The sequence below is a fragment of the Ylistrum balloti genome, unplaced genomic scaffold (assembly GCF_031769215.1).
Source record: "Ylistrum balloti isolate Yb309-2 unplaced genomic scaffold, AGI_CSIRO_Ybal_v1 Utg369874, whole genome shotgun sequence".
Taxonomy (NCBI): Eukaryota; Metazoa; Mollusca; class Bivalvia; order Pectinida; family Pectinidae; genus Ylistrum; species Ylistrum balloti.
In genome coordinates, this window is record NW_026782015.1 from 612632 (window position 1) to 828704 (window position 216073).

At 37.4% G+C, this 216073-nt stretch overlaps 11 protein-coding genes and 1 pseudogene across 13 annotated transcripts; 8 read left to right on the forward strand and 4 right to left on the reverse strand.

Moving 5' to 3' along the window:
- Positions 1–1463: 1463 nt before the first annotated feature.
- Positions 1464–14861, reverse strand: LOC132546055 (isocitrate dehydrogenase [NAD] subunit beta, mitochondrial-like). Its single transcript, XM_060209750.1, has 10 exons — positions 14793–14861; positions 14404–14463; positions 13912–14060; positions 13498–13638; positions 12934–13066; positions 11615–11748; positions 10779–10881; positions 9578–9724; positions 8717–8872; positions 1464–2157 (listed from the first exon to the last, which is right to left on the reverse strand). Exons 1-10 carry the CDS (start codon positions 14859–14861, stop codon positions 2080–2082), a joined length of 1170 nt encoding a protein of 389 aa, XP_060065733.1. The 3' UTR covers positions 1464–2079.
- Positions 14862–15128: 267 nt separating this feature from the next.
- Positions 15129–21532, forward strand: LOC132546022 (uncharacterized). Of its 2 annotated transcripts, none has more exons than XM_060209716.1 (5): positions 15129–15234; positions 17266–17430; positions 17572–17668; positions 17838–17968; positions 19253–21532. In XM_060209716.1, exons 1-5 carry the CDS (start codon positions 15184–15186, stop codon positions 19517–19519), a joined length of 711 nt encoding a protein of 236 aa, XP_060065699.1. In that variant the 5' UTR covers positions 15129–15183; the 3' UTR covers positions 19520–21532. The 2 variants fall into 2 exon arrangements, with proteins under 2 accessions (XP_060065699.1, XP_060065700.1); XM_060209717.1 differs by lacking the exon at positions 15129–15234 and adding an exon at positions 16334–16388.
- A 3317-nt stretch (positions 21533–24849) lies between these two features.
- Positions 24850–43681, forward strand: LOC132546069 (transmembrane channel-like protein 3). Its single transcript, XM_060209766.1, has 22 exons — positions 24850–24971; positions 27711–27863; positions 29555–29630; positions 30198–30279; positions 31065–31171; positions 31356–31454; positions 32174–32313; positions 33175–33322; positions 34059–34102; positions 34658–34817; positions 35621–35730; positions 36230–36299; positions 36873–37055; positions 37495–37623; positions 38966–39033; positions 39168–39407; positions 39505–39630; positions 39917–39995; positions 41012–41054; positions 41443–41812; positions 43016–43167; positions 43644–43681. The coding sequence occupies exons 1-22, from the start codon at positions 24850–24852 to the stop codon at positions 43679–43681; spliced, it is 2739 nt and encodes a 912-aa protein (XP_060065749.1).
- Positions 43682–45590: 1909 nt separating this feature from the next.
- LOC132546044 (vesicle-associated membrane protein 4-like) lies at positions 45591–54606 on the reverse strand. The gene is made up of 8 exons (XM_060209738.1): positions 54491–54606; positions 53815–53881; positions 53574–53620; positions 52854–52904; positions 51342–51442; positions 50657–50736; positions 48830–48881; positions 45591–46545 (listed from the first exon to the last, which is right to left on the reverse strand). The coding sequence occupies exons 2-8, from the start codon at positions 53878–53880 to the stop codon at positions 46508–46510; spliced, it is 435 nt and encodes a 144-aa protein (XP_060065721.1). The 5' UTR covers position 53881; positions 54491–54606; the 3' UTR covers positions 45591–46507.
- A 7814-nt stretch (positions 54607–62420) lies between these two features.
- Positions 62421–66081, forward strand: LOC132546070 (zinc finger MYM-type protein 1-like). Its single transcript, XM_060209767.1, has 2 exons — positions 62421–62659; positions 64035–66081. Exons 1-2 carry the CDS (start codon positions 62421–62423, stop codon positions 66079–66081), a joined length of 2286 nt encoding a protein of 761 aa, XP_060065750.1.
- A 1414-nt stretch (positions 66082–67495) lies between these two features.
- Positions 67496–74558, reverse strand: LOC132546117 (interferon alpha-inducible protein 27-like protein 1). 2 transcript variants are annotated; one of them, XM_060209811.1, is made up of 3 exons: positions 74551–74558; positions 69969–70043; positions 67496–68676 (listed from the first exon to the last, which is right to left on the reverse strand). In XM_060209811.1, exons 2-3 carry the CDS (start codon positions 70030–70032, stop codon positions 68363–68365), a joined length of 378 nt encoding a protein of 125 aa, XP_060065794.1. In that variant the 5' UTR covers positions 70033–70043; positions 74551–74558; the 3' UTR covers positions 67496–68362. The 2 variants fall into 2 exon arrangements, with proteins under 2 accessions (XP_060065794.1, XP_060065795.1); XM_060209812.1 differs by lacking the exon at positions 74551–74558 and adding an exon at positions 73709–73719.
- An 862-nt stretch (positions 74559–75420) lies between these two features.
- On the forward strand, positions 75421–80440 carry LOC132546071 (uncharacterized). Its single transcript, XM_060209768.1, has 7 exons — positions 75421–75737; positions 76518–76582; positions 77195–77341; positions 77732–77782; positions 78392–78439; positions 79532–79594; positions 80010–80440. Exons 1-7 carry the CDS (start codon positions 75421–75423, stop codon positions 80249–80251), a joined length of 933 nt encoding a protein of 310 aa, XP_060065751.1. The 3' UTR covers positions 80252–80440.
- Positions 80441–81213: 773 nt separating this feature from the next.
- Positions 81214–84280, reverse strand: LOC132546072 (putative nuclease HARBI1; annotated as a pseudogene).
- A 9355-nt stretch (positions 84281–93635) lies between these two features.
- On the forward strand, positions 93636–94304 carry LOC132546073 (probable DNA repair protein RAD50). The gene has a single exon (XM_060209769.1). The coding sequence runs from the start codon at positions 93636–93638 to the stop codon at positions 94302–94304; it is 669 nt and encodes a 222-aa protein (XP_060065752.1).
- A 2375-nt stretch (positions 94305–96679) lies between these two features.
- LOC132546104 (laminin subunit gamma-1-like) lies at positions 96680–144803 on the forward strand. The gene is made up of 27 exons (XM_060209799.1): positions 96680–97174; positions 108339–108640; positions 113991–114121; positions 114661–114836; positions 117365–117553; positions 121362–121479; positions 121767–121883; positions 122255–122391; positions 123031–123153; positions 123538–123840; positions 124076–124303; positions 124699–124884; positions 125316–125445; positions 128032–128144; positions 128411–128557; positions 128919–129071; positions 132334–132471; positions 133241–133432; positions 133924–134233; positions 134866–135003; positions 135534–135711; positions 136352–136474; positions 137177–137291; positions 138837–139036; positions 139629–139787; positions 140305–140404; positions 140615–144803. Exons 1-27 carry the CDS (start codon positions 96742–96744, stop codon positions 140878–140880), a joined length of 4905 nt encoding a protein of 1634 aa, XP_060065782.1. The 5' UTR covers positions 96680–96741; the 3' UTR covers positions 140881–144803.
- Positions 144804–146702: 1899 nt separating this feature from the next.
- On the forward strand, positions 146703–209019 carry LOC132546023 (dipeptidyl peptidase 2-like). Its single transcript, XM_060209718.1, has 12 exons — positions 146703–146889; positions 148818–148957; positions 195593–195759; positions 196946–197081; positions 198106–198193; positions 200699–200865; positions 201491–201551; positions 202508–202623; positions 203452–203608; positions 203942–204007; positions 207541–207611; positions 208532–209019. The coding sequence occupies exons 1-12, from the start codon at positions 146730–146732 to the stop codon at positions 208538–208540; spliced, it is 1338 nt and encodes a 445-aa protein (XP_060065701.1). The 5' UTR covers positions 146703–146729; the 3' UTR covers positions 208541–209019.
- LOC132546024 (G-protein coupled receptor 52-like) lies at positions 173026–174559 on the forward strand. The gene has a single exon (XM_060209719.1). It carries the CDS (start codon positions 173026–173028, stop codon positions 173962–173964), a length of 939 nt encoding a protein of 312 aa, XP_060065702.1. The 3' UTR covers positions 173965–174559.
- Positions 209020–216073: the final 7054 nt, after the last annotated feature.

The window sequence follows — 216073 nt, forward strand, 5'->3', positions numbered from 1 at the left end:
TAGTATCAGTGGAGTATGACTCTAGTATCAGTGGAGTATGACTCTAGTATCAGTAGAGTGTGAGTCTAGTATCAGTAGAGTGTGTGTCTAGTATCTGGATCTGGAGCCACTGGATAAAAATCCTAGTCTCTCTGAAAATTCATGAATAGAAAGACTGATCCAATGCCTGGAAATGATGAATCAGTTGGATTGATTAGAGCATCTATCTTTAGTTTGAAGGTTACATATGACCTAACAAATTTGTTTTAAAAACTATTGTTGGGCAGTCTTTTCTCAGAAAACATAACAGATCAAGATTATCAATAAATAGGACAACATTAAATCAACAATAATATGTGTATACTAAACACGATAAAAACTGAACACTTCTAAGGACTTTCTGAACTGAAATCTGTCAATCATCAGGACCAAAAATCATGATCAGGTTAAAATTTACACCACACTGGCATATGGTATATCCTGTTTTATTCAACCTAGAATACAGACATACCAGACTGCATCTTGCTATGAGTCTAACCATTGAAATTGGATCAGTTGAGACCTTGTTTGACTGTGACAAAATATTTATCATTAAGAAAGGTACTATTTGACCTTTACCTTTGACTCCATGATGTTAAGCACTGGTTAGTTGATACCTTATTTGATACCTTGACCTTCAGTCAGGCTCCTCATTTGTTCATTGCGATCAACTTTGGGTTATAATGCGATAGCCAATTACTTATCGCTGAAATATTCAAATTTTAACGTTGACCTTAGACCTTGACCTGTAGTCAAGTGTCTTTATCATAATGTAAAAAGAAAATATTTTCCAGTAAAACAATTGAAATCTAACCATGGCCTTTTACATGATGACCTTGACATGTGGTCAGGTCACATATGATTTCATTCAATCAAGTATCATTATATCATAGTAAATATTTACTATTAACATTGTTGTGTGACATATTTTTGCTGTATTTTCTTATTTCTGAATATGATAATGGTGACCTCAACCTTTGACCTATGAACACAAAATGCAATTGAAAGCTAGCACCTCGAGTAAAGAGACAATGGAAAAAGTCAGAGTGCAACCATCCTAACAGAACTATGTAATGATTTTTTGCAGAAACTGACTTATATAACATGAACCTTTAACCTCAGGACCCGGAAGCCACTCAGAAGCTGGCATTTCCTTCCAAGAAGCTTTAAGCGAAGTTTGAGTGCAATTGTTTGACGTGATGAATTTGACCTGTGACAAGATGACTTCTCATTTGGTCATCCCTTCAGGTAAAACTCGTCAATGGTCATCCCCTCAGGTAAAACTTGTTAATGGTCATCCCCTAAGGTAAGACTTGTTAATGGTCATCCCCTAAGGTAAGACTTGTTAATGGTCATCCCCTAAGGTAAGACTTGTTAATGGTCATCCCCTCAGGTAAAACTTGAAATCATCCCCAGGTAAGAAATGGTCTAAGGTAAGACTTGTTAATGGTCATCCCCTCAGGTAAAACTTGTTAATGGTCATCCCCTAAGGTAAGACTTGTTAATGGTCATCCCCTATGGTAAGACTTGTTAATGGTCACCCCTCAAAGTGAAATTCATAAATGGTCATCTCTCGAAGTGAAATTTATTAATGGTCATCCCTCAAGGTAAAATTCATTAATGGTCATCTCTCTTGGCAAAATTCATTAATGGTAATCCCTTTAGTGTAAAACACATAAACACACAGGTATAAGTATAGCTTACCGGGTATGTAACAACATCTCCAGGAAATCACCTGGTCCATTGTTACTCTTTAAACACAGCTTAAAAGGAGTTATTATCACATAAGCACATTACTGCCAAAATATAATATTACAGAAAACAACTTAACAAAGAATAAATATTTCCTTAATAAAATTTAGGATTTACAGAATAAACAACTTTATTGGGTGCTATTGTAAACATACAACAACAATGTTATCTGCAGTTTACTGGCCTAGCCAGTCGTTCCTTTCTGAACAACTCCAATGATAACAAATACTGATACTAAAACTGTATCCAGATCTTGAGAGGTAGATCAACCTTGACCTATAATAAACGTCCTTGACCTAATTTGTTGGCCTACATCTGGAGATGGTCGATGACAGCATGTGTGAAGTCACTGGTAGACGAGTAGCCGCCCATGTCTTTTGTTCTAATCTGAAAAAAGAAATGATGAAATTTATTTGTATGCAGTAATTAAAAATCTTTCTTGAAGGGTTTAAAGCCCAACACAGTTTTTCAACATTGACCACTCTGCAAGTGTTTCGCTGACTTTATGAACAATAACACCGACCTCTGCACATTCAATGGCATACCTTTTCTTATAGCTCATATCATCTGCAGACTAACTCTAGTTTAATCAAACAAGTTAATTAGGTGCAATACAGTCCCCCACTGACACGCTGCCTCACCAAGTGAACCCAAAGTATTAACGTTCCAGTGATTAGTTGTGTAGAAGATAGGGTCCAGACAATTTTTTTTCATTAATGTCGGTCAAGTCAAAATTTGAGTCAAAGTGATCTAAATTTTCATACTCAACACAACATCTCACCAAGGTTAAGCCATTTCTGTAGTATAAAGTTCCCATGATTAAAAGTGTGGAAGATAGTGCCTAGACAAGTTTTTTCTTTGATGTAGGTCTAAGGTCAAAATGTAGATCAGAGTGACCTACTTTTGATATGCCATACACTACCTTGCCAAGGTGAAGCAATTTCCCAAGTATTAAGTTCCTGTGATTAGATGTGTAGAAGATTTGGGCTGAACAAGATAGAACATGAAGGGCAGGAGGAAGGATGAGCAATAGGCCATTCAATGAAATAAACTTGGTAGCCTTCATCACAGCATGTTACAGAATCAATATCTGTAACCTGGTAATTTAGGCTATGGATGGGAAGTTATTTAAAAATTTTAACACATTTGACCCCATGACCTTGAAAGTGAGATGGAATCACGAATTTAAACAAACCTGGTAGCCCCCAATCACAGCAAGCTAATGGCCAAACAAAAACACCCTGAACTGGTAATTAGTTGTGGAAAAGAAGAATTTGTGTAAAGCCAGACAGATAATGGATGCTGCACAAAAGCATAAATTCGCTTGTCCTCAAGACAGGTGTAGCAAAGATAAAGATCATCATTTCATTTGGAAAATGTTTTAAGCTTACTCTCCTTGAGCGATAACCTCTTTAAATTTGATCTGTTAATTGCTGACCCTGAATACAAGGACCCTAGCACCTCTTGATGAATCTGGAGAGTGTGATCTCCGAGACTTAGACCAACTCTGAATAAAAGGACCCTAGCACCCTTGATGAATCTGGTGAGTGTGATCTCCGAGACTTAGACTGACCCTGAATACAAGGACCCTAGCACATCTTGATGAATCTGGAGATAGTGACGTCTATGGTTGACCCATGATATAAAGATTCGACATATGTGTAAAGATTGTAAGCTTTATGGACTCAGAGAGAGTAACCTCTACTATGTATCGAAAATCATTTCTTTGACCTTCAGATAACTTTACCAATACTGATCTCTGCAATTCCCCATAATTAAACACTTTAGGGTAATCTCTGAGATCTTAGATGATAATTACATGTACCTCTATGATCCATATAACATGACTTTTGATGATTCATGATAATATAACACCCTCCCTCACCTGTGATGAAGTGCGATATAGCACCCACCCACACCTGTGATGAAGTTTGATATAGCACCCTCCCTCACCTGTGATGAAGCTTGATATAGCACCCTTCCACACCTGTGATGAAGTTTGATATAGCACCCTCCCTCACCTGTGATGAAGTTTGATATAGCACAGCTACCTGGCCTGTGATGAAGCTTGATATAGCACCCTTCCACACCTGTGATGAAGCTTGATATAGCACCCTTCCACACCTGTGATGAAGTTTGATATAGCACCCTTCCACACCTGTTGTGAAGTTTGATATAGCACCCTTCCACACCTGTTGTGAAGTTTGATATAGCACCCTCCCTCACCTGTGATGAAGTTTGATATAGCACCCTCCCTCACCTGTGATGAAGTTTGATATAACACCCTCCCTCACCTGTGATGAAGTGCGATATAGCACCCACCCACACCTGTGATGAAGTTTGATATAGCACCCTTCCACACCTGTGATGAAGTTTGATATAGCACCCTCCCTCACCTGTGATGAAGCTTGATATAGCACCCTCCCTCACCTGTGATGAAGTTTGATATAGCACCCTTCCACACCTGTTGTGAAGTTTGATATAGCACCCTTCCACACCTGTGATGAAGTTTGATATAGCACCCTCCCTCACCTGTGATGAAGTTTGATATAGCACCCTTCCACACCTGTGATGAAGTTTGATATAGCACCCTTCCACACCTGTGATGAAGTTTGATATAGCACCCTTCCACACCTGTGATGAAGTTTGATATAGCACCCTTCCACACCTGTTGTGAAGTTTGATATAGCACCCTTCCACACCTGTGATGAAGTTTGATATAGCACCCTTCCACACCTGTGATGAAGTTTGATATAGCACCCTTCCACACCTGTTGTGAAGTTTGATATAGCACCCTTCCACACCTGTGATGAAGTTTGATATAGCACCCTTCCACACCTGTTGTGAAGTTTGATATAGCACCCTTCCACACCTGTGATGAAGTTTGATATAGCACAGCTACCTGGCCTGTGATGAAGTTTGATATAGCACCCTTCCACACCTGTGATGAAGTTTGATATAGCACAGCTACCTGGCCTGTGATGAAGTTTGATATAGCACCCTTCCACACCTGTGATGAAGTTTGATATAGCACCCTTCCACACCTGTGATGAAGTTTGATATAGCACCCTTCCACACCTGTGATGAAGTTTGATATAGCACCCTCCCTCACCTGTGATGAAGTTTGATATAGCACCCTTCCACACCTGTAATGAAGTTTGATATAGCACCCTCCCTCACCTGTGATGAAGTTTGATATAGCACAGCTACCTGGCCTGTGATGAAGTTTGATATAGCACCCTTCCACACCTGTGATGAAGTTTGATATATCACCCTCCCTCACCTGTGATGAAGTTTGATATAGCACAGCTACCTGGCCTGTGATGAAGTTTGATATAGCACCCTTCCACACCTGTTGTGAAGTTTGATATAGCACCCTTCCACACCTGTGATGAAGTTTGATATAGCACCCTTCCACACCTGTGATGAAGTTTGATATAGCACCCTCCCTCACCTGTGATGAAGTTTGATATAGCACCCTTCCACACCTGTAATGAAGTTTGATATAGCACCCTCCCTCACCTGTGATGAAGTTTGATATAGCACCCTTCCACACCTGTTGTGAAGTTTGATATAGCACCCTTCCACACCTGTGATGAAGTTTGATATAGCACCCTTCCACACCTGTGATGAAGTTTGATATAGCACCCTTCCACACCTGTGATGAAGTTTGATATAGCACCCTTCCACACCTGTGATGAAGTTTGATATAGCACCCTCCCTCACCTGTAATGAAGTTTGATATAGCACCCTCCCTCACCTGTGATGAAGTTTGATATAGCACAGCTACCTGGCCTGTGATGAAGTTTGATATAGCACCCTTCCACACCTGTGATGAAGTTTGATATATCACCCTCCCTCACCTGTGATGAAGTTTGATATAGCACAGCTACCTGGCCTGTGATGAAGTTTGATATAGCACCCTTCCACACCTGTTGTGAAGTTTGATATAGCACCCTTCCACACCTGTGATGAAGTTTGATATAGCACCCTTCCACACCTGTGATGAAGTTTGATATAGCACCCTCCCTCACCTGTGATGAAGTTTGATATAGCACCCTTCCACACCTGTAATGAAGTTTGATATAGCACCCTCCCTCACCTGTGATGAAGTTTGATATAGCACCCTTCCACACCTGTTGTGAAGTTTGATATAGCACCCTTCCACACCTGTGATGAAGTTTGATATAGCACCCTTCCACACCTGTGATGAAGTTTGATATAGCACCCTTCCACACCTGTGATGAAGTTTGATATAGCACCCTTCCACACCTGTGATGAAGTTTGATATAGCACCCTCCCTCACCTGTAATGAAGTTTGATATAGCACCCTCCCTCACCTGTGATGAAGTTTGATATAGCACAGCTACCTGGCCTGTGATGAAGTTTGATATAGCACCCTTCCACACCTGTGATGAAGTTTGATATATCACCCTCCCTCACCTGTGATGAAGTTTGATATAGCACAGCTACCTGGCCTGTGATGAAGTTTGATATAGCACCCTTCCACACCTGTTGTGAAGTTTGATATAGCACCCTTCCACACCTGTGATGAAGTTTGATATAGCACCCTTCCACACCTGTGATGAAGTTTGATATAGCACCCTCCCTCACCTGTGATGAAGTTTGATATAGCACCCTTCCACACCTGTAATGAAGTTTGATATAGCACCCTCCCTCACCTGTGATGAAGTTTGATATAGCACCCTTCCACACCTGTTGTGAAGTTTGATATAGCACCCTTCCACACCTGTGATGAAGTTAAATATAGCACCCTTCCACACCTGTTGTGAAGTTTGATATAGCACCCTTCCACACCTGTGATGAAGTTTGATATAGCACCCTTCCACACCTGTGATGAAGTTTGATATAGCACAGCTACCTGGCCTGTAATGAAGTTTTATATAGCACCCTCCCTCACCTGTGATGAAGTTTGATATAGCACCCTTCCACACCTGTGATGAAGTTTGATACAGCACCCTTCCACACCTGTGATGAAGTTTGATATAGCACCCTTCCACACCTGTTGTGAAGTTTGATATAGCACCCTTCCACACCTGTGATGAAGTTTGATAAAGCACCCTTCCACACCTGTGATGAAGTTTGATATAGCACCCTTCCACACCTGTTGTGAAGTTTGATATAGCACCCTTCCACACCTGTGATGAAGTTTGATATAGCACCCTTCCACACCTGTGATGAAGTTTGATATAGCACCCTTCCACACCTGTGATGAAGTTTGATATAGCACCCTTCCACACCTGTTGTGAAGTTTGATATAGCACCCTTCCACACCTGTGATGAAGTTTGATATAGCACCCTTCCACACCTGTGATGATGTTTGATATAGCACCCTTCCACACCTGTTGTGAAGTTTGATATAGCACCCTTCCACACCTGTGATGAAGTTTGATATAGCACCCTTCCACACCTGTGATGAAGTTTGATATAGCACCCTTCCACACCTGTTGTGAAGTTTGATATAGCACCCTTCCACACCTGTGATGAAGTTTGATATAGCACCCTTCCACACCTGTGATGAAGTTTGATATAGCACCCTTCCACACCTGTGATGAAGTTTGATATAGCACCCTTCCACACCTGTGATGAAGTTTGATATAGCACCCTTCCACACCTGTGATGAAGTTTGATATAGCACCCTTCCACACCTGTGATGAAGTTTGATATAGCACCCTCCCTCACCTGTGATGAAGTTTGATATAGCACCCTTCCACACCTGTTGTGAAGTTTGATATAGCACCCTTCCACACCTGTGATGAAGTTTGATATAGCACCCTTCCACACCTGTGATGAAGTTTGATATAGCACCCTTCCACACCTGTTGTGAAGTTTGATATAGCACCCTTCCACACCTGTGATGAAGTTTGATATAGCACCCTTCCACACCTGTTGTGAAGTTTGATATAGCACCCTTCCACACCTGTGATGAAGTTTGATATAGCACAGCTACCTGGCCTGTGATGAAGTTTGATATAGCACCCTTCCACACCTGTGATGAAGTTTGATATAGCACAGCTACCTGGCCTGTGATGAAGTTTGATATAGCACCCTTCCACACCTGTGATGAAGTTTGATATAGCACCCTTCCACACCTGTGATGAAGTTTGATATAGCACCCTCCCTCACCTGTGATGAAGTTTGATATAGCACAGCTACCTGGCCTGTGATGAAGTTTGATATAGCACCCTTCCACACCTGTGATGAAGTTTGATATAGCACCCTTCCACACCTGTGATGAAGTTTGATATAGCACCCTTCCACACCTGTGATAAAGTTTGATATAGCACCCTCCCTCACCTGTGATGAAGTTTGATATAGCACCCTTCCACACCTGTAATGAAGTTTGATATAGCACCCTCCCTCACCTGTGATGAAGTTTGATATAGCACCCTTCCACACCTGTTGTGAAGTTTGATATAGCACCCTTCCACACCTGTGATGAAGTTTGATATAGCACCCTTCCACACCTGTGATGATGTTTGATATAGCACCCTTCCACACCTGTTGTGAAGTTTGATATAGCACCCTTCCACACCTGTGATGAAGTTTGATATAGCACCCTTCCACACCTGTGATGAAGTTTGATATAGCACCCTTCCACACCTGTTGTGAAGTTTGATATAGCACCCTCCCTCACCTGTGATGAAGTTTGATATAGCACCCTTCCACACCTGTGATGAAGTTTGATATAGCACCCTTCCACACCTGTGATGAAGTTTGATATAGCACCCTTCCACACCTGTGATGAAGTTTGATATAGCACCCTCCCTCACCTGTGATGAAGTTTGATATAGCAACCTCCCACACCTGTGATGAAGTTTGATATAGCACAGCTACCTGGCCTGTGATGAAGTTTGATATAACACATCTACCTTCCCTATGATGAAGTTTGAAATAGCACCCTCCAAGACCTCTTATGACCTACCTTGCCAGCTTTGATCACCCTTGTGATAGCATCTTGTATAATCTTTGCGTGGTACTCCAAGTGCATGTGTTTCAGCATGTTACAGCCACTCAGTAACACAGCTGTAGGGTTGGCAATGTTCTTACCAACGGCCTCTGCATAGGCATGACGTGCCCCCTGTAAATACAGCTTATCTCATTGGTCGGTAAGCTATGTACCATTTAATGTGATTGGTTGAAGTGTGTGTTTCCTTTCTTCGACACAATCTTAAGAAAACTCAAAGAATTCTTTTTATGTCATGAAATTGTGATATTCCATGTTGTAATAAAATACATCATTAAATGGAAAATTTAATTCAAACAATTGAAACAGTGAGGTATAAGTCGTTACATTGTAATAACACTGAGCATGATGTTGGGTATAATTCCTTAATACAGTACAAAACAGACAGAATGATCACTGAAATAGCAATCATGGATGTAAGGATGATTTGATGACTTTTCATTAAAATGTTTGAAATTCAGTTCAAATGTAAAACATTAACATAAGACCAATATTGACAGGACGTCAATAGGTCACCTGTGTATTTTAGATCAGACAATCTTATAAAAACAAATATGGTTTTACTTTATCAGCAACCTTTACAACTCACTGTATTTACCAACTAGTAAGTCCATGCCTGTTAATAAGCCCACTCATATCTATATTGCTGCTTTTGCTACAAATGCTATTTCATCTTCGTGTAAGAAACCAAACCCTGGGGTCAGAAGTAATGTGTTAGCCCTTGTGTTTACAAAGTATAAGTGACTTGTGACTATATACATATATGTACAAGTAAGTGTCAACCACAGCTTTACAGAATAAGATCAATTACAATCTCACCTGCTCAAAGATGGCAACATCATTACTGAAGCACTCTCCGGGGACAATTCCAGCGCCTCCCACAAGTCCTGCAGCTAAGTTATCAACAATGTTACCGTAGAGATTAGGCATCACCATCACATCAAACTGATGAGGGTTGGATACAAGCTGTCAACAAAATCACCAGATATTACTTACAACAGAATCAGACGAAAGCATAAGTGTTGGCTCCATTTCTTAGGTTGTCTATCTGTTATATAAATGTTACAGGGCCTGATATCAGATCAGAAACTTAGATCTGCCTGATGAGATTTTTGAAGCTTGTTCTATCAGCTGCAGAATGACAAAGACTATACAAAAGATTTCATACCAGCCACACTAATCTGTGTATCTATATGTCATATGTATATTGACAACTGATTCTGTTGAACCTTACCATATAGAGTGTATAGGAGGTCATAGAAGGTCACACACATACCCCCTTTATTAACTTCACAGTATTTGTTTGGCCCACATTTTGAGTATTTTAGGAGAAATTTTTTTTACTTGAGTGTCCTGATGAAGCCCATCTGTTGACATTAATATTAATTACTGCAAGCTTGTTGCGATTGTCATCCTACTTAACTTATATAACAGATGTAGTATCTGAGGTCTGAACTGACACCAGGCCCTGTAACATGTATATGTATCACATGTAGTGTATGATGTCAGACCTGAAATCAGGCCCTGTGACATGTATATATCAGATGTAGTGTCTCATGTCTTAACTGCCACCAGACCCTGTAACATGTATATATCAACTGACATCATGCCCTGTAACATGTATACCAGATGCAGTGTCTGTTGATTGTCCTGACATCAGGCCTAGTAAAATGTATACAACAAGTGTAGTAAGGAATGTCTGACCTGATATCAGGCCATGTAATATGTATACCAGATGCAGTGTCTGATGTGTGACCTGACATCAGGCCCTTAACATGTATACCAGATGCAGTGTCTGATGTGTGACCTGACATCAGGCCCTCTAACATGTATACAACAGATTTAATGTCATGTCTGATCTGACATCAGGTGTTTTAACTATATAATCCAACTGACTCAATGTCCTATAACAGGTTTACAACAGATTAAGACTTGAATGTTTGACCTTACATAAGGCCCTGTAACATGTACATACCAAATGCAGTGTATCTGTCAAACATATCGTTGTGTCCTATCTTACCTGCATGCAGCAGTTGTCGATGATCATGGTCTCAAACTTTATCTTAGGGTAGTATTGTGCTACTTCCTCACAACACTTCAGGAACAGGCCATCACCCAGCTTCCTGTGAAACAATGGATACTGTCAGATATACTTTGGTTCATGAGTTACCATAGCAGCATTCTTATGGCTGTCATATAAACTCATCATCTGTACTATGAATACTACTGACGAAGCTTCACATCCTACTCTACTATTTTAGCATGTGAGAAACAAATATCTATGGCATCTACAATGCTGCCCTTTGTAGGGAAAGTAGCCATTATATTTTGTAAGATTCCAGATCACTCCTTCCAAACCTAATAAATGCTATAACCAAACATGTAATCCACATTGAACCTGTAGAGTTTGTTACAATAAATCCATGCCCGATGTTGGTGTACTATTCTCTATAAATGTGTAATTCTTTTTATGATAACATGGAAATATATAAATCCTCAGAGAATTTCATTTTAGCAAACATTTATTTTCAAGCATAAGAGTAGACAAATCTATACGAATCCTACCAAGTAAGGGGAGATAAATCCACAAGAATAATTCATATCAGGTAAGGGGAGATAAATCCACAAGAATCACTAATATTGCATAAGGGTGTGGTGGGGTTATCAACCAGAATCATGCATATCAGGGTAATTATCACAATTATCACTCCTATCAGGAAAGGGGAGATAAATCAAGTTGAATCACTTCTATGAGAAAATGGGAGATAAATCCTCCAAAATCACTTGTCCCCACTCCCTGTATTGACTGATATAATGTTGAATTTGTGTACTGTTCATCAGTATACACTGACTTACATGATGTTGGCTTTGTGTACAGCTGTCACCTTTTGTCTGTTATTCCGAGTAGCATAATCAAAAGCAAACTTAGCAATCCGTTTAGACTTCATCCTTGTTACAACTTTTAAACACTCTACCACTCCAGTGACGCTCTGAAAGCAAAACAAAGTTAGACTTGAACTGTCATCCTGAGAATAACTAATCCCCTCTCCCCAACCCCCTTCCACAGATGCAAAGAGTTGGTACAAGCAATGGATTATGATGTATGATGTTAAATTTCCATCCACTTATCCCATTCCCTTGCCATGCCCAAACATCAGAAACGAAAAGTGGCCTTTGGACCATTAAATACAAAAATGATGCTAAAGGAGGGAAATGTAATTGATAAGAAAGTAAATTAAAACATGTTGTTTTATGATATGTACATTGGTCAAGTAACAATACCTCCATTTTGACCAATCAGGAAACTCCATTATGTTTCCATAGTAACAATTATGTAAACATCTGATGTGTTAAATCATAGCCTTTGGTATGTTACCCAGTTCAACCAAATTTAAATATAAATGTGTTCCAAGGAATCATGAACTCTGGGTCATCACACACAAATCCACATATGGCCAATAACATTTTTGTATTGTTTTGGTAAAACTGGCTCCCAAGTTTAGATAAAAATGTCTGGCCAAGATCCTCCTAATCTGAGGTCTTTTTTGGTTACCATGGAAACCATATGACACTGAATGGTTTTGAATAGTAAAATTGTAATTACCATTCTTCAAAATCTGTATATTTCAATTTCCAGCATAATCAGTCAATATTTAAACTTCAACAAATCAAAACCTGTCTTTAGGTTCCCGTAGTAACAGTTCTGGAAACACCTGATATGTGAAAATATAGGCTTTGATTAGTTTCTCTAGTTGACAAAGTTTCATTAAAATTGATCTAAGGACTGATCAGCTAAGAGTCAGTACTCAAAAAACCTATGTAGAATGACCTGGTTACCATGGCAACAAAAATTTCTGGAAAAAAATTCTGTATGCACAACTACATAATATTACAGTGTCTAACATTGCTGCAAAGTTTCTATGAAACTGGTTCACAAGTTTAAGAGGAGTTATCTGGACAAGATTTGCAGACAACAGACTTCCAGACAGGGTGATTTCAGTATACCCAAGGATGCAGAAAAATAATGTTAAAATAAGTGAACCCAGAACACCTGGATCAGTTAAATATGATGAAGAGATTCTCTCTCTATATGTTAGATAGTGTCCTTTGTGACTCATATAAACAGTCCATTGCTGACACTACACAGTCAGTGATGAACTACATGGGATACATACCTCATGCTCTAGTGCACTATATTCTCCTTCTGTTTGTTCACGAATGATGACAAAGTCAAGATTCTTGTGACGGGTTTTGAAACCGGGTAAACTTTTGATGACAACAACATTAGCAAAAAGATCCAACTCTGCCCTGTTCAAATGAAACAGATTATTTCATCATTGGTAACAAAAGACTACATTATGATAGATCTCAAAAGTCAAAATAGCTTACAATTTCAGGTAATGTCATTATAAAACTCACCGATAACAGAGGTCATAGATTCCTCACAGAAAGATTAGAGACCTGACAAGTGAACCGATTTAACAGACACAAAAGATGTAATAAGATTACTTTTGGTTTTTACTTCACATGAACTTCACACCGAGTGTCTGGACAACACCTCTAAATAATCTCCCTTTCATTTGATCTTAATGTTGAAGGTCTGGAGGGCAACCCTCAACATTCTCCAACACATCGGTTCTTCATGTTGAGGGTCCAGAGAACACCTCTCAACATTCTCCAACTCACCTGTTCTTCATGTTGAGGGCCTTGAGGACAATCCTGAATGTTATTCTACTCACCTAATCTTCATATTGAGGGTCTGGAGCACACCCCCTTTGAAGTTGGATGGTGTTGTAATGATTCCCTTGAGCCCGACTCCATTACGCTTGAATGAATCCACCACTGTGCTGATGCTGGCACTTTGGGACGGCTGCACCTCACTACATAGTAAAATGATGCCTTTAGTGATTCAGCTATTTACAGTCACTATGTGACAAAAATGTTTTTCATCATGAATGCATGCATGAATGAATGTCATAAGTCCATATTTTGTAAACCCATCATATTTTGAAAATAGGATTCAATGTGCAAAACATCCTATCAAATTCACAAATACATACATACGATGGGAACAGATAATCAGATTGTAATGCCCAAAAATAGAAATGAGTTAAAAATGGGAAAAAAATATATTGATAAAGAAAAAATATTACCTAATGAAATATTCTTCAAACTCTACAGGAGCTCCAGCTGCCTGGAATACATCACGGACACTGCCCATGAGGTGTGGTCCTACCCCATCCCCTGGAACCAGGGTTACCTTTTGTTTCCCATCAGGATGTGAAACAGGCTCTGAGACAGACTGTAATCAGGAGTCATAATTGGCTCTCATAATATAAACATACAAATATGAAAGCAACATAGTATACTTTGAAGTGGATAATTTTGTGGCAAGTATGATATTTTGGTTTTTAACATTTATTTCTGAAATTTATATATGTTTAATAAAATCCAGATTTGGAAGACATAAACTATTATAAACTAATAGGAACTTATCGTGAAACCCCTACTGTATGCTTTATCCTCCAAACAATGAAACATTCAAGTCATTAACCAATAATCTAATTGAAAAAAAAGAATTTTCAGTTTGTAGTAATGAAAGTTTACAGACCGAGAGACCGCAATACAGCTAAAATTGAACTTACCAGGGCCTGGTGGGTTGGTGTGGAGCTTTGAAAATCTCTGCTCTGACACTGTTGGGTTGTCTGAAATATCGTTAAAATGACTAGGTATAATCCATTTGATTATCATTCTTTCAAATGCTAACAGCGACCAAAATTGGCAGCTGTTCAGATATACATAAGGGTTTTACTATTTTCTATCGTGAATTACAGTTTTAACATCAAATGATTTGTAAAAGGGCACACTTTATGCGAAAAGTGCGGAAGTTCTGCTCAGCAACAATCAACACGTGGGTTTTGACATGTGAATGAGAGAAATAGGCCAACACCACCGATATTTTTCCTGTATTCATGAATGGGATTTATATTGGAATTACAATTCTGTAACTACAAAATTGTTATGGAATACCTACACATGCCACAGAGCGCGGTATATGTTTACAGAGCTTGGAGAAAGCCGACCTTGTCAAGGAGGATGCCATCCTTATTATGACGTCACAGAGGGATTTTCCAACAACCGAATGTGAGTATTTTCTCGCTTGAGAAAAGTGCCGAGGGTTCCCGATTGTATCAAACTCCCAACAGCCGGGGGAGGTATCGTTGGTATGAGCACTTGTCGATTCACTTTTAAAATATAACAGTGCATTTTTTGCATTGATTAGTTTTATACAAATATATTAATTAAGAAGATGATGTAATTTAATCAAAATATTTTGGCGGATACTTGAGGGAAAAACATAATGGTAACTTGGTACAATGAACCCTCTATCTCAAGATAAGTGATTTGGAGTTGGACACGACGAGATGAATAGGATTTTAAGATCATCTCTGTCAAAATTCAGGACATTGACATGCGTAATTATATGTTTCTCAATTTTCACATTTATGTCCAAAATGCATTACATATCACCGCGTCTCTTTAACTGGCTGTTCTTTGCTTGTAAAGACACTCGGTGCGTGACAATTTTTAACCTACTGCTGTAAGTGTGACTTTGGGGCATCTTGGTTTCACTCTAGTTCCTCTCTTCAAACCGACAGCTCAGATTATTCAAGAATCACATATCTGTACTTTACTTATGAAAGTATTTAAAACCATACAATTAAACTGATAATTTCAGTCTCATTTTAAAACCAACAAAGTCAATAAAAATGTAAATATCAACAACATCATATATATGAATATTGGCATTTAATATGATTATTTTAGTGTCGGACATTTTCTGTCTACCATATAATAGGCCAGAATGTGACCATTCATGTCAAAGTAGACTCCCTTATGTATAGTGATGGTGCTTCTAAATCAAGCATACTGAGTATTAGCGGGTACCAGCACCCACAAGCTGTAACACAGTAATGATTTATAAAGATGGTGCTGTTTGGTGTTAGTTTGGAAAAAAGTTCAATTTTCTAAACTGTTTTTAAAATAAATATGCCATCATAATGACAATACTCAGTATGCTGAGGTATTGTGCAAAATATTGGTCAATTATTAGCAGTATGCTGAGGTATTGTACAAAATGTAGGTCAATTGTTAGAAGTATGCTGAGGTATTGTACAAAATGTAGGTCAATTATTAGCAGTATGCTGAGGTATTGTACAAAATGTAGGTCAGTTATTTGGTAGAAGATCACCAATGTGTAGTAATACACATGTATCATCTGTATTTGTGTGAAGTTCATTAAAATTCTGTAAGGAACGACGCTGCTAGAGCTTTGAAGATTTTCTATTAATAAGTACTGGTGACCTTGACCCAACTTACCTGAAATTCACACTTATCCAAGATAATTTGATGTTTTGTGAGTGTGTGGTTTGATGAATACTCCAAAGAATGAAATCTCTGAAGTGCTGTTGATTTTCAGAAAGTAGTAACAGTGTCCTTGACCCAAAATCCATGAAAATTGAGCTTGTATGAGATATTTTAATGTTTCAGAAGAGTGTGAGTTTTTAAGTTTGATCAGAATCCCTCAAAGAGTGATTGCACTAGAGCACTGATGATTTTTCTTAAAATAGTAAGTGACCTTGACCCAACAACCCTGCTTTGTTAATATGTGAAGTTTAATGATAATCCTTCAAGAAATGAAGCTTCTAAAGTACTGGCAATGATTTTCTATAGATAGTAAGAGACCTTGACCTTGACCCAACAACCTTGAAACTTAAAGGTGACGGAGATATTTCAATACTTTTTAAGTGAGTAAAGTTTGATGAGAGTCCTTCAACGAATGAGGCCACTAGAGCACTGACAAACTTATCACAGATGTAGGTACAGACAGAGGGATGGACAGACTTTGAGGTCGTGGGAGGTGGCATTGATCAGAAACAATTAATTTTTTTGTGATTTATTTTGTCATGTTAGATAAAAGTAAGTACAATTTTAGAATGGCCCCATAGGTTGTAGCTTTCAATGGTAGCAAGCTTTGGATTCTTTGCTCCTGGAAGTGTCAGTTGTGTTACCTACATGTTAGTGTTACCAATATGTTTTTTTGTTATGTTTTGGTCTGTGCAGATTTGCTTTTTAGTCTTTGGGGCATGAGGATACAAGGAAGGGGCAGATTCAGAGCTTTTATAGAACATTTTCACTTCAATGTATTAGTTTTGTGTTGATGGATAATGTATATTTCAGCTCCTTTGTTTTTTCCAAACTTGAAGATTTTGTTTTTATCTTATTTTTTTTAAAAATCTGAATCAACCCTTGATCTTAACTTTTTGGGATGCCAAATACTGGAAGCTGAAGATTTAGTCACAAGAGAGGAAATGCACTGTTTGTTTCACAGCTATTCTTTTGATGTCCTTATGACATTATCTGTACACTTTTTTATCTTGCTTATCTAAGTAAAAAACAGTTATAGCTAATTTTCAAACCTAGTTATTACTTGTACTTCAATACAGGTGTCACATCCACCCAAATACAGTCAACAATATGTCCACACTACCAGTGTCCAGTACAGCAGTCAGTTGGGAGGCAAGGTGACTGACTACAGTCGCTTTCCAGTGCCAGAACTTAAGGACCTTCCTGAAGACGTAAGGGACCGGCTAACTGAAGTAGAGGAGAAGGTTAGTACAAACTTTTAAACACTTGATGTGGAGCCTAACAAAGGCTAATTTAAACAAAATCACTGAGTTTTGATACATATGCAGCTACAAGCTCTATAGCCGAAAATGGATCTATCTATCAATATTATATTTTCTTTCCAGTCTGGTTTCATGCCAAATGTCTTCAATGCGTTGTCCTATCGACCTGATGATCTACGATGCTTCATGAACTATTATGATGTTGTGATGGGTGACCGAGGTAAGATCTTCCTGGATTTATTATGTTATTGACTACTTTTTATGTGGTATCGAAGGAAGTTTGTACCTCAAAAGGATGGAGGCAGTTTTAAGGTGGAAAAAAAGAGAGAAAAAAACAGGTTTTTTGACTAGACCATGCATGTTCTGATTAGGCTAACTGCTGCTTGTAGGTAATTTGACAAAGGCAGACAAGGAAATGATCATTGTGGCAACATCCTCTGAAAATGGTTGTTTGTACTGCATAATAGCCCACGGAGCACTGCACAGGATCTACTCTAAAAACCCACACCAAGCGGACCAGGTATGTATACCATGATAGCCTATAAGCTCTGCAGTGGATCTACTCTAAAAATCCTACACCAAGTGGACCAGGTATGTATACCATGATAGCCTATAAGCTCTGCAGTGGATCTACTCTAAAAATCCACACCAGGTGTTTATACCTCCTAACCTAACAGTTTATACCAGTAACTGTTTACACCTCACATGTTAGCCTACAAGCACTGCAATGGATCTACTCTAAAAACCCACACCAAGCGGACCTACTCTAAAAATCCACACCAGGTGTTTATACCTCCTACAATAGTCTGTTGAGAAATGCACCTGATCTACCACTAAAAATCCCACTCCAAGCGGACCAGGTATGTATAGGTGTTTATACCTCCTACAATAGCCTATTGAGAAATGCACCTGATCTACCACTAAAAATCCCACTCCAAGCGGACCAGGTATGTATAGGTGTTTATACCTCCTACAATAGCCTATTGAGAAATGCACCTGATCTACCACTAAAAATCCACACTAAGCAGACCAGGTATGTATACCATGATAGTTTACAAGCACTGCAGTGGATCTACTCTAAAAGTCCACACCAGGTGTTTATACCTCCTACAATAGTCTGTTGAGAAATGCACCTGATCTACCACTAAAAATCCCACTCCAAGCGGACCAGGTATGTATAGGTGTTTATACCTCCTACAATAGCCTATTGAGAAATGCACCTGATCTACCACTAAAAATCCCACTCCAAGCGGACCAGGTATGTATAGGTGTTTATACCTCCTACAATAGCCTATTGAGAAATGCACCTGATCTACCACTAAAAATCCACACTAAGCAGACCAGGTATGTATACCATGATAGTTTACAAGCACTGCAGTGGATCTACTCTAAAAGTCCACACCAGGTGTTTATACCTCCTACGATAGTCTGTTGAGAAATGCACCTGATCTACCACTAAAAATCCACACTAAGCAGACCAGGTATGTATAACTATTTATACCTCACATAATAGCCCATTGAACAACACTCCAAATCTGGTCCAAAAACCCATGCCAAGCAGACCAGGTATGTATGGTTATCTTTAAATATGATTTTCCTGGTGCTAAAGTGTGACTAGTAAGATAGAGTAAAGGAAAATTTTTCAGTATGTTGAACCTTATTGACAAATAATGTATAGAGGAACTTTTCTGACCTTAGTGACATTTTGGATATTTTAGGGGATTTCTTAAACTGAACAAAATGTTTAGGACAGTTTCTAATAAATTCCATTGATGTGGCAAAGAAAATGTTTTGGGTTCTTTAGTTGGCAGCAAACTGGAAGACGTCTGACATTGATGCCCGACAGTATGCTATACTGGACTTCGCTCAGGACCTCTGTCACTGTCGCCCCCTGTCAGAGGAAAAATTTGAAAACCTGTATAAACATGGCCTCACTAAGGATGATGCTTGGGATATCGGTGCTGTTGTTGCACTGTTTGCCTTATCTAATCGTATGGCCTACCTCACTAACATGAAGCCTAACAAGGAATTCTATCTGATGGGCAGAGTGAAGCGGGAAAAAAAGGCCTAGATCAACATTCATGGTGTGGTAAAACATCATCACTGCGTAACACATGGATAATGGTGGAAGAATTTCTGAGACCAACGCCAGTTGAAGTTTAATTTTAGGAAAATCATGTCTTGTATAAAATGCGAAATGTTGTTAAAGAACAGTTGTCTCACTACTAAACCAATAACTTAATGCTCAAAAAATGTTTGCAATACATTTGATTAAATTACATGGGTAGTCTTTCTGGGAATTATGACATAATCAGTACCAGGTATTTTCTGATATATCTGGTATCATCATTCAAAGTTATCTCATCCATTTAGATGTACATGTAGTTAGCTTTTCTTAATCAGTTTATATCAGTTTGTATTCTCCCTAATAAAGGAGTACACTGTCACAGAATTCTATTCACACTTGAGGAAGCTCAATCTCACAGTAATTGTATTCACTAAGAAATGTAAAGAAGATTACTCTCACAGTAATTGTATGCATTCATTTAGAAAATGCTACGAATGGAGCTTACTTCACAGTAAATGTAGTCATTAAGAAGTGCTAAGAGGGGAGCTTACTCTCAGCAGTTGTCTTCATTAAGATACACTAAGAAGGAAGCTTATACTCACAGAAATTGTATTTACTGAGAAGCATGGAGAAGAGAGCTTACACTCACAGTAATGGCATGCACAAAAAAGGGAGAGAACTCGCTCTCACAAAAATTGTATTCACAAATTTCACAGCAAATTTTATTCAGTAAAAAGCACCAAGAAGGGAGTTAACTCTTACAGTAGTTGTATTCACTCCGCAGGGAGCTCAATCTCACAGTAAGCATATACACTAAGTAGTTGTATTTACTCCTTAGGGAGCTCACTCTCACATAAAGCATATACACTAACAAGGGAGCTTACTTTCACAGCATTTGTATTCACTCCGCAGGGAGCTCAATCTCACAGTAAGCATATACACTAAGAAGGGGGCTACAGTAGTTGTATTCACTCCGCAGGGAGCTCAATCTCACAGTAAGCATATACACTAAGAAGGGGGCTTACTCTCACAGTATTTGTATTCACTCCGCAGGGAGCTCACTCTCACAGTAACTGAATTCACGAAGAAGGAAGATCACACATTCAGACGTTATACTCACTACAAGAGAGTTCACTTTCACAGAAATTGTATTCACTCCATAGTGAACTCACAGAAACTGTATCCTTTGTAAAATTGAGCTCACTCTTACAGAATAGTATTTGATTTTGTGGATAAGCTATTATGCCAACAACAGAGAACTGAGATAAAGCTATGGCATTTACATGGATTAGCTATTTTACAACACTGTTGTTGTCTTGGTAACTCACTATACAAAAATATGAACGAATGATAAGATTTCTTGATAAGTCGGTATGTTCTTTGGTGTTAATCGTTTTTTTTTTTATTTAATACATGTTTTATATAAGAAAACAATCAAACAGGGTATATATTGCAATTTACTTTATTTGATGAAAAACGAAAGTGTAACCAAAGTAAAATAAAAAAACTTGTGATATTGTTCTACATTAAAAGGAGGTAGCTAGACTTATTTGTGTGTAAATTTTTAAGGAATAGTTTTCTGTAAATGTACACAAGATATTTGAACAGTAAATTACATCCAAATAGATAGATTTTATACAGCCCTTCAGTTGTTGACATTTGTCTCTGTGAACTTGCTTATTTTGAGTTGTCTACCATGAGCTTTGTTTTACATTTTATAGTCAGTGTGCACTAGTCTTTTGAATGTTTTCCTTACGCGCTTCTTAATAACTTAAGTTGAAAATTTAATATCAATTTTAGATATGCTTTGTATTTTAAAATGCTTGTGTTATTTGTTTGGAACTAAAACTATATTTATACAAAATGCAGCATTAAGTTTGCTTAGTATTTAACATTTATTAACAGTTGGTTGTCACTGAATTCTGTGACGGTTTTCCGATGCTATACATACAGTTGTTATATATTTTTGTATCCAGATTAATCGTGGTTACATTAAAACATATCCGAATAACTAAATACAGTTGTTTGTGGTTTTTGTAATTGAATTAAGTCAACTTTTTAGGTTACCTTAAACAGAGTCAAAAATATTCTTCTCAAATCCTAAGTATGTTAGAATCAAGTGCTCTTGTAAATTTCATGACCCCAGATCTCACATTTCCCCCTTGAGATGGGGTTAAGTTTACTTTAGTTTATAGAGGAAAATAACTTTTTTTGAACATTATTATTTTCTATAGGAAATAGTCCAACCCTGGATAGAATTATTAGTTTAAGTTGACAACTTAATGAGATGCACATACTGACCTCGGCTGACCCCCAGGGGCTGATGGGCAGGGCGAAAAGTGGGTCAAATTGACTGAATTTTCAAAGATGTTCTACTGTTCCTGGGTGGAAAATTTTATATAGGAAAATTCAAGTCTTTAGTGAATTTTTTTTATTCGAATTTGGTTAGAAGCTTGGGACTGCACTTAATGTATACACAATTTACATTTTTGTTATATGAATAGTTAAAGTTATATTACTTTTCTTAACAAAATCATTTCTGTGACATGTTACAAGAACCATTGTGACTTAGGTGAGCGTAAGGCCCTTGGGCCTCAAGTTTTTTTTTAAATATTCAAAATTCCATTTCAAGCAGGGTCATGTTGTTTGGCTAGTGGCATACTAGGCTGAGGTCTGTCAAATTCATTCAAACAAATGGCCTTGACCCACATTCATGGTTAGACGGGTAAAATTTTGAAAACTCTTAAAGCAACTTCTAACAACCAAAAGTCAGTGTCACAGTACCATCCTACTGAGAACTACCACATCAAGTTTGTTCAAATGAATGACTCACACCAATTTTCATTTGAACAAATTTGATTTTAAAACGACTTCTGCACGACCATGATGTCGATAATCATCCCTGGTATTTGAACCTAGAGACAGTTTTATAGAGATATGAGCGGACATATGGGTTGTGTATGACTTGCTTCTTTCGAGGTTATATTTTTTATGAAAATACTAGGGCATTTGTGTCCCCCAATCACTGTCTATCCTTCAGTCGTTGAGTTATGAGGCAGACAGTTGTTGCTGTCATATTTCCAGATCTGCCTCATGTTATAGAGATAAAATTCTACAGTGGATTGAACGACCAAATGATACCACCAATGAGTAATGTGTGGTGGAAGTGTTCGTTGACTTGAGCCGGTTTTCTGGGATAGCTGGTTGGACTTGAGCAGGTTTTCCGGGATAGCTGGTTGGACTTGAGCAGATTTTCCGGGGTAGCTGGTTGGACTTCAGCAGATTTTCCGGGGTAGCTAGTTGGAGATTTATTGGAGAATTCACCATACAAAAGCATTGTTTTTTCAGGTGATAAGATGTGTGCTTGCTAAGCATTATACTAAACAGTGCAGGTCCTGAACTACTTCCTGGTGATTTTCAAATGTGGTTAATGGATTTTGGATGGAGGCATGTTCTAAATTCTTGTGTAAGACTAACAAAGGAAAGCCTATATAAACATTATCAGATCTTCCCAAAGACGAAACACTTGTTCCGGTTTTACAATCTTTCCGTTAATGATTAAAAAAGGGAAAAATCACTCAGTCCTGAACGTCTCCCGAAAAGTCTTTTTCATACGGGCATTTAATGTTATCACAGTGCGCCCGAACTTCCAAACTCAAGAAACGCCTTACCCTCCGGACATAGGAACTCCTTCAAATAAAGGTGAACTATGCTCGAGGCTATTTTGTGAAACCTGTTTCCCATTGTTCATTTATATGGCTGATGTCGATGAAGCAAAAGATGGCTGTCCTTCTTGAACACATTTTCTTTTTATCGTGGTACCATTTTAAAAGTCGTCGTAGACATTTTTTTTCGAAAACTGTCCTTGATTGATATTATCTTTAGAAAGAAACAAGTTCATGGCTATGTCCACTGTACAGGCTCCTTTAAACTAAGGATCTCAGATTATCTATACTTGTGCTGTGACGACATAAAAGCAAGTTGTATAAATTTGCCATCTACTGACAGCAGCATTTCAGCTTTCCCTATCTGTGATAAAAATATAACCATCGAATAAAAAACGACCGTTACACTGTTCACGACGATTCATCTAAAACTGGTAATCCTTCAAGAACATCAGTAATGCATTACAAGGATATTTTGAGGGTAACCAGGTCATGTATCGTGTTTTATTATCACTTAATCGACGACGTTTTTTTTCATTTGGTGTTTCGATACCGTCTCTGATTTACTGTTACAAGTATATTGATTGGGCTATAATACCAATGTACTGAACAGACCAGTATACGTCATATTTTCATTGATTCTTGCCAGCAGAAACGTTTGTGATTAATGACGTAACAGGTACTTCTGGTGGTACAAAATGTATTTTAAAGTGCTAAGACGTGTTTGCAGTTCTACCAACAGTGCAGTATATCTAACTCATGGGTATTTATTTTAATTATTACTTACGGCAGTCTTACAAATAAATTACAACTGTTACATGAAAGCGAACATGTACAGTATCTTTATACGAAATTGCGCACGTGTAAAATTGGACACGAAACGTCCATATAGACTGCACGCGAGACTCCTGTGTTACTGCTTCTCCACCATAGGGGCTCATATGTAACTTCGTGATTTACTATTCGGTTTTGATAAAAAAAATCTTTGTTAGTTTTATCTCGCTGTTATGAATGAATTATTATTGCAACGAGAGGCTTCGGACAGGATGATTCTCTGTCTCTGTCATAATACTGTTACTTAGAGCCAAAGTGTTCGAATCGAGCGGGACCACCCCTTCTCTTCATTGCTTTCCATTTTATTCTTTGTAGTGCTACCATTGATAATTAAAGTAATTCAGGACCAACCGGTTTATATTGACCAGTGTCCGTGTGTATCATGCACGTGATATGCCTTCCCATAAGGCCACTCTGCCTCATCGAACACCGATAAATCAGCTCGCGTGTTTGTGGTGATTATTGGTGGTATAAAACCTATAGGAAGTGTAAATCTATAGAACATTTAGGGTACAGTAATAATCACTCACTGTCGATCATTGCGCTTGAAAAATTAACAACACTAATTAATAGTAACACGTAATACTGCATCAATGTAATGCTGGGCAAGACATGCATTTATTGTTAATCAAAAGCACGAAGAAGGGGAGACATTTTCGCGAAAGGTTGACCACCCGTTCAGAAAATTCGACACGTAGCCTAGAAACATGATAGAAACGAGAAACCAAATGATCGCGACATTCTCTTTGCTTTTTGTTGTGATATGAAATAATCTTTTTCAAAATTCCGAAAATCACCAACAACGAGAGTCGGATAGTTGTGATGCGTAATGTAATGTCAGGTCCAGGAAGTGTCACCGTGTCCTGTCAAACAGAAAGAAGTGGACCGGGCAAATCGAGGTACAGGAAACCGCGGAAGACGTCTGCTTCTGTCATCGCCGACTTCCTGGAGAAATGGTAAGGACGACAGATAAGCTGTTTCTTGGTAAAAGACGACAGATGGAGACTGCGGCATATTGCCAAGTCAGTATGGTGTATTTGAATTTTCTGTGTCGCTATAGAATTCGAGAAAACAGGAATTTTCAAAGTCTTTATTTCCCTTTCTTTTTTTGCTTCCCTGTTTTTCTGGCAGAACATTTATTAGAAAAAGCCGCTCTTATGATAGAAAGTACACGTCTTTTATTTTACTAAAACAATATTTAGAAAACTACTCGTTTAGGTTTGGAAGGACGTGTCTACTTAATTTAACGATACTGAGACAGCTACTCGTTTAGGTTTGGAAGGACGTGTCTACTTAATTTAACGATACTGAGACAGCTACTCGTTTAGGTTTGGAAGGACGTGTCTACTTAATTTAACGATACTGAGACAGCTACTCGTTTAGGTTTGGAAGGACGTGTCTACTTAATTTAACGATACTGAGACAGCTACTCGTTTAGGTTTGGAAGGACGTGTCTACTTAATTTAACGATACTGAGACAGCTACTCGTTTAGGTTTGGAAGGACGTGTCTACTTAATTTAACGATACTGAGACAGCTACTCGTTTAGGTTTGGAAGGACGTGTCTACTTAATTTAACGATACTGAGACAGCTACTCGTTTAGGTTTGGAAGGACCTGTCTACTTAATTTAACGATACTGAGACAGCTACTCGTTTAGGTTTGGAAGGACGTGTCTATTTAATTTAACGATACTGAGACAGCTACTCGTTTAGGTTTGGAAGGACGTGTCTACTTAATTTAACGATACTGAGACAGCTACTCGTTTAGGTTTGGAAGGACCTGTCTACTTAATTTAACGATACTGAGACAGCTACTCGTTTAGGTTTGGAAGGACGTGTCTACTTAATTTAACGATACTGAGACAGCTACTCGTTTAGGTTTGGAAGGACCTGTCTACTTAATTTAACAACACAGAAAACTAATCGTTTGCTATATAGAAAGACATGCCTTTTTACCAAAAACAATGTTAAGAGAATTACTCAATTAGGATAAAAAAAATACTTTTTTCTAAAAAAAAGTATTTAGAAAGCCCGTCGCTATTGAAACAATGCAAAGAAAGTTACTCGTTTAGGATAGAAGTACGTATTTTTTTGTTAACCAAACCAATCTTTAGTGAGCTATTACTTTAACAATTATCATATTTGCTATACTGTATCAAATTTAAATTTGTGTTGAAAGGTTCTAGTCACTTGTGTGTACAATGTTCGAGACTGCAGGTGGTAGACACTGTTAGTGGACTTTTAGTCCCCGATGTTTTCCATAACTTGCATGCCACCTTTATTCATTCAAATTAATATACATGTACACTTAAACTGCTTTAAAATCATCAGACATTTATAATTTTTGCAGATTTTATTAAAGTATGGGGCTAGTGTGTCTCCCTATGATAGTATATATTGACTTTTCTTTCGATCAATTTTTCTTTCCCTCAGTTATCTCCTTGATTTCAAAATTTTGGCCTTTTGCATCACTGGCGAGTCCTAGCAGGACTCACCAGCTGTGTAATACAGTCCCATTCATAATTTAACTCGTACTATATTTAATTCTAAATTTGTATCCAAATAGGGAGCCTTAAGTTGGTTCATAGACTCTTAGTGCCGTTCAACAAAAAACGATATGTTCGCAAATTGACGCATGCTTGTATCTGAAACCGGAACAGGAATTGAACTCGCAAAATTTCAAATGGAAATTAAGACTACCATATCTTTTACAAACAAATCGGCCTTATACTCGCGTCAAAGCACGAATTAAGATGACATCATGCGAGGTGGACTTTTTTCGTATTGACAACATATATTTCGGAACATTTTGTAATAGCGTCGAGGAAGAGTATTTTAAAAAGTGGAACTTCTCATTCAACTCGTCAAAATGCTCTCTCATTTCATTCTAAAATTGTGTAAATGATTTCATGTGGATATTGAATGTGGCTGTTATCAAAGATGCTGACTCCGAGATACAATTAGGAATAAGTATATCATCGGAATTAGTATTCTGTTGCAATGCTGTTACACGCTATTACACTCGTAGGATCAGTCTGCAAATACAGCTCACATCTGTAAATATCTACAAGAAAGTCAAAATACCAGCAGTGTTTTATGGATCTGTGGAGTGACCTAACAGCGAAAGACAAACAACTAGACTTATTTCAACACTAAGCGGTTAAAATCATTATTAATGTAAGGAAGTCTTATGGAGGTGTGAAAGAATGCTCGGTATAAGTAAAATTAATTGCGAATTGAAAGTAGGAAATTACCATTTCCACATTGCTAAATTAATAGCCCTTTACTGGAGATAGAAACCAAAATGTATTATTCACTTTTAGGTCGTTTGTACAATCCTTAGGAAGGGACTGTCTTTCTACCTAAACAATACTTTCTGAACTACTGTTTCAGGTTAAAAGGTACTTGACTTTTAACTAAAACAATACTTAGAAAGCTGCACACTTGAGATAGAAAGCAACTACCTGTATACTTACACAATATTTAAAGTGTTAATATTCCAGGTTCGGCAGGGCCTGTGTTTTTTATTTCATAATACTTACCAGTTACTCGTTTATGCTAGACAGTACCTGACTTTTAACTTAAGTAATACTCTAAAAACTGAATGCTGTTTTTATAGACTCAAACAATGTATAGAGAACTATTTTCTGACATCTATAACTCGGTTTTTTAATGTGTACCTTTATGAACTGCAGTGACCAGGAAGACATTAAAAAGTTGTACCACGATTTCGATGATTCGTCTGATGACAATGAGGATATCTATGAAAACATAAAACTTCAGAAGGGGATTATTGAAAGTGTGAGGTATCAACCCTGGAGGATGTCAAAAAAACTCACTCTCACCAGGTAAATTATTACTAGAGAATGGCACAGAAACTCACTCTCATCAGGAAAATTATTACTGAGGGTGGCACAGAAACTCACTCTCATCTGGTAAATTATTACTAGAGAATGGCACAGAAATTCACTCTCACCAGGTAAAATTATTACTAAGGATGGCACAGAAATTCACTCTCATCTGGTAAATTATTACTGAAGATGGCACAGAAACTCACTCTCATCAGGTAAATTATTACTGAGGATGGCACAGAAACTCATTCTCACCAGGTAAATTATTACTGAGGGTGGCACAGAAACTCACTCTCATCAGGTAAATTATTACTGAAGATGGCACAGAAACTCACTATCACCAGGTAAATTGTTACTGAGGATGGCACAGAAACTCACTCTCACTAGGTAAATTATTTCTGAAGATGGCACAGAAACTCACTCTCACCAGGTAAATTATTACTGAAGATGGCACAGAAACTCACTTTCATCAGGTAAATTATTACTGAAGATGGCACAGAAACTCACTCTCATCAGGTAAATTATTACTAGAGAATGGCACAGAAACTCACTCTCTTCAGGTAAATTATTACTAGAGAATGGCACAGAAATTCACTCTCATCAGGTAAATTATTACTGAAGATGGCACAGAAACTCACTTTCATCAGGTAAATTATTACTGAAGATGGCACAGAAACTCACTTTCATCAGGTAAATTATTACTGAAGATGGCACAGAAACTCACTCTCATCAGGTAAATTATTACTAGAGAATGGCACAGAAATTCACTCTCATCAGGTAAATTATCAACGAAGATGGTACAGAAACTCACTCTTATCATGTAAATCATCACCGGATTACAAAGGAACGAACTCTTATCAGGTAAATGATTACTGCAAGACGATAATAGAAAGCAATTCTCATCCGGTAAAGTTATACAATTGTAGACTAGGAGACTTTTAACCTGAAAACTTTCCTTTTGATACTGAGGTGATGTGTGTGATAATTTTTTTTTTTTTTTTGCAGCTTTAAGCTTTAAATGTTTCTTATGTTGCTTTGTCATCTGGCAGGGCATTTCAATCACGGACAATTCTTCAACAAGCGACATCTTTCTGACATCAATTCAATAGTATGGTACTTAATTGGCATTGTTGTGAGAGTGTCGTATTCTTCTTGTTGGTCTGTGCAGACGGTCTGTCTTGGAAATGGCGGGATCGATCTTATAGAAAATTCTATGCCTAGAATCCCGAATTCTCTCCTCTAATGATCTCCAACAAAGACCTTTGTTGATAGTAGTGACGGTAGACCTACTCTCCGGAGCACTCAACACAAACGTTATTGTCCTTCGCTCCAGCTTCATGATATCTGTCAGATGATGAGGATTCCATACATAGCTCGCATACTCCACGTACCAAGGAGTACATTCTGCGTAGGAATACGAGTGTCCAATTAGCCTTGTGATTTAGTACCAAAGATTTGGTGACCATTCTCAGAGAGTAATTTGTCAAACTATGCTTTCGGCATCGACAGACCTGAAATTAAGGTGATGAAACAAAGATGAACGAAACAGGCAATAGGGTTCCGTTTGGACACCCCGCCCACCCTTTGTGTGCCTGTTGTTCAAGCTTAAATTCAAATTACTGACGTGTTTAAGAGGTGTGCGTTACTTTTGAATACTTGTTTTCCTTGTCTATTTTATTTTTTTATAGTTGTGCGAAGTCGTATTTGGAGAAACATGAAGGCCAACTCTCGAGAAGTAGGGGATACCGAGAGAAAGGTGCACGGGTAAGTAATTTATCGAGAGTCCTGGATACCGAGAGAAAAGTTCTCTAGTGAGTACAGTGTAAAGAGGGCCATGGGCACTGGAGAAGAGTGTTCAGTGTATGGAGGGCCCGGAAGTATAACGATAAATATTTTGTAAAGATACTCCTAGAAAATGCCCCGTCTGATGTTATGTTTATGTGAATGTAACCTACATCTAGACTGAAACATTTCGCCATTGTTTCAGCAAGTATGCATTCGCGTAATTTTGAGGATCTATACCAGATGTGCTGTGTATGTCATAGGGAAACGTGCCGCGATGCATTTTCTTGATGCATGTATTCCGGAACGATATGGTATCTTCAAAAAGGTTGTGAGATCGTAACGTGTGTTCCAGAAAACTCTGAGATCATGGCATCTGTTCCAGAAGGGTATGAGATCATGGCATCTGTTCCAGAAGGCTATGATATTGTGGCATCTGTTCCAGAAGGCTGTGAGATTGAGGTGTTTTGTTAGGACTGTTGGAGCGTAATGTAAGTTCAAGAAGGCTAAGAGATCGTGGTACATAATTATTTATCGTCATCTTCCTAGGTATGGCGACGATTGAGACGCCTTGTTACAGACACGGTAGCGTCTCTGACCCCCTGGGAGGTGAGAGTGAAAGCAATCGAGAGTAAGTACTACTTCTTTGAGTGTATTTTAATCCTGAACAACTCCAATACCATATGACATAATTATACAATGATACCAGCTTAAATATTTACAGCTTCAATAGGCCACGCGTCAGTATATGTAGTGGTGTAATTGCTAACAGTTATCAAACTGTTTATGGTGTCTAATAAAGCTTTATAACCGTCTTTAGGAAAGTGCTCATTACGCCTTTCAATGTCTTCTCCTCCTGTTTCAACTTGGCAATCCCCCAAGTATTGTACAAAAGACTTACAAGAGAATATTACGCTTTATTACAAGAAAATAGTTACAGTAGAGACAGACGATGCATTCAACTGCATCCTACAGCTGTTTGACCCTACTAGGACTCGTCAGTGATACTAATGTTAAGGGAGTAAATTTTGAAGCCTTGGCGGCGACTAAGGAAAATCCGAATCGATCGAAAGAAATGCCAAAATCTAACAAGGACAAACACTAGCTCATAATTCGAAGTGCAATATCTCTGATAAGAACGACAAGTACAACTTATAATCTGAACCATGCCACTATTTAAATGAATTAAAACATAGCATGAAAGTTATGGCAAAACTCTGGAACCAAACATCCACCAGTAGTTTTTACCTACTGCAATCGCGAATACTATAAAAGTCACACGAAATGGTAGCTGAGACATTGATCATATTATATATGAACAGGATGAAGAAAAAGTCCGACCAATAAAACTTCAGGTTATGTACTGATATCGAACAAGCACAGGGGAGACCTTTTATATTATTTCTTTCAATCGAGGTCATTTTGGGACGGTGGTGGCGTCTTATTTCCTGTTCCTGAGGTGGCTTATCTGGATCAACGTATATCTGATGCTTATACAAGTCTGCTTTGTCATTGTTCCGGAGGTAATGCATGATGTTAAATTCGTAAGCCTTATAACAAGAGAACGTAATGATACACGATGTAACTGTTGTGGAAAACAATGAAATTTCTCTTGTAAATACTATCAAATTTATCCAGGAACTTATCCAATGTACGTTGCGTTGTTTCTCGTCCGATCCAATTGACTTTTTGTCTATCATCCTTCAGCTAATCGGGGGTGATAGCCATGGAAGCATTGGACGTAAATCCATTCCGGTGTCGGAGCTGGGAACATCACAGGAATTGGGAACAATCTGGGACGCTGAGGTAAATGATGTCGAAGTTCTTCAAGTCATTCAACCACATTTTTAACTGCAATTCCAATCAAAAGCCGTCTCTCCCACAATTTCTGCCTATGCCTATGTTGCTTTGTCTACAAAGTGCACAGCGATATATTGTCACAGCTTTGTTTACTTGATATAACAAACATACCAACAATATTTCAAAACATTTATCTTGAACGCCTAGTCGATATTTTTTGCCATTTACGTATTAGTTATCTGCCCACTAAATTTGAACGACACAAATTCGGAAATAAGTTGTTTATAGGATTTATATGTATTCTTTATTTCCCACTCAAAATCCCATTGTGTGACGGGTGTCGTCTTAAGACAATTTACGGACAGCTTAAAACTTTACTCACGGCCTTTTTCGGTCGTCCATATTCATTATCAACTAAGGTCCTAGCGTTAAAGAGTTGAAATATATTTTATCTCGAAATCTGAACAATCCCTAAATACTTCTTCGTTTGCTATGTATCAGGTGCCGCTCATATCGTGTGTGAAGATCTGGACCTTAATACATGTAGTTTCAAATTAAGGTCCAGCAGAAAATTGCTTTGTGATGTGTGTAATATTTGTGGTTTCCTGCTTTATGTAGATATCAAAGAACTTCGTGACGTGCCTTTCATTCTCCAGCAATAGTGACGAGTTTTTCTGATTCCAGTGATAGTGGTTTGTTTAATACTTACGATTTTCTGTTCCCAGGGTATTGTCAAGTATTCGGTGATGTTTTATGGTTACTACGGCAGTGAGCGTGTGCTCGGTCAGGGATACCGACTTCCTCTGGCTTACCTTGTGTCCGGCTTCGCCACCTTTGCCATCAGTTTCTTCGTTGTCCTTAGAAAGTAGGTCCGAGTGCAGTCATCTTCAGCTTTCTTGTGATAAGAAAAACACAAAAGAAAATACCAACTTGTGAACATATTCATTATCCAAACTCAAATTCGAGAAAAACATATGAACAAAAGAAAAAATTACACGAAGAGTCGTGGAAATAAAAGGAGAATAATACCAGGTGTTCTCGAAGAGTAAGCGTCTCCTGCTACATCGACGACACCCGTCATGTGATCTCACGTTTCCAAGGGAAACTACAGATTTCCTCACAAATTTCCAACATATCTAATTTCATATTGCATAAGGAAATAGAATATATTTAGAAATCCGGTATTTTCACTTGCATGTGTTGTCAGTTGCCGACATCCTCTTCGACAACAAATCGTGATATTGATAACAAGCCTTTGAATATGGAATCTACTATTAGCATGTTAACACTATAGATTGGGGATGCAGGGAGGCTGCCACAGAAATTGGAAATTGAAAATAGAAAAATCGAAATCATTACGCTTATCATACTGTTTGATAAAAAAAAAACCAGTCCCTGTTAATTTCATATAATAAAAAAGATGGAGCTAATCGGCTGATGTAGAAGAGTATTTCACGCCATTGATTTGCGATTCGGGTGTGTATATACGATTCACAGTCAATAAATTGCTTGTTTATGGACAGGACTGCTACATATTTACCGAGCTGTTAAAAAGGCAAATTTTCGCGATGTTTTTGATATTTCATTTGTAGAATTTGAAATCAATGGTCCAGTGAATATTAGGGATGGAAAGCGAAACATAAATTTCGCATGAAGCTTTCTTTCTCAGATGCTATAGATGTTTTTTGTACATAATGATTCCCAGATACCTAAAATCCTTTTGTAGAATGGCGTCAAATTCCCGACTGAGTCGGCTATCGAATAAGGACGAGCAATACACCTTCTCCTGGCGCTTGTTCTGTAGCTGGGACTTCTCTATAGGCAACACTGAGACAGCCACCACCAAGACTGCATCTGTAGTGACAACATTCCGGGTAGGTAGGACAGCACTATAGACACCAAGTAGACAGCCACAACCAAAACTGATATGTAGGACAGCACTGTAGGCCACCAAGACTGCCTCTGTAGTGACAACATTCCGGGTAAGCAGGACAGCACTATAGTCACCATGTAGACAGCCACAACCAAAACTGATATGTAGGACAGCACTGTAGGCCACCAAGACTACCTCTGTAGTGACAACATTCCGGGTAAGCAGGACAGCACTATAGACACCATGTAGACAACCAACACCAAATCTGCACCTGTAGTGACAACATTGCGGGTAAGTAGGATAGCACTATAGACACCATGTAGACAGCCACCACCAAGACTGCCTCTAGTGACAACATTCTGGGTAGGTCGGTCTGCATTGTAGACCACCAAGACTGACTCTGTAGTGACAACATTCTAGGTGGGTAGGACAGCACTGTAGACCACCGATACTGCCTCTGTAGCGACAACATTCTGGGTAGGGAGGACAGCACCAAAGTTGTCCTCGTAGTGACGGTAAGGTAGAATTCCTAGATTGCAATAATCGCTATCAAATTAAAAACGCCTCACTTATAACAAGCTCACGGGTAGAGATGTCTTTACATAATTCGTTTCCGTTGTATACGAGATTCAAGTTCTCAGATGCATCTTATGTAAAGGCTGTCAAAACCGTACCTCACATCTGAAGCATGTGTCTATATAAAATCAATCAAACGCCGTACACTTTCTTTTTTACAGGAAGCTATACTAGAGGAGAAAGAAAAAGAAAAAGACATGAACAAGTACGTACAAGGTTGTGAGGTCGTTGGTTCATATCAATATGTTTTAACTTCTTACAATCAAAAGACAAGATAAGATATCAGTGTTCAAGTTTGTTTCACTATGTTATACATAATCATTGAATGAAATATGTTTGTGTTATGTTACCGACCGTTCATAAAAGATCTCGATCTAGATCAAACTTGTGAATATACGAAAAACTATTTTGAAAACATAAACAGCTAACACAGCGACTTTAGAAATGGCGTGGAGAACGAGGCAAAGTGTTTTACGGAGAAATAAAGGACATCGAATTTTCTGTCAATGGAACTTCTTGAACACTTACCTTTCAACTGATCAAAGGTGAATTGCCTGGTTTTCCTATTCCAGAAACACGTTGTTAGCAATGCATGGGCCCTGGCTAACTTGCCCTTTTGGTTTTACTGTGACCGGTTCAAGTTGCTGGCGATGGAGAGATTCTGGCTAACGTGTCCTGATTGGCTTTAATATTACAGGCTCTGGTTGCTGGCGATGAAGAGATTATGGCTAACATGCCTTGTTTGGTTTTGGTATTTCAGGTTCAGGTTGCTGATGACGCGGGTCCTGGCTAACGTATGTGTGCTGCTGATGCTGGGGGCAAGTACGTATGCCATTCAGCTATGTGTTGAGAGGTCCCGCCAATTGGACATCCGCAAACGGCGGGGTCATGTCGTCACGGGATTCTGGCAGGAAAACGAGGCAAGAAACATTCCTATTACGAATTGTTAAACAAGTGGTTGTCAGAGACTAACAGAAGTCCCTTGTTAAAGTTTACACTGAATTCCGAAGAATTGTCAGCATCCATTATCTAAGTTAATTATCCGGTGTTCGATACTGATGTCGTCCTGGTTGATTTTTGTTACTATTCAAAATGCAAAAACAAGTAACGTAGAATTTGAATTTTGCCTACTCGATTGTGCAGGGCAATTAACTATTTTCAGTTGTTTGTATGACGTTCCCCTATGTACTTTTTTCCTTTTCTACTAAAGTGTACGCCCAGTGATTCCTTATTCCGAAATTACGATTCACTGTGGTGTATGAAGGGCATCGGTGCCATGTGTTATCGTTGCAATGGTTCCCACTTTGTAAACATAAGATTTCTTTCCGTTTCATTTAAATGGTCATTGATTTTTTCCCCACTTTTCCTTTCGAACTGAGATTTTGTTTACACCTTCTCTCTTTTGTTTCCGTCAACAAGTAATCTTCGCTGTTTCAACGTCAATTTGTTATTGTTTGTTATTTGGTCTGCTCAACCTTTATTTCATAATCTTGATAATTGTATGTTCTACTTTTATATCTCTTTTTGTTTTAATTTATCTTTTGTCTCTTCAGACGTAATTAGATATTCATCGTTTCCATGTTAACTTTCTATGTGCAAAAATTATAACTGACTTTTCAGATGTTTGGTTTTTTGTGTCTCTTTAACTCGCACTGTACGTCATACTTCGTCTCGTTTTCCGGATTTTGTGAATTAAACCGTTCTTTATTTGTACTCCGCACAGCTAACACTGGTAATGACCATTATTTCCACCATCTTTCCCAACATCTTCGACATTTTTGCAGTCCTTGAGAAGTACCACCCCCGTATTACTCTCCGTTGGCAGTTAGCCAGGTAGATAATTCCTTGAAATCAATGTAATTATAAAAGACATCAACTATGTTTTGAACGAATGAATGTGGTTTTCTCGTAGCTCTTCGAAAGGATTAAGATTTGAAAGTGACCTGGATATCACTATGCGTTAGTATAATTCCTTTTATCTAATATCTCCTGCTTTTTATATGGTAACCTTAATGAGCCTTATTTACTAAACATAAAATGATAATATGTTTATGTGACCCTGGTCAATACCAGCCGTAATATTCCGCTTGGATACAGAAAGCTACAGAGCTCGATTGGTTGAGCGCAAGACAAGTGAGCTAGAGGTTACGGGATTGAATTTTAGAGGAAACACTGAAAATAATAATGACTTCTGTGACGTGGATTATAACCTAAATGATTTTGAGTTATATCATTTTGTTGTGCTTCTGTGTAAAAAGTTGCAAAGTTTTGAAATTATATATAAAGCAAAAACAATTGTAAATGAATTGGAACAGAACGATTGATATTTCAGGATCTTTGCACTGAACCTTTTGAATCTGTATACACTATTCATAGCGCTGTTCTGGAAGCAACAAGACATGGTGAGTATATTATACCTAGACTCAAGAATGATAACACTATCACGTGGTAAAAAGATCATTTCTCTTCTTGGCAGATGGATGTCAAACTATCTTAATAACTGTATGTATTCCTAATTTCATTTATTTGTATTCTTTTTTTCTCTCCATCATCTGATATAAGAAAATTCTATTCAATTATAGGGTTAGTTCATCTCCCCATTTAGATTTTGACTTTTCTTTCGCTCACTTTGGATTTTCCTCAGACGCCTCTTAGGCTTCAAAATTTAGGCGCTTAGTATCACTGGTGAGTCTGAGATGGATGGAACAGCTGTATGATGCAGTTTAATTAATTTTATGACTCTACTTTATTTAACTCTAAATTTATATTTAAAGGAGCTATTCACTTGTGTGTCTTTTGTATCAGGAAAGTCGCCCGTAGAAGATATTTTCCATGTGGTGGTTTTTTGTTTTGGACTCCTGCATATATTGCTTGTAAACTCGATCATTCTAAACATCTGCTATAAATTGAAGAATGGAAGCCACTCTCATAAATGCCCTTATTTACATTTGAAGTGTTTTGTTACTTTTTTTCAGAAGAAAGAATTGGAAGAGAAAATGATCAATGGCACTCTTACTAACTGCGAACAAACCACGAGCATCCTTCCGGTTAATGTTACTATACCGCCAGCGACATTTGGCTACAAACCCTCGATCTGTAACGGCACGGAGTCGGAGGAAATGGCTGCGAACTTGTGTTGGGAAACCATGATAGGACAGGTCTATTAGTTATTTGTTTTTTCGTGTGATCATTAAGATAAACTTTACCAAGAAGGACCCCTGACTTCTCGACATTGAAAATTATTAGTTCAAACTGCAGATTGAATAAGATTTGCGCGATGACCCTTTGAAAGAGGGCAAAAAATATAAAACCAAGTGCTCAGGAAGGGTAAGCGTCGTATGTTCATTATCGACATGAAATCATTGATCGATCACATTATGTAACGTTTTGAAATGAGGACAAATTTAACAGCTATGGAAACACCAGGCATGCTTTTGAGTCTCGAACATGCATAACTGCATATCCAGCAAGAAAAAATATATATATTCAAATGAGATCAGGATGGGGACCATAAAACTTCCATGTGTGGTCTTCGTCTCTTCTCTTAAAACCTGCCACCAAAACAGGTATGATTTTGAGTATTTTGACCCTGAACAGGAAGTGGTGAAGCTGACGTTGATGGACTTAGTGGTGGTACTGGCACAGATTATTGTACTCGACTACATACGAGGTCTCTTTGTTCGTTACTGCAACCAAATGTGCTGCTGGGACTTGGAAAAACAATTTGTACGTTCATCAGATAATATGAATCGCACCTCTTCTCTGATAAGTATCTGTGGAATATCTGTTGAAAACTACACCATGTGTGACACGTTTACCTTTCTTCCTAATTTCCTTAGCGATGGAATAAATACAATATTAAAACCGTAAGACATACACGATGAATGCTTATACATTTTGATGTAAAAACAAACAACAAAACAAAAAAAACGTAAATAATCATGTAAAATATGTTTAAGTAAATAAACCGGAATCAATCGATCATACGGACCAAATTTCAAAAATAATTGCCAAGATGTAAAATAAATATGTAAAAGAATCGGATATTTTCCCATCGTCGATGCAAGATATAGATAACATAGGGCATTGCTGTATTTTGTTCAACATTAGAGATAATTGTTTCAAGCTTTCGGGTAATTGGTAACGCGATTTCATCTTTCATTTTCAAGATTTTAATTTTGCGCTCAGTCACACTTATATAAATGTGAAACAAGAAACAAGGTCTCATAACAATGAATGGTTTTGTGTAGATCATAACGGAATGCCATAGAGTTATATCATAGTATCATTAGATAGCTAAATCCTCCCAAAACCAGGCGAGATACTCAATAAAGCGGTGATCAAAGTTAATGGAATGTTCACACCGTAAGTTATACGTTCTGAAAATTGTATGTAAACGAATAACCGGAAGTGATAAAAAATCAGGTAACACTGTGTGCTTGAGTTTCATATATCATCTGACCCATGTGTACCCCGAAGAACCCCTATCTTGATCGCCATGTTCAGACCTGGGGCTGATCATGAAACCGTTCTCGTGCTCAAGAATGAATTTCATGCGCAAGCCTTGTGTTTTGTTTGAGTTAAAAAATAATAAATAAGGCTGATTTTCCCAAAGATTTAAAACACAATTTGAAAGAACTTCAAGTTATATTCAATTTTTATATTTGATATTTGTATTATTTTTATATGATTTAGGCGAATTATAAAACATTGCTTGAGCACATAATATTTGCTTGAACATGATCATGATTTCATTAATACGGGCCTTGGTCCCCGACAGACTGCAAATTAATTAAGACGTTATCGTATAGGCTTCAAATTGAAACTTCGCAAAAAACGGGAATGCGTTTTTCCAAATAGAAAATATACCATTGTAGTATGTCTTTGGACACACTTGACGCAATATTCGTGACATATATACAGACAAGGCGATAGAAAACATGACAGCACAAGAAGAAGTTTTAACACTATTTTTGCAGAAGACACTGAAATCATTCAACTATAAAATTGAAAAATAACACGTGCAACGTTTGTTCTTTATTCCTGTTTTGATTTTGTATGTTGATAGCCGGAATACGCCGATTTTAAGACTGCTGAAAACCTGCTCCATCTCATAAACAACCAAGGAATCGTTTGGTAAGTTATGAAGTTGTCAACGCAATTCAAAACGAGTAATCGACGTTGAGTGTTCTCACAGTTGTATTAACGTTTGTAAATGATAATTTGCGACGGTATAAAATATTACATGAAGATGTATACATCTATTCCAGGTTGGGATTATTTTTCGCGCCTGGGCTTGCTGTTCTCAATCTTCTAAAGTTGTTCATCCTAGTGTATGTACGGAGTTGGTCCGTCATGGTGTGTAACGTTCCGCAGGAGGCGATTTTCCGCTCGTCACGCTCTAATAATTTCTACTACGCCCTATTGTTGGTGATGCTGTTTCTCACTATGCTACCTCCTCTATTTGCTATCGTTGCTCTAATTCCGTCACCGCACTGTGGACCATTCAGGTACGTCAATAACAGCACTCACCCAAGTTTAGCAATGTCCTAGTATTCTTCTTACAGAGTTTAATATAAATCCGTTTTTCATTTTCATATAAACCAGCGGCCAACAACAGATGCTGAGTACCCTGACCGACACGATTGAACAGGACTTACCGAGCGTGGCGGGGACCATTCTCGACTACTCTTCCTCTCCGATAGTTATCGTACCGGTCTTTATGTTACTCGGGTGCGCAACCTAGTGAACATGATACACTAGTTTGGTGAAAAAAATCTAGTCGGTTTTTTTCTTGTGAAGTTAAACAGAGGTTTGTTTTAGAGATTTCCAGTTTTAAGATACTGCTTCACTCAATGATCTTGCTGAAACAATAAAACGTTTTGAGGAATTCTTAGCATGCACACAGTATGCAAATAATGAATGTTTATCTTTTGTTGAGGACAAATTTTATTTGGTTTAGTATTAATATTTTCTGAGACAGTTTCACCATTCTCAAAGTGTTCATTTCTCGCCACAGAATGCTCATATATTACCTGACGATTGTGAGTCAGTCTCTCCGGGACGCCAACAAGCAACTTCGCATAGCGTTGGAATATGTAAGTTACTCAATACTTAGGCACCAGCAACAACATCTGTGTTCCAACATCACGATTTTTCAATTTATGTAAATGGTTTTCTTAGCTCATAGACAAAGTCATATGTATGCCTTGCTATTCTTTTTTCAGATCTGTAGATTAAATGTCAGTGTTGCTATAATTAGGAAATCCTAGACACAGCTAGTGGACTTTCGCCCTGAGTATCATGCATGCTATGATTTTGGGATGCGAAAAGAAGAACTTGTCTTGATGCATCATAGAGTTTTGAAATTTGGGTTACTGCACTTCCCCAAGTGTTTTCGGTCATTGATTTTGCCTAATTTTGACTTAACTCGGTCGCCTTATGGGTTTGAACAATTTGGAAACATTATGATATAGTTTAATTCATAAAAGTTTATACAAAGTTCACGGATTCCTTTGCTGATTCCATCGAGATAACAAATATTGTGTAACACCAGAAAATCAAGAGTTTCATTTCCACAACTTCTCAAAACTAATCTATCACACACACTTGTAAACATGTATGATAAAAAAAAACATGAGAATGAATTGTCACATCTTCTTGATAATTTGTACAATTCCTTCTTAATCACGTCATCAATCAGCACGAAGATCGATCGCGAGATTGGTAATTACTCTGACTCTATTCTAAAATTATCTGATGTATGGAAATTACGAAATTTATCTAATTATTGGACTGCTGCACCTCCCCGTTTATATTTTTACTTTTCTTTTGATCACTTTGGATTTTCCTTAGTCTCTTCCTAGGCTTCAAAATTTAGGCACTAAGCATCACTTACGAATCCACGAAGGACGAAACAGCTGTATGATGCAGTTAAATTCATTGTTTGGCTTTACTGTATCTCACTCTAAATTATAAACATGTGCTGTTCATTTTTGTGTCTTTTTGTACAATCTTTAAGAGACTATGGTTACGTTGAAAACATTAGAACAATATGACCCCGCCTTATCCCCCAAACAACTGTTCGAAGTAATATATATATATATTTAATTAGGAGCGGACCGAGGGGAAGAGAAAGATATATGCAATGGCAGATGGTGAGTACTCGCCTTTTTATAACATCTATCCTCTATCAATTTGCTTATAGTCGCAGCGGATGTTAACCATAAGCAACAATATCATCTAATATTCTTATAGAACCACGATTTACTTTCAAGCCTCTTCATCAGACGCAGTAATGTTACACTTTACGGTCACTGAAGTCCTTTATCGTACCTTTATTTCATTACAGCCACATGGGAGCTGAAGTCAGACGGCTAGTCAACCAACAACGCACGTGAGCGAAGTAGGCGTAATGTTTCGAAGGCGGAACCAAGGAAGAAACAAGGTGGATTGGGCGAAGTCGGTATGTAAAACTTGCATCCTCATTAAGGTTATAGAATTAACTACTGGTGTTGTGTCCTATAGGTTTTTAATTTTTTTTAGCCATTTCCATGCTCGCTGCGACAAGAGTGGCAAAGATATTATCTGCTGGTCCAACGTCTAAGGTCAGACCATCGACAGCTGGGCCCGCTTCTAAAACGACCAAGGGATGGAAGATCGCAGCTGATAAGGCTGGACCAAGTCAAACGATTGATCCTGGACCAAGTAAAATTAGCTTACTGGAGACAATATCTGACACAATGCGTGACTCCCAAACAGGAAAAAGACAAACAGCTCTAAAGATGGCCAAAACAACACAGCCGAAATCTTACTCTCATGTAGCCAAAACATCGGGGACGGATAATGAAAGACATCAGACGCAGGTGGCCGTTGTGCGAGCTACACAGAACTTCAGGAAACTTACGAGTAAAAGGTATGTCTGTAAGTTACTATGTTTATTTTGGTAGTATAACAGCACCATGTGATACATCTACAGGTGACATGTATCATTGCTAAAACATGTACTTTCTCAATGTTGTTCTAAAATTATCTGATATGTGGAAATTACAAAATTTATGTAATTATTGGGCTGCTACACCTTCTCATCTAGATTTTGCCTTTTTTTCGATTACACTATATTTTTCTCGGTCGCCTCTAAAATTTGGAGTCCTCGGCATCACTGACGATTCCTAGAAGGACGAAACAGCTGTATGATGTAGCACCACTGACGATTCCTAGAAGGACGAAACAGCTGTATGATGTAGCACCACTGACGAGTCCAAGAAGGATGAAACAGCTGTATGATGTAGCACCACTGACGAGTCCAAGAAGGACGAAACAGCTATATGATGTAACATCACTGACGAGTCCTAGAAGGACGAAACAGCTGTATGATGTAGCACCACTGACGAGTCCAAGAAGGACGAAACAGCTGTATGATGTAGCACCACTGACGAGTCCAAGAGGGACGAAACAGCTGTATGATGTAGCACCACTGACGAGTCCAAGAGGGACGAAACAGCTGTATGATGTAGAACCACTGACGAGTCCAAGAAGGACGAAACAGCTGTATGATGTAGCACCACTGACGAGTCCTAAAAGGACGAAACAGCTGTATGATGTAGCACCACTGACGAGTCCAAGAAGGACGAAACAGCTGTATGATGTAGCACCACTGACGAGTCCAAGAAGGACGAAACAGCTGTATGATGTAGCACCACTGACGAGTCCTAAAAGGACGAAACAGCTGTATGATGTAGCACCACTGACGAGTCTAAGAAGGACGAAACAGCTATATGATGTAACATCACTGACGAGTCCTAGAAGGACGAAACATCTGTATGATGTAGCATCACTGACGAGTCCTAGAAGAACGAAACAGTTGTATGATGTAGCACCACTGACGAGTCCAAGAAGGACGAAACAGCTGTATGATGTAGTTTAATTCATTGTATGGCTCTGCTGTATCATTTAAAATTATTTGGATATGCTATTCACTTGTGTCATTTGTTCAATCTTTTTATGGTACATTCTTGTATGCTACAGTAAAGATCGCATAGACTTCACAATAAAGGTTTCTGTGTATTACGGTATGTAATATTTGTCCGGTAGATAAGTACGATAAACCATGTTGTAGCTCGTCAATCACTGAAGGTTCTTCAGACGGACGACATTATACCGATGATAGTCGAAGGAGAATCGGAGACCGGAATCATTGGAACATCGCAGGACAATGTAGTGACGGTAAGGAAAATAGCACATCTGTAGCTTCTGAATCCATGCACAAAGGTAAAAGATAGCTCATAAGAGGACAGCGCCACTATATCAAACGTCATATTCAATACCTTGTAATGATACTGCTAATAAAGAAACCATGGATGCATTTTCTGTTCCACATTTATAGCTAGATAACAAAGCTATTAAATGCTTATTTATGTGATCATGTACATTAATGATTAGATACGGCTTATGATAATAGCGTGTGACGTTCAACATGTGATGGCATATCACTGGCACTGATTTGTATGTATGCTTGTTGTACCAACAAATAAATTCCTTGAATATGTTTAATTGTAACTGCCAAGAACACTCATAGCTGAAGTTTTCAGAACGTTCATTGATAACAATGACAGTAATAACTTTCTAGACTCATGAAACAGCTGTAGGATGAATTCATTCTGTGGCTCTATTGCATCTGATTATAAATTTGAATTTAAATGCGCTATGCACTTATTCTTTTACCATTTTGTTGTCTTGAATCCCAGATATAGATGAGGTACCAGAAGATATGGAAGGTTGTTAAAGAGTAGGATATCGTCGTGCAAACAAGAAGCTTCTATTCCGAGTTCACGTTCACTGACAAGGGCCTGTCGTACATTAGACAATTACGTCATTTGACTCCAAATGGATTAGGTGTAGGTGAAGACGAAGTCACAACTTTCGGAAAAATCTAATGATAATCGTTACTTCATCAACAGTTCACACGGAGTAACTCCATAAATTCCTACTCGCGTGGAAAGCAACGTCATCGGCGACTGCTTCAGTACTTTCTGGCCAACAAGATACTATCAGGGACGTCCCTGATACTATCAAACTATCTGAAAGTCTGATCTGTTGATCATGGATTTATCCCTTAATGCATGTCCATGATTATGTCCATATAGACGAGAAAGCATCTCGGACCTTCACGACACACCATAAAATATGACAATATTTCTGGAAAGGAATAACAAAATCATTTAACTTTGTTCAATATTTTATTGTCATGTGCGTCTAAAGGGACAAATCACACTGACAAAGCCATTCGTTAACAACAAAATGGCATACGACTTATACATTGTCTATCCTTACAACTGCGGCCCGTTTTACCCGACTGTCTTGATACTAACCTTAGTTAGTTACCGTGAAGTCGTCATACGTAAAACTATTCACGATATACATTTTAATTATGTGAGTTCCATATTTGATCCCAGACCTCCAATTAAATATTATGACGTAATCTAATTAAAGCTTATAACATAGCAAGTCTGATCTGTTTTGTGAAATGGTTCACAACGCATATCGAAAAAGGTGTGCCTCTTCATGTGACATTTTGTATTAAATTCTAATTGTGTCATATGTTGCTATGGTGTATTTCAAGATCTACAAAAATTGAAACATGAAGTTCGATTAAAGCTGTAGAATTAGCACTTAAAATATAGCTCGCAGTCTTCAAAAACGATATTACCCCAATCACAGATATAAAATATTGAGAGACGTTTAAAACTTAGGTTCAATCGAGAGTCTGCACTGGTGCTTATTTTCTAGAAATATTGTTCAGCTATCAAATCCAACAAGATGGCACATACTGCATATGGCGACCACATTCAAAGCTTAGATGTTTTTATAGAGAAAGTAGAAGTGATAAATCACCTTAGTAAACCTACAACAAGCGATATTTACAGTCTCTTACCTAATCATTCATTAAATACCCTGACCTGAGGATGAACACATAAAATACTATAACAATTACACAAAATGTTTTGTACATAAAATGATTACTTCATAACTACATACATTAAACATGCAATGTACAAGTCTGATGACACAGGAATTACATTAAATATACAATGTACATATCTGATGACACAGGAATTACATTAAATATACAATGTACATGTCTGATGACACAGGAATTACATTAAATATACAATGTACATGTCTGATGACACAGGAATTACATTAAATATACAATGTACATGTCTGATGACAAAGTAATTAAAAACATTAAACTTACAATGTTCAAATCTGATAACAGAGTAATTACATACTTAAAATATACATCTCTACTCCAATATTACTACCATGATTTATTTATATCTTATCTAATAATCACAATGAAGGAATTACAAATTATGACACAGGAAACATTAAATATACAATGTATGTTGATCACACAATACATTAAATATAATGTACATATGATGATCACACAATTACATTAAATATACAAGGTATGTTGATCACACAATACCTTCCCAAGAATGGCGAGGTATGTTGATCACACAATACCTTCTAATAATGACGAGGTATGTTGATCACACAATACCTTCCAATAATGGCGAGGTATGATGATCACACAATACCTTCCAAGAATGACGAGGTATGTTGATCACACAATACATACATTAAATATACAAGGTATGTCTGATCACACAATTACCTTACCAATAATGGCGAGGTATGTTGATCACACAATACCTTCCAATAATGGCGAGGTATGTTGATCACACAATACCTCCCAATAATGGCGAGGTATGTTGATCACACAATACCTTCCAATAATGGCGAGGTATGTTGATCACACAATACCTCCCAATAATGACGAGGTATGTTGATCACACAATACCTCTCAATAATGACGAGGTATGTTGATTACACAATACCTCCCAATAATGGCGAGGTATGTTAATCACACAATACCTTCCAATAATGGCGAGGTATGTTGATCACACAATACCTTCCAAGAATGACGAGGTATGTTGATCACACAATACCTCCCCAGAATGGCAAGGTATGTTGATCACACAATACCTCCCAATAATGACGAGGTATGTTGATCACACAATACCTTCCAATAATGACGAGGTATGTTGATCACACAATACCTCCCAAGAATGACGAGGTATGTTGATCACACAATACCTTCTAATAATGACGAGGCTAAGGATATGTCAATCAAGACTTTCAATAAATAAAAAACCCAGTCGTGTTCACACATTCACTAACAGATCAACCATTTCTGTCAACATTCCAGAAGCAATAGAACCCAGCATTTGCAGAAGCAGCAAAAATGGCAGATAAAGGATAATAGGTTTACAACAAACCCCTTTAACCAAATAATATACAAAAGAAAAAATCTGGGTTACATATAAGTTTTTCTACACATATATTTACATAAATAAGAATATCTCACTCGCATGTGGAAGGAGGATACATGGTGGGTAGCACCCGAGCCTCCCTCAGGTAGTGTAATGTAAATAGCAGATCCAATGTTATAGATCTCAAACATGCCGCCATCAGTTTCTTTAAACACGGATCTCCAGCTACAATCACTGCTCTCCAATATGCCTCTGTTAGCTCTCCTGTACTACCCATTGTTTCCAGTGTGACTCGCAATGATTGGAACTGTCCAAGAAAACCAAAACATTAATATCTTGTATGAATAATTCTGGATTTGTACTTTACAATTATTTACTACTTGCATTAATTGTAAATTTTTACTGTGTATAGGCTTAACTGTAATTTAACCTATTGAGAGAAACCCTAGCAATATCCTCCATGAATTATCACAAGCCATTCGATATCAAAGAACATAGCGTCCGTGGGCCTCGTATATAGCTTCATGAGAAAACGGTTAATATTATCATTTTTGTAAACACTCCTCTTTTGTGACAGCTTACAGAGTGGGCATGTGACATGAGATAGGAAAATTAGAATCAGTCATCAACTTAATTATGAAAGATATGGAAAATAGAAACCAATACACATGTATCTGTAAAATTGCAAAATATGGGGTTAGTTTTATACTATAAATAATAAAAAATATTGGTTTGTAAAGTAAATGGTTTTATAGATCTTTTTACTCTATTGCATACATGGTACTGTGAAGTGAAGGGTTTTCATACCGTAAAACATAAATCTATTAGTTTGTACTGTTGGGTAGGTATAATTTGTATGATATGTCCCTGGTGCTGTAAAGTGAACTGTTTTATACTATAAAACATAAATCTATTAGTTTGTACTGTTGGGTAGGTATAATTTGTATGATATGTCTCTGGTGCTGTGAAGTGATTTGTTTTACACTATAAATCTATTAGTTTGTACTGTTGGGTAGGTATAATTTGTATGATATGTCTCTGGTGCTGTGAAGTGATTTGTTTTACACTATAAATCTATTAGTTTGTACTGTTGGGTAGGTATAATTTGTATGATATGTCTCTGTTGCTGTGAAGTGATTTGTTTTACACTATAAATCTATTAGTTTGTACTGTTGGGTAGGTATAATTTGTATGATATGTCTCTGGTGCTGTGAAGTGATTTGTTTTACACTATAAATCTATTAGTTTGTACTGTTGGGTAGGTATAATTTGTATGATATGTCTCTGGTGCTGTGAAGTGATTTGTTTTACACTATAAATCTATTATTTGTACTGTTGAACATATAAGGTATAATTTGTATGATATGTCTCTGGTGCTGTGAAGTGATTTGTTTTACACTATAAATCTATTAGTTTGTACTGTTGGGTAGGTATAATTTGTATGATATGTCCCTGGTGCTGTAAAGTGAACTGTTTTATACTATAATACATAAATCTATTAGTTTGTATTGTTTGGGAGGTATCGTCTGTATAATACATCCCTGGTGCTGTAAAGTGAATTGTTTTATACCACAAATCGTATATCTATTATTTCTTCTGTCATGAACATATAATCTGCATTATACATATATTATCCGACACCTGCTCTTTGACCTTACCCTGCAAATCTCCTCCGATATAAACTAGTAATAGTACACTTGATGAACAAGACAGGAACTATTCTCTGGTAAAAGGTACAAAAGACGGAGAGGTGAACCATTCTCTAGTAAAGGCTAGTAAATGTACCGTACACTAGACAAACAGAGAGAAGAACTACTCTCTGGTAAAGGTACACTAGACAGACAGAGAGAGGTACTACTCTCTGGTAAAAGGTACACTAGACAGAGAGAAGAACTACTCTCTGGTAAAGGTACACTAGACAGACAGAGAGAAGAACTACTCTCTGGTAAAGGTACACTAGACAGACAGAGAGAAGAACTACTCTCTGGTAAAGGTACACTAGACAGAGAGAGGTACTACTCTCTGGTAAAGGTACACTAGACAGAGAGAGGAACTACTCTCTGGTAAAGGTACACTAGACAGACAGAGAGAAGAACTACTCTCTGGTAAAGGTACACTAGACAGAGAGAGGTACTACTCTCTGGTAAAGGTACACTAGACAGAGAGAGGAACTACTCTCTGGTAAAGGTACACTAGACAGACAGAGAGAAGAACTACTCTCTGGTAAAGGTACACTAGACAGACAGAGAGAAGAACTACTCTCTGGTAAAGGTACACTAGACAGACAGAGAGAGGTACTACTCTCTGGTAAAAGGTACACTAGACAGACATAGAGAAGAACTACTCTTTGGTAAAAGTACACTAGACAGAGAGAAGAACTACTCTTTGGTAAAAGGTACACTAGACAGAGAGAAAAACTACTCTTTGGTAAAGGTACACTAGACAGACAGAGAGAGGAACTACTCTCTGGTAAAAGGTACACTAGACAGACATAGAGAAGAACTACTCTTTGGTAAAAGGTACACTAGACAGAGAGAAGAACTACTCTTTGGTAAAAGTACACTAGACAGAGAGAAGTTCTCATTACTTACTGATTATAACTGCCAGTATAATTACAATAACCAGCACCAGTATTATCTTCATCTACAACAGAAAAATAAATTGGAATTATCCTCATCTATGATAGGAATCATCTATTTAACTGGTTTAATATCTTCTACTACAGCCTTTCTGCCTTTCAGCAGATAAGAGGAAGATAAGTAGAGAGGAAAAAGTATGAAGTGATGGCAGAGAGTGGGGTACAGATATAAATGATAGCAAATAAGTCAGTATTATCTTAAACTACAACAAGCAAGTATTGATTATCTTCATTGAAATTCGAAAATTCAAATTATTCACATCTACAACAGAAAAATAGGTCGGGATTATCTTCATCCTGTGTTCAGTGGAGATACATAAAGCTTTTTTTTAAACTTTAAAATCAAATGACAGAATGATATTCTTTTTATATATGTGTATGTAGAAGAAAGATATTCAAAGTGAAGAATGACAAAACGTGGTAAATCATTTAGTAGAGTCTCTGGCTTTTTTAAAATCTTTTTGTGACCCTCAAGTGTAATACCGTTCTCCTACATATACCACTAAAAAGTCTTACAATCTTCAACAACAATGGAAAAAGTAAGTAAGGATTATCCTCTGGAATGGAAACGGGTCAGGATTTCCTTCATAAGACAATGAATTAGGTGGGCATTACCTTTACCTACAAGGAAGCAATGCCAATATTATTTACATCTTGGATGACAACAAGGTCAAGATTATCTTCATCATAAAGGGAAATAATTTCAGGATTAATAGCATCTTCAGATGAAACAATTTCAGGATTATCTTGATCTTAATTGGAAACAGTGTCAGGATTATCTTCATTTTAGATCCATATAATGTCAAAATTATCTTAATCTTCAAGATGAAATAATGTCATGATTATCATCATATCAAGATGAAATTGTGTTGGGATTATCTTCATATCAAGATGAAATAATGTCAAAATTATCTTCATATCAAGATGAAATAATGTCAAAATTATCTTCATATCAAGATGAAATAATGTCAAAATTATCGTAATCTTCAAGATGAAATAATTTCATGATTATCATCATATCAAGATGAAATAATGTCATGATTATCTTCATATCAAGATGAAATTATGTTGGGATTATCTTCATATCAAGATGAAATAATGTCAAAATTATCTTCATATCAAGATGAAATAATGTCAAAATTATCTTCATATCAAGATGAAATAATGTCAAAATTATCTTCATATCAAGATGAAATAATGTCAAAATTATCTTCATCTTGAAATGTATCAAGGTCAGGATCGATCTTTTCATATCTATTTTTCAAACATGGTCATACCTTTTCTATATAATGGCAGGAGTTCAAAAGTAAGCACTGCCTATAATTCTTTTTGTCAATATACTAGAACAGAATCATTTGACATCCAGACTACAATATGTATCCTGTAATTATATACATTTTTTATTAAAAATTTCTTAAGGTCAATGCTGTATAGTTATTATATTTAATGCGCCTTATATTTCATGGCCTTCTCAGTCTTGGTTAGTTCATGGGGATTAGATTTCACATCTACGTTCCTTAAGATTTTAATTATTTGTAAAGTATCTACCCTTAATGACTACAAAATTCAATTCCTCACAAATGTTACTTATACATTACTTCACACAAACACATAAGCTCCTCCCATCATCAAGTGGTTGGATACAACTTGTAATCTTGCATCTGTTAGCTATGTTTGGTAACTTTTATCCTCCTTTATATGAATAGGTTTTCACCTACATTACCAAAGGGTTGACATCCAAATAGATTACTTTAAAAAATTGATGAATCAAAGCTGTTACCTTGCAATTTTTCCACCACATGCTTTTTCTCAGGTCACGGGAACGGGATCGAAACAAATCTGAATTGCTAGCCAAATTGTCTAAAATCAAGAAAAATATATGTTATCAAAAACATGTCAGCAATGTATGTAATAGACAGGATCAAATTATGTCTTCTGATGTATTAAAACAACCCAGATTTCATCTGACAAATACAATGCAAATATACATAAGGTCCTGGTAAATGTAAAAGAACAATCTAGCCTCCATCAAACAAAGACAATACATCCACACAGGGCCCTGCTAAATGTAATGGAACAATCACACCTTCATCTGACAAAGACAACACATACAGGGCCTTGTAAATGTAAGTGGAAATCCACCAATCAATAGACTAGTAATGTAAATCTGTATTTACATTTAGGGCCCTGGTAAATGTATTTCAAATTTTCTCTATTACCTGTTCCTTCCATGTTACATCCAAAAGGTACATTGCTAAATCAACTGTTCCTATTAAATATATTGAAAAATAATTAATACCAAAGATACCCTATTAAATGACTTGTATCTGCATCTCTTGGTACATCATTTGTACCTTAAATATCCTGATAAAAGTTTTATATCTTAATTCTGCTACCTTAGTTGCACCTTCATGACATTGCAGATGGAGTTATATCTTACAATCCCTGTTCCATAATTAACTTACCAGATTTGTCCTGTAGATCTTCAAGACGGTCGCCGCGGTCAATCACTTTACCCATATTATCTTTCATAATACCTACAACATCATCCACCTGGTTCTGGAGTCTATACGAGTAAAAAAAATCCTCCAAGTATTTCCATAAACAACATATGTCAGTAATGTTAACAACAAACACCAAACAAATAAACATGTAACAATCAATAATAGGAATCATGATGATAAAAAAATATCACACAACATTATTTATCCCCCAATCTGTATTTTGGCAAGCTTAGATAGCAGAACAATAATATTTATCGTAGATAAATGTAAAATGTCAGGGTAGAAATGGCCTCCAGAACTTTATACACATTACAGTGAGTAATTACATCAAAACCTGGAGAAAAATCACAAGCAAACACTTTTCTTAGCTAAATGAAGTCTGTGGAATTGGCTAAACGGAATACTAGACATAGTTCAGAACTAAAAGTGGGACAGCCTGAGAGACAGACAAGAAAATAACAGCATCCCCTTCTGATCACCAGTTAAAGCAATATCAAACCATTTACAGGCTTTATTTTCAACTGTGTGAAATTCTTTAGCTCAACCAATTGGATTTGTGGTCTAGCTTTAAATGGAGACACTTGGAAAAAGTGACTTTAGTTACATAGACAATAGAGGCCCTATTGAATTAATAAGGAGTAGTCAAAAATGTACTGCCATCACTGGGGATACAAATAAGGATGGCCTTTTCCGACTTCCTACCACTTAACTATGGGAAATTCCCACCATTTGACACAAGAATGACGATCTGACTCTCCTTATTTAGGAATACTTTCTCTAACAACCTCTTCACTTCTAAAGATAACCACCAAGCAGCTTCTCAAGCTCCAATGAATCCTCTCAGTCTTCTATAGCTAGACGGAGTGATACAAATTGCCCTTCCCCTACATGAGGATCAAACTCTCAAGGGGTCTCTGCATTGGGTACTGGTAGGACCGTACCCTACAATAGTTGCTGGTTGTTAACCAATCCATTATCATTGGATAAAATCTTTTTCAGTATAAAGAACTGGGGAAAATTACATTCCTGTCAAGAACCAGGACAAAATTTGAACATGTCATGATGATAAAGAGATTAACCTTCAGAGATAAAGACACAAGCTCCATTCAGCTGAGATACAGAGGTACCCTACACACTTAACACTATGTAAAAGCCACAATGACCTGCTTCTTTCATATTTTGTATGTAGGACAAAATGTGCAAAAAGCTAAGCATGAGTTCACCAGAAAGCTTTCAGAAGAAACCAAATTTTCACCAGTAAACATATTTTCCTTCATTTATTCTTCATGTCTTCATTACAGTGCTATTCCAAGTTAAGATAAAAACACCATCAAGAAATTAATGGATTTTATTCAATCTTGAATAATCTCCCAAACATTTTTTGTTCTGAATTTAAATAACACTGTTCAATACTTGTTATATTGTGTGAAACAGATAAGCAAGTACTGAATGTCATTTCATTTTCAGAAATACCTGTTTATCTTGGGGTCTTCTCTTAGAGAATTGGTCTTCACATTGGGACCTCTGAAAGACGACAAGAGAAACATCAATAACTTAGACTGCCGAGGATACTTAAAGCATATATAACATGAAATAGAAGGGTTACAAATAAAGATTATCATATATAGAAAAGAACTCAACTTAGTGTCTTACTCTCAGGATTAGTTATATATAGACAAGTGTCAGACTTATCATCTTACTCTCAGGATGAGTTATATATAGACAAGTGTCACACTTACTGTCTTACTTACAGGATAAGTTATATATAGACAAGTGTCAGACTTACTCTCAGGATTAGTTATATATAGACAAGTTTCAGACTTACTGTCTTACTAACAGGATGAGTTATATATAGACAAGTGTCAGACTTACTGTCTTACTAACAGGATGAGTTATATATAGACAAGTGTCAGACTTACTTTCAGGATAAGTTATATACAGACAAGTGTCAGACTTATCGTCTTACTCTCAGGATGAGTTATATATAGACAAGTGTCAGACTTACTTTCAGGATGAGTTATATATAGACAAGTGTCAGACTTATCGTCTTACTCTCAGGATTAGTTTTATATAGACAAGTGTCAGACTTACTGTCTTACTCTCAGGATGAGTTATATAGTCAATTGTAAGAGATTCAAAATGGATGTAGTCTGTTATTCTCTAAGCTACATATGTATAAATTTTTGAACTTACTGTAGAAAGAAATCTTCCTCGTCAGATCCTGCCTCTAGTAAAGCCCTCTGTAACAGGAAACATAGGTTAGTCCTCTACACTATAGCTGTAATGTCTGCATTGCTTAAACATTCACTTACATCAGCTCACAGATTATTTGCATTAAACAATGATAACTAAAGTTTACACATACATCAAATAATGGTTAAACTGACATTTTATGATGGTTACACTGCGTGATATTAAATTGTCTGTTACTTACAGTTTCAGCACTTCTTGAAGAGGCATAGTCACCACTGCCAGGGTTACGAACAAATTTTGGAGGCATCCTTCAAAATAACATCAGGATTTCAAAACCAGAAATGCAAATGAGTTAAAACACACGAGTGAAGTGTTTAACCAATATGAGGATATCAAAATACTGCTTATAGTGTAAAACACTGCAGGTCGTATGATATTTATTGTATATGGACAGTTGGATGTTTAGTTTTTATTGGTATTTATTCATATTATAATATCAACTTGTCACAGATACAATTCATGTATATATAGTGACAGCGAAACATGAGCTATACACTTCTAATTTTCATTTAGGATCTTTTATATGTAACATGCCATACTTAGCCTCGAAGTGAATACACGCATCACATTTTTTTGTTTTTTTTTTGTTTTTTTTTTAATAGATTGTTGACCATACTTAAAGGTTGTTGACCATATTTTTGGTTGTTGGCAAAAATTATAGGATGTAGACCATATTTATAGGTTGTTGACGTTATTTAAATATCGGGTGAATGAATACTTATAGAAAGTAACATTCTAAATTGTAACGCAAAAAACAACAAGATGTGCATATGACAACCGCATCAAACATCATTGATTATTATATTACTTAGAGTGACACCAATGAAATTTTACCAGCCATGTCATAAGTTACTTACTTGTTTATCCAGACGAAATAGTGTCTTAAACTTTTGATCGGTGGATTAAGTCATAATATTGAGGACAACGAAAGAAAACAACATTTGACAATTGCCGAACTGCAAATGTGTCAAGCAGGAAGTGGGATTCTCGATAGCAATACTACATACTTTCGGAAGTTACTAGTTTTCACATTCGGAACACATCGCCTCCATTGCAGTACCTTCCAACGACGAAATGTGACCGAAGAAAAACTAATAAGAACTAGGTCCTTCACGCTGACAATGCCAGTGTACAAGTTTCATGTTGAGATGAGAAAATGTCACTTATGCTTCTGAGCCCTTCCCTCCGTATGTTAAAGGTATCTCGCGCCATCGTATCTAAGAAAGTGACGGCATTTTGGTCAGTACGATTCGGCTTGCTTGGCAATGTGTGAAATCGATTTTTAAGAGTTAGCTGCTATATATGGACACCAAAAATATGAACATTAGCACCTTACTGGCAAATAGTCCCTTACACACAAGTGTTGGCTAGAACATTTATCACAGATAAAACAGCAAGATATTCATGAATGGATGTCAACATGTACATATTTCTTTCTATTTGTAGGATGCCAGTGTTCAGTCCCTGAACGATAAGTTGTCTTCTCGTTGGAGGGATTGTATATGTCACTCACTTTTATTCCATGCGTTAATTTTACTACATTAAATTATTTTACATTAAATATTTAAGTCCCCTAAACGAAGTGGGCGTAGGTGGCTATCCTTTTTTCGACCGAACACCAAATATGGCGGCAAGAACCTCTGATTGGTTAAAATGTAATAATTATTATTATTATTATTATGTTTATTCAGGCAAAGGCATAATAAAATTACACATTACAAATATTACATAAGCAATTCAATAACAATTAAAATCAGTAATAAATTATTGTGGATTTCTTAAAATTATTAATTATAAAATATAAAATATCACAGAAGAATTTCACATACCTTAAAACATCACAGTTTAAACTAGTATCGCAGAAATTAAATTACACTGTGCTTGCAAATCTTCTAAGTAAAATAGTTGAAAATTTTAGAAATATCAATAAAAACGGAAGAAATTTGATAAAACCAGATGAAAATGCCTTTGGTCTTGGATTACCCATAAAGCCTATGAAATAGGCTTATTTCCAATGGGGTCCATTAATAGATTATAGTAATAGATTATAATTTAAAAACCGTTGGTCAGGTTGAAATGAAACTTGGAGTGAATATTGATGATTTCTGATTGAACAACGGAGGTGTTCAGTTCCTGAAACATGAAAAAAAAATGTTTAAAACTGTCATAGTGTTTGTCAGTGGGCTCATCCATGCCTAACCACGTTTTTAGGTGTATTAGCATCTGTTTTCAAGTGTTGTCTTCCGTGTGGAAATGCAGCTCGCACGATGAAGATCCCTCTGCGGTCTTCGAAAAATAACAGACATGACAACGTCGCCAGGGCAAGGTTAATAATAGGGACTATATCATTTTGACAGCTTTCCAAAATATTCTGAACACAACGAAACTCACTGTTCCATGAGAAACAATAATCCAGATATATACCTAAAAGCTTTTAATTGTCCACTTGTTTCAATTCAGTGTCGCCAAGTTTCAGACTAAGTTTACCATCTGTAGTCCTGGAGAGTTTCTCTTTTGAAGCAGCAATCATACGTTTTGTTTTTTGTTTTTTTTTTTTGGGGGGGGGGGCATTTATAATCATTTTGTTTTCATTACAACAATTTGTTACATTCAAACGGAGACGGAGAAAGTGAGAGTTTCATTAAATGCTTCCGGAATAACTTAATATATCAACATGTTAATAATTTTATCAGAAAAAAGGAAAGGTAATGATCCTGGTATTCCGGAACTCAATATCACCAATGAAAAGGAAATGATAACCATAGTTCAGTCGGAAAAAATGACCTAGCTTTTGCACCAAACTGGAGAAGCTTTTTGATAGAGAGCTTCATTTCAAATGGAATGAGGGCGATTATATAGGAATGAAAGAAAGTTTATCAAATAAATGGCCTTCACTTCTTGAAGGAAACGTACAGAAAATTTGGATAAAATTTCTGAATATCATTAATTTCTAGTCTGGAAACAATAGCCCTACACAAAAGTTCCAAACCAATAATAATCATCAAACGGACAACATACCACTAAGAAGATTCAGTTCTGAAGAAAAAATATTAGAAATATAGAGCATGACAACGATGTGTAGAAACAAAATGTGGTGAAAAATACAAGGAATTTCCTAGAATTAGAAACCAGCTATAATGGAAAATAATCAAATATAAAAGAGAATTCCCAGGATATCAAAGATCAACAAAGATATTCTGAAATACGTTCATACAAAAAGAAGAGTAATGAATGGAATCTCGCACTTAAATCCTGGATGGAAGTGTCCAAAAGACGACAGTAAATGATAAGGTGAAAGTAGAATAAGAGAATCGCCACAGTGTAACAGTCGATCTTCAAAGGTGTAAATCGGAAGGACCAGTATTCACAGTGGAAACATTTGAAAATCTGATCGGTCTTAATTAAAGCAAATCTCCAGGACAAGAAAAGGGTTTATCCAAAGGTTTTGAAGTAATAACTCAAAAAAATTGTGTTATTCTGTCAAATATTTCGAACAAATCACTTATCTCTGGCAAACTATCGAAACAGTGAAGAGAAGCAAACACTTCACGGTTATTTATAAGGCTGTAAGATGATCAGCTGGACGTGGTTTATATAGACGGGTGTTATTGATAAAGACGGTCAGCTGGACGTGGTTTATATAGGCGGGTGTTATTGATAAAGACGGTCAGCTGGACGTGGTTTATATAGGCGGGTGTTATTGATAAAGACGGTCAGCTGGACGTGGTTTATATAGACGGGTGTTATTGATAAAGACGGTCAGCTGGACGGTTTATATGTTATTGATAAAGACGGTCAGCTGGACGTGGTTTATATAGACGGGTGTTATTGATAAAGACGGTCAGCTGGACGGGTGTTATTGATAAAGACGGTCAGCTGGACGGGTGTTATTGATAAAGACGGTCAGCTGGACGTGGTTTATATAGACGGGTGTTATTGATAAAGACGGTCAGCTGGACGTGGTTTATATAGACGGGTGTTATTGATAAAGACGGTCAGCTGGACGGGTGTTATTGATAAAGACGGTCAGCTGGACGTGGTTTATATATACGGGTGTTATTGATAAAGACGGTCAGCTGGACGTGGTTTATATAGACGGGTGTTATTGATAAAGACGGTCAGCTGGACGTGGTTTATATAGACGGGTGTTATTGATAAAGACGGTCAGCTGGACGTGGTTTATATAGACGGGTGTTATTGATAAAGACGGTCAGCTGGACGTGGTTTATATAGACGGGTGTTATTGATAAAGACGGTCAGCTGGACGTGGTTTATATAGACGGGTGTTATTGATAAAGACGGTCAGCTGGACGGGTGTTTTTGATAAAGACGGTCAGCTGGACGTGGTTTATATAGACGGGTGTTATTGATAAAGACGGTCAGCTGGACGGGTGTTATTGATAAAGACGGTCAGCTGGACGTGGTTTATATAGACGGGTGTTATTGATAAAGACGGTCAGCTGGACATAGTTTATATAGACGGGTGTTATTGATAAAGACGGTCAGCTGGACGTGGTTTATATAGACGGGTGTTATTGATAAAGACGGTCAGCTGGACATAGTTTATATAGACGGGTGTTATTGATAAAGACGGTCAGCAGATGGACGGGTGTTATTGATAAAGACGGTCAGCTGGACGTGGTTTATATAGACGGGTGTTATTGATAAAGATGGTCAGCTGGACGTGGTTTATATAGACGGGTGTTATTGATAAAGATGGTCAGCTGGACGTGGTTTATATAGACGGGTGTTATTGATAAAGACGGTCAGCTGGACGGGTGTTTTTGATAAAGACGGTCAGCTGGACGTGGTTTATATAGACGGGTGTTATTGATAAAGACGGTCAGCTAGACGTGGTTTATATAGACGGGTGTTATTGATAAAGACGGTCAGCTAGACGTGGTTTATATAGACGGGTGTTATTGATAAAGACGGTCAGCTGGACGGGTGTTATTGATAAAGACGGTCAGCTGGACGTGGTTTATATAGACGGGTGTTATTGATAAAGACGGTCAGCTAGACGTGGTTTATAAAGACGGGTGTTATTGATAAAGACGGTCAGCTGGACGGGTGTTATTGATAAAGACGGTCAGCTGGACGTGGTTTATATAGACGGGTGTTATTGATAAAGACGGTCAGCTAGACGTGGTTTATATAGACGGGTGTTATTGATAAAGACGGTCAGCTGGACGTGGTTTATATAGACGGGTGTTATTGATAAAGACGGTCAGATGGATGTTTATATAGACGGGTGTTATTGATAAAGACGGTCAGCTGGACGTGGTTTATATAGACGGGTGTTATTGATAAAGACGGTCAGATGGATGTTGTTTATATAGACGGGTGTTATTGATAAAGACGGTCAGATGGATGTGGTTTATATAGACGGGTGTTATTGATAAAGACGGTCAGCTAGACGTGGTTTATATAGACGGATGTTATTGATAAAGGTGGTCAGCTGGACGTGGTTTATATAGACGGGTGTTATTGATAAAGATGGTCAGCTAGACGTGGTTTATATAGACGGATGTTATTGATAAAGGTGGTCATCTGGACGTGGTTTATATAGACGGGTGTTATTGATAAAGATAGTCAGCTAGACGTGGTTTATATAGACGGGTGTTATTGATAAAGATGGTCAGCTAGACGTGGTTTATATAGACGGGTGTTATTGATAAAGACGGTCAGCTGGACGTGGTTTATATAGACGGGTGTTATTGATAAAGATGGTCACCTGGACGTAGTCTATATAGACGGGTGTTATTGATAAAGACGGTCAGCTAGACGTGGTTTATATAGACGGGTGTTATTGATAAAGACGGTCAGCTAGACGTGGTTTATATAGACGGATGTTATTGATAAAGACGGTCAGCTGGACGTGGTTTATATAGACGGGTGTTATTGATAAAGACGGTCAGCTAGACGTGGTTTATATAGACGGGTGTTATTGATAAAGACGGTCAGCTGGACGTAGATTATAGGGACATTATGAAATCTTTTGATAAGGTTTTCGGTTATTCAAAATGGTGATGTAGTCGATATATCTACTGAGGCAACAGGTTTGTCATATGATGATGTAGTCGATGTATCTACTGAGGCAACAGGTTTGTCATATGATGATATAGTCAATGTATCTACTGAGGCAACAGGTTTGTCAAATGATGATGTAGTCGATGTATCTACTGAGGCAACAGGTTTGTCATATGATGATGTAGTCAATGTATCTACTGAGGCAACAGGCTTGTCAAATGATGATGTAGTCGGTATATCTACTGAGGCAACAGGTTTGTCATATGATGATGTAGTCAATGTATCTACTGAGGCAACAGGTTTGTCATATGATGATGTAGTCGATGTATCTACTGAGGCAACAGGTTTGTCAAATGATGATGTAGTCGATGTATCTACTGAGGCAACAGGTTTGTCAAATGATGATGTAGTCGATGTATCTACTGAGGCAACAGGTTTGTCATATGATGATGTAGTCGATGTATCTACTGAGGCAACAGGTTTGTCATATGATGATGTAGTCTATGTATCTACTGAGGCAACAGGTTTGTCATATGATGATGTGGTCAATGTATCAGCTGAGGACCTGAATGATATTCAGTGGCAGATTTGGAAGAATGAATATTCAGAAATGTAGGCCAGATGAACCACTGTGAAACTCTGTCAGGATGGGGAAAAAGATGTGGAGATAGACATACGAAGGGTTGTTGATCTCTTTAGGAGAGAAGCTTTGTCACATCAATACCTTGATACCTCAGGTGTAATGATTCATAATGTACACACCAGAGTGAAGATGGACGATGGATCTGCCATATCTCGTATAGATACATCCGAGGTAGTGTTTTGTCATTGAATAATGTTACTTTTCAGATCTAGAGTTAGTGTGAGAAAAGAAATGTGCTCATTTCAGCGGATGCTGATTATTTGTCAAGAATTATGCCGACATCAGAAAAAAATGGACGAGTCAATATTAAAGATAATATATATCCATGCGACCGTCACTAATTCACGGTGTTACATAGTAAGTTGGCACACGTGTCTGACAATCTTTCCCGCCAAATGGAATCAACTGATTTGCTTTTTCATCAGTTGTCTGGCTGTTTCGTCATAGCGTATAACGTCCAATAAATCATAAATAATATTGTTTAAAAACATTGTACAAATGTAAATATAAGAAATATTTGTTTTCCTATTTGTTGTCAACTGGTGCGTAAACTTTTTTTTTAATAAGATACGTATATTTCAACATAACGCACTAACGTCTGGGTACAGAACGCACATATGTACCAACTTTTACACAATTGAATCTAATCCAGTTTGATAATAAACTTGTTAGAGCTTATCTCTTATTTAGACTTCAGGATAAATAAAAAACATTGATGATTCCAGTGTCATTTTCTTTATTTAATATTTAATGAGCGTTACAGAAACAAAGAGTCCAACTATGAACTTTTGGAGGCATAGTAAAAGTTCGTTATGAAAAGGTGTTAGACACGTCTTATATTCATATCAGAATATTTTTGACGTTCGTGCAGAGTTACCTCCCCGCACGGAGCTTTCCTACTTGATTTTATTTTTATGTAAGCATGGCGGGTATTACGCGCACCTCACGGAAAGAACTTGCTTACAGGGGAACTGTGGTGAGTTCTTATGCGTAAGTAATAGTTCTTTTGTATTATATTAATATTATTTAATTGATGAAATGGTGCTTGAGCTGTAGTTTTTAGAGATCGCGTAGTATCGTTGTAGAATTTTATGGAAGCGCACTGCAACCGGTGCAAGGGAAATTTTAACCCATTTAAACATGCCAAGAGAATCATTTAGCAAAAGTAATTTTAAATGTTAATTATTAACAGGGATAATATCAATTTTATTTTTATTTATTTATATATATATATTTGTTTATTTTTTATTTATCGAAAAACACATGAGGAATAAATAGATTCATATATACTATCAGTCTATAACTCCCATCGTCACACACTTACAGAGTATAGTCATGCATCATTTTCACCACTAAACACACAGCATTTTGAGTTGCACACTATATCTTAACTATCATAGACACTATGTAACACAATCACTCTAAACATATATTTAGAACTTGCAGCCATACTAGCACTCCAACATCAGCATCTGACATCAACGTCATCATATACAATCATCATCCTCGTCACACATCAGCATCATTATGGTCACCTATCAACATTAGCATCATCACACTTCAGCAGCATTACACATCCGCATTATCACATACCAAATCAGCATCGTCACACCTCAACATCATCATATATACCAACATCAGCAGCATCACACAGCAGCATCACACATCCTCATTATCAGCTTCTTCACACACTTTAACTTCCATGCATAAGGATGCTGCAGATTCTTAGACACAGTCAACATCATTATCTTCATCATCAAGCACACATAGACATGCTAATTTCAGTAATTTCTCCATAAACTAGTATGGACTCATAATAAGTGAGCAACTGACAGCTGTCACTATATCACTATAAGATAAATGTTCCTAGACAGTGGCGTAGCGTCCGTGCATGCTTGCATGCTCAAGCATGCAAGAATAAAATTCGAGAAAACATGTTTTCTTTTTCTTGTTTATTAATCTATTTCCATAATGTGCATGATTCTTTTCTCGCGATTTGTTTTATATACCGTTGCGACGATATATTCCGGAAACTTTCCAGGTTTCAAGTTTACTTTTATAATACCAGACACACTTCCGTAACCAAGTTAACAAGCGCTTACATTTTCGAGATCATGTCGAAAAAGATAGAAGATTTTTTCAAAAAGGTTCCAAAGTCTGATGTTGAAGAGTCTTCGTCAAATATAGCCGAATCGCTTCCCGATGACAAATCAGACCCAGTCAAACTTCAGCAAGAACTAAAAGAAGGACCATGTTGTGTTGACCTAGCTTGCGAACAGTTAACAGATCAAATAAAGAAGAAAGTTTTGTTAGAGTCCTGGGATCAGTGGCTCGGTTTTCCCTTTCCACAAAGGTATTGGTTATTCGCAAATGAGAGTTTTAGAGTTCAGAAGGTTCCGGGTTCGAGCCCGGTCTTTCCCCATTCCTATAGTATTTCACAATTACTGTAAATAATGGCCTAGATATATCTAATATCATCACAAAGAAATAAATCGTCAACTAATAGAATTGTGTTACAAGTGTCTATACTATAACATCTATATTAGAGATATTACAGATAGGAGGCAAAATGCGCATACACACGTTACACTAAAAACACATAATCTTATGCGTGTTTGTATTAGTGTTCTGTGCCTCATATCGGTATGTTTGTGGTTGAAATGTAATATACGGCTGTTTTCTACATTTTGTTTCAAATAATCAATTTAACAGCATTCGCCATTTGTTAAATATGCCAACTTGTTTCTTTTTCGTCTTATGAACAATTTGGGTCATATAAGAATACTTCTTGGAATTAAGAGAACAAAAATATGCAGCATTGAACTCAGGATCTTCTGTACACTAGACCGTCAGTTTAAGCGATTAAGCCGTCTGGTCACCGGCAATCCCAGTTCATTGACAGTTTCGTTACCATTACCCTAAGACATATTGTTTCTGTTATTCAAGGGTATTGTTAGCTCTTTTTCCACTACCCTATGCATAATAAAAGGTAACGATGATTTTATGAGCTTTTGCATTCATTAAGGATCATAAAGTACAACAAAATATGTGTCTAAACTACATGTATTGTAACAATACAGTTTCCTCATACTTATGGACGCTTATCGATAAAAAAATCAATGCTCTTTTTGTGTAGCTTTTTAAAAATATGATTTCAATAGATAAATAGAAAGGGTGAATTTAGATTTTAAATTCAGGAAAAAACATATCTAAACTATATGGATTTTGAAAAGGGCTGTAAGGATTTTGAAAAGGGCTTTAAGGATTTTGAAAAGGGCTTTACGTACGAGTTGAAACTAAAATTCAGCAGAAAAGTGAGTTAACGTATATAGAACCCGTCTGATGAAACATATATGGTTCATGATATAATACATGCTACTTCCGTACTATATATGCAATTTTAAAAGCGTTTTTCAAATAGATGATTTTACGTTGTTACATCATGTATTTGTACATGAAAATCGCTCAATAATTCTACATGCCACTTGCATAAAGATTTGTGAGCATATCGAGTTAATCAACTAGTTTGATAAGTTTCATATTGCATGCTACATAGTCACTAGTGTAAGATTCTATTTATCACATACTAGGTATTAATGAGAATATAAGCTAATTCTCAGTGAATGTGATTTCATATTGATGATGTCGTATTCGGAATGTCCCTTTTGACTTATGCTCGGTACTTTTGTGTTTACATGTACTTACATACCAGTGTCTTTCTATTTCAGAAAAGTACATGGCCGCGAGAGAAGATTCAACTACACCTGGTTGAAAGAACATCCATGGATGCGCTATTCCGTCTCCAAGGATTCAGTTTATTGCGTGCACTGCTTCATATTTGGAGATAAGTCTGGAAAGGAGAGGCCATTCAGATCTCCAGTAGATGACTGGATCAACCTTTCCACTTACGTCAAGCGTCATGAAGCAGAGAACTCACCTCACCATGGCTGTCAGATTTCGGCGGATCATTTTATTGATATTATGACTGGAAAGGATGACTCAATTGTATCAAAACTCGACTCTTCTCACAAAGCAGATGTCAACAAAAACAGACACATATTGAAAAAGATAATCGAGGTGTTGCTGCTGTGTGGTCGGCAAAACATTGCAATCAGGGGGCACACTGAAGAAAAGAGCAATTTTTGGGCAATTTTGAATGTTCTGTGTGCAGATGATCTTGTGGTCCAAGATCACATCTCCAACCCTAACGCGCAGTTAAAGTACACATCTCCAGATATCCAGAACGAATTAATTGAAATACTGGCGTCTCATGTCACCAAAGCAATTACACTTCGAATTAAGGAGTCACCGTACATCGCCGTTCTTGCAGACGAATGTACAGACAAATCTACCAAAGAGCAATTGTCTGTCTGTGTGCGTTACCTTGATACGACAGAAAACGGTGAAATATGTGTTAAAGAAGACTTTTTGTGTTTCATACATGTTAAGAGCATTAAGGGGGAGGACTTGGCTCCTGAAATCATACAAGCTCTTCGGAACTTTGGCCTGGACATTGCAAAATTAAGGGCTCAGGGGTATGATGGGGCATCGAACATGTCTGGAAAATTTCGCGGTGTACAGGCAATTTTAAGACAAACAGCTCCGCATGCCACCTATGTGCATTGCAAGTCGCACCAGTTAAATCTTGCCCTTGTTCATTCCTCTTCCCAAGCCTGTGTACGGACCATCATGGGAACGGTGCAGGATATCGCTTTTGCTTTCGATTATTCAGCAAAGCGCTTGCAGTACTTCAAAAATGAGCTCCTCGGTGACCAAAACGCCAAAGATCAAATGGAGTCTAGGACCAAACTGAGAACACTGTGCGAAACGAGATGGTCTAGTCGTGCTGATGCCTTACACACGTTCAAGGCTTCATTCAGTGTCATCGTTAGTAGTTTGGAGGCGTTGAAGAACGACGGAGATGACAAAGCGGATGGAAGATTGGCAGCAATTTTGAGGTTCGAGTTTATCATTGGGCTGGTCGTTACTGAACACATCCTCAGCGGCACTGTTGCGCTTTCCAACCATCTACAGTCAGTAGACTGCGACCTTATGGAAGCCGCCACTGAATGCAGGACTGTAATAAGTATGCTCAGAAATGAACGAGCGGATGATGATGTTTGGAATGAGCTGTTTGACCAGGCTGTCGGCGTAGCCGCAGAATACGGTATTCAACCTTGCGTCCCGAGACAAACTGGACGACAGCAGCAACGTGCAAACTACCAGATACCCGACCCAAGGCAATATTGGAAAGTTAGTCTGTTCTTGGTTTTTCTTGACCATTTGATCACAGAGCTGGAGACACGGCTATTGGATAGCGAGGGTAGATTCAAAGCAGAGACGCTCTTCCCACGTAATCTTCAGCAACTCACTGACGATATTGTCAACGCAGTGTTTGATGCCTTTGAAGTAGACCTGTCCGACAAGGCGTCTTACCTGACGGAAGTTCGGCGATGGAGAACCAGATGGGTAGCCATTCCACTAAAGGACCGACCAAGAGGTCTCTGCGAAATCCTGGATAGGACAAGTCGAGATCTATACCCAAACATTAGAAATATCTTTAGTGTACTTCTCTCAATGCCGACATCGACTGCATCAGCCGAACGATCTTTCAGCTCGATGAGACGAATTAAGACCTACCTCCGGACAACAATGACGACAGAACGGCTGTCTGCTCTTGCTGTCCTCCATACCCATCGGGACACTCAGGTTGACATAGATACTGTCATTGATGACTTCGCGGCAGCAAAGTCTCGAAAGTTGCAATTCGTTTAAACCAATACCGGAGGATCAGAATGATGTCTTTTTGTGGTAGATAACCACTTTAAAATTTTTCGTAACTTTTTGATGTTTCATGGTACAATCTTCCCTTAAATCTACGTTTTAGATTGGTATTGTGTTGTATATTTCTTTATCTCATCTTTTGTATCGTAAAGTTGTTTTTGACAAATGTGAAAAGTGAGATTAAAATCTTTATAATCTTTATATATGCTGGTCTTTTTAATAATTTCGAATGATTACAATGCTGTAATCAAAATACCTTCAGCTGCCGCCCCTGCACCCCCAAGCATGCAATTGAATGAAGGCCTCGCTACGCCACTGCTAGATATAATGAAATAGACAAATAAAAAACAAAACATGTGATGATTTTTTTTATAATTCTTTAAACAGCAGACAACTATTAGCTGTTAATAATAAATGTAAATCAATATCAGAAATACTGTCAGTTCTTACCATTGCTTGTGAAGTGATTGATTCTAAGGTGACCGATAAGGCCCATGGGCCTCTTGTTTCTAATCTTAAATTAATTTTTCAATGTATTTTTATGCACAATATGCGTACCTCAAGTGATTTTGCTTATTATTTTAGATTTATGATCTTTACATTTATTTACTTCTTTTTTTTTGTTTGATATTTATGTATTTTATACATCCGTCAAATGACAGGACATATTATGGTATTCTCGTCTTCCATCCGTCCATCTTCCGTCCGTATGTCCCTCTGTTCGTAAACATTTCAATGTCCCAGCGATTTTGGAATTTATTAAGCCTTAACAGATTTCTTTTAACTTTCATTGCAAGCTTAAGTACAATCAAAGCTAGATTGAGTTTGATTTCCATGATTTTTGATCCACAACTTTTAGAGTTACGGCCCATTAATGTCTGTAACCTTTCCAATGTCGGTGCAATAACTTTGCAAAGTATTACGCAATTACCATTGAAACAAATGCAATATATTATATACAGCATAAATAGTGTAGGTGATAGTCAGACAAAATCACAGGCGTATTTCGTGACCTGAAACAGGCTCTTGTTTTTTTTTTTTTTTTTTCGTGTGACAAATTAAAATGATTGTTCAATATATGAATATTGTCAGCATTCCATTATACCTTCATAGATCCCTATTAGGATAAACTGACGGGACAGAGCTTGTTTGTTACACTATCAGAATAATGTAAATCACTCATACTGGTGGAGGAATTACAGTGATTCTAGCATTAAGTTGTATGGTTGCCAATTTATTTGCAGATAAGTCAATACCATTATTACTATTGCAGCCATGGTCTTTTGATGGCGTCGTTAACTTCACCTTGTCAGAATATCCTAATGGGGCAATATTTTGTACATCATGTGAGAAAAAAAAGCATATTTACAAAATTAATAACCAGAAGTAGCAAAATCACAGGGACTTTTCGAAATTATTTTTATTATCTTAATTATCTAGACAAGCCATTGTGGCTACATATAAATATGCAAGTGTTTCTGACTTCGTTTTAAATAAAAAAAATAGTTGTGGAGTGATGGCTTTTGATAATGGATATATGTATATCTAGTTTTGATATATGCTTTATTTGACAAGGAATGTCAATTTATTGTTGTTAATAAAGTTACTGTTTCAATTTTGTTGTCATTGGTCCGTTTTTCCTTGGCCCGGAACTATTTCTGAAGGCGTCTATTTGCATCAACACTGCATCGTCATGCCGGTAATTACGGGCTTAAAATAGATTTTCTGTTGACCAATTTCATTTGACAGATGGGATTAAATCCCTAATGCGTCATATCGAGCGTAATAGCTTATTGGATAAATATTTATAGCAACCTATATTGAACTTGGGGAAACCCGTTCGTCCGCCATGGTGTTTCACGTTGTAATAGCAGCAAGCTGCAAGATGAACTCGAGTAATTTTACGGATGTTTCCTTTGATTGCTTTTCATTATAACTACTGGAGCATGCATAAAACATCCTTGTGTCGTTGTCACGAAATGTAATAGATGTAGCAACAACCATTTGTACCTTAACTTTAATAAAAACATGCCAAATGTCGTATCTTTCTAATGGGAAGCCTGTTACGACGGAGATGTGAAGGGGACGTAACTCTTGGCGAACGACTACTATGTTCTGATATGAAACAGCATTCAGTGATCGAAGAAATCATTTTAACTACTATTTTAGATTCATCTTTTCAAAATCTACTACGTTCCAGATCTCAAATGTTCCTATGTTAAACCTTTAAAAGTTGGCATGTCTTTTGATCGTGTTGAACAATTAGAAATTATCAGTCACAATGTTTTCCACATTTGCCTCCTCCGGCGGTATAGGCAGCCCCTCCGGCTACGACGCCCCCCAGGGCCTGACCAGCAATTCCTACACCAGCTGCTCCTGCCGATTGCATAACCGAGACGGCACTGCCTGCGGCAATACTGCCACCATAGGTAGACATCAAGGCTGCTCCAGCAGACCCAGCTGCCGTCCCGGCTGCAGTGAAGCCAGCGGCCCCTAATGCGGCGGATGCTACAACAGGGGCTGCTACAACACCTACAACGGCACCACCTGCAGCGAGTGCTACATCCTGCCAACACACACAGTTCACTGAAACAAGAATACAAAAATGCATTTTATTACAAGATATACATCTGGTAGAATGTAGGTAGTCATTGATCAAGCAGAGAAAAACACGACCTAATCTGATAAGTTATTGGCCAAGGAAATCTTTCCAATGTTTTGACTCAGCAGTGAAAAATTCTCTCTTAATGATAGGTCTGACTACTTTGTACGAACAACAGCTTTTTGTCACATTTGTTTAGCTGTGTTTATTGCCGGACATTGTTGATGATGATGATGATGATGATGATTGTGCCGCTTCCCTGAGAGACAAACTGTCCCGGATTGTGCTACTAACAACAGAATCAAACAGTAACCGACTGGTCGCTCATTTGTGAAACACAGGATTTTTCCGCTCACCTGAGCGACAGTGTCCCGAATTTTACTCTTCACCAGAGAAATACACAGTACAGGATTGTGCCGCTCAGCTGGAATCTACCAATTTCGATTAACTATTCGGGGTTGTAGCTTCGCTCAATTTTTATTGCATATGTTCATTAATCTGGACGAAAACTGATACATATCACATTTACCATAACTAGAGTTGACACATATCGCATTCACCATGACTAGAGAGGACACATATAACACTCACCATGACTAGAGAGGACACATATCACACCCACCATGACTAGAGAGGACACATATCGCACCCACCAGGACTAGAGAGTACACATATCGCACCCACCGTGACTATAGAGGACACATATCGCACCCACCGTGACTAGAGAGGACACATATCGCACCCACCGTGACTATAGAGGACACATATCGCACCCACCGTGACTAGAGAGGACACATATCACACCAACCAATGTCTAGAGAGGACACATATCACACCAACCAATGTCTAGAGAGGACACATATCACACCCACCAATGTCTAGAGAGGACACATATCACACCCACCATGACTTGAGCTGACACATATCGTACTCACCATGACTTGAGCTGACACATATCGTACTCACCATGACTTGAGCTGACACATATCACACCCACCATGACTAGAGAGGACATATATCACTCTCACCACCTCTAGAGAGGACACATATCACGCTCACCATGACTTGAGCTGACACATATCACACTCACCATGACTTGAGCTGACACATAACACACTCACCATGACTTGAGCTGACACATATCGTACTCATCCTGACTTGAGCTGACACATATCGTACTCACCATGGCTTGAGCTGACACATATCGCACTCACTATGACTAGAGAGGACACATATCGTACTCACCATGACTTGAGCTGACACATATCGTACTCACCCTGATTAGGAAATACTCCTGCCAGAAGAACCAGATATACAATCGCATAATATGAAGACTTCATTTTGAAGAGTTCTGTGGATAAACAAAACGAAACGGTATGTTTATCATCAGCAGTTTAAACTTGACTGTACTCTGATAATATGTGATGAGATCTGAGGATCTGTGATGGGATACTGAGGATCTGTGATGGAACATTGAAGATCTGTGACGGGACTTTAAAAGATCAATAATGGGATGACCTGTGATGGGATGATGACCTGTGAAATGATTCTGATTGCATATGATAGGATTCTGAAGATCTGCGATTGGGCGATGAGGATGTGTGATGGGATTCCTAACCTAACCTAACTAAAAGACTTTTCCTTACAACTTTTAAAACCTTTAAACATATTTCAACAGGATACCATGAGTCCCCTTAGTATGGTGGCTGATTCGGGACATCGTAATATCGCTTCGTTTAATGGGAAGCGAGATTGCGATATCACGATAACACGATGCGATATCACGATAGCACGATGCGATATCACGATAACACGATGCGCTATCGTGGTCTCGCATCGCGCTATCGTGTTATCGCTTCTAGCTATCGTGATATCGCATCGTGGTATCGTGATATCGCAATCTCGCTTCCCATTAAACGAAGCTATATTACGATGTCCCGAATCAGCCACCATATCTAAGCGCTTGTCGAGTCGTACGCACGGGAGCCCACAGGTAGAAAGGAGTCAGTCATGGATAAAGGTTTACTCGGGGACCCGTGGAGCCATAGTTATATAGGTCTGTATCCTTGATAGAGGTTACACACTTAACATGTCAGGCTTATTTCGGATTTGAATCCGTGATAACAAAACAATCAATGTTCAAAATCACAAACATAAAATAGCGACTTTCATTGATTATTGTAAAACTCAGAGTGTTACAATTGAGTTCAAGAGTATCTATTGAATAAAAACATAACCATGTATTACATGAGTGCATATGGTCAGTTATTTCGAAGGACGCGTCAGTAATTTTCCAACTGAGAACCACTGATGTTTACTGGGCAGGTGTGAACTATAGCCATCTCTTTCATGAGCTAATCTCGCATCGTTTGACTCTATGTCCTATATAATTTCACACATTACCATAGTCAATATTCAAAGATATCATGATAAAGACACCCTAGATTTGGTTATACAAATAAAACTGCGAGAAGATCAAGAATTTGAAAATGCATTTGAACAGAACAATCGATTATTACTGTAGCAATAAAAATGTGACGACTATTTTTTCTCCGGAATTTCCTTTTCAAAACAAATTGAATTTTCGAGTTGCTCTTGCTACTTTTTGTGATAAATACTTTCTGTTTACTTAAGAATTTTTTAAAACAAAAATTCACAACTGAAATATATCACTCTGTATCGAAGAAAGTAATTTGTAAATCCGTGGCACTAAAAATCTCAATCATATCCCGTCTGACCAATGTAATTTTTATGATTCTCCTTTCTAGTTTATTAGTATTATTTTTGTTACGAAAATGAGATTCCCTTTTCACTGTTCGACAAATTGGCTGTGGTCAAGCCGGTATTTGCAAAGACAGCATCTATTTTGTAGTGGAAGGGGCACAGGTAACTAACAAAGTGAAGGCTTCCATGGTCCAATGAGCAGACACAAATGCTAAACATGGATATTGACTGAGAAACAATTGAAAACACACAAAGCAAACAGACAACAATGCAATTAGTCGTGATTTGTATAGTAATAGCTCTTATACGTTGTTAAGAAAACATATAACGATTTAGTATAGATGTACAGCATAATGACTCATCGATACACATACATTGGTGACATGTTTACCTGTATAGCGATGGAAATTTTCAAACACAACTAAGTAGTATCAATGTGTTGGAAAGTAACTACACTTTATAGCCAGAGGTATACATTTGGATATTTTTTCCGTAATTATGCTTTTATTTCACATTGACGTTGTCAAAATAATCGTTTTGTTAAACATTTGGCAAGACTATGAAGGAGATTCGTGTGTAGATTTCAACCAATAAATGACACAACTAATTTTCATATGAAAATTATAATAATTTTAATTTGGAATCGAAAAATTTTTTGTCTATAAAACGATCCATTAATATCTTTCTTAAAATGCCACTATATAGTCTATAGTAAAAAATCGTACACTTTGTGCGACAAATCTGCGCATGCGCGTCGCAATATGTGTCATGTTAGTGTAGCAGGGTTATCCCCCTTCTCGGAACTCCTGTCTATATTTGGTAGCGGGGATTTCCATTATCTTTGGTAGCAATAAACAGTTAATTTGCATTTTTCCTGAAATTATTTGTCATGTTTGAGATATACAGGTATAGCAGATTGGTTATGGAAAATACATCATTACATGTATATATATTTATAAACTATATAACAATTACATTAACAGTAGAGAGATGAAATTTGTGTAAAAAAAAAAATTTCCTCTGATTTCTGACATTTGATTGTCATGGTTACCTACTGAAAAAATGCTAAAAATGCAAAAATACTGCTAATTCCAACCCAACACTACAACTTTCTAGGAGAAATTTAATTCTAAACACCTATCTTACAATCAACAACACTGTCATGGTAACAAAGTACTTACATTTCAGCAAATTCCAACTCGGAAATTCTTCATAACATGACCACATGTGAACACTATGAAAATTTCACTTCCTGTAAAGCTAGTTTTTGGTGCGTAGACACAGATTCGAGACTGCCCAAATAGTAATCTCCAACACAAAGCTAAAATATTATCCTGAAAAAAATGAAACCCCACATTGTCCACTTTAACATGACAGAACCAATTTTAGCAAGGATTTTATTTTTCATTTTTAATTAAAACCTTTATAATGGGGTAATCTAATGAGCAAAAAAATCACCCATGGCCACACCGAGAAACTGTGTACTGCTACCTTTGTCGTATGCTGAACGTTTCGAGATGTCGGACGTGTTTACATCGCTGAGCGATTCACACAGTACAATTCTAGGAATTTTACCGTCTCTAGTCCCCCAAAGAGTGAGTTTATTGTCCCATACAAGTTGAAGAATTATGTTCTTCCAATTGTTGTAAAATAGTCACTGCATTTGATACGCTACACAAGTTGGAACTTATTACCAATTTGCCAATTTTTCCACTGTCCCATTTCGCCCCATAATGTTTTCATCCTGAATCGACCCACTATTTGCTCCCATCTCGATTTCGTGTTCTTTCTATGTTTTTGCTAAATATGAGCCTTAGTAGATTTTTCCCAATTACTCGTGTTGTGTGCCCAAATTTTGGTAAGTGACTTATGAGTGTTCATTTTGTTCTTTCAGTTTTTCACTACATACATGCTCACATCCGTAGTCTGATCTAAATACATACATCGATCAACATGTTGTACTTCGTTTGACTTCTGCGTGTTAGCGACATACTTGAAGTATTGCTTTTTCTGGAATAAAATCGAAGCCAACATTTCTACATGCTTCAAGCGTTTTTCATTTTCATCGATCACAGGCTTGATAATATGTCCTCAATAGCTGCATATGCAATGTCAAATGACGAAAGAATACTCATTTGGTTACAATACCGCCTTGGCATTAACAAATAAGCTAATTAACGGGGCCCCAAATATAATGACCGAACTAAAAAACGATACCAATTAGTACCTTAGAAACCGACACAAATGTCGTCAATAAAAACAGTTGTTAGGAACAATAAAACAATTACTCACCTGCAGTTAGTACGTGTAGTGATCACAATCTTCCTAGCATAGAACTTTTCAAAATGAGCCCAACACAACACAGTTTGCGTTTTTAATATCACGGAAACTTACCTGTCAGTTCATTATTGGTCAATCGTCGGTCACGTGAGTTGCATAATGTAATCTATTTCTTATCCATATTCAAACCGGTTTGTAAAGAAGTTAATAATCGGTGTTCAAGACGTGTCAAAAACACTGGGGGTATCAAAAACAATTACAAATAAATAAATCAAGAACGCCCATTGCATGGTTTAGACCTGGGTAATAGGAATTGATTTTGGCGTTTAACTCCTGAATATCCAGAACGATGAACTTGTCGGTAGTTTCCTGTTTCAATGTGAATTATGCTTTTATTTCACATTGACGTTGTCAAAATAATCGTTTTGTTAAAAATTTGGCAAGACTATGAAGGAGATTCGTGTGTAGATTTCAACCAATAAATGACACAACTAATTTTCATATGAAAATTATAATAATTTTAATTTGGAATCGAAAATTTTTTTGTCTATAAAACGATCCATTAATATCTTTCTTAAAATGCCTCTATATAGTCTATAGTAAAAAATCGTACACTTGTGCGACAAATCTGCGCATGCGCGTCGCAATATGTCCTCAATAGCTGCATATGCAATGTCAAATGACGAAAGAATACTCATTTGGTTACAATACCGCCTTGGCATTAACAAATAAGCGAATTACTGCGCCCCAAAGATAATGACCGAACTAAAAAACGATACCAATTAGTACCTTAGAAACCGACACAAATGTCGTCAATAAAAACAGTTGTTAGGAACAATAAAAAAATTACTCACGTGCAGTTAGTATATGTAGTGACAACAATCTTCCTAGCACAGAACAAAATGAGCCCAACACAACACAGTTTGCGTTTTTTATATCACGGAAACTTACCTGTCAGTTCATTATTGGTCAATCGTCGGTCACGTGAGTTGCATATTGTAATCTATTTCTTATCCATATTCAAACCGGTTTGTAAAGAAGTTAATAATCGGTGTTCAAGACGTGTCAAAAACACTGGGGGTATCAAAAACAATCACAAATAAATAAATCAAGAACGCCCATTGCATGGTTTAGACCTGGGTAATAGGAATTGATTTTGGCGTTTAATTCCTGAATATCCAGAACGATGAACTTGTCGGTAGTTTTCTGTTTCAATGTGGTGCTGGTAGAATTACAACACTTCAAATTTCGGGTATACCAAGTATAATATTACCACAGACGAAGAATACCATTCCTGTCGGTCTGTCTTTACTTCGTATCGATGACGTATTTTACCTTCACTTTCGATTTCTTAGCCTATCAATGTCTTTCCTGGAATATTTGAATCACTTTCGGTTTATGGCGATATATTGAATTATTAACCAGGCAAAGACTAAATTTAAACTCTGTAATCAAGTCGACAGTACATAATTTCATTTGCGGTCTTCACATTTCATTTCGAGCACATTTCATTGGTCAAACAAACATAAAGGCAATAGAAACAGAGAGATAACAAAAACGACATATTTTCTTCTGGTTGATAATGTCGATACATTACAAACAAGACATGCATTAGATGGTTACAATGTACTTGAGTCAATTCCGCTATGTTTTGTTTATCACTTGTTCATTTTCCCCAATAATCTGTTTACCATCAACAGAAAAATGGTAATTATGACTCATACATGGAGATTTCACAATTTGCCCGTGCTGACTTACAATGGTGGGCAGATAACGTCAAAACTGCGTTTAAACCTGTCACACGTAAGGCCTATGCTATTAATATCACAACAGATAGCTCTAGTTACGGCTGGGGTGCAGTTTTGGAAAATGAAAGGACGAGGGAGAAAGTGAAAACTGGTGGTCATTGGTCATCTGATGATCAGGCTGACCACATTAATGTTCTTGAATTCCATGCTGCGTTTTTAGCCATTCAGTGCTTCAACAATCATATTTGTGGACAACATGGTAGGTTAAACCTTGACAACATGGTGGCCATTGCGTACAGTCATTCACTTTATTTGTTTACAATAAAAGCAGACAGCAACATCAACAGAAGTGGCAAAATCTGGAAATTTGGGAGGGGTGTGATATCAATTTCTTGGTCTGTCATGACTCCTGATCAGGGCCAATATTGATCATAGTCCATTCTAAGTCAAAGTTGATACCATGTATATATTCACAAACTTTATTGACAAAATAAACCCATAAAGACACATTTTCAAACAATGTATTGCAAGTAAACATAATGAAAAATTATCCAATATCCTCAATGAAATTACATCTGTATAATTCCACTTTTTATGTATAATGAGATTAAAAAATCACCACTGGATTTTAGTATGGATAATTCCTTGGGTGTTTAGGCAATCATGCCTTTGAGATTTATGTACTAAGGAAACAATTGTATATTGTGCGACACATTCATCAATATAACTTTAAGTGTGATTTTAATTTTTGCAACTTTCATGAGGTCATGATAACATTGAGTTTCTGACATATTCATCATGAACTGTAATAAAGAGCAGTGTTAACAAGCTGACAGTATGTTGCAACTAGGATCCCCAAGGTTACATCTGTAAAATATTTGATTACTTGGGAAAAAGACATGTATAGGTTGCCTAAATGTGGGTACATGTACATTTAATTTGACTATTATGATTATTCCAGGAAAATTGGCAGCCAGAAATAAAGGGTTTCTATAAACGATGGGTGGATCAGGGAGGGGACTTTTTTTTGCCATGTATGAACACAGTGTAACATTTCACTGTATTATTTTCAGTGTTGGGGTAGAAGTCCAATCTGTGTTCCAGATTAAGAAACAATATGACAACATTAAACAGAGAGGTATGCATGTCATAATGTACTTACAAGATAATATTGCTTTTTTTTAAGTACAATGAAAATAAAAAAGAGTTTTAAAGATAAATATTAACCATCTTCAAGTTATAAAATATAAATATTGCAACATAAAAATCCTTCATTATATTGTACATATATGTGCAGAATTGTATTTTGTGTCTTAATGCAAAATTAAAACAGTTCGGGTAGAAGAATATCAATTCAGGCCACTACACTTCTTATTGCTTATTTGAGATAGAAAAAAAATGTCCTCCAGTTTTGATTAAACTGTTCTAGATCAATGTGCACATCTAAGTACATGCATGCAATATCCTTCAAACAAAATAAAAAGTACACGGTATATCTAAAAGAATTCAAAATGTTTCTGCCATTAGAGGGGGTAATTCATATTACATGTCTGAGCAATACTAAACTCAGATACTATCTATTAAAATATGTCCCCTAACTGAAACTTTCATTTAAAGTGCATATCTCTATTGAAGCACTGAACTGTCATGTTAAGGCATTTTTGATTGATATAAATGACAGAGCTTTTCAGGCAAGTATCATGTTGCTTTATCAATATAATCTTTATCATGTTTTATTTGGCTTTTGCAGCTAAAGGTAAATTAGATGAACTGAAAAGGCCTAAGACAGGTGGTGGGCCAATCCCCAAGGAGCCATCAGTTTATGAAAAAATATTCATAGAGAGTCATGATGGGAGACCAAACATAGTTGGGCTAGGAACCTGTCTGGACACAGAAGGTAAAGAAAATGACTCCATATATTGGTAAAATTTATGAGATCATAAAACGAGAACATCTGTGACACTATAAGCTATTTTAACTCTATTTCTTGTAATTAAATTCACAACACACAGAATCTGAGGAATACAAATTTAAAAGCCTTCATACATTATCTTATTGTGTAAATTCTGCTTTCTGATTTATTACTAATAATAACTGTATTCTGATTTTATTATGCCCATAACATAATGCAAGTAAAAGATACTTAAAAGTTTATCAAGGTTTCAGATTTAGACAGGTTCCAGATTACTTATATCCATCTCTCTGTCCATCTGTACACACGCAGGCAGACAGATGTTTCACTATCACATGTATACAGTAGAAAATATAAGATATATGTATTTTGCAGATGAAAAGTTAGAAAGCAGTTTGACCAAGACAGTGGCCTTAACATTACCAGGTACAGTGTATTTAAAATGATAAAATATAAGGCTTTATATTTGATAACATTAAAATGCATGGGAATTTTCTCATTATCATAAGGACATACCATACAAGCTTTTTAAAAATGCTTGTTAATTGATTTCAGTGTTATAATTGTGCTCAAATAGACAAGAAGTGATGTTACAAATTAAAATTAAACCATTTGATCATAAATTAAGGTTCAGACCCCAAGTACCAATGATATAACTAGGGTATTGTACCATTGATATACATGCAAAAAGATCATTTTGTTATGACCATAGATGATTAGTCTCAAGGTCCATAAACATCTAAAGTGATTGCATTTAGTGAATGTACATTTATGGATCCTCATACTAATTCATTTGGCTTTTTGTTGCATAGTAATAAATGTGTGAAAGTTATCAAAGGGGATAGATACCCCAAGCCACAGTCCAGACAGTTTTCAGGTCAAAAGACAGTTTGCTAACATTTATAGGGTAAATGTGTTATAATCTACCAAACAGGGCACCAATGACTGAAAGCAAAGAAAGTTAAAATAATTCAATACATTTAAAAACCTTTAACATATCCAATTATTGTTAATTTACCTTTTTTCTTTTGACAGAAGCAGATACCATTGCAGCAGAAGGCAGTGTTACAGTAACACTAACAGGTAGTACTATTTAAAATTGTTTTTAACTTTTTGTAATTGTTACAGTCAGGGGAACCTATCAGCATTTCTTTGAGTGCAATATGATTCTTGCTTGATCATTATTTCTCCCACCATTCACAGTCGTGTCTCCCGTTTTAGCAGGGAAAGATCAGCTTGTCACCACCTAGGATTTTGTATCTGAACACGAAAACAAAAGCACACTTAAAAAAACACTCTGTAACATAAATTTGTTGAGAAAGTTTTTAATTTCTGAAGATGAATCACGTCCAATTCACGAAATACCACCAAACGATCTGGATCGGTATTTAGCAAAATTTTCATTTGTGTCCGTCAGACACATAGCCGTTCCGGAAAATTCACTTACCTCTTCGCAAACGAATAATAATAATTCCCAAACACATAGACAACCAAAAAAAATCACCCCTCGAGTTGGAGATTTCTCGATCACACCCTCAGGGTAGGGGAAGATTCTATTAGTGAATGTCATATGAATCACAGAATGAAGATGGACAGGATTTTGTTTTAACATAGATTTTTATTCCATTTATCAACAAAGCACATACACATGACAGTATCATATAATCATACCATACAGCATTTCATAGCACACCTATCACCATTCACTAGTTTGAGCTTTCATACACATCGTACATCTATCATCGAAATGAAACATAATTTAAGATACAAACCATACATCTGTACCCACAAACATTCGTACACCATACATCTGTATAGAGACATTCATACCAAACTATTTCAATAGTACCACTCATCATACATCTGTATAGAGACATTCATACCAAACTATTTCAATAGTACCACTCATCATACATCTGTATAGAGATATTCCTGAGAATTAATGGATTGATCTCAAACTTCAATATATGTTCCTCTTGGTCCTAAGTTTGATTCTGGGGCTGATAAGAAAATCAAAATGGCCTACAGACGGCCATCATGGATTTTAACAATTTAATATTTTAACAACCAAGAAAAGAAGGGAAAGATCCAATTTTAAAGAACATAAAGATAAAACAATGTGGGGCACTAAGATCTCTGGGATCTTGCATGTTCAAAATGTATGTATTTTTTAAGATGCCAAAAGAGAAGAAATCCGGAGATTACGGAAGGAAATTGAAGGAACTAATTATCATCATAGTATGTGATGTTTGTTAATTATTTCATAGCTTAAATATTTAAATATAAAATATTTTAATATTTTAAATATAAAAGATACTATTCAAGAAGTCAGTCTATCAGTTTCCATGATGTACAAGCATTCAATATCGGAAAAAGATGTCATATATATTAGTTACCTCTTTATATATATATATATCCATACACAAAGTGCTATAGCCATGGAGTAATCTAAAAATAATTTTAGATTTTTTTTTATTAGTCTGTCTAGTCTAGAGTTTTATAAGTTCATTGAAATCTTATACAAAAGTAATAGTTCATAATAACAATGTAAGATCTGATTTAATAAGCCCGACATCATCAAATTTTCCAGTGTCATTCGGGGATGTCTTTTTTGGTAATAACAGATATAATATATCAATCGATAACTTCACAGGTTCCTCTACTCCTAAGACAGCCAAATTTTCAAGTTTGAAGAGGATGAAGAGAGCAAGACATGATGACCTTGAGGAAGAATTGTTACAATTGGAAATAAAAAGAGTGAAAATGGAGATAGAACTGCTTGCCATGAAGAAAGAGAAAACTAGAATAAAGATAGAAAATGCCAAAGAACAGCAAGCTATTATCAAAAGCCAGTTTGAGACCATTCAACTGTATGATCTTCATCAAGTGTCTTAAATCTTTTTCTTCATGGCAACCGGTTCTATTTTCATTCAAATTGCCCTTCGTCTGTGGTCTGGTATTTATTGTTTGTCTATGTGCTCCTAAACATTTTTGTCATTTCTGTTTCTTCAGATTTACTTGATGGTTCATATTTAGATATTTTATATGTAGGGTCCTATTGTTGCCTAGTTGTGCCCCTTTGATTTTGAGGCTTATCTGAAAAAAGAAGTGGCTGACAGGCAGTCATCTTGGATTTGACTAATAAAATTTGTTATCGATTGCTATCTCTTGAGACGTTCATGGTGGATCATTCTCAGATTTGATATAGGTTCCCACATTTCTCAGGCTTGCTCTTTTGATTTGATTATTGCCAGTATTACTATTTCTTAAGAGGAATTTTTCATTATAAAGAGAAAAGAAAGGAAGGGCTCCAACTTTAAAAGATCAAATGAATATCAAACAATGTGGGGCACTAAGATTGCTCTTGAATCTTTGTAATGTACATTTGGTCCCAGGTAATTTTTTTGTAAGAAATTTGAAGCAAAATTGAATAGAATAAACACAGAAGACACCTGACTGCAGGTCAAGGTCACAAGATCAGACTCAGTGGGTTCAAAAGCAAGGTCACATTTTCTGTCTCTCAACGGCGACATAATTCTCTGTAACTTTTTGAAACAAAAATTGTTGATATGAAATCACTTCATTTAAAGTGATGGTCATATGCCTTGGACAAACGTTTATGTCAGTTATGAAATGCTTTTCCTTGTGAATACTTTATCATGGTATGAATCAAAACTATCAAAATGAAACAAGTAAGTGTATGATAACTTATCAGTATTAACCTTTCAGCTGGGCTTAATTTAAGAGCTGAACATAATGAGTGTTCGTACTCTAGTTATCCTAGATTTTTTCTTCTATACACAACTATAATGACATGTATACACTCATAATACTAAAATACATCTGAAAGTACAAATTCACTGGAAAAATGTTATCCTGATATGGTCTCGCATAGCATTACCATTGCCATCAGTGGTAGTACTGTCTAAGCCATTACTGTCACTTTCCTCATAATTTTCAAGAAGACCTACAATATCATTCCTGGCAATCCCAATATTGTGCAAAACAGCACAGGCTAATGTTATTGTGGCAGCCTTTAAAGGCTCAACTCGTAAGCCTAGTGACAGACAAGCAAACCTCCTTTTCAATATTCCAAATGTCTGTTCAATTTTTACCCTGGTCTTGCACAAAGCATCATTATATTTTGTGTGTGATGGTGTAGATGGATGGCTGTAAGGGGTCATTGAAATGTCATGCAAGGGTATCCAGAGTCTCCAAGTAAAATTCCATCGTAATTGCCTGTAATGCAAAACATAATTATGTATCTCTAAATAAACTTGAATTGAGATCCTAACATGTTAATTGAGGTGCTATGAACATGTTCAAAAATGGCTGAGTTAAATATTCTGTCATCTTACCTGTTAATTTATGCCAGTACAGAAAAATGTAAAATATCTTTTGGGTCTAAACAAGGTTATTACCAGTAGGAAAAAGGGGAATAGAATGACATCACAGTATCAACAGTAATGATTCTGAATGACCATGCTGGAACGCACAATTTTATAATTCAAATCATGTTGTGTAAAGAGCACAGATATGCACTCCAACACTAAGGCCAAGATTAAACTGCCTTGCACTCGCAAACCAAGTTCTTGATAAACTCGGTCTGAAATATGTCGACATCAAGGATGGTTTTTCAGTCAAAATATATAATCTAAAAGAATTGTAGAATCGTTTGTGCATTTCTATTTCCTTACCATTTTCAAATTTAAAACAGATATTTGACCCTCTGAAGATTCTAGCGTCATGAACTGATCCTGGCCAGTTTGCCACAACATTTGTGATCCTGTATTTGGAGTCGCATGCCATCTGAAAAGCATTCGCATTGTTTTGATTAATAATTTGCATTGAAAAAGCATTGAAAACACATATGGGACCCAATCAGATAGAAAAACAGAATCATTCTCTTTCCCTAGTTATGATTTTATACGGTTGTACTAAGATGAACATTTGGCTTAAAGGCCTTTTATTTCATACGACAGCATATTTTCTTTCAAAGAATAGTGTTAATTTAAAATTTGTTATCCACCTGTACCTGAACATTTAGTGAGTGGTAGCCTTTCCTGTTTACAAAATCAGCTTCGTTCTGATGTGGTGCTTGGATTTTTATAAAAGTGCCATCTATACAGCTGAGTACATTAGGGAATCCTGAAATATTTGATAATAATAAATCAATGTATATGTATATAAAGAGAAAATGAAATATTGACAATATTTCTATACAGTGTGCATAAATGATGACATACAAAATGTATAAAGTGTATATTATGATTTATTATTTACATGAATGTATGGTTCTTGAATGTACCGAATAGGGTATCCTGTGTGCAAAATACATGTATGCCTTGATTTACAAACTCAAAATGGCACTCTGAACTTGTCATGATACAGATATTGTGTACAGTGTTCTTCAATAATGTATCAGTATTTATTTTTATTTATTTCTGGCAAATAAACGTCGGAGTAATAATTATAATCTAAATATATATTATGATGAGTGTATATACATACATTGGGCTGTGGTTGGTTGGTGTTTGTGGTTATGTGGGTGCCTGCAGGATAGGGGTGGGTTCAATAAAGTGCATTTAGCACCTCGTGTTGAGTTTGTCTGTGTCCGGTTGGCATTCATATCCCATGAATGCTGACCGGGGGCAGTCCAATGCTTATATATATGTGCATATTTCAATACTTATATTTCAGTGCTTATATTTATATCTTTTCAATTTTCATAAGGGAAGACATACTCAGTTTCTGTACAGTACTTGCAGTATCATATGCTGTTGGCAGGTCATAAGCTGGTAATACACAACTGATGTTAGTAATGTTAAGTAAGCATTGTCATACAATGGTTATTGTACATGTGCCTGTCTGTTTAGGTATTTAAGGTGTATTACAATACACTTCTATAGTTTCTGGTATTGTACTGTATTTAATATATATTGTAAAGTTTGTAACACTTTAATACCCAGTGTAAGGGTGTAAAGTAAAATTTTAAGTAAATGAGACGTTAACCTAATCTTGTTTTTCACAATAAAAACTTTATTGCATAATACATCAGTAAATACTAAAAAAAATGTAATGTGCCATTATTCAAAACTTTTCAACATTAATTAGTCTATCATTGTTTTAACTGCCCCATGTGAGCCTCAAACACGTGACCTAGAGGTGGAGGGCTACTTGTCCCACTGGCATGTGAATGAATTGTCTGGCCAAACTGGAAATTGCCGAGCAGACGGAGAATACTGTTCTGGATACCTGGCTTTCCGAAATTCCAACAGAGTCCCCAATGAGCCGCAAAAAAGCACCAGTTGACAGAAACCGGAGTGTTAAAAGCACCTGTTCTAAAAGAGATAGTGAATAGTTTCTGTTCGTTGGTCTTGAAATTTTTGCCTTTATAAAATCGACGATATATAACAACGTATCGTACGAAAAACGATACCTCGAAAATATATCTTCATCTGACAGATCTTCAATGCTTACACGCGGTAAGAATATCCGTTTTCGTCTTCTGTGTCTTCTGCGTCTCAGTCTTGAAATGGTAGCCATTTTAAAGTTAACTTTGAGGTTGCTATGTGGCTCCCTCAAAAAATTGAGGAAAATCTCACATTTATTTGAGGAAAACTACAGATTTCGGTTTTATACAAGTGAACTTAAGGAAAATCTCAGGATTTGAGGAAAACTCAGATTGTTTGAGTTGAGGAAGGCTTCAGCAAGCAATTTTGAGGAAATCCTCAAAGTTAAGGAAATCTCAGTACTTAAGTAGTTTTATACAAGCGGGACCAGGCCACGGTAATCCTCGTAGCTCCACTGTGGACGATACAGCCGTGGTTTGCGAATCTTCTGGCCCTCATGGCAGCTCCAGCATACATACTTCCACCAATTCAGCAGACAGTTCAGCATCCAGTCTTCAAAGGACGGAGACATCCCATCGGAAACCTTCGTCTGGCTGCCTTTCTGCTCTCAGGGAACGACTCTGTAACCAGGGTTTATCACAAGACATTGCCCAAAACAATATAGGGCGTATTTCGAAAAATGGATGTGTTTTTGTGTTAGAGACCAAACTAATCCGTTTGCTCCATCTGTTTCCAAGTTATTAGATTTTTTGTATGAGATGTTCAGAGAGGGAAAAGGATATATGCTATCAGCTCTGCTAAGTCAGCCACAATCGGGTTTGTATCATTAGTAAATTCAGACTTAAAGCACTTAAATGAAAATCCTTTTCTTATCAAGTTCATGAAAGGAATATTTACCAGGAAACCTACACTACCTCGTTATACAGACACCTGGGATGTAAATATTGTACTTGATTATGTGAAAACACTCTGGCCTTTACAAGACCTTACATTATTACAGCTATATTGTCGCTTAGTAACTCTGTTAGCTCTCGCGACAGGCCAACGTGGACAGACTTTGAATGTGTTGAAGTGTTCAGATTTACATTTTTCTGATGATGACCTAGTTATTTCCTTTTCTTCTTCATTAAAAACTTCGAGACCTGGATCTCACGAGGAAAATGTAACTTTACATAGATTTTCGGAAGTAGAACTCTGTGTGATTACATGTTTGGAGCATTATTTGGACAAAACCTCGCATTTACGGACTTCTAATTGTAATGAGCGCTTATTTGTTGCTTCCACACCCTCACATCAAGGTGTGTCTAGAGACACCATATCCCGCTGGATTAAGACGGTTTTGTCAGGGGCTGGAATAGACATTGCAAAATTCTCTGCTCATATTGTGAGGTCAGCGTCATGCAGTGCAGCCATTAGGGCTGGTGTTCCCCTGCAAATTGTATTAAAAACTGCAGGTTGGAATAATGATAGTATTTTTCGGGGGTTTTATCTCCGTCCACTGCAAAGTGATCAAAATGAAGCAGACTCGACTCGTACACTATTAATTAAGATCACATGAATAGTGTAACTGACTTGTGTGACTGACCTATGGTGTAACAAATGTGCAGTGTAATGTTACTGACTTCTTAAATGTGTTCTTTGAGAATGTTCATAGGGTAAAAAAGCCCCTGTTTACATGCTTGTTGTTTTAATAAACTGAATTAATTGAGAAAAATGGATTGTTTTATATGTATGCTACTTATTGAATAATTTAGCACCTCTAAAATCTCATTAGATCTCTTAGCACATTGATTGGATAAAATTGCTAATTAAACGAATTCATGATCTTTGAGTATAATTTTATCCAATCAACTTGTGCTTAGATATCATATGCCCTCCACTCTCATCCATAATATGTGTATCCATATCAGAACATAGTAGTCGTTCGCCAAGAGTTACGTCCCCTTCACATCTCCGTCGTAACAGGCTTCCCATTAGAAAGATACGACATTTGGCATGTTTTTATTAAAGTTAAGGTACAAATGGTTGTTGCTACATCTATTACATTTCGTGACAACGACACAAGGATGTTTTATGCAAGCTCCAGTAGTTATAATGAAAAGCAATCAAAGGAAACATCCGTAAAATTACTCGAGTTCATCTTGCAGCTTGCTGCTATTACAACGTGAAACACCATGGCGGACGAACGGGTTTCCCCAAGTTCAATATAGGTTGCTATAAATATTTATCCAATAAGCTATTACGCTCGATATGACGCATTAGGGATTTAATCCCATCTGTCAAATGAAATTGGTCAACAGAAAATCTATTTTAAGCCCGTAATTACCGGCATGACGATGCAGTGTTGATGCAAATAGACGCCTTCAGAAATAGTTCCGGGCCAAGGAAAAACGGACCAATGACAACAAAATTGAAACAGTAACTTTATTAACAACAATAAATTGACATTCCTTGTCAAATAAAGCATATATCAAAACTAGATATACATATATCCATTATCAAAAGCCATCACTCCACAACTATTTTTTTTATTTAAAACGAAGTCAGAAACACTTGCATATTTATATGTAGCCACAATGGCTTGTCTAGATAATTAAGATAATAAAAATAATTTCGAAAAGTCCCTGTGATTTTGCTACTTCTGGTTATTAATTTTGTAAATATGCTTTTTTTTCTCACATGATGTACAAAATATTGCCCCATTAGGATATTCTGACAAGGTGAAGTTAACGACGCCATCAAAAGACCATGGCTGCAATAGTAATAATGGTATTGACTTATCTGCAAATAAATTGGCAACCATACAACTTAATGCTAGAATCACTGTAATTCCTCCACCAGTATGAGTGATTTACATTATTCTGATAGTGTGACAAACAAGCTCTGTCCCGTCAGTTTATCCTAATAGGGATCTATGAAGGTATAATGGAATGCTGACAATATTCATATATTGAACAATCATTTTAATTTGTCACACGAAAAAAAAAAAAAAACAAGAGCCTGTTTCAGGTCACGAAATACGCCTGTGATTTTGTCTGACTATCACCTACACTATTTATGCTGTATATAATATATTGCATTTGTTTCAATGGTAATTGCGTAATACTTTGCAAAGTTATTGCACCGACATTGAAAAGGTTACAGACATTAATGGGCCGTAACTCTAAAAGTTGTGGATCAAAAATCATGGAAATCAAACTCAATCTAGCTTTGATTGTACTTAAGCTTGCAATGAAAGTTAAAAGAAATCTGTTAAGGCTTAATAAATTCCAAAATCGCTGGGACATTGAAATGTTTACGAACAGAGGGACATACGGACGGAAGATGGACGGATGGAAGACGAGAATACCATAATATGTCCTGTCATTTGACGGATGTATAAAATACATAAATATCAAACAAAAAAAAGAAGTAAATAAATGTAAAGATCATAAATCTAAAATAATAAGCAAAATCACTTGAGGTACGCATATTGTGCATAAAAATACATTGAAAAATTAATTTAAGGTTAGAAACAAGAGGCCCATGGGCCTTATCGGTCACCTTAGAATCAATCACTTCACAAGCAATGGTAAGAACTGACAGTATTTCTGATATTGATTTACATTTATTATTAACAGCTAATAGTTGTCTGCTGTTTAAAGAATTATAAAAAAAATCATCACATGTTTTGTTTTTTATTTGTCTATTTCATTATATCTAGGAACATTTATCTTATAGTGATATAGTGACAGCTGTCAGTTGCTCACTTATTATGAGTCCATACTAGTTTATGGAGAAATTACTGAAATTAGCATGTCTATGTGTGCTTGATGATGAAGATAATGATGTTGACTGTGTCTAAGAATCTGCAGCATCCTTATGCATGGAAGTTAAAGTGTGTGAAGAAGCTGATAATGAGGATGTGTGATGCTGCTGTGTGATGCTGCTGATGTTGGTATATATGATGATGTTGAGGTGTGACGATGCTGATTTGGTATGTGATAATGCGGATGTGTAATGCTGCTGAAGTGTGATGATGCTAATGTTGATAGGTGACCATAATGATGCTGATGGTATGTGATGATGCTAATGTGTGACGAGGATGATGATTGTATATGATGACGTTGATGTCAGATGCTGATGTTGTTTGTATATGTAACAATGCTGGAGTGCTAGTATGGCTGCAAGTTATAAATATATGTTTAGAGTGATTGTGTTACATAGTGTCTATGATAGTTAAGATATAGTGTGCAACTCAAAATGCTGTGTGTTTAGTGGTGAAAATGATGCATGACTATACTCTGTAAGTGTGTGACGATGGGAGTTATAGACTGATAATATATATGAATCTATTTATTCCTCATGTGTTTTTCGATAAATAAAAAATAAACAAATACATATAAATAAATAAAAATAAAATTGATATTATCCCTGTTAATAATTAACATTTAAAATTACTTTTGCTAAATGATTCTCTTGGCATGTTTAAATGGGTTAAAATTTCCCTTGCACCGGTTGCAGTGCGCTTCCATAAAATTCTACAACGATACTACGCGATCTCTAAAAACTACAGCTCAAGCACCATTTCATCAATTAAATAATATTAATATAATACAAAAGAACTATTACTTACGCATAAGAACTCACCACAGTTCCCCTGTAAGCAATTTCTTTCCGTGAGGTGCGCGTAATACCCGCCATGCTTACATAAAAATAAAATCAAGTAGGAAAGCTCCGTGCGGGGAGGTAACTCTGCACGAACGTCAAAAATATTCTGATATGGCCTTGCTAAATTATTCAACTTTCTCTGAAACCTGAAGATCACGTGACTATCGGTACATCTCATATGATCTCTAAGCACAAGTTGATTGGATAGAATTATACTCAAACATCATAAATTCGTTTAATTAGCAAATCTTCCACTGGTTGTGTTATAAGAACTTTTATTCTATGATAAACCAAGTAGCAACATTAAATGTACGAATAAATTATGCAACAATGCCAGAATTAAATCTTTTGTACCAATTCTGATATTTTATCAAAAAAATGACACGAGTTAAAATTCATTATTAAACAGGCAGGAAATGTGCAAACGTTGATTTTATAGGGATAACAAAAATGTATACTAAAAACTGCAGATACCTACCGAACATTCCCGATTTCATGACTAAATGTCAGTCCTTTTTATTATGAATGATACTGCAGTAAACTGCCACAGAGGGGAGTGTTTATACATAAAAGACACGTTTGGAGCAGCAGAAGTAAATATCGAGAGTGCATTCATAGAAAGTATACGATTAAAAATACAATTAAAAGGAAATAACTGCCTCATCGTGGGGTATTTTACAAAGATTCAGTTTTGAGGAAAAAAGATAAGAAATATCGAACATGGCAACGATAAGTATAAACAACAGCCGATGAAAAATACAAGGAATTTGCTAGAATTACAAACCAGTTAAAAATGGAAAATAATCAAATCTAAAAGAGAATTAGAAAAAATTCCCAGGATATACAAAATCAACAACGATATTCTAAAATACGTTCATACAAAAAGAAGAGTAATGAATGGAATCTCGCACTTAAATCCTGGATGGAAGTGTCCAAAAGACGACAGTAAATGATAAGGTGAAAGTAGAATAATTATCACAAAGAGAATCACCACAGTGTAACAGTCGATCTTCAAAGGTGTAAATCGGAAGGACCAGTATTTACAACGGAAACATTCGAAAATCTTCTGACCAATCCCCAGGACAATATAAGGTACATCCCAAGGTTTTGAAGTAATTACTCAAAATATTTGTGTAACTCTGTCATATATTTTCAACAAATCACTTACCTCTGGCAAACTACCGCAACTGTAGAGAGAAGCAAACACATCACGGTTATTTTTAAGAAAGGTTGTGACTACGATGCAGGTACGTTCAGGCCAGTCAATTTAACCAGTGCAGTTGTTAAACCTTTAAAATGGACGGAAATTACTTGTCCAGTAGTAACAACACGGCTTTACATCGGGGAGGTTAATAAAGTTACAACTTTTAATGGTGTTGGAAAAATGGGCGCAAATTATTGATAAAGATGGTCAGCTGGACGTGGTTTATATAGATGGGTTGTATTAATAAAGATGGTCAGTTCGACGTAGTTTATATAGACAGGTGTTATTGGTAAAGACGGTCAGCTGGACGTGGTTTATATAGACGGGTGTTATTGATAAAGACTTTCAGCTGGACGGGTGTTATTGATAAAGACGGTCAGCTGGACGTGGTTTATATAGACAGGTGTTATTGGTAAAGACGGTCAGCTGGACGTGGTTTATATAGACGGGTGTTATTGGTAAAGACGGTCAGCTGGACGTGGTTTATATAGACGGGGTTTATTAATAAAGAAGGTCAGCTGGACGTGGTTTATATAGACGGGTGTTATTGATAAAGACGGTCAGCAGGACGTAGTTTATATAGACGGGTGTTATTGATAAAGATGGTCAGCTGGACGTGGTTTATATAGACGGGTGTTATTGATAAAGACGGTCAGCTGGACATAGTTTATATAGACGGGTGTTATTGATAAAGACGGTCAGCAGGACGTAGTTTATATAGACGGGTGTTATTGATAAAGATGGTCAGTTCGACGTAGTTTATATAGACGGGTGTTATTGATAAAGACGGTCAGCTGGACGTGGTTTATATAGACGGGTGTTATTGATAAAGACGGTCAGCTGGACGTGGTTTATATAGACGGGTGTTATTGATAAAGACGGTCAGCTGGACGTGGTTTATATAGACGGGTGTTTTTGATAAAGACGGTCAGCTGGACATAGTTTATATAGACGGGTGTTATTGATAAAGACGGTCAGCTGGACGGGTGTTATTGATAAAGACGGTCAGCTGGACATAGTTTATATAGACGGGTGTTATTGATAAAGACGGTCAGCTGGACGTGGTTTATATAAACGGGTGTTATTGATAAAGATGGTCAGATGGATGTTGTTTATATGGACGGATATTGTTGATAAAGGTTATCAGCTGGGCGTTGTTTACATGGACGGAAATTACTAAAAGGTAGTCAGGTAGACGTAGTGTATATGGACGAATATCATTTTCGATAAGGTTTCCTGTTTGACATGTTGGGACCCGGAATAAATTCAGTTGCGGATTGAGAACAATGAATGTTCAGACTAGCAAGTCAAATGAACCATCTGAGACTGATGCATCTGTGTTATGTTGGGTGCAAGATCTGTATATAGACGTGCTTAGGGCTATTGGTTTGTCCCGGAAAAAATTGTTACATCGATTCCTTGGGAAATAACGCAGTATAGTTGGCACTGTCAACGCTCTGTAGAACGGTTCGTTATGTACATATCAGAGTGAAGATGGAAACAAAACTTAAGGAAGTGTTTTGTCATTAAATGGTATTGTTTTTTAATATTTGTAGTGTGAGAAAAGGAACGCGTATATTACTGTGGATATTGATTATCTGTCAAGATCCATGCCGACATCAGGAGAACGGTCTCTGCAGGAGTCAATATTATAGAGACTGGCACTACCTCATGGTGTTAAATGGTAAGTTGGTCCACATGTCTGTACAAACTTCGGTAAACGTCAGGATTAACAACCTTACCCGCCATAAGCTATTTTGCCATTCCACCAGTCGTCCGGCTGTTCCGTCAGTGTGTACAACGTCCAATGAATGACGATGATTATTGTTTTAAAGTAGCAGAAGCAGGGATATCGAGGATGATTCAAAAATTCTTTCGGTAGGGCGGTATTATAATAAGAAAATGATATTTGAATATTCGTTTTCGCGTTTGTAAGATATTTTTCAAGAGCGTTTAAATTAAGTTTTCTCTTTCAACTGATTGCCCAAATTTCATTCTGATTAGAGTTCTGTCAGCTTAACTATAAAAGATATTATTAGAGCTTAAAGTACAATTCAGTTAGGTCATCCCTAACCATGTAAGTCATAATGTAGATATAATATTTTTCATTTTGGTTGTTGATTTGTGTGTAAACTGCATTTTAAAAAATGATATACATGTATTTCACCATAACGCGCTTCCACTGACGTAATTTAAAAGATCTGTTAAAATGCAGTTTACACACCATCAATAAACAAGAATGTATATTTTAAAGTACATTTGTAAGCAATAACAAACGTATGACCATGACTAGAGAGGACACATATCACACTCACCATGACTAGGGAGGACACATATCACACCCACCATGACTAGGGAGGACACATATCACACTCACCATGACTAGGGAGGACACATATCACACCCATCATGACTAGAGAGGACACATATTACACCCACCATGACTAGAGAGGACACATATCACACTCACCATGACTAGAGAGGACACATATCACACCCATCATGACTAGAGAGGACACATATCACACCCACCATGACTAGAGAGGACACATATCACACTCACCATGACTAGGGAGGACACATATCACACTCACCATGACTAGGGAGGATACATATCACACTCACCATGACTAGGGAGGACACATATCACACTCACCATGACTAGGGAGGACACATATCACACCCATCATGACTAGAGAGGACACATATTACACCCACCATGACTAGAGAGGACACATATCACACCCACCATGACTAGAGAGGACACATATCACACCCACCATGACTAGAGAGGACACATATCACACCCACCATGACTAGAGAGGACACATATCACACCCACCATGACTAGAGAGGACACATATCACACCCACCATGACTAGAGAGGACACATATCACACCCACCATGACTAGAGAGGACACATATCACACTCACCATGACTAGGGAGGACACATATCACACTCACCATGACTAGAGAGGACACATATCACACCCATCATGACTAGAGAGGACACATATCACACCCACCATGACTAGAGAGGACACATATCACACTCACCATGACTAGAGAGGACACATTTCACATCCATCTTGACTAGAGAGGACGCATATCACACTCACCATGACTAGAGAGGACACATATCACACCCATCATGACTAGAGAGGACACATATTACACCCATCATGACTAGAGAGGACACATATCACACTCACCATGACTAGAGAGGACACATATCACACTCATTATGACTAGAGAGGACACATATCACACTCACCATGACTAGGGAGGACACATATCACACTCACCATGACTAGAGAGGACACATATCACACTCACCATGACTAGAGAGGACACATATCACACTCACCATGATTACAGAGGACAGATACCACACTCACAATGACTAGAGAGGACACATTTCACACTCACAATGACTAGAGAGGACATATATCACACTCACCATGACTAGAGAGGACACATATCAAACCACCCATGACTACAGAGGACACATATCACACTCACAATGACTAGAGAGGACACATATCACACTCACCATGACTAGAGAGGCTATATGTCACACTCACCATGACTAGAGAGGACATATATCACACCCACCATGACTAGAGAAGACACATATCACACTAGCCATGACTACAGAGGACACATATCACGCTCACAATGACTAGAGAGGACACATATCACACTCACCATGACTAGAGAGGACACATATGCACTCACCATGACTAGAGAGGACACATATCACACCCACCATGACTAGAGAGGACACATATCACACCCACCATGACTAGAGAGGACACATATCACACCCACCATGACTAGAGAGGACACATATCACACTCACCTTGACTTGGGAAGACTCCGGACAGTAGAACCAGATATAAAATGGCAAAATGGGAAGACTTCATCCTTATGAAATCTGCCAAGACAACATCAATTAAATAATAATATTATTGTTTTCAGCGAAAGCATGGTTTTATCGTTGACGTCATTAAAAGGCTTGAATGATGATGCTGAAGATCAGTTATTGAGTATATGATTGTGATGAAACTATGAGAATCTGTGATGGGACTCTGCGTATATGTGATTGGACACTGAGTATCTATGATGGGAATATGTGGACATTTGATTGGACTCTGAAGATCTGTGATGGGACTATAAGGATTTGTAATGGCAGTCGGATTATCTGTGACGGGACTCTGAGGATCTGTGATGGGACACTGAGGATCTGTGACGGGACACTGAGGATCTGTGATTGGACTCTGAAGATCTGTGATGGGACTATAAGGATTTGTAATGGCAGTCGGATTATCTGTGACGGGACTCTGAGGATCTGTGACGGGACTCTGAGGATCTGTGATTGGACTCTGAAGATCTGTGATGGGACTATAAGGATTTGTAATGGCAGTCGGATTATCTGTGACGGGACACTGAGGATCTGTGACGGGACTCTGAGGATCTGTGATGGGACTCTGAGGATCTGTGACGGGACACTGAGGATCTGTGATGGGACTATAAGGATTTGTAATGGCAGTCGGATTATCTGTGACGGGACTCTGAGGATCTGTGATGGGACTCTGATGATCTGTGACGGGACACTGAGGATCACCAATTGGTCTCTGATGATCCTTTTAGGTGGGGAACGAATACTTATCTTTTCATCTTCTACTTTTCCTTTGTTGTTCTCTGTTGACTCTCGCGCATCTATGACAAAGTTTTAAAAAGAGTCGAATCGACTAGTGTGTTAACACCAGTTAATGTGCGTATTTAAACCAACCACTTCGACCTGTTTCCACTTCATTGTTTTCAAATCTCGTCGCACTATTTCCCACCTAAGTGAACACACGATTATACAACACTCGCAAAAAATGTAATTTTATTACTACCTCGGATACTATATATCTCAGTGCAAAAACGTTTCACATAAGTTTTTTTTTTCTGATAAAGTGACACTGTAGTTATCGAAACGTCACACTTATCGTTACCAGGAGTTCAGAAACATTTCTGGCATCGCGATCGACTTGCCTTTACCACGAAATGACACCTGTTTAATAGTCATCACCATAAAGTGTATCGCCTTATGAACAATAAGAGTTGAAATGTGCACATAACGATATATTGTCTGGATATTAATTTCTGTCGTCATGATAACCCATACGCACAATACATTGTCGCTTGAAAAATGGCTTCACGCCTAAATCGGTTGCGACCATGTTAGCGATTGATATAACTTATTCCGTAATTCCAAATTGACTCAGAGCTATCAAATAACACCCACAACAAAATCCTTCGCTGGAAAACGGGATTTTACTTACTATGTCATTACTGTTACTGTCATTTATACCCGCCATCACGTGTTTACAAAATGGACCGCCTCGTTTTCGGTTCGGTTTCCCAAACTAAAGAAGTAGTCAAACTAGACATTGGAAATCGACTTCGAAAATCGGGATAGTATAGAAACGTATATGGAATTGTATACAAGAACAATTACTAACAAAATTAAGGTTTTTACCGTTATATCCCTTTAAAACACGAAATGAAATATATAAGATGTAATAAAGAGTCCCATCGATCGAATGTAGAGATCAGAACACGAAATTAAAAAAAAAAATCAGAACACATCGATCAGAGATTGTTTTGAATCTAAACCGGTTGATATGGTCGATGACGTTACAGACATCTTTTAATGCCAGATGAAATTCTATGATTTACGGTCGAAGGGAGATAACTCCTATATCAGTCAAACATTCGTCCATCGTATAGTTTTAACTTACCTTATTTCATCTATTACGTAGAGTATTATTCGCTAGTCTATTTCATTGACACTTTACTCAGTCTTATGTCAAAATTAAACGTTTTACCATTTCGTTCACTTTTCAGTAAGTTTTATTCACTCTAGGCTTTTTAATTTTATTCACTATAGGTTCATCCTGATTTACCATATGTATTACTTACAGACTGTTTCTGTATGAAGTTATACTAAGGTAATCAATCGATTGTTTCGAGACTAACAGAGAAACCCAGCCTATTTCTGTAATTTTTTTTATCTTACTCTTTCAACAACGAGTCATAACAAGTATTGCTATCAGTAATGGGTAACAATACCTACAACAGCTATGGGACGCACGTGGAAATATAGTCCCACACTTCAAGTGATATAAAAAAATTAAATCTTATGAGTTTTCGAAGATAAATTTGCTTACTACAGCAAATAAAACTGCGCGCTTAAAGCTGAGTTGTTTAAATTTCTAAATGTAATATTTAAATAAGTCAGAGAGTAATTATATCCAATTAATTGCACGTGCTAACATGCAGCTTTTTTTCTGTTATTGTCTAATACAGCACAAATATATGTGGCAATTATATTCCGACAAGTTGAAAGATATGAATAAAGAATATATGATCAGTGTCTTAGATATAAACTGTAGGGCCTATTTTTGCGAGGGCGAAGAAGGCCGACAAAAGTGACGTGCTTATGACGCGCCACCTCTGTCTTTCTGCCGTATACAGCCAAATTATATTTTGGCGGGTGTTTTCCGACAATGACAGCGCCAGTTGCAGGTTAAAAAATATTCATAGTAAACATATTCATGAACATATATGATATACTACAAAAAATAGGCCTATGTGACACTGACAAACAATTTATACGCATTATTTATTGTCAGAATATATATTATAGCAGGAAGAAAGAAAGAAATGAAATAAATAAATATGTAAATTAATTAATTGATTAATTAACTTGCTATTTCACCACTTGTTACTATATAACCGAGGACATAATATTGATGTTGGCCTAGTTAGGTCTAACATCTGAAATGTTATTAAGAAGATTATGAGAAAAAAAACCACAAAAAAATACAAAAACACACAAGAATTTATTTTTTCACATATTACAATGAATACCAATACAATCAAATCTAGATCTAGACTTCAAAAACATTCAGTGAAATGCCTCTGAAAATGGAGAACAGTGTGGTTTGCCAAACACTGAGTCTACTAAGCCTAGCGTTGTCTAAATTATTCATAATTCCCGGGTAAAACTTTTTACCCATAATGCACAGTAAACTTTGCGAAGTTGTGTGAGTGATGGCGGACAGGGCTCGAGCTGTGAAAACGCTCTCGGCAAGTTCGCGGAGTTGTGGCTCAGTGTGTACCATGGGCGCGATGGTGAGACCCGTACTGATTGTTTTATGTGTTGGGATTATGACCCATGTCGCTTTAGGAGACGAAGGACTAGATTTAGACCAGATAGAACGTGAAAATGTAGCCGCAGGCAGCCGTGATTGTTACGATGCCAATGGAAAGCCACAACGATGTATGCCAGTGTTTGTAAATGCTGCTTACAATTTAGATGTGGAAGCTACCAATACGTGTGGTGTCACCAGGCCCATAGAATACTGTCTACAAACGGGTGCTACTCGGGTGAGGAAATCATGCCATACATGTAACGATGCGGTCCCAAATCTTCGGCATCCTCCCCACTTCATGACTGACTTCAGCAACGACCAGAATTGGACATGGTGGCAATCAGAGACTATGTTACAAGGCATGCAGTACCCTAACCAAGTCAATCTAACCCTGGACCTCAGTAAGTATTCATTTAAACTTCGTACGAAAGTCTGTTCATACTACATCACCTGCCTAGTAATGTAACCAGACCTTGATCCCCATTTCCCCTTTATTCTGACAAAATCCCGTGTATGAAGTCTGCTATTTATTTTGACAATACTATCTCTCTGGCAATCTTTGCTAGTCCTGGATTAGTTTTATCTGTAGAGCACTGTAAACCCCCGCCAGGGATCAGGAGTCTGTAGAGTTAGCAAGCTAAAACTCCATAGAATACTGCAATGCTTCAGTGTTTACAGTTGTATTAATTCATATTCTAATGTTCATGATTGGTTGAACTAGTGGATGAAATGTGACTGCAACATTTTAGAAAAAAAGTTTCAGATATATCTTTCTCAACACATATCTTATCCAAGTTTTAAAACCATTATAAAAATCCTTCACAAATCATTGACTCTCTGACATTGCTAAAAATTTAGAATAACATAGTTTTTTTTTCTTTCTCACACAAGATATTGTCCATGAAACTTTTTCATGTGATCAATGATTTTCATGAAATGAATGAGCATTTTCATCTTAACATTTACCACCTGTCATTTTTCTTTTAAATAACCATTTGTCAGATTGTGATAGATTTTGTCAGACTCTGAGTGTGGTCTTGTACTTGTCCAAATATACTGTGTAAGGAAAGCTATAGATTTTGGTTCATTGACATGACAAGGTTCTAGTTTTCAAAATCTGCTCATTACATCCTAAAGCTTAAAAAGTTAAAAACACAAATTTATCAATTTGGTTGTTTGTCTGTACAGCATATGCTATGGTTTCTAAATATTGGCACAAAAAAAAATACATAATGGATACATACATAATAATTTTGTCTTTTCTATATTGAAGGTAATTTTGAATTAGTCTTGGATTTATGTTAAACTTCATTTTAACTCTTCTTCTCCCAAACTTCTTGAGTATTTAAACTGACTTCCATTTTTCAACGTTGTCCAAGATATATACCTTTAATAACAAGAAGATGGTAATCTGTAAATTTTCTTTGTCTAAATCTTTGAACCATAATTTGGAGAACGTGACATGAGTGTATCATTATTATATTTTTGTAAGAAAGATTAAATGTAAGAGCTATACAGTGTTATGGACTAAATTTCATAGAGATTGTAGGATTTTGTAGATAACTCATATCTTTAAGATCTTTCCACTCGATTAGAGGCTTCAAGGTGTTAGGAATTGGAGAAGAAGGGTGTAGATTTTGACTTAAGTTGAGAACTTGAGAGACAGCTCAAATTTATGCCATAATTAGGTGAATGTTTACAATTACTAGGGCCATCTGTGTGCTGTCAAGCCAGAAGGCATGAAGGGGTTGGTTAGGTACAATTATATATAATAGAACAGGTGTGTGTACCCATTACGGCCTCTACACATGATTTTCTTCATCCTGTCCCTCTTAGTCTTAAGATGCTGGATAAATCAACCTTCACTTTTTTTGGTGTATTCTAACATTAGAACACATCTTTATATCTAAGGTCAATATTTCATGAATATTACACAAAATAACACAGCATACATTAGATTATCAGAGATATATCATGCAGTTATTGAAATATGTTTTTACATTTCTTTTCTAGTTTGAACTGTAAGTTTGTCAGTTTCAGAATTTCAATGTAACAAACTCTTAATATGATCAATTCACTGATTTTATGATAAATGTTAAGCTGGTTTAGCGTCTTTGGTGACCCTGAACCCTTTTTTGTGAACCACTGGTGCCATCCCTTGTAAACAGAGTTAACACCCTTCATTTTATGTCTAAGCCATAACATACTCAATTTCATGTTTAGAATCTGTGAATCTGGTGTAGTTCTTATTGCCACCTAAATGGGACTGAGTTGATGCCAATTTTCCCATAAATGTTGTGACAGGTGTTAGTAATATTTGTCTTGGTTTTAATACAAAAGCATCATGCAGAAAAAGGAAAACAAGTCCAGACCAAAAATACAGTTGTTAATGATAAAATTAACATATATCAGAAAGTTAATGAAGACTCCTAGATTGGATATTGTCAGTAGGACTTGATGTTGAAATTGATTTTTTTCATATACATTAGATAGTTTGTAATTTGTAGATATGTAATACAGAAAGATAATACATTGTTCATTTGAAACCTCTGGGTTAGATTTTAACCTGAAACTGGTAGCTTAAAAGTTTCTTTTAATCGATGAGAAATTTTTTGGTGAATGCTGTAACACAAGACTTTCATTGAAAGGACCATTGAAATGTGGGTCAGCCCTCTAGTAAAGCACTGATAGTCATCTGGGAGGTCTCTTGTGTGTATCATTATAACTTTACCCTAACAATAGAAGAAATCTAGGTATTGTTGTTATTATTATAAACACGGTGAATTTAAACACTTCTACTGGTAGTCTTGTTTTACAAAACAGTTCTTATACATGTATTCACTATATCTGATGTATATATACATGGTAACCTGACTGCGATCAGTTATTTTTAATAAAAACCTAAACAATAGTAAGTAGGCTTTACATGTGTTCAAACAACATCAAGTATCTGTTTAAATTAATGAATAGACTAATTAATAATTAACACTTGCAGACTGGTGTTTAGAAGTCTGCTAGGTAAAGAGAGTATATTTTGTCAACATCTGTAGACATGTCTATTGAAGACGAGACAGAGTGATGTGATTCCATGGCCATGTATAATCAGGTCAACTAATCATGATTGGTCACCATACACAACTGACACCATTAGTGGTACCAACTTTACTCACAAGGTCATACACCCGAACAGTAGAAATACAAGCACTGTCATCACCAGGCCATACACCTCTGAGATTAGGGGTACATACCAGCTTTCTATCACCAAGTCATACACCCCTGACTATAAGAGTAATATCTCTGTCATAACCAGATCATACCGGGTACACACTGACTGTAGGGGTACCAGATATGGTTACCAGGTCATACACATCAGACTGTAGGGGTACCAACTCTGTCATCACTAGGTCATACACCCTTGACTATAGGGGTACCAGATCATACACCCCTGACTGTAAGGGTACCAGCTCTGTCATCATCAGGTCATACAACCTTGACTATAGGGTTACCAGGTCATACACCCCTGAGTGTAAGGGTACCAGCTCTGTCATCACCAAGTCATACACCCCTGACTGTAAGGGTACCAGCTCTGTCATCACCAGGTCATCAACTGTAGAAGTAGTAGGGGTACCTGTGATTACCAGCTCAGATCACCAGGTCCTACACACCTGACTGTATAACCGTACCAGTTCTGATCAAATGTAGGTGAGATTTATTTCTCAACTCTTTATTGATATTAAACACAGTGCTGACCTCATATACTGAGACCGCAGTTATATGTACAGTAGGTCAACACTGGTCAGTGCAACTTTGGGTGTGGTTTGGAGTATAAACCTAGGCTTGTTAAACGTGTAGATTGATAATTTAAGTCCTATACAGATACAGACATAAAGTAAATTCTGGGGGATAAATATTCATTGATGGTAGCTCAGTTTGTCATGTCAGTTGGTGTAAAAATGGTGATTTATAGCTCTTTAGTCATCAGAAATGTCCTGATTGGCATGTGGTAATATATACATAATGGTATAACAGATTGACCTAATTTCTGGATATAACAGGTGTCATGTGTAAGAGGTTTATTGTAGATATTGCAGTAATATGCCCACTCAGACATGTAAATGACAGGAATATCAGGCGATTTCTCTCCCACACATCCTCTGTTGTGTGCCTGCATCAGTCTACCACAGAACACATGTATGCCAGTAGACTAGACTTGTTGGTCATTCATGCTCACTATTTATACCCTTGATGGTAATGCCAGTTTCACTACAGTGATGATGGACAGACCGGTCAAGTACATTGACTGTAATGCATGTTTGACACTAATTGTAACAACTTAGAGCAAGTGTCCAGACTGATACAACTCTCTTGATCTACTCTACATGTTGTTTTGTCCAGTTGGACAGGACAGTGATCTGTCTTCAATGTCTGTCTACAGAATGTATTACAATAGATTTACTGATGCAGAAGGCTCCATCCAACCTTAATGTCATTGGTGGGTTTACTGTACATAACCAAATCAGAACTGGTCATCTGTAGTGTACCAGGATGTATACCGACAAAGCAGCTTGGATCTTCATGGCCTCTAACTTCTAAAGTGATACCTGTACTATATGTTTACTGTATGAATGGAAGTGAAAGGTACAACATAAAGAGGAACTGTAGGATATATTTGATAAAATTGGGTACCATGGGGATGATGACCAGATTGAAATATCCTACAAGTATATGTGTCCATTGCTTCATACCGTAGTTGATCAATGGGGATGGGGTGTTACCTGTTTGACACCTGACCATGAAATGTTATATATCCTATTCTACCTTGATATGAAATATGAAATTGTATACACTGGTATCCTCTTACAACCACATAAATATATAGAAGGAGTTGTACTTACAACAAACTTTTTATGATGTGGTAGAATAAAAGATTGGTAAATTATTTATCATTAATTGTTGCAGGTAAATCTGAGGATTATGTTAAATGATTACATCACCTGTATAATTAGTGAAATAAAACAGGTGTGTTCATACAGGCGAGACGTCCTGGCCCCATTTAGTGGGATCAGGTGATGTGTCGCCAGGTATGATCGTGTGATTGTGGTATGTCAGCCGATTCTTCAGGTTTAAACTCATTATGTTCTGAATTTTGTAGTGAGTGGTGTGCGGATTGGTTTTGTTTATAGGTGAAAATAGATCCCTGTTAAGTCAATTCATCAGTAAAGGATAACCTGACTAGTTATAACAAATGAAAGTTTTTTTTGTGTTTTTAGATTAATTTTAAATCTATGCTACTGTTAAATGATAAAAAAAAGAAAGGAAAAGTAGTTGAAAATAAATTAAGACTTTTTGCCCTTAAACCAAAAGAACAACATGTACTGCAGTTGATAGTGAAGTAGATACCTTATCCAGAAATCTTACCTTAGGTACTTGTGGAGTTAATTAGAAAAGTTCAACTTCCAGATGGAAAATTAATTAACGACAAAGTTGAAATTTTTTTGGCCTAGCACTGCAGGCAATGACCCAGGATACAGACAAGCTATATAGTGTGTTGTGATATGACCAGTCCAGAAGTGCTAGTCTGCCACTGTATACTATATCTCCTGGTTATGAGAAGGTACTGACAGACATCCTGATTCCCCTATCTCTATGTAAATACTCCCTAACACACTGATGGTTATACAGCTGCTGACTATGTGGAGGTACATGAGCATTATGTCTGTTTTTGGAGAAGGTGTGGTCACTTCAGAGATAATTAGGACCAATCTACCAGTAGTCAAATGGGATATATAGTACTGATACTTCATGTACATGTAGGTACAGTCAAAACTTGCTACCTGGAAATTCAAGGGACTGTGGAAAATATTTCGACTTGAGTTCGACTCAAACAAAGTGTATAGATAAGGTTGACGATATCAGTTTCCTGACGTTGATTACGATTGAACGAAGTAGGGCTACGATAGCATGCAAGCAGCATAGTTTAATCTGTTTTTTGAAATGGCAGTAAATAAACAAATAAAATTGATTCTACTTTCTCCTGTTATTGTTTATTCATCCAAACAACAAAACATGTAATATGTAATAACAACTCCAATCAAATGCATCTGTTGTTTTATCTTACACATGTGTACAATACCCTTACTGACCAACACATATACATATTTTACGGAATGACAATAAAACAAAATTAGAATTTGCTTTTGATACGCTACAAGAAATGATGTATAAAGCTACAGATCATATCATTATGACGTTATTACAAATAAATAAGCATATGAAATACGCTGCAATAGAAAGTTTTTACCTGTTATAGAAAACATTTGTACAAACACTAGACTTAAAAATCATGCACAGATATAGACTCAATCATTGAAAAATACTTTCAGCGCTTCATTGTCCAAACAATAAATCTGACAAAGTACCTGATCACAGTCCTTTAGTAAACAAGCTCAAAAATTAGTTTCTCTCAGAATTATTGAATCAGATTTCATCAAAAAGTTTGTACTGGTTTGATGGTTTCGTTTTTATCGTTCTTGATGATGCACAAAACCAAGCTAAATGTTTTCATGTTTTGTGTAAACGCTACTTTTTAACGTACAGGTAAGTTACTGCTAAAGGATGGTGACACTAATTAAGAAACCATTCTTTAATTGGATAATTAAACTGGTAATTAATTGCCAGAGACCAAGTGTTGTGTGTACGATGGACCGATATGCCGTAATTAGCCATGTGTTACACACGGATGACTGTCTACTTTGTGTAATTATTGGCTGATTTCTTCAGTAGAGGTGCCGATGTTTTGACAAAAATAAATTTAGGGACAACAAATTATTTCTCCCTTGCTTTCTATTTGAAGGAACTGAAAAATTGCTTTGACCCAACCGAAACTTCGACTAAATAAAATTTGAGTCATCCCAACTATCAAGATATCAAAGAAAAAAAATTGGAGATGAGTTTCAACTGTACATTAAAGTAAAGATTTAATGTATACAGTAACATGGATTTCAGAATGTTTTTCCAGATATATCTTACAAACACAATTCCGGTATATCATGTTACCTATCCATACCTACAGTCACATTTACAGGACTTGTATATCATGCAATCTGTCCATACTTACAGCCACATTGGCAGGTGTGTTATATCATATGATCATACCAGATGTACAGGTGTGGTGTATTGCATTATCTTAATATGTACATGTGTGTTTTGGTTTGACAGCCAGTGGTACTGGTACATTGTCAGTAAGTTGATAGTCAATCGGCTCTGGTTCGAATGATCTTCGGGTATATGGAATGTTCGAGATCAAATGTGAAATGAGTTCTACATATGATTTGAAAATCAATGTAGAAAACAATTATCATATTTTAATTGAATTTTTACATAGGGTAATTTACATGCACAATGTCAGTGGAAAGAGAAATTTTGAAGTAGATCTACAAAAACATGTACAGGTATATTAATATCCACTGTGTTGCCCATTCATCCAAGTTTCCTAGTCCTGTATTAGATATTTTTATTAATAATCCCTTGTCCTGTAATAAGCCCACCCCCAGACTTCGAGTCAGGATTTCTATATTGGCACATGTAGTTATCATAGAATAATTATGTATCTATACAGAGTTTTTGTTACGAGGCCAAAGTAAATAAAATGTAGTTTGTTTGACGTAACCCATCTGACACAGAAAAATTGTGCTGACTCAAATTTTCTTTATTGCAAACTGAAAGTTAAAATCCTCTTTATTTTAAAAACAAAATGTTGATTCTTTCGCATGATTCTTTCAAGAAGGTGTTTTGCAGATTTGAAAAGAACATACCAGAAATGCTTGAATGGTACTGAAAGAATGAGTAATTCAAGCACCTTTGTGAGTTCCAGGGTTTTAGTAGCAGATTTGAGTTACCTTGTAAAGGGCCCTGTATAATGCAATGTGACTGAACTGATAACCTGTTCCTGTCTTAGTCCATAAATAGCAACACTAAAATACAATACATAATAACATTGCACAATTATTCCACAGGAATTGGACATTTGTTTTCTCATTTCAAATATAGATTTTACAATGCTTTAGGACATATATAGTGAACTGCAGAAAAAAAACAGGGTAATTGTTCAAAGGATGAAAACTTTCATCTACACTTTTGTAAGTGACTAATTAAAAGCATCGTTGGTGAATTAGACAATAGGAAATACAGCCAGTTGATGGAAGCAAGCATGAATCAGTGCTGAATTGCAGAAATATGTTTTAAATAGATCTATCCAATTCAACAAGGATCTCCATGGAAATTAACAACATGTGAAAATGAATATTTTTTGGTATTTCAATAATTTATCGAAAGTATTCCTGAATGTTACCAAACCGCTTTCTGAATTTAATCAGTTTCAATAAATACACTCCATATATTCTAAATGAGAAGCTCACAATTTCATTGTCAGTAAATTTGTGGCAAAAAAGGCAATCTATGAAAAGCAGGTACGACATGTTAAATGCTTTACACAAAATGCTAAATGAGTTTTAAGTTAGAGATGAAGCCTTTCAAATTTAGCATAAAGGAATTTACATTTACAAAACATTCAGCATATTGTATTAGTATTCCATAGGATTTGTACACAAAAGACAGTGATTGGGCATATGAAGATACAGACAGACAATCTTTGACATATTGGCATTCACTCCACAATAAAAGTTGGATCTGAAAGTTAATACATTTTGACGGTAAAAAGGTTTGCTTTTAAATTGAATTGAATGTGCCAGCTACGACAGGCTCATACATAGTTTGCTTAAAATAATTTGTGGGTTAAGGTAATGCCTTCATCCTGCTCCAACCAAGCTTAGGTTTTATTCCAAGGTCTGCCTGATGTGTTTCACAATTTCTCAGATATGTGCATGTAATAAAACATCCACATCTCTATCACCATTCCACTGTCTGTATGGAAACTTCTTTCTTGTCCGGTAATGATATTTCTCACCATTATTTTTTCATGAACACTTATATTATAATATATTATATTATTTATATTTACAAACAAGTAAGCGTCTGAAGGATAAGTTTCAGAAATAATTCTGAGTGTTTTAGACTCTGTGAGAGCCATAACATATGCATTCATTCACAGTAAAAAGATCTTAAGAAAAAAAATAATTAGGACCTCTCCTGTCTACCTACATTGAACACCATTTGGTCAGGTTACAGCAAACCAAGAAAAATTTAATGGCGGCTGATAAAACCTTTATGATGTGTACAATTGTCAAGTAAAATGTTCTTGTAGTGTATTATTTTCAGTTACAGTGAAACCTCGCTATTAAGACCACTTTGGGGACTGGACAAAAGTGGTCTTAATAGTGAGGTGGATCAGATTGACCACAAAGAACCATAACTCTGTTTAAAATAAAGAGTATATATATCATTAAGTAATGTACATGTATATTATTCAACAATAATAACTAATAATAATAAACTAAAATGTTGAATTTTATGAAATGCATGTAAAAAAGACAAAATTGCTGAATTGACAGAAGAATAATTATGTATTTCCTTAGTTTATATCATAATATACATGTATATTTACTATTGTAAACATTGAATAAAAGGAAGTAAACAATCCATTTTAAGTTCAATTGGAATTTAATGTTAATTTTGCAACTATTTCACATAAATTTACAAACACATTTACTCAGTATTTGTAACAACTTTAATGAAGTCACTATAAAGTCTTTCAACGCTTCATTTTTCACTTAAATTCGCAAACACATTATCTTTATCAGTGTACCACTCAGTACAACACTTAAAAAAAAAGGAGTCCAGTGCACAATATTGCGAAGAGCTACAGATCTTAACAGCCTCCTCTTTCATACGTCCTTTTTACCGATCGCGATAGCTCGTTTCGTTTCCGTGGTTTCGTCATTGCTTGATTAAGTTCATCGGAGTTTTGTGACAGAGAAAATGTGCCGTAAAAAAATTGGAACACATACACGCTTTTTTATTGTTCAAACGATATTGAGAGTGTAACATTGCTACAAAAACAGTTAAAAACCCTCGACAACGTGTGTGTGTGGAAGCCAAGGAATATCGGCCAAAACAATTACATAATTCACTTTTGGGTATGCAGGGCTTCTAAGGTGTTTAACAGCATACCTACCGATCTATCAAAATATAATTAACAAACAACAGATCGCTATTAAAACGTGTCTAGCACGCGGTTTCGGACAGGTAGGCCAAGTCAATCCGATAATGATGTTTACTTCGTTTAACGCCACCTGGTGACAGGGTCGGTAACCCGTGACGAAAACAATGGTCGTGAATGACACACATGTCGTGGTTCACTGCCCACCAGGTAAACTTTAATCACTGGTCAGACCGTGGTCGTAATTGTGAGGTCAATTATCGTTAATAAGTGGTCGTAATACGGAATAGCGGGGTGGTAGTAATACTAAAGCGACCAATACAAAGATATATAGTGGAAAAAACGGAACTGAAAAAAAGTGCCCGTAATAGCGTGGTGGTCGTAATTAGTGGTCGTTAGGTGAGGTTTCACTGTATATATGTAGAGATGATTTGCAAGTTTAAGGGAAGAGGATGGATATTAAAATTACAAGACTTGATCTCTGTTTTAAGCCTTATAAGTCATCATCAGGAGTTCTAAAGTAATGTACTTACTGTTAGCAGGAGTATGGAACACTGCCAATGTGTACTATTGTGTATTGTATAGGCTTGTTGTGTCTGGTATGTCAAGGTTGATGTAGTATCACAGTTTTACAAATTGGCACAGTATCATATAATATCATGATTGCGTCATAAATCATGGGCCCACCTTTAAAACTGTTTAATTGAAGACAGATAAAGTAGCCCTAAAAATTACAGAAAAAGTATAGCCTTAAAAAGATGGAAAAATTTATCTTAAAAAGGTGTGACAATAGCTCTGAAACAAGGTGGAAATAGTAGTCTCAATAAAGAAGACAAAAAAGAAGTATTAAAATGGAAAGTTTGATACAATGTGTATAAGCCATTTTTTGGCCTTTGGCCTCAGAACATGATCATATATTTTGGGATTATATTACTGGTAAGAGAGTTTCTAAAATTCTTGTCAGTATAAATTCCAAATTGTCATATCAATATAAAACAAAACAACATGACACTCATGGGAAAAATGATAAAATTCTGTCATTGTACTTTGTATATTACTGGGACAATGAGATTTAATAGTGCTACATACAGAGGAATCACCAATCCTCTGGGTCAGCAATTCATTATGGAAAGTTTCTGCAGGGAAAATATTAATTGAACACATTCAAGAGTAGAAAAGACATTGCCATGAAATTCAGAAAAAAAATCACTGAGCTTACTGGAAAAACAAAACAAATTGCAAATCTCTTTGTCTTCAGACAATTTAGGTATGAAACAAGTCAGTTTGGCATTTCAGAAAGTTCACTTCAGGGTTAAAAAGTGGGACAAAAAATGTCAACTGTTATCTCCTCACAAATGGTATGTGATATTTAGTGGTATTCTTTCTTTAGCTTGCCATTTGTATATTTCATTAATTAATCTTTGTTTTATTTTATACCCTTTTTACAGAAAAAGCCTATGACATTACCTATGTGAGACTGCGTTTCCACTCCCCTCGTCCAGAAAGTTTTGCTATTTACAAGCGTACCTCCAAGGAAAGCGAGTGGACTCCATACCAATTTTACAGTGCATCTTGCTACAGTACATACAACTTACCTCGAAGGGCTGTGATTACCTATGACAATGAGGACCAGGCCATCTGTACTGATTATTACAGTGACATCTCACCACTCACCAGGGCCAGTGTCCCCTTCAGTACCCTAGAGGGCAGGCCAGGTGCCTTTGAGTTTGAAGAAAGTCCAAAGTTGCAGGTAATTGATATGGATATTTGGTTCATGTTCTCTTGTTTTTCTTTAGCTTTTTAAAAAGTTTCTGTTATGCTCGTAATAAGCCTCAAGTTCCAGAGCAATACCACAGAGAGCTATAGACTCTTAATGAAAAGTATATCAGTTAAGACAGATTGGCCAAGAGAAGTTAGTTGTGTGGCATTTGGGGGAAAGGAGGGGGAAGGTATTGAAGTGTATAGAAAATTAGGTAGAAAATTAAAGAAAATTTGTTGCCATACTCAGTAATTATCCGATTGCAGTTTTATTATCCATTTTCACTTAGAAATACGAAAGTATTGTTTTGACATTATTATGAGGCAGAAACAGTCTTGACATTTAATTTCATGGTGGATTTATTATTGCTGATAAGAATATGGAGTGAATTATGTCTTTTGATTAATTTCCTACTAAGCAGGGTTTAAAAGGACATGATTCACCAGTAGAACTGTAAGTTTAGTCAGCACAAACAATTTTATCATTAGATGCACACAAAGCTCCGATTGACATCTATCTACATTGTTGTGTGTATACTGATATGGTATCATTTAAGAGATAGAAATGTCAGAAAAAACAAACTGATATCACAAATGTGATATAGATCCCTTGTGTGGATGCTTTGAAGCCAGTGTGTAGACAAAAATTGTTATGGTATTTTGTGATTTTCTATTTTTTTTATTAATCTGCTTTCTTTGTGTAATGAATTAGTAAGAATGACAAAACATAACATTTTCCCAAATATTTTACCTGGCTGTCCTTTTACAGTTACCTATAGTTAATATCACTATCTATGTTTAATATGTCTTGGGATAAGCCTATGTTTAGTGCAGTGTGGACTAGTGGTGTACACATGATGACACCTATATGACTATACAAACTAAACACTGATACAGTACTGTAATTATATAATAATTCCTGTATGGATGACTGGATATGTGCCATCACCTGAAATGAAAATGGGAAACAACATAGACAAAGTTAGGTCACTTCCTGTATTGTGAAATATATTTAAAGAATCTTAGTGACCCAAAATATAGGCTAAGATAGATGGTTGTAGATGGAGTGTGGGAGCCTGGAGTCTGTCAGTCTCCATGGGGAGTCTGCACAGTACAGCTGATACAGCAGTCTATTGATGTTCCATTCACAGTTTAACTATATATATATTCTTAACTTTGTGTTAGCCATTTGTCCAGCTTCCTGTTGATTGACCACAGAGGGCTTTGGTACCAACAGTCAGCTGGTACACTGTCTGTTACTTGAGTGTGGAACAGGACTCTCTGTGGTAAATACAGACCTTCTATGGTATTTGTGGTTACCACAAGTTTCTTTTGTTTGTATACACATATTCTCACCCCAGAATGAGCTGTTAAGGAGGGTTGAAGTGGGACTTGACATGCCTTAGATATAAAGCAGACCTGGTACTAGGGAGAACCTGTTGACCTCACTTCACTGACCATTTCACTGTTGGGAAGTTAACGGGGAACAAATGATGGGCTAACTAACATCTGTGGGTACACTAAGTTGACACTTATAACCTGAGTGTATAATAATAAAAATATACTGGTTTAACACAGCATGACATCAACCATTGAAACAGTTTTTTATGAAAAGATCAGATAAAGCATATCATATGCGAGCCGATTACGATCACTTAAATAGCTCTTACAGCTTGCACAAGAGGCACAACATGAAGATTGAACAATTTATTAAAAAAAAAAAAAAATTTGATTACTTCATAGTAAATACCATTTGATATTTGTAATTTATAATATAGCTTGGTAGTCCTGTATACTTATTGTTATGTTTATTGTTGAATTTTGCTTCAAATTAATGAACAGAGAATTATTTAAACAGTGTTTTTGTAAATAATGTCCCAGTCAGCCTGCCTTTAGTGAACATTGTTATTGGTGCCAGACTGAGGATGAAGCTACAACTGTTGTTAGGAGATGTTTGGCAGGAATGAAATATCAAAAGTGACACCATTAAATTGTTTTCTGTAAAATGGCGGTATTTTGTTGCTGATTCCAGTTCTGTGTGTGTGTGTAGTCAGGCATTCTGACTGTAACACATGGGAGAAGTGTGAGAAAGTTATTGTGTTAGTGTATGTTTGATGAGACGGGTTGTGACAGACATGTAGTGTTGTTGTTGTGGCTGGTCTGTCTACAGGAGTATCAGGGATCTCTACACTGGTACATAAGTAACATCTGATTACAGCTGTACCTGATGTAAGGACAACACTTTAGCATTCCAAGATCAAAGCCCCAGCAAAAGACTTGTCTAATTGATAGAGTGTAGAACTTCTTGTTCAGAAGTTCTAGTTTCTCGACTCAATACCTAAACCTGCTTTAGAATCACAATTGAACCCCCCTCCCCACCAAAAAAAGTTAAAAACAAAATAACTGAAATAGATATTTTGATGCTATTTAAATAATTGAACAGGTGATCCTCAGACTTTGTTTACTTTAATTAACGTGATGATGTTGGTACCTACTCTCATTCTGTAAACCACCCTTAGCTCTCTCTGTACCCTTACACTACCAATCTTTTTCTATCCTTCATGCCCCTGTACAGCCATCCCTCTATGCCTCTACACAGCCATCCCTCTTCATGCCCCTACGCAGTCATCCCTCTTCATGCCCCTATACAGCCATCCCTCTCCATGTCCCTACACAACCATCCCTCTCCAAGCCCCTACACACATGTCCCTCTCCATGCTCCTATACCACCAGTCAGTCTCCAGGCCCTACACAATCATCGCTCTCTGAGCTCCTACATAGCCATCCCTTTCTATGCCCCCTACACCCCTGTTCCCCCTACTCCCCTGTCCCTTTCTATTCTCTACACCACCAGTCCGTTTCCACTCTCCTACACCACCCATCCCTCTCCAAGCCCCTACACATCCATACCTCCCCATGCTCGTACACCAACTACCCTTCTCCACCATTTAAACCCTGTGTCAATAGTATATGGGCCGATGTACACCATTCATAGGACAGTACACCACATACAGTACCCTACACTGCTCAAAACTCTGTACTGTACACCACCACCCTGTAACTGTACACTACCCCTAACACCATCCACATCACCCTCACTTCCTATTCATCCCCCTTTCAATTTCATTGTTGGGTTTACATATGTTGCATCATGTACTATTGACATAGATGCACTAATATGGGAATCAAGCATCATTTTGTTATGTAAAGTACAGGGAATCTGTGATCATGTTATTACCTAAAATACAGGGTAAAGGATAAAAGGACATGTGATATAAAAACTAAGCTTTGTTTGTGGTGAAAGTTCATAAAAATGGACATATTTGTACATGTTGTACTGTATAGGGCTGTTTGTTCTGTGATGACATTTGTCTGCATGAGAGTAACATTTTATGAGTGTGGAGTGCAGAACTTGACATTATCAGCAGACCTCTGGCATTCTGTGTGGGAATACAGGACTCCCTTGTTGTCACCGAGGACGTCCCAATTCATTGTGATGTTTATATAAAACACATGTACACATAGACTTGTAGTCCAGTCACTGGGAAAGTATTACTACACACTGTAATTATTTTTATTTTTTTTTATATATTTCCTGCAGACAGATTATTCTTTTATGATAGAAAAAGAATCTCTTTTGTCAAAGATTACATCATACAATACTTGGCATAGATACAAAATTTTAAAATTACACCCAGCTGTCAATAAGTCATATTACTGAAAATATATGACAAAAGCATGCTGATTGTTGGTGACAAATGAGACATGCAGATTATAAGAAAATTTGACAAAAATTACTGTTTGTGATTTAAGAGGCATATGTGACAAATTCTTTACTTTAGTTATGAGAACCCATGTCAGGTTGAATGTAGGGTTGATGACTATAGATTTAGCCTGTGGTAGGTGACTGTGCAGTTGTTAAAGTCTTTCTGCCTGATTAAGTACATACACACAGTGTTTATAAATTCTTATTGTAAAACTTGATGATCAGCACTCGGTCAGATGTTTTAGATTGCTTGTCTGAATTGACAGTAACAATAACCTGTCAGCCGGGTAAAGAACCACGGATGAGATACACATCCTCAGCCACCTAGTGGTATAGACCTAATAGATCATAGATTAATGAATTTTAGTGGTACAGTATGTGTGTTCCTAGTGAGGTACAGTGTGTGTGACCAGCAGTCCTCGCTGCATTACTACTCACTGCCAGTGTAAAAAAACCTGACTCAGCGCTATATTTAACATCCTATATTAAAGATACTAGCCAGTTGGACTGACTTAACAAACTTTATATTTAGAACTCGTCCACTGAAAAGCCATGATAGTGGCTGTAAAACCCGGAAAATATATAAATATACAAGAGAAATGACTTTGTTTGGTGTCTTATACCCACAATTGTTGATATAGTAGTTCATTTTTATGTGGTACTAAATGTAAATGTTAAAAAGTTCTATTCTCTATAGTTTGTCTTTAGTACACTTATCTAATGTATTACATCAGTTCAAAGGAAAAAAGGCTTGTCTTTTCTTCCCAGCCCTGGAAAGCCAGAGCACATGTAGATGAATATATAATATAGTTAGGGTCATCTCAAAGGTCAATATGCCATTCTATGCAGCAAGTAAGGAGGAGCAGTGGTTTTAACCTTTGAGCTGACCTCCAGTAAGCATGGCTGTAGGCTACATGTGGCTTCTATTAAAATCCTGATTATCTCTGACAGGATGTGTCAGCTTGATCCCCTGGGAAGTTGCAGGAGGGATCCAGATCCCTAGGTGTTATTCAAGGGTATTGACCAGTGGGCTAGTCTATTTATAGATTTTTTAGTTTGAATAGGAGAGGGTGTTTGGTATTTATTTAGCATATATCTGTATAATAGTGAGTTTCAAGCATGGTTCTCACACCCCATTTTGGGACTGGGGCCTGGGGCCCTTAGAATTGGGGAAAATAGCAGTGTTTTCCTTAGAATTGGGAAAACTTGGGGTCTAAATTGGGAAAAAAAAGATACTATTTTGCATTTGGGAATGGGGCCGATATTCGGCCCCAAATCTGGTAGATCGAAAGCCCTGTCAAGATACAAAATACAGTAAATTTTCAACTTCAAAACAAACAAATTACATATTTTTTTATACTCATTTACGTTTTCTGAATTTCAAAACATGTTAAGTTTCTTTTCCTGGTAAACATGCAGATTAAAAAGTATTTGTTATATTCCGAAATACTGATTGTAATTGTAACCATGACAAACATCAGATGATAATGTTTTTTATGCGTTTTGTGTGGAAGTTTTCAATGGTTTTATAGGGTTTAATATAGGGTTTAATAGTTTCATTTGTTTTGTATTGTAGGAATGGGTCACTGCAACAGACATCAGGATTGTATTGACACGGATGAACACATTCGGAGATGAAGTGTTTGGTGATCCCCAGGTCCTCAAATCCTATTTCTATGCCATCTCCGACTTGGCTGTTGGTGCCAGGTTTGTTTGTAGTGTTACCGGGGTATAGATACTTTGTTATAAGATATCTATGAAATTTTATCATCTTTAGTTGTACATCATATAAGATAGAAAAATCCTGTTTTACATTTAATGATATGGTTGAGATGTATGTTACTGACTTGTCCCAGATTTTGGTTTATAATGGTGATGTAGTGTGTATTATAATATATGTAAATCATGTAAGATGTAAGTGCATACTTGACAATTTCTAAAAAAATTTCATGGGGAAGATTTTATGTGCTCAAATATAAAGGCATAAATAAATTGTGTGCATTTACCCTCCACTTGTTAATTCAAATAAAATTATTAGATCTTAGAATAGTTTAGCAAATTCACTTACAGCAAAAAAAAGCAAAATTTAGGGTCCAAAATCAGACATCTTCTTAAGTAGGGATGGTTGGTATATATATGTAAGTGTAACAGCAACTACAGTCTGTATATTGGTATATGTCAATCATACCAGATGTGAGTGTAATAGCTATGTAAATTTGTATAATAATGTATTTTAATTGTCGTAGGTGTAAGTGTAATGGCCATGCCAGTGCATGTAACAAGGTGGAGGTAGATGGAGAAATTCAGCTGATCTGTGAGTGTCGGCATAACACCACTGGTCCGAACTGTGAGCGTTGTCTACCTACCCACAATGATCGGCCTTGGGGAAGGGCCACCGAACGAAATGCACATGAGTGCCTTCGTAAGTATTTCTATCACACGAAACACAGGATGACTTCATCTTGATCACCTCATCTTTTTAATCTGCTGTTGTGTCTCACATTTCTGAATCAATAACTTTCAAAGCTGTAATACATAAATGTAAAAAACTGACTCTTAGTTGTTCATAGTCATGATAAATGATAGTGATTTGATTATGAAATTTCTTGTATTGATTTTCAATGCTTTATAAAATGATATAAGAAAATTTGGTAGAATGTATATCACTGATTGTTAATGTATACTTACACTACTAACATGGCATTCACTTATGATATCATATTTGTATGATAAAAGTACTGTCCTGCTCCAAAAGTCCCTAGTAAACCATATCACAGGTTTTGTATCGTTAGAACTGCAGAATGCATATAGAAGTACAACAAAGTGGATACTTAAGTGAAAAAAAGGAGCATTTAAAATGTAGTTCTGTTACAAATACATCTATGAATGGCTGTAGTTCTGTCATACATCTCTAAATGGATCTAAATCTGCCATACATCTCTAAGTTGATCTTAATCTGTCATACATCTCTAAATGGATCTAAATCTGTCATACATCTCTAAATGGATCTAGTTCTGTCATACATCTCTAAATGGATCTAGTTCTGTCATACATCTCTAAATGGATCTAAATCTGTCATACATCTCTAAATGGCTGTAGTTCTGTCATACATCTCTAAGTTGATCTTAATCTGTCATACATCTCTAAATGGATCTAAATCTGTCATACATCTCTAAATGGATCTAGTTCTGTCATACATCTCTAAATGGATCTTGTTCTGTCATACATCTCTAAATGGATCTAAATCTGTCATACATCTCTAAGTTGATCTTAATCTGTCATACATCTCTAAATGGCTGTAGTTCTGTCATACATCTCTAAATGGATCTAAATCTGCCATACATCTCTGAATGGATCTACATCTGCCATACATCTCTAAATGGATCTGAATCTGTCATACATCTCTAAATTGATCTTAATCTGTCATACATCTCTAAGTTGATCTTAATCTGTCATACATCTCTAAATGGCTGTAGTTCTGTCATACATCTCTAAATGGATCTAAATCTGCCATACATCTCTAAGTTGATCTTAATCTGTCATACATCTCTAAGTTGATCTTAATCTGTCATACATCTCTAAATGGATCTAAATCTGTCATACATCTCTAAGTTGATCTTAATCTGTCATACATCTCTAAATGGCTGTAGTTCTGTCATACATCTCTAAATGGATCTAAATCTGTCATACATCTCTAAATGGCTGTAGTTCTGTCATACATCTCTAAGTTGATCTAAATCTGTCATACATCTCTAAATTGATCTTAATCTGTCATACATCTCTAAGTTGATCTTAATCTGCCATACATCTAAATGGATCTTAATCTGTCATACATCTCTAAATGGATCTAAATCTGTCATACATCTCTAAATTGATCTTAATCTGCCATACATCTCTAAATGGATCTAAATCTGCCATACATCTCTAAGTTGATCTAAATCTGCCATACATCTCTAAATGGATCTAAATCTGCCATACATCTCTAAGTTGATCTTAATCTGTCATACATATCTAAATGGATCTAAATCTGTCATACATCTCTAAATGGATCTTAATCTGCCATACACCTCTAAATGGATCTAAATCTGCCATACATCTCTAAATGGATCTACATCTGCCATACATCTCTAAATGGATCTGCATCTGCCATACATCTCTTAAGTGGCTATTCTTGAAGTATAGGATAGATGTGTGATATCCATTTGGAGAATCCCTTTAGTGGTGATGATACAATAGAAGGTATCAACTAGTATCAGATAATGACTTCTTATATGCTTAGTGGTCTCCATGGATTGTCACACAGCCATTTAATAGCTCTTTCCCCCCTCACACAGCCATTTAATAGCTCATTCCCCATAGTAAAAAACATGTTTTGCCTCTTCATTTCTGAGTACGATCGAGGAAAAACTGCAGCTGACAAACAGTCATTGCTATCGCTATATTTGATACTTGTGTAGTTTCTGGTGATCCCTAGTTGTACCCTTTCTTCATTCATTCTTTTTAAATGTTCAAAAGTCTCAAATCTGATTGCTCCTGGTCTCAGTATGGCATATTTAAAAGAGTTTTCCAGTGAAATTTTTTTTCTTCGTACACACATTTCCGGTCTACATTTTAAAAAACCTCACAAATTTCAATATATCCATTTATATATTACTTGGTAATGTGGTTTTGTGGTTCTATACATGCTTACTGGAGTGTAGCTAAGGTAAGTGATTTTTTTCAGTGTCATAGTCTTACAGATATTTTCTAGTCCTATCTCTGAATGTGAAAAAATATATTTTTTATATCAAAGACAAAAATAATGTCTTTGAAAACTTGTCAAATAGATACAAATTTCAAAAGAATAATTCATAGCAGTTATTTACAACAAAAGAGTTGATTTAAAAAAAAATAGAAATTCTATATCATATTATGTGTTGAAAAATTAAAAACCTTTTTAAACCTATTCAGGATGTGACTGTAACGGCAAGGCTGATGGTTGTTACTTTGACCCTGACTTGTTTGCCCTGACTGGACATGGCGGCTATTGTATTGACTGTCGCGACAACACAGATGGACCAAAGTGTGAAAGGTGTAAGGATAACCATTACCGACGTCCAGAGGACAATATGTGTACTCCCTGTAGCTGTAATCCTGTAGGTAAGTACACACATATCCTGTAACTGTAGCTCTGTAGGTAAGTACACACATATCCTGTAACTGTAACTCTGTAGGCAAGTACACACACATTCTATAACTGTAACTCTATACAGTAGGTAAGTACACACACATCCTGTAACTGTAACCCTGTAGGTAAGTACACACACAGCCTGTAACTGTAACTCTGTAGGTAAGTACACACACAGCCTGTAACTGTAACCCTGTAGGCAAGTACACACACAGCCTGTAACTATAACTCTGTAGGTAAGTACACACACAGCCTGTAACTGTAACTCTGTAGGTAAGTACACACACAGCCTGTAACTGTAACCCTGTAGGCAAGTACACACACACATATTACTGTAACTCTGTAGTAAGTACACACACACACACTGTAACTGTAACAGTACACACACACACATCCTGTAACTGTTACTCAGTAAGTTAGTACACACACACATATTACTGTAACCCAGTTAGTTAGTACACACACACTGTATTACTGTAACCCAGTAAGTTAGTACACACACACACACACTGTATTACTGTAACCCAGTAAGTTAGTACACACACACACACTGTATTACTGTAACCCAGTAAGTTAGTACACACACACTGTATTACTGTAACCCAGTAAGTTAGTACACACACACACACTTTATTACTGTAACCCAGTAAGTTAGTACACACACACACACACACACACACACACACACTGTATTACTGTAACCCAGTAAGTTAGTACACACACACACACTTTATTACTGTAACCCAGTAAGTTAGTACACACACACACACTGTATTACTGTAACCCAGTAAGTTAGTACACACACACACACCATATTACTGTAACCCAGTAAGTTAGTACACACACACACCATATTACTGTAACCCAGTAAGTTAGTACACACACACTGTATTACTGTAACCCAGTAAGTTAGTACACACACACACACTGTATTACTGTAACCCAGTAAGTTAGTACACACACACTGTATTACTGTAACCCAGTAAGTTAGTACACACACACACACACACTGTATTACTGTAACCCAGTAAGTTAGTACACACACACACACACTTTATTACTGTAACCCAGTAAGTTAGTACACACACACTGTATTACTGTAACCCAGTAAGTTAGTACACACACACACACTGTATTACTGTAACCCAGTAAGTTAGTACACACACACACACATGCAGGAATGTTACACACACACTTTATCACACACACTGATTTATATATACCAGGAATGTTACAACACACACAATCATCACTGATTTATATATACCAGGAATGTTACAACACACACAATCATCACTGATTTATATATACCAGGAATGTTACAACACACACACTTTATCATCACTGATTTATATATACCAGGAATGTTACACACACACACTTTATCATCACTGATTTATATATATGTTACAACACACACAGGAATGTATATATACCAGGAACACACACACACACACACACTGATTTATATATACCAGGAATGTACACACACACACACATCATCACTGATTTATATATACCAGGAATGTTACAACACACACACTTTATCATCACTGATTTATATATACCAGGAATGTTACAACACACACACTTTATCATCACTGATTTATATATACCAGGAATGTTACAACACACACAATCATCACTGATTTATATATACCAGGAATCTTACAACACACACACTTTATCATCACTGATTTATATATACCAGGAATGTTACAACACACACACTTTATCATCACTGATTTATATATACCAGGAATGTTACAACACACACACTTTATCATCACTGATTTATATATACCAGGAAGTTACAACACACACACACACACTGATTTATATATACAGGAATGTTACAACACACACACTTTATCATCACTGATTTATATATACCAGGAATGTTACAACACACACACTTTATCATCACTGATTTATATATACCAGGAATGTTACACACACACTTTATCATCACTGATTTATATATACCAGGAATGTTACAACACACACACTTTATCACCACTGATTTATATATACCAGGAATGTTACAACACACACACTTTATCATCACTGATTTATATATACCAGGAATGTTACAACACACACACTTTATCATCACTGATTTATATATACCAGGAATGTTACAACACACACACTTTATCATCACTGATTTATACACACACACACACTTTATCATCACTGATTTATATATACCAGGAATGTTACAACACACACACTTTATCATCACTGATTTATATATACCAGGAATGTTACACACACACACTTTATCATCACTATAACACACACACCAGGAATGTTACAACACACACACTTTATCATCACTGATTTATATATACCAGGAATGTTACACACACACTTTATCATCACTGATTTATATATACCAGGAATGTTACAACACACACACTTTATCATCACTGATTTATATATACCAGGAATGTTACAACACACACACTTTATCATCACTGATTTATATATACCAGGAATGTTACAACACACACACTTTATCATCACTGATTTATATATACCAGGAATGTTACAACACACACACTTTATCATCACTGATTTATATATACCAGGAATGTTACAACACACACACTTTATCATCACTGATTTATATATACCAGGAATGTTACAACACACACACTTTATCATCACTGATTTATATATACCAGGAATGTTACAACACACACACTTTATCATCACTGATTTATATATACCAGGAATGTTACAACACACACACTTTATCATCACTGATTTATATATACCAGGAATGTTACAACACACACACTTTATCATCACTGATTTATATATACCAGGAATGTTACACACACTTTATCATCACTGATTTATATATACCAGGAATGTTACAACACACACACTTTATCATCACTGATTTATATATACCAGGAATGTTACAACACACACACTTTATCATCACTGATTTATATATACCAGGAATGTTACAACACACACACAACTTTATCATTACTTTTTTTTTTTTACCAGGAATTTTAAAACACACACACTTTATCATCACTGATTTATATATACCAGGAATGTTACACACACACACACTTTATCATCACTGATTTATATATACCAGGAATGTACACACACACACACACACACACACACACTTTACAACACACACATCACTGATTTATATATACCAGGAATGTTACAACACACACACTTTATAATCACTGATTTATATATACCAGGAATGTTAAGTACACACACACACACACCATATTACTGTAACCCAGTAAGTTAGTACACACACACCATATTACTGTAACCCAGTAAGTTAGTACACACACACACACTTTATTACTGTAACCCAGTAAGTTAGTACACACACACACACTTTATTACTGTAACCCAGTAAGTTAGTACACACACACTGTATTACTGTAACCCAGTAAGTTAGTACACACACACACACTTTATTACTGTAACCCACACACACACCATATTACTGTAACCCAGTTTGTAAGTACACACACCCCATATTACTGCAACCAAGTAAGTTAGTACACACACACCATATTACTGTAACCCAGTTTGTTAGTACACACATACCCCATATTACGGTAGGTAAGTACACACACTCTGTAACTGTAATCCTGTAGAAAAGTACACATGTATTCTGAAAATGTAACCCTGTAGGTTCTTTATACTATTCTATGAAGTTACACTAACAATCTATATACATCTTGTAGCCCATTTCTAAGGTATTAATTGTTTTGGCTTATGTTACAGGCTCTGAAGACCTCCAGTGTGACAGTATTGGACGATGTCGGTGTAAACCTGGAGTGACTGGTGATAAGTGTGACCGCTGCGAAGTTGGACATTATGACTTCGGACAGTATGGCTGCAAGTAAGTTAATTGGTTCCTTAGGTAGGTGGGGATAAACATATATGGTATGTTTACGTTTGATTTTAAGAAAAGTCCGATGTTAAAGGAGATGAATGGGCTGATTACTGATCTCCCTGGATTTAAAATGCTGTTGTGATCTTCTCCTTAAACATGCAATGCAAGTACAACAGATTACTAATGCTAAGTGAATATTAAAATAGTGTCTTGATCTGTTAAAGTAATATTCTATGTGTTTGTGTCAATAGACCATGTGGCTAAAGTAATATTCTATGTGTTTGTGTCAATAGACCATGTGGCTGTAATGTTGCTGGCAGTCTGGTGGTGGTGAACAACTTCCCTACCTGTAATCCCTTGGATGGTAACTGCCAGTGTAAGGAGCTGGTAGAAGGACGCACCTGTGATAGGTAGGTAGCATTTGATTCTGTTCAACTTTGCTTCATAATGTTTTAACAAAATATTTACCAATGAAATCTTTTGAAAATATGTTGACCTAGATCTGTAGTCAGATGGCATCTCATTTGATTCTGGTCAACTTTTCTTCAATATGTATTGTTAATTTACTTAGCTTCGTAATATTATGAAAAAATGTATACAAGACAAAAGGTAGAGAATGTGTCTGCAGACTTAGATCTTTCTTTGATCAGACACTTCCTAATTTGATTCTGCTCAACGTTCCAGTTTGCCAGTCAATTTTTTTGATGCCTCTGATTCTGACGGCTGCTGATGTCTACTGCCTTTATTGATGGCTATGTGATACAGTGCTTCTATATTTCAGGTGTAAGATTGGCTATTTTAACCTGAACTCTGACAATGAGTTTGGATGTACATCCTGTTTTTGTTATGGCCATTCGGAGGAATGTTCCAGTGCTGCAGGCTACTATGCTAGGAGTATCACTTCAGACTTCGAGACAGGTAAGTTGTCAATACAGACAGCTCTTGTCTCAGTTGTTGTAAATATCATAAATTTATTTCCTGCAGTGCTGAATGGTGATTTATTTAGAGGATTACCATATACGTGCTGATTTTGAAAATTCAATCAGGCAGCTGTTGCTACTTAGCTAAAAGTATGTATGGCAAAATGTCATTTTTTTACACCTGGTATAATGTCACTGCTACAGCAGTATCTTGTCCTTTTTTTTTTTTTTTTTTGGCTTTCCATTCCCAAATTAATGATTACAGAAAACTTATTTAAACCTATTATTAATTACATATACTGACAAAACTTGGTGTGATGTGAGATACAGTTATTGGCATCGTCTGACTTAAACATTATTAGGTATAGTGTGAGATATACATGTAGTATTGAGTATATTGTAAGACATAAAGTATTGAGCATTGTGAGATAGATATACAGTAATCAGTATATTTCAAGATATATCTATGAAAGTATCAAGTATATTTTAAGGCATAAAGTATTTAGTATAGTGAGATATACAGTAATTATTGAGTATATTTTAAGACATAAAGTATCAAGTATTATGAGATATACAGTATTAGGTGTTATCAGCTGATTTGAAATGAATTCTTAACAGATTATCAATGTTGTTACAGGCAGACAAAGATGGACAGCAGGAGATCGAGCCAACAATGTCATAGAAACTTCTTATGATGGCATCCTTCAGAATATTGGAGCATCTTCTGAGGACGACCAGCCTATCTACTTCCTAGCTCCTGGTAACTACCATATTCAAGTCAAACTGTTATGATTCCAGATGAAGTTGCACTTCTATCACCCAGAAGTTTGGGATTATGTCGCATGCATTACACAGTAAAATCCAGTGATGAAATCAGCATTTTTACCACAAGTTGAATCCTTTGATTGTGTATACCTCATTTTCTTGTGATCGACTTAATATATGAACAAAGTGGATTTTCATGTAATTTAGGTAATAAGTTTTCCACAATATGTTCCTGTGATTGTGTGTTGCCTAATCATTGTTTACTTTCGTGTATGAGAGATCAATTACGCCTTGTCCCTGTAGTTTCAAGATTGTTTCTTTTTTTGTGAAAGAAATTTTTACATTTGTTGATTTCAATTCTTTTCCGTGCCTTTACCAGCTCGTTACCTTGGAGACCAGAGATTCAGCTACAACCAATACCTAACCTTTGACCTACGTATCGGTCAGGACCGTCCACGACCACTTGCTGTGGACATTGTCCTGGAGGGATCAGGCCAGCGAATCTCCACTGCGATCTATACTCAGTCCAACCCGATGCCTGGCCTTCAAAGCCAGACCTACGTTTTCCGGCTCCATCAACACCCTAACTACCAGTGGACCCCACGTCTCCAGCCAAGTGATTTTATTGCCATCCTTTCTAACCTGACGGCCATAAAAATCCGTGCCACGTACAGTGATGGAGGTATGTCTCTTCTCCAACATACAGAACTGGTGGTTAAGTTACTGCACTGTAGCTTCTTACATAGATAACAGGGGAAATACAAGATATTGATGTGGGGGAAATCAAACAAGATAGTTTCCTAGCTATCAGGAGGAAATTGTAAGGAAAACTGGGGTAATTTGCGATTTTACTGGGTATTTTTTTTAGCTAAAGTGTGATCTGTCTTACAAGTGTCCAAGTATGGTCTGTGTTGTAGGTGTTGGTTTCCTTGACAATGTGCATCTGGGCACAGCCAGTCTTGGATCAAATGGAGGGGAGGCAGCACCCTGGGTTGAGCAGTGTACCTGTCCAAAGGGATATGTTGGCCAGTTCTGCGAGTCCTGTGCGGCTGGCTACATGAGATCACCAGCATTTGGAGGTCCCTTTTCCAGCTGTGTTCCATGTCAGTGTAACAGCCACTCAGAGAGCTGTGCTCCAGATTCAGGTAGGCATGAAAACTTGTCCCCTCCTGTATTTTTCTGTGAGAACTTTCTCCATTGGTAAACTTTGAAAGAGGTGGAGATGAAAATTGTGATGTCATATAAGAAACTTGCCTGAAAATCTTGTTCTAACCATGCAGCCTTCTTTCTGAATTATTGATATGTGATAAGGCAACATAAAAATTAATAAAACATCACTTCTCTCCATGATATCAACAAGGATAACTTTCTATTAAAAATGACTGCATTGTATATTTGTCTCATATAAACTAACAGTATGTTAAAATACTACAAGTAACCTCTAAATGAAAATCAATTTACAAACAATATAGGCTGTTGTTGTGTGACAGCAATCTTTATTTTGAGGCCTTTGATGATTGACAGTAATCTTTATTTCTAGGTCGCTGTAGATGTGAACACAACACAGAAGGACAGAACTGTGAGATGTGTATTAAGGGTTACTATGGAGATCCAAGGCAGGGTACAGCAGAAGATTGTCAGGTGTGTCCATGTCCAAATGGAGGCGCATGTGAACAGCTGCCTGGTGGGGATGTTTTTTGTACAGAGTGTGAGGAGGGGCATGGAGGTAATCATCATTATACAGATAGTATCAGATAATAATAACATAATTGATAATAACAGAATATCAGTGTAATGTGGGCAAAATATGTCACTTATGTAATACCAGAATATCATTGTAAGGGAGGCAATATACATCTCTTATATAATAACAGAATATCATTGTAAGGTAGATGGTATACATCTCTTATATAATAACAGAATATCATTGTAAGGGAGACGGTATACGTCTTTGATGTTGTTGTCGTGGCCCTGTCAGTCTGTTGTTTTGGATATCAGTAATCTGAATTTATTTGACTAATGTGTAAAAGTGACTTCTGAAATGTTCTGATAATCTGTCAACAAGGAAACCTTGGTCAGAAATATCAATATACAGATATGACAACAGTCTATGTATTTAAGAACAAATACATCCTAAATTAATTTTGTTGTTACCAGGCAACCTGTGTGACATATGTTTGGATGGTTACTATGGTGATCCTGCTGGTTTAAATGGCCTTGCACGTCCTTGTGAAAAGTGTTTCTGTAATGAAAATGTGGATACCAACGCTGTGGGCAACTGTGACAGGTAACGTTACAAAATGCTATGGGCAAATGCAACAAATAATTTAGTACAATGCTATTGGCAACTATGATAAATAAATTATACTAAAGCTGTGCGACTTTGACAGGGAACATAATGCAATGCTGTAAATCAATGTGATAAGTAAATTATATTATACCTGTGGGCAACTGTGACAGGTAACATAACACAATGCTGTGGGGACTGACAGATAATATAATACAATGCTGTGGGGACTGACAAATTATAATACAATGCTGTTGGGACTGACAGATAATATAACACAATGCTGTGGGGACTGACAGATAATATAATACAATGCTGTGGGGACTGACAGATAATTAAACACAATGCTGTGGGGACTGACAGGTAATATAATACAATGCTGTGGGGACTGACAGATAATATAATACAATGCTGTAGGGACTGACAGGTAATATAATACAATGCTGTGGGGACTGACAGATAATATAACACAATGCTGTGGGGACTGACAGATAATATAACACAATGCTGTGGGGACTGACAGATAATATAACACAATGCTGTGGGGACTGACAGATAATATAACACAATGCTGTGGGGACTGACAGATAATATAACACAATGCTGTGGGGACTGACAGATAATATAACACAATGCTGTGGGGACTGACAGATAATATAACACAATGCTGTGGGGACTGACATATAATATAACACAATGCTGTGGGGACTGACAGATAATATAACACAATGCTGTGGGGACTGACAGATAATATAACACAATGCTGTGGGGACTGACAGATAATATAATACAATGCTGTGGGGACTGACAGATAATATAACACAATGCTGTGGGGACTGACAGATGATATAACACAATGCTGTGGGGACTGACAGGTAATATAACACAATGCTGTGGGGACTGACAGATAATATAACACAATGCTGTGGGGACTGACAGATAATATAATACAATGCTGTGGGGACTGACAGGTAATATAATACAATGCTGTGGGGACTGACAGGTAATATAATACAATGCTGTGGGGACTGACAGATAATATAATACAATGCTGTGGGGACTGACAGATAATATAACACAATGCTGTGGGGACTGACAGATAATATAACACAATGCTGTGGGGACTGACAAATAATATAACACAATGCTGTGGGGACTGACAGATAATATAACACAATGCTGTGGGGACTGACAGGTAATATAATACAATGCTGTGGGGACTGACAGATAATATAACACAATGCTGTGGGGACTGACAGATAATATAACACAATGCTGTGGGGACTGACAGGTAATATAACACAATGCTGTGGGGACTGACAGGTAATATAACACAATGCTGTGGGGACTGACAGGTAATATAACACAATGCTGTGGGGACTGACAGATAATATAACACAATGCTGTGGGGACTGACAGATAATATAACACAATGCTGTGGGGACTGACAGATAATATAACACAATGCTGTGTGGACTGATAGATAATATAACACAATGCTGTGGGGACTGACAGGTAATATAACACAATGCTGTGGGGACTGACAGGTAATATAATACAATGCTGTGGGGACTGACAGGTAATATAATACAATGCTGTGGGGACTGACAGATAATATAATACAATGCTGTGGGGACTGACAGATAATATAACACAATGCTGTGGGGACTGACAGATAATATAACACAATGCTGTGGGGACTGACAGATAATATAATACAATGCTGTGGGGACTGACAGGTAATATAATACAATGCTGTGGGGACTGACAGGTAATATAATACAATGCTGTGGGGACTGACAGATAATATAACACAATGCTGTGGGGACTGACAGATAATATAATACAATGCTGTGGGCAACACTGACAGATAATATAATACAATGCTGTGATGACTGACAGATAATATAACACAATGCTGTGGGGACTGACAGATAATATGATACATTGCTGTGGGGACTGACAGATAATATAACACAATGCTGTGGGGACTGACAGGTAATATAATACAATGCTGTGAAACACTGTGATAAGTAAATTATACTAAATCTTTGAGCAACTGTGACAGATAATATAAATATACTGTTGTGGGTGACTGTGACAGATGATATAATATACTGCTGTGGGCGACTGTGACAGATGATATAATATGATGTTGTGGGCAACAGTGACAGATAATATGATACAATGCTTAGGAGACTGATACATTGTTGTGAAACACTGTCAAAAATAAATTATACTTAATCCTTTTAGCGACTGTGACAGATAATATAATACAATGTGGGCAACTACAGATAACATAACACAATGCTGTTTGCAACTGATAGGTAGCATAGCACAATGCTTTGGTAGGTATATGTAATGTTTAATAGACCTGTTTTATTGTACAAATTCAGCAAACACAGTTATGTCCTTCATTTAAGGAAACATTTCTCTTACATTCAAGTTTTCGTTTTGCTTTGAGTAAACTTTAAAAAACTTTAGTACCTTGTATTTAGTGGAGATAATTTTCATTGCAGTATTTGAAAAAAACACTGGAAGACAGATGTTAGTGTGATGCTTATATACCATGTGTTTATGTTACAGGACGTCTGGTGAATGTCTGAAGTGTATCTATAACACTGCTGGCTTTAGCTGTGAAAAGTGTCTGCCTAGTTATTATGGGAATGCTCTTGCTGAAGAAAAGGGCGATTGTCAAGGTAAGACAGTATAACTTCAAGAGTTGTTTTTGATTGGTCAAGAAAGCTAGGGAATAACTCTTATTGGCTAAATCCATGATTACTACTGATGTTAAAAAAAAGAAATTTTTGATAAAGATTTTGTATAAGATAGTTAACATATACATAAATAATAGAATGTTCAACTCATCAAAAAATAATCAAAGCAATATATTATGGATTTGCAGAAAGTGGTAAATTTTCTTGTAAACGTGAAAATTGTACAAGAATATTTTTTTATTTTTCAGCCTGCAACTGTTACCCACCAGGCACTCTGAACACTGGAGGGCTATTGTGTGACCCCACCAACGGACAGTGCCCATGTCTTCCCCATGTCGTAGGGCGAAAGTGTGACACCTGTGAGGCAGGCTTCTGGAACTTGGACAGTGGAGCAGGTAGGTGTTCCATATGTAATCACTGGATATATGTATAGTAGCACTGACCTTTCAATAACTGATTTCTTCCATTGGTGGGTTTACCTAAAGCTTTCTCACCGGACTCATTAATTGGACCTTCTTATTTATAAGTTCAGTTCATGCTATATACATTCATTGTTTAGTACCTTGTGAAAATAACATTTATGTTTACCTCTAAACCCAGTGGTAAACTTAACATTTCTATTCTGTATTTGTATTGTGTATAATTGTCATTAATAATCAGTATTCTGTTCTGTATGTTTACTTTAATCTAGTCATAGAATCCATTACACAGAGTGCGAGGTGATATTTACATCTTAAATAATGTGTTGTACAATAGGGTGCGAGTCCTGCGACTGTCTGCCAATGGGATCCCTCAACAGTTCATGTGAAGTAGGCGGAGGACAGTGTCAGTGTAAGCCTGGAGTGACTGGACGTCGTTGTGACCAGTGTAAACCATTCTTCTATGGCTTCTCTGATTCTGGATGTACAGGTAATGTTTTAAAGAATTCTGTTACGGCTTTTCAGATTATTGCTTTACAGGTAATGCGTGGAACATTTTACAATGGCTTCTCTGATTCTGGCTGTACAGGTAATGTATAAAAAAAATCTTCTATGGCTTCTCTGATTCTGGCTGTACAGGTAATGTATAAAAAAAATCTTCTATGGCTTCTCTGATTCTGGTTGTACAGCTAATGTATAAAAAAAATCTTCTATGGCTTCTCTGATTCAGTCTGTACAGCTAATGTATAAAAAAAATCTTCTATGGCTTCTCTGATTCTGTCTGTACAGCTAATGTATAAAAAAAATCTTCTATGGCTTCTCTGATTCTGTCTGTACAGCTAATGTATAAAAAAAATCTTCTATGGCTTCTCTGATTCTGTCTGTACAGCTAATGTATAAAAAAAATCTTCTATGGCTTCTCTGATTCTGTCTGTACAGCTAATGTATAAAAAAAATCTTCTATGGCTTCTCTGATTCTGGCTGTACAGGTAGTTATTTTAAAAATTCTAAAATGGCTTCTCTGATTCTGTCTGTACAGCTAATGTATAAAAAAATCTTCTATGGCTTCTCTGATTCTGTCTGTACAGCTAATGTATAAAAAAAATCTTCTATGGCTTCTCTGATTCTGTCTGTACAGCTAATGTATAAAAAAAATCTTCTATGGCTTCTCTGATTCTGTCTGTACAGCTAATGTATAAAAAAAATCTTCTATGGCTTCTCTGATTCTGTCTGTACAGCTAATGTATAAAAAAAATCTTCTATGGCTTCTCTGATTCTGGCTGTACAGGTAGTTATTTTAAAAATTCTAAAATGGCTTCTCTGATTCTGTCTGTACAGCTAATGTATAAAAAAATCTTCTATGGCTTCTCTGATTCTGTCTGTACAGCTAATGTATAAAAAAAATCTTCTATGGCTTCTCTGATTCTGGTTGTACAGCTAATGTATAAAAAAAATCTTCTATGGCTTCTCTGATTCTGGTTGTACAGCTAATGTATAAAAAAAATCTTCTATGGCTTCTCTGTTTCTGGCTGTACAGGTAATGATTTTAAAAATTCTACAATGGCTTCTCTGATTCTGGCTGTACAGCTAATGTATAAAAAATTTACAATGGCTTCTCTGATTCTGGTAGTACAGCTAATGTATAAAAAAGTCTACAATGGCTTCTCTGATTCTGTCTGTACAGCTAATGTATAAAAAAAATCTTCTATGGCTTCTCTGATTCTGGTTGTACAGCTAATGTATAAAAAAAATCTTCTATGGCTTCTCTGATTCTGTCTGTACAGCTAATGTATAAATAAAAAAAATCTTCTATGGCTTCTCTGTTTCTGTCTGTACAGCTAATGTATAAAAAAATCTTCTATGGCTTCTCTGATTCTGGCTGTACAGGTAGTTATTTTAAAAATTCTAAAATGGCTTCTCTGATTCTGTCTGTACAGCTAATGTATAAAAAATTCTACAATGGCTTCTCTGATTCTGGTTGTACAGCTAATGTATAAAAAAAATCTTCTATGGCTTCTCTGATTCTGGCTGTACAGGTAGTGATTTTAAAAATTCTAAAATGGCTTCTCTGATTCTGGCTGTACAGCTAATGTATAAAAAAAATCTTCTATGGCTTCTCTGATTCTGGTTGTACAGCTAATGTATAAAAAAATCTTCTATGGCTTCTCTGATTCTGGCTGTACAGGTAGTGATTTTAAAAATTCTAAAATGGCTTCTCTGATTCTGGCTGTACAGCTAATGTATAAAAAATTCTACAATGGCTTCTCTGATTCTGGTTGTACAGCTAATGTATAAAAAATTCTATAATGGCTTCTCTGATTCTGGTTGTACAGCTAATGTATAAAAAAATCTTCTATGGCTTCTCTGATTCTGGTTGTACAGCTAATGTATAAAAAAATCTTCTATGGCTTCTCTGATTCTGTCTGTACAGCTAATGTATAAAAAAAATCTTCTATGGCTTCTCTGATTCTGTCTGTACAGCTAATGTATAAAAAAAATCTTCTATGGCTTCTCTGATTCTGGTTGTACAGCTAATGTATAAAAAAAATCTTCTATGGCTTCTCTGATTCTGGTTGTACAGCTAATGTATAAAAAAAATCTTCTATGGCTTCTCTGATTCTGGTTGTACAGCTAATGTATAAAAAAATCTTCTATGGCTTCTCTGATTCTGGTTGTACAGCTAATGTATAAAAAAATCTTCTATGGCTTCTCTGATTCTGGTTGTACAGCTAATGTATAAAAAAAAATCTTCTATGGCTTCTCTGATTCTGGTTGTACAGCTAATGTATAAAAAAAATCTTCTATGGCTTCTCTGATTCTGGTTGTACAGCTAATGTATAAAAAAAATCTTCTATGGCTTCTCTGATTCTGGTTGTACAGCTAATGTATAAAAAAAATCTTCTATGGCTTCTCTGATTCTGGTTGTACAGCTAATGTATAAAAAAAATCTTCTATGGCTTCTCTGATTCTGTCTGTACAGCTAATGTATAAAAAAAATCTTCTATGGCTTCTCTGATTCTGTCTGTACAGCTAATGTATAAAAAAAATCTTCTATGGCTTCTCTGATTCTGGTTGTACAGCTAATGTATAAAAAAATCTTCTATGGCTTCTCTGTTTCTGGCTGTACAGGTAATGATTTTAAAAATTCTACAATGGCTTCTCTGATTCTGGCTGTACAGCTAATGTATAAAAAATTTACAATGGCTTCTCTGATTCTGGTAGTACAGCTAATGTATAAAAAAGTCTACAATGGCTTCTCTGATTCTGGCTGTACAGCTTATGTATCAAAAATTCTACAATGGCTTTTCTGATTCTGGCTGAACAGGTAATGTATAAAAAAGTCTACAATGGCTTCTCTGATTCTGGCTGTACAGGTAATGATTTGAAAAATTCTTCTATGACTTCTCTGATTCTGGCTGTGCAGGTAATGTGTAAAAAATTCTTCAATGACTTCATTGTCTATATTTACAGACAATGTATTGAAAATTCTACAAAAGCTTCTCTGATTCTTGCTGTACAGGCAATTTATTTAAATTTCTACTATAGATGCTCTGATTCTCGTTATCTAAGTACAGTGGTTGGTGAAGAAAACCCATACTCTGGAGTTGTTTATAACTTTGGCATCTGAACTTAGATACTCTGGTCAATACTTTACTATGTGCTGTTATCTGTAAATCTTCACATTTTTTTAAACGTGACCTGTGTATGATTTTGTTCACTACCTGTATTTTGATTTGTTATATGAATTGCAGCCTGTAACTGTGATCCAGAGGGTTCCATCAACCTGCAATGTGATAATCTAGGGAATTGTGTCTGTCAGACTAACATTGAGGGCAAGCACTGTGACCGCTGTATGGAGAATAAGTACAACCTTACTGCTGGCTGCTTAGGTAAGGGACATAACTCTGTTCTTCACATGGTTCTTTTATTCTGTTTTATATTGAGCCTACTGAACAGAAGTTTGTAATGATATATTGATCCTGTATCACTTGTTTTCTGGTAAGCATATCAAGTGAACTGTTGTTTTGTATATTGCTGGTACATGTTTTGACTGATAAGGTGTCAAACTGGCCCTTATGACAGTTGGTAAAGTAGTTGAAACATATCAACCATACATATAGATAAAACAAGAAGTAGTATTTGATGTGATTGGAAATTGGCTAAAATCCATCACCTATTATGGTTGATTCTCATTGTAGTTTATTGATTACATCATGAGCTGTTCACAGTTCATAGAAAGTGAATGCATTCTCTGTTGCAATAATTTTTTTTGTAACTTTTAGTCTAAGATATTTCACTTGGCCAGAATATGTATAAGAATGAAAATTATCAACACTTTGTATCTTTATGTTGAAACACAAGCAAATATTGGAAGTACTGATGATTCATTCACTGTATGAAATTAAATGATTAGATAATGGGATTATATTAAATCATCGTCCCATCACTAGTTTATGATGTCATGATTTCTCTTTCTTACATATGTTAATGGTATTGTAAGGATTCCCAGTGAATAACTGGAGGTATCCACACACAATGTTTAACACAATATCAGATGATTTGATTGTTGGTTCTCCCTTCCGTTGTGTATCTGTATCTTGTCTGATTGGCCTGTCTGTTTACACACTGTTCACTGTATATTTCTCTGTTGGATGTCAGATTGCCCTGCCTGTTACACCTTGGTACAAGATCGCGTCAACGCTCACCGTGATAAACTCTCCGATCTTAACAACCTCATCCTCAACATTGGAAACAACCCCAGTGCTTTTAATGATACCGAATTCCTTACCTACATGAATCAGGTTAACGACTCAGTCATCATGCTGCTGGATGAAGCCAGGGGAGCAGTCAGTAAGTGTACAGAAATATATACTGGAGAAAAAAATCTGCATATTGGGCCTAGGGAGGGGTAATTGTGATGGATACAGATAACAGAGAATTGTCAGTAATTCTGTTCAGAGTATTCATGATGTAGCATTTGTTTACTTATTTTCAGTGTAATATTTTTAAAGTTGAAGCCAAGTTAGCAGTGTTAATTTCATTGCAAATATTTTCTTAATGTTCTCCAGAAAAACAAAAGGGATTAATTTTGACATTGCTCTCCAGCGAGTATGACTTTCTTTTGTGCACTGGAATTTTTAATTTACTATTTGTTCACATTTTGGCATTAATTTATTGGTGAATATTATTGATGAATAGATAATGATTTATTTGTAAATAAATGTCCCACAACATTAGTAATAACAGTATTAATCAATTCTTTTGTTGTTTGTTTGTTGTTGTATGTTAAAGTATTGTGTTGTATAGAAATGTTGTAGTGAAGTGTTCTTTGTGTTTCCTAGGTGACAATGGAACTTTAGGGCAACAGTTGTCTGACCTGAAAATGGCTGTCCGAGATGTCCTGGTGAGTGCTGGAACTATCACATCCAATATCAACTCTGCTGAGCAGTCATCCCGTGACAGTCAGCAGGATGTGCAACAAGCACAGGATGCAATCAGGCGTGCAGAACAAACCTTACAGGCTGCTGAAACCTACATCGACATGGAGGGTCGCAAGGCACTTCAGCAAGCACAGAATGCCCTCAATCAGTTCGGCCAGCAGTCTGCTCAGATGACAGAAGTCGCCAACAAAGCTCGCAATGAGTCTATGAAGTAAGTTCTAAAGCTTAAAAGAAAGAATGTTTTAGATGGTGCGAGGTCAAATTCTCAGCCAGTTAAGTTTAAAGACACTGATCATTTATTAATTGATCCTCAGTATGTTTAATACATATGTCATGGATTTAAATTGTTTAAAAATCCATTCAAGTTTCTTCAACATTTTGAGCATAATTTTTTGTGGCCTGCTTGTTTGAATCTTGCTTCAAGTTTTACTTCCATCATAGGTGGTACATTTACTTCACTCGCTAGTTCTTGTTAAATGGTAATTCATTAATGTATTTTGTATGTATAACAATATAGTACTGTTTTATGTTGTTCCTGTAAATGGTAATTCATTAATGTATTTTGTATGTATAACAATATAGTACTGTTTTATGTTGTTCCTGTAAATGGTAATTCATTAATGTATTTTGTATGTATAACAATATAGTACTGTTTTATGTTGTTCCTGTAAATGGTAATTCATTAATGTATTTTGTATGTATAACAATATAAAGTACAGTGTTATGTTGTTCCTGTAAATGGTAATTCATTAATGTATTTTGTATGTATAACAATATAGTACTGTTTTATGTTGTTCCTGTAAATGGTAATTCATTAATGTATTTGTTGATGAAATATTTCAGACAAAAGGAGGAAGCAGAAAGGATTGAAGGTATTGCCAACATGGCTCTCAACATGTCCCTTGATGCACGTAATATGGCTGAGGAAATCCTGAGGAAGCCAGATCAGACAAAAGATGACATTCAACGCCTTGCTCAGCAGTGAGATATATTTTTTATTGATTGTTTCAGGAAATTATTTGCTATATTAGTTTCCCACATCAGAGATATGTCTTAAAGTGATTAAGGTGTTTGTCTATCCTTCTAGTATCTGAGGATCAGTGTCCATCTGTGTAGCCTTTTATTTGTTGGGATAATCTTCGAATCCTGGTGTCTGTCTGACCTCCCTCTAGTTTCTGAAGATGATCTCAGAACTCTGGTGTCCATATGTACATCCTCTAGTTTCTGGAGATTATCTGAGAATCCTGATGTCTTTCAGGTCATCCTGTTGGTTCTTCGGATCATATCACAATTATGTAGCCTCTAGTGTCAGGGGATTTAATTAGAAATATGATCTCTTTTTCCTAGGGATTAACTCAGAATCCAGGAAATTATGATGGTGTTAATTTTAGTATATTAGGGAGCATTTTATTTTGAACATAGACAGAACACACTCACTTTGCTTAATCAAATTAACAAATAGAGAAATTCTTAAACTTTTTGAATATTAGATTATGATATTTTGGTTGTAGATTTGAGGAGACAGACCGCCTATATAACAGGACAAAGTTGTTCGCAGACAATGTAAAGGAACGTGCCGAAGAAGCCTATGATGAAGCTCTGAAACTGTATGCTGATGCTACAAAGATCAAACTCCCCAACATAGATGTACCAACTCTCATAGGAAACACCACACAGATAAAGGCAGAGGTGAGTCATAGGAATCAAAAAAAAGATAAAGGCAGATATAGGTCGTAGGTAGCACAGAAAAGATGAAGGTGGAGGTGGGTCATCAGTAACACTTGCACAGATAGAGACAAAAGTGGGTCATAATCAACACCACACAGGTAAAGGTATAGGTGCATCATAGGCAACACCACTTAAAGGCAGAGATTAGTCATAGGCAACACCACTTAAAGGCAGAGATTAGTCATAGGCAACACCTCACAGATGAAATACAATGGGTTATGGATAACACTTACCAGATCAAAAAACAAATGTGAGTCATAGGCAACTCATAGGCAAGACAGAGGTTGGTTATAGGCAACATGACTGATAAAGGTATAGGTGGGACATCATTTAAAATAAACAGGTAAATACAGAGGTGGGTTATAGGCAACATGACCGATAAAGGTATAGGTGGGACATCATTTAAAATAAACAGGTAAATACAGAGGTGGGTTATAGGCAAAATGACCGATAAAGGTATAGGTGGGACATCAGTAAAAATAAACAGGTAAAGACAGTGGTGGGTTATAGGCAAGAAACTTTCTGATTTTTCTAGGCACCAGCCCTATCATTATAGATTATACAGTCATGATTCAGGTATAATGTTATGTTTATATTGCAGGCCAATGACATCAAGGATGAAGCTGAACGTCTTATCCAACAAAACAAACAGCTCCTTGATGATGTGGACAGCCAGAAAGGTGAAGCTAATTCCCTCCTCAGCAGTGTGATGGGTAAACAACATGTGAGTGACATTGTATTACAGTAATATATACTTGCAACACCATGATTTTTTGTTACTCTAATTGCTCTGGTTAGAATTTCAACCTGATTTAGAGAAATCCATGCCATTGAAGATTGTCAAATTTAGTTTACTTGTTATCTTAAATTAGAGATGAAGCCTGTTGATTTTTCAGTCAGAGGTCAAAGGTGAAGCCCACTTTTGATCGTAATGAGAAAATCTGTACAATTTAGGGGTTTTAACCTCACTAATGATATTTCACTTTACTAGTTAAAAGAATATAAACAAATGATTTGGAAACGTTACAAACACTGCATCAATAACTACACATTGACAAGGATCTTTATAAAACTAGATTCAAGGTCCAAATTTGTTGTGAAAGGGTGGACCGATTTATTGTGTCTTGTGATCATAACAAATGGGTCATATCCATACAGGATTATGTACAGCACAACCTGTAAAAGCGGGATGTCACTGTGTCCAAAGTGTTTGGCCAGTTTATACAAGTAGTCAGTTTATAGGGACTTATTATCAACATGTTCTGTATATACTTATTGTTTATATTGAAATATCTGTAACACACACAAAGAAAGGGTACAAAGCTGCAATACATTTATTCTTAATTACGTATTTATTACACAGGGACTGGTATGAACAGGTGATACTGTACTTATTAAAAGAATGACATACATGTGTGTGTTACAGAGAATTGATGAGCTGTTGGCAGAGGTGGATGCTGCTCGAGCCATGGCGAGGGAGGCTGTGAACAAGGCAGAAAAGACACTCCAAGAGGCTAGCAACACTTTACAGACACTACTGGGTAAGTCTTCCATACACAGATTAAGCGATTATTTCTGCCCACAATCTCTTTTTACATGGTCCTGTACTTGTGTATTCACTGATACACATTTAGGGGTTATATCTGTCCCCAGTCTGTAACAGGGGTCTGTACTGTGTATTCACTGATACACATTTAGGGGTTTTATCTGTCCCCAGTCTGTAACAGGGGTCTGTACTGTGAATTCACTGATACACATTTAGGGATTATATCTGTCCCCAGTCTGTAACAGGAGTCTTTACTGTGTATTCACTGATACACATTTAGGGGTTATTTCTGCCCCCAGTCTCTGACAGGGGTCTGTACTTGTGTATTCACTGATACACATTTAGGGGTTATTTCTGCACCAAGTCTCAGACGGGGGTCTGTATTGTGTATTCACTGATACACATTTAGGGGTTATATCTGTCCCCAGTCTGTAACAGGGGTCTGTACTGTGTATTCACTGATACACATTTAGGGGTTATATCTGTCCCCAGTCTCTGACAGGGGTCTGTACTTGTGTATTCACTGATACACATTTAGGGGTTATATCTGTCCCCAGTCTCTGACAGGGGTCTGTACTGTGTATTCACTGATACACATTTAGGGGTTATTTCTGCACCAAGTCTCTGAAGGGGGTCTGTACTGTGTATTCACTGATACACATTTAGGGGTTATTTCTGCCCCCAATCTGTAACAGGGGTCTGTACTGTGTATTCACTGATACACATTTAGGGGTTATATCTGTCCCCAGTCTGTAACAGGGGTCTGTACTGTGTATTCACTGATACACATTTAGGGGTTATATCTGTCCCCAGTCTCTGACAGGGGTCTGTACTTGTGTATTCACTGATACACATTTAGGGGTTATTTCTGCACCCAGTCTCGGGGTCTGTCTACTGGGTATGTACTGTGTATTCACTCTAGGGGTTACTGTGTATTCACTGATACACATTTAGGGGTTATATCTGTCCCCAGTCTCTGCACCCAGTCTCTGACAGGGGTCTGTACTTGTGTATTCACTGATACACATTTAGGGGTTATTTCTGCACCCAGTCTCTGACGGGGGTCTGTACTGTGTATTCACTGATACACATTTAGGGGTTATATCTGTCCCCAGTCTCTGACAGGGGTCTGTACTTGTGTATTCACTGATACACATTTAGGGGTTATTTCTGCACCCAGTCTCTGACGGGGGTCTGTACTGTGTATTCACTGATACACATTTAGGGGTTATTTCTGCACCCAGTCTCTGACGGGGGTCTGTACTGTGTATTCACTGATACACATTTAGGGGTTATTTCTGACAGGGGTCTGTACTTGTGTATTCACTGATACACATTTAGGGGTTATTTCTGACGGGGGTCTGTACTGTGTATTCACTGATACACATTTAGGGGTTATTTCTGCACCCAGTCTCTGACGGGGGTCTGTACTGTGTATTCACTGATACACATTTAGGGGTTATTTCTGCACCCAGTCTCTGACGGGGGTCTGTACTGTGTTTTCACTTATACTGATTCATTGATTTTTTTCTGTTCCCAGCCTTTGACAAAGAGGTACAGAACAGCAAAGGTGAGGCAGATGCAGCCCTTCAGAAAATCCCAAAGATACAAGAAGTAATTGAGGAGGCAGAGAATAAGACTAAGGAGGCAAGTGATGCCTTAACTGGAGCCGAGAATGATGCCAACATGGCATTGTCGCTGGCTCGACAGGCTCAGGATACAGCACAGAATGCCTCAGAGGTAAGTAAGCTGTCAAAGCTGTATGTCCTCTCATGATGAGTCATAACCGTGATAATTGTCGAGGTATTCCAACAACTGGTAGTCATTAACATTTTTATTCCCCGCTTTCACCGAAACGGGGGATATTAATTTGGGTTCGTCCATCCGTCTGTCACACTTTCGTTTCCATGTTCCAACTTCCCCAAATATCATCCAATTTTCAATGAAACTTTGTCAGCAGATGCATCTTGGGGTCATTAAGACTGAGTTTGACTATCAGTGTTATCTGTTAATAATTATGCATACATAATGAGGTATCCTTTGATTTCATTGATCGGTTCATTTCCGTGCTCTTACTTCCCTAGATATAATCCGATTTAGATGAAACTTGGTCAGCAGATGCATATTAGGGCACATAAGACTGAGTTCAGGAATCAACATCATCTGTTAATATCTATTTGTGCTCTAACTTTCCTAAGTATAATAACCTCTAATATATTTACTTACAATATGTTTGGAAAGCGGGGGATATGAAGTCCAAAAATTTGCTTGTTTTCTCTCAGTTTTTACTGTTGTTTTATATTTGATAACTACAATAAATGGTTATGTGCAGGCTGCCAGCAGGATCCGTGAAGAGGCAGATGTGACAAAGGACCGTGCTATGAATCTCAAGGACGAGGCAGATCGTCTGGCTGGACAAGTAAACAGTACTGATGTTAAACTTACCAGTCTGGAGGGTCAAGCTGATGAGGATTCTAGACTTATAGATGAGGTAGGTCAAGGTCAGGGTTCTAACATTTGAACTCATTAGTTACAAAAGGTGAAGGTCAGGGACACTAAAATAGAAATTCATCAGAGATGAAGGAGAGTTAAAATGGCAGTGGTGAGTTGATTGGAATATATTTGTTAAGTGATTAAAGTTGAAATGTTTAACCTACAACCCTTGTGAATGTTGGCTCAGTGGGAAACTCATGAGAGTAAGAGGTAGGTCATGATATGGGAGTTCCCAGAGAGAACCAAAGTGGTAAGGTAATTGACCTGATATGTTTTCTGACCATGTTATCATCTTGGGGCAAGGAGAGGTGATCATTTTGGGTCAAGGAGTGTGTATTATGAATGGCACTATCTAACCATTCAATTGACTTAATTAGATTTTTAACTTTAAAAGAAAAAATGTCAAGCACATTCCTCTATTCCTGATTTATCTGTATGCTACTAAATAAAGATTGACGATGTAATGATGAGACTACAGTCAATTGGTTAACACAGTGTCATCTTTATTGTTTTAGGCACTCCAAAAGGCAGCTCAAGCTAAGAATGATGCAAAGAATGTGTCGGAACAGGTGATCGCTGCACTGGGCACTGTACAGAACATTTCTCGTCTCCTTGGTAAGACAATTGGTTTGAACTTTTTGAATTCTCAATTTTGGTTTGTGTAGAAATTTTTCTGACGTGATAAATAATGTGTTGGGCATTCCCAAATAGTAAAAGAGATGTTTGAGTAACAAGTTGATCATTCTACAGCTCCAGATTACTGGGGATTGAAATAATGTTAGCACAACTCACTTGATTGATCAGTTGACATTTCTTGGGTTACAGGACAACTTGATGATGTTGACATCGCCAAACTTAATGCCCTTCAGACTGCACTAGACAATGCAGAGCAGGAATTGATTGATGCAGATCTTGATAATCAATACATGAAACTAGAGAAAGCCAATGATGAAATCAAACGTCTGGTAGCTGAGCACGAGAATGATTACAACATGCTTAAGGAGGATGTGGACAATATAGAACAAATCAAGCTTTCCTTGCCAGATGGCTGCTTCAAAAATATTGACATTGAGTCTCCACCTGGCCAGTAATTACAACAGATATTATATTCATGGGTCAGAGGTCAGACATAAGAAAATAAGTCCATGGCTGATAGGTCATATGTGAAATGTATGATAAAGATTAGATCAGACAGATTGTGGTTAGTATTGATGGACCACGATTCTTTAGTCATGGGAACCTCCTCCATTTAGACAATCCGGTGATATTTACAGACTGCACAGTTATCTTTCAGCTTGAAACTTGAAACCAGGAAACATCCTCTGTTCCAGAAAATATCATCCTCAGCTTAAGGAAACATTGTCTTTGGCTCAAGGAAATCTCCACTTTTGTCAAAGATGAACATATTGACTGAGGAAGGACATTGTCCTAGAACAGTTTTTCCCGTCGTTAAATCTACGTTAGGTCATCAATATTAACCACAGCAGGTAAAGGGTACGAACAAATACTCGAGCAAGGACGGTTATAGAAATGGTTCGCTTGAGAGCTGATGTCCTTGTGAGTCTTTCATCATATGAGGTAATAAGTCTTTGTCAGTGGCGTTTTCTCTGTTAAGTCCTTTATTTATGGCCATTAATATATCTTTACAAGATATGTTCTGATCCAGTGTAACACGATGTCTGTAATGTGTGGTGCTGGTGTGTAAGAGTGATGGCATTGTAAGTGTTGGTGACAATGCCAAACTCGCACAAGATTCATGTGTCCTTTCTAATGTGTGATGTCATCATAAACACAACTAAGACTTCTATGACTTTCAATAGCAGTTGAATCTCTAGATGACTTCTGTAATGATATTTAAGCTTGGTAAATTATATGGAAATCCATTTTATGATATTTTATGAAAATTTTGTATATATAAATTTCTAAATCAATATGTTTGTTAATCAGGAGAGTGAAGATATTGAAGATTTGAGGACCTTATTTAGAGTGTGACATGACATATGGTATACCTAATCTGTAATTTCTGTTAGTCAAAGGGGTTGTCATGTTACTTTCACTTTCTTGGTATTTGTTATGGTAGGGTTGTGTTTCTTAGTGTTACTGTAGGTTGTTAGCGATACATTCGTTGGCTGTGTGAAACCTCCTTGATATTACTTTTATTTACTGCATTTACAATTATCCTGTGAAACCTTCAGACTGGAAATTCACACTTCATTGTTGAAAGTTCCATTCAATTGAGGGAGGAAAGGATTTTGTTTCTTTTTTTAATGGTAATACTACAAAATATTTGGTGAGAATTAGAATTCTACTACAAATGATTTAGACATAAATGCTACAAGACCAAAATTGATTGATAGATCATTAGGGATCCCCCTGCTAAATATAGACAGAAATTGTACAGATTGGTGGAGATTCTACTTAATAAAGAATGCTATTTGATACTAGCTGAAGTGATGGATTCTCCTTTTAATTATAGAAACTTATTGGTGTCCGACCAACAACGGCCATGTGCTGTGAAACATTGAAAACTTTACCCGACTGCTTGTTCTGTGTAAACTCCACTGTTTATTTTGTAGTTCTGTTGTCCTAGTATTTCATATGGTGCTATATAAAACGTGTATACAGTTTGTATTATTTGTACTGGTTTGACTGTGTTGAGATACTGACCGTGTTGATGCTACTGTATACAACACTTTATACGGACATACCTAGACGTCATGCTCTGTTCTCTTAAGACACTCTTTGTAGTGATATCAAAAGTCATGCTTTTTATTCAAATTGTACCAAAGAAACTTGTCCAGTTATTTTATATATTTAACTTTACATTAAATTTAGAATTTTGTATCAGAATTATGATGTGTGATATTTTATGTAGAATTTTTATCCTGAACAGTTGTATTTTATCATTAGAATGTCGTGGGTTATTGTTTTGTTCAGTGTAAATGAGGGGTGATGTCGTAATTTATACTTTGTGTCCTGAGGACACGGCTACAGCCCTCTAACCACAGCTGCTGTAGTTGTAACTATAGAGGGTAAAGCTCTCGCAGTCAGATAAATGTATAGGGCATCTGTAGACTGTATCGTCCTGACATCAGTATCCAGTGTACACATATATTATCCTGTACAGATACACATATACAATTGTTACCTGTCTTATGTACATAAACAATTTTAGCTAAACATCACCTGCTACAATCGTCGTGATAGAAAAGAAAATATTTTACTTGTCTGGAATTTTTACTTGACATTCTAAGTGATTTTTGTAAATTTTACCTTGATATGCATAATGGATGTTTAAAGTGAAGAACAAATTGTTGTTCATATGGTTTGTCAGTGATTCATATTTATCAGAACAATTTCTTGTAGTTTTCTGTTTCTTTTTCATAGATGTTTGTAAAAGAAAAATTAAGAATTTTCAAACAGCTTTTTTGACATTTTATTTGTGCCAAATGTTTTAGCTATAAATGGAGTCAGCTGGCTGAGATGCATCTTCAGTTTAATTGAATTCGAACCGGACTCTTTTTTTTTTTTTTTTTTAATAGAAAATCATAAAGTTGATTCGAATCACACTTGATTTGGACCAACAATCGACACAAATACAGTTGTAGGATCAAGTTTTATAGTTTTTACTTATCTGAATTGATTTGATTTTGAATAAAATTTGGTACTGAAGCAATATTTCTTTGATAATGGCAACATTTGCTGTATACACCTTTTCCTTGAAGAACAGGATAAAACATATCATTTATTTATATACACCTTTGTATGTTAGGTCAGTCTTGATATACTGTTGTATGTTATATATACACACTCATATGTTTAAGACATACTTAGTTGTGCACTATTTAACAGTATTGCTGTACAGTTTGTGTACTCCTAAACTAGCTGTATGATGGTGCATGTTGAAATGTGTATGTGTAATATGTTTGAACTTGTGTGTGTACACTCTACTTTATATGTATAAATAGTAGGTGTATACACACCACTAAAATGTGTGTGACTTTTATGATATAATGTGAGTGTACACACTACAATTCATTAATGACATGTTATATACACACAGTGTACCAATTAATGGATAACTCGTTATATGTCGCTGTGTACCATCTAATTTATAACTCATTATATATAAGTATGTACACAGTGTACCATTTAATGTATAACTTGTTAAATATAAATATGTACATGATGTACCACTTATTAAATAACTTGTTATATATAAGGACGTACACAGAGTACCACTTATTAAATAACTTGTTATATATAAGGACGTACACAGAGTACCACTTATTAAATAACTTGTTATATATAAGGACGTACACAGAGTACCACTTATTAAATAACTTGTTATATATAAGGACGTACAAAGAGTACCACTTATTAAATAACTTGTTATATATAAGGACATACAAAGAGTACCACTTATTGAATAACTTGTTATATATAAGGACGTACAAAGAGTACCACTTATTGAATAACTTGTTATATATAAGGACGTACACAGAGTACCACTTATTGAATAACTTGTTATATATAAGGACGTACACAGAGTACCACTTATTAAATAACTTGTTATATATAAGGACGTACACAGAATACCATTAATATGTGTACTGTTCAATGTATAACTTATTATATATTGTATAATTTGTTATATATAACATGTACCATGTAATGTTTAACTTGTTACAAACTTGTATACTTGTACACACCACATTAAAATGTATAACATACTATTACTATATTTCTGTACAAACTAAGAAAAAATATATAAATTGCTGGAACTTTTATTATGCTTGTTACAGCTTACATGTGACAGGCCTAAAAACATGTTGCCATGCCAATCTGCATTATCTCCCTTAGTATAATCCTTAACAATTGTCCGAGTTTTTCTGCTGTAAATCAAATTCAGAACAGTTTTGTATGTTGTGAACCTATTATGGTCCCAATTTAGCAATGCTCACTATGCAGTCTTGTAAAGCCATTATCAAATAAACTTTCCAAATAAAATTTTGATATTGTCTTATGTTTTGAATTTGAATTGGTACAGATAGACAGCACAATGACTAACCTGAAGCGTATCTGTGGTATTTTACAGTCCGGGCAATCATAAGCAGCCATTTTACTTCTAGAAATCTGATTTATTTTGGGAAAATATTAATAAGGAGAAGAAAAATTATTGAAAGTGACTAGCTTAATACAAACAACAGGAAAAAATATGCAAAGAATTAAAACAAAGATGTGCTCTGCTGTCTTACTAAGGACCTGTAATGTTCCCAGACTGATGTTGTTCACACAGGAGATATATTTTCATACCTATTGCCACAGAGGCTTCCAAATAAATCTCCATGGTTATCTGATTAGGTTTGCTGCCTTGGCATTGAACCATTATCAAAGGAATATTGTTGATTGTTGATGCTTTCAGCATGATGAAACAAGTGGAGAGGTCGGGAGGAGGGGTGGGGGGCATTTATGGTTGTGCTCTTGTGCAATACACTTATTCTCATTGCTCTGGATGGCATGTGACGGTCCATTGGTATGTTATTCACTGAGATAGCCTTAAGCTTCTTCAACGAGACCCCAATTCAGGATGAACATAACTGTTCATGAGCTGATAAACCAAGCAGACAAATACAAGACATTGGATTTCTACTGGATCAATATAGTAAAACATGTCATTCTACATTATCAGAGATCTGAAGATCAGCATCATATTTCATCACAATGGGTGTTTCTATATATCAGACAATACATAAAGTTTATGAATGGCAATATATCTGACCAATGGAAATTGGTTCGATGTTACTATTCTTTTACTCCCCATTGAACAGTTATTTAACATATGTGTTCTAAAACTGGATTGACACTCGGAGAACAAACTTTGGAGTCCTTCATTGGAGTATACTTTGTCAATGATCATGAATCTTGTCCTAAAATAAATTCAAAAAACTTTGTTTACATTTGATATCTAAAGCAAACTACATTCCAAATCACAAAAAAAACATTATTCACAGTCTTATGAAAGCAAACATTATGTTCCAGGCCTACTTATATAAAACAAAGGAAACAATCGAAATGAACATAATTTCTCAAATTCATTGCAACACAAGTTTGAATCACAATTACGTTGAAAATGTCCAAATACTGATGATTTTTTTGCCACTTTGATCGCACATTCATAGGATTGACAATCCAATATCTAAACCGTCAGTATCAAATTCAAGGAACTCTTGTAGGAGATAAAAATCTGCCCAGTGGTACATTCTATCTTTAATTCCTAATGGTTCAAAGGTGTACTTATGTTTACTTTTCGTCAAATATTATCATTAAGATATTCTTTTACTGACAAACTTTTTACCAAAAACAGATTCCATGTTTAGAAATTAAACCAGTTTATAATAAACGTATATAACCACATTGAAGAAACTATGAAGGAACTCAATTTGGTGTCTAGGCTGAAGTGAATTAAATCATTTGTAGTTATCCCGTGTTATCTAGTATATTAAGATAAAGTAAAATAAAAATATATAAATAAATAATAAAATGAATAAAAAAAATAAATATTGAAAACCTGAATTTATTTCGTTTAAAAGTATATTTGAGAAAAAAAAAACCCACATGATTCCATTCAAAAACTTTGTTAATTTGTCCCGGTTGAGCGTCGAACCCCTATTTAGTTAAATGGATTCATGCAAGAAATAAAAGTTAGTAAATTGATTGAAACTTTGAAATTGAGACTTAGATATGTCTATGTCCATGTTGAAAGTATGTAAGTTGCTGAGCTAAATATTTGACAAACTTAGGGCTTCTTTCAAAATTAATGTCACATTCGAATTGTCGCGCGCATGTGATATAACGCATTTCCGGAACGGAAGCTTTAGAGTTTAAAACGAAACTAAAACTAGGAACTTGGGAGGAGGAAACCAAGAAATAGCAGACGATGAAGGCATGTTCCATAGCTTTGGTTTTGTTGTGTTTGTGCGAGTATTCGTTTAGCAATAAAGGAGACTACAAGGAAAAGTTCTTCGACCAGTACATCGATCACTTCAACTTTGTTTCGTATGGCGAGAAGACTTACAAACAACGTTATTTGATACAAGGTAAACAGTATGTTTGGTAGCAATGCAATTGATTTTGGTATTAAGAGATATGTAATGAGAAAACATTCCTCTTAGATGGTTTTAAGTGTCATAGACATTCAGGGATGTTGTACATAATCCATGAGTCTGGTGTGTGTATGGGACCCTGTTAATTAATTAAAATGGTATGTTATAACTAATTTTTATTAGCTCTTGTGTTTTTATTCCACGTCGTGATTTTGCATGTATTGGCCTAATGTGTGTACAGTACTTCTAGTGTGATTGTTGCGCTGTCCTGAATGTCCAGAGAGTGGGTTGATGTGACACATGAGTGACTAAAACTTGTTTGACCAGTGACAGACAGTACACGGGGTTGTATTTTCTTTTGGTGTGTTTTGGTAGATTTACTTTAGACTTCATCCTGTAAGGATGTACTTGTGGCTTTTCGGTTTTGTTTTTACTTCTTTGTACTGGAAATTATTTTTTATCATTGTCTTATTCACCACAATCCAAGAATGTAGGAACCTCAGTTGTAAATTGGTCAATTAAATCCACAGAAGAATCTTGCCTTATGAGTTGTCCATACGCAAAGGCCCACCCAAAATCCCTCTCTGTTACATTGGTACCTATGTAAGGACCTCTGGCATGACTCTGACATTTTGTTAATTCTATATTTGGGAAGACGTCATTCAAACGGGCCCCACATTGTGTATTCATACAGAAACTAAGCTGGAAAAAACATGTTTTGACAGAGATTTCTCCACCTTACCTAGAGCTTTTGTAAGCCATAATCTTCCAAGAAGTAAGTGACAATCCCTGTACCTTTAAGCTCATGTTTTCTGTGACTGTTTGACATTTCAGAAGATTCTAGTATGCATTCTGCCAGCCTTTAGTAATTTAGTGTGCACACTGATATTTCCCTTGTAACCACTGCAGCTGACCACATCATCAAAGAGGAACAGCAACATCGACTTTTTAATGATTTAAATAATGGTATTGTAAGCTTATTACTATTATTGGGGTTGTATCTCGCCTGACTTTGTTATATGTGTGATATGTTGGCGTTTGATCTAGGAACCCTTCGGTCTCTAACTGCACAATCTACCGCTTGGCTAAAGGGAAATCACCTCTTGCCACAGCCACTAAAGTGACTGTATTCTCAACTTCTTTACTACTCCCTCCTTTACAAAGTCTTTGACCTTGAAGACAACAACAACCCATGTTCAACATCTTCAAGGAAGCATCTCAATTTTATATAACTTCAACTCGCTTGGAGTGGTCAACATCACCAAATCTGTAACAGGAAAGAGTAATGAAAAACACCCTGCCACTGCTGGGGTCAAAACTAGTGACCTTTGCTTCTCTAGCCTGACACTTTACTAATATTGACTTAAAGGAAATTCACACTAGCCAAGGCAAAGGTGACCTGTACTCTCAACTTCTACACATGTACCTGGTGTGTATATATGTATCTGGTGTGTGTATATATGTATCTGGTGTGTGTATATATGTATCTGTTGTGTGTATATATGTATCTGGTATCTGTTGTGTGTATATATGTATCTGGTATGTGTATACATGTATCTGGTGTGTGTATATATGTATCTGTTGTGTAGATATATGTATCTGGTGTGTAGATATATGTATCTGGTTATAGATCGCTGATGATGACAGGGACATATCTGGTGTTTGATGTTTTTGTGTTTGGTTGTAGATCGCTGGTGGTGACAGGGACATATCTGGTGTTTGATGTTTTTGTGTTTGGTTGTAGATCGCTGGTGGTGACAGGGACATATCTGGTGTTTGATGTTTTGTGTTTTGTTGTAGATCACTGGTGGTGACAGGAACATATCTGGTGTTTGATGTTTTGTGTTTTGTTGTAGATCACTGGTGGTGACAGGAACATATCTGGTGTTCAATAATTCATAATGTTTTATGTTTTTTTATAGATCGCTGGTGGAGAGAGGGACAGGGACCTATCCTATTCTACACTGGTAATGAAGGGCCCATTGATGAGTTTGCAGACAACACAGGTTTCATGTATGACATTGCCCCTGAATTTGGAGGTCTCCTGTTGTTTGCTGAGCATGTAAGTAACTCTAGCAAGCTATCAATAGATGATGTCACACACAGTGATAAGTAAACAGCACTCCTGATTGATCACTTTATTATATAGTGACCATAGTTACCAATGGATTAAAATTTCAGCAAGAAGCTTCTTCAAGCAGATGTTGTTGATGGCTTGTTTTCAATGCTGCTGACAAACTTGTGAGATTTTTCTCTCAAGATATTGACAGCAGCCTTATTTGTTCCAGATATCAATAAATCTTCACAGTTGTTTTATATCATGCAATGGTTATCAAATATCCTGCCTTTGACAAGCAGTATAATAGTATATACCCTGTCTGGGACCAGCAGTGTAACATTATATACCCTGTCTGTGACCAGCAGTGTAACATTATATACCCTGTCTGTGACCAGCTGTGTAACATTATATACCCTGCCTTTGACCAGCAGTGTAACATTATATACCCTGCCTTTGACCAACTGTGTAACAGTATATACCCTGCCTTTGACCAGCAGTATAACATTATATACCCTGCCTTTGACCAGCTGTGTAACATTATATACCCTGTCTGTGACCAGCAGTGTAACATTATATACCCTGTCTGTGATCAGCTGTGTAACATTAGATACCCTGTCTGTGACCAGCAGTGTAACATTATATACCCTGTCTGTGACCAGCTGTGTAACATTATATACCCTGCCTTTGACCAGCAGTGTAACATTAATTATATACCCTGCCTTTGACCAGCAGTATAACATTATATACCCTGCCTTTGACCAGCTGTGTAACATTATATACCCTGTCTGTGACCAGCAGTGTCACATTATATACCCTGTCTGTGACCAGCTGTGTAACATTAGATACCCTGTCTGTGAGCAGCTGTGTCACATTATATACCCTGTCTGTGACCAGCTGTGTAACATTAGATACCCTGCCTGTGACCAGCTGTGTCACATTATATACCCTGTCTGTGACCAGCTGTGTCACATTATATACCCTGTCTGTGACCAGCAGTGTAACATTATATACCCTGTCTGCGACCAGCTGTGTAACATTATATACCCTGCCTTTGACCAGCAGTGTAACATTATATACCCTGTCTGCGACCAGCTGTGTAACATTATATACCCAGTCTGTGACCAGCTGTGTAACATTATATACTCTGTCTGTGACAAGCTGTGTCACATTATATACCCTGTCTGTGACCTGAAGTGTAACATTATATACCCTGTCTGTGACCAGCTGTGTAATATGATATACCCAGTCTGTGACCAGCTGTGTAACGTTATATATCCTGTCTGTGACCAGCTGTGTAACATTATATACCCTGTCTGTGACCAGCTGTGTAACATTATATACCCTGTCTGTGACCAGCTGTGTCACATTATATAATCTGTCTGTGACCAGCTGTGTAACATTATATACCCTGTCTGTGACCAGCAGTGTAACATTATATACCCTGTCTGCGACCAGCTGTGTAACATTATATACCCAGTCTGTGACCAGCTGTGTAACATTATATACTCTGTCTGTGACCAGCTGTGTAACATTATATACCCTGTCTGTGACCAGCTGTGTAACATTATATACCCTGTCTGTGACCAGCTGTGTCACATTATATAATCTGTCTGTGACCAGCTGTGTAACATTATATACCCTGTCTGTGACCAGCAGTGTAACATTATATACCCTGTCTGCGACCAGCTGTGTAACATTATATACCCTGTCTGCGACCAGCTGTGTAACATTATATACTCTGTCTGTGACCAGCTGTGTAACATTATATACCCTGTCTGTGACCAGCTGTGTAACATTATATACCCTGTCTGCGACCAGCTGTGTAACATTATATACCCTGTCTGTGACCAGCTGTGTAACATTATATACCCTGTCTGTGACCAGCTGTGTAACATTATATACCCTGTCTGTGACCAGCTGTGTAACATTATATACCCTGTCTGTGACCAGCTGTGTAACATTATATACCCTGTCTGTGACCTGCAGTGTAACATTATATACTCTGTCTGTAACCAGCTGTGTAACATTATATACCCTGTCTGTGACCAGCTGTGTAACATTATATACCCTGTCTGTGACCTGCAGTGTAACATTATATACCCTGTCTGTGACCTGCAGTGTAACATTATATACCCTGTCTGTGACCAGCTGTGTAACATTATATACCCTGTCTGTGACCAGCTGTGTAACATTATATACCCTGTCTGTGACCTGCAGTGTAACATTATATACCCTGTCTGTGACCAGCTGTGTAACATTATATACTCTGTCTGTGATCAGCTGTCTCTTAATATACTTTGTCTGTGACCAGCTGTGTAACATTATATACCCTGTCTGTGACCTGCAGTGTAACATTATATACCCTGTCTATGACCAGCTGTGTAACATTATATACCCTGTCTGTGACCTGCAGTGTAACATTATATACCCTGTCTATGACCTGCAGTGTAACATTATATACCCTGTCTGTGACCAGCTGTGTAACATTATATAACCTGTATGTGACCAGCTGTGTCACATTATATACTCTGTCTGTGACCTGCAGTGTAACATTATATACCCTGTCTGTGACCTGCAGTGTAACATTATATACCCTGTCTGTGACCAGCTGTGTCACATTATATACTCTGTCTGTGACCTGCAGTGTAACATTATATACCCTGTCTATGACCAGCTGTGTAACATTATATACCCTGTCTGTGACCAGCAGTGTCGCTTAATATACTTTGTCTGTGACCAGCTGTGTCACATTATATACCCTGTCTGTGACCAGCTGTGTCACATTAATTACCCATAACCTGCTGGTATTGGCAATGATACAGGATAATGATTTTGTCAATGATTTCTTTTTTATGTCATTCAGAAATTTTGAAATACAATGTTGCTTGATATGGAATTAATGAGTTTAAGATAAAGTCCAAGAGCCAGTTGATTGGTTCGTTCCCAGACAGCCTGTCCATCATTGTGTTGTTAAGATATTTGCTAAGATCAGCAAAATAAATTGATGGCAGCTCGATGGTCAACAAGTGGTCTGTTGCTTGTCGCAGCACATGATTCCGGATGGACTTCTGGTGTAGTTAGTGTTAATCTATGGCCTGTAATTTAGCCTGTCACTGGAGAGTAAAATCAATGAAAATAGATTAGTGTTCTCAGCAAAGTGGCCAAGCCATTTCTTTACAATTGTCCTGTGGCTTAGCTGGGTAAGACCACCAACTGGAGTGTGAACTTGGCCATTTATTAAAGTAAGCACAATGTATGATGTCTGTCAGGTTTCATTGCTAAAAGCAGTCATGAATACAAATTGAAGACATGAATGTAATGATAAGTTCATTCTCATTGGTTGATAAATGGAAAGTAAAACTGTGCATTTATTCTGAAGTGTAGGTCATGAATTCAACAATTACCGGTACACAACGACTGCTCAGTTTTATACAGGCCCAGACTTTGTACAAATTAGGGCTATACCACTGACTTAACAGTCCATACCACAGACTAATTAGGTCTATAACACTGACTTAAAGGTCCATACCACAGACTAATTAGGTCTATAACACTGATTTCAAGGTCCATACCACTAACATGAAGGTCCATACCACAGACTAATTAGGTCTACAACACAAATCTAAAGGTCCATACTACAGACTAATTAGGTCTATAACACTGACCTAAAGGTCCATACCACAGACTAATTAGGTCTATAACACTGACTTAAAAGTCCATACCACAGACTAATTAGGTCTATAACACTGACCTAAAGGTCCATACCACAGACTAATTAGGTCTATAACACTGACTTAAAGGTCCATACCACAGACTAATTAGGTCTATAACACTGACCTAAAGGTCCATACCACAGACTAATTTGGTCTAAAACACAGACCTAAAGGTCCATAACACAGACTAATTAGGTCTATAACACTGACTTAAAAGTCCATACCACAGACTAATTAGGTCTATAACACTGACTTAAAGGTCCATACCACTAACATGAAGGTCCATACCACAGACTAATTAGGTCTATAACACTGACTTAAAGGTCCATACCACAGACTAATTAGGTCTATAACACTGACTTAAAAGTCCATACCACAGACTAATTAGGTCTATAATACTGACCTAAAGGTCCATACCACAGACTAATTAGGTCTATAACACTGACCTAAAGGTCCATACCACAGACTAATTAGGTCTATAACACTGACCTAAAGGTCCATATCACAGACTAATTAGGTCTATAACACTGACCTAAAGGTCCATACCACAGACTAATTAGGTCTATAACACTGACCACCACAGACTAATTAGGTCTATAACACTGACTTAAAAGTCCATACCACAGACTAATTAGGTCTATAACACTGACTTAAAGGTCCATACCACTAACATGTAGGTCCATACCACAGACTTATTAGGTCCTGACCACTGACTTACACACCCAAACTACATACTAATTAGATCTATATTATTGATTTTAAAGGTCTATACCAGTGACATATAAGTTCATACAACTGAACAGATTTTTGGGATCATACCACTGATTTATAGATCCATACCACTGACTTACGGGACCATACCACTGACTTATGGGACCATACCTCTGACTTAAAGATCCATACCACTGACTTACGGGACCATACCACTGACTTACGGACCATACCACTGACTTATAGATCCATACCACTGACTTACGGGACCATACCACTGACTTATGGGACCCTACCACTGACTTATAGATCCATACCACTGACTTACGGGACCATACCACTGACTTATAGATCCATACCACTGACTTACGGGACCATACCACTGACTTATGGGACCATACCACTGACTTATAGATCCATACCACTGACTTACGGGACCATACCACTGACTTATAGATCCATACCACTGACTTACGTGACCATACCACTGACTTATAGATCCAAACCACAAGCAGACATAGATCCATACCACTGACTTACAGGTCCATACAGCTGACTTATATGCTACATATTATATTGAGTGTAATCAATGATAATGACTACACATTTTATTGAGTGTAACTAGTGAGTGTACTGACTACATAGTTAATTGAGTGTAATCAGAGAGTGTACTGACTACATAGTTAATTGAGTGTAATAAGAGAGTGTACTGACTATATAGTTAATTGAGTGTAATCAGAGAGTGTACTGACTACAAAGTGTATTGAGTGTAATCAGAGAGTGTACTGACTACATAATGTATTTAGTGTAATCAGAGAGTGTACTGAATACATAATGTATTGAGTGTAATCAGAGAGTGTACTGACTACAAAGTGTATTGAGTGTAATCAGAGAGTGTACTGACTACATAATGTATTGAGTGTAATCAGAGAGTGTACTGACTACAAAGTGTATTGAGTGTAATCAGAGAGTGTACTGACTACAAAGTGTATTGAGTGTAATCAGAGAGTGTACTGACTACATAATGTATTGAGTGTAATCAGAGAGTGTACTGACTACAAAGTGTATTGAGTGTAATCAGAGAGTGTACTGACTACATAATGTATTTAGTGTAATCAGAGAGTGTACTGAATACATAATGTATTGAGTGTAATCAGAGAATGTACTGACTTTATAGTGTATTGAGTGTAATCAGAGTGTGTACTGACTACAAAGTGTATTGAGTGTAATCAGAGAGTGTACTGACTACAAAGTGTATTGAGTGTAATCAGAGAGTGTACTGACTACAAAGTGTATTGAGTGTAATCAGAGAGTGTACTGAATACATAATGTATTGAGTGTAATCAGAGAATGTACTGACTTTATAGTGTATTGAGTGTAATCAGAGAGTGTACTGACTACAAAGTGTATTGAGTGTAATCAGAGAGTGTACTGACTACATAATGTATTGAGTGTAATCAGAGAATGTACTGACTACATAATGTATTGAGTGTAATCAGAGAATGTACAGACTACAAAGTGTATTAAGTGTAATCAGAGAGTGTACTGACTACAAAGTGTATTGAGTGTAATCAGAGAATGTACTGACTACAAAGTGTATTGAGTGTAATCAGAGAATGTACTGACTATATAGTGTATTCAGTGTAATAAGAGAATGTACTGACTATATAGTGTATTGAGTGTAATAAGAGAGTGTACTGACTACAAAGTGTATTGAGTGTAATCAGAGAATGTACTGACTACAAAGTGTATTGAGTGTAATCAGAGAATGTACTGACTACAAAGTGTATTGAGTGTAATCAGAGAATGTACTGACTATATAGTGTATTCAGTGTAATAAGAGAATGTACTGACTACATAATGTATTGAGTGTAATCAGAGAGTGTACTGACTACATAGTGTATTGAGTGTACTCAGTGAATGTACTGACTACATAATGTATTGAGTGTAATCAGAGAATGTACTGACTACATAATGTATTGAGTGTAATCAGAGAATGTACAGACTACATAATGTATTGAGTATAATCAGTGAATGTACTGACTACATAATGTATTGAGTGTAATCAGAGAATGTACAGACTACATAATGTATTGAGTGTAATCAGTGAATGTACTGACTATATAATGTATTGAGTGTAATCAGAGAATGTACTGACTACATAATGTATTGAGTGTAATCAGTGAATGTACTGACTACATAATGTATTGAGTGTAATCAGAGAATGTACTGACTACATAATGTATTGAGTGTAATCAGAGAATGTACAGACTACATAATGTATTGAGTGTAATCAGTGAATGTACTGACTATATAGTGTATTGAGTGTAATAAGAGAATGTACTGACTATATAGTTAATTGAGTGTAATCAGAGAGTGTACTGACTACAAAGTGTATTGAGTGTAATAAGAGAGTGTACTGACTACAAAGTGTATTGAGTGTAATAAGAGAGTGTACTGACTACATAATGTATTGAGTGTAATAAGAGAGTGTACTGACTACAAAGTGTATTGAGTGTAATAAGAGAGTGTACTGACTACATAATGTATTCAGTGTAATAGGAGAATGTACTGACTACATAATGTATTCAGTGTAATAAGAGAGTGTACTGACTACAAAGTGTATTGAGTGTAATCAGTGAATGTACTGACTACAAAGTGTATTGAGTGTAATCAGAGAGTGTACTGACTACAAAGTGTATTGAGTGTAATCAGAGAGTGTACTGACTACAAAGTGTATTGAGTGTAATCAGAGAGTGTACTGACTATATAGTGTATTGAGTGTAATCAGAGAGTGTACTGACTACAAAGTGTATTGAGTGTAATCAGAGAGTGTACTGACTACATAATGTATTGAGTGTAATCAGAGAATGTACTGACTACATAATGTATTGAGTGTAATCAGAGAGTGTACTGACTATATAGTGTATTGAGTGTAATCAGAGAGTGTACTGACTACAAAGTGTATTGAGTGTAATCAGAGAGTGTACTGACTACAAAGTGTATTGAGTGTAATCAGAGAGTGTACTGACTACATAGTTAATTGAGTGTAATCAGAGAGTGTACTGACTACATAGTTAATTGAGTGTAATCAGAGAGTGTACTGACTACATAGTTAATTGAGTGTAATCAGAGAGTGTACTGACTACATAGTGTATTGAGTGTAATCAGAGAGTGTACTGACTACAAAGTGTATTGAGTGTAATAAGAGAGTGTACTGACTACAAAGTGTATTGATATGTAATAAGAGAGTGTACTGACTACAAATAGTTAATTGAGTGTAATCAGAGAGTGTACTGACTACATAGTTAATTGAGTGTAATCAGAGAGTGTACTGACTACATAGTTAATTGAGTGTAATCAGAGAGTGTACTGACTACAAAGTGTATTGAGTGTAATCAGAGAGTGTACTGACTACAAAGTGTATTGAGTGTAATAAGAGAGTGTACTGACTACAAAGTGTATTGAGTGTAATCAGAGAGTGTACTGACTACAAAGTGTATTGAGTGTAATCAGAGAGTGTACTGACTACATAGTTAATTGAGTGTAATCAGAGAGTGTACTGACTACAAAGTGTATTGAGTGTAATAAGAGAGTGTACTGACTACAAAGTGTATTGAGTGTAATCAGAGAGTGTACTGACTACAAAGAGTATTGAGTGTAATCAGAGAGTGTACTGACTACAAAGTGTATTGAGTGTAATCAGAGAGTGTACTGACTACAAAGTGTATTGAGTGTAATCAGAGAGTGTACTGACATTGAAAGATTTTTGTACCTTTATTTTTGTACTTAAGTAGATTTAAGGTAAATCTGTAGCATGAGTTTAGGTCAATCAGCTACACTGAAAACATGCTTGTTAACATACTTCAAAGGGAAACAACTCCTTTTTGATGATGATTGATGGGCGGATATTTCACAATCTCGTACCCATATAACCTAGATTTATTCTTACAACATTAGTGATCAATCAAGGGTTTAGAATGATTTACAAAGTATCACACCTTCTGATTGGGTCAGTTGTCAGTTCTATAATGCCTTTATTATAGATTTACATACTGACCTGCATGGTAAGTGTACTCCGTAATACTACGTTGTTAACAATATCAGTTTATTTGAAACACAGTAGCAGCTGTACTATCAGCTAAACATACAGCCATATGATAATCTCAAAGTTTGGAAGTATTGTCCTGTATCACATGATACATAATTTTGTGAGTCCTATTAAGATCACCACTATTTTTTTTTTACCCTTCTGGGAATTTTAAGAGTATGTTTGAATTTGATTGGTTCCTCTGTAAGTGTACATACAGAGCAGTTTACCTGTTTGATACCTGGCTATAGGAAGGAGATGATGAACCTATGAAAAAGTAAAAAAAAAATCATAAAAGTTTAATAGTGTTATATATACAAAACACTTCAGAATACAGAATGCTGATATGAATATTTTACCCAAGGTAAATAAGTTACACTATGACTGTTGTTTAAGTCTCTATAACAGTGGGAACTGGCTTTGCAGGTTACAGCTTGTGTAAACGGTGGCATGCCTGATTATATGAAGTGTTCTTAAAGGAGAACAGGTTACTGCTGAAACCAAGACATTTCACCTGAGTGGGAAAGTCTACTTTACCTTAGATGGGGTAGCTCTGTTCTCATGCAACCAAGACATTTTACCTAAGTGGGAAAGTCTACTTTACCTTAGATGGGGTAGCTCTGTTCTCATGCAACCAAGACATTTCACCTGAGTGGGAAAGTCTACTTTACCTTAGATGGGTAGTTCTGTTCATATGCAACCAAGACATTTCACCTGAGTGGGAAAGTCTACTTTACCTTAGATGGGGTAGCTCTGTTCTCATGCAACCAAGACATTTCACCTGAGTGGGAAAGTCTACTTTACCTTAGATGGGGTAGCTCTGTTCTCATGCAACCAAGACATTTCACCTGAGTGGGAAAGTCTACTTTACCTTAGATGGGGTAGCTCTGTTCTCATGCAACCAAGACATTTCACCTGAGTGGGAAAGTCTACTTTACCTTAGATGGGGTAGCTCTGTTCTCATGCAACCAAGACATTTCACCTGAGTGGGAAAGTCTACTTTACCTTAGATGGGGTAGCTCTGTTCTCATGCAACCAAGACATTTCACCTGAGTGGGAAAGTCTACTTTACCTTAGATGGGGTAGCTCTGTTCTCATGCAACCAAGACATTTCACCTGAGTGGGAAAGTCTACTTTACCTTAGATGGGGTAGCTCTGTTCTCATGCAACCAAGACATTTCACCTGAGTGGGAAAGTCTACTTTACCTTAGATGGGGTAGCTCTGTTCTCATGCAACCAAGACATTTCACCTGAGTGGGAAAGTCTACTTTACCTTAGATGGGGTAGCTCTGTTCTCATGCAACCAAGACATTTTACCTAAGTGGGAAAGTCTACTTTACCTTTGAGGGGGTAGTTCTGTTCATATGCAACCAAGACATTTCACCTGAATGGGAAAGTCTACTTTACCTTTGAGGAGGTAGTTCTGTTCATATGCAACCAAGACATTTCACCTGAATGGGAAAGTCTACTTTACCTTTGAGGGGGTAGTTCTGTTCATATGCAACCAAGACATTTCACCTGAGTGGGAAAGTCTACTTTACCTTAGAGGGGTAACTCTGTTCACATGTCATCAAGACATTTCACCTGAGAAGGAAAGTCTACTTTACCTTTGAGGGGGTAGTTCTCTTCATATGCAACCAAGACATTTCACCTGAGAAGGAAAGTCTACTTTACCTTAGAGGGGTAACTCTGTTGACAATTTGTAAGCAACACTTTCACCTCAGTGGAAAAGTCAATTTTACAGTGGACGAAGAGGAGAGGGGGGGGGGGGGTAAAATCTACTTTACATGAAAGAGGGTAGGTAGCTCTGCTCACTTGTAATGAATAATTGAATACAATTGAATATATTTCACCGGAGTGGAAAAGTCTTCTTTACCTTAGAGATGGTAGCTCTGTTCACATGAAACGAGAACATTTCCCCTGAGTGGAAAAATCTACATTACCTCAGAGGGGGTAGATATGTTGGCATGTAAGCAAGACATTTCACCTGGATGGGTGAGTCTACGTTACCTAAGCAGAAGTTCCCCTTGACTGTGAGCCCATCCAACTTTCAAGATTACAGATGATGCAAATGTTACCATGATAACTGGATGTAAGACTTCTACTGAGAAGATAGGCTCTCTATATATAGACACTGGATGTACAACCAAAAAGACCAAGAACTTATAAACACACCACAGATGAGGTAAGTTTATCATGTCTCTGTTTGTTTTAGACAGGAATACTGTGTATGATGTTTATCTTTCTTGTTTCATGGTTTAAAACTATGCCTTCATTTCAATGGTAGATTTTTTCTATTTTTTATGAATACCACATATATGTGGACACATACCAGGAGGGGGTGGGGGGAATAACAAGTTTGGAGCCTTTCTAGGTATGTCATTGCTTCCCACTGGTATGTCTCATAGGTATATCCAACTCCTGTGTGTTAAAGGTATACACAACTCCTGTGTTTCAAAGGTATGCACAACTCCTGTGTCTTACAGGTATAAATAACTCCTGTGTCTCAAAGGTTTACAGAAATCCTGTGTCTCAAAGGTATAAACAACTCCTGTGTCTCAAAGGTATAAACAACTCCTGTGTCTCAAAGATATGCACAACTTCTATGTCTCAAAGGTATACACAACTTCTATGTCTCAAAGGCATACACAACTTCTATGTCTCAAAGGTATGCACAACTCCTGTGTCTCAAAGTTATACACAACTTCTATGTCTGAAAGGTATACACAACTTCTGTGTCTCAAAGGTATACACAACTTCTATGTCTCAAAGGTATACACAACTCCTGTGTCTCAAAGGTTTATACAACTCCTGTGTCTCAACGGTATACAGAATTCCTGTGTCTCAAAGATATACACAACTCCTGTGTCTCAAAGGTATACACAACTTCTATTTCTCAAAGGTATATACAACTCCTGTGTCTCAAAGGTATATACAACTCCTGTGTCTCAAAGTTATACACAACTTCTATGTCTGAAAGGTATACACAACTTCTGTGTCTCAAAGGTATACACAACTTCTATGTCTCAAAGGTATAAACAACTCCTGTGTCTCAAAGATATGCACAACTTCTATGTCTCAAAGGTATACACAACTTCTATGTCTCAAAGGCATACACAACTTCTATGTCTCAAAGGTATGCACAACTCCTGTGCCTCAAAGTTATATACAACTTCTATGTCTCAAAGGTATACACAGCTCTTGTTCCTCAAAGGTATACATGACTCATGTGTCACAAAGGTTATTGAAGTTTAAGTTAATACTATTGTGGACTTGCAAACATAACAAATAGATTCTGACAATTAAAGTACCTTATATCTGGTTAATTTCACCATCCTTGCAGCAGGTGTTTATTGTGAAGGACTCTAATTGTCCTGTCTACCAGTTACAGGTGGTACTCTCCCTCATCATTGTCCTCTTCTAATCTCATTGCCTGTCCATCATTAGGGTCCAGTCACAATGGTGATATTTCCGGAAATGAGTTTTCTACATTGTTTCGCGAATTGTTCCTGCTTCAACCTTGTAATTTTGAATGTCAGCTCTTTCTGACTGTAGTTAATCTGTTGCTAATTTGTTCAAAGTGACATTTGTGTTTGTTTTAGTGTAATGTTATTGTCTGAATCCAATCAGAGAATTATAGTGTCCTGGTTCCTTGTGTTGGGATGTAGTGTCCTGGTTCCTTGTGTTGGGGTGTAGTGTCCTGGTTCCTTGTGTTGGGGTGTAGTGTCCTGGTTCTTGTGTTGGGGTGTAGTGTCCTGGTTCCTTGTGTTGGGGTGTAGTGTCCTAGTTCCTTGTGTTGGGGTGTAGTGTCCTGGTTCCTTGTGTTGGGGTGCAGTGTCCTGGTTCCTTGTGTTGGGGTGTAGTGTCCTGGTTCCTTGTGTTGAGGTGTAGTGTCCTGGTTCCTTGTGTTGGGGTGTAGTGTCCTGGTTCCTTGTGTTGGGGTGCAGTGTCCTGGTTCCTTGTGTTGGGGTATAGTATCCTGGTTCCTTGTGTTGGGGTGTAGTGTCCTGGTTCCTTGTGTTGGGGTGTAGTGTCCTGGTTCCTTGTTTCGGGGTGTAGTGTCCTGGTTCCTTGTGTTGGGGTGTAGTGTCCTGGTTCCTTATGTTATACTGTAATGTCCTGGTTCCTTGTGTTATTGTGTAGTGTCCTCGTTCCTTGTGTTGGGGTGTAGTGTCCTGGTTCCTTGTGTTATTGTGTAGTGTCCTGGTTCCTTGTGTTATTGTGTAGTGTCCTCGTTCCTTGTGTTGGGTGTAGTGTCCTAGTTCCTTGTTTTGGGGTGTAATGTCCTGGTTCCTTGTGTTGGGGTGTAGTGTCCTGGTTCCTTGTGTTGGGGTGCAGTTTCCTGGTTCCTTGTGTTGGGGTGCAGTGTCCTGGTTCCTTGTGTTGGGGTGTAGTGTCCTGGTTCCTTGTGTTGGGGTGTAGTGTCCTGGTTCCTTGTGTTGGGGTGTAGTGTCCTGGTTCCTTGTGTTGGGGTGTAGTGTCCTGGTTCCTTGTGTTATACTGTAATGTCCTGGTTCCTTGTGTTATAGTATAGTGTCCTGGTTCCTTGTGTTGGGGTGTAGTGTCCTGGTTCCTTGTGTTGGGGTGTAGTGTCCTGGTTCCTTGTTTCAGGGTGTAGTATCCTGGTTCCTTGTGTTGGGGTGCAGTGTCCTGGTTCCTTGTGTTGGGGTGTAGTGTCCTGATTCCTTGTGTTATACTGTAATGTCCTGGTTCCTTGTGTTATAGTGTAGTGTCCTGGTTCCTTGTGTTGTGATAATGTAGTGTCCTGGTTCCTTGTGTTGGGGTGTAGTGTCCTGATTCCTTGTGTTATACTGTAATGTCCTGGTTCCTTGTGTTATAATGTAGTGTCCTGGTTCCTTGTGTTGTGATGATGTAGTGTCCTGGTTCCATGTGTTGTGATGTAGTGTTTAGGGTATCTGTGTTGAGGTATTTTGTCCAGGGTCTCTGTGTTGAGGTATATTGTCCAGGGGGTCTGTGTTGAGGTATATTGTCCAGGGGGTCTGTGTTGAGGTATATTGTCCAGGGTCTCTGTGCTGAGGTATATTGTCCAGGGGGTCTGTGCTGAGGTATATTGTCCAGGGGGTCTGTGTTGAGGTATATTGTCCAGGGGGTTTGTGTTGAGGTATATTGTCCAGGGGTCTGTGTTGAGGTATATTGTCCAGGGGGTCTGTGTTGAGGTATATTGTCCAGGGGGTCTGTATTGAGGTGTAGTGTATAGGGTCTCTGTGTTAAGGTATATTGTCCAAGGGGTCTGTGTTGAGGTATATTGTCCAAGGGGTCTGTGTTGAGGTATAGTGTCCAAGGGGTCTGTGTTGAGGTATATTGTCCAGGGGGTCTGTGCTGAGGTGTAGTGTCCAGGGGGTCTGTGGTGAGGTATATTGTCCAGGGGGTCTGTGTTGAGGTATATTGTCCAGGGGGTCTGTGTGGAGGTATAGTGTTCAGGGGATCTGTGTTGAGGTGTAGTGTTCAGGGGGTCTGTGTTGAGGTATAGTGTGCAGGGGTTCTGTGTTGAGGTATAGTGTCCAGGGGGTCTGTGTGGAGGTATAGTGTTCAGGGGATCTGTGTTGAGGTATAGTGTCCAGGGGGTCTGTGTTGAGGTATAGTGTCCAGGGAGTCTGTGTTGAGGTATAGTGTCCAGGGGGTCTGTGTGGAGGTATAGTGTTCAGGGGATCTGTGTTGAGGTGTAGTGTTCAGGGGGTCTGTGTTGAGGTATAGTGTGCAGGGGTTCTGTGTTGAGGTATAGTGTCCAGGGGGTCTGTGTGGAGGTATAGTGTTCAGGGGATCTGTGTTGAGGTGTAGTGTTCAGGGTCTCTGTGTTGAGGTGTAGTGTACAGGGTCTCTGTGTTGAGGTATAGTGTCCAGGGGGTCTGTGTGGAGGTATAGTGTTCAGGGGATCTGTGTTGAGGTGTAGTGTTCAGGGGGTCTGTGTTGAGGTATAGTGTGCAGGGGTTCTGTGTTGAGGTATAGTGTCCAGGGGGTCTGTGTGGAGGTATAGTGTTCAGGGGATCTGTATTGAGGTGTAGTGTACAGGGTCTCTGTGTTGAGGTATAGTGTCCAGGGGGTCTGTGTTGAGGTATAGTGTCCAGGGAGTCTGTATTGAGTTGTAGTGTACAGGGTCTCTGTGTTGAGGTATATTGTTCAGGGTCTCTGTGTTGAGGTGTAGTGTCCAGGGGGTCTGTGTTGAGGTATAGTGTTCAGGAGGTCTGTGTTGAGGTATAGTGTCCAGGGGGTCTGTGTTGAGGTATAGTGTCCAGGGGGTCTGTGTTGAGGTGTAGTGTCCAGGGGGTCTGTGTTGAGGTATAGTGTCCAGGGGGTCTGTGTTGAGGTATAGTGTCCAGGGGGTCTGTGTTGAGGTATAGTGTCCAGGGAGTCTGTGTTGAGGTACATTGTCCATGGGGTCTGTGTTGAGGTATAGTGTCCAGGGGGTCTGTATTGAGTTGTAGTGTACAGGGTCTCTGTGTTGAGGTATAGTGTCCAGGGGGTCTGTGTTGAGGTATAGTGTTCAGGAGGTCTGTGTTGAGGTATAGTGTCCAGGGGGTCTGTGTTGAGGTATAGTGTCCAGGGGGTCTGTGTTGAGGTATAGTGTTCAGGGGGTCTGTGTTGAGGTATAGTGTCCAGGGGGTCTGTGTTGAGGTATAGTGTCCAGGGGGTCTGTGTTGAGGTATAGTGTCCAGGGAGTCTGTGTTGAGGTACATTGTCCATGGGGTCTGTGTTGAGGTATAGTGTCCAGGGGGTCTGTATTGAGTTGTAGTGTACAGGGTCTCTGTGTTGAGGTATAGTGTCCAGGGGGTCTGTGTTGAGGTATATTGTCCAGGGTCTCTGTGTTGAGGTATATTGTCCAGGGGGTCTGTGTTGAGGTATAGTGTCCAGGGTCTCTATGTTGAGGTATAGTGTCCAGGGTCTCTATGTTGAGGTATAGTGTCCAGTGTCTCTATGTTGAGGTATAGTGTCCAGGGTCTCTGTGTTGAGGTATTATGATTTTAGCTCACCAGGTCTGTTGTCTCTTCCACTGTCTATCAGCATCATCTTTTCTTTTTATTTAAGCAAGTCCTTCTCCATAACCAAAACAATCTTGATGTTTGGCTTGAAGATGCCTTTGATGAAGGCCAATAAAGTTTGTGAAAAGAAATAACTTTGACCAATATTCAATGTGACAAGGGTCAAATTTGTTAAACGCTTTCAACGACTTCTTCTCAATAACCAAAATACCAAGAATCATGATATTTAGCCAGAAGTTTTCTTGGATGATGCCTGACAAAGTTGCAAAGTTGTTAGATATATTAAAACTCTCAAAAAACTACTTCTCAATAATCAAATGCTGAGAATCTTGTTATTTAACGCGTTATTTTTCTACGATGAAACTCCTCAAGGTTTCAAGAAGAAATGACATTGACCGAAATTCATGGTGACTGGGTAAATATTTGGTTTGTAGGTTCCTGTGATGAAGCCCATAAAGGTATATGGAAAATAATTACCTAGTCTAATATTCAAGGACACAGGGGTCAAATTTACTAAACTTGATACAACTTCTGATTAAACAAAATGCCCAAAATCATGATATTTGACAGGTATGTTCCTGGAATGAATGTCAATGATGTGAAATGATAATGTATTTGTGAAAATCATGGAAAAATAGCAGAGGGATGCAGACCCTTTGGACCTCTTGGTTTGTGTGCGGTATTATGATACAGTTATTGCAATGCTAGGTTCGTGATAATGGTTTTTGTTTCAGAATGATTTAAGACATGATAATATACATCTATTCATTTGACACATTTCTTTGTCACCTTTTCTCTGTTTTGCAGGTTTGATATTACATTACTGGCATGCTTGCTGTGACATCGCCTCACAAAGTTTCCGTGGCTACCAGCTAGTGAAGAGTTTTACAGTACTGCCAAAACCAGCTGTAATTGCTTCTGTCTCTCCAAGTGGCTTTTTGCTATGCAAATCACATAATCGTGATGTAAATTCCTTCTGACAAGATTGTGGTAGGATGTGAAATTGGCATCGCATGATAGCATTCCAATCAGCCTTGTATGGCTGAAAGCAGCACCATAACACCAAAATAGACACAGTACAGCAGGCCTTGGTCACAACAGCAACAGTACAGACAATGTGCAGAGGACATTGGTCATAACAGCACCAATATAGTCACAGTACAGCAGGCATTGGCCACAACAGCACTAATATAATCACTGTACAGCAGGCATTGGTCACAACAGCACCAATATAGTCACTGTACAGCAGGCATTGGTCACAACAGCACCAATATAGTCACTGTACAGCAGGCATTGGTCACAACAGCACCAATATAGACACAGTACAGCAGGCTTTGGTCACAACAGCACCAATATAGTCACTGTACAGCAGGCATTGGTCACAACAGCACCAATATAGTCACTGTACAGCAGGCATTGGTCACAACAGCACCAATATAGTCGCTGTACAGCTGGCATTGGTCACAACAGCACCAATATAATCACTGTACAGCAGGCATTGGTCATAACAGCACCAATAAAGTCACTGTACAGCAGGCATTGGTCACAACAGCACCAATATTGTCACTGTACAGCAGGCATTGGTCATAACAGCACAATATAGTGACTGTACAGCAGGCATTGGGACAACAGCACCAATATAGTCACTGTACAGCAGGCATTGGTCACAACAGCACCAATATAGTCACTGTACAGCAGGCATTGGTCACAACAACACCAAAACAGTCGCTGTATAGCTGGCATTGGTCACAACAGCACCAATATAATCACTGTACAGCAGGCATTGGTCATAACAGCACCAATATTGTCACTGTACAGCAGGCATTGGTCACAACAACACCAAAATAGTCACTGTATAGCTGGCATTGGTCACAACAGCACCAATATAATCACTGTACAGCAGGCATTGGTAATAACAGCACCAATATTGTCACTGTACAGCAGGCATTGGTCATAACAGCACCAATATAGTCACTGTACAGCAGGCATTGGGACAACAGCACCAATATAGTCACTGTTCAGCAGGCATTGGTCACAACAGCACCAATATAGTCACTGTACAGCAGGCATTGGTCACAACAGCACCAATATAGTCACTGTTCAGCAGGCATTGGTCACAACAGCACCAATATAGTCACTGTACAGCAGGGCTTGGTCACAACAGCACCAATATAGTCACTGTACAGCAGGCTTTGGTCACAACAGCACCAATATAGTCACTCTACAGCAGGCATTGGTCACAACAGCACCAATAAAGTCACTGTACAGCAGACATTGGTCATAACAGCACCAATATAGTCACTGTACAGCAGGCATTGGTCACACAAGCACCAATATAGTCACTGTACAGTAGACAGCAGTCTATAACAGTTATAACAGTCCAATTAAAGTTTCAAGTATAAAGTTATAAGTAACTATACATACACATAGCTCCTAAGTACAGATAATGACAAGACAATTTGCTTATAGAGTGCATGTGTTCTTCTAAATGCAGGAAAAATAGGGCAACAAATATCAGTTGTCTGGCAAACAAAATTACAGATAGTTTCTCATTCAGACAGCAAATGTTTTTGCTGGTATGGATTAATAAGACTACAGTTTCTTAGGAAGCATTAAAGTATTCAGAATGGCAATGTGTCCCTGGAGTGAGAGTTGATGGAGACCCAACGCTTTTTCACTGCCTTAGGTCTGACAGCTGTATCATGTCTGTGCAATGACCAGTGAGCACCATCTACAATCTGTTACTGGGGCTAAACAGAGATAAGGCCTGATCTCTCCAACAGCAATACAAAATGTAAACATGGTCTACAGGTTAAAGGTAGATAACTATCTACAGTGTTTTGAGAGAGAAAAAATGGTTTCTATCATTGTCCTGACAGACAAATGACAGTCTACAGTTTGAGAGACAGCACCAGTGTATAGAGTCATGATAAACGACAGTGCTGCAGAATTGTAATAATGAGAATCTTAATTGTCGAAATTAACATTAGTAAAGCATTATGGGAGACTCACCCTAAAAAGTGGTAGCAAGCAACACAGTGTATATAGTTGTGAGAGACAAAGGACAATTTGTATTGTCGCGGGAGACATATAGCAGTCTACAGTCTTGTCAGAAACCAATAGCAGTCAATGACATTGTGAGAGTCTCACAGCAGTCTGCTGTATTGTAATGAGGGACAAACAATAGAGTTATGAGAGACAGACAGTCAAAACTATTGTGAGAGAAGAACGACAGTCTACAGTTTTGTGATAAACAACCAACTGCCATGTAGTGACACAGTCAGTATTCAATACCATTACTTTAATCACTGGTTTATACTGGGGTCTGACACAGCCACACAGATAAGGATGTGATTGATATGTGGAAAGTTTAGGTATGACACCTGATATGGAATAAAAGCTCAAAACATTTCATACTGGATTACTGCAAACTTGTGCTTGTTTCCATAGAAACAGAATCATCGGTACACAATCAGCTGACAGCAAACTGTTTGGAAAAGAAATGAGCAAACAATCCTTACTATATTGTATAGATGACATACATTTTAAGAAAAGAGAATTCTGCTGAGAATTTATGATGGAATAAATGATTTCCATGTCGGTAGACAGGGGATATTTGAGCTGAGTGAGGATGTGTCGCTGTGCCAATGCAGATCCAGACATTGTTAAATGAGGCTGGCAAGGATTTATACGATAGGTATCACAGCAAAGATTACTACTGATGTATCGAGTATTGAGTACCAATGGGAGGCTTGATCAATACAGCCACGATTTATTACTTACAGGAGAACTACATAAAGGCAGGGAGACATATAGGAGATATAGTAATCGTAAAATTCACAAAGATTGCAGATTTTAGTTATGCAGCATGTCCATACCGAAACGGTTACTGATCATAGTTACAGTAAACGTCCACAGAGGATAATAATTACAGCAGATCTCCACAGACAACCATAGTTACAGCAAACCTCCACAGAGGATGATATTTACAGTAAACCTCCACAGAGGATGATATTTACAGTAAACCTCCACAGAGGATGATATTTACAGCAGATCTCCACAGAGGATAATATTTACAGCAGATCTCTACAGACAACCATAGTTACAGCAAACCTCCACAAAGGATAATAATGACAGGAAATCTCCATGGAGGACCATAGTTATAGCAGATCTCCACAATATGTCATTGCTATGCAGATACATCACAAAGCAAGGCTAATCATCAGTTATATTGAGTATCACAGAAAGCATCGTACTTCAAAATATGGACACATTACGATTATAAAACAGCAGCCTGTGTGTTAACCAGAGTAAAAGCTTCATCAAACACACAGATCTGGCTATGATAGTACTGTTCATTATACCATATATCATATGACTGGTGCTACGTGGTAGGACTGGTATGTTAGAACCAGGTGGTACTATATCAGCCTCCCTGGGTCCATACACCTGGTCAATCAGTCAGAGACTGGACGCCTGCTGACCAAGCTGTGGTATTCTTTATCTCAGATAGACTGTTAGAGCACAGTGTGTATGTCATTGTTATTTCTGCCCCTGGGCTACGGCTACACTGCTCAATACTTATAATTGAATATTGTGTTGAACTACAATTTGTAGAAGGATGCCTAAAAGCACTACTGGATGCAGCAGTTGTGAGACTGATCAAAACAAGTTAGATTTATTTTATAATGAGACTCGCTGAAAAGGGCTTTACTAGTGAGAGATACCAGACAATTCTTAACAACATGGACAATGGCAAATGACTGATGACTGCACAGTCATCACCAGTGAACTGTTGTGTGACCATATCCAAGTGGCTTGCTACAAGCACTATTAACAGGTAGGTTTACTTATTATATAGCCACTGTGGACTAAATAGTATGCCATAGGGAGGGTATGTGATGTGATAAGGTGTATGAGGTGATGTTGTTTATGGGATAGGGGTGTATGTATGGTGAGGTTGTCTATATGTATGGTGAGGTTGTCTATATGTATGGTGAGGTTGTCTATATGATGGGGTGTATGTATGGTGAGGTTGTCTATATGTATGGTGAGGGTGTCTATATGATGGGGTATATGTATGTTGAGGGTGTCTATATGATGGGGTATATGTATGGTGAGGTTGTCTATATGATGGGGTGTATGTATGGTGAGGTTGTCTATATGTATGGTGAGGTTGTCTATATGATGGGGTGTATGTATGGTGAGGTTGTCTATATGATGGGGTGTATGTATGGTGAGGTTGTCTATATGTATGGTGAGGGTGTCTATATGATGGGGTATATGTATGGTGAGGTCATCTATATGATGGGGTGTATGTATGGTGAGGTTGTCTATATGTATGGTGAGGTTGTCTATATGATGGGGTATAGGTATGGTGAGGTTGTCTATATGTATGGTGAGGTTGTCTATATGTATGGTGAGGTCATCTATATGATGGGGTGTATGTATGGTGAGGTTGTCTATATGTATGGTGAGGTTGTCTATATGATGGGGTATAGGTATGGTGAGGTTGTCTATATGTATGGTGAGGTTGTCTATATGATGGGGTGTATGTATGGTGAGGTTGTCTATATGATGGGGTGTATGTATGGTGAGGTTGTCTATATGATGGGGTATATGTATGGTGAGGTTGTCTATATGATGGGGTGTATGTATGGTGAGGTTGTCTATATGATGGGGTATATGTATGGTGAGGTTGTCTATATGATGGGGTATATGTATGGTGAGGTTGTCTATATGATGGGGTATATGTATGGTGAGGTTGTCTATATGATGGGGTATATGTATGGTGAGGTTGTCTATATGATGGGGTATATGTATGGTGAGGTTGTCTATATGTATGGTAAGGTTGTCTATATGATGGGGTGTATGTATGGTGAGGTTGTCTATATGATGGGGTATATGTATGTTGAGGTTGTCTATATGATGGGGTATATGTATGGTGAGGTTGTCTATATGATAGGGTATATGTATGGTGAGGTTGTCTATATGATGGGGTATATGTATGGTGAGGTTGTCTATATGATGGGGTATATGTATGGTGAGGTTGTCTATATGATGGGGTATATGTATGGTGAGGTTGTCTATATGATGGGGTATATGTATGGTGAGATTGTCTATATGATGGGGTATATGTATGTTGAGGTTGTCTATATGATGGGGTATATGTATGGTGAGGTTGTCTATATGATGGGGTATATGTATGGTGAGGTTGTCTATATGATGGGGTATATGTATGGTGAGGTTGTCTATATGATGGGGTATATGTATGGTGAGGTTGTCTATATGATGGGGTATATGTATGGTGAGGTTGTCTATATGATGGGGTATATGTATGGTGAGATTGTCTATATGATGGGGTGTATGTATGGTGAGGTTGTCTATATGATAGGGTATATGTATGGTGAGGTTGTCTATTGGGTATATGTATGGTGAGGTTGTCTATATGTATGGTCAGGGTGTCTATATGATGAGGTATATGTATGGTGAGGTTGTCTATATGATGGGGTATATGTATGGTGAGGTTGTCTGTATGATGGGGTATATGTATGTTGAGGTTGTCTATATGATGGGGTATATGTATCGTGAGGGTGTCTATATGATGGGGTATATGTATGGTGAGGTTGTCTGTATGATGGGGTATATGTATGGTGAGATTGTCTATATGATGGGGTGTATGTATGGTGAGGTTGTCTATATGTATGGTGAGGTTGTCTATATGATGGGGTATATGTATGGTGAGGTTGTCTATATGATGAGGTATATGTATCGTAAGGGTGTCTATATGATGGGGTATATGTATGGTGAGGGTGTCTATATGTATGGTGAGGGTGTCTATATGTATTGTGAGGGTGTCTATATGATGGGGTATATGTATGGTCAGGGTGTCTATATGATGGGGTGTATGTATGGTGAGGTTGTCTATATGATGGGGTATATGTATGGTGAGGGTGTCTATATGTATTGTGAGGGTGTCTATATGATGGGGTATATGTATGTTCAGGGTGTCTATATGATGGGTTGTATGTATGGTGAGGTTGTCTATATGTATGGTGAGGTTGTCTATATGATGGGGTATATGTATGGTGAGGGTGTCTATATGATGGGGTATATGTATGGTGAGGTTGTCTATATGATGAGGTATATGTATGGTGAGGGTGTCTATATGATGAGGTGTATGTATGGTGAGGGTGTCTATATGATGAGGTATATGTATGGTGAGGGTGTCTATATGATGAGGTATATGTATGGTGAGGTTGTCTGTATGTATGGTGAGGTTGTCTTTGTGGAGAGATCTAGTGATTTACATACAGTTAAAGTTACTGACATGATTTTCTTTGTTTTTTACCAGGTAACTTATCCTTTTACCACCTCACTGAAATAAGGGACATGTCAGAGTAAGCCCTGCAGATCTGGCTAATTCTACTCCACTCAGATATTGAAATTGTGAGCAAGGGAAAGTGTTCATCTCTCATTCACTTCCAAGTAATGTGTGACTAATGACTCAGAGTGACTTTGGTCTCAAAGAAATCCTGTAATAGTTGGAACCAGTTTCAGAGAGTGACTGAAGTGTGACATAATGGCTTGTGGTGTTAGGACCTGATTGTAGATGTTCAGAATCCTGCTGAGGCCAATGATCAGCTGCTATAACACTACTACCTGACTCTAACACGGCCGATTGATTCCAGTGTGACAATGGTTCCCCGTGTGCACATGTGTATTATAGTCAAACAAATGGTGAATTAATTAATTGCCACTGGATGGAAAGAGAACAAAATCTACCAGCCTACTGTGTATGAGTTTTGGAGACAGTGATGATGGTGATTACGTAGATTGTTGGTATGTTGTGTTCCTGATAGAAATCACTGTTGTCTTCTACACACAAGGGATACTACCAGATCAATACCAGCACCAATGGTCAGGCCTCACCACACAGGATTAAAGACGATAACCTGCACCACTGGTCAGGCCCCATGACACAGGATTAAAGGTGACAAAAGGAATTCACACCTACACTAACTGACAGGAATACAGCTAACGGAACCAAGGTGATATCTGTATTGTAGTACCGTTTACTGCATGCATGTACTCCCACAGATACCAGGTGTACTCCCGGAGCTTATCCTGGCGAGGTTTTCCATGGAATCGTGAGCTGATAAATACCTGTAGGTATCATTTTACTGCCAGAGATCAGATCCCTGACGAGGAATCTCTAATGTAATCCTTATTATTCTGATAGTTTGTTTTAAATCGTCATAGAGATTATATTGAGCATCGTTTTCTCCAGCTGCCATATTGAAGCTTTACCAAATTAATCTTCTCAAAATCAATGACGATGCTGTTCAGATTTTAAGCAAATTGAAATCGTCAAGTTTGATAGGGGGATTGTTATTGAGAAGAGGATATTCCTGACAGAGGGTAATTCTAAATTAGCTCTCTCAACTCAGACAGGAAAATAGATGTGACTCATATATACTTCAGCGATCTGAATTGTATCTGCGATGAATTTTGTCTCCCAAACATAGGTAAGTTATTGTCTATCGTTGACAGGCAGTGATGGAGTACTACGCAGAGAGCGTTATCACCATGGTCTACACCATAGCCATAGTCACCTCCAACACCCTCATCTTATTGGTGGTGGCATGTACAGAGTCCTTCAGAAACTTGAACAAGATCTACTTCTGTTCACTCACATTGGCTGACCTGTGTGTTGGTGTGTTTATAACGCCGTTTGCTGTGTTCAGTACCTTCAGTAAAAATTGGATTTATAATGATGAGAAGTTTTGCCACTTTGAGGCTTACCTATTGGCTGTGTTCTTCATCGCAGGTTTGTATTCAATGTCTTGGATGAGTGTTGACCACTACCTTGCGGTCAGGAAACCACAGAGACATAAAATCGCAATGACCCCTACTCGGTCTATGTGCTGGATTCTGTTTGCGTGGCTTGGAGCCATCAGTTTCTGTTGCCCGCCACTCTTTTCATTTCAGAGGGCAAATTTTTACCAGGAAGTTTTCATCTGTTCCATAGATGCCGGACCACACAAGCCATATTTTGTGACAGCTGGTGTTTTGGTGATGTTTCCCGCAGTAGTGGCACTCATCGTTACCAATGCATATATTTTCACACGCCCATTCCAAAAGAAACGTTACATGTTTGAGACTATTTTACCTGACACAGCCTCACGGCCAGGAAATTACTTCATGAACTTTGTAGTGACGATAATCTTCTGCATCGCCTGGTTGCCATGGTTAATGTTACAACTGTATGGTGCGTTTATAGACCAGTACACCCCCTATCCCCACCGTGTTCACTTTTATCTATTGTGGATAGCTATCGGTAACTCTTTCTACAAGTTTTTTGTGTATTTAGCAATGAGTCAGGAGTTTCGGAAGGGTTTACGTCAGCTTTGTGGGCACACAGACTGTCACTGTCCTGAGTGTTCCATTGCACACAATATCAGCATCAACTTCATCACCGTCAACAGTCGCAAATAAGCAACAAATGCATTTTACCTGTGAGTCAAAAATATTACATTTGGTGATGCTTGGGATCACAGGGTCAGGTTCTGATGTACACGATAACAAACAGACTGCTTTTTACACACAGTTGTAGACTGAGTGTGTACTGAACCAATCAGAGTCATTGTTATACACACTTGTTTACCAAGTGTACACTGAACCAATCAGAGACATTGTTATACACACTTGTGGATCAAGTGTACACTGAACCAATCAGAGACATTGTTATACACACTTGTGGACCAAGTGTACATTGAACCAATCAGAGACATTGTTGTACACACTTGTGGACCAACTTAACCAATTGGAATATTTTTTACCCACACTTTTTGTTGACCAAGATTGCACTGAACCTGTCAGAGTTTTTGTTACACACAGTTGTGGACAAAGTACGCACTTAACATATTGGAATATTTTTTACCCACACTTGTGGACCAAGATTGCACTGAACCTGTCAGAGTGTTTGTTACACACAGCTGTGTACACTGCACCAATCATAGTGTTTGTTACATGCATTTGTGGACCGAGTGTACCCTGAACCAATCAGAGTCTTTGTTACACACATTTGTGGACTGAGTGTACCCTGAACCAATCAGAGTCTTTGTTACACACATTTGTGGACCGAGTGTACCCTGAACCAATCAGAGTCTTTGTTACACACATTTGTGGACTGAGAGTACACTGAACCAATCAGAGTCTTGATTGCAAAAAGTGATGGACTAACTTAACCAATCATCTTGTCTTTGATACCAAAAGCTGTAGATGAATATGTCATCAGTACTTGGTTTACTGCCATGTGAGAAAATATAACAAGTGCTTTGTTGAAGATGGTATAATCAAGAGCCGTACAATTATGTTAATCAAACGTTTTTCATATGGTGATACATATGACCATGGTCTCGTATGATGTAGCTCTGTCATTCCAGGTTGGGATTTGTATATGGGTGGAAATTTGAAGTGGTATGAGGTGCTTGTGTGAGGAGATTGAAGATGCTTGTTTATTCTGAGGTAGTTGGTTTAGGATGTACTTTCATATGTGTAAGGTGCTTACTTATTATGTAAACTGTAGCAGTGACGTGGAGTGTATAGTGTCCTGCTTTACAGTTCAATCATTTATCTTCAAAAGATATTGTATAAGGAGAATTTAAATGGCACTTCCAGATGACTGGACATACATCAAAAACACACTGTAAGCTCCTTTATATACACCATAATACCAAGTTCAAACAACAAACATCATTATCAACTCACAATATCATCAACTCACAATATCATCAACTCACAATATCATCAACTCACATTAACGAACCATTAACTCAAAAAACAGCACACAGTCAATTCACATCAAAACACCATCAACACACCATCAACACACCATCAACACACAGCAACTGACATCAACACACCATCAACACACCATCAACACACCATCAACACACAGCAACTCACATCAACACACCATCAACACACCATCAACACACCATCAACACACCATCAACACACCAACAACACACAGCAACTCACATCAACACACCATCAACACACAGCAACTCACATCAACACACCATCAACACACCATCAACACACAACAACTCACATCAAAACAGCATCAACACACAACGACTCACATCAAAACACCATCAACACACAACAACTCACACGACAACACCATCAACACACAACAACTCACATCAACATACCATCAACACACAACAACTCGCATCAAAACACCATCAACACACAACAACTCACATCAGCACACCATCAACACACCATCAATACACCGTAAACACACCATCAACACACCATCAATACACCGTAAACACACCATCAATACAACATCAACACACCATCAACACACCGTAAACACACCATGCCATCAGCTTGTAATCACTGATACCTTGCATGTTGATCAGAAATGAAGGTTTCTAGTTTAGCCATGCTAATGAAGTTAGAGCTAATTGTGTTTAAAATGTTATGTTTATCAATATAATTGTTTAAATTATAAAATGTGAAAAACCCTATGTGTGTTTGTTTTAATTTTCATAATAAGTTTTTAAAGCCATTTAAACTTTTCTGTAAGTTTCAGGTCCTGTAAACCTTTCTGTAAGCTTCAGGCCATGTTCATCTTCATGTAAGTTACAGGCCCTGTAGACATTTTTGTAAGCTTCAGGCCCTGTAAACCTTTATGTAAGTTACATGCCCTGTAGACCTATTTGTAAGTTACAGGCCCTGTGGACCTTTATGTAAGTTACAGGCCCTGTAGACCTTTATGTCAGTTACAGGTCCTGTAGACCTTTATGTCAGTTACAGGCCCTGTAGACCTATTTGTAAGTTACAGGCCCTGTGGACCTTTATGTAAGTTACAGGCCCTGTAGACATTTTTGTAAGCTTCAGGCCCTGTAGACCTTTATGTAAGTTACATGCCCTGTAGACCTATTTGTAAGTTACAGGCCCTGTGGACCTTTATGTAAGTTACATGCCCTGTAGACCTATTTGTAAGTTACAGGCCCTGTGGACCTTTATGTCAGTTACAGGCCCTGTAGACCTTTATGTCAGTTACAGGCCCTGGAGACCTATTTGTAAGTTACAGGCCCTGTAGACCTATTTGTAAGTTACAGGCCCTGTAAAACTTTATGTCAGTTACAGGCCCTTACAGGCCCTGGAGACCTATTTGTAAGTTACAGGCCCTGTAGACCTATTTGTAAGTTACAGGCCCTGTAAAACTTTATGTCAGTTACAGGCCCTTACAGGCCCTGTAGACCTATTTGTAAGTTACAGGCCCTGTAGACCTATTTGTAAGTTACAGGCCCTGTGGACCTTTATGTAAGTTACAGGCCCTGTAGACCTTTATGTAAGTTACAGGCCCTGTGGATTTTGTGATATACAGGCCATATGACCATTAACACTTGTTGTAACTAAGTAAAATACTTGATACATCAAACGGTGAGTGCCTAATAAGTGATTTTAGATATCACAAAGACTGTCATCATCAGGTAGATATTTGTCCATAGGGCTATTGTTTACATTAAGAATGATATACTGCACCATGTTGCTGTTGACTGGGAACTTTGAGGATGTAAATTTCTATTGATTTTGCTTTCATCATAAAAACTGACTGTTCATGTCAAAATATATTTCATCTACAACCTAAAGCAGACATGACATTAACAGATAAACACATATTTCACATCAAGTTTGATAAACACTCTACAGAAATAAACTAAATATGATGTAACACAAGGGATACACTATACAATGGTACACTACAGATAAATGATAAAATGCAACAGTAGAGATAAATTATACAAGGTAACTCAAGAGAAAAACCATACAGTTTAAACTGGAGATAAACTTAACCATGTAACACAAGAGATGTACAATACAATGTAACAGCAGAGATCAAATATACAGTGTAAACATAAGAGATTAATTAAACGAGGTAACTCAGAGATAAACTCTGTAATGTAATTATACGATAAAAACTAGAGATAAACTTTACAATAACACTTTACAATGTAAACACAAGAAATAAATTTTATACAAAAGGGATAAATTATGTAACACAAGAGATAAATTATACAATGTAACAGTAGAGATAAATTATACAATGTAATACAAGAAATAAATTTTACAATGTAACACAAGAGAAAATTATGTAACAAAAGAGATAAATTATACAATGTAACACAAGAGATAAATTATACAACGTAACAAAAAATATTAACTATATAATATAATAATATTCTCTTTATTTTTAAACATTCCATCACGTTCTCTATACTCTTTATACATCTGTGTCCTCTTTGTTCATTCTTTCTGTCAATCCAGGTTTCCTCTACATTCTATCATACTTTCCCTGAACATTTATCATTACCTACTACCTCTATATCTGTATCCTTCACAACTTTCTTCATTTCTTTTTTTCTATCATCTAAATTCCTCTAAATTCCATCATACCTACTGTGTAACTCTATATCTGTTTCCCTCACATCCTTCTTCATTCCTTCCTTTTATCATCTACTTACCACTGCATGCCATCAAATTTTCTGTACATCTCTATACCTGTGTCTCTCACATTTGTCTTTTTCTTTCTCTCTATCATCTGTATCCCTCTATATTGTATCATACCTTCAGTGCACCTCAATACCTGTGTCCTTCACACCTTTCTTCATTCATCCTCTATATCATCTATGTTCCTCTACATTCCATTATATAACTTATGTGCTCCTTTATATCTGTATGCTCGACATGTTTCATGTATTCTTTCTTTCCATCCTCTTTCTTTTCTACATCTCATCACATGTTCTGTATACCCTCTAAATATCAGCCTTCTTCACATTCATTCATTTCTTTGCTCTATCCTCTATATTCCTCACTGTTTCCCCATACACTTTCTTTCGCTTGATGGGTTTCTGCATCTTTTTTGCTTCCTCTCTACCATCTACATTCCTGTTTTTATCCCTATTGTATTCTTTCTGTCTATCATGTATATTCTTCTCCATATCTCTCCCTTCTTGAATTCCTTCCTTAATCATCCCACACTTCAGTTATCTGATTAGATTCCCCTACAGCTAGCTTTTCTCCCCATACTAAATAGATTTGACAGGGTAGTTGATGTAACTGTAAGATTACTGAGGATCAGACCAGTCCATTCTTAAGGGGGAGGAGAGTGGGGGTCTACATCCTTCAAACCCATGGTAAGAATGGAACAACTCAATATTGGTATGAGAGGGCAAGCACCCTGTTTACCTTTAACATGGTAGATATGGAACAGTTCAATATATTACATGTGAGGGGATAAACAACAAGTTGTTTAGCTTTGTGAAGTGGCTGTACCATGATCCATATTGAAATTGGGTTATTGTTAGCTGAAGCACCCTGTTAACCTTGGTAACATAGAGTAACACATGATATGCATAACACATGGTAATGAATATTGTGACAGCTTTACCCAATAACTGACATTATTAAATAACAATGTGTAGTTTGGAGAGAAAATTGGTAAACAAAGGCTTGTGTTAAGATACAATTTTAATGATAGATGATCTGTGTCAGTAATTGAAGAAACAAGTTCTCCATCTTTATCAGATAAAGTACAGTATCTGTAGTCCATACACCTGTCCAGCTGTCATTTCACCATCACTTTGTCTGCCATCTTTTACCCTAAACAGCCTCTACAAACGTTTTTTACTTGGTTGGTAGATACCTGAGATAGTTTTCTCAGTTAAATGGCCTTGACCTTCTTTAAAGGTAAAAGTGTTGAAATGTGTTGAAAACTGTAGATCCATAAGGTTTAGGGGTGTGATACTTCAGAATAACAACGACAGATCATGTGGATCTGCTGGGAAATATTTTATATATAGCTATATATCTTCTGTATAAGCAGGGTCAAAGGTTAAATTATATGCTTGGTAAAAAGCTATACATATGTTGGAACCTTCTCATGTTTCAGAAATTTCAGAGGGTCATTTTTGATGGTCTGAGAAAAGGGGCTACAAGGTTGCCTCTACACATTAATAAATGACCTTGACTTATTTTCTAGGTCACCGGGATAAAAATGAAGGTTCCTGTAGAGAAATCAAACAGTAAAAAGTGTTCATGTTTGGCTTAAAGAAAATATGTCAAATTTCTAGTCTGAACTGCTATTCTTAGATTATTTCTTAACTTCCATTCCTATCTGTAACCGTTTCTTATTCTTTATTAATCTTAACTCTTCACACTTGGCTTTCGGTATGATCTGCTTCTCTGGGTTCTTTCTTAAATTCTACTCCTATCTGTAACCGTTAATTAATCTTTATTAATCTTAACAGTTCACATTTGGCTTTCGGTATGTAGGACACGGATTCAAATTGAAATGGAAAAAAAAAAAAAAAGTGTTCATGTAAATTATGTTACAAAGTAAGACATTATTTGAGTCTTCATCTTCTGCCAAAGATATGTAACATTTTAAGCATAAGATGTAGGTTACTGTCTGACCTTATTGGAAGTGTACATAAGGAGCTTGTATTCAGAGGACAGAGAGGTCAGTAAGTGTTGGAACTGTACATATGGAGCTTGTATGAAGAGATGTAGGTTAGTGTTGTACATGAATAGCTTGTATTTAGATGACAGAGATGTAGGTTACTGTCTGACCTTATTGAAACTGTACATAAGGAGCTTGTATTTAGACAACAGTGATGAAGGTTACTGTCTGACAAACGAAATGTAGGTTAGTGTTGAAGCTGTACATAAGGAGCTTGTATTTAGATGACAGAGATGTCGGAGATGTACATCATTTAGATGACAGAGATGCGGTTAGTGTTGTACATGAGGAGTTTGTTTAGATAAGATGACAGAGATGTAGGTTAGTGTTGTACTTGTATTTAGATGACAGGAGCGGTTAGTGTTGTGAGGATTTAGATGACAGAGATGTAGATGTATGTCGGTTAGTGTTGTACATGAGGAGTTTGTACATGAGATGACAGAGATGTCGGTCAGTGTTGGAGCTGTACATAAGGAGCTTGTATTTAGATGACAGAGATGTCGGTTAGTGTTGTACATGAGGAGTTTGTTTTAAGATGACAGAGATGTCGGTCAGTGTTGGAGCTGTACATAAGGAGCTTGTATTTAGATGACAGAGATGTCGGTCAGTGTTGTACATGAGGAGTTTGTTTTTAGATGACAGAGATGTCGGTCAGTGTTGGAGCTGTACATAAGGAGCTTGTATTTAGATGACAAAGATGTTGGTTAGTGTTGTACATGAGGAGTTTGTATTTGACAGAGAGTCAGTGTTGACAGCTTGTATGTGACAGAGATGTTGGTTAGTGTTGTACATGAGATGACAGAGATGCTGTACATAAGGAGCTTGTATTTAGATGACAGAGATGTCGGTAGTGTTGGAGCTGTTAAGGAGCTTGTATTTAGTGACAGAGATGTCGGTTAGTGTTGTACATGAGGAGTTTGTATTTAGATGACAGAGAAGATGTATTTAGATGACAGAAATGTAGGTTAGTGTTGTACATAAGGAGCTTGTATTTAGATGACAAAGATGTAGGTTAGTGTTGTACATAAGGAGCTTGTATTTAGATGACAGAGATGTTGGTTAGTGTTGTACATGAGGAGTTTGTATTTAGATGACAGAGATGTCGGTTAGTGTTGTACATAAGGAGTGTATTTGTACATGAGGAGTGTTGTACATAAGGAGCTTGTATTTAGATGACAGAGATGTAGGTTAGTGTTGTACATAAGGAGCTTGTATTTAGATGACAAAGATGTTGGTTAGTGTTGTACATGAGGAGTTTGTTTTAAGATGACAGAGATGTCGGTCAGTGTTGGAGCTGTACATAAGGAGCTTGTATTTAGATGACAGAGATGTTGGTTAGTGTTGTACATGAGGAGTTTGTATTTAGATGACAGAGATGTCGGTCAGTGTTGGAGCTGTACATAAGGAGCTTGTATTTAGATGACAGAGATGTCGGTTAGTGTTGTACATAAGGAGCTTGTATTTAGATGACAGAGATGTTGGTTAGTGTTGTACACAAGGAGCTTGTATTTAGATGACGATGTGTTGGTTAGTGTAGATGACAGAGATGTCTGTACATAAGGAGCTTGTATTTAGATGACAGAGATGTTGGTTAGTGTTGTACATGAGGAGTTTGTACATGAGATGACAGAGATGTCGGTCAGTGTTGGAGCTGTACATAAGGAGCTTGTATTTAGATGACAGAGATGTCGGTTAGTGTTGTACATGAGGAGTTTGTACATGAGATGACAGAGATGTCGGTCAGTGTTGGAGCTGTACATAAGGAGCTTGTATTTAGATGACAGAGATGTCGGTTAGTGTAGCATATGAGGAGTTTGTTTTAAGATGACAGAAATGTAGGTTAGTGTTGTACATAAGGAGCTTGTATTTAGATGGCAGAGATGTCGGTTAGTGTTGTACATGAGGAGTTTGTTTTAAGATGACAGAAATGTAGGTTAGTGTTGTACATAAGGAGCTTGTATTTAGATGACAAAGATGTAGGTTAGTGTTGTACATAAGGAGCTTGTATTTAGATGACAGAGATGTCGGTCAGTGTTGGAGCTGTACATAAGGAGCTTGTATTTAGATGACAGAGATGTCGGTTAGTGTTGTACATGAGGAGTTTGTTTTAAGATGACAGAGATGTCGGTCAGTGTTGGAGCTGTACATAAGGAGCTTGTATTTAGATGACAGAGATGTCGGTCAGTGTTGGAGCTGTACATAAGGAGCTTGTATTTAGATGACAGAGATGTCGGTCAGTGTTGGAGCTGTACATAAGGAGCTTGTATTTAGATGACAGAGATGTCGGTTAGTGTTGTACATAAGGAGCTTGTATTTAGATGACAGAGATGTCGGTTAGTGTTGTACATGAGGAGTTTGTATTTAGATGACAGAGATGTCGGTTAGTGTTGGAGCTGTACATAAGGAGCTTGTATTTAGATGACAGAGATGTCGGTTAGTGTTGGAGCTGTAAATAAGGAGCTTGTATTTAGACAACAAAGATGTAGTCTTTCATCTGATATGATCAGATCAGGATGACCATTCAGTAAAATAGATAAATCAGTAAATTGGATTGTCACACTGGAGGATTGTAGCTGTAAAAATCAAAGACAACTGTACTTAATCATTACACAATCTTCTTATCTTAAAATGAACTGTTTACAAGTCAATAACTGTTCAGATTGTAGACTCTTCTGCCATGTGCTATTTAAACCTTAATGACTTTTAAGTGCCTGGAATCTTTATTTTCTTTCGCCGACTGCGGAGAGCTGGACTGACACATCAGACAAACAGCTGCACTTTCCTGCCACATCGATCTTTTCCCGCATGTTTAAGTCCTTCACTTTAGAATAAAAATGTACAGCTACAAAAAGAGCTGTTCACATATGGAGATAATTTCATGGAATTTAAATAATGATATTCTCAAGTGGTTTGTTAATGAAAGTCAGATGATGTTAGTTTTTCCAGACTTCATAATGAAATTACCACTAAAAGAACGTGCAACTTGCAAAGTTTTCTGTGTTGTCTGTTGAAGTTTATGATGTGGAGGGACAATTGAAAGCTGGTCTAAGAAAGTAAACCTCCTTCTGCTCTTTAACTTTTACATGCATACATTTAAGTATAATTCTAAATGTGCGATGTTTATCTGTTGCCTTCAAAGCACCTTCCAATCTTAAAAACGTTTCATTGTAACTCTTGATTTTGTATTGTTGAGTCTGTAACCCTGTACCAACACTAAAACCTCTCTACAAAGTTTGACTTTGTTATAGATAAGGAAGTTGACAAATATGATCTTGACCTTTAAATCAACTTGATTATAGAACCAAAGAGAAACCAGAGCACAACATTTCAGAAATTTCAGATCTATTTTTGTGCTTTCTGAGAAAAGCAGGACCAAAAAAAAACAAAAAAGAAGCAAGTTCAAGATGGCTGCTTAGTAGCTATATTGTTCTTCATTTTTGAAAACAAATTATTATTGAACAAAACGGATTCCATGCGAAGTACCAGTTATATGTACAAAGTTTTTAAAAAAAGTGACCCGAGAATAATGAAATTTAAACCTTGGACTCCAAGATAACATTATAGAACATGCTTATATATGCTGACCATATCAAATATAACAATAAGGTTATGTTGGGGCTGGAACTACGAATCTTGCTCTGACTGAAGGCAGCCAGAGCCTCAAGGATGAAAAGAAGATGATCTATCATGCAATATGGGGTGTCCCCAGCACATGTCTGAACCCTGTAATGTACATTCTGTATTGAGTTTTCTGTATGTAAATCCAATAGATAAACATATGTCTATATCATACTAGTTTCATGGAACCTCAGAACATTGATTCACTTAAGAGATGCATGATATCAGGACATTTCACTCTTGGCATCAGATTGTTTTGTGATTTAATTAGAATGGCACTTTGGTATTTTTTCTTGTTTATCTTGAAAATTGCTTTGTATTTTTTAACTGTATTATGCCGGGACATTAGACTTAATTGATATGCATGCACAGGAACATTGAGCGTTGTGTCGCTTATCATTGTAATCCTTTCAAGTATTGGCTTCAGACATTGTAGATACATTGGAGAACAGTGTGACCTTTGCTCTGCATTTGACCTTGCTCTTAACTGCCAAAATATAGATGTCATATTTCAGCTAGTTTTCCTGTACATGTAAATGGACCACAACATGTGTAGTATTTCATAGACCACAATGTGTGTAGTATTCCTTTTTTTTTTCTATAAATATAATTTTTAGTTAATTTATGATGTCTGTTAATAAATCTTCCTGTTACAAGACTCAAACAACAAAAGAACAAGATTAGGAATCAAGCAATTCTCTGTGTGGTTATGATGGTCATGTCTACTAGGAACTGTACACATTTCACATAAACAGTTATAAAACAAAACCCCCTTTATCACATGTTCATGTTACACAGAGTTACCATTAAACCCTATTATAATGCCACCTACACAGTCCAACTCCTGGGCTTAATGCCAGACATCAGTAGGAAATCTAATTTAACCCATAGCAAATTTATATGAAAAAAGGGTGGGGGGATGGATTCTTTTTTTTAGAAAATTTCAAAATATACCTTTGAAATTTTGACCCCAGATATGCAAACAGGAAAAAGCCATGATTTTATTGCTGTTTTGTATCATTTTAAATGGTGACTTGGGAAAGAAACCTGGCATGATTTGTGACATTGATTTGCATGTCTGGAGAATGAACCTTCACATGACTGTGAATTCTTCACGCCATCAAATTTGTCTGCCAGTGGATGACAAAAACAACCATTTTATCCTCTAATGGATTTCTGCTTTCATCTATTGATTGTGTCTTTAGGCTGGGCAGGTGTTATAAAATTTGCCTCAATCAAGATAATGAAAAGCCAATTTGATGTGATTTTATGTGTTGGGTGACTGTGCTTCCTCCAAGTCACACAGTATGTCTGTCGTACCTAATTTCTTGTCTTCAGGGTTAAAGTGTTTACGTATATCTGGTAGGAATATAGACTGTGAGCTTCTGAATATAAAATCCAACGACGCAAAATAAAATCTTCAACAATATGCAGGTGCTGAAAATTTTATTGTAGACGGAAGATTTTAAAAAATGATTGTCAGGCTTAGGAATGTCCAGACACTTTCCTTGTTTTTAGAAAGATGACTGTCTATATTCCTTTCTTATTGTCAGACTTAAGACTGGCTAAACACTTTCCTTATTGTCAGACATAAGACTGTCTAGATACTTTCCTTATTGTCAGACATAAGACTGTCTAGACACTTTCCTTATTGTCAGACATAAGACTGTCTAGACACTTTCCTTATTGTCAGACATAAGACTGTCTAGACACTTTCCTTATTGTCAGACAAAAGACTGTCTAGACACTTTCCTTATTGTCAGATGGATAGAGTAATCAGACTGTTCTTCCATCCATAGACCTTAACTTCTCATTGACCATGCACATTTGAGGGTATTTAGTTTTTATTCTGACAAATTCCTACAGATTTATGTCCCTTTGTCAAAAAAATCACATATTAATGGTTATCTAGACAGATCATCCTATTTCGGCCAATTTCAAGGAAAGTTTACTTTTATCATAACTATCCCTTTAGGTTGAGCGTCTGAGTATCATTACGTCATCTGACCTGAAGGGCCTGTAGCATGTTGGAATGAAGGGTCACAAATTTTGTTCATGGAATTGACATTTTCTCTTTTTAAAGGTCACAGAAGTCAATTGTGTTAAAATCTCCAAACCACTTCTTCTAAATAACAAAAAGGTCCAGGCTGTTGATTCTGGTTCTTTGATATGTTGATGAAGGGCTACTAATTTGTTCAAATAATTGACCTTGACATCTATTCAGGATCTCTTAGGTTAAGTGAGTGGAGATCTTAAAATTTCTTTTTCAACTAGCAATAGGTTCGAATTAATAGCATTTGTGTATTAGCATGTATAATGAATATGATTGCAAATTTGCAGTAAATTTTTTAAGAAACAACAATGTCTTCTTTGTAATTTTAGAGTGGTTGAGCGATTGATTTTTGGGCCTATTTGACCTCTTTCATTTATAGATCTTTATAGTCAGTTGACCATCAAGGCCTGTGGGCCTCTTGTTTTTTCATTCTGACCCTTTCTAGTGGAGTTAGGACCCTTTGTTGAATAGTAACTCTGACTGACCAAGATTTTATCACATGTTAAAATCTAAATGTTTTGAGACACCTGTTTGGCTACACTAGTAAGAGAGCCATTTGTTTTGTATGCAGATTTATATATGGGATTTTGGAGAAACTATAAATTTGTGAATGCATTTTTTTTACTTTACAACAAACTTCATTGATCCTCCATCCATACCTTGGTAATACTTATATCCTTCCTTGAGCCTTCCTCTGAGCCCTCATACACCTTCCCTAAGCCATCCCCAAGCCCTCTTCAAGGCCCTTCCCTGAGTCCTCCTCTGAGCCCCCACAACCTTCCTCTGAGATCTCCCATCCTCCAACCCCTGCCCCCAACCAAAACCACATCCTGAGCACTCCCAGCCCCCAAATTACATTCTGACCCCTATATTGTAGCATCCACCCTCTCCAAACAAACAATAATAATGAGTTACCATTTGACTAGATATCGGCACTGACTTTTAACATTTACTGAGCATGATTTGTTGTATATGAATCCAAGAGCAATACGTATTTGAAGATGGCAGACATCATTAATCAACAATATTTTTCCTGTGAAAAATACCTGTATTTATGTGATTTGTACTTCCCCAACTTGGAAATACATGTATATTAGAACACGCAAAAAAGATGTGCAAATTACACATGTTTTAGCCACTATTATCAGAGGGTGAGCTGTTCAAACTGCCCTGTGTCTGGCATCCATCCATCTGTCTGTCCTTAAATAATTCTTGTTATGTCTATTTAATGACAATTACTTGATGGATCCTTCCTAAATTTCATCAATAGGTTTACTTGGTCCCTAGTTGTACTGTTAGATTATGGGCCCAATTAGAAAGATAAAATGGCTACCAGGTGGCCATCTTGGATTCTAGCAATGAAAGATAATTATGGGAATTTCTTGAGAAATACTAAATAGATCTTTCTCAAATTTCAAATGTAGCATCCCTTTGGTCAGTAGTTATCCCATTTTAATTTTGACACTGGTCAGAAAATCAATATGCCTGACAAGTGATCATTTTTAATTTTTACAATGAAAGTTTGTATTAGCTTTTTCTTGAGAAGGACTCAATGAATCTTTCACAAAGTGCCCAAGGAGTGGAGCCCAACAGGGAAGATAGAATAAATTCTATAAATTCTACTCCTCCTGTATCTATGATTGAATTTTCCTCAAATTTTCTCTGAAACATTCTTGGGTAAATGTTGGGGCCCAATGAGAAAAAAGATATTGATTGTATTGTGTGTTGGATATTTAGAAATTTTCGTTTAGATTGGATAAAGCAATTTCAGTCAAGTCAGGTGAGTAATACAAGCCCAATGGGCCTCTTGGTTAATTATAAATCATAGTTGTATATTCAGAAGAGGTGTTTAATTTTACTTCAACTGTTTATTGGTTTTCATAAAGAGATCTTCTGTAATCATTTTCAAACTATGATATTGCTTGAGGATTCAAATACATTTTATTAATATTACATGTTGATAATAAACAGTGCCCAGCTTCTAAATGGGATAGGATTACTTAATTATGTACAGACCAGGGGGAATTAAGTCATCATGATGAAGTAAGGCTTTCACTGACAGCATTGGTGGGTTTAAGAGTTCACACTTTAACTTTGACAATGTCTTGAATATATTTACAACTCAGTATACAACCAGTGACCTAGTTAAAAGCTGGATCCTTATGATGATGACAAGTTGTGATGACTATTTATCTAAAAAAGTGGTATTATGTAGTAGGGGAGGGAATTACATTAAAACCTCAGTATATGATATCATGTAGTAGGGGAGGGAATTACATTAAAACCTCGGTATATGAGGATCTGTAATGTACGCTATTGTATCTAAAGGAGCTTTTATCTAGAGTATCTGAAGAAAATATCATATTATCTGGAGAATCTGAGTTAGTTATCATGTTATCTTGAGTATCTGAGGGAGCTGTCATGTTAGATAGAGTATCTGAGGGAGCTGTCATGTTAGATAGAGTATCTGAGTGAAATATCATGTTATCTAGAGTATCTGAGGGAACTGTCATGTTATCTAGAGTATCTGAGGGAGTTGTCATGTTATCTAGAGTGTCTGAGGGAGCTGTCATGTTATCTTGAGTATCTGAGGGAGCTGTCAGGGAGCTGTCATGTTATCTAGAGTATCTGAGGGAGCTGTCATGATATCTAGAGTATCTGAGGGAGCTGTCATGTTATCTTGACTATCTGAGGGAGCTGTCATGTTATCTAGAGTATCTGAGGGAGCTGTCATGTTATCTAGAGTGTCTGAGGGAGCTGTCATGTTATCTAGAGTGTCTGAGGGAGCTGTCATGTTATCTAGAGTATCTGAGGGAGCTGTCATGTTATCTAGAGTATCTGAGGGAGCTGTCATGTTAGGTAGAGTATCTGAGTGAAATATCATGTTATCTAGAGTATCTGAGGGAGCTGTCATGTTATCTAGAGTATCTGAGGGAGCTGTCATGTTATCTAGAGTATCTGAGGGAGCTGTCATGTTATCTAGAGTATCTGAGGGAGCTGTCATGCTATCTAGAGTATCTGAGGGAGCTGTCATGTTATCTAGAGTATCTGAGGGAGCTGTCATGCTATCTAGAGTATCTGAGGGAGCTGTCATGCTATCTAGAGTATCTGAGGGAGCTGTCGTGTTATCTAGAGTATCTGAGGGAACTGTCATGTTATCTAGAGTATCTGAGGGAGCTGTCATGTTATCTAGAGTATCTGAGGGAGCTGTCATGTTATCTAGAGTATCTGAGGGAGCTGTCATGTTATCTAGAGTATCTGAGGGAGCTGTCATGTTATCTAGAGTATCTGAGGGAGCTGTCATGCTATCTAGAGTATCTGAGGGAGCTGTCATGCTATCTAGAGTATCTGAGGGAGCTGTCATGCTATCTAGAGTATCTGAGGGAGCTGTCATGCTATCTAAAGTATCTGAGGGAACTGTCATGTTATCTAGATTATCTGAGGGAGTTGTCATGTTATCTAGAGTGTCTGAGGGAGCTGTCATGTTATCCAGAGTATCTAAGGGAGCTGTCATGTTATCTAGAGTATCTGAGGGAGCTGTCATGCTATCTAGAGTATCTGAGGGAGCTGTCATGTTATCTTGACTATCTGAGGGAGCTGTCATGTTATCTAGAGTGTCTGAGGGAGCTGTCATGTTATCTAGAGTGTCTGAGGGAGCTGTCATGTTATCTAGAGTGTCTGAGGGAGCTGTCATGTTATCTAGAGTATCTGAGGGAGCTGTCATGTTATCTAGAGTATCTGAGGGAGCTGTCATGTTATCTTGAGTATCTGAGGGAGCTGTCATGCTATCTAGAGTATCTGAGGGAGCTGTCATGCTATCTAGAGTATCTGAGGGAGCTGTCATGCTATCTAGAGTATCTGAGGGAGCTGTCATGTTATCTAGAGTATCTGAGGGAGCTGTCATGTTATCTAGAGTATCTGAGGAAGCTGTCATGTAAACTATAGTTTGTGAGGGAGCTGTCATCTTAACTGGAGTATCTGTGGGAGTTGCTGTGTGTGCTTGCCCAGGCACAGATTATATCAAGCCTTCCTATTCAGATACTTGATCAGCTTTTCTGTAATAATGATTTTTGTCCTCCTGGAAAGCCAGTATTTTAGTTTTTTTTCTTTTCACAATTGAAAATGCAAAGAATTTGTTAATGTATTCATGAGTTTTCCAGTTGGTGTTATTGAGCTGACATTTTAGGATAAAACTTCTTTAACATGGAAATTGTGTGGACAATAGGTTCATGTTTATACATTGTATTGTGACAAACAGTGTTGAGACTTTCAGCAATGTGGCTACTGGTGATGAGACATTCTGTAGTGTGACAAACAGTGATGAGACTTTCAGCAATGTGGCTACTGGTGATGAGACATCCTGTATTGTGACAAATAGTGGTGAGATACTGTGTAGTGTGACAAACAGTGATGAGACATCCTGCAGTGTAACAAACAGTGATGAGGCTGTAGTCTGTAGTGTGACTAAGGCTAATGAGAGTCCTGTAGTATGACTAACAGTGGTGAGACATTGTGTAGTGTGACAAACAGTGGTGAGACATTGTGTAGTGTGACAAACAGTGGTGAGACATCCTGTAGTATGACAAACAGTGGTGAGACATTGTGTAGTGTGACAAACAGTGGTGAGACATTGTGTAGTGTGACAAACAGTGGTGAGACATTGTGTAGTGTGACAAACAGTGGTGAGACATCCTGTAGTGTGACAAACAGTGGTGAGACATCCTGTGGTATGACAAACAGTGGTGAGACATTGTGTAGTGTGACAAACAGTGGTGAGACATCCTGTAGTGTGACAAACAGTGGTGAGACATTGTGTAGTGTGACAAACAGTGGTGAGACATTGTGTAGTGTGACAAATAGTGACAAGACATCCTGTAGTGTGACAGATAGTGGTGAGACATCCTGTAGTGTGACAAACAGTGGTGAGACATCCTGTATTATGACAAACAGTGGTTAGACATTGTGTAGTGTGACAAACAGTGGTGAGATATTGTGTAGTGTGACAAATAGTGACAAGACATCCTGTAGTGTGACAAACAGTGGTGAGACATCCTGTAGTGTGACAAATAATGACAAGACATCCTGTAGTGTGACAAACAGTGATGAGACATCCTGCAGTGTAACAAACAGTGATGAGGCTGTAGTCTGTAGTGTGACTAACGCTAATGAGAGTGTATAACTTGTTTTAAGATGACATGTAATGGGACATCTGATGTAAAACATATCTTAATGTTGTTTATTAGTCAACAACAAGCTAACATACTATCAGCGATGTTTTTATGATTATAGTAATATTGTTACGCAAATGTATTATCTATTGTTAAAATTCCCAAACCACTGCTTTTATCACAGTTGTTTGTATGAATCTCAAAGGAGAGGGCTGATGAATGTTTGGCTGTAACACCAAATTCTTGTTAGGGTTAGATCACACTGGGTTTAGGTCAGTTTCACTCACAGCATGTGGTGTAAACACGTTTGTTTGTTGTAGTGGCTCTGGAAGTCTGTAGATTCCCTGTATGAGGCCTGGCTAATATTGTTACAAGTCAGCTTATTAACTTACCTCATTCTGATAAAATGGCCGGAGGCCAAAGTAACAGATATAAAGCCTGACTAAGTCAGTTAATGACTCTATTGATATCTCATTGTCATCACATCAACGAAACACACTACCATCATATCAGGCCACGAAATATACCAGTATGATACTCTAAAGGCCACTACAACTCACCATACCACTACACTATACCACTACAACTCACCATACCACTACACCATACCACTACAACTCACCATACCACAACACCTCACCATACCACTACACCATACCACTACACCATACCACTACACAATACCACTACACAATACCACTACAACTCACCATACCACTACACTATACCACTACAACTCACCATACCACTACACCATACCACTACAACATACCACTACAATTCACCATACCACTACACCATACCACCACAACACACCATACCACCACTACCATACCACTACTACACCATACCACTACACATCATACCACTACACACATACCACTCACCATACCACTACAATACCACCACTACCACTACACCATACCACTACACCATACCACTACAACTCACCATACAACTACAACTTACCACACCACTACAACTCACCATACCACTACAACATACCACTACAACTCACCATACCACTACAACTCACCATACCACTACACCATACCACTACAACATACCACTACAATTCACCATACCACTACACCATACCACTACATCATACCACTACACCATACCACTGCACCATACCACTACATATCACCATACCACTACAACACATCATACCACTACAACACATACCACTACAGCTCACCATACCACTACAACTCACTATACCACTACATCATACCACTACAGCTCACCATACCACTACAACTCACCATACCACTACAACTCAACATACCACTACAACTCACCATACCACTACAACACACCATACCACTACAACTTACCACACCACTACAACTTACCACACCACTACAACTCACCAACTCACCATACCACTACAACACACCATACCACTACAACACACCATACCACTACAACTTACCACACCACTACAACTTACCACACCACTACAACTCACCATACCCTTACAACTCACCATACCACTACAACACATCATACCACTACACCATACCCCTACAACTCACCATACACCTACAACTTACCACACCACTACAACACATCATACCACTACACCATACCTACAACTCACCATGCAACTACACCATATCTTACCACGACAACACATCATACCACTACAACATATCTTACCACTGCAAATCACCATACCACTACAACACATACCACTACAACACATCATACCACTACAACTCACCATACCACTACAACTCACCATACCACTACACCATACCACTACAACACATCATACCACTACAACTCACCATACCACCATACCACTACAACTCACCATACCACTACACCATACCACTACAACACATCATACCACTACACCATACCACTACAACTCACCATACCACTACAACACATTATACCACTACACCATACCACTACAACTCACCATACCACCACAACTCACCATACCACTACAACATACCACTACAACACATACCACTACAACTCACCATACCACTACACCATACCACTACAACTCACCATACAACTACAACTTACCACACCACTACAACTTACCACACCACTACAACACATCATACCACTACAACTCACCATACCACTACCACACATCATACCACTACACCATACCTACAACTCACCATACAACTACAACATATCTTACCACTACAACACATCATACCACTTCAACATATCTTACCACTACAACTCACCATACCACTACAACTCACCATACCACTACAACACATACCACTACAATGCATCATACCACTACAACACATCATACCACTTCAACTCACCATACCACTATAACTCACCATACCACTACACCATACCACTACACCATACCACTACAACACATCATACCACTACACCATACCACTACAGCTTACCATACCACTACAACACATCATACCACTACACCATACCACTACAACTCACCATACCACTACAACTCACCATACCACTACATCATACCCCTACACCATACCACTACAACACTTACCGCTACAACTCACCATACCATTACAACACATCATACCACTACAACACACCATACCACTACAACACATCATACCACTACAACACACCATACCACTATACCACTACAACACATACCACTACAACTCACCATACCACTACAACTCCTGTAGAAGTGATTAGATTTTGCCCAAATTTGGTCTGAATCATGTTGAAGTGAAGGGGAATCAATTTTGTGTAAATGGTGCATTTTGGCCGCCTGGGAGGGGAGGAGAATGGCCAAATAGGGGAGATAGAGCAAATTCTTTGAAATCCTACTTCTCTTGTGAGAGTTATTTGATTTTGCCCAAATGTGGTGTGATGTATGTTGGGGTGAAGGAGAATCAGTTTTGTATATTTGATGGGTGTGACCCCACCCATCAGGAATTAGTTTCTGTGTAATGATCGGCATCAAGTTATAAACACCTTTGTGATGTAAGAACTAGCCCTTGTGGCCCCACCACTATGGACTTAGCATATGGGTTTTATCCCCATCCCATGACCATATATGGAATCATATACATAATTGTATAGAATTGCTGGGCATCATTAGATAAACATATTAGTGTTGTAAGAATTTACCCTTGAGTGTGGCACACCTCCAAGGACTTAATTTCTGGATTATATTGTCGAGAATTTCAAAGTGTGTTACACACTTAACCCTCTAGGGTTGCTCCCAGCTCCTAACCAACAAGTGGTACAGTGGAGTTTACACATGTTTGGAGAAGAGTTGTCTTTCTACGTTGATAGTTAGAAGTCAGGAGAGTGTTGTCATGCAGGTTCACATCAAACTGATACAGGAGTTTGATGCGATCTCACAGTGTCTATGTCACCTTGCAACAGTAGAGAAAATATCCCCCCATTTTCACTACAGTATTTTTGAAACAGTTGAGATTCCAATCTGATAACCATTTAAACTCTTAATAGGCATTAAAAGAGAAAGACATTTATGATATAAGAGTTTTCCAATTGGTTTTGCCCTACCTAAGAGGATAAGTGACTAAGCTGTAATTTGGAAATATTTGAAATACCCAACATATAAACATGTTTACCAGTGCTTGGCTTTAAGATCCAGGTGAACAATAAAGGCCCTTTAAGCAGTAGGTATTTCTTTCCACATGTTAACCTATGTATTTGTGGTCCAATTTTCTCCAAATTTTGTATGTGGCTTCATTTCCCATGAGTTCACTGATTCATGAAATGCATGAAAATTTGCTAAAAGTTACTGGGTTTTGAATGCCGAAAATTTACCATTTTATTTCTTTCTGCAAAATGACTTGTGAATTTGTTGTCGGGTGTTCTCCAAATTTCCTATATTCATTAGACCTTATGTGAGTTTGATAAGCAGTCATTCATCAATATTTGCTAGTATTATGGAACTTTGAATGCTGAAAATATACCATTTCATTACTTTCCACACACTGTGTTTGTGCAGTCAGATCTTCACCAAATTTGATATGCAAGTCTATGTACACAAGATATTGCATGGATTCAATAAACATTGGAATCTGTTAAAATCTAGAAGGATTATGGGACTTTAACACTGGTACCATGGTTTCTGATTGGCTGAGACATTTTTTACTCAAGAACGGCGGATGCCATTGACTTCTTACTTGATACAAATACTCATCATTAGGTCCTGCACAGATGTTGTATTTGACATGGATTGGAAAATTCAAAATGGCCGCTGTGGCTTCTGATTTGCAGAGACATTTATGAGTTCTCAAGAACCGCTGGTTTGATTGACTTCTAACTTGGTATAATTGATCCTTAAGGAGTCCCAAAGAAGTAATATTATTTCCCATGTAGGTCGGCAAAATCCAAAATGGCCACCAAGTCTTCCCGATTGACTGAGACATTTTTTTTTTTTTAAAGAAAGAATGTTGTAAGTGATTCCTACTTTGGTACAAAATTATAAGGTCACAATCAGGAATTGCTACTTTTCATGCTGGCTGGTGTATGGAACCTCCTTTGCATTGTCATTTGTTAAGTGAACATTACTACAACACCGAGCATATAACTGTCTCAGCCAATGGCATCACACCCTCTCATCACTTGTTCACTATATTTCTGATGTTTCAGTGTACCATTAATATCGCTATTGAAATTAGAAACCCCCTTCTTACTAACATATGTATTGAGAATTAGAGAAGATTGTTTTAAGTCTGTGGTTTTGATTTTACATTGATTGAAAGCTTTTGTCATTCTTTTCAGCGTTTCTATGGGAAGTCTATGCCGTTTGACCCCGAGGTGGCATTCACCCAGCCCTACATTGGCCTCCTGACAATTGAGCAGGCCATGGCAGATTATGTTACACTCATTACCCAGCTCAAGATTGAACTCAATGCTACTGCTAGCCCCGTCATTGCCTTCGGTGGCAGGTAGGTAGCGCAATATCAATCTTAATGCCACTGCTAGCCCTGTCATTGCCTTCGGTGGCAGGTAGATAACTCACTATCCATCTTAATGCCACTGCTTACCCTGTCAGTACCTTCAGTGGTAGGTAGGTAACACAATATCCATCTTAATGCCACTGATAGCCCTGACATTGCCTTCAGTAGTTGACATCGCTTCTTATCATCTTTGTTGTAATGATGAAGAGATGCTGAGTGTGTATATATTCTGTTGTAGTGATGAAGAGATGCTGAGTGTGTATATATTCTGTTGTAATGATGAAGAGATGCTGAGTGTGTATATATTCTGTTGTAGTGATGAAGAGATGCTGAGTGTGTATATATTCTGTTGTAATGATGAAGAGATGCTGAGTGTGTATATATTCTGTTGTAGTGATGGAGGGATGCTGAGTGTGTATATATTCTGTTGTAGTGATGAAGAGATACTGAGTGTGTATATATTCTGTTGTAGTGATGAAGAGATGCTGAGTGTGTATATATTCTGTTGTAGTGATGAAGGGATGCTGAGTGTGTATATATTCTGTTGTAATGATGAAGAGATACTGAGTGTGTATATATTCTGTTGTAATGATGAAGAGATACTGAATGTGTATATATTCTGTTGTAGTGATGAAGGGATGCTGAGTGTGTATATATTCTGTTGTAGTTATGGAGAGATACTGAATGTGTATATATTCTGTTGTAGTGATGAAGGGATGCTGAGTGTGTATATATTCTGTTGTAGTGATGAAGAGATGCTGAGTGTGTATATATTCTGTTGTAGTGATGAAGGGATGCTGAGTGTGTATATATTCTGTTGTAATGATGAAGAGATGCTGAGTGTGTATATATTCTGTTGTAGTGATGGAGGGATGCTGAGTGTGTATATATTCTGTTGTAGTGATGAAGGGATACTGAGTGTGTATATAATCTGTTGTAGTGATGAAGAGATGCTGAGTGTGTATATATTCTGTTGTAGTGATGGAGGGATGCTGAGTGTGTATATATTCTGTTGTAGTTATGAAGGGATGCTGAATGTGTATAGATTCTGTTGTAGTTATGGAGGGATGCTGAGTGTGTATATATTCTGTTGTAGTGATGAAGGGATGCTGAGTGTGTATATATTCTGTTGTAGTTATGGAGGGATGCTGAGTGTGTATATATTCTGTTGTAGTTATGGTGGGATGCTGAGTGCCTATATGCGGTTTAAATATCCCAATATTATTACGGGTAGTATTGCAGCCAGTGCTCCTATTTTTCTCCTCACCCCTGACCTTGACCGCTCGTTTTTCTTCACGGATGTTACACAGGTGAGTTTCTGATCACACCAGTATCTAGACATCATTTAGATTATGAAGGAGGTCATTATTATAACATTCAATCTATTCAACATCCTAATTTGGTTGACTTCATGTTCAGCTCACCTTCCACAAATGGCTTAATGAACTTATGGCATATTGCCACATCCATTGTCCTTCCATTTGACAAATTTTTCTACAGATCACTACAAGTCATACATGGCTGGGTGAATTTTTACCAAATTTTGTCAGAAGCATCCTTAGGGGAAGAAAAACAAATTGTATATAGATGGTAGGTCTCAAACCCAAGGGACTGGACGGGTGGATTGAAAAGTAAATTATGCAAGTTCTTTAAAATCCTTCTCAGTTCCCTGGGACAGGAGGGGCAGGGGCCAATGGATGAAATAGAACAAATTCTTAAAAATCTTGCTTCCCCTGTAGGATGATTGGATTTTGCCCAAAGTTGGTTTGAAGCATCCTTAGGTAAATGGGTCAGTTTCACCCGCTTGGTCAGGGAGAGTGGGACACAAATACAGAAATACAGCAAAATCTTTAAAATTGTTCTTATTCTTTAGTAATTTGAATTTTATTCCACTTTGGTCATGGGCATCCATGGGTAAAGTTAAATGAGTTACCTTTTGATCCCCTTAGGGCAGAGTGGAGAGGCCTAATAGGAGAAATATATATAAACTATTTAAATGCTTTCCATTTATTTTAGATGAAGCAATTTCAGTAAACTTGTTTTCAGATTGTTCTATAACTAATTCATGACCATCCTCTCTTGGACAAGTCATTGCCTTGACCTTTGTTACCTTGACCTCCTTGGGTTGAAATTGAAGCCAGCATTACTATATATTGAATATATTGTGATGTCATCACTCTTCTGTCTTTGTTCTTTGACTTTGATGAACAAATTTGGATAGTTGTAAGATAGATTTTAAGATAATTGTGGGAGAATTTGTATCATCTATAGAACTCTCTAACTGTAGTGTACCTGTTTTTACCCCTCTCTCTTTAAAACTATTTATTCTGACAGGACTTTGCTAAGGCTGATGCAGACTGTGAGGACAGAGTACGCCAAGCTTTTATACAAATGGACAGTCTGGCTTCCCAGGGAACTTCAGGTAATGTTTCTTTACACACATATTCAATGCTTAATTCTGGACTTTAAGCCCAAAGTCTTTCACCATAGTATGTTCCCTTTGTCTAACTTCCACTGCAGCTGTTTGTCCATAATCAATCAGGTCTAGACACATGAGTAGTAGCTTAACATCACTTTTGTTTTAGGATATCTAGAAGAACCTGGTTACCAGGCAGCCATCATGGATATATAGGTTTATGTTATCAGTCCTTCCCAGAAACAGGGATTCTACAATTTTGTACATCACATATGTTTGCAAGTTTTGAAGGGCACAATGCAACCATTTTGGATATTGTCATCAAAGCTTATAATCCTCTTGCTAATCAAAATGGGGCTCTTGGTCACAATGTTTTAGATTTTTCTCAGAATTTTGGTAATTTTCTAAGCAAAGCTGATTGAAATGGATATTGTTGAGTGTACTCAAAGTCAAGGTCATTCTGTCAAAGGTGAAGGTAAATTTTAAAATCTTCTAACTGAATGATATGTTGTCATTACAGGGAGAAAAATAATTTGAATCAATCAGGAAAGTGAATTGTCAAAAGTCAGGGTCACAGGGTCAAAGGTTAAGATTTTTACTCTCTTAATTAGTATATGTATTTAATGATATCATCAAAAAAGTTGATAAGAATCATGCATGGATTAAAATAAGTCAAAACTGCAAATTTGAGGAAACATTTTAATGACTCAGTAATTATACACTCAAATACGAATGTATGAAACAAAAATACATCGGCATGTAATATTCAAGATATGAATAAAAAAAGTTTAAGTCTATTTTCAAATATTTCCAGATATAAGAATGCTTCTTCGGAACAAATGACCACTAAAGATTCAGCAATCATCAATACATCCTTTTGAAATTTAGAGCTGTATCATCATCAAATCAGATGTATATATAAAAAATCTGCTGTCCCAAGCTTTCACATCTGGAGTCTATACAGACTTTCCTGTATCAACATCAAATCAGATGTATATATAAAAAATCTGCTGTCCCAAGCTTTCACACCTGGAGTCTATATAGACTTTTCTGTATCATCATCCAGTCAGGTGTATATATAAAAAATCTGCTGTCCCAAGCTTTCACACCTGGAGTCTATATAGACTTTTCTGTATCATCATCCAGTCAGATGTATATATAAAAAATCTGCTGTCCCAAGCTTTCACACCTTGAGTCTATACAGACTTTCCTGTATCATCATCCAGTCAGATGTATATATAAAAAATCTGCTGTCCCAAGCTTTCACACCTTGAGTCTATACAGACTTTTCTGTATCATCATCCAGTCAGGTGTATATATCAAAAATCTGCTGTCCCAAGCTTTCACATCTGGAGTCTATACAGACTTTTCTGTATCATCATCCAGTCAGGTGTATATATAATCAATATCAGTTTTCACACCTAACTCCAGAGTGTTATTCAACCTTTTACATATCAATAGATAATTTATATTGCCTTAATTGTCACTGTGAATATGAGACAAGATTTACAGCACTTCTGAAAAGTTAGTTACAGGTCACACCAGTGGTATCCATAATGATGTAGAGTTAAAGGACACACAAATATAGCGATTAGCAGATTTGTTCTCCTTTGTGATATATTAGAAATATGCTAAATAAACTTGCTAGTCTTAGAAAAGGTTCACTGTATCTTCAATATAAAAATGAAGGTTACTCAAAATTTACATATATAGATATATACATTTGTATATTAAATCTATAGTAATGAGATATTTGATAAGTGATTCAAACAGTACATGACTTTAACAAGGATGTAATGTCTAGCTACAGTTGTAGAGTTAAGACAGCATTAGAACAATTAGACCCATATAAAACATATAGACCTTTTATCTAATCTACAAAGTATACAACTGTTATGAATAAGAAAATACAGGACTGTGACTGTTAATGTATAGTCAAGGTTTTATCAGTGTAAATAACTAATGTCAAGCTGTATATGACCTTTAACCTCTGTAGGTAGGTAATTCTGATTCTTTCTGTCTGCCAGGACTCCATCCATTGTTGATGACCTTTAACCTCTTTAGGTAGGTGAAAGTTGAATCTTCCTGTCAACCAGGACTCAATCTATTGTCTATGACCTTCAACCTCTTTAGGTAACTAAATGTTGATTCTTTCAGTCCGCCAGGCTATCATCTATGACCCTTAACCTCTGCAGGTAGTTATTGTTGTTTCTGTCTGTCTGCCAGGACTTGATCAGTTGTCTTTGACCTTTAACCTCTATAGGTAGTAAATATCTTTATTTTTTCTGTTTGCCAGGACTATTGATCAGTTGTCTGTGACCTTTAACCTCTATAGGTAGCTAATATATTTCTTTTTCTGTTTCCCAGGACTTTTGATCAGATGTCTGTGACCTTTAACCTCTATAGGTAGCTAATATCTTTATTTTTTGTGTCTGTCAGGACTATTGATCAGATGTCTTTGACCTTTAACCTTTACAGGTAGCTAATATCTTTATTTTTTCTGTCTACCAGGACTTGATCAGTTGTCTGTGACCTTTAACCTCTGCAACCCATTAACAAGCAATGAAGAATATCGCCACCTACAAGGTTGGGTGAGAAATGCGTTCACAGTTTTAGCCATGATGGATTATCCATACAAAGCTGAATCCTTTGCCAGTCTGCCAGCATTTCCTGTGAAGGTTGGTATTGTTTTGACATTGATCCTGGTCTACAATATATTTTCGATATGGCCATTTTTTAAAAATCTTTTACATGAACTACTGACCCAAGCAGTTTTGGTTACTATAACATGTGATGCCTCCTAGCAACAAAAAACTGATTAAATTCATTCTTCATGAAATATGACTATACATTTAATTTGCAATTTTTTTTTCTTAATACTCACCTTAACATGTTAAACATCTTCCCAGATATGATGAAAGAACCCATCAATCCATCCTAAGATCCCAGTGTTTTTTATGTCGTCTGTCAAGTGAATAGAAAAAAAAAACATGAATAATAGGCCACGCCTCCTTACAGATTTTTGGCTACAGAAATTGAAACATACATAGAGTAGCATTAAGATGTGATTAGCAAGGGGTTCAAAACTAATGTGCCCAGGATACCTGAATTATTTTGTTGTTATTGTTAAAGGCCAAAAATTGAAATATGTTTTCTTAAAGTATTCTCAAACAAATAGGATTTTTTTTTTCTGTTATACTTTATCTAAATGTTCGAATTCTTGTTGAAATGAGAATGGACAATTGATTAAAAATGTATTTTTTGAGTGTCACTACTGATGTCATATGATGTGGACTGTTTTAGGTTGCATGTGGGTTCATGACTAATGCTGCTGATGTCATCGTTGGACTAGCAAAGGCTGCAGGTAAGTATTCTCTATCAATGTGGAAAGTGACCCTAATGTAGATCTGTATGATTTACTGTGTCCTGTGTGACTTGTGATCAGTATGTGACTTGTGTCCCTGTTTGAGATTTGTACCTTGTTTGACATGTGTCCCTCTGTGACATGTATTTCCTATGTGACTTGTGCTCCTATGTGAAATGTGTCTCCTGTTTGACATGTGTCTCCTGTGGGACTAGTGTCCACTGTGTGACCTGTGACCTAATATGACATGTGTCCCTTGTGTGACATGTATCCCTGTGTGATATGTGTCTCCTATGTGAAATGTGTCCCCTGTTTGACATGTGTCTCCTGTTTGATATGTGTTCCCTGTGTGACATGTGTCTTTTTGTGGCATGTGTCACCTGTGTGACGTGTGTTCTTTTGTGACAAGTGTTTCCTGTGTGACATGTGTCACTTTTGTGACTTGTGTCTTTTTATGACACGTGTCTCTGGTGTCACTTTTGGCCTAATGTGACATGTGTCTGCTATGTGATTTGTGTCCCTGTTTAACATGTGTCACCTGTGTAACTAGTGTGACATGTGTCCTTGTGTGACTATTGTCCCATGTGTGACCTGTGGCCTTGTGTGACGAGTGTCTCCTGTGTGATATGTGTCTTATGTGTGGCCTTATATGACATGGATCTCCTGTGTGATTTGTGTCTTTGTGCAACATGTGTCCCTTATGTGACTTGAGCCTGTGTGTGATATGTGTCACCTGTGTGACATGTGTCACATATTTGACTTGTGTTCTTGTGTGACATGTATCACCTGTGTGACTTGTGTTCTTGTGTGACTTGCCATTCCCTGTCCTAAATGAGGTGTTTGTCTCATTATTCCCATGTTGATATTTTCTAACAAATATTCTCAGCGTCATGTCTTGGTAACTCTCAACCCTTTAACAACATCAACAAATCAACATGATTTTCTTTTTATCTCAGACATCCTGTATAATAGTCTACCTGTAAAGTGTCACAACATCTTCCAAGAATATGTGGAGTGTGCAGACCCTACTGGATGTGGAGTGGGTCCTGACAGCAGAGCCTGGGACTTCCAGGTAGGTGTGGTCCTTGGACTATCAGGTAGTAGAGTGTGGTCTTGGGTCTACCAGATTGGTATTTGTGGTCATGGTACTACCAGGTAGGTGGAGGTGGTGCTGGGACTGTCAGTAAGGTAGGAGTGGTCTTGGGACTACTAAATAAATTAATGTGGACCTGGAACCACCAGAATCAGTGGTAAACTTACTACCAGGATGGTGGTTGTGGTCCTTGGACTCCTGGGTAGTGGATGCGGTCCTGGTACTACCATATAAATGGGTGCGGTCTTGGGATTGACCTGGTGGGTGGGCATGGTCCTGGGAATCCCTGGCAGGTGGATTTGGTGACAAATGCTTTTTAGCTCAACAGGCCCAAGGGCAAGATGAGCACCCACAGTTATGCATCCTCTGTTGTCTATCTATCTGTAGATCTGTTAGAACTAGAATTATGATATCTGGCTGGAAGATTCCTGGGATGAAGTCAAAGAAGGTTTGCTTTGAGAAATAAGGTTCACAAATCTTTCAGATATGATTTTTTGGAAAAAATTATCTTCCAATGACTTCTTCTAATGAACCAAATGGCCAAGAATCATAATATTTGGCAGTTAGTCTATTGCATGACACAAATAAATACTGAGAGAAAAATTATCTTGACCCATATTCAAATTGAATATATTGAATTTGTTGAACCCTTTGAATATCTTTTTCTTATCAACCAAGATTTTGAAGCAGATTTTTTTTTATGCAGTCCTCTGAGCTAAATACAGGATAGATATTGAGTATGTATAAATGTAAAAGATGGTATCAAACTGACATTTTAATATTCAGCCTTTGGGTTTTTGTTGACAGGCTTGTACAGAGGTGTATCTGCCAGCAGGTACCAACAATGTGACAGACATGTTCCCTGTTCTTCCCTTCACAGCACAGATACGTACACAGTACTGCCAGCAGCAGTGGAATGTCACCCCCAGGAACAGCTGGGCAACCAACCAGTTCTGGGGCAGAGGTGTGTCCAGTGTACAAACAGTATTCGTTTTTTTGGTAGAGAAGTATAATTTGTACTATCTGTTAATATAGTTTTAATGTGAAATGATATTTATAGATTTAATCTGAAACACAACTATATTGTACAATCTACAATCATTGTTTTAATATGATAAGGACTTAGAGTTTCAGAATTAATTGTGTATATATTGTGTATCATATATTCAGGTATTTGTGAGACTACTTTGTAGGTTAGAGGTTAATCTGCGCTACGCTGATGTTCAGTCAAACAGACAATTAATACATATGACTTTACTTGATAATACTAAACGCATCAATTTATCCTCTCCTGTAGATCTGGATAGAGCTAGCAACATAGTGTTTTCTAATGGTGATCTGGATCCCATGGAGGAGAGGTGGGGTAAGTATAATGGTGATCTGGATCCCTGGAGGAGAGGTGGGGTAAGTATAATGGTGACCTGGATCCCTGGAGGAGAGGTGGGGTAAGTATAATGGTGATCTGGATCCCTGGAGGAGAGGTGGGGTAAGTATAATGGTGATCTGGATCCCTGGAGGAGAGGTGGGGTAAGTATAATGGTGATCTAGATCCCTGGAGGAGAGGTGGGGTAAGTATAACGGTGATCTAGATCCCTGGAGGAGAGGTGGGGTAAGTATAATTGTGATCTGGATCCCTGGAGGAGAGTTGGGGTAAGTATAATGGTGATCTGGATCCCTGGAGGAGAGGTGGGGTAAGTAAAATGGTGATCTGGGTCCCTGGAGGAGAGGTGGGGTAAGTATAATGGTGATCTGGGTCCCTGGAGGAGAGGTGGGGTAAGTATAATGGTGATCTGGATCCCTGGAGGAGAGTTGGGGTATATATAATGGTGATCTGGATCCCTGGAAGAGAGGTGGGGTAAGAATAATGGTGATCTGGATCCGTGGAGGAGAGGTGGAGAGAGTGTAATGGTGATCTGGATCCCTTTAGGAAAGGTGGGGTAAGTATAATGGTGACCTGGATCCCTGGAGGAGAGTTGGGATGAATATATGTAATGGTGATCTGGATCCCTGGAGGAGAGGTAGGGTAAGTATAATGGTGATCTGGATCCCTAGAGGAGATGTGGGGTAAGTATAATGGTGATCTGGATCCCTGGGGAGAGAGGGGGAGGGGGTAAGTATAATGGTAATCTGGATCCCTAGAGGAGAGGTAGGGTAAGTATAATGGTGATCTGGATCCCTAGAAGAGAGGTGGGGTAAGTATAATGGTGATCTGGATCCCTGGAGGAGAGGTGGGGTAAGTATAATGGTGATCTGGATCCCTGGAGGAGAGGTGGGGTAGGTATAATGGTGATCTGGATCCCTGGAGGAGAGGTGGGGTATATATAATGGTGATCTGGATCCCTGGAGGAGAGGTGGGGTAGGTATAATGGTGATCTGGATCCCTGGAGGAGAGGTGGGGTAAGTATAATGGTGATCTAGATCCCTGGAAGAGAGGTGAGGTAAGTATAATGGTGACCTGGATCCCTGGAGGAGAGTTGGAATGAATATATGTAATGGTGACCTGGATCCCTGGAGGAGAGGTGGAGAGAGTATAATGGTGATCTGGATCCCTGGAGGAGAGGTGGGGTAAGTATAATGGTGATCTGGATCCCTGGAGGAGAGTTGGGGTAAGTATAATGGTGATCTGGATCCCTGGAGGAGAGGTGGGGTAATTATAATGGTGATCTGGGTCCCTGGAGGTGTGGTGGAGAGAATATAATGGTGATCTGGATCCCTGGAGGAGAGGTGGGGTAGGTATAATGGTGATCTGGATCCCTGGAGGAGATGTGGGGTAAGTATAATGGTGATCTGGATCCCTGGAGGAGAGGTGGGGTAAGTATAATGGTGACCTGGATCCCTGGAGGAGAGGTGGAGAGAGTATAATGGTGATCTGGATCCCTGGAGGAGAGGTGGGGTAGGTATAATGGTGATCTGGATCCCTGGAGGAGAGGTGGGGTAAGTATTATGGTGATCTGGATCCCTGGAGGAGAGGTGGGGTAAGTATAATTGTGATCTGGATCCCTGGAGGAGAGGTGGGGTAAGTATAATGGTGATCTGGATCCCTGGAGGAGAGGTGGGGTAAGTATAATTGTGATCTGGATCCCTGGAGGAGAGGTGGGGTAGGTATAATGGTGATCTGGATCCCTGGAGGAGAGGTGGGGTAAGTATAATGGTGATCTGGATCCCTGGAGGAGAGGTGGGGTAGGTATAATGGTGATCTGGATCCCTGGAGGAGAGGTGGAGTAAATATAATGGTGACCTGGATCCCTGGAGGTGTGGTGAGGTAAGTATAATGGTGACCTGGATCCCTGGAGGTGTGGTGGGGTAAGTATAATGGTGACCTGGATCCCTGGAGGTGTGGTGGGGTAAGTATAATGGTGACCTGGATCCCTGGAGGTGTGGTGGGGTAAGTATAATGGTGACCTGGATCCCTGGAGGTGTGGTGGGGTAAGTATAATGGTGACCTGGATCCCTGGAGGAGAGGTGGGGTAAGTATAATGGTGACCTGGATCCCTGGAGGTGTGATGGGGTAAGTATAATGGTGACCTGGATCCCTGGAGGTGTGGTGGGGTAAGTATAATGGTGACCTGGATCCCTGGAGGAGAGGTGGGGTAGGTATAATGGTGATCTGGATCCCTGGAAGAGAGGTGGGGTATATATAATGGTGATCTGGATCCCTGGAGGTGTGGTGGGATAAGTATAATGGTGACCTGGATCCCTGGAGGAGAGGTGGGGTAGGTATAATGGTGATCTGGATCCCTGGAGGAGAGGTGGGGTATATATAATGGTGATCTGGATCCCTGGAGGAGAGGTGGGGTAAGTATAATGGTGATCTGGATCCATGGAGGAAAGGTGGGGTAAGTATAATGGTGACCTGGATCCCTGGAGGAGAGGTAGGGTAAGTATAATGGTGATCTGGATCCCTGGAGGAGAGGTGGGGTAAGTATAATGGTGATCTGGATCCCTGGAGGAGAGGTGGGAAGAGTATAATGGTGACCTGGATCCCTGGAGGAGAGGTGGGGTAAGTATAATGGTGATCTGGATCCCTGGAGGAGAGGTAGGGTAAGTATAATGGTGACCTGGACCCATGGAGGTGTGGTGGGGTAAGTATAATGGTGACCTGGATCCCTGGGGGAGAGGTGGGGCAAGTATAATGGTGACCTGGATCCCTGGAGGAGAGGTGGGGTAAGTATAATGGTGATCTGGATCCCTGGTGGAGAGGTAGGGTAAGTATAATGGTGACCTGGACCCATGGAGGTGTGGTGGGGTAAGTATAATGGTGACCTGGATCCCTGGGGGAGAGGTGGGGCAAGTATAATGATGACCTGGATCCCTGGAGTAGAGGTGGGGTAAGTATAATGGTGATCTGGATCCCTGGAGGAGAGGTAGGGTAAGTATAATGGTGACCTGGACCCATGGAGGTGTGGTGGGGTAAGTATAATGGTGACCTGGATCCCTGGGGGAGAGGTGGGGCAAGTATAATGGTGACCTGGATCCCTGGAGGAGAGGTGGGGTAAGTATAATGGTGATCTGGATCCCTGGAGGAGAGGTGGGGTAAGTATAATGGTGACCTGGATCCCTGGGGGAGAGGTGGGGCAAGTATAATGGTGACCTGGATCCCTGGAGGGGAGGTGGGGTAAGTATAATGGTGATCTGGATCCCTGGAGGAGAGGTAGGGTAAGTATAATGGTGACCTGGACCCATGGAGGTGTGGTGGGGTAAGTATAATGGTGACCTGGATCCCTGGAGGTGTGGTGGGGTAAATATTATTGTGATTTGGACACTGTGAAAGGGGAGTGTCACAGATGATAAAAAGTAATACCTGACATTTTCAATAAAAAGTTACATCCCTTTGTAGAAGATCACCTATTCCCAAGATATTTGTTGTATCACTATAAAATTCTTTATTCTGTTTAGGTTTTAAGCACTACCAATCCGAGCCTAGTAACTCAGCTTGTCAAAGGTGGAGCACATCACCTAGATCTCAGGTAAACTCTGAAACTCGCCACTTAAACACCCATAACTAGATATAGTGTAAATACTATAGACAGATTTCCAGACCTTGTCACTGTATCAGGTGTCAGATTTCCAGACCTTGTCACTGTATCAGGTGTCAGATTTCCAGACCTTGTCACTGTATCAGGTGTCAGATTTCCAGACCTTGTCACTGTATCAGGTGTCAGATTTCCAGACCCAGACAATGATACTTGGTTGGAAGGGTTGCTGGGATGAAGCCTAACAAAGATTGCGGAAAAGAAATGACCTTGACCCATATTGATGGTCATAGGGGTAAAATTTGTTAAAACTTCTTTCTTCTAATTTACCAAAAGTTCTCGAAGCATGATGTTTGGCAGGTAGACCTCTGTGATGAAGCCTGATAAAGTTTGCCAAAATAAATGACCTGGAACTATGTTCAAGATCACAGGGGTCAAAGACATCTTCTGGTAAACCAAAAGTCTGAGTCATAGAATATCTAGTGGAAAGGTCAAATCCTTAATTTTGAGGAAAAAAATGAAGGAAACAGAAATGACATTAACTTTCAATCCACGCCATAACTACCACTGTTTAGAGCCAAGTGTTAGAAGCTGAAATTTGTTGTGGAAATTGGTTAAAATTGATTGGCTGTTCCTACGTTCAATATCAATGGTGCTTGAGTTAATGTATATGTGATTATCATTTATTGTATTTTTATGCAGCCCATTGGGCCTCTTGTTAACTTTAGCTTTACTGCATGTGTCTACAAGTGACAACAGACTTTGAGTCTGAAAATGTTGAAGATACAATACCGTTATTATTGCGGAAACAATTTAGTGGTTTCAATATTTTCAGGCTCCTGTTGTCCAACCTGAAAACAGTGTATAGTTTCACATGTCTAGACACTTATCTAAAATGTTGTGTGATGTTTCAGGGGAGCTAATCCTGCTGATCCACCCAGTGTTCGGACAGTGAGGGAGGTAGAGAAATCTCAGATACACAAATGGGTGAAAGAACACTACACAAAGATCTTCCGCTCTCAACCTAGTGGCATGGTCTAGCAAACTCCCGAATTGTCAGCCTGGTGCAAGGCACATATATAATCTCTGGCTAGAAGCAATGGATATGTCGAATTTCCAACCAAGTCTTATTGATGATATGGAATAGAAATACTTTATTTTTTAACATATATATTCGAATGGCTTGAAAGTAATTTTGGATTTGATAAATGTTCCAGTTCCTAGCAGTTGTCACAGAAATTCATCTCGAATGCCTATCTCAGTGTTTCTCAAATTCCTACTTCAATTCAATTGATTTTAGAAGGCTTTGTGCAGATTTGAAATACAAACTTTTTGATATATTTTTATATACATATTTGTAAATTTTTTCACGTAATGAAATAAATTTTCATAGTAAAATTTTGATGTGATTGTAGAGGGTACATCTCCCAACCCCAATCCAATGCCAGAATACTACATGCAGTATGTTTACATACAGCTGTAGTACCATCAGGATGTTTACATACAGCTGTAGTACAATCAGCATGTTTACATACAGCTGTAGTACAATCAGCATGTTTACATACAGCTGTAGTACAATCAGCATGCTTACATACAGCTGTAGTACAATCATGATGTTTACATACAACTGTAGTACCATCAGGATGTTTACATACAGCTGTAGTACAATCAGTATGTTTACATACAGCTGTAGTACAATCAGCATGTTTACATACAGCTGTAGTACCATCAGTATGTTTACATACAGCTGTAGTACCATCAGCATGTTACATACAGCTGTAGTACAATCAGCATGTTTACATACAGCTGTAGTACTATCATGATGTTTACATACAGCTGTAGTACAATCAGCATGTTTACATACAGCTGTAGTACAATCATGATGTTTACATACAGCTGTAGTACTATCATGATGTTTACATACAGCTGTAGTACTCTCATGATGTTTACATACAGCTGTAGTACAGTCAGCATGTTTACATACAGCTGTAGTACAATCAGCATGTTTACATACAGCTGTAGTACAATCAGCATGTTTACATACAGCTGTAGTACTATCATGATGTTTACATACAGCTGTAGTACTATCTTGATGTTTACATACAGCTGTAGTACAATCAGCATGTTTACATACAGCTATAGTACAATCAGCATGTTTACATACAGCTGTAGTACTATCATGATGTTTACATACAGCTGTAGTACAATCAGCATGTTTACATACAGCTGTAGTACAATCAGCATGTTAACATACAGCTGTAGTACTATCATGATGTTTACATACAGCTGTAGTACTCTCATGATGTTTACATACAGCTGTAGTACAATCAGCATGTTTACATACAGCTGTAGTACAATCAGCATGTTTACATACAGCTGTAGTACAATCAGCATGTTTACATACAGCTGTAGTACTATCATGATGTTTACATACAGCTGTAGTACTATCATGATGTTTACATACAGCTGTAGTACAATCAGCATGTTTACATACAGCTGTAGTACTATCATGATGTTTACATACAGCTGTAGTACTATCATGATGTTTACATACAGCTGTAGTACAATCAGCATGTTTACATACAGCTGTAGTACCATCAGGATGTTTACATACAGCTGTAGTACAATCATGATGTTTACAAACAGCTGTAGTACAATCAGCATGTTAACATACAGCTGTAGTACAATCAATATGTTTACATACAGCTGTAGTACAATCAGCATGTTAACATACAGCTGTAGTACAATCAGTATGTTTACATACAGCTGTAGTACAATCAGCATGTTTACATACAGCTGTAGTACAATCAGCATGTTTACATACAGCTGTAGTACAATCATGATGTTTACAAACAGCTGTAGTACAATCATGATGTTTACAAACAGCTGTAGTACCATCAGGATGTTTACATACAGCTGTAGTACTATTAGGGTGTTTTATACAGCTGTTGTACTATCAGTATGTTTACATACAGCTGTAGTACAATCAGCATGTTTATATACAGCTGTAGTACAATCATGATGTTTACATACAGCTGTAGTACTATCATGATGTTTACATACAGCTGTAGTACAATCAGCATGTTAACATACAGCTGTAGTACAATCAGTATGTTTACATACAGCTGTAGTACAATCAGTATGTTTACATACAGCTGTAGTACAATCAGCATGTTTACATACAGCTGTAGTACAATCATGATGTTTACAAACAGCTGTAGTACAATCAGGATGTTTACATACAGCTGTAGTACTATTAGGGTGTGTTTTATACAGCTGTAGTACTATTAGGGTGTTTTATACAGCTGTTGTACTATCAGTATGTTTACATACAGCTGTAGTACAATCAGCATGTTTACATACAGCTGTAGTACAATCATGATGTTACATACAGCTGTAGTACAATCATGATGTTTGCATACAGCTGTAGTACAATCGGTATGTTTACATACAGCTGTAGTACCATCAGGATGTTTACATACAGCTGTAGTACAATTAGCATGTTTACATACAGCTGTAGTACCATCGGGATGTTTACATACAGCTGTAGTACCATCGGGATGTTTACACACAGCTGTAGTACCATCAGGATGTTTACATACAGCTCTAGTACAATTAGCATGTTTACATACAGCTGTAGTACCATCGGGATGTTTACATACAGCTGTAGTACCATCGGGATGTTTACACACAGCTGTAGTACCATCAGGATGTTTACATACAGCTCTAGTACAATTAGCATGTTTACATACAGCTGTAGTACCATCGGGATGTTTACATACAGCTGTAGTACCATCAGGATGTTTACATACAGCTGTAGTACCATCAGGATGTTTACACACAGCTGTAGTACAATCATGATGTTTACATACAGCTGTGTTCTATCAGAATGTTTGTTTTCAGCTGTAGTACCATCAGTATGATTAGACACCTTGTACAGCTACAGTACAAACAGGATGTTTACAAACAGCTGTAGTCCTATTAGGAGGTTTAAATAGTTACATTATTGTCAGGATGTTTACACACAGCTGTAGTACAATCAGGATGTTTACATACAGCTGTGTTCTATCAGAATGTTTGTTTTCAGCTGTAGTACCATCAGTATGATTAGACACCTTGTACAGCTACAGTACAAACAGGATGTTTACAAACAGCTGTAGTCCTATTAGGAGGTTTACATAGTTACATTATTGTCAGGATGTTTACACACAGCTGTAGTACAATCAGGATGTTTACATACAGCTGTGTTCTATCAGAATGTTTGTTTTTAGCTGTAGTACCATCAGTATGATTAGACACCTTGTACAGCTACAGTACAAACAGGATGTTTACAAACAGCTGTAGTCCTATTAGGAGGTTTACATAGTTACATTATTGTCAGGATGTTTACACACAGCTGTAGTACAATCAGGATGTTTACATACAGCTGTGTTCTATCAGAATGTTTGTTTTCAGCTGTAGTACCATCAGTATGATTAGACACCTTGTACAGCTACAGTACAAACAGGATGTTTACAAACAGCTGTAGTCCTATTAGGAGGTTTACATAGTTACATTATTGTCAGGATGTTTACACACAGCTGCAGTTCCATCACACAGTTTACATACAGCTACAGAGCTGTCAAGTTAATTAGATGGTAAAGTACACACAATTGTCCACAATTGAAAAAATGAAACAATTTCAAAATGTTAAGAAAAAATTTAATGCATAATAAAATACAATTGCATGATAAAAATATTCATATAGTTATAAAATGTTAATAACAGCAAAAAACTGAATATCATAAATAAGTCATTAGTAAGCATATTGTATCGCTGAATTGTATTTTACTGAAATTGCTTTGATTAAGCTAAAGGAAAAGTATTGAAAAGACTTGTATCTATTTTCCTTAGAAGGCCCCATCCCAAGAAAGGTCAGATACATTGGTATATAAAGTTCTCTTCACTCAGGGATGATTCAGACCAAATTTAGGCAAAATCTAATCATTCCTACAGGAGGAAGGTGCTGGATCTTACAGAATTTACTCTATTTCCCCTGCTGACCAAGCCCAGCCACTCCCACCTTAGTGGGTTGAGATCCACTGTTTATACAATATGATTCCTATTTACCCAAAGAGCACTTCAGACTGACTTTGGGCAAAATCAAATCATTCCTACAGGAGGAAGGTGCTGGATCTTACAGAATTTACTCTATTTCCCCTGCTGACCAAGCCCAGCCACTCCGGCCCCAGTGGGCTGAGATCCACTGTTTATACAATATGATTCCTATTTACCCAAAGAGCACTTCAGACCGACTTTGGGCAAAATCAAATCATTCCTAAAGAAGGAAAGTTTTAAGAATTTGCTCTATTATCCCTATTAGGCACTGCCCATCCTGCCCAAGTGGGCTGAAACCCACTCTTCGTACAAAATTGATTTCCCTTCACTTCGACCCAAATTTAAGAAAAATCCAATCATTCCTACTTGAGGAGTATAATTTCAAAGAACTTGCAAATTTTCCCTTTTTGGGGCTGCCCCTCAGGCTCCAGGAAATCAGGACCCATCGTTTAAACAAAGTATGTTCCCCTTCTCCCAAAAAAAGCCTTCAGACCAAATTTGGTCAAAATCTGCCCTGTTTGTTCATGACAAGTAGAAATTTCTTAATGACAACAGACATCACAGTATGGCTCATCAGTCCCTCGGACCAGTAAAGCTAAAAATGGCACCATACACCTATCAATGAATGGTGACAGAGTGGTCTCCCCTGTGGAAATGACTCTAAACACGAGTCAATGAATGGTGAGAGATTTTCCTCCACTCTGACAATTACACTTGAGACCAGCTTCTATTACAATGTTAATCATTTGAATCAAAGCACAACAATATTAAGACAATAACACTTAGAATTGTTAATTTTCTGGAATGTAGAGTTCCGATCACTTAATCACTCCCATTCCTCATTCAAGAAGAGATTACAGACCAAACTAATAAATTCACATAAAGTGTGTGGTTTAAATTACAAAATGACTTTTTCAAGACATGAAATGATCTTACACATGACATCAAACATGGAAAAAAACATTATTTTATAAGGCACATTCACAGATTATTGCACATAATAGCAGTAAAAATTTTTTAAAAATGACTTTGTCAGACAACATCTCTTAAAATAATGGTATCAACCCTGTTGTTAGACAACATCCCTGAAAATAATGGTATCAACCCTGTTGTCAGACAACATCCCTTGAAATAATGGTATCAACCAGGTTGTCAGACTGCACCTCTTAAAATTACCCAGCTTTCAGACAGCACCTTTTTGAAGTAATGTTACGACTTTGTCAAGCACAAACCATTTACAGATATTTAATTGTATCTGAAATGTTAAATACCTGCCTCAAATATTTATCAGGTCTTTCCTTTCTTTTTTTAATTATGTCTTTCTATCAATAAAACACTTGTAAACTTAAGCAACCAGTACTTTCTGTGAACATTTTCAGTTTCATGTTTTTTCCACTTACTTTCTACGTCATAACAATACACATCCTCCATTATATATCATAACCCCTGTATCTGATTGTCCATCCAATTATCTGTCCATCCTTTTAATGTTTCATCACAAAGATTTGCCTGTTCATTCATTTTGATTGAATCTCTCTATTTTTCCAAATTATTGTCTAACTATTGATATGTATTTCTCTTTTTTTGTATGTCTACTTTTCTTTTTCTTCTCATTCATCTATCAATTTGTCTGTCCATCATCTATCAGTATGTCTGTCCATCATCTACCAGTATGTCTGTCCATCATCTATTAGTATGTCTGTCCATCATCTACCAGTATGTCTGTCCATCATCTACCAGTATGTCTGTCCATCATCTATCAGTATGTCTGTCCATCATCTATCAGTATGTCTGTCCATCATCTATTAGTATGTCTGTCCATCATCTACCAGTATGTCTGTCCATCTATTAGAATATCTGTCCATCTATTAGTATGTCTTTCCATCTATTAAAATGTCTTTCCATCTATGACCATGTCTGTCCATCTATAAGTATGTCTTTCCATCTATGAGTATGTCTTTCCATCATCTACCAGTATGTCTGTCCATCTACCAGTATGTCTATCCATCTATTAGAATATCTGTCCATCTATTAGTATGTCTTTCCATCTATCAAAATGTCTTTCCATCTATGACCATGTCTGTCCATCTATGAGTATGTCTTTCCATCATCTACCAGTATGTCTGTCCATCATCTATCAGTATGTCTGTCCATCTATCTTAAATTCTGTTAGTCTGTGGCTTAAAATGCTATCTTTATTTATTTTCATGGTTCAGACATAAGCTTATAATTAAATTTCATGTTTTATTATGTATAGGCAGTTTTGTACAAAGTATCACTAGCAATAATTAAGGGACATACTTCATATGGTTTGTGAAAAAGTTGTAAAAAAAACATGATGTAAAATTTGAGAAAATTGTAAGAAAGCTTGTGAAAAACATTTCATATACACAATAAATAAAAATACAAAAAAACATGACAAGAATCTTTGATAGTCTTGTACAGATAAAACCAACAAGACCACAGTAAGTTGTACGTACAATGACTGGAGCTATAGAGGACTGTAAAACCAACAAGACCACAGTAGGTTGTACGTACAATGACTGGAGCTATAGAGGTCTGTAAAACCAACAAGGCTACAGCAAGTTGTACATATGACTGGAACTATAGAGGACTGTAAAACCAACAAGGCTACAGTAAGTTGTACGTATGACTGGAGCTATAGAGGTCTGAATGGTTCATTAAGTGACTGTAATATTGGAAATATTCACTGGGGATTTAATGGCTATCAATGAAAGTAGAATCAAACAACCATCAAATATTTTACAATAGAACAAAAAACTCGCACGTATATCACATGTATAACATGTACATAACATGCATCACATGTATCAAATATACATCGCATGTACACATACATCACATGTTTTTCACATGTACACATACATCACATGTACACATACATCACATGATCACATGTACACATACATCACATGTACACATACATCACATGATCACATGTACACATACATCGCATGTACACATACATCACATGTACACATATATCACATGTTCATCACATGTACACATACATGACATGTACATCACATGTACACATACATCACATGATCACATGTACACATACATCGCATGTACACATACATCACATGTACACATACATCACATGATCACATGTACACATACATCACATGTACACATACATCACATGTACACAAACATCACATGTATTTTGTCAATGCCTGCTACTTTCTGTGATTGCTATTTCTAACATAAAACTGTATGTTAAACAACAGTATCAAAGGCTAACCCCAGTCTAAAGCAATAGGTGTAAGACAAGAATAGACAGAACACAACATTTATGACTAAATCAAAATAATAACGATCTATATCAATTATAT

Bases quoted from the DNA above. Each gene is read 5' to 3' on its own strand.
- LOC132546071 (XM_060209768.1), top strand. From the start codon at position 75,421: ATGGAGATTTCACAATTTGCCCGTGCTGACTTACAATGGTGGGCAGAT. The intron at 77,342-77,731 runs GTAAAGAAAATG...TGTATTTTGCAG, and splicing joins AACCTGTCTGGACACAGAAG to ATGAAAAGTTAGAAAGCAGT. The intron at 79,595-80,009 runs GTATGTGATGTT...ATAACTTCACAG, and splicing joins AGGAACTAATTATCATCATA to GTTCCTCTACTCCTAAGACA.
- LOC132546117 (XM_060209811.1), bottom strand. From the start codon at position 70,032: ATGAAGTCTTCATATTATGCGATTGTATATCTGGTTCTTCTGGCAGGA. The intron at 68,677-69,968 runs GTGAGTACGATA...TTCTTGTTTCAG, and splicing joins AGGAGTATTTCCTAATCAGG to TGAACTGTGTGTGTTGGCAG.
- LOC132546073 (XM_060209769.1), top strand. From the start codon at position 93,636: ATGAGAATCTGTGATGGGACTCTGCGTATATGTGATTGGACACTGAGT.
- LOC132546022 (XM_060209716.1), top strand. From the start codon at position 15,184: ATGAATAGGATTTTAAGATCATCTCTGTCAAAATTCAGGACATTGACA. The intron at 17,431-17,571 runs GTTAGTACAAAC...TTTTCTTTCCAG, and splicing joins TAACTGAAGTAGAGGAGAAG to TCTGGTTTCATGCCAAATGT. The intron at 17,669-17,837 runs GTAAGATCTTCC...TGCTGCTTGTAG, and splicing joins TGTTGTGATGGGTGACCGAG to GTAATTTGACAAAGGCAGAC.
- LOC132546023 (XM_060209718.1), top strand. From the start codon at position 146,730: ATGAAGGCATGTTCCATAGCTTTGGTTTTGTTGTGTTTGTGCGAGTAT. The intron at 198,194-200,698 runs GTAATGTTTCTT...TCTGTCTACCAG, and splicing joins GGCTTCCCAGGGAACTTCAG to GACTTGATCAGTTGTCTGTG. The intron at 203,609-203,941 runs GTGTGTCCAGTG...CCTCTCCTGTAG, and splicing joins CAACCAGTTCTGGGGCAGAG to ATCTGGATAGAGCTAGCAAC.
- LOC132546104 (XM_060209799.1), top strand. From the start codon at position 96,742: ATGGGCGCGATGGTGAGACCCGTACTGATTGTTTTATGTGTTGGGATT. The intron at 123,841-124,075 runs GTATGTCTCTTC...TCTGTGTTGTAG, and splicing joins TGCCACGTACAGTGATGGAG to GTGTTGGTTTCCTTGACAAT. The intron at 137,292-138,836 runs GTAAGTCTTCCA...TTCTGTTCCCAG, and splicing joins CACTTTACAGACACTACTGG to CCTTTGACAAAGAGGTACAG.
- LOC132546069 (XM_060209766.1), top strand. From the start codon at position 24,850: ATGTCAGGTCCAGGAAGTGTCACCGTGTCCTGTCAAACAGAAAGAAGT. The intron at 30,280-31,064 runs GTAAGTACTACT...CTTTCAATCGAG, and splicing joins GAGAGTGAAAGCAATCGAGA to GTCATTTTGGGACGGTGGTG. The intron at 35,731-36,229 runs GTAGATAATTCC...TTGATATTTCAG, and splicing joins CTCCGTTGGCAGTTAGCCAG to GATCTTTGCACTGAACCTTT.
- LOC132546070 (XM_060209767.1), top strand. From the start codon at position 62,421: ATGTCGAAAAAGATAGAAGATTTTTTCAAAAAGGTTCCAAAGTCTGAT. The intron at 62,660-64,034 runs GTATTGGTTATT...TTTCTATTTCAG, and splicing joins GGTTTTCCCTTTCCACAAAG to AAAAGTACATGGCCGCGAGA.
- LOC132546055 (XM_060209750.1), bottom strand. From the start codon at position 14,861: ATGGCATCCTCCTTGACAAGGTCGGCTTTCTCCAAGCTCTGTAAACAT. The intron at 13,067-13,497 runs GTGAGTAGAATA...TCATTTGAACAG, and splicing joins ACCCTCAATATGAAGATTAG to GGCAGAGTTGGATCTTTTTG. The intron at 11,749-12,933 runs GTATGTATCCCA...TTTTGCTTTCAG, and splicing joins ATAGTGCACTAGAGCATGAG to AGCGTCACTGGAGTGGTAGA.
- LOC132546044 (XM_060209738.1), bottom strand. From the start codon at position 53,880: ATGCCTCCAAAATTTGTTCGTAACCCTGGCAGTGGTGACTATGCCTCT. The intron at 53,621-53,814 runs GTAAGTAACAGA...TTCCTGTTACAG, and splicing joins CTTCAAGAAGTGCTGAAACT to AGGGCTTTACTAGAGGCAGG. The intron at 52,905-53,573 runs GTAAGTTCAAAA...GTCGTCTTTCAG, and splicing joins GAGGAAGATTTCTTTCTACA to AGGTCCCAATGTGAAGACCA.
- LOC132546024 (XM_060209719.1), top strand. From the start codon at position 173,026: ATGGAGTACTACGCAGAGAGCGTTATCACCATGGTCTACACCATAGCC.